This window comes from Echeneis naucrates, chromosome 1 (assembly GCF_900963305.1).
Source record: "Echeneis naucrates chromosome 1, fEcheNa1.1, whole genome shotgun sequence".
Classification (NCBI taxonomy): Eukaryota; Metazoa; Chordata; class Actinopteri; order Carangiformes; family Echeneidae; genus Echeneis; species Echeneis naucrates.
Genome location: NC_042511.1, coordinates 16,153,341 through 16,363,643, shown reverse-complemented (window position 1 = coordinate 16,363,643; position 210,303 = coordinate 16,153,341). Strand labels below are relative to the sequence as shown.

The 210,303-nt window shown below is 39.8% G+C and overlaps 9 protein-coding genes and 1 long non-coding RNA gene across 19 annotated transcripts; 6 read left to right on the top strand and 4 right to left on the bottom strand.

Moving 5' to 3' along the window:
- Positions 1-15,424: 15,424 nt before the first annotated feature.
- On the bottom strand, positions 15,425-39,807 carry rab11fip4b (RAB11 family interacting protein 4 (class II) b). Its single transcript, XM_029509189.1, has 13 exons — positions 39,380-39,807; positions 28,895-29,145; positions 28,440-28,628; positions 26,908-27,042; positions 24,178-24,213; positions 23,154-23,253; positions 22,575-22,678; positions 22,239-22,379; positions 21,827-21,908; positions 20,997-21,134; positions 20,648-20,809; positions 18,238-18,381; positions 15,425-17,772 (listed from the first exon to the last, which is right to left on the bottom strand). Exons 1-13 carry the CDS (start codon positions 39,455-39,457, stop codon positions 17,656-17,658), a joined length of 1,677 nt encoding a protein of 558 aa, XP_029365049.1. The 5' UTR covers positions 39,458-39,807; the 3' UTR covers positions 15,425-17,655.
- A 22,189-nt stretch (positions 39,808-61,996) lies between these two features.
- Positions 61,997-68,804, top strand: LOC115047913 (uncharacterized). 2 transcript variants are annotated; one of them, XM_029509137.1, is made up of 11 exons: positions 61,997-62,121; positions 63,447-63,595; positions 63,697-63,853; positions 64,455-64,841; positions 65,495-65,776; positions 65,869-65,892; positions 66,082-66,183; positions 66,302-66,332; positions 66,623-66,672; positions 66,787-66,821; positions 68,007-68,804. In XM_029509137.1, the coding sequence occupies exons 1-11, from the start codon at positions 62,022-62,024 to the stop codon at positions 68,088-68,090; spliced, it is 1,401 nt and encodes a 466-aa protein (XP_029364997.1). In that variant the 5' UTR covers positions 61,997-62,021; the 3' UTR covers positions 68,091-68,804. The 2 variants fall into 2 exon arrangements, with proteins under 2 accessions (XP_029364997.1, XP_029365005.1); XM_029509145.1 differs by having other exon boundaries at positions 62,009-62,121; positions 63,511-63,595.
- A 20,959-nt stretch (positions 68,805-89,763) lies between these two features.
- On the bottom strand, positions 89,764-93,797 carry LOC115048651 (uncharacterized). Its single transcript, XR_003841086.1, has 3 exons — positions 93,605-93,797; positions 92,954-93,017; positions 89,764-89,886 (listed from the first exon to the last, which is right to left on the bottom strand). It is a non-coding gene; the product is annotated as an uncharacterized LOC115048651 (long non-coding RNA).
- A 567-nt stretch (positions 93,798-94,364) lies between these two features.
- Positions 94,365-123,641, bottom strand: palm3 (paralemmin 3). Of its 2 annotated transcripts, XM_029501063.1 has the most exons (9): positions 123,357-123,641; positions 123,145-123,230; positions 107,313-107,365; positions 105,973-106,053; positions 100,236-100,363; positions 99,641-99,707; positions 98,399-98,429; positions 97,434-97,487; positions 94,365-96,042 (listed from the first exon to the last, which is right to left on the bottom strand). In XM_029501063.1, the coding sequence occupies exons 3-9, from the start codon at positions 107,355-107,357 to the stop codon at positions 95,042-95,044; spliced, it is 1,407 nt and encodes a 468-aa protein (XP_029356923.1). In that variant the 5' UTR covers positions 107,358-107,365; positions 123,145-123,230; positions 123,357-123,641; the 3' UTR covers positions 94,365-95,041. The 2 variants fall into 2 exon arrangements, with proteins under 2 accessions (XP_029356923.1, XP_029356915.1); XM_029501055.1 differs by lacking the exon at positions 123,357-123,641 and having other exon boundaries at positions 123,145-123,255.
- Positions 122,712-171,528, top strand: plppr2b (phospholipid phosphatase related 2b). Of its 6 annotated transcripts, XM_029501083.1 has the most exons (10): positions 123,197-123,474; positions 127,280-127,361; positions 133,661-133,771; positions 151,156-151,344; positions 167,108-167,228; positions 167,648-167,898; positions 169,230-169,406; positions 169,974-170,120; positions 170,277-170,323; positions 170,429-171,528. In XM_029501083.1, exons 2-10 carry the CDS (start codon positions 127,359-127,361, stop codon positions 170,532-170,534), a joined length of 1,152 nt encoding a protein of 383 aa, XP_029356943.1. In that variant the 5' UTR covers positions 123,197-123,474; positions 127,280-127,358; the 3' UTR covers positions 170,535-171,528. The 6 variants fall into 6 exon arrangements, with proteins under 6 accessions (XP_029356942.1, XP_029356943.1, XP_029356944.1 ...); XM_029501084.1 differs by lacking the exon at positions 170,277-170,323 and having other exon boundaries at positions 169,974-170,104; XM_029501085.1 differs by lacking the exon at positions 170,277-170,323.
- An 11,940-nt stretch (positions 171,529-183,468) lies between these two features.
- On the bottom strand, positions 183,469-186,149 carry LOC115043468 (transcription elongation factor 1 homolog). Its single transcript, XM_029501989.1, has 4 exons — positions 186,098-186,149; positions 185,647-185,786; positions 185,476-185,546; positions 183,469-184,525 (listed from the first exon to the last, which is right to left on the bottom strand). Exons 2-4 carry the CDS (start codon positions 185,760-185,762, stop codon positions 184,461-184,463), a joined length of 252 nt encoding a protein of 83 aa, XP_029357849.1. The 5' UTR covers positions 185,763-185,786; positions 186,098-186,149; the 3' UTR covers positions 183,469-184,460.
- pld6 (phospholipase D family, member 6) lies at positions 185,652-190,420 on the top strand. Of its 3 annotated transcripts, none has more exons than XM_029501968.1 (4): positions 185,652-185,906; positions 187,129-187,307; positions 187,710-187,939; positions 189,455-190,420. In XM_029501968.1, exons 2-4 carry the CDS (start codon positions 187,141-187,143, stop codon positions 189,745-189,747), a joined length of 690 nt encoding a protein of 229 aa, XP_029357828.1. In that variant the 5' UTR covers positions 185,652-185,906; positions 187,129-187,140; the 3' UTR covers positions 189,748-190,420. The 3 variants fall into 3 exon arrangements, with proteins under 3 accessions (XP_029357828.1, XP_029357838.1, XP_029357819.1); XM_029501978.1 differs by lacking the exon at positions 185,652-185,906 and adding an exon at positions 186,138-186,305; XM_029501959.1 differs by lacking the exon at positions 185,652-185,906 and adding an exon at positions 186,276-186,372.
- Positions 190,421-191,292: 872 nt separating this feature from the next.
- On the top strand, positions 191,293-198,538 carry LOC115040802 (ras-related protein Rab-3D-like). Its single transcript, XM_029497849.1, has 5 exons — positions 191,293-191,413; positions 193,837-194,070; positions 196,474-196,592; positions 197,411-197,535; positions 197,691-198,538. Exons 2-5 carry the CDS (start codon positions 193,837-193,839, stop codon positions 197,876-197,878), a joined length of 666 nt encoding a protein of 221 aa, XP_029353709.1. The 5' UTR covers positions 191,293-191,413; the 3' UTR covers positions 197,879-198,538.
- Positions 198,539-198,805: 267 nt separating this feature from the next.
- Positions 198,806-203,102, top strand: LOC115048278 (tetraspanin-1-like). Its single transcript, XM_029509614.1, has 8 exons — positions 198,806-199,087; positions 200,593-200,679; positions 201,047-201,262; positions 201,489-201,563; positions 201,675-201,782; positions 201,997-202,140; positions 202,256-202,348; positions 202,783-203,102. Exons 2-8 carry the CDS (start codon positions 200,623-200,625, stop codon positions 202,831-202,833), a joined length of 744 nt encoding a protein of 247 aa, XP_029365474.1. The 5' UTR covers positions 198,806-199,087; positions 200,593-200,622; the 3' UTR covers positions 202,834-203,102.
- A 2,865-nt stretch (positions 203,103-205,967) lies between these two features.
- Positions 205,968-207,640, top strand: dand5 (DAN domain family, member 5). The gene is made up of 2 exons (XM_029511360.1): positions 205,968-206,447; positions 207,341-207,640. Exons 1-2 carry the CDS (start codon positions 205,968-205,970, stop codon positions 207,638-207,640), a joined length of 780 nt encoding a protein of 259 aa, XP_029367220.1.
- The last annotated feature ends 2,663 nt before the right edge of the window (positions 207,641-210,303 follow it).

Sequence of the window (210,303 nt, the reverse complement as noted above, 5' to 3'; positions counted from 1 at the left end):
TTTCTCTTTTATTACTCCTATTTAGCCTGGTACATCTGAAAAATGTTTGAGGCCTTAATCCAGCCAATTGCTTATCAAGGAATCTTCTGTCAATTTCCCTCCGTTTTCATCAGTTTGGTTTGCACTTTGGCAGCAGGAGCCAAGCCAAGCACATTTCTCTGAGTCATCAGAGGGAGGGGAGCGTGAGGGAGGAGAAGGAGGAGGTGGAGAAGACAAAGAAAAAGGGGGAGGAGGAGGAGAAGGAGGAGGTGGCAAGTCTGGAGTTTCCCCCTCACTCTTGCAGGCAAAGGCCTACACTGAGCAGCAACTGCCTGAGAAAAGCGTGCTCTATTGTTTCAGGCCCACTGGCAACGTGAGCCTTCCTGAAACTCAGCAAACAACTAACACACACAAACGAGGGAGACATGCCAAAACTCCGCTCACTCAGAGACCTGCCAAAATGGCAGAAAGCAGCAGTGTGAGAAGTTTAGAAAGACTTCATAGAATCTGTTGTTTTCTTTGCCTGGCAGCCTGACATAGTAAAAATACTTGCATTGCAGTCTTCAAAAAAAAAAAAAAAAAAAAAAAACATGAGAAAGAGCTGCCTACAATGTTTGTTAATCATTTGTGACTGAAATATTAAAATAACTTACAAAAAACAATCCTTTAATAATGGCAAGTTATCATTCCGTCACCTCGGTCTCACAATGCCACCTTTTAAAAGGACTTGTTCTGTGCTCCAGCTGTGGTCACATGGGATGTGGGATAATGCGGGAAAAGGTGGGACCGTACTACTTGGATAAGGAAAAACAATGCTATTACATGATTGATGATGTTTCTTAGCTCTCCATCCAAGAATCCTCACAGTTCAATTTAGAATGGTTTTCAGGATGACAGCTTATATTGCTTATGACAGCATGTCATGAGGTGCACACCTTGAAAAACAACTTAACCATTTGACAGGATGCTCTTCATACCAGCTGTGAGCGTAAGTGGCTATTTATGAATCTCTTTAACTCCAAGCAATGAAATAAGAGGGAAGGTCTGTCACAGCGGTAGACTTAAAGCCATGTGAGTCTGCAGAAGGCAGAAAGTGGGGGAAAAAAAAAACATGGCAGGAGCGTGGGAAACAGGTGAAATGAAGCAGCATATCTTTGAGGAAGGACCCTTCATTTACGGTATGGACAAAAAGTCCACAGGTTCTCATGTCCCTCCAGACCTGTCAGGCAGTTTCACTGTTTGTTTTCCACTCCTATGTGGGGACAGATTTGGAGAAGGGTGACAGCGGAGTCTATTTTCTCCACCTGGAAGCTTGGAAAGGAGGGGAGAGAAACTCAAGACTGGTTTTACCCGCTTCCTGGAAACGGTAAAGCAAGCAGGAGGCCCCGCTGTCAGGGAAAAGGGTAGAGAGAGTCAGTGTGAGAGAGAGTGCGCACGAGGAGCGACTGAAGCCACTGGTCAACAGATAAGGAATATGTGTGAATGCATGAGATGGAGTGTTTACATGCTTGCCTGCGTGTATTTGTGTGTGTGTGTGTGTGTGAGAAAGAAAAAATTATTAAATTGTAAAGAGCACATGCTCCAGCTAGGAGGATTTGCTGATGCCCACGAAGATCTGTTTACAGTGAGTGCCTCTGATGACCCCCCAGAGGATGCAGCAGTCATTGCCAAAATGTACGCACACACACACACACACACACACACACACAAACAGTCCCAGCCACATGTCTCAGCAGACATGGATACAGAGTGTCTAAGGTCACCTGTTAGAAACATCCGGAAGGCTATATTTCAGACAAAACATGTTTCCCTATCACAGAACTAAAAACCCTGCCTGGAGGTAGGTGTTAGTTGATGTGTGATAGGGGAGAGGGAGCAAGACATCTTCCACAAATCGATGATGTAGCCCTGCACACACCGATTTGCAACTGAATTGTATTTTGAAAGTGTGTATCCAGAGATAAAAGAAGTAAAACAAACTTGCACAGCAATACAGGCCAATGCAGGGTGCTAGTGTGGGAGTTTAAAGGCTTGTTCCAAGGCCTGAAGGCAGAGATTTGAGAAAGTATAGGAAAGAGATTTGTAAGAAGGGAGTCGGACAACAGCAACAACACTAAAAGTGCTGAGGAGCAAGGATGCAGAGTGAGGAAGTTTAAGACCCAATGAGACACTGACCTAAAAAAAACTCAATGGCGAAACAAAAGCGCTCTCATCAATGACTGGAGTGTCAGTAAAAGGTCTTGGTAAATACACATTGCATAGATTCAGAAAACAACCTAAGGTCTATCACCTAAATATGATGTTCCAGTCAGCAGTTTTGCAAAGATACCAGTCCCATAAGGTTGCCAGGCAACAACCAGAAACTCCTGGAATTTAATGTGCCTTGCCAAAAAAGCTGTCCCATCTATGAGTCCCAATGAAACTACATCTTGTTTTGCACTTCTGGTTTTTGTACAGGCCAAAACAGATAAGAAAGGTGATTTAAGCATATACACCGCACATCTGACATGCTGTCATTGTTCTCCTTAACTGCTGATGGGAAAGTGAATAGATTTACCCGCCAAAATGTCACACTATTCCTTCAAATCCTCACCTTTGCTCTTTGATTTTTACAGATTTGCTCCCTCATGCTTATCACATTCGCACAAAGATTATTTTAAACCTGAATGTTACAATTCAGTGGTAGACCCTCTTGACAAATGTTGACTTGTATGGCTGCTGACTCAGCAACTTGCTCCTTTGTCACAGTGATTAAGTGTGATCAATGCTGCATAGCAACCATGGGTGTGCTAATGAACATTAAACTGAAGCTGGGTGCAATGTAGAAACTGTCTGAGACAAAGAAAAAGTCACCGATTAACTTAATTTAAGGTTTCGCATTATAGGGCGTTGCTTTGATGGTGTAAAATGTACATGGTCAAAGTCCAAGGTGTGTATGGTGTGTGTGTGTGTGTAGACACACCATAGTGCACTTATGTGCCCTGTATTTAGGAATGTAAAGAGAAAGGACCATCCCCTGAAAAGTGTTAAGTATATTGCACTGTTTAAATATGTGGGTGTATTGGAGAGAACGTGTGTGAATGTGGCCACAGGGACAGAGATGGAGAAAGAATGAGAGGGGAGAGAGAAAATGGGACAGACAGCAGTGATACAACCTCTTAGCTCCCTCCTCTCCTCACTCTACTCTCTCTTTTGCCACTGAGGGGAAGCGAAGGAGGTCACCCACACCTACAAGCACTCAATCAACCTGCCGCCAACCTTCCTCGTCCTGGATACAGCAACTGTTCCTTCTGTTTTGTCTGCCTGCGATGCTGCCATCCTGCTGCCATCTCCCCGCAACTGGTGCCAGGTTACACGGCCAGGAGCACAGAGGTGCTGCTCCACCAGATGCCCACTTTTCTGTCCGTGCTATGCAAAACTGCAAAGGCAGACTACTCCCATTTACGTCAATGGAACGTATTGAGAGAGATTGTCAGTGAGAACAACCAGAAAAAATGTCCAGGTTAACAAGGACGTTTGGGCTTGGGAGAATCACTTTCCTTTTTTTTTTCCTCTGGAGATGTGCGAATGCAAAGAAATTAATTCACTATGGAGTATTTTTTTATAAACTGGACATTGCCAAAGTGAAATACAGTGAATCAGTAAGACGGTTCTTCTGAGATGTGAATAAGTCAACATGTGTGTTAAGTGTCATCTGAGGACCACCCAGGAAATTTTTTAAATATTTTTTTAAATGGCTCATCAAGTCGCATTCAGTCAAACCAAAGCAAAACAAACTGCTGTGACCAAGTAGAGATTTACATTCCTGTGACAAACTATAAATCAAGATTAATGCTTCAAATCATAATTATAGTTAATACTGATTAGTCTGTTGATTATTCTGATTATCATCTGATTAAGCAATTATTTGTTTGGAATATGAAATAGAAGTATGGCTGTAAATAACGCTTTTTACAATTGGCTAATCTGGAAATCACTGAATTAAATTGTGGCTCATATTATGTCATAATCATTATGAAAAATGCCTGTGAGCATTGTTTTTAAGAAACACTCTGTAAAACATGTCTATCTCTACATTCTGAGGCTATCAAGTTTGTTATGGAATTAAACTGAGTGAAGTAGGAATGCCTTACGACAGCGTTTAAAATAAGAAGTGTGCAATAATACTTTTATTAGGGGGAAAAAAAGTAAAAAAAAAAAAAAAAAGGCACACACACGTTAAACAAATTGATTATCTAAAACAGCTGATGCATATTCATATTGATCAGCTTTGTTATCGCGAATGTATAAGGGCACCATCAACGTTAAGTGTTTTAGCTGTGAACAAAAATCACCACAATGAAGGAAGTGACTCTAAGAAGAGGCTCAAATTAGCATGAATGCTATGCACACAGCCAGGGAGGATTACATGACAGCTGGACCTTGGAAAGAAACTGTCACCAACAAATCCTGGCAGCATCTACACAAAGTAGACTGCCAAAATCATATTGCCTTGTAGGTTTCTGTGTGTCACTGCTGATGGTCCCGTGGTCCACTCTGAGCCAAGTATTTTTTTCATTGCAGATGAAGCCACTAGAAAACTCATTACACAAAATATTGCAATAGAAGAAATTCAGACTTGTATGACAAAGCAGTAAGTTGATACGATAATAAAAGAGGAAACAGATGGACTCCTGCACCAGCTACTGCTAGGGTGCAAATTAAGACACAAGGCTGCAGATATCCCTATCAGCTGTGACAGTCAGGTCACATTCCTTTGTTATGTGCTGTCCGATGGGCCTTTCCCTTCGGAAAGTTAGTAGCGACTGTGGATACAGCTGCAAAGATGGCTCCACTGACCACAGATACAAAAGGCATGGAAAGACAACAAATGCACTGAGGCGAGGGAGGAAGGAGGGCGGGTAAAACAAAAAGGGAGAGGAAGACAGAGACAGGAAAGTGAATGTAATTAATCTTTAAAAAGGGCAGATTCCTTGGTGATGTATAGTGTACAGGCTGTGTGTACGTGTGTGTTTGTGGACTGTAGAAGTGGGTGTAGGAGGTGTAAGTCTGATAGCTACAACTCCTCTTATCGCGCTGCAGAGCAATGTGGAGAATGAGGATACTGGGTTCTGCCCGGCTGATCAAAGATACACTGGGGGACTGATACACCCCCCACCTTTCCACACTCAACAAAAAAAACAAACAAAAAAAAAAAACAAAAAAACACACATGCACATACAATAAACATTATTGCTCAACTAACTATTTTTTGGTAGTTTTTTCCCCCCATCAAAAAAATCATGACAAAAATTTTGGCAATCAATTGAAGAAAACTGGTACTGGTAACATGGCACAATTCGTAACAACTTCATTTCATGCCACCATGAAAAAAATATTCATTTAGATTGGTGTCAGAAGAGAGGTACTCCATGCCCAGGTTGGCTGATGAAAATAATTATATATAAAGTAATGTACATATAAGTAGTGCACATGTATGTCGCACTACAGCAGCTCACACTAAACAATCTCATCTGTAATTCAGATGCAGGTCTCATCCGGCTGACTGCGTGAGAAGACCCAGGAATCTGACACTAGACGACTGCATGTGTGGATGTGCATATGCCCAAGAAGGTGTGAGTGCACGGTTCTTTTGTGCATGCTACGACCCCGCAGAGTAGCAGTTCTACTCCACAGACACACAGAGCATGTGTGTTTTAATTCAGTAAAGAAACAGCAGCAGAGCATAAGCCTCTTAAATAAGCAGTGCAGCTCATCTCGGTGTCTCCCCATCTCTTCTCACTACTCCTTTCCCTCACTCAGCTCTGCTTCTCAACCTATCCATCTTCTTTACCCTGCCTTCATTGTCTCCCTGTTTTTCTTTAACGCATGCCTTCCCTTCCTCTCCACACCCTCCCTTGCTGTGTCTGCACGTTCCCTGCTCCTTTCCATCGTCTTTTTTCTCATTTATCTCTCTTTTCATCTGTCACGGCCTCCTTCTTTCGATACGTCTCACCCCCCCTCACGTCTCTGTTCTTATATGCGAGTGGGGGATCGGTAAGGCGCTTGTTATCTTGCACCCATCCCGCCATCTCTCAGCCGAGAAGTCAGACAAGCAACTGGGTAGACAGACAGACAAACAAAAGACAGCCAGAGAGGAGAGAAGATTGACAGATGACCAGCTATTACTGCAGGACTGACAGGCAAAAGGAAGCAAGCAGAACATTTTTTTTAAATGCAACTGGACAGCAAAACGTCTTGAGATGCCACCAGGCAAGCAGTCTGACAAGAAGACAGAGAAGCTGTCATTGAGGGACAAACAAATGGGAAGGAAGACGATACAGGCAGGGCAGTAGGAGGCAGACAGGTGGGCCATCACATGCTGGTGCATAGCCAGCCAAGCTACGAGCCCAGCATCCCAACAGGCCAGAGGGTCAGTGGCTGGATGGCTGATAAACACTGCCTCTGTCTGGGCCTGGCACAGTACTGCAGGCAATACATAAAGCCTGCATGGCGACAAATAACCCTTTAATTACTGGGTGTACAGTCCAAGACTGAGAAGAAGTTTCTTCTCTTCTGTGGGGGTTAGGGTTAAAACCTGAAGTAAGGCTGCGGGTAAAGACACTGGAAAAAATTCAATAAGAGCACAGTCAACATCAAGATCAATTTGATGTCAGAAATCGAAGTAAGTAATTTCAAAAATATCAGGATATAAATATTATCTCATGAAATTTGAGAAAAATGAAAAGCCTTTGGTTTTAGACAGTAGGTTGGACAAAATAAGCATTTTAAGCATCACAACTTGACGTGTTAGATTCTAACTATCTTTTCTGGACTAACAGTGATAATATCTGTGGCAGTGATCACTGGACTAACCAGTGACCACAGTCACCGGCTAGTCCAGTGATCACAGTCACAGATACCAAAACTGAGACCTTGAAGAACTTAGGTCAATTTACATTGAAGTCATTTTCTTCTGTGTTGCATAGGAGGCCATGACAAGAGCAACAAGCAGAACAAACCTCATGTTGTACAAACCAAGTCCACTTTGTTTGTAAATGAGACACATAATTCACACAAATCCTTAAATATTATATCTGAAGCATAAAATGTTGCACAACCCTGGTAAATGACCCTGACAATGTAATTGTAAACATTCAACTACAGCACAATCTGTTATATTTCACTGCACAGTTGGGGTTACTTTCTCATTCAAGCTAAGCTGCCACAGAGCACGGCTGAAAAATGTAGCTATAATTCAAATCGGGAGGGATTTCTGTTTCTTCCAACCCACTGTACGCAAATAAAACCCATCATGTTACAACTAGAATGCGCTTGAATAGCATTGTAGTGACACATCGGAAGTAGATTATACCAAAACCAGGCTTGTAACACTGGTGCAGCGCTCCAGTTTCACCATATGGTGAAGATTTCACTTCATGCAAACGCCTCCTAATTCCAATTGCTCTGACTCAGCAAAATGTGGCCCTTCCTCTGATCAGCAGATGTGGCAAGAGTTTCTCTCTGACCAATCTTCCCAAAATTATTAATATAACAAAGAAAAAAAAAACCCCAACAGCAATCCAAGTTTTATTTAAATTATAAAATAAAAAAAAAAACCCATCTGGTTTAGTTTTAGGGTTCAATGTTTAGTATGTGACATGCTCACCGACATGGCAAGACAGTTGAAGGATTTCAGCACCTTTTTCTTTCACAACAGAGTTAAGAAACATCGTATTTGGTCATGAGGCTATTTTAACCTTTACAATTGCCAGCTGCCAGCTATTTCCAGAGGCAATGCGCATTTTTTGTTTTTTTTTTTCTCCTCCACGATGGTCTGTCACCCAGATCTCTATACTTTGGCTGTCTTCCTACTAGGTCAAGTCACAGTGACAGGAAACCATGAACTTTCTTCTCCTGGAGCGATACAATTTACTTTACAGAGCCTCAGGCAGATCAATGTGCTTACTTCCTTAGAGTTTAAAACAACCCTTTCAATACTGTTCATTGTTTCCAGAAAGTTTGAGGACCTAAAATGCCAAGGAGTCATTAAATTTAATGCTGCCAAAAGTCTGTGAAAAAAAATACAAATAAATAAATAAATAAATCATAAATTAAATAACAGTGGCATAGTCCTAACTTGAGTGAGGCAAATTTTCCAAAGGCCTTGGAGTTTCCATCTTTTCCTAATTTTCACTAGTGGACTGCAGATAATTGTTCTAATTTACCGAAATCCCTACAAAACAGCCAATTTATTTCTGTTTTTGTACCGGTTAGCGCTGGCTGAGGTTTGTGAACCACAGGCATTTTCTTTCATTGGCCAACTTGCCATTGCAAGATCAATGAAGAGCAGAAGGCACAGAAAATGACCGGACACACCGAGGAGAGAAAGAAAAGGCCATGACGGGAGGTGAGTTGCAGAGGAGGAACAGAGAGCTGTCTGCAATGGGTGTACAATTTATCACGCACTGCAGGAGGTCTTTCACAGGAGTAGGAAGTAGAACAGGATCATGTTCAAACAGCACACATTACATGCTGGTTGTGGCAGGATGTCAGAAGGAGATTTTTTCCAAAAAGATTCACACGTGATCTGTTGATGACCTAATACTGTAAAAGAAGTATTTTGTTCCATTTCGGTTCATTGTCTTTCCTTAGGCTGTACATGGGCTAGTCAGAGTTAAACTTTCGAATTCTGACAAAGATTTTTATTATGGATTTGCTAGGGTTATTATTATTATTTTAGATTTTGCGAGTTTATGCCATAGTTTATTCTATATCAAATTTCTTGTCTTAAAAATAACCACACATTTAAAGCAGGATTTGGTTTAATCTGATTTAAATAGACTATTCAATCAAACTGGAAAACAACTCAAACATCTAATGCCTTTTACTTTGGCAAAGTGTTTGCCAAGCTTACAACATGGCAACATTATAGAACTATAGAACTATAGAAACTATAGAAATATCTTAACTAAAATCAAATGCAAGTTCCATTACGGCCACAGAAAACCACATTTCATGCTAATATTGATATTCTGTATGATTATCAATAAAGTAAATGAAAAGACGATAAACAACAATGTTCAAATGTGTCACTTAATACTTTGTAACGTCCCTGTATAGTCTGCCTCACTGTTCAAGCTAACTGGTCACACTAGTTTATGTGTAATTTGGGGACTATTTTATGCAGTGGATTAATACACATTTGATTCACTAGTGGGTACTTCCAGCAGCAGGACGAGGTCTGCAAGACTGACTCAAAATAAACTACATTTCCCATGTTGCAGAATGGTAATGTAACAGTAAGTAAGTACTTGTATTTTTGGATGAAAACATTGCTGATTTTAGTCTGTCCATGGGATTTGTTTATATTAAGTAAAATATACAGGCGGATATCACAGTGACCACTTTACTAGACATTTGGATGCAGTTAACAGGAAGAAGTTTTGATATAGGATGACACGGTTAAGAGTAACGTAATTTTCATGACAAATGTCTGCCCACTACCGCAATGTTTATGCTGTGGTTAGCTGCAGGAGGTTGAGCTAACCACCATCTTCCTTCCTGCTTCCTCCTGGGTCTCTTCTTGTGCTAGTCTAACAAACCATTATGTTGCCAGATCAATAAAGACGCTGAATGCTAAATGACTGGTCACACCGGAACCAGATGAAATAGCGGGTTGTGATTCACATCTGAGACATGTTTCACTGCACGCCCGGAGCTGATTTCCTAAAGTCCTCTCAACATGAGAAACATTTTATTACAACTAAAATCTCTCTGCTAATAAATAGGATGGCGTAACATGGTTGGGTTAGTGTACTAAAATAAACATGGAAATGCCATTACAAAAACTTAAATGTGAAAGTCGTCCATAGCTGGAGTGTAGGAGGACAAGCAGGACTGCTCAGGTCAGACCTCCTGTATATCTGTCTATTTATCCAAGCACAGGATGTGGTGAAACGATCCACTGGGACGTATAGGGCCATTAATCACTCACCAAGATTACAACATGTATGAGACATGCCATTTCCTAACAATACAACTCTGATACCACCCCCACAAAATGGTAACACAAGTTTCTTATAGCTACTGCAGCATTAAGGGAAATCCCTTGAATGCTCAAGCAAATTGACTTTTTTTTTTTTTTTTTTTTTTTTATAAATGGTGCAAAATTCTGATTTAGTCAAGAGTTGTGAGTGTGAAGCAACTTCTCACAAAACTAAAAGTGAGAGTGTACCAGCAAGCGAGCTGCTCCAGTGACAATGGATAACAGATGGGCTTTGTGAATAGGCTGACGCTGATGAGGACTTTAAACATGAGGAAACAGGCACATCTTTGCAAATAATTACTTCTAAACAAATCAGGTCACATAGACTTGAAAATAGTGAGAGGAGGGCAAAGGAGCAGCTACAAGACTTAATCTCATGATGACATGACAACTTTAAGTCTGGGTTTTCTGGTTTCTGGACATGGGGGAGGGATATTCGTGCTCACAAATATTTATTAAACTGTCTAAGATCAAACAAATAACATATGGGAATGCTGCTGTGGAGAGGATTTTCATTTAAGGGCAAGTCAAGTTCAAAGAATGATCATTGGTCAAGTAAATTCACAATGACATTCAGTGCGGGTCAGCGTTTTGGAAACAGTACGGGTAAAGACAAACAAAAATTAAAAATAAAACAAACAAACAAATGAACAAACAAAAACAACCCTTCCATCAATTTCAAGTGTAGCATTCAAATTCACACAACCCAGGTTCTGCAGTTCTAATCGGTATGCCTGCTGACTGTAGGAGGGGCCCACAGGGGGCTGCTAACTTCACCTTATGCTAGCACATGAATGTGCTAAACACAGACACTGCTCCACCCTGACAGAATCATCATGATGGCATTTGAGAAAATGTCATGCCACATTTCTCCCATTTATGACACTAGAGTCTAAACTCATGTCAACACTCCAATGGGACACAATTACAAAATACTCAGTGGCCACTCAACCCCAGTGTTAAGTGTAAGCAGTCGGCAAACACCAGAAACGTACATCATCTTTCCCTTTTATCACCACTGCTCCAGTCAAACTGAACATCAACAATGAAATTCTTACAGAAGGCTGGGGATCATCAAAAGTGATTTCATCTCTTTGAATGTGATGGAACTGATGTGGCGTATTTGTGTATGAAAGAAAAATAAAAGAGCTCCACTTATCCACTACCCATCAGTCTTTATAGCTGTGGGTTTTACTAGAGATTAAGACTTCAATCTCTTATGACAGAATGTCTGTGGACATGAATGATTTAATAATTTTTAATGATAGAGATCTGCTCTCTAACAGCTGCCTCAACGCCTCCCTTTTGTTGCATTCAGAATGAGACTCCAGAGTATAAAACGAGGATCGAGCAGCATGCAAGTAAGTACTTGCGTCTCCCAAGTCCTTGGGAATGAACTCAATGAACTCCCAAAGGTGTGTAGAGCAGCTCAGAAAAAAAAAAAAAACAATTCTGAGACCATCTGACGCCATCTAGCGACCAATAACTGTCACCACTTCTTAGCTTTTCAAACAAATAACAGGAGTAAATTCACAGTTTCATGGGGTGAAATAGCGCCAAGCGCTGAAGAAAAGAAGTGGAGCTGCTCGCTGTTCCTTGATTGGAGAAGTGGCTTGTGAAGATGACAATGCCAAAGGTTTGAGCACAAGTTGGAGGAAATTTGTATTTATTGGGTTTCTGAAAGTGAAGTTCTGAACAGGCAGGCAACTGTTTGGTGTCATTACATAATCAAACAATAATTTCTTCGTACTGTCAGATGTTCCAAATTAAAATAGCTTCCTCGTGTTTGTCCTGAACCTGTGCAATTTCTAAAACAAACAATTGATCATACATTCACTCAAAAGAGCAATGTATTCTGAAAAGTGTTCCAATTTCAAGGGCTTTAAAAAAATAAAAAATAGAAACTGAAATAGCTGCAGAATCTATTGTTTTAACTCTTGAAAGGCAAAATTGAGAATGTTTATCCACCTTCTAACAAGTCACTGAATTACGTGCTAATTTCTAAGCTGTATTTAACTAAAATCACTCCTTAAGACCAAAAAACTAACTAATTAATTTCTTGCTATATAAAACATATAAAATCTGAATATAAAATATAAATAATACCAAAACTAAAAAATGTACCTTATTTCAACCTAAACTCCCCCCAGTCTTGAACCACTCCAACACTGAGTACAACAACAACAGTTCATGTGTAGAGAGAACACCAATTTAAGCCACTCTTTTAACAAAACAGCATTAAGTCTGACTCACTCGTCAGCATCTGCAAACTGGTCTGGCTCAGTAGGGGTTTTGTAGCAAGACCATCGGACAGGATGTGGGTGGTGTACAGCCGGAGTGTAATGGGCTGTGGTCAGGAGGTCAACTGCATCCCTTTGCTTAAGTGTCAAATCCCACAAAGAAAAATGGAGCAAATCATCTGGACCTGGAGGAGGCAAAAAATTCTGTAAAATATCTGTACTTGTTCTGACCCGAATACAAAAAAAATAAATAAATACATAAAAAAAAAACAAAAAAAAAAAACATTTATTTTCACAGCACAATATGCATTTGGTAACATCAGTATCAACACATAACTGTGGTGGGAGAAATTGTGTTATGGCATTTATACAACATGTTTTCTTTACCATATGGTCTTGGCCCAAAATACAGCTTTTCCCAGTCTTTGTGTATGACCTCTTGGATCTCATTCTCCCAGTTTTCTTCCTCTCGTGTTGCCATCAGTGGGATTGTAGAGTTGGCTGGCCCGACGACTGTGGTGTCTCTGTCAACGTTTACAAAGTTTACAGATAACTTGTCTTCATGCTGCTCTATTTACTCTGTTTATATTCAAAAGGCATATATGCATGTGTCACCAACCATCCCATTAGAGTAGAGTATTTCCCTAAAAGTCAAACTGCACAACTGCTGCATGCAGCAGGTCACTTGCGGGTTGGACAGTAATGAATGAGCAAACATTACGGACTGAATGATTTATTCAGAGCAGTTATAAGGCACTAGGCTCACCTCTTTTGTTTGAATTTTTTCCTCCTCCTCTGGTTCTTTGCTGCTGCTTCTGATGGGTTGGACTTGAATTTGGTTTGGCCTGAATTTCTGGGCAGTACAAGGGCGTCTGAACTGGTGGCCCCAGTGACCAAGATACCACATGAAATGTCTCTGCTGCACACCCTGCCTTCTGCTGAGGGAAAAATGGCAGCTGAAATTCTACTTCCTTCGTTCCCGAGTGTCCCCGAGGGCACTGCTTTTCCCCTCTTGCCTTTGTATCCATGGTTAATATAGCCATTAACCATGCATTGTAGTTTGGTACCATTCGGTTGGCCAGCTGGCGTTTTCTCACAGAATCTAGCTGGGCAGACATTATCTGGAGAGGCTCCATTAGCCAAACCCAATCCTGGGGCCTGACAACTGACGAGGCCGTTTGCTTTGAAGGTGCTGCAATGTGTCCCCCTTCGTTTTCCCTCCAAGCTGGTAATATTCTGAGGCATCGTGTCAGCTGTAAAGTACAGATGAAAGGTTTGATATAAATGGGCGGCAAGATACATAATTAAAAGTTCAACAAATATAACTGATGGACCTATTTTCTCTGTGGAACAATATTAATATATTATCATTAACTGTATACAGTCATGACATTGTTGAGTGTGCTGTCCTGAAATCTGATCATGGTCCCCTGAGGATAATCCCCAAAAATTTTGGAGATCATCTGGGTCGTCTAGGTTGGACATTTCAAAAAATTAAATAATAAGAACAAAACAATGAGAAATACAGTGCAACCAACTAACAACTGAAATGAAAATGTAATCCACGTAAAATCACTTTTCATGGTAAATAAGTTTACATTATTTTGCTGCTTCATCAGTTCACTAAAATGAAATCAAGTGGTTTTGATTGACAGGTCGCTTGGTGGAAAGGTTTCTACCGCTTACTGTTCGATCAAGGAATGTATATTGTGCTACTGTTTTACTTTCCAGCTGTCATAACGATGTCGAAGTTAGTTTGATTTAAAAAAAAAAAAAAAAAAAAAAAAGACACAATTTTAATAAAAGGATTAAAATTAGGTGAAAATGGCGGCCGGACTATCAGCTAACTTAGCCACATGCTAACTCTCTGAATGACAGCGGCCGATGTTTGGGCTTTAACAGTTATTGCGCTTTAAAATTGGGGACATATACAAACCAATAAGCAAAGTAAACCATCTAGCTGGAGTCATTATGATTCGCAAAGTGTCTCTGTTTGTGCCTGTCCTGCAGCCCGGACCTCACCTCCACTCCTAGCCGACCGAAACGCCGACTCCGTCTCCGCTGCAGGCCGAGCAGTCATCAACAGGGGCCGCCATAACACGACACAAATGAATGCCTGGGCTTTTATAGCTATGTTAAAAACTCATCGCCCAAAAGGATGTTTTTCTGTATATTCTGCCTGCCAAACACAACATGCAGAATCGTTTGTATATGTGTCATCTTTTTAATGCGATGGAAACCGGAAGTAACAGGTTTGTGTTGACAAAATGGCTCAGTGAGAGTGGACCAGCTGTCCCAAAGAAACCTCCCACCCCCTTTTCATTGGCCCGAGCAGATGTCTGATCTCAAATGAATCCATCACCTCTCCGCCAAATGAGACCAGATAGATCAAGTTGAAGAACCGAATCTTCTGCTATGGCAGCATTTTAGGGCCAGCAGAGTTTGTAACGAGGTGTTGATCCGTCACATACTATGAGGATGTTTTGATATAGTCAGATGAAGTTATGTCTGCCTTGGCTAACATGTTTAACTTCAGCCATGTGCAGGTCTAATCCTTCTGAGTGATTTCTACCGAGACAAGTGTCCAGTGCAACCAGCTTTCAGCCATCACCTTGTGTCCTCCAATCATAATATACAATAGCTGCTTAACATGCCACCTTGCTCTCTCTCTCTCTCTCTCTCTGGTCAATTTGTGACTGGCAAAAATCTGGTGAAAAAGTAGACTACTTTGATTCGTTGTTATATTGTAGCACTAAAACCAAATTACCATGATTAGACCTTGGTTGAGTCATAGCAGAGAGAGAAATAATGTGTCCATGTACGGCAGGGATGTTTAAACATTGGAGCACTAAAACCCCCGCTCAAAACAAATGCGCCGTCATTGATCAAAGCAAAATACACACATAATTACTGCAATTATGACATTTTCCTTTAACAATTTAACAATGTGTGCAATCAGATCAAAAAATAGAAAGCGAGTGGTTTCATACTTTAGAAATTATAGTTTATTGTATAAATGGGCATGAAGACAACAAACACACACAAAAAAAAAACTGTTAAAAATTATGAAATTTCATGAGACAGCATCAAGGCCAGTCATTTTTATTGCCATGTCCAGTGACTACAATGCATTGGATAGCCCTAATAATTAAAAATTTTAAAGCTACAAGATGGAAGCCTACTATTGATTTTTTTGGCCGATTTTTTTTATTATTTTTTTTTTATTTATCTAAGATGGCACAAGCAGCTCTAGAGTGAAACAATTTGTGAGGCAAAACAGGACACAAGTCAGCAAGTACTGTTAAATAAGTCAATATATCATAATGCTCACCATTTAGTTTACATTAGGAAGACAGTTTATAACCACATGAAAGCCAATTTAAAGCAAACCTTAAGGAAGTGAACCTTTGAACAAAATGCAGAGAAATACAACTTAACATCCCTCTCTACATTACAAAATTATTACAATGACAAAATATTGTGAAATTGCTAACCTGGCTTGCGTACCATTCAAAGCATTGTGCTACACTGCTTTCCTAATTGGGCATGTAAGCAATCACAAGTTCTTCTGTGATAAAACTGTATAAAATAGTTTTCATAGTATCAACTTGAAAAGAGTAGTGAGTGGCACATGAATACAAATTATCACTTTATAATTACAACATTTACAAGTCAAGAAAATATGTGAGACATAGACATAAAATGTACCTTCAAAAACTATGAAATTTTATAGCAACATCATCTTGAAAAATGTCTGCAAAAGGCACAGACAGAAGAAAATGTGAACCATGCAAAAAGAAAACAATCTTTTTTTGTGCAAGGAAGCAAAACTCAAGTTTAGAATAATTACATAACACAGCAGATTGTAATTGTTTATCCTCTCAAACAATGAACACCTCTTTGCAGTACAGAATACTGTACTCGTGTTACAACTTAGTCAAGTAGAGATTTGAATTCAAGCGTTTTGGGCCCTGCAGAAATTAGAATATCAAGTTGTACATTCATGATATATACAGTATTAGAATGTTTCAGAGAGCCATCAGGGGATTAGCTACAATCTGCAACCTGTAGGCTTCACTGAGATTACTAATCCAGTTTTTTGCACCTAAAAGTGATGGATGCTCACAAACAGTACCCAAACTGATTTCACTGAGCATACAGGAATTATTTAGTAAACCATGTTACAATGTCTACCAGTCACACTGAGGAAATCCTCCATACATCCCGTACATTCATATCACACATATCAATGGAGATACTTTTTCAAGATCAAGCTTTGCTGGAAACCAGCAGCCACAGACGTTACAGTTTAAAGACACTCCTTGGTTGCAGCTTCAGTGCCATAAAGCGACACTCATCTGCTACTCGCCTGAACCAATTTATGGGGCACATCTCAGTGAAATTTATTCACTACTAGACTGATTGACATTGAAAGTGCTGTTTCAACCTTCCAGGAAGACAGGTTCTCAAGAACAAACAAAAACATTAATGCTCACCTCCCATAAGCCCTCAGAGACTTCACCAAAACTCTCCTTTGCTCGCATCCATGGTTCGTCAATGGACTCAACCCCTTTTATTAGAGAGCACCCTGTTGCTTATATAATTGTTTTCAGTTTATAATCAAGGCATCCTTCTTTTCTTTCTTTCCATTAGTGTCTCTTTTCTCACCCTAATTTTAACACCTGCTTTTCCAAATAACTCTTGCATTCGGGGAATACAACAGATTGGCGGTTCACAGATTGGGCAACAGCAGACTAACCTGCCTTCATGGCTGACTCACTAAGAGTTACAGTTTGCCTGCCAAACCGTTTGTCCGTCTCAATGCATTTTCCTAAATGCATCTTCCTACGCCATCCCCAACTGGCAGCTAATATTACACCAGGATACAGTAGAATCCCCAACAGGTCTGTGACCTTGTTCCAGTCTTTCTTTCTTTTTTTTTTTGCCAAACTGCATGGCTGTGTTGAACATCAAGTGACTTTGTTGATCCTCAATGCATGTGAAATGCAGGATGATCCTGGGGGAAAAAAAAATCACCAGGTTTTCCTTGTGTGAACAAAATTGTAACAGTGACTTAAGGTCATAGGATTGACAGAACAAAAACAAGACAGGAGAGAGCTAGTTGAAGAGTGAAAGTAGCACGACCTAAAGTCAGCCAGCAGATGTTGGCTCTCGTTCTTCATACGGACACATTCAACCTTTTCTGCAAGAGAAGTTTTCTTCCTGCCACAAACAGCAGGGGGCAATGTAGATCTAGTTATAATTCCCCAGTTTGTCTAAAGACCCAGTCTGTCTCTCTCTACTTTCCTGTACAGGCTCCTGACTCAGGTTGCAGGTTCTAATCAAACAACTGGAATGGTCCTCTCTCTTCGTAGGTGACGATTGATTCTCATTCCAGTTGAGTCACTGCTAGTTTTTGATCTCTAAAATGGAGGGGTTGTGGTCTAGGATGGACAGGATGATTTTATCCATGTACTGTCGCAGGCGTAAGTTGATTTCCTCCTGTTCCTTCAGGGCTTCCATTAACTGGGAAAAAGAAGGATATCAAATGCATTGATTTTTTTTTAAACAATGCACAAAACAGTTTTAGTGATTGGATTATTATACAAGACCTCAAGTAAAACACAGTGTTAATAAATGGCAGGTTAAAACTTCTTTGTATGTTCTCTGTTCTTTGTTCTTTGTTCATCTTTGTATGATGACTGTACAGAAATGCTGTAAAGATTTTATTCTTTCCAGTAATTCCCTTTTATCCAAGAATATTTCCACTGAAGGGTCCAGCCGTTAGCTGACATGTGCGATATATCCATGGTGACCTCCATTACTAAGCATGATAGATTAAATCTACAATATTTAGAACAGTATCACGCTGTGATAAGTCCTAGAAATACAATTATGCTGCAGCTGCTACTTTCTACTACTTTCAATAAATAAATAAATAGCCTGAAGCACAGCCTTCTCAGTATGTACAGTTTACTACCCTGATTTTACCTGGTCTCTGGAGGCATTATCTATCTCTGCAGCCAAAGACTGGGCCTTGGTCTGTGTGGCAAACAGGTTCTTTGCTTCATATAGGCTGAGGCTGAGAATCTGACCGTTCAGCTCATCGTTCTGCTCCCTCAGCTTCTGGTTTTCCTAAAAATGCAGAATCAGAGTGGTAGGGAGAGGAGAGAGATAGGATGAGAATGGGATAAGTATCCGGACCGCACCGATGTTAATTTTTTTTTTTTTTTTCCTTTTCATGGCCACTACTCAAGCATTACTCAGCCCATACGCCAAAACACTGCACTTGCCTCATCCAGAAGCAAACGGACATCTATTTTGGCAACACCTACAGGACATAACATGGGTTATGTGTGTTACAGAACAAACTGCTCCCCTGCATTTTTGGGTGAGTTATGAAAGCTCCATGATTAAGTTGCCTTTGAGCAGTGAGAAGTGGTCAGTTTGCTTCCCCCTTATTTATGGTGAACCATTAGTAGCGGGATTGCAACACTGACCCCAATTCAGCTGGGGCACGGCCATAGTACTCCATAGCAATTAGTGGTTAATTGAGAGATCAAAGGTCACAGAAACAATTTTACCATCAGACTGGGGCGGAGCCAAGCCCCAGACAACACCAGGTGCTGGAATTCAGGGGGAAGAAAGTCCTGGGACAGAAATCGCTGGACACACACATAGAAACATTTACAGAGGTGCACAAGCAACCATGAGATAGTGAGTGTATCCTTTCTGCAGATGCTACAAACCACTGTCTGTACATACAGCTTTGCTTGGCTTATTTGGCCCACCACAGACAGTCACACTGAATTGTTCTACATCTTGAATAAGGTGACATTATGAAAGACATAAAAAAAAGTACCTGGAGACTAAAGCTGGCGTAAAATTATTATCATTACCTTTCTTGCTTGCCTGCACTCACTGTGAAAAGTTTGGCTCGAGGCCATAGCGAGACATGGACCTTATCATCTGAAGTCCTGATAAAATCCACACATGGGTTGAATCAGCAATTCTCAGTGACTGGCTATATATTACTGATGTTACCCGCAGGCCTGGTGGCTTTGGTAACTTTTCCCCTTTCTTTCCTTTTCTTGTGGCTCAGGAACTTTGAAGAGCACGTTCTAATTCCTTCAATCACATGTCATTAGAGTCAGACAAAGCTTCTGTACAACTTCAAAGAGCGTTAAAATCTGCTTTCACTGGTCTAATCACAGAGGACATCTGAAAAACATTAATCTACTCCCTTACCTTCCATGTTTACTTTGAACCAGGCCTTACAGTTTGCGCAAACTGGAAAGAGTACTATGACATTTAACCATTTTTCTGTTGAGTTAGACCCCTAGAGTCAAATATTATCTTATTTAAATACTGAAACTGAAGAACAGAGAAGACATACATACAGAGCAGTCTAAACTCTGTAGCTTACAGCCTCATAAAATGTGATGAAGTTAAGCTTCAGTGAGTTCACCATTACATTACTATCAGTACATCATGTCGCAGACAGTACTGCTTTTGACTGTGATCTTAACCAACCCCTAACCTCACTAGTACTTGGATCAATTTCAGCCTATATCCAACCTCCTTCAGAGCATCTATTCCAGGACCACCTCGTGTGTGCAGCCACAAATATGCCAAAAGTGGGCCTCATTTAATAAAAGTAACACTTCACTTTCCCCGGGCTATATAACCATTTTAGTGTGGTAAATGAAAACCAATGTCTGTTAGAGCAAGGGTAAGTGCACTGAGTTCTGCAGGGATAAAGATAACACAAGAATGAATCTGTGAACTGCATCATCCGAAACTATCTGAATCATTTTGTGAATTTGTGTTCACTGAAAGCTTCAGAGTTGGTTGTAACCTAGTAGTGTAAAAGTATAATGTAGTGGTTTTGTACTGCTATATTGGTTGGCCAAAAATGCGGGGTGGTACTGTAATTTGGACATTGTGTAGTAATGCAGTGGGCAGCTGAATAAGGGAGGGATTCACAGAGAGTCAGAGAGTGCACTAACTAATATTATTAAAGATAGGATTATCAGTAAAACTATCTCTTCTGTTTTTGGAACAAATTAAAACATTTGGTTACATGACATTTAAACTTGACTGAGAATTAAATTAAATATATATATTTGCTGCAAAAAAAAAAAAAAAAAAAACAGTGACAGATATTTATGTAGAACACTTTGTGACACAATCTCTCAGTGCAACCTACACTTGAATAGGAAGTATTTCTAGGACCTCAATCTTGGCTTCAGGATCCTAAATCTATGCGAAAGCCTTGTTCAAACATCTCAGTATCTAACTACACACTGAGTGTACAGTCACCCCTGAAAACCACTTGTCACAGTACTTACTGAGCTGGCCATGCACAATAAATTACTTGAAAAGAGCCTTTCATCAGTACCTGCTTGAGTCTCTTGACCTCATGCTCTAGCTCCACTTCCCTGGTCCTGCTGTTGAAATCTGCCAGGCTGGAGGAGGAGGTGCGGCTGCGGCCTCCAGGCCTTTCTGCCTCCAGTTTGAACAACTGCAAATGTTCCAGCTCTCGACGCAGGTCCTCTATCAGCTAGGCAAAAGATAAAGGATGGATGAGCAACGTTATATAATATCAGTGTAGTGCTTTGTAGGTGTATGAAGTGAATAACTGCAGGGAGACAGAAGAGAGAAAGACAGGTAATAGATCAAGAAATTGAATAAATAAACCACCCTCCTGTTTGTGAGTGTATGTGATTACATAAAACAATCCCACCCACCTCTTGCATGGCTTCCTTCTCTTTCTGAAACTGAAGTCTATTCTGTCTCAGCTTGTCCATCATTTTCCTGTAGAGGTCCATCTCATCCTTGAGGCGCAGGCTGGTGTCCTCCAACTTGTCTGTCATTCTTTGCTTCTCCTGTGGATAAGCACAGTCATTTATGGTTAGAAATCTATTTTGCCTTTCAAGTGCAGGTACTGTATTTCTGTTGCTTTGGGTGTGGAGGTGAAGCAAGCTATACACAAATCTGATCCCCAGCTCCTCGATGGATGTGCTGAAATGTCTTTGGGCAAAGTATTGAACCCCATGGTTGTTCCATTAGTGAGTTTGATCTATTCATGAGTGACTGGGTGACCATGGGAAGTTTTGAAAAATATTTTGAGTTGTTAATAAGACTAACAGTCAGTTAGACTAGAAAAGTGCTAGCTAATTCCAGTCCGTTTACTATACTATTCAACCACCCACACCGGTATTTTTGGTATCAGAGGATTTTAAAGTACATTTAATACAGAAAAATCACACATACAAGCAAGATGTCCATTTCCAGTAACATATTTAGCAGCATGTTGAATTGACAGTGATCAGGTGTGAGCCAAAATGTGGTTAAACACCCAATTGCTATTTCTAACACTGATTCGTTGAATCACACTTCCTCATAATCTGTGTCTGTGTATGAATGTGCGAATATGGATATCACTAAGACTTTGCATATTTATAAAAGAAAAAGGGAGCTAAATGAAGACGTGTTTGTGATAGAAAGAGGAAAATAAAGACAGAATAATGAGAAGATGCACTGGATGAAAAAAAAAAAAAGCAGAAATATGGCTTACCTCATCCAGTTTCTCTGTCTGTGACTTGAGCCGGCACAGGCTAAGAGTCATTTCACTATTCTCCTCCTCCAACTGCTTAACTCTGAAAACAAACAAAAAACCATCACTGTATTTTCATAAAAAATATAATGTGCACCTTAGTCAGCTAAAGGACTGCTTTTGGCAAACAACTGCCGAAGTTCTGCAGTTCCACAGGCAGCTAACAAACCCCAAGAGGGGTTTCTGAGCAGGTCTGTTAATCTTACAGTTAGAGATTTTTTTTACTTTCTCTTAACAAGCTGGCAGCTCAAACATCGTAGCCAGGGTTTCTCGGGTCTATGTATTTTATCTACTTCTCACCAATACAACCCCAGTACATCTGGACACCAACACAACATCTGCAAAACAAAGATGTATTGTCTTTGTTCCGCACCTGTTGGTCAGCAGTTCGGTCTGCGTGTTCATGTCTCTCTCCATCTTGCTGTAGGCCTCTCGATGCCTTCTTAGCCCGTCTTGCAGATTTAGTTCTGCTCGTGTTTCCTGATCTTTCAGCTGCTCCTCCAGTTCATGAACCCTGAGGTGATAAACATAAAACTCACTCACTGTCATGACTGAGTATGACTTTTTCATGCACCAATGACCCAAGGCTTGACTGTTGTTGTGTCTTATCTCCAAGATTAATCCTATGGGGGAAAAACTCTTTGCCTCATCATCATCCCTGAACAAGATATGACAGAGATAATACAGTTATTATAAAAATAATGACTACCTGTGTACTAGCTGTGTGTTCTCCTGCTTCAGCCTCGACTTGACTTCACCATTTGCCAGAATCTCGCTCTCCAGTTCTGCCACCTTCTTCTCAAGAAAACTCACCTGACAGAAACATAAAAATAATCAGCACAATTATATTCAAAAATCATATTCTGGTACGTAAAGCAACATTTACAATGAATCCTAGGTAAAACTGTGCATATCTTCCTCTCACTCTATCTTCTGTCACAGTCTGAAATGGTAAGTAAAATTCACATTTCTCTTAATTTTGCAGACATAAGAGGAGTCCTGACAGAAATCGGATAAATAATTCTCATCGCGAGCTGTGCATCCACCAGGAACATGTCTTCACTCTCAGTGCTGACAGTGTATAGCAAAAGCTGGAGGTGAGATATGTTTATTTTTTTATTAGTTTTCAGTTGTCCGACAGAAAGAGCAAGAGCAAGTACTCCCCATGGGCATCTACTTACTGCTTAAAAGATCTTTGTTAAATATTGGCACAGATCCAACGTATGCCCAAACAAATGTCTAAACGCATACACGCGCACACACACAGAGAACACAAACACGTCCATACCTTCTCATTGATGTCGATGTCACACGAGTCAATACTGTCTCGGAAAAGGTCCTCCGTGCTGCCGTTACTGCTGCTCAAGTTGCTGTTGTGGAGGAGCTGTCTGTTCAAACACACAGGGACACACAAACTAATAAGGAGGAACCAGCTGACAGTGGACCCAGGTGAGGACCAGTGTGTGTGTGTTTGTGTGTTTGTGAGCGTGAGACTGACCCCTACACTGATTCTTACACAAAAGAGAGTAGATTATTTAGGGCCGTGTCAAAAACAACAGCTTAAAAATCGAATAAAAAAAAAATTGTACAAACAGACACATAAACGCACACATTCAGAAGACATCCAGACAGGTGTGTGCATATCTGACTGTGTCAGGGGCAACATTTAAGTATATACATTTAAGAGAAAGAAGTGGAGCTAAACTGAGGAATGCAGAGAGAAAAGAACAGGGCAAGAGCCCAACCTTATATTGAAAACATAGATCAGGCCTGACAGGGCATTTTCATTCTGTCACTGTAACTCAGTTTCTGTGGGTAGGACCAAGGACAGGACCAAGGCTTAAGATACAAAACAGTTCAGCCCCTACAGACCAACAGGCCATGAGGTGGCTTTAACCCTGAAGGTGTTGTCCAGACTCTTTGCCTCACCACCGGAACAAAAACAGAAAATTTTACAGCATGTTTGGTTTCAGATCAGATTAATCTTAACGAAACATCCTGCATTTTCACTGACATGACTAGTTAGTAATTAACAGACTGTTAGAAGCAACGACTGGGCACCTCAGTGATAAGGAAGTACTAACTCTTGATCTTGTTGTATGCGTGTGTGTGTCTCTGTGTCAGCGAACAGAGCAAACACGTGCAGCACAGGCTGTATAATGCGTAAACAGGGAACAAGTAAATGACCCTCTCTTTACACAACACAAACACACACACACACACACACACACACACACACACACACACACACACACACACACACACACACACACACACACACACACACACACACAGTGTGGTAAGTGACCTACCTTCCAAAAGCATTGCTGGAGATTTTCCTGTTGGGGCTAAAAAGAAAAAAAAAAAACAAAATGAAAGACTGTCTTTTGTTGTTACTGTTGTTTTTTTTTTAATACAGGGAATTTCCATGGAAATGTCTAGGTGCACAGCTCAACAATACACACAGAATTACTGCTGAAGGCAATTAACATGTTGGCTATTAAGTGCGACACTGGAGACTGACAGAGAAAGGAAACAGTGAAGGGCAAATCAGTGTTCATACATTTTCACTCCTGCTTCTGTGAGTACGGGGTTATATTTGCTCAGATGGTCTTTGCTGATTTTCACATTGGATTAACAAAAATGAGCCAACATAGAGTTCAGTATGTCAGTTCATGTAGCCTTAAAACTAACATCACCATCAACTCTTGGCACGAAAGAGATAGCCTTGAGAACACGACAGTAAAAATGGCAAATCTGATAAAAAAAAAACAAAAACAATGATCATAATTTGTCAGCTCCAAATGGCTGTACCATTTGTATTAGATCGCATCATGTATTTTACTAATACACAGCCCCACAGTTGTATTTCACTGCAAAGCCGTCACACTGCAGGAAATATAATGACAATACATGACCTTCCTTCCTGCTCCATGTTAGTGTTAAATAACGGCCATTCTTTTTGCAGTGACATTATCATGTCACTGTGGCTTTGACCTGTTGTCAAATCAGATTATACATTTGTGTTAAACTTTGTCATTATTAGTGATTCTTGATTGATAGCAAATAAAATGTTTTGTGTGGTCAAAGCTGTTTTGACCTCTGACAGTCAAATTCTCATCAGTTCATTCTTGAGTCCAAATGAACTCACTCGTACCAAATAGAAAGAAACTCCCATAAGGCGTTACTAAGATACACATTCATTCACATTCAACTGAACTTTGCTCAATCCAACAAGCTGTGACAGCTCAGAAGAGCTGTATTCCATTCAGTGCAAACAGCTGAAGGAAAAAAAAATATGAAGAATATGAAGAGGCTTCACAAAGAAAGAAATAAAGAAATAAAGGAAAAGAATTCCACAAGCACTTAGATGAAACTAAATTTCACTTGAGCGTATAATCCCAAGTGACAAAATGATTTGAAGAGGTCTGAGAGGCCAAACTGTACAGGAGAGTTACTGCAAGTAAAAGTTTTTCTTAATTCGCTTAACTGAAAGATTTGCTGTGATCAACCCCACCCTTTTTGAGTGAAAGTGCCTTTCCACACACTGACCCACTAATCAAAATAAACTTCTATTACTATTACTAAACAAACTATTAATTTCATATACTTTGTGTTTTTACATGGAACTATGAGCATATTCAAAGGTGCGCTGGAAAACTTCAACACCTCTGGTGTCACTGAGCTGCTGCATGCACATTATAGAATGCACAGGATACTTCATGTGAGGGAATCTCATGGTCTAAAATTTTTTAATACCCCACAGCTGTTACTCATGCTTCAATGAGGGCAATTTAATTAAGCTAAATGGTATTAATAAATGTGACATGCTCAAATGACCCATTAAATACAATATGTTGCTTAGTGGCAAAAGCTTCTTTCGTCTAAATCCATTCTTGCCTGAAATTCACTCTTCTCTCTAAATCAATCTTGGGGGATGTTTTGAAGAAGTGATCAAATCTATTCAGAGGACCTGCAACACATTTCCCTAAAGTTTTTATGCCTCATAGTTACAGTCCATTGCCAGCACCGGTATCTTCACTATCTCAGTCACAAAGTAACATTTGGGAGAGATACATTTTAATTTATGTGTCTCTCACGCTAATATTCCTGCTCTTTCTCCTTATCTGTGCTTCATCATCGTAACAGAAAAGCACAAGTCCAGTTATGAGAATCATGTTGAATTATGAAACAGTTTCACTCCAGGGGGAAATCCTGCAAAGGCAACAGAGAGTAAGAAAGAGAAACCGTGAATGTCCACCGTTCAAAAATTATTTTCCTAATATGATTATGTGCCTGCATATGAACGTACTTGTGTGTGTGTGTGTGTGTGTGTGTGTGTGTGTGTGTGTGTACTTCAGTTTGTTTTAATGTTCACCTAGGATTATCTTTCTAATAATAGTTTCCCAATTACAGTGGATGTTCAGGTAGGCAAGGGCCTGTCAGTTTTATATTACAATCATTTAGTCTTTGTGTGTTTGTGTGTGTGAGTGTGTGTGTGTGACAACGTGCATTATATTGGAGGAGGAATGCTTTAAACACCTCTAACAATATGTCATCATCCTTACCTAATCATACTACATTAACAGCCCTCAAGACAGTAACCCCTAAATTTAGTGTGACCGATACACTTCAAATTCCTCCTGTGTGTATCCTGCACACACACCCATGAGGGTTGTCATCATAAATGACAATGTCCCTGTCATGTATGATTATGTCATTGTCTTCTAATGTGCCATGACTAAAATCGCCTCGCAGCATAACTTAAGGACATTTTTCAGAGAAATATGTGAAATTATCGTTGAGTTTAGTTTAAAAAAAACTGGTGGGAGGAATTGATATCATTTGACTGGCTAATGGTCAAAAGTATGGCAGTCAGCAGGGAAAAGGTTTGATGACAGGACAAGAGATAAAGATTGCATGAAATTTTCAACATGTCTTTTGAACATCTCTCTGTTCACAAAGTGACTCCTAGATGCTGCTGGGATTTGGTGGGTCGAGCTCTTGTGTGTTGTGTGTTTGTCAGTGTGTCCTGTGTGTACCTGTTAGCCTTGAGGTTTTTGAGGCGGGCCTCCAGGTCATTTAGTAGGTTGACCTTTTTGCTGCACTGAGAACAGTAGACATCCATCAGTTCACCAGTGTAATGCTGACGCACCTTACGAGGAGTCTGGCCTGCACTGTAAACACACATAGCCACACAATTTTAATGTTCTAATTTAAAAACTAAGAATAAATTATTACAAATGGAACTGGACTTGATTAAATGTGAGATCAGTGAAACACATTGTGATTGTATAAATCCATCCAGTCGGTGTCAGCTTGAAATCTGAACCAGCTTGCCACCAAAAAAACAGCAAATAAAGAGAAACTCAACATAAAAAGAGATAAAGAGATTTCGAAGATTGAAAAGTTGAACACCTTCAAAGACAGTCAAAACTGTGACCTCATTTTGAGAAGACTGAAATAAACAAAATTCATCAAACATTATCACTATGAAGGTTCTACAAGCACTTCCTGATTTTTTTTTTTTATGGATTTTGGTAACTCTCTCTCTCAAATCCATTAATTTCTGCCTAAAACCCTGTTTACTCTTAAATCAACACAGCTCAGAGATGAGTTAAAGAACATCAACTTTTAAACAGACTTGGAAGCATCTTTAACCTACTTTATACTGTGACTTTGTTTCTTTCCCATGCATAGTTGTCTAAGACTTCTTGTAGATCTGGGCTTTATTTTGCATTTAAATCTCTATGCCAACACCATTTAGGGAGTTTTGTCTGCTTGGTATGCGTGGAGGGAGCATGGAGCTGTATTGCCAGTCTATCAGCCGGGAGACTTAATCCCATTAAATACAGGCTTTTGATGAATATTAATGTAGCCTTAAGGGCAAGAACTCCATAGGTACACTTCTGCAGTCAAGACTTAAAGTCAGGTAATGATAATGCAGAGGTTCAAGCTAAATATATTTCATAGAGTTGAAGCTCCAGAAACTGGTCAGTGTTTTTATCATTACTTAACCTTTGAGAAAAAGCACAGAAAGCCTACTGCACACTCACTCACCCAAACACAAATGTATAATTATCTGCACATTATCTTTACACTGAGTGGTTACCACCGTCCAGTATAAATACTCATTGTAAGTCACCAAACATTTACTTTCAGGCAATCAGGAAATATAATTATACACATTAAAAAGGTTCATGTGGGCTATTTTATGTTGTACTTTCTGTCTGTCTATACTCAGTTTCTTCCAAGCCCAACATATTATATACCTTTGAACAAAAGCAGTCTGTGAACAAGGTTTTCCATCTGTCATTATTCACTTAGCTACTCTGTATGCCCGAGAGTCTGACAGAACCTACTACAGTGTTTCTTTTTTGGAGGCAGGAGGGAGACCTGATGGGAAGGCTTTTTATATGTAAATGGTTGGCTCTTACTGTGGTCATAACTCCAGATAAAGCAGACACAGCCACCACAATGACCAGTCCACAAGATTGTAAATATAAAACACTTTACCATGCCATGAGTATCCAGCTCAGCCTTTGATCACAAAGAGCAATGTTTTCTATCTTACCTAGAAGGTACAGATGAGCCAAGGTCAGAGTATCCGTTAGTACGAGTCTCGTCGTCTGGACAGGGGCTGCTGAGAGTGTAGTCTGGTTCGTCCCCCTCCCCGTAGTCCTCAAACTGCACTTCGTTCAGAGAGGCTGAGGAGCGTGTCGATAGGTCAGAGGTCACTGAGATGCTTGTCTGACCACACCTACTGGGAAAAAAAACTGTGAGGTAGGTGTCGCACAAACTTCGTTTTGAAGGTCAAATCAAAACAAAGGCACCACTCAGGTAATGGCAGAGGTGAAGAATCTTAGGTGAATAAAAATGGTACCCACCACCACAATCTAAATATCTCCCTTTACTTTAGAAAGTAATATTGTGTAGACTGATGCATCTGATGACACATCACAAAGAACAAAGGGCACAGCAGTAAAGGTCATCTTCTGAAACTGGGGTGAGATGTGGAGCAGTGCTTACTTCTCCCCGGGAAAAAAGAGATCTCTCAGTCCGTCTTCTTTGTCCCCTGGTCTGATCACGCCGTCAGATGTGTCTGACTCTTGGGTGCTTTCCGCAGCACTGTCTCTGTCCGATTCCCTCTCCTTGCCCTCTCCTGCCACCTCCCCCTCAGGCTCTTCCACTTCTCCTGGGAACAGCTGGCACTCAGAGATGGGGTCAGGATAGGCCCGTGTACACATGATGACCGGACAAACCCGTTCCTCCACACCACCCTGGCAAAGAAGAATGGGGTGACCGGGTTTAGGATGAGAATGTACAAAGAAATTTATCAAAACCGACCTGTAACAACAGAGACATGAAAAGTCTTGAGCATGGCTGCTGACGTGAATACCTTTTAAGCAGGAATTGACATTTTTGATTTTGTGACATTATTTCAGTTACAGTTATAGCTCAAGCTCTGATGTCCCATTTGTCATTATAAGGTGATTTCTCATTATTTAGAGTAACTAAATATTTTGGACCTCTGAGGCATTACACTTTGTGAAGCTAAAATATCCTCACCAATTCTCACTAGCTAATTATTAATCTCTGAAGCAACTTTCAACATACAGCCAAATAATTGTAATGATTTTTTTTTTTTATAATAATTGTCCCAGAACCTGTACCTAACATGAAACATGTAACATTTTGACATTAACTAACAATTGATTGAAATTGTTAGGAAATGGTGGTGTCTGTTCATAAAAAGGAAGACAACCAAGTTAAAAGGGTCAATGCATTACTTCATTTGTGCAGTTTTTTTTTATATTCTGGAAATGTATCATTTAGTTTTGAGGTTTGGGAGAGCAGTTCACAAATCAGTGGTGGTTCAGGCTATTTGAGTAACGCTTGTTGATGCTTTTTTTCAAGTGGAGTTCCCATTTAGTAAATTCCTTCACTGTGGGAATGGTCTTAGGTTCACACTGGGGGACCAGGGAGCTACAGAGGTGAAAGGGCGACTGGTCAAAGGTCACAGGTCTTGCTCAATCTAGTTTCACTCTCTCGTGACTTGACTCGAGAACAATGAAAGAGAGAGCAAGGACTTATCTCAGCATGACTGAACAAAAGGAACATAAAGGAGAATGAAGAGGGGGCAGGTGAAGCCAACATCAGAGAGGTGAGGAAGAAAATGGAGTAAATGTTTGGTAACGATGAGTAACAGAGAGGGAGAGAAGCAGGCAAGCATCAATCTGAGGATGGACTATAGGTATGAGGCATAAACAACTAACTTTGGATGTATCTAAATTCATGCTGAAAGTGATTAAAGAGCCACATTAGATTATTAGACCTTAAATTCCAGGAAAATATATTGACTGTTTTGATTGATAATGAAGCTAAATAATAAAATAATCCAGCCTGATTTTTTATTTAAGCCCTTCCTTCAAAGTAGCAATGACGACAAAAATAATTAAAATATGCAAAAATGAATACTAATTTAGGCATACAGATGGAAATAAAGCACGAGTATATATGAATCAGAATGTGCAACTCAGCAGTGCAAGGGGCCATAGGATCCCTCTTTAAGGGATTTCTATTATTAGATTATGGAGGGCGCCCCATAGGCATGTAAAGTTGGCAAAGTATCTATGTAAAAAATACATTTCGCAAAAATCCAAGAAGCTTTTTTGGCCATTGCAAGCACATATGATGTAATGAAAAGTATAGTTTTAACTTAGAAGTATTACTGTGTGAAATGCAAACATTTTTCAATTGTTTGCATTTGAATGCTATGTTTGTATTTGTTTACATGTCTTCCCATACCTGAACAACCAAGGACACACATCACAACAATACACCCACATAAACATAGAGCGTCTGAGGGGTGTGAGGCTGAGCAACAGAGGGGAAAAATTAAGGAAAAGGTCTCTTTAACATTTATTACAGCAGTCTACTTTATTACAGTGCTACTGCGCCGCTGAAAAACAGCACAGTGTGTGGCAAGGAAATAAGCAGCCCCCCCCACACCAACACAACAATTCAGAAACTGGAGCAAGCTAACACAGTGGGCGGCTTGACAACTGTTGCGCTTATTGTGCAAATGAGAAAGGAGGTTTTTCATATGTAGTACTCACTCACATTATATAAACTAACTGCTAGAACAAGTCAAAATGTGCTAAGACCCTCAGTGATGGCAGTGTCGTAATAAACTTAGAAATTAATAAACTTATCAATACAATACAATTAAGATTAAAACTCCAACTCTTGTAAAATTTTAATACCTACAATAACTATATTGCACCGGTGCATGTGATGTGTACAGTTAGATTGGAGTTTTAGTCTTTATGAATGAAGACATTGGGCCAGTCCTCATAACCTCAAAGGATTGTGTGAGAGTTATAACTATAGTCGCTTAGGGGTTCAGTTATGTTACTCAATGTCCACACAAAGACATAAGTACAAGTGTGTTTTTACAGTATACCTCTCCGGAGCCACCTTGGAGCTGCCACTGCCAAAACGTGAGCCTAAAGTGTGGTTGCAGTTGGTTGATTCCATTGAGTACAAACACAGCTAGCCTGCCAAACACAGTCCAACCTGCCGGTGGCTTTGAACCCAGCACACTAAGAGCTGCTGTGCTTTTAATAACAGTTGCTCTGCCTGAGGTTTGACATGCCTTCGTACTTAGTTCATCCAAAGGCGGATTTATGCTGTCATTAATTGTTTGTTTGGACAACTTGGTGTGTATTGTTATTTCATTTTTAGGCTCATATTTTGCCAAATCAGTGGCATTTTCGAACATATAATGATGTCAAGCGCAGTTGAGTCAAAATCCTTCTGAACTAATACCCAAGTACAGAATACGAGAAACTTTCCAACTTTTTAATGCTCATGATGCCTAATTTTTTCACACAACTGAAGGATCATCTACATATTTTTGTGCTTCCTTGCTTTGTCTTTCTCAATTTTAAATAGCATCCACCTTCATATCATTACTTTGCACAGCATTCATTTCTGAAAATATTTTTTAAAATATATTTTAAATAAAATAGCATTGAAAATATATTGAGATCTCACTGTCTGATGCTGCAGGGTGTGACCTAGTTAAAATCTTTTTCTGTTCTCCTTCCCACTCTCCGAGGTAAACCAATGTTAGAGAGGGGGAAGATGAAGAGACAAAGAAGGTAGAGAAGAAAAAAATCCGTCTTCGTTTATTAGAAGAGGAATTAAAGTTGGGTTAACAGATATCTACTGTATGTGAGCTACTGCTAGCCCTGACTGTGTGTATGTGTACGATCACTCTCTCTGTTCCAGTACTGTCCACAGTTTTAAAAGGAACTATTACATACGCGTGGTCATCACTGAATTAGCACCATGTTGCAGATTTTTTCAGATGACTTCTGCGTCTGGATAAAAACGTTTACTCTAATCACTGAAAAAGTACGGGCCAGACACCTAAAGCCAGACACAAAGCTTGTTCAGCATGAATGGTTATGTATGACACAGACTAGTATAGCTAGGCTCTCAGGCAACTATGTATTATTTAATGCTCTGTGCAGCTGCAATTGAAATGTAAGAGGTCAACAGAAACGAGATGACGATAGAGGACATCAAGAGCAGAGCACACTTCTCAGTTTTCTCTTAAATGTGAGCTAGAGACCATTACATGTCAGGTGGAAAGAGCGAGACAGATGGTAGAGCAAAGACCAGGGACAGCTGAAACTTCTGTAGGCTAGAAAAAACCCCACAACAAAACAAAACACACATTGCAGTATATATATGTGAGGGTATGTATATATAGGGTACTGAATAATTTTCCAGTAATTACATTTCAGTTGAATGATGAAAGTTGATGTAATACAATCAACAGCTTGGTGACACAAACCTGAAAACCAAACTATTGACTAATATTGACTCTCACGCAAGCTATAGTTGTTGAGCAACACTGTGGGAACTATTAGTATAAATGCAATGCAAATGACATCGCTAGACAAAATAAAATATATTGATTGAATCTTTATGAAATTTGTCTGCATGAAGACGTGTCTTTGTGGAAGAGAAACACTTGACAGTCTCAGTCACTGCATGTTAGTGAAAGAGCAGGTAAACTGACAATGGCCCCGCTTGTTCTGATTTGGCATCAAACAACACCGTAGACCTGCTTATTTGCATATATAGCAGAAGAGTGAAACCCAGTTGACGGTCTCACATGGGCATTTTGAGATACATTTTAGAATCACGTGTACCTGAAGCACTAAGAGGGGACCACTTATGATCAGATCAGTGAAGCTGCATGTGAACGTCAGGCATGAACAGGGCTAGGCATAAACTGAATTATGCATGTCTTGTCTTACATGCACTTGCCTCTACTGACATGACTTTTTGTTGACACAATAAGTCATCTGGATCAGTTATGAAAATTCCCTCAAGGAGACTGAACAGCCAAAGACACTTTGACACATCACAGCAGAAAAAGCAGAAAAAGCAAAAAGGCTATTCATGGTGGAAAGATAGCTGTTTCTTTTTTGATTGTCTTGCTGCTATTGATGTGTTGGTATATTCAAATGAAATGGAGGTATAATTAGCATTATTAGTTAGACCCATGATATAAATGCAAGACCATCCTCCCATAAAGAATGACAACATCAGTTGTTTCAGCAACAGTCCAAATATAACATGTTTTTATGCTCCAGTGATAAATCCCTTGAATAATTGCATCAAAAGCAAAGCAGGGAGTCATGTCACAACAAGTCCATCACAACTTGAGGGTGGGATCACCTCAAACTTATCTAACCAGCTCAAAAACAGACATTTGGATCTGTGCGCAGAAGGGCGAAGGAGTTCCAGTTGTTCCCTTTATATGAACAACACATCATGTCAGTTATAACTGGCAACTGTAGCAATGTTCAATACACCCACAAACGGCCGTGGCTAACCTCTTTTTCTTGTGGGCTAAGGGAGCAACAATTCATAAAGTGAGCCTTGCGCTCACAACATCAACAAGCAAACTTAAAACTTTTCAAATGATTTTCGCCCTGGAAACGAAAAGCAGTAGAAGATGGATGGACGGTTGTTTGGCCTCTAGCTTGCTGTTATTTGCAGGGTCACAGAATAAGATATTGGGAACCACAAGATTTACTTGGTATCGGTAGAGACTGTCAAGTTATTAGTATCATAATGTCCCAAAAGACAAAAGACAAAAATGGAAGCTGTCGCGGCGCCATGCAGAAATCAACTTCGGGGAATGATATAAAATATCGGTTAGTCATTCATTCACACAGCTGGGGATGCAATCCAGCAAACCACATTACAGTGGCTACATTTAAAAAGATAAGGCTCACATCCCCTCAAACCCTGTTAGTCTATGCTGAGTGCTGAGGGTCAATACCAACCGATCATTAATCTGCACCTCTGGCACAATACAGAATTGTGTGGATGACCAGGCATTTCAAGCCCTTATTGATCTAATTGTAAAAAGATAGGATGGCTTGAACTTGCCAGATCACGAGTACAGAGCATCAGAAGAATAAAATGAGCATCTTATTTTCAAACCTTGAAGCCAACTTTTACAATTCCTGAGTGGGAGTTCTACTTTCACTCTGTTTCTTTTCAGAATGCCCCATTAAAGCATCTAAATGACCAAAGAAACAGTATATTGTAAATTTGAAATAATAAAGGCTAAATGAATCTAATTAATACTGAGGCAAGCTGGCTGGCATTAGATATTCTTCAAACAAGACAAACATCCAAGTCTTTAAACAAGATCTCTTGTTAGGAGTGTCCTGTAAAAATATCTGAGCGAACATTTTTGTGGTTTGTCATTTCAACAAGGGAATTATACAGATTGGAAGGTTTTAAAAAGGTGTTGCTCTGGTTTCATGGGTTGCATAACCAGCCAGACAGTAACCATCCCGTTGCTAACAATAAAGCAAAGCAAGTGTTTTCCAAAAGACAGAGAAAAACCAAATAGAGATGGGAATTCCACACCAGTGTGGGGTAGGACCGGATGAGACATTAACTGACTGAATTGATCCACAATCATGAAGCTTTGATTTAGTGTGAGTCAGCAGTAAAGGGAATGGTGGATGCATGGAGGAGTGAAAAGCAATTGAAAAGAGGAAAGATAAAGGAAAAAAAAAAAAAAAAAGATTGAGGGATGGAAGAAGGAAAGCAAGCGAGTGAAGGGCAGCAGAAGAAAGAGCAGGCACAGACAGCACAGCAGAGTCTCTGCTTGTGTTTATCAGACTGAGCACGAATGATAAGAGGCGTTTCTCTGCAGAGGCTTTTTCTGCATCTGTCTTTGTTCACTTCATCCTCCCTTATTCTTTCTCTCTCCTCCAATCCTTCTAAATGCCAGGCTCCTCAAGTATTATCACCACCGAAAACATGGAACTATGAATTGTTTAATGTTTCTTCTTTGCTATTTACCATTCTGACAGTTAACAGCCTTAGGTCTCACCAGCAGGCAGTGAGACACATTGAGCTAGGAGGAGCTTTTCACTTAAAACTTATAAGAACCCTCAAATTCAGTAAAATTAAAACCTGAAATAATTAGTCGGTTTACTGTTGAGTACATTTTCTGAGTTATACATATTACATTTTCCAAATATACAGCATTTTCTGGTCTTCTCTAATGTTGCCTGTCTAATATAATATTCATATATTAATTATTTTTGCAGTCTAGAGTTAATGATCAGCTGACTAATTCATAAAGAAAAGATTTGTTGTTGGCAGTCGCACTGTGCACATGGTGAATTACTTTGGTTTTCAATTGAGTAATAGTAAAATGCCAATTTTGGAGAATGACACACAAATGGATGTGCATGTATCTGCATTCTATCCACCTTCTTATAGTAAGTAATACTCCAACACATGTTCACACTCACACATTACACAAAGAGAAGTTGTGACTCATATTTCATATTAAGTCACATATTAAGTCACACTGCGTTTCAGCAAATGAGACATAACACTCCTAACTCAAACAAAAACACCCGAAACTCCCTATTTCACAAACCTTTAAATATTGCCTCCTTACCTCCATACTCATTCATCTTCAAGTCAAAGCTGGTGCTTGAACAGAAATTGGTACACTCAACTCCTTGTATATAAAGAACACTACCACTCTGCCTACACAGCGTTTAATTACAAACACACATATATTTGTTTCCATCCGGGTCTCAGCCAAAACAGGTAGGTGCTTGGATTACCAGGGATCTTGCTCTGGACAAAGGACAATGCAGGGAGGGACTGGTGCAGCACCCGAGAGACTGTGAGGGGGCATTTTCAATAAAACCCAGTTTACATACACACAGGAAATCCCAAGCTGTGAAACAGTGTGCGTCTGTGTTTGCTGTACTTCTGAACCACTGAATGACATCCTCTAAAAATAAAACCTCACAAGATGAAGTAAATCCTGCAGTGTGAGGTTTCTTAAGCTGTGTTTGGAGGTGAATATTTGGTGGTTTTAGGGTGAAGATTAACATGCTGGTTACGTTTGGAGTAAAGGTTTAACACCAGGTGGTATTAGTGAGAGTTAAAGGTTAAGGCTGCGAAATGAATGACTATCAGAAATGTTTCAGCCTGTGTTACTGGGTACATGTGTGTACAAGTAGCCCTGTTAAACAAGGCGAACTAGAAATTCATCTCTTAAATTGAGTAATGCTGCAGTTTTGTTTTGTTTTTGTTTTTTTTTTTGTCTATTAACATTGGGGACTTCATAGATGAAATGCATTATTAATTTCAAAGATGGTCCCCAAGAACAGGACAGGTTAGCTCTATTAATTGTACATTACAAAGCTACATGCACAGCATTTGTTGATCCTGCTGACTGCCGCTGGTGTTACACGTGCAAGTTTATGTGCTAGTGTTCGTGATATCCGAAAAAGTCCAGTCAATGTGGCATTTCCTTATCTCTGTATATACGTGCCCAAAAGACAGCGAGAGAGAGAGAAACTTCAGCATAAAAATTAAAGCAAAATATTTAAGTGCACACGTGTCACAAAAAAAACGAAATGTAGGTCATAGAGTATGAGGTGTAATTATGAGAAACTCTTGCATGAAGCTGGGAGGTGTGCAGCCCATTTGCCCTTAAGGCATCAACGACCTGCTCTGAACTCAGACATTTTTGTCAACTGCTTAATGGCATGTTTGAATGAATAACACTTCCTTCACATCAAAACCAGGAAGGTGACATTAAATAGCAGAAGTCATACCAAAGTCACCAGTGTTTAGCAGTACTGATATCCCCCATTAGGAACAATGGCCCCTGATGACTAACCAGAAACCAAGACAACACATTTCATTTTCTAGTTTTATTACACCGCCAGTTTAAAATGCAAAGATATTTAATTTACAATAATATCAAACAGAGAATTGTGAAATATGAGAATTTCTGTTTTATGTCGGCGGTCCACTGATTCAGCGTTCAGTATGTTTCAATCACACTTCCCTTGAATCCTAGTCATCTCTATTATTGTTTGGGATTGCAAAAAGAGAAGTGTAATTAATCGGAAACAAACATTGACACCCTTTGTCTTGTTTATTATTCAAACATCTAGCAGCCTTAAGTGTTGAATGCTGGGTGTAATAGCTGTCCTTCCTGTGCCAACAAGTTCAAGTCCAGTGAAAAGAAAAGACAGAACTTCACTGTCTCTCTTTAACAAAGTGCATTGTCTTTTTCACAGTGAATGTTTGTCAGTCGTTTTACTGCTGACTATTGAATGGGGGACATTTCAGTGTGTCGTTCAGTAGCAGAAACTCAGCAGGTGGTCAAACCGTTGCCCCTTGTCAGCTGTTTGTGTCCTCCTTTTTTTTTTTTTTGCAATCTTTGCCTGCAAAAACTAATTTAAAAGATTTTCTAAAAGGAAAATGAGGGCGAAACAGGCTTCTGTGTATAAAATGTGTAAATCTGAAATACATGAAATAAATGACTCAGGGAAGTATTTGAGGTTTGAAGATTTTTTTCTCTATCTCTGCATTGACTGTTTTAACTGTTGCAGGTTATCCCTCATTCATCCAGTACAGCTAAGCACTTTATGGTAATCTAGTTATTCTAGACTCAGCGTACACACTGTGCCCTATCAGACACTGGACACGCTACTGTTGGTTGAGTGCCATTTCTTGTTTGTTTGTTTGTTTGTTTTTAACAACAAATTAGAACTAATTACAGGTTTATTCATAATGCAACTATGTGCAATGCACACTATAAAAATAGATTGCCTTGTTTCAGTATTTGTGCTCAGTAGCTCTGTAGCTCTGTAGCTCTGATGTGCAATCAAAAAAAACAACCAGTCTCTCCAATAAGTTAAGCAGAAATAATTTGAGTTGGAAATAGAAGACCTCCAGGAATGTTATAGAATCTGAACAACAAGAAGAGACTTTCATACTTGGCACGGTATGCCTAAATCTCATTATGTAATGTCCAGTCAAATACCTGGAGCGTTCAAAGTGAGTAGACTCTGACGTCACATGTTGCTATTGTGATCACCACAGCACAAATAAAACTCACCCCGCCTTTCTATTAAGGGAGTAATGCAAGAATACAGGAAGGTACAAAAAGTGCAACAAGGGTCACTTATATTATCATCATGTTAATACAGTTGAAGTGGCACAGTCAGAAGGGTCCTGCCAAAAGAACAAATATTGTCATTTCTTAAATTATCTACACACATACGTGCACACGTATATTGAGAGCACGCATTAATAAACTGTGTTTAGGAGTAACCTACATGAGTATGATTTAGAACACCACAAAATCAATTAGAATATCAACTTCATATAGTTCATTCTGTGTTCGAGTTATCTGGTAGCTTTCACATGACCCAGAATGTCCTCGTATAACATTTTGAACATTGACATATTGCCAAAATAAACAGAAATAACTTGAATTGTAATTGTGGTTACTAAAATCATTAAACTGACAGAAAACCTGTTTGATGCATCCACGCCCCTCCTCGTGTTTTCTTTTGTTTTCAATCCATCTGTACCTGCATTGTCAATCAATATTCACTGTCTTCCCTGCACACTTCTTTTGATCGCTCACTCCCTGCCCCTCTCATCCATGCTCTCTCCTTCTAGCTACCCCGGTCTCCAATTAATCCCATTACCTTCAGAGAGACGGTGAACCGCAACCGAGCAAGCAGAGCAGAGAGGGGATAGGAGAGAACGTCGCAATTGAAAGCAAGGATGAAAAGAGAGTGATCAGAGAGGCATGGAAAGCGCCTTGTGATGACAGAAACACGAACAGCTGAGCAGGACAGACAGGCAGGCTGTGTAGCAGGGTCAACTATATGCACCAACACCCACATATTCAAACACATACTGACAGACAATGGGCTGCACTGCAGCTGAAATCCCCCCTTTAACTACCCGGTCTTCCCTCTGACATAAGAACTATGTGTTTTCCCTCTTCATTCTCTGAAGCTTCATCTTTCCTGCTCTTGCCTCCCTCCTCTGTTTTGTTCTCATTCTGTCAAATGAGCTTTCATCACTCCTTAATTTCAGCAGGCTGGGAGCAGTCCGGTTGCTTACCCCGTTTACTAGTGAGGGGAGTCCATGGTCAGCAATCCCCCTCTTTCCACCAGCCAAACCCTCATCCACCGAAGTCATCCAATTGCCCTGATCACTAGGGCTAAGTCTGTTGTCTCAAAACACACAAGCACGCACACACAGACGCTGAACACACACAGGTGTTCCTCCTTCAAAGGTAAGAGGAGGAGGAGAAGTCGGGATAGTCCAAAGGGTGAGTTCCTGTCATGGTATAGTCCAAAGTGAGGCAGAAGAGAGAGCACAATGTATCGTTCACTTTAAAACACTGCACCGGCTGCCGGGCTTCTCCTGCTCCCTCTCTTTCTGTGTCACTCACACACATTCACACACACAAACACGAGCACAGACTCTGCACCTCACACCCTCACACTCACACACTGTCCCTCTCTGGCTGGCTGGTTTGCCGGCTGACTTGCATTCACACAGTGAGAGCTCAGATCAGGCAACAGTTGTTGAATTCATGGCCCCGCCTCCCCCTCGCTAACGGTTGCTTAGTAACTGGCTTCTGTGGGCGGGGCTTGACAGAGCCCTCACATTGCTGCACACTGGGCTCTGGGCTGCCACCTACTCAGCCTATATTTGCATATGAAGCCTGCCTGCCCCTGTCTGTCTCTGCTGTGTGGGCTGAGAGGAGGGGGAGGGAAGTCACTGACACTAAACTGAAACTGTTTGTCTTCAGTGATGCAGCAGATTCCACAAGGGGGGTCAAAAACGAGACATGTAGTAGTTAGTCACAATGAACCAGGAATAAACAGCACTGTCAAATCATCTTAAAGCTGTTCGTTTCTCTCAACTAACATGATCAAACCTGATCCAAACTCCAAACCTGAGACCTGAAAACTCTCTTGCGACCTTCAGGAACAACATACAATTTGAACTTTATCACACTCCATGAAGACTATTTCTATTTTACTATTTTGACATTTATGGATAATTAATTGAGAAAATAAAAATGAAACCAATATTGGTCTTAAGTTCTTTATAATCCAGGTAGTCCGAACTATTTAAACATTCAGTATATAGGTGTAGTTAATCCGTGTAGGTGGCTTAAATGTTTCTCCGGTTATCTGGAGGATTATATGGCCCAGTTGAAAAAAAATAATCTCCCATAAAAATGCCTGGGAGTCGATCTACACATAAAACTATTGATCCTGGTTCTCACCAATGTTCTTAAGCACATAATATTTTCTCAAAGAGGATTTGGAAGTAAATGAAGTGAAATATTCTCTCCGTATCTCTCTTTTTTTTTTTTTTTAACTCACTATCACAGCTCTGCCAGGCATTTCAATCACTGTTTCAGCTGCCATTCCATGTCCTACTCTTCACTTGTATGATTTAACTGCTCCTATTTGCACCAAAGAGCCAGAACTTCTTTAAAATTGAGCTCCAAGTAGCGTCTTATTTGTTATTCTTGCTTAGCAGTGTCATTCCTACAGTTTGCCATTTATATTTAAACTTATTTTAAAGACAGGGTATCTACTTAGCTTACAGTCAACCTTAGCATCAGTACCATTCCATTTTGCTCTGCCTGACACAACCAGATTTTTAACCCTCACATACTGTCTTAGTTACATTGAAGGACCTGTTCCCCATACTGCAGAAAAAAAAGGTCTCCGTGTCATATAAGACACATAGATGGATGTTAAGTTCTGTATTATTTTTTTATTGCCTTTATTTCTACACTCTGTCACTCAATGTGACAGAATGTGTGATTCACATATTTTGTCTATGTGAACAATAAATTCTCTCATATTAAGGGTATGTGTGGATCTCTGTTTCTACGTTAGATCAGATTACACAACTTTACATTGTGTCGCAGTAACTTGAGTCAGCTCTGACTGGAACTTATGGTAACTGATCCAAAACCTAACTCCACTGAAACAACAAGGATATGCCTGTGGCCTTATTACCCTCTCACCACCCAATGACAGATTTTAATGGCTCATACTGGAGTTCCAGTTATCGTTGGCAGTCGCGCTTATGCTAACGTCATAAGAACATGAGAGAGGTGGTGGGAATGACGAAGAGATGGAACCTTATTATGTGGAAAGGAATGCACACTTCCTACAACCTCCTTTCTCTCTCCCTCCCTCTTGCTTGCTCTCTCCTTCCCTTCTCAAAGACATTGGCAGTGGCTCAAGCAATAGCCTGTGGCTGTTTGTTTATTTGCAATTTGTTAGAGGATTGGCCCCTTTCCCCCTTTTCATAGAAGCCATTTGCAATTCTATTCATGTCTACCTGCCTCATTCAGATGGCAACAGATAGTTATGAACCAAAAGCCTGTGTGTTACACTACATGCTTTCACTTTTTTCCCCCAGTTATTTTAATGCTACCCAAAGAGCAAACAGCGTTATTACATTAGCTGAAGTGATGAGGGTGGGTGGCTGAGACCTGAATTTTATCTTTGCATCTGCGTCACACTCATCCAAACTACAGAGGCTAATCTGTATCAGAGATCAGATGAACCAGGTCAGTGGGGGCTCCCTATTGAACTGGCTGTCAAGGTTCGCAACAGAGACAACTGACAGAGAGAAAGAATGTGGGGGTATGGATGGATAGAGGGAGAGAGATAAACGCCCCACAGAATAAGAGAAGGAAAGGTGAAAATTAGAAGCTTGTTTTGAAGAAATACATCAGGAAGGGGTACGATTCAAAGGGCAGCAGGTTGTTCTGTTTAGGACTAGGTTATACTTTTTCCTTTTACATATACGAACCTCGACATCTGCTCTGTGTATTGGTGATGACGTTGCAGGACTTACAGGTGGCTCCCTCCATCTTTAGCATTTTGTTGATGAGCCTACTACACCTCCAGAGGGTTCAATAGTGAGGCCTGAAATCCCAGGCTCTTCCCCCCCTTGACGTTGTCCTGATGTTATTTTCAAAACCCAAGTGCTGTCTCGCCTCCTTATCCAGATCCACTGGCGTGCTCTTTCTGTGGCCTCAGATAAGGTTTTGATGGCTAGACTTTGGGCCTGGCCTCAGATTCCCAACTCCCTCAGCGGCTTGGTACAAAGTCTCTGCCCCTGAACTCCCCCAAGCGTATGATCTCCAGCCAAGTTGTCGTCTGGAGGTACAGTGAGCACACTTGGGTTGGTATTTGACATCTCTGATGGAAAGCCGAGCTTCTGCTCCAAATAAGCAAGTAGCTTCCAGTCCCTTGCTGCCCCTAGCTGCTATTATGCAGTTTTGATGCACAGCCGTTGGGTTGCCTCTTGCCATCACGAATAAACTGTCTTACAGCTGCAGGGTGGGATGTGGAGGGAGGCTGTGCATCGATGGTTGTCCATCTGCTCTTTGCTTTAGCTCCCAGACACCTCAGTACCTGGTCATGTGTATTGGCCTTGGGTGAGGCTTCTCTTGTAGCCAAACAGGATGCTGAGATGGTGTTGTTTTGTACCAAGTGCGCGTGTGTGTATACACACACTGGCATTGACAGATGTGTAATTTCTGGTATAATTCATAATTACACATAATATTACACTGACTTTACCATAACACACCCAACCCACCCTTGCAAAACCCAAGATCTGATCTTGAGTCCAGCTCTGGGAGATTGACCCAAATGACAATGCAGTGGAGGCGATGACAGAATGGAAAGCATATTGAGTGTGAACGAGCAAATCACAGGCAGATGAAAGAGGGAATTGAGTTTCAAAGGCCCCATATCAATAATAATTGAGTTGCAGTGCATGCGATTGAAATAAGTATGTATGAATTTCACATGAGAAACATCAGGCAAACATGGAAACGCAAAATAGCTAAAATGTTAGTTACTGTTCTAATGTGCACATTTATGAACATAATCTGTTATGAGGAAGAAAACAGAAGGATTGTTCACGTTTTCTCAAGGTATGCCATCTTATCTTAAGACCATCAAGGTGCACAAACACCAGTTACAACATTATAAACCATTGTGTGCAGACAGGTTAACACATACAAGAACAGTATAACGAAGGGATTTTCTCTCCACACAACTGTGCAGTATTATCCACTGTTACTTTAAATTTAGCAAGAATAACAGATGTGAATTTACAGTAACCTTGACATGGACATGTTTGATTGACTTTCAAAATTCATAGTTACACTGAAGCACAAGAAATAATATGTTTGAGGAAATACTGCAGCCCAAACATGTCCAGGATGAACCACTTCCTACTGCATGAGAAATCAATATGTTGGTGACAATGCGGCAGAAACACAAGTGGAAACAGGCCAATGGGTTAGGAGTGTCTGCAGGGAAAACTTAAACACAGTTGGATAGGTATTGATTACTGCTGACATTGGAATGTATCTGTTCATGGACCGACACCATCCACAACTGCCAGAGTTGTGGATAAAAAGAAATATCAAATATCAAGTGACAAAAGTTAAGTGTCATTCACTATGCCTGAATGAAAAATGGATGGGATATGTATGAAACTTGTGAGTACTCGTAGGGTGAAACCAGAGTGTCTCAGTGCTCACGTCCAGTGGAAGGACACATTTTTTTAAAAGTCATTCCAAGTACAAAATCCTATTTCATTAAACCTTTGCCATCCACCAAATTAAGTTCTATTGCAGTCTAAAGGGAGTTAAAATGTATAAAATATTATTCAATGCAATGCGGCAATTAACTGCTTTATGTTGTTGAAGACAGGACAACAGTTGCTCAGTACAGTAAACGTCTTTCTTTAGAAAAAAGATAACTGGTAAAAAGAGACAAACAGTTGGAATTCTCTGTTAGTATGCTGTCCATCTGACTGACACCAGATCAAAGCCCAATGATCAATACACATCAACACCACCAATCTATCAAATCACTACCAGACCACTGGGACAGCAGGTGACAGAGGAATCAATGAGGAAGCGTGGTAGTGAGGAAGACGAGTCTGACTGCAGAGAAAAGAGATAGACAGACAGTTGCAACAGAAAGGTTGAGAAAGAGCGATGTTCAATTAAACAGCAGCAATAAAAGTTTGCTACTGCACATTAACCATTATATCAAATGCTTATTGCCCATTTAGAGCTGAGGAAGAAGTACTTACAGGGCTTCAGCAGGATGTGGAGGCTCTCACTTCCTCAATTTAAAGAATACATTGTGTAGTGGGTATTAGCTGAACTGAAACAATGCAACTAGACATTCATGCTGATTAGGCAGACAGAAGAGAAAACACTAAACTGGGAAATAAGTCATCCTCTAAGGTCGTCGAATATAAATGGACTTTTCAAAGATATAAACAAACACAACAATCCCTTTTTCTATCTCTCTGAAGCACAAAAACACAAACAAACAGACACATAGGGGTGAGGTGGCCGAACTGAATAATTATGGTAAAAACACAACATTCAAATTCAAGGACAGCTTCCTACAGGGGACATGGTCTGCAAAAGCCAAAGTGAAATGATTGAGTTTGGGCTGTGACTTTATGCTTTGCATGCCCAACAATGCTGTGCTCTTCCCAGCACATCATGGAGTGTTGCCTCTAGCAACATGGAACTAAAAGTGCTACGTTTCGCTGAGCTAAAACCCAATACTTCGACTTTTTTTTTTTTCTGATAAAAAGTTAGTGTAATACTACCTTTACTTTGCTGTCAAATCAAATTCTTTAAATATATATTTATATTTTTAATGCCAAAATGTGAGTCCCTAAGCATTTTATTCAAAGGATAAGTTTGTTTCAGCCATGTCAAATCTGAAAAATATGGAATCCCTTCTTTTCTGACTGCAGAACAGATGCAATCTGGCTGTACTACTAGCAAACTAGGAGCAACGCTATGACCTTACCTTTTATGTTAACTCCTTTATGGTTGAGCAATGATGAAAAGGTTTCACACTTGCGTAGTACCATAATGTTGTGAATGTTGTGGTTTTAAGATGCCTGGGTGTTACTTCAGGAAGTAAACATTTAGCTGAAGATGATTCATTTATTCATTTACACCTCTCGTTGACATGGACAAAGGACATGAGCAAAGAATGGTTGTTGCATTTGTCTCTCAGTGTTTTGACACTGCAAGAGATCATTTTGCTGAAACAGTTTGTGCAAGCAGCAGGTTCCTCTTTTGCTGTATTGCAACTTACTCTTTGAAGCTGTGAATACGATGGTGTTGCAAACTCTGGTCGTCAAACTATGTGTTTCTCTGGAGTTGGAGTCATTGACATCAAAACTTAAACAACGTTTTGTTTTCATCATCAAAAGTAGTGAAACTAAATATTCCAAAACTATCAACACAACAGCATAAAGATATAAATGAAAAACATTGAATCACAATATCAATGTTTTTAAAATGTTGACCTTTTGATTGAGTTGAGATTTAACTAAAGCCAATACATTACATTTCTTTTTTCATTCCATACAGAAGAGTTATTGCAGAATTGGAAATTAATAATAAAAGTTTTCTAAGATGGGCTAAGTTTTTCATCTGTGTAATGTTGTTTAACAGCATGATTCTAAATATACCACAAATCTCAAAACAATGAAGTCCCCCAAAAGTTTGCATCCCTTATGATAATTTTCTATGTCAGCTTGGTGAATCAAACCCTCAGTGCAATATACCCTGAATGCTAACCCTCCCACTGTGAGTGGAAGTAAGAGTGAGTATAACTGTGTTGTTTAGAAAAGGGGGGGAGGGGGGGGGGGGGGGGTCAGGATGGAGCGACTGGAAGTGCTGAGAAAAGACAGTGAAAAATGGGGATCTAACTAACAAAAAAAGTGCAAAGGATATCAGAGAGTCTGAGGAGCTGATGGAGGAAAAAAAATCTCAATGATTAAATCAGAAAAGGCTCAAATAAAACATGAGCTTTAGAGTTTAAAGAAATAGAAAGAGGGTGGAATCAGCGGTAGTGAAGAGGGGTGCTGTGTTTTACACACTGGCCTTGGCCTTGAGTCATCAACGAGAGAAATGCTGGCTCAGATTTGGGGGCAGAGAGAGGGAAACAGGGGGAAACAGTGCTGTTGCAAGCGATTCTGTGCGCCCACTTTGAAAAAAAAAAAAAAGAAGACAGGATAGGGTTTGGACACTAATTATGGATAACAAGAGTGACAGATGGACGGCAGAGTTTTTCCCTGACCTGCAGCGCTGCTCAACGCAGATAATAGTGGAGAGAGGCAGCAAATTAAGAAAGAGAGAGTGACAGTTGGCTATTTCATTTAATATGACTCAGGGCACATAGATGGCAAAAGGGTAATGTTTTTGCCCACCTAGAAGAAGCCAATTTCCTATCTGAAAACATTTCAAGGCGCGCAACAGAGTGCTACAGCCTGGGAAAAACCCGAGGAAAATAGGTTCAAGTGAAAGAGGGGAAAAAAGACCGCAGCCTACCAAAGCCAAAGTAAATGACAGAAAATATATCCTGTTGGTCACACTGATTAAGCTATTTGACGCTTTAATGCAAGGCATCATTCAGACTCAGGCTGGCACGGTGCAGTCTAAGCACAAACTTTCACTGTAACTGCTGTGACAGTGTGAGAGGGTTATTAAGGTTAATTTCTTTATACTGGACAGGTTATTAACTTGCTTCAAGTACAATCTCTTCTTCCAGCTTGGACTGTGAGAAATATTCATATTTTTGGGGGGGTTTTACACAATGACATAGATAAGTGTGATGTAGTGTTGCGATGTTAAACGAAACACTGCGTTGGAAGAGGGACACCTAGCAGCTGTGCACATCCGCATGTTGTCTCATAGACATTTTGTTCTACGAGCACTGACAGCTGCACCCCGACAGAGAGGGAAGTCAGGGGTGTCGTCCTGACAGATGAAGACAAGCCAAGCAGATTGAGGGGGGCTGTGAAGACACTGTCCATCGTAAAGTTGGGTTACAAATGCGACATCATGGGCAAAGAGCAAAATCCATTCCACAGTGCTTTTAGTTTTATGAAACAGTTGCCAGTGTTCAAGTGTGAAAGGCTGGTGAAGTATCAATCATACTGTAACTAATTTCTATCCGCCTAGTCTCAGATTTGAATTATACAAGAAGTGAGTGGCACGGCGTGGCAAGGTCTTTCTCTCTGTACAGCTTAGTATAAATGTTTGATTAGAAATGTGTTAATTAGTCACTAGGAGCACATAATAGTCCATCTGAAGGTACAAAATACAGAGGTGAAGGTGGCCTGGGCTAGCTGACCATACTCAATGCAGCGCAGAGCCCCAGTAACAAGCCTTACTGCAGAGCTAACCATTCTGTTCTCCTGTTTTTGAGAGAAATCCATCCACACCATCTGGTAAAACATGATAGAGTGCAGAGTAAGCTGTAGAAAGCAAGAGCAAATCAAGGACAGCATGTCTGCCCAAAGACAAATTAAAGGTTAATTACGTGCCTTCTGACTGCTCGTGCCAATCATTTTAAAAATGTGTTGCGTAATTGCGTTGCAGAATGAACTAGCTTCCCAAAACCTGAGCACAGAAAAATAAAAAAGCCGTATCTGCTTATCTTCCAAGTGTATGTCTGCTTGCCTAAAAGCACATGCTTCATGCTAGCCATCCAGATGCTCATGGCGGGAGGTGACCTCTGCACACTAACAGAAGGCAACTCAGACTCACTCACTGATATGCACACACACAGATAGAAAAGAGAAACTCAAAGCTTCCTCAAAGTCGAAATAAGGTCAGGTAAACTTAGTAAATATCTAGAAAATGAGGAACTATGGTCTTCAGCATCCTCTCTGGCTCCAGCCTTGCTTGTAACATTTGTTGCAGTTCTCTTCGAAATGCTAATTCGTCTCACAGGCCGCATCAAGTAATAATGTAGGATAACGTAATATTCTCATATTAACAATTTGAATGTGGCTGTAAAAATCTCAAACAACTTTAGTGGAGTTTGTGACTTGTAAAATTTTGCAACTATGTTATACAGAACAGAAAAAAAAAAAAACAGCTCAGGGACACATAAACCTACGTTAATGTTATGGGACTGGCTGAGGCAATCAAATATCAATTGAAAGCACCATTTATCAGAAAGTTGAAACAGAATTACTTGACGTTTCAAAAACATTGTTTCAGAGTAATTGAAGGCAAAAGGGGAAAAAAGGAAAGCGAGGATGGTGAACAATCGCCATTAAAAATGCATCAGATGATTTAAAAAATATCATGGTTGGCAGCAAAGTTGGCTGGTGTGCATGCCATGTTATCAAAACATCCAGAGTCCAATTCCAGCCCAGCACCTACGGTGGAGGTCATTTCCCTCCTCCCTCTTTTCTTTCAGCCTCTCTGCCACTTAATAGCTATATTAAAAATATATATATAAAAAATTGAATTAATTGTATTGTGAATGTACAGTGTACATATTCATAAACAGTAAATAGGACGGCACAACTTAAAAGAGCAAGAGCCATTTGAGCATGTGATTTATAGCCATAGCTAGTCAGTGAGCTCATGGGAGAGAAGGCGATTGTGTATGTGCATGTGTGTACATGAGGAGAGATGGAGAGAGGAAAAAAAGGAAGGGAGAGGGAAGAGGGGGGGGTCTTGGAGTGAACAAGTGATGTTGTTGTTCATTAGCAGTCCTCTCTTATAGCTGGATGGTTACAGGATAATCGTGTCGGCTCGGTGGTAGTGTGTCCTTGCCTGTTATTGGTAGGACTCTGCTGGGCTTGTCTCGATTGGAGACTGTGTGTGCATGTGTGTGCATTTTATCTGTATGAGAGTCTTTCAAAACTTTAATTAACCAACTAAGCCACACGCATTGGTGCCAAAAACTGTGAAGCAGTAATGACTGTTCTCGTCCAAATCAACAAATCTCCTTCTTGTGCCATCAGCCAATTGTGTGAGCATCTCCAATCCCCTGAAAGTCTGATGTATGGCTGAGAAAACAGTAACAGCAGCAAAGTTCCATCCAGTATCTTCTTCATGAGTGAATTTGACCACTTTTGGTAAATGACAATGTGATGCACCAAGAAAAGAAACAACAGTCAACAGTCATAACATGTCAGATAACAACATGACAATGGTAACACCAGATTCAGTATTTGCAGCTACATGCACCTTGACCCAGATCTTCTGCTGCACGTCTTACTGCACGCTATCCACTGATCGATCTTTGCTTTCAAACATACTTAGAGTGATTTAGCGGCTCCACAATGCCGGGTTGACTGGTTGCCTCCCTCAAGGGTATTTTTTTCAAACTTGCAGCACCGTGATTGATCAAAAGATGTAGCATTTTTCCCCACACCTGCATTAGGGGTTTCCATGTGATCGTATATCTTTTCTTTTTTTTTTTTTCCTTGTCCAGATGCAAATGAACTATGTGGCTGTAGTCAACTCAGCTGGAAGAGAAACGGATATAACCTATGCCAGAAAGCTTTAAATACAAAACAGAAACCGAAAAACTGAGGTGAGACGCTCACACAGTTCAGGTCACAGGGTGGAGTTTCATAAAGCACAATTTCTAACTTCCCATTGTTTAATCTCAACTGGAGCTAACGTGGAAATGTTATGAAATCCAACCGAACACAAAAGCAACTTTAGTCAACATAGTACACGTACAGTATGATCTTGCAGTAACCTGGCACAATAATGCTAATTAAAAAAATAATAATCACATAATTATTAAAAAGAAAATTTCAACCACACAGTACATTTAATTGGCTTTTTAGTTTTCTTGTAATTATGATTGATCCGTTTTAAGACGTGCGCACATCAGGTTCATCCTGCCGAGCAAGGCAGCAACAGCACAAACCACAACTACTGGCTTCTGCAGCAGGCTGACTATATCATTTGTTTCTGTTTCCCTTTGGTCAGAAAAAGGCCAGTGACTGATTTGGAGGTGAAGCCTGATAGGCGTCACCAACACTAATGGGCCCTGTCATTCATTCAAATGGCCCACTCATGAATGAATTAGGGAAAAAAGTGCTGCTTAGTTTATCTGTGCTGTTCTGCTCTTTCACTTTGTCCACCTCTTCTCATTTTGCTGTCTTCTGTTCCTTTTCCTTTCTCTTCAAGGAGATTTATTCCATTCGCAGCCCTTTTCTCTTTCCAAACCCTCACTCCCTCACATCCATCAATTCACACTTGTGCCACTTAAACCCATTTATCTTTCCCTTTATCATTAGATTTACTTCCCCCAACTGCCTTGGCTTTTTCACTTATTCTTTCCTGTGTGCTATCCCTAGCCTTTCTGCTGTCATCACCACTGTAAGAGAGATAGACAGAGCTTCACACTCAGGCTATCAATAGGGTTACAACAAATGTAATGAGTACCAATGGATTTTTTCTTTAGGCCCTATGTATTACTGCTGGCTGATCCTGATGCAACGCTTCTGTTACAGATCACAGAAATGTTACAGTCCTATAATCATTCACTTGACTCACTTACCGACACACATTTTAGGTATCACTGGTTCATAAAAATCAGCGTAATGTATGTCTTCAAATTTTAGTCATTTCTACAAATGGCTAAAATTTTAGCTTGTTTTAGCTTGTTTGTTTTTTAATTTACTGTAATCCCTAAGACATGGACAGTGTGACACCACTTTGGCAGTTAAATCATAAATCTGACTCGTAGCTAGAGTTGTTGATGCTGTGCAAAGGACTTTTTGTTACATTATATTGTATTGTATGAAAAAAGCTATACAAAGTCTAAATAGCTGAATATAAACTAAAACATTCTGTAATTACAGGTGTTTTCTTAAATTTTATACATGCTGTGCATTTCTTGCAGTAGGAAAGGCATAGTAGTCTGTTTTGTATGACATGATGACGCATTAACCACAGCAGCTGAGAAAGCTATGGGTCATTAGCAAGCCTCACAGAAAGGTACACAGTGCCAACACTCTCCCTCTATCTCAAGAAAGAAAGAAAATCTAAAAGACGGGCTGTCATAATCTGCCATCATATCACATCATAGGGGATGTTCACAATGTGGCACATCATATCGTGGGGTTTCCATGGCTGTCAGCTGGGTGACTTTCAACGTGGCCAGCGGCTCCACCACGTTCACCATGAGCCACTTCATTAGCACACAGCTCTGAGGAAGGCTTGTTGACAGTCATCATGAGGAAGTGCTCATATTGCAGACGGTGATAGGGATGTTGCTTCGGACACATGGAGTGTGGCCTGACTAGCTGATTTTCTCCATTATGCACAAACAACTCTTTTTGTTTTGCACTGTTTTTCATCACCTTGTTTTTCTTAGCTTTGACCTTCACTGTTATTACACTGTCCTCATGCTTGCTTCAGTTGTTGCCTCTCAGCCTCACTTCTCCCCACATCTATAATCAGACCATGAAATGATGGCGGAAGCTGGCAGAGAAATCTGCCTGTCACTGCTCATCGAAAGTGCTAATGTGGAAGGAGGGTGGAGAAGAGAGGAAAAAAGGATGATGGGAGAAGGAATGATGGAAAAAAAAAAATCTAAGAAAAGGAGATAGACAAGTAAGGGGAGAGGGAATCAGATTGTATTGAGGTCTGCTTCCAAAACATTAATGGATAGATCAGTGCACTGCAGAGTCCTAGATAATATATAAGTGCATGATTCATGCTTGTACAAGAGCATGAAGATGACAACATAAAAAACACAGATGAGGGCAGAAAAATGAATTCACAGGTTTTCGTTCTTATGCCTGACCTGCAAACCTTCATTTTGTAGCTGTAGCACACACAGAAGAATCTTCTGCCTGATGATAAACCAGGAAGGACGCATATTCACTGAGGGCCAAGAGATGAAATGGAATAAGTAGAGGATAAAGAAAGCAGAGAAAGAAAGAGCAAACAAACTTCAACAGGAAACCATAGTAAAGGCTGAGAGTACAGATTATTCTACTGACTTGCTGGAAACCCCGAGGAGAGAAACTTATTATTTTTCTGCAGCAGCTAAACATATCTGGGCCACCACACGGGATCCACACTTTCGTTCAGAAATAGGTTATATGAGAATCCTTATTGGTTATAATAGCTGATTTTTGTAGGTGCAATAATATATATTTACATTCTGGCTTGCAATTAGTGACTGCTAATAATAGACCAAAAAGTGAAAACTACTGACTCTTTATTCCAGCCTCAGTTTTAACTCCACACCTTGGGATGAAACCTAGTGTCAGTCAATTGATTTCTTTAGAGACAGTTAGCAAGATAAGTGTGATTGACCTACTTGCATTCAAGAAAGGAACATTTTCATGTCAAGTCAAAATCAATTATCCACGAGTACGATCACTGGAGATCAAATCAGTAATTGCTGAAGTAACATTAAACAGGCTGGTTGCCAGAAAGCTGCATTCATCTATATTTTAAATGTAACGACTGCAGCATTTAGAGATTAATGAGATTTAAGAAAAAAATTCACCCAGGAGTTGGTGGAGAACAAAGCAGAGCTCAAAGGAGATTGACTATTGGACTCACATTCGCCAGGTAGCTAGTCATTACTGCAATTAAATACTGATATTGGTGAGTGTGTAAAAAATAGACAATGTGTGCTCCACTCCACCTACATGTACATAAGGTGTTTATGTGGCAGTTATATGTTAACAGCTCGGTGTAAGTTGTTCTCTCTCATTTGTCTGTGCACACTGCTGGGAGGAGGAATATATTCATGGATTGACTCTATAACCAAAGATACTTGACTTATTTCAGCTCAAGTATCTTCAAGTCTTTCCAGTCCACAGATATCGCTTTCCTCTTATTGACTCTGCAATTCATCTGTTTTAGTCTAGAGCTGAGCATCTAGGCCAAGCCACTCCTGTAAACCTACACACACCCAGGCCCACACGCCCACACACACACACACACACACACACACAATGCACGTATCCTCTCAGGTGCTTAGTGCACCAGTTTAATCTCCCCTGCTATGTGCCAAAAGTAATTTCAGCACCTGCCTTGGCCATGCTGCATCTTTCCTCTTCACTTGTGTAGTATTTGTGTATGTGTGGGTACATGTGTGAACCCAAACAGCAGGACAGAGCTAGCTAATAAATCCTCAACTGCAGCATCAAATTAAAATAATGAGAGACTTCTCACCTTTCACACTGCTTTGCTGCCCTGGAGACCTCTGAGATTCCCCCCTCTCTTTGCTACAGCAACACAACTTTAATTCTTTCCCACAATTGGACACTCTGGCCCTCAAATAACTGGTCTTACATGGCTCAAAAATTTGAATATGTTTTGTCAAGAAAAAAAAAAAAGAAACTTAGGAGTCTCTCATGCAAAAATGAGATAAAGTGATTTCAAAAGACCACCAGTAGACTCAAGAGGCATTAATAAAATTGTTGCTATCAGTGAGAAGGTTAAACAGCAGTTATTAGTTTCACTTTATCTGAATCCAGCACAAGAAGAAAACATCATCCTAAAGAAAAATTAGATTAGCTCTGCAAAGAGCAAGGCTAACAGAGGGAAAAGAGGAAGTACCTGCAGATTTCACTGTGTTGCAGCACGCAGCAGTAGCATCATCTGCCCACAGCGTTAAATTTGTGTAAATGCAGTAACTGCTTCCTTATGCCAGAGTTTAAAGTCTGAGAGTATATATAATTCTTTGTCCCAATATGCAGAATTTTATATTCAAGTCATTCAATAAATATTGTGATGAGGTAATTAATCAATTCTAAAAATTCTTAGGGATAAATAAGCCTGTCTCTCTTTGCCTAACGTAAAGTACGGAAACAACATGAATGCATAAATAATGACTAAATAAGTCCTCCATGTCATAAAATTGATATTAATTTGTGACACTGTATATTGCCTCTTATTACCCTGGGTTAGTTAGGTCTGTCACCTATTTGTCATTGGAGAAAATGAAAAGTCAAATAAAAGACTAGGCTTTAGTTGAAAATATTTTCAATGGGTTCCTTTGAAGTTTAATCAACAGCTGAAAACACCTGCAGCAAGAATTAACCGCATTATTCATCCTGAATCTGTCTCAACACTGCAAAGGCACAGACATGAGCATATTTCCATTGTAGAGTTTATTTCATTCCCAGTCATTGCAGAGGGATTTCCAAGATCAAATCTCAATCTATTATTATTCTAACAGAACTACTGTAAACCCTTATCTGAAGCTGCAAATGATAACTAACTTTCAGTGTGTGAACAAGACGATATGCAGTCAAAAGTAAAGATTGTATGACAGCAACCATAAAATCATTTATAGCCCTAGTTATACTCAGCAGTGAAAAAATGAAGAAGGACTTCCAGAAAAAAGAAGTGCTTCGTACTGCCCTCGAAAGACTCAGTAGGAAATAACAGTATTGCATTTCACACTGTGTGAATATTTTAAGAGCACTTCTCCACTGCTACCATGAAATGATATACTGCACCAATCACAATGAGTAAGACTCTTTAACCTCCCTAAAGCTGTGACGTCAAGAAAAAAAAAGCCAGTGTTGAGATAATAAACAGAAAATTATGCAGACAAAGTACTCTGCCAATGCAGAGTCATTTCTAAGTAATGAGGATGAGCTGCCATTTGATGCTATGTATCGTACCTATCTTGTTAACGGATAAGGGATTCAGATCCGTAAAGTATCAAATTTCCCAAGTAAAAATGATGTGTCCAGATCAGAGAGAGATCAGATATATCTTAGATATAATTACAATTTGTATAAAAATGAAACTCGAAACAATTAATAGCAGCAGTACAAGCATAATCCTGGGGACACATTGTCAGCAATCAATAAAGCTAAGAAAACACAAGTACATACAACTATTTTCTCATTTAGCCAAAGATGAAACTTAATTTTCACTTGTATTCTATCCATAACTAACACAATGACAGATTGTGTGGCTCATTTTGTTTAAAACATCTTCCATGATGAAATATTTAAGAGCAAAAACTCTTATTAGATGGAAGACCTTGGAACTAAAATCTTATCTAAAGGGCTCTCTGGTCTCATTCGTGTCAGATTTGGGGCCCCAAAGTATGAAAAACCTTCTTTAATTATTTCTGCAACCAGAGTGAACATCTACAGCTAAATAGTACCACCAAGTGGACAGAATACTGAAGTACAGGCAATATGAATTGACATTCGGCGCGCGCACACGCGTACACACACACATACACAAACTCACCTCAAAGCAACTCCTATCTGTCCAATATGGCCCTGTGATTAGCTTTGATCCATTTTTTTTATTCAGGACCTCAACACAACCTGCAAAGAGAAAAGCCTCCATGATTCTTCTTAGTCTGAGTCAGCAGTAATTCCTTATATGCAGTGCTAAACGCATAATGTTTTGCGAATACTGATGTCGTATGACAGTTTTGTCCCATGCATTGGTATTGTTAATTTGATATGCTGCTATGTAGTAACATCAGAAAGCTAAAGTACAAAATGTCCCATCCACTACATTGGGCATTGTTTGAAACATTTCTAACAGTTAAAAGTGTTTTCTCTCAAATAAAGTATACCAATTAAGCATCACAAGCTTACATGTACCACATGGAAAAATAATAATATATACTGTCAGAGACTGCTAGTAAAGTTTAATTCAAGTATATTCTACGAGCATGCAAAGTAGCATGTTAATGATATATTAAGTTGAAGCACAGACAATTGGAAATCCAATAGGTGCTGTATTTGAACTCATCCTAACCTTTCATGGTGAGCACACCGCGGCAGAAGTCTTTGAAGTTGATCCTCCCGTGAGAGTCAAGGTCCAGGCATTTGGCCAATCTCTTCACCTGTGGAAAAGTATGGAGAAAATATAGAGGCCAACAAATTACATTCAACATATTACTGCTGCTGCAAAAACATTTAGTTCCCTATGCAGATTTATCTTTTGGTATCAGTGATACCAAAGTTTCATAGCAAGTTTCACAGTGTTGTATAAAAGCATACTGATGAAAGGGAAAGTCTGGTTAGAAAAAGCTGCACAAGCAAAAGGGACAAAGCGTAGAGAAGACTGTCAAGCTGAGCTGATTTAAAAACTCAGGAGAGCTTAACAAGAATGGGAGCTGCAGTTAGTGCTTCAAGAGCCACCAGAAACAGAGTCCAACTATAGCAGTCCACCATGCCCAGGTGTTCCTAAACCAGAGATGATGGCAGAAAAAGGCATCTTACCTTGGGTTAGAGAAAAAGAACTGGACTGGTGAACAGTAGTCCAAAGTTCGGTTTTCAGAAGAAAAGACATTTTTTTTTGTGGCTCCATGGGCCAGCAGCGGAATGGTGGTGGGATGTCTGAGTGTTGTGTGGATGGAGCATTCTGCATCATGACTGTCATGACATTGTTCAATTTTTAACAGCACTAATTTTAGCAGAGGTCTGAGACTGAACTGAAAATAGCTGCTGAGTTTTCCCAGGTAAAAAAAAAACAACCAAAAATAGTGGCTCAACTCAGCTCTCACACACACATACAGAGCTCTGGTAACGACGTCACACTTATGGCAGTGCTCATTGAAGATGGTGATATATTTCATTTTAATGTGTTTTGATATCAGGGTAATGGACAATGGCGATCTATCTATTTGTGTTATTCAAGACTGTTGACGGCCTAGATAATTCCTTTTGACTTGTCCTAATTTTTTCAAGGACAGAGTGAAGGAGAAAGAAAAGGAGTCAAAGGAGAAAAGTGAAGGATAATGGGAGTGTGTGCACATTTTTTTTGTGACTGTACATTTGGGAGGAAGTCATCCAGAGTGTACATTAGTAGGTCAGGTAGACACTTAGCAGCCAGGGGGATTTACTCATACAGGGCAATGACAGAGAGGGGACACTGGTGTTAACTGAAAAATACAGAATTAACAGAACAGATGAAATCTATGCGTTTGTTTCTAAATGTTCTGTATATTTGGGTCATGGGTTCAACATAAAGTAGATCTTGAACGTGAAAATCAATATAATCAATGTAAAAAGGCTGTTTGGTGGCACGTAAAACAACCCTTTTATGCTGATTAAAAATAAATGCTGTTGGATACATTGCTTTGAAAAAGTCATTATTTATAGTTTAAGTATAAAAGTAACTGAGTTAATAATCAATTTACAGCATTATGAAAGTAAAAAGTTACCAGTAACTATCATGTTCACCATCATCATCATAAGAAAACCCTGAATGTTATATATTTTTACATTACATTTCAGAAAAAAAAAAACAAAAACAAAAAACACTATCTATACATATTGATAACTGTGTTGTACTGATGGAAACTAATTAGCTAGATTACTGAAAAAGAAACACCATTATTTCCATAACTGTAAAAAAACTGACTATACTTTGTAATGCACTGAAATATAAAGTGTAAAGAATTGTACTGCAATCTACAGGATGTATTAACATGCCTGTGTATGAGCTATAAATGACATATTCTTCCTACAACAAACTGATTTGCCAGGTTATAAAAAAGCTCTCCCAGGAGCTCATCAGTGCATCCACCATGTTCCCACTGATAAGCACAACACTGGGGATCTAATCAGGAACAACTATCCTGACATGCAGCAAGGCCCAGAGGTCCAGGCGACGTCCTGTGTACTGACAGAGAAAGAAAAACATCACCAACAACAAGCAACAAGGTTTGTGACAGTTATGATAGTTGACTTAAACAACTCATTCATTTCCAAAAGAAATGGTGGCGCAGGACCAGCACTATATGGTCTGATGGTGGGGAGATATTTGACAAATACACGTCGGTAATCCACAAAAGCTAACTTAAAATAATCAGCCCAGACTGTTTATGAATCTCTGATGTGAAGCTGCCAGTCAGCCTGGCCCGTTCACGTTTCACAGCCTCGTCTTCAATGGGATCCTGTCAATGAAATCACTTCAACAATGCAAAGTCTCCAAAATCCAAAACGTGTGTAAAATAATAAAAGGAAATCTATCAACCAGACAGAGAGACCAACGAATATAAGTGGCAACAGTGATCTAGCAAAGCAAAGTGAGGACTTCTTATTCATTCCCAGTGTTCCCATTGAGGACTAAAAGTTTCAGTCATCCTCCCCGCGTTAGAAAAACATTTCATGGCACAACAAAGTGAAAGGTGATAATTCTGTGAAGGAGCCAGTTGACTGCTGCTCGGAAATAATGAGGCGAAGTGGAGCTTTGCCCAGCTCCGTACAGCACATGCTGTATTTGCAGAAAATGATAACATGACATTTTTGTTTATTTATTAATTAATTTATTTTTTTATTACTTTTTATGAAGGTCGATGTTCTCACCTGCTGTGTTTGGCCAAACTGTGAGCCGAGCTGCAGCAAACGTCCCGGTACAATAAAACCGTCCGAGTCCTCGTCACAGATGTCAAACACTTCCTTCAGTCTCCTCACTAACGTCCGTAGATACTCCGGCTGTGAAGTCAAGTCTTCGTCCATATCTTCATTCATTTGGTTTATTTCGGGGTTGTTTTGTTTTGTTCATTTCACGCCGGGTGACGTCGCCCTGACCCAGGTGGCACTGCGGCGTCCGGAAACAGTTCCCGAGTGCGCGCGTGGATGCTGAGCTGCGCGCGAGAGGAGGAGTGATGCTGGCTGATGGAGGGCACAAAAAGGAAGCAGACGAAGCTTTTCCCTCCTCCACCTCTCCTCCACCACCTCCACCACTCCTCCGCCTCCTTTACCTCCTCCACCACTCCTCTGCCTACTTTACCTTCTTTACTTCCTCCACCTCCACCTTCACCTCCACCTCTCCCCCACCTCCATCTTCACATCCACCTCTCCTCCACCTCCTTTACCCCCTTTACTTCCTCCACCTCCACCACCTTCACTTCCCCCACCTCTTACACCTCTTTACCTCCTTCACTTCCTCCACCTCTCCCCCACCACCTTCACCTCCCCCACCTCCATCTTCACATCCACCTCCTTTACCCCCGTTACTTCCTCCACCTCCACCACTCCTCCGCCTCCTTTACCTCCTCCACCACTCCTCTGCCTACTTTACCTTCTTTACTTCCTCCACCTCCACCTTCACCTCCACCTCTCCCCCACCACCTCCACCTTCACCTCCACCAACTCCTCCACCTCTCCCCCACCACCTTCACCACCTCCGCCTCCTTTACCTCCTCCACATCTCCCCCACCACCTCCACCACTCCTCTGCCTCCTTTACCTTCTTTACTTCCTCCACCTCCACCTTCACCTCCACCTCTCCCCCACCTCCATCTTCACATCCACCTCTCCTCCACCTCCTTTACCCCCTTTACTTCCTCCACCTCCACCACCTTCACTTCCCCCACCTCTTACACCTCTTTACCTCCTTCACTTCCTCCACCTCTCCCCCACCACCTTCACCTCCCCCACCTCCATCTTCACATCCACCTCTCCTCCACCTCCTTTACCCCCGTTACTTCCTCCACCTCCACCTCCTCCACCTCCGGTTCCTCATCTATTAAATTATTTGCTTTCAGCAGGTGGACAAGCTTATATGATAGAACTCGTTGATCGCTCAGAGATGTGTAAATTGTGCTCTCTTCGTCATATCGTGTGCAGTTCTGCTCTAATTGTCATTCTTACACAGACCTCCTGGCTCATCCCTGGATGGTTTATAGAATGGGAGCTCTGCATAAAGCATGCCAAAACATCTTGTGGGACAAAGCTGGCGACACATAACTGTACCTCTGCTGTTTCTCGCCTGTTCACTGCCTGCAGTCAGGGAGATGTGTTGTTCAGATGAGCACAGCTTTGAAAGCATTAGCTGCTTTTTATTTAGTTCACCTCAGTTCAAGCCTGTGTTAGCATTTTGAATAATTATATGTTCTTTCCAACTTAAAATGTAAAGAAATTGTTCCCACTGCTTTTCCACACCAGTCTCCAGTGGATACATACAAGAGAGTGAATCCACCCGTGAATTCCTGCCTGGTGTGACGGTCAAAAGAAAAGTATGAAGTGTGACAGTGCCTCCTACATGTAGCTGATTTTATTCTCGCCATACTTATTTGGCTGATCTGGCAAAAACATTTATATCACTTTAGATATGATGGCAATCCTCAAGGTTAATACGTGAAGGTGGTAGCAATTCAATGAAGGTGGACAACAATCAAAACTGGCTTTTCTGTTCTTTCTTTAAAAGCAAACTATGTGTTACACAAAGGCTATCAAGTGTTAATGTGCAACAATCAGAACATCTCAGGCAAAATATTTGTCAAGTGCAAAGAACAAAGCAACTCAGATTGATTTTTTTCCGGCAGAGAACTGCCCGGGTTTCTGCTGCTGCTAGGCACACGTGCTTGCACCTGGACTCAGTCTTTATACAGGCCATAATGAAGCCAGCTCTCCCCCCCCTCCTGTCCTCCATCAGCTACTTATAGCTGGGATTCATGTGTAAATGTCTGTCAATCTTTCTCTGGAAACTGAAGGAGGACATGGATGCATGTCACAGAGCTAAGGATAGAGCATTCTTCCCTCCTCCCCCTCCCTCTGGTGACACATTTTTGCCATTTGTGCATACATGACAGCGTTTCTCAATCTGGACCCTTGTCACTTTAATTTTAGCATCTTATCAGAGACAGTGTTACACCCAGGATGGAAGGTGGATGTTAATTAGCTGGTGGAATAGAAACTGGCGGTTTCTGGATCAGATGAAAGCTACACGACGCAGGAAGGAGAAAAACTTGTCTCTTCATTTATTGCCATTCATGGTTAAACTTGGATTGTTAAAATGGGTATGTTTTGTCATTTAGTTACGAGTCACTCCAGACTTTTTCAATGTCATCTTGACGAGGATTTACCACTTTGAGAGTAAATGTAAATCACGTCTATAATGTTCACTTCCGTTGTTCTTTGGGCTTGAGGTCCAAGTCCCTCAGTTATGCAAAAACTAAACATCCTCTTCTTCACAGAGATTCAAGTTTTGAGTTTAGAGTTGCTGACACAGTTTATAAACATGTTTTCGATCTAACAATGACCTAATTCCTGGTAACTATTATCAGTTTTCTCTGTTTTGCTATCATGTCCAGATGTATTGAGCCCAAATTCTCCCACAGTTTTACTATTTATTTCTGCAAGATAAAAACTATGATTTTGTTTAGACATTTTTCTTTGAAATGAAAAAAAAAAAAAAAAATATATATATATATATATATCTTTTGTTGTTTTAAAAACAGTAAGTAAATAATTAAATAAGTGTTTAATTATTTCACTTTATAAAATTCCCAGAAGGAAGCAAGTTTTGCTCAACTTGTGCATTTTCTCAACAGAAGTCTTTATTCTTTATTTGGAACAACTACTGAACATTAAAATGACATAATAAGCAAAATTACGATTTTAAAAGCGTTATGCAAGAAGCAGTCTGTCAAAAGGCCTTATTGACTCAAAATCACTGGAAACAATAAATAAGACCATAAAACTTCCCCCAATTTTATTGTATCACGGGAAGTGAAAGAATGCAACAGCTTTGCAATTACATTTATAAATATGAAAGTGCTAATGCGGTGGATGACGTGCTTCTGATGTTGAATTGCAGTACACTTTTAATTTAGACATAGGAGGAGGAGAACTTAATGTTGTGGCCATGCACTACTGTATCATCGCCAACATCCTGATGCCAACAGGTGACAACCCTGGCTTCTTGACAATGGAACACTTTCATATGTGCCTTAGTGAAATGTGAGCCAACTATTTATTCTCATCGTACTGTTCATATCCGACCAACTCCTAAAAAGGAAGTGTGCTTGTAGGTTTGACTTCCCGTAGTGTTCTGTCTTTAAGAGGATGTGATACATATGAAGAAAACAGTAACAGAGACCAGAGGAGGGAGAGAGACAGAGAGAGAAGCTTCAGCAGTGAGGTGCTTTCACATGTCAGACAGTCTTATTCTTGTCTCAAAGATGCAGGTTGTTAATGGGGGACGATCATTTTGGACATTTATTATGGTATTTACCTCTCCACATCTTTGGGGTGAGTATAGCATGAGAGACATTTATTAATAAGATCTTATTATTGCTTATTTAGTTTGTGAAGAACAAAGAAGCAACAACAATCTATTTCATATATATATATTGCATAAACTGTACAATCAAAGAGCTCTGTTGATAACATGCTTTAATTGTAATTGTAATTTTATTCAGTTATCATAATACAATATGTACAAACAAGCCAGCAACATCGTAAGTTTACAAAGGATCATTTGTGTGTGTGTGTGTAATGCAGTGAATGAACAGGCTCAGGCAGGAGCAAAAAGCTTATAACTATGTCTAACCTACATTCTCATTATTATGGTATACCCTTCAAAATAAAAGAAAGCAACAAGATCACTGAAATTTGTATCCCCCAAAAATAACTTTACAGAGCAGTCTCCCGAGGACCAGCAGTGAATTACACATTTTTAGATTTGCACTTGCATCATTGGATAATTTTGCTCCAATATCCGAAAAACATCTCCTTTTAATGCTTTTTTAGCTTTTGATACTGTAAACTTAGACGGACCGCCGAGATCATTCTTAATCATATTCCACATATTAGGACGAATGTTTGTATAATGGCAGGAAGTGACACTGATTTTTATCTGAACATTATTTGATAATAAAAGAAGTCATCAAGTTTCATAACACAGGAATGTGCAAACAATGGATTTCTATGAGTATTAAATCTGATTTATTTATAATTCGTATGGCTCCTTCATGGAAGATGTATTCAGAAGATCCTTTAAATTTTTATCAGAACAAACTAAATTTGTGTCATCTGCAAAAGTGATCAAGTTTGATACATCTGAAACATGACAAATATGATTAGTATACAATATGAGCAATATTGGACCGATCACAGTGCCTTGCGGTACTCCACAGGTGATCTCCCTAAATCCTGATACCATATCTTTAATTTGTACACACTGCCATCTACTTTGTAAATAGCTTTGAAGCCAGGTGTAAACTATGGCAAGGAGTCTATATTTCTCCAGTTTCGTCAATAATTGTGTGTGATTTATAGTGTCAAAGGCCTTCTGCAGGTCAATATATATATACCAAGAGAATACTTTCTCTTATTTCAGCGAACCTTATAAATCCATTCTGCTTTTCACTTAATATTATTCTTACCATCTGAATTAAAGGTTACTTGTATTTTTTAAATATCCTCAGCAGCTCCAATCATCGGTTTGGTACAAAGTACCAGTACACTGAGTGTCACCACATGTAGAAACCACTGTTACTTAACCAACGTGAAATTTGTCAGACCTAACTGATTCCTGTTGTATTGTATGTCACACCCTTCTCTCTGTTGTCTAGAAAGACTTTATGCATCCACTTCCTCTCCCACTCTTCTGGCACCTACCTTGAACATCTACTTTAGGTCAAAGGACACAGGAATCCTGACCTGCAAGGTTCCAGAGGGCCATCGTGGGGTTCTGTTCATGTTGTACCAGTTCAGAGAGAAGGTAGCGTGCAGTTTTTTTGCGAATGTGTATGGTTTTTAGAGTGTTGGTACCACAGGGCTACTATGATTTTATTTTTCATTTACTTCTTTTCACTCGTGTAGGTGGACTCCATAGAGCTGCAGTCCGGAGCTGAGGAGGCTCAGTTCACCGTCCGGGTACAGGAAGAGAATTTAGGCCAACTCTTCTGCTGTCTGTACAAAGACCAGGAAGGCCGCTATAGCGCATTCAGTCCCTATTTGCAGTTGGAGACCCAAAAAGGTTTGTGTTTGTGTGTGCGTTTTTGTTTTTTTTTTTTTAAATCAGTATGATGATATAGATATAGATAGAAGACACATCACTATGGCTCATTAAATGGAAACTGCCTCCAGTGCAGAAGATAAAGCAGAAAGATGATGAGGTCTAGGCTGTACCTTTAACTTTAAACAAGAAACACAGGATTTATAGTTTGAGTTGATCTGTTCACTCACTGCTTGGTGGTGATTCTACATGTGGTATAGAATAATAAACACTCCCATCCGCTCCTCTCTAATCCCCAAACCAAAGTGCAGCATGCAGGTGCTCTCTGTGGTCTCTTATTGTCTGTTGCCCTGCGGGTGTGTAGTGGTAGTTACATCCTGCTCATATAGAAACCACACACACACACACACACACAAACATCAAAAACAATGTGAACTTGCTTGCAGTGCTGATGATTACAGAGGGAAGTCTTGCAACCAAAAGAGGTCAACCAAAAGAGGTCACCCAAAGGCGACAGCATTTATTTAAGGCTTTATGTGACTTCAGGGCTAAGGCTTCATCAATAAAAATAAGGGACTGCAGCAATGTAAAGATAACTGGGTCTTTTTCCTCACTTCCCCAGACGCTGCCCCAACCCGCTCCATGCCCTCTTTCCCTCCTCCAGTCTTGACTGTGAAGCCATCCACTGGTGTGGTCAAACCTGGGGACATGCTGTCTTTCAACTGCTCAGTCCCTGCTCCTCCATCACAGTCACGCTTCCAGTCTGGCCACACCAACAAACCAATGACCTTCCTGCTGTTGAAAGCTGGTGAGCAGACTGGGGAAACATCTGCTGTGCTCCAACCTCTGGCCAGTCAGGCATCGAGCCCTCAACCTCAGCCTGGACACTTCGCTTTGGGGCCAGTGACTCGAGGAGAGGCGGGAGAATATGCCTGCATCTATCAGATCGTCAAGAAAAGGCGACTGGTGAATTCAACTCTCAGCAACGTGGTTCAAGTCTCTGTCACAGGTGAGAGCAGCCCTGACACCGTTTCCATATCAGGACCCATAACATCTGAAACAAACCTGGAGTACCTTTCTTGACAAGGAATGCAAAGTGGCATCTGTGCATTAAACTTCCTGTTCGATTTTGATTTATCACTGTGAATCTAACACACATTATCCAAATGAGCGTTATTAATTTTTCAAATTACATTGCCTATTCTGTAGAAGGACAGGCCTTGGTTTGCTATTGCATTGGCTGTAAAAATATCCTGTCAACTGAATTGATTACTGCATTCATTTTTGGAAGGGGGACTCTGCAAAAGAGCTGATTATTAATTGTAAAATCAGAATATGATGGCAGTTATTAAGCTATTAAACTAAAAAAGTAATTAGACAGACAATACTGGAAAATGAATTTCATGGCGCCCAGGTTGACATATTTTGATTACTTGTTTTCTGTGATGAGCATTTTTTTTTTCCAGACTAAAAAAACCCCAGCATATTTATATTTGAAAATCTCTACCTAATGAATAGTGTTTTATTGTTTCTTTAAAAATGACCAGAATTAGCTAATCAACTGATTGATTGGGTGTTCCAGAGCTAGCTGAATGTAGGAACATGAATGTGTTTTGCTTTTTTCAGCCATTTTGTGTTTTCTTGGGTTTTGTCTGCTGCCAGATGCGCTTCCACCGGCCACTCTTGTTCTCCAGCAGCAGACAGATGCTTGGCATTTGCTCTGCACAGGGTCTCCTGCATACACTGGTGCTGTGTTCTCCCTCTACCTGGCAGATAGTGAAGTTCCCATCGCCACTCAGCGTGCCAAAATGATCCACCATCAGTCAGCTTTCCCGGTGCCTGTGCAGGAGGCTCTTATGGTTTCGTACCAATGTCAGTACAGTGTCTTACTGGGAAAGAACTGGGCCCACTCTGAGCGCAGCCGCCCTCTGACTGTAACAAGAGGTAGCAATATAAGCTTGTGCACTGTGCTCGTTGTGGTCAGAGTGCAAGTCTTTGCAAAAATGTAGATCATTGCTTCTTTTTTTATCTTTCAGGAACTTCAGCACCTTCTTCACCGGGTAGGCGTACTGCAGCACGTCACAATGTTAATCTAGGATTTCTCAGATGAGAGAAACGTATCACTAAATTTGTCATCAGATGTATCATGATGGTGCGAATGAGGCACAAAGAAAATAATTACTGGATAGCTTCTTCTTTTGTGGTGCTCCTTTTTGTGTCTTACAATAATACTTGTGTGATGTCAGCAGATTTGTCAGATGTGGACTGGCCTCTCATACTGGGCTCTTTTTCTGCTGTGGTGTTGTTGCTGTGCTCAGTGGCACTCGTGGTTGTGGTGGCACACAGGAGAGGCATGTCACACACTGATCTCTGCTTTTACACTGATGCATTTTACTCCACCATTAAATTTATCCTAAATGAACAGCATTGTTTCCCCATTAACTGCTCTTCTCACTCTCTTCCAAACAGTTAAGGCAGCAGCTGAAAAAAGGAAGAAAAGGTATCAGCTTTTTTAATATAGTCTTAACAATGGCTGAATTTAAATCATCAGATGGTCATATTTGTCTATACGGAATAGTTTTCCATCTTAAGGGAAATGAGTTTGATTTATTAGACAAAGGTTTGACATATAGGCATTCATTAATAATTGCTTAGAATTAAATATGTGATATTGTTTCAACTTGCGTAATATCTTGAAAAGAGGGTTAGTGTATTAATGAACTTGCTTTTACACATCTACAGCGTGAGTACATGAATCCCTTTAACATCTGCTTTGTTGAACTGTCTCAGACAGGACGCACAGTTCTGGACTCAAGTCCACGCTAAGGACCACATCGTTGGTGAGTTAGACTCCTCTGGATTTGCAGCTAATGCAGGTCTTTCTTCTCTTAATATTCCAACTGGAGAGCTACGCTGATGTAAGTGACCACTGCTCCTACTTTTTTTTTTGACAGATCTTACACTCAGACATTCAGGCTTCACTTCTCAGGTAAGTATTAATCAAAACACAGATCTCTAATACTAATTCACATTTTCAGATGGCATCAATCAGCTGATAATGAGCTTACATGAGCGCCCTATTACATTTATGCCTCATTAAACTTGTAGTGTTGTGTTTTGTGTCTTTAGCTTTCCAGTAGCAAACTTCTTGGGATTAATTCAGACTTCAGCTCTCAGACATCAGTCCTCCTCTTTCTTTTGGTATTTCTGGTATTTCAGCAGCCTCTATGTTTCTGCTGCAGGAAAAACAAATGTAAACTTGTCTGATCCCTTTGCTGTAAACAAACACACACACCACCAGTCACAAAAAACACACTGCTAGCTCAAACACACACATATACCCCATTTGTGCTGACGTGCGGTCTTTGGGTCCAGCTCTCATTAGTTGTAATCACTTTCATGAATTAGCCTTATAAAGAGCTCTTGTTACACTAAAGTCTCTCTTCGGGCTCTCTGTTGGTCTCTGTGCACTCTGACTGAACAGTAACTGCAGAGGACGTCATCATCAGCTGACACAAAGATTAACCAGCTCTCACCAAACAGCTGCAGCAGATAATAGCCGTTTTAGATTTGTATTGTTCTTACCAGTCAGACAGATCATCTCATTCCAAGATTGATTTAATCTAGAATAGCATCTTGTTTTTTCGGTATTACCTGGCCTCATTTTACAATTTACAAATTTTTTTGCCTGTTGAGGTTGGCAACTCAAAGGCTTTTGTGATCCAACTCAGGAGTTTATCTTTAGTGCAGGTGGATGTGAAAGTCAAATGAAATCCAAAGAATCGTTTCCATTGTAGAAAGAAATCTGATAATTGTGAAGTTAGCAATTTGACAGTATTGGAAAGCAGAAGTAGTAAGTAGTAAGTAGAAGTAAGACTGAATTACCATAGAGGGGAATCACAGAGATTTTATATAAATGTATTTCAAGAAATGTTCCAAGATTACTTTGAATAATAACTAATGGATCCTGTATTTCTTCAAATACTAAAAAACAATCATACAGAAAGAGGAATGCAGGCAATAAAGGTGGTGTCTCATTTAGGTACTATGTGACAGGAGAACATATTTAACAGTGAAAGCAGCGGTAGGCTGTAGATAATGGCACAGGAAATAACAAGCTGAGCTCTTTAATAGGTTATCTGTGTGTTTATATTTTGTTTATTTATGTGTATAGGAATGGGCCGATGGGGAGACTGAGACAGCCTCCAGATCGCAAATGTGGAACTCCCTCTCCACGTTCACAACCCCCATCCATTAGAAATAGATGTTCCTTTGATCTTTCGCTTTCTCTCTGTGTGTTTATACTTTATCACTTTATCAGAGCTTGTCAGGATAGCAGCCCATCAGCTGGCGTTACACAGCAGGACAGGAAGAGCTGTTTCCCAAGTTCCTATTTCACGTGCAGCAGTAAAACAGTGCAATTTGACAGGATGTGACGTTTGGTGTTTGATCCTAACATGTAATTGAGCAAGGTCATTTGAAGTGAGCTTGTTTTGTCACCTTTTCAGAGGTCAAGAATCATCACAACAAAATCAGTATTTAAAGTGCCTTCAGCACTTACAACTGGTACTTTCATCGCTATCTACTAAATTAGCTTTCGAATAGGAAGTTTTGTCAAATATTAACTGTTCGACCTAAGCAATGCTCTTTGTAGATATGCAGATTGTTCCAGCACATCAACATTTTGTAATGTCTATTTTTTTTACTTAATGTGCACAATTGAAAATAGTTTGTTCTTGCAGTTAATAAAATGTATTTATATATTAAGCCAGGGGGAAAAAAAGCACACGAAAAGACAAAAAATCAACAAAATGAGAGAATAGTGACTGATGAAGATGATGACACAACTTGCATATTACAGATGCATTCCATATATACAATAAATACTAACCTACATACACATATGCAAACACTTGTAAGTAACCTGTTACTTGACATGATTATTTTCAATAGTTTTGTTACCTGTTCTCTATTATCTGTGTTTACATTACTCATAATTTATATTAAATAAAGCTTTTTTAATTAACGGGTGCATGTTTAGACATTTTTCAATTTCTACTTTAATTTGTTGAATTGTCTCTTTTGTGTGGTCAGTTTACTGAATGAATGTGATTTAAAAACTTGGGTAACTTATTTGAATGTAACTGAGCAGCAGCATGGCAGAAAACTCCCCGATGGGGATACTGATGAAATACACTTGAGTCAAGGGGTCATATAACATATAACATCAAGCAAAGTTTTTATGCTCATTGTGTACCAATAAAGTTATCAAAAAATATATATATATTTTGAAAAATTAAAACCAGACAGAACTTCAAATGCTCCGATTGCAAAAATGTCCTCTTCAGTCTCATGCCTTGAGACAGGGCCGTACATTCACACATTCACACATACTGTAGCGTTAATGGAAGGGACTTACTGAAACAGCCGGCTGTAGTTTTGCTAAATGTTCTGCAGAGGGCACCATTTATGTATCAGTAAGACACCTGTCCCTTAGAGTAGCATGAGGGGTGAGCTTTACCAAGCTGGTTTCCTTTATCCTCACAAAACAGATTGCATGGTCAGTGGAATAATGTGACTCTGATGTGCAAGAAGATCTTACTGTATCCTCAGTAAAATATTACAGGGTGGAGGGAACTGCAGCTGATGAGAAATGTGACATTGGGGCAGATATGGACTCAGAGGACAATGTGTGTCTGCATTAGTTAGTTTTTTCTTTCTTTTTGAGTACATGTGCTGACACTTCAGTTCTGTCCTAAAGAAAGAAATTAAGTTAACTCACAAGGGAGATACAGCTCCCATCTGCTTTTTATGGTGGCCAATAACCCGACAGAGAAGGGTTGTCATTGTAGGCGGACTTCAGGAAGCAGCAGAAAGCCAACTCTGTATTTAGTGCAAAGCTTTATTACACTTTACTGGCCTCCAAAGCAGCAGCATAGAGCTTTGTGGCAGATAGGAAAGGAATTTATTCATATAAAAAAAGAAAAAGACAAAAGAAATGTGATGACAGACATGAATATAAGGTTGACAAATCAAGTGGACTTGGCAACCAATCCATCAAAGTACGAGTCATAGTTCACTTTCAGCGCTGCTGTGTACAAGCACGTGACTACACAGTGAAGATATTCGGCTCCAGATAACAACACTGGAGAGATCTGTTTGAATAGGAGGCAGAATAATGATAAGGGTTGGGGTTAGGGTAATTTAATCTTATGCAACATACCACAATAATTGTGAGTCACAATAAAACAAGGACATTGGATGGACAGCACCAGTCATTTCAACGGAAGGCGCCAAAGAAAAATGTTTGGTCTGTCTTAGTAATGCTCAACATATTAACAGCAATATCCGCTAAAGGTTGTGTGATAGCCAGTGGTTCAGCCCTCTGAGCCTGGCCTCGTGTGAATACTCCGTCTTCTGAAATAATTCATATTTTAATAGCAAGAGGAAGTGTGAATTATTGAGTGCAGCATTTTTCAGGCAAACACACAAAGCAGGAAAAGTGAGCAAATAATTTGAAACGGCTTTGAACCTTTTGGCTCCTTTCCCTGACTGACTGCAGAGTGTACTGTATATGGCAAAACACTGTGACAGCACTTCAAAACAAAGCCAGAATACATCACAATAAGAATAGGCAGATAAAAAGGAGGCTGGGAAATTGGTGGAAAATCACCAATGCAGAAAGAAATATTGACTTATCATTAGAGTTCTGACTGTCAGTTTAGCAGTCTGCTTAAGCAAAAAATAGCCTGTAAGCACTTCCAGCTGTAATTAGCAGGACAGTCAAGGATGTGCTGCACACATCAGACACTAACTAACCCTAACCCCCACCCCGTCTTTCTGTTGCACAGGTAAATAGTCAGTGATGGGTATTGCCAGTCCTTTTTTTAAGAAGTTGTTGTAGTTATAATTTGTATCACGGAAAGGCAGTTTTTTTAAATGCCTTTTTATCATAACTCAAAAAGATTCCGCTTTCCCCCGAGAGCAACACAAAGCAGTCTGTTAAGTTATCTGGTTTCAGTCGAAGTTACTGGCAGTAACAAAGTGATTTGAAATAGATATTCACACCTTAGTATATTTCCCATTCTTACACGTACACACACACACACGCATAAGAAAAAAGCTTCATGTTAAGAGATGGAGATGTGTGTTTGCAGCAGAGAAACATACAGGCTTTCTCCACAGCATAGAATTAAACACAGACTATATAAAATCTTATGTAATGGTTTTCTGTTAATTGTCAATGACTCAGCTTTGCCACTTTATTCCCCCCCGTCTCTCCAACATCAAAGCAGCAGTACACACCCCCACATCCGAGCATTACCATGTGCACATGGTAATGAGGAGAAACCCAAAAGGCCAATCTGGATATCTCTGTTATTTTCTGTTGACAACACACGCGTGCTGTGTGACACACACTGACAGAGACTGAAGGGGAACCGATGTGTGCAATTTCAAACACCGCCAATGGTAGCTGACTGTAGACGGATGAAAGTGGCCTGTTGGCTCATGCATACGGGGAATGTTTTCCATTCTGCAGTAATGTGGCAATATGGCCACAGCAGTGGAAGAAGGATCAGATACAGTGCTTATGTAAAAGTAGTAATATCAAAAACACAGCGCTCACTTTAGAGGCACAAACCCTGTTTTCACGTTACTTTACTGGTCTGGGGCTAATCTGAGCTACTTTCACACTCTTGGCCTCTTTAATTTTGAGCTATAAGGTGAGCTAAAAATAGCTGTCAAATAAATGTGGTGAAGCTAAAAGACTCCAAATAATCATCTCCAGTGTTTCTACAGATGTGCAACTGAAAATGCATAAGACAAAGTCGCACAGTCGTTTCAGTACAAATGGAGCTTTTCCTGCACTCTCAAGTCTACAAAGCACACAAAAGCACACATACACAGGCCCTCCACACTTCTGCTCAGACTTTTGTCCTCTTGACAAAGAGGCATCAGAGGAGCAAGAGTTCTCTAATCCCCTAAATGCTGACTGTCTCTCACAATACTGCTTTGATGATTTTGTGCCATCAGGACTTTAGAAGATAGTGATGATGAAATGTCATGGAAACGAGGATGGAGCTGCACAGGTCTGCAGGCTTATTACTCAGTCGCCATGTCTGAACAGCAGCCAGATTAGTTATCAGAGCGAGAGAGAACCCTGGTATGATTTCCATGTTTGAGCATGAAAAATTAATCTTAGATCTCTGTCCTAGGTCACTAAACAGGAAAGAGTACGTTTTACTCTCAGTGCCAAGCCTTGATCTTGTAGGGGGTTTGTACATGTCATATGTCAGTTGAATACCAAGCTGTTGTTCCAGCAAGCCTGACAAAGTAGCAGAAACGAGAGTTTCAGAGGGAGGAAAGGAAAGTTTATTAATAATTTTGAACACTAAAGTTGATGCAGCTCCACCCTAATAATGTTCTGGCAATGTCACTGGGCTGCGTCCAGTCAGAATGAGGTGATGAATTATTCACAGGAGATTGGGAGGTCGCTAAAGCGTGATCTAACCCTCACACATGCACACACAAACACATTCATCCACACACATGGCCCACTGTGGCATTTATGCAGTTTAATTCCAGCAAGCAAAGCTGTATCCATGGTGATACATTTCTCTTTGACCACTAACATTGCGAGGGACCCAGATAACCAACCCAACAGATAGCACGTAAGGAGGATAATTGGATCTGTGACATTAATGTTGTGGTGGAAACGTACATTGTGTCATCTCTATGAGGTGAGGGAGATAAATATGTGCTGTAAAACACGTGTTCTGTTGGGATCCTGGAGTCCCTGAACCTGCTTTGTCAACTTTCTCAGCTTGGTACTTCATGACCTACATTAAATGAGAATTGCTCAAGAACACAAATTGAACTGATATGTTATTCAGAAATGGCCGCATTAAATATCCTCTAACCTCTATTTGGGGTGTCAGTGGCGAAAGCTGCGAATGTGTGGCGGCTTTATAGTGAGAATAGTGTTGCAACGCCATATAAATAGACTTCTCACATGAAGACTTATTGGTAAATACTTAAATACTTCTAGAGCAGTTTGTCTGAAGAGGTTGAAAAGAGACTATACAAACATTAAGACCATTTCTATTTCTTTGTATGTGTTTGACATTCAAAAGGAGTACATTTGTTCCTTTTGTCTTTTGACTGCCAATATAAAATATATAAACCTGAGTTGGTGTAATTACAATGGTTTGTGGTAATTTTTTCACTTTCGGCAAGCGGTGTTTGAGCAGTAGCAAAGGTTACCACTTCAGTATCTTCATGAATGTTTTAGGATTAAAGAAAAAATTATTAAGAGGAAGAAAAGGTCACATTTAAAATTATTATTTCTCCCACACACACATTGGGTGTGTGTGGGAAACACTGACAAAGCAAAGATGGTGTGAAAAAACTAAACAAAACAACAACTGGTTAAGAAAAAGAGGGACCACCGTTATGCAAATCTTGACAGAGGTAATAAAACAAACAAAGGAAATGAGCTACACAAACTCCGGATTTATTGCACGGCTATTATTGATTGAATTAGTACAGGCGTAATAAAGTGGTATTGCGCTGTCAGACATCACTTAAAGCATAAAACTGGGGATGACATACTGTTTTTCATGCCTTGTTCAGTATGCCATAATGTGCTAAACTATTTTCATCAGCAAATAATAACTCATTGTAATCCGAAAAAGGTTTCAATGCCCCACTGTTACTAACTTTACACTTCTTTCTTCTCCAGAGAAGCATCATTATTTGCAATTTTATGTTCATTAGTGTCAGTGTTTCCAGCAGCAGAAGCAGGCCAAGTGCTCTTCCACTACTCTGTGGCCCGCTCCTTCTTCTCTTGTAGTCACTGAAGGACTTTTAAAGGTCTTTCAGTCCACTCCCAATCCTCCTGGCCCTCTTTCTAGCCTAAATCCCTGACCTCTTTCCCACTTTGCATTCTTTCCCATCTCTCCTCTTTTTCACTGCTCCCTCCTCATTTCCGTACCCACTTTCCGTACCTGGACTTCCAGTTTTTTCAACACTACAAGTCTCTGTTTCCTTGACTTTTCTCTGTCGGTGTCTTCTCAGTTGTTGTCCTCAATGTGTCCATTAACCAGGCCTGACTCCCAGCGCTGTACTAGAGGAGTCTTCTGCCTGGGGGTCCGTGGACTCAGGAGAACCTGATTGTAAAGGTAACAGTGGACACCAGGAGTGAATGGTGGCAGCAAGGTAAAAGTGGAGGTGTAGACAGAAAGTTGTTTGTGAATATCAGAGTCGAAAAAGAAAGAGAATTGAAGAGTAGCAACATCAGATGAGTGCGAGCAAGAGATGAGACCAGCAAACCAACAGGAAAAAGGGGGGAAAAGATAAAAAGAGAAACATGCATTTATTTCCTCTGGAGGACATCCCTTTGGCTGAGCATCATTAGCTCAGCCCGTCAAAGGGAGGTTAATGTGACTCTGATCCAAGGCCATGTTCAGTGAGAGAAGATCAACAACAGAGACCAGTTTCTCCTGCAACCTTTGTTTGTTTCTCAGCTGTAATCAGGAAGCAGGTCTGTGCTGGAAGCAGATAATAAACTCACAGAGAATAGGAGGCAGGGGGGGGAAGAAACATGTGACAGCAAGCAAAAAGGAAGCAAAATGTTGCTAATGCTAATATCCAGCTGAACCATGCCACTGAAATCTGGCACATCAAAGCCAGGCTGACTTAAACCACTAAAACCAAAGAGCAGCGCACAAGTCTAATCAGATAGCAGAGTCTCAAAGGGATGCAGGACCCACAACGCAGGTTACCACAAATCAGTGAGTTTGTCAGCTGAGTTTCCGCTTTCGCTATTGTTGACTGCTAACACACACACACACACACACTGCAGACTCTAACTTTTCCTCACTAGTCTCAGGGCTGTTTGTCGTGGTGCCTTATCTCTAAAGATAAGCTCCTTACTGTGTGTCTGCTGTTATCTGATGTTTGTGGCCCATATTTGGCGTGGAAGAGAGCTGACATCCTTCTGAGAGCCTTTTCATCATTGGTCCATTGGCTACATACAGTATACCGTGCATATCTAAAGAAGGTTCCTGAGTTTGAAACCTGATATTTTCTTCACTCAAATTTGAGGGAGACTCAGGAAAATAATTTGCTTACATTTTCGTGTCCTATTCCAGGTGTGCCAGTTTGTTAGGGATGGTGTATTAAGCTATAGAGCTTAAAGGATATCTTTGTCTTTCTACATGGTCAGATTTTCAGTCTCAAAGCAAATAGCACCATAAATGAAAGTGAAATGTCTGAACGTCATTTCAAAAGGAAGACTGATTTGATTGACTCACCTCTGTCCTCTCCTTTTCAGCCTTGGGCGGAGGCCATGTGCTCAACTTCCCAACAGACTGCTGAGCTGCAAGAGCAAGAATGAAAAGTGGATGAGGGCCAGAGGAACCAGGCAAAGGTGCTCCTTTGATTTCATTTGAGCTTTTCACTGAGAGCAATAAAGCCTCTTTGAATCAAATTATGAGTGAACTTGGCAAAGCAGCAGAGAAATGAAAGAAAGCAGATGAATGTGGAGGGAATTAAGGAAGGGAATTGTCTTATCGAACATGAACATAGTGGAATAGAAACAGAGAGTAGGATCCAGCAATAAAAGGAATATAAAAAGGGCTAAACAACTCATTGTATTGGAAACAATACACAATTGTTCATTTCCCAGAATTGAGTCATGGTCATTCAGATTGTGTAGTGGCACTCCCTGGTCATTTTGTAAAACAGTTTTTAAACTGTGTCAGCTGGTGACGGATTCATTCATACAAAAAACGTCTTGACAATCTTTAATGCCAACAAAACACACCCCAACACAAAGGACATTGCCATTAGTGATCATTATGCAAACTCTTTTGTTTGATTTGCTTTTCAGTTGGAGAAATAAACATGAATCTATTCTTCATCTGTAATTATTCACAGGTATTTTAATATTCTATCTTAATGTTTCAACAATTTACCCATTACTTTAAGCAATTACATTTGGCAATTTCAATCATTGCCCAGCTATTGTAATGCTTTAAGATGAACTTTTACACACCTTGAGTGAACATGTAGTGTCCATTTATTGAAATCGACACAATATACAGCTAGATATAATCAGAGAGGTACAACAACCCAGAGAAAGGAATCACCACATGCACACAGTGGCAACAGGGATTATTTTAGTTTAAAATATCTGTTTATCACCATGAAAACTGAATATATGTTGAAGCTAAATGCAAAAGTTAGACTTTATCCCCAAATCATACTCTTTTACTTATGACTCAGGATTTTTCCCTCACCTCAGCTGAAGTTCAGACGACAGATTAGATGTGACATTTGTTGTGAGTTTCCAGAAATTTATTTTCTTTTTTGACCACCTTATGGTTGCCAGTGTAACTAAAAGTGCTTTGGCTGTTTTACGGTTTTCCACTGACCATGAGAAAAAAAAAAAAAATGTTTTGGGGGTTTCAGTGCAAATACACAAGTATACACATATTCACAATCACAAGCTTCAACACACACACGTAATGAACCTATGTGTCTAGGCAGAGTCATTTACATCCAACTCACATGGACGTTGATCCCTAAATCAATGCTTAGTGCTTCACTGACCTGCTGAGGGTCCAATTTCCCCCTGGGTTGATGAATTAGGCAAGTCAAGAACAGGCAGCTCATTCTGTGGGTTGGAAGATGACTTTTGAATCTTTCCTTCAGTGGTGGCTGACCTCCTTCCTCCTCCATCACCTCCTCCTTTTTCTCCTCCATTTGTGCCCCCATACATAGTGATCCTCTGCCTGCGGAGCTCTTTCTCCCTTTCTCGGCCCTCCCGGATATCCTGTTCCACTTTAATTACATTTGATGAGGAGCGCAGTTTGAAAAAAGGGTTCTCCTTGGGTACTACCTCCTCCTCCTCCTCCTCCTCCTCCTCCTCTTCCTCCTTTCTGCCATTAATCTCCCTGTATCTCTCTGTCCTGGATGATGAGAGGTTCAGGCTTCCAGAGTCAACTGTGGGAACGGGCTGTGTCTCTTGTTTGACATGGTAGAGCGTCTGTGCTGGGACACTCAGGTTGTTCTCCAGGATGATGACCTGGCGTCCAGTCCCCTCAGAGAAGCCCGGTCTTTGCAGAGATGAACTTGTGGCTACACTGCGGCTCTCTGTAGGACTTAGCAGGTCTATGCTCTTTCTTCTTTCTGCATGTGAGCCTCTTGTGTGGGACTTCTGTGATGAGACTCCCTGGTTCTCCGGGACTGAAATGTCACTGGTTGAGGACCAGGATGTAGTTTTACACCTGGCCGTGACAGTCGAAAGTGAGTCACTTGGTTTCTGGAAGGCCTCAAAAAGCTGCCTTCTCTCTTTGAGCTGGCGGACTGTGCCTTTGTCATAGAAACCTGGAATTTTGCCGATCTTGACCAGATCCTGTTCCCTCTGGGCTTCCTCGTGAATCTCATGCTGCATTTTTTTGCCGGCAAACTGCCTGTCTTTGCCTTGACACCTCTCAGTGGTGACAGACTGGCAGAGAACAGTCGTTTTTAGAGGAATCTCTACGTACTCTGGGGAAGTGGGTGGATTTGGCAGCCCTCTGGACTTCCTCAAGCTCTGCTCGCGCTCTATAGCCCGTCGGATCTCCCTCTCAATGGGAGTCTCTTTGGTTGCAGTTGCTGTGGCGTCGCCCTCCAAAGTGCTGCATGGCGAGAAGTCTGTTGATACTCCACTGTCACTCTGGCTATCATCACACAAGTCACTCTCCATTTTGATGAGTTTGCTGTGTTTAAAAGACACAGCACGGCGATACTTTTTTGTCTCCAGTTCTTGAAATTGGACTGTTTTTGAACACCTTAAAATCCCTGTGCCATGTTGCTTCCCAACTGCTTTACGCTGCTCGCTTTCTTCGTCTGTCCTTTCCCACACCCTGCTCGCAGCACATCCAAAGCCTCGGGAAGCTGCCCTGCCCTGATTGGACAGCTCCATGGCAACGGTCCACAAAGGTAGTGAGACCTTGCCCTGCACCTGTTGTGCAGCTTCCTGGTTCTCTCCCATGGGGGCAAGTCCACATTGGCTTTTAGACAACAGCTCGTCCTGCTGTTTGGCTAAGGGAACTGCAGGCAGGACAGAGACTGGCCGTTGTTCAGAGTAAACGGAGGCCTCGGCAGATTGGAAAGGCTTATTTCTGATTTTAAGTGCACAGCACTGCTGCTGGCCAGATGTAAAATCCATGATTATGTCCTCCTCTTCCCCACTGTCATCAGCAAAAGGGGGGGAGCACAGAGCATAGACATTATCTGATTGATAATGGTGAGCGCCCTCACATTCACTGTTGTTGAAGCCATCTGGTAAAAAGAGCAGCTCTGTGTCTTTCTCATCTGCTGTCACATTATCTTCTCTGATCTTCTTAGATTTCGTCTCTTGATTAACTACCACAGTGAGCCTACTTGTCCTTATCCATGCATCATCAGGAGACACAAAATCTTCTGCAGCATCTAAGAAGATCTCAACATCACTGATGCATTCGGCCACTTCTCCCTCCAGACTGGAGAAAGCCTCTTTCTCTGGGCACTCTTCCGTTGATAAGGCACTGAGTGGAGATGATGGCAGAAAGGCATGATCACATTCATCAGCAGGCTTTTCTGACTGTATAGTATCTGATAGTTTTTCGGGATCTTGCTCTAATTCTGTCACGACTTCTTGTGTCTCCCTTAGGATTGGTGAACTTTGATTTTCCAGTTTGGTTGCATCAGCTATTTTGGTTCTAGAGAGGGTTTGACTCCCCTGCAGAGCTTCATCTTTAACTCTGTGACCCAGGACATCGTCCTCGTCATCGTCCTCAGGTTCTGCCCTGGGAGCCTTTTTATCGTGCATCATCGGTTTGCTGTGGTTTATAGCTGCATCCACCTCATCCTCGACTCGATTGTCTACTGAGCTGACAAGACCCTGTTCCTCCCAGGCCACAGGCTTTGTTGTCATGGTGACAAGTCTAATATAGAATTATTTGGAGCTGTCAGGATATTTGGGCTCCAGCGAGTCGGCCTGAGTGAAAACAGAGGAACACAGTGGGGAGAGGGGAACAACAAGGTGATTATCGGGGTTCAGCAGCAAACACGGCCATTCATTTTACACTGAATTATTTTTTCAGCTAAGAGAAAAGAACACACATTTTAAAAGACAAATGCTATTTGCCTCCACATGAATGAGCCTTCTTGCCAGCTTTATGAGTTTAAATGTCAACTGTTGAGCCAGCCATCAGAGGTTGTAATAGGTGCATGCTCAGATTTATGGAGGATCAGATTATATGAGTGAGTAAGTGAAAACAAATTTAAATATACAGGACACGTGAAGTCAAAACGTGGTTTGATAACTATGAATATGATTGTACTGACTTCAAAGCCATCACATTCACATCACATCATCACATTTAAGCGCATGTGTGGGAGGGATGTGCCAGCCACACCTCTCCACCACCATCACCGGAAGACCAAATGAATGAGTATGTTTCAGAAGCATGGTTAATTCTTCCAGTCGAACCTGGTGATTCTATGGAGCACTGAAACTGTTCTGGAGAATTATTTTGGCACTTTGTGTTGGTTTTTGTCACCATTTTTTTGTGCAAAGAAATCGTGTATGCTGGCTAATGCATGATTAGAAAAACAAAGATTCGTTTAGTGTGTTGTACATTTATCTTTTCAATGGAATATCGAGATCTTTAGTTCTAGTATGACGGGAAGTCTGTTTTGTATTGATGTGCTTGGCTTTGGCCGTGAGGTTGCAGCTGCTGCACTCCATTCCGCTATGTATATAAAGTTTTCTGCTGAACACACCTTCCTTTAATCAGCTTATGGGCTGGGGAATATCTCAGTAACAATAGGATTGGCTTCAGGGCTGACTGACCAAAGGGAAGTCCAACGTCCAGCTCCTCCAATATCTCTTTTTCTTGAACACTTTCCTATTTCAAACTTGCCTGTGATAAGTAATAATGCCCCTGCCTCTCTCACGCACACACACGCAAACATACACATGCAAATTCTACTTAATCCTCTGTTCAGCCTGCTTTCTTTAGTTGCTGTACTCCAACACTGTGAGTTATCATAAGGTCATCACTTGAGATGTCTAGTCTAGTGAGTTCTACTTGATTCATTGACAAATTAATTAACTAATTCATTCATTCATTCAATTATTCTTCTACCACTTATCCGTTTCCCGAAACTGGGAATACTGGGGCCAATCCCAGCTCACACTAGGCAAGGGCGGGGTCTCCCTGGATAGGTCACCAGTCTGCCACAGGGCCAACACAGAACCACTCACACTCAGACCTACGGACAATTTGGAGTCCCCAGTTAACCCAAACATGATGTCTTTGGACGGTGGGAGGAAACCTGAGTACCCGGAGGAAACCCACACAGGCACGGGGAGAACATGTAAACTCCACAAATAAAGGCCCCAGGCGGCGAATCGAACACGCAACAGCACTAATCACGATGCTGCTGTGCTGCTCTAAATATATAATAAGCACTAACAGCATGACATGATGGAACAAATAACACTGTGGAGTACTGGGGCGATAACCATGAAAGAGCACGTAGATACCACAGCAGAACAATGTGATCCAATGAGGTGAAATTAGGTGAATCATAAACAACATGACAGACACTGTTGACACAATCACCAGTGTTTGGTTTGGGGAACTGCTCATTTGCTACTTTTGTTTATGAACATGTATGAACACATTAATGCTGTATCTTGTAACAGCTGCAGAGTGGACTGTGTCAGTGACTAGTTTTATGAAATGCGCTGGCTGTTTTCTCATTGGGCATGAATTGGAAAGATGTGTGTGGGGTCTGGTTAATTTACATTCCCACAATGTTATCAGTGTGTCTGAATTAGACAAAGCCTCACCTCATTAATTGAGCTTCACAGATTCCAAACAGTGGTGAACGTTATATATACATATTCAGGAGAAAGTACCAGCTTCGCCATACAGTAGTTCCGATTTAGACTCGTTTTTTTTTTTTGTGTTTTTTTACAATTCATAAATGTTGAATATGTCACAAGCTGGCACACACGCAGATTTTAATTATAAAATAAAGAGTGAAAATGAACCGTACACAGTGTGCAACCTCACATAAACCTCTGCCTAAATAGTTTTATTCATGCACACCTGTTAATTCTGCCGAGACTCTTCCTGAAAATTGATGATTCTGAATCGCTAGAAGTCCTCATTAATATGACCTAATATGACCTCTGGTAGACCTAATCAGATATTTCCCTGATACACATTTGCCTTCACAAGCCAAAGGCAATTTATATAGCTAATATGACAATCTGTTTGCATTTACGGAGATGCACAGCAAGCTCAACCAAAGATTCTACTTAACTCTCATTTTGGTTAAGTAAGGTTGCAAGATATTGCAGATTTAAACTCCATTACATAACAGGCTTATGTTTTGCTCATTATCTACAAAGGAGATCACTTTATCAAGAGAATAGCAAAGGCATGATCATCATTAAAAATACATCAGCGGCGGGCCTTACAAATAAACAAGCCCTCCTTTTTGGGTTCAGTGGTGTCCTGAGGAAATTTAAGATCTAAGGGCTTAGGACAAAAACGCTAATGAAATAAAATAAATGCAGCTAACTTCATCTGTAATTAGAATGAGCTCTGCTTCAAGTAATGGTTTCAGACATAATTCCTCACATCTTACTGTCACTTACTCTGATGTACTGTCATCACAATGACTGTAAGTAAGGGAAGTAAAGACTGATTTCTGCAGGCTTTTACTTGTATTGTATTTATTTATCTGAAAGATTTCATGTGAAGTGTAGAAGAATTTCAAGTTCAACAAAAGTAGAGCCATATACTGTATACATATATATATATATATATATATATATATATATATATATATATACATATATACACATACATATATATATAAAGAGAGAGAGTGATGCACATACCTGTTTTAAAATTCACTCCGAATGACAGACACATTTCTGAAAATGCATACGTTTGTAGTTTCAGGCCAACATTGTTTCATAAACACAAAAGGAAGCCCTATTTCCTCAGAGCTATAGTGCCTTGCTGCGTGTACCTCCTCCCTGGTGCACAATAACACCCTCTGTGTATCATTTGCGCACGCCCACATTTGCATGCCATGCTCACAAGCAAACAATCATTGCTGCAAACACAAGACTGAGCATGTGTGCATGCACAAAGAGTGGTGCTCGCGGCTTACTCTATTGTTGCGGATTTGAAAATGTATAGTACTAATCCAATCAGCGAGCAGCACGTTAATTATTACACCGTGCAAGTGAATGAAAGAATGTGCCAGAGGGATAAGGGGATGATGTGATTATATCGCTGCACGCTTTCATTCTGTCCACTTGTATCTGAGATTAGGCTTGTATTTATTGCATGTTGGCTTTATTGAAAACATCCATGTGTTCAAAGCATGTTTTCAGTTATAATCCGTAATGTAAACTACAGTGAAGTAGAACACATTTCTACTGCTATTTTACTTTTTTTAACCAAAGTTTTATTTTATTTTTTTTTTTAATTACTGGCCAAAATAGCAAAATTAAATTGAGATTAAATAGCATTTGCTAAGCAGTGACAGCAAAAGGCAACTTTGGAATAATGTTAGTGTGAAACAGAAGCTGACACATTTTCCACAGACATGCCTCTGGTAAGTTTGCCAACACTTGCTGACATTAGCCATAAGAAGCTACAGATCGCACATTTAAACTTTATTGCTCATGATTTTTTCTTTTTCATATAATGAAGATAAACAAACTAAACTGCATTAAAACAGGGATATATCTGCTGATAACACAGTAACAGAAAAAAATAAATCCATTTATTATCCAACGTTCAGTTGGATGTATCAGATATAGCCATCCTCAACAGAACACGCAGTGACGTCTTTACTGTCATAAAAAAGTGTGAATCATGTTCATGTCTGCCAAAGTCCGTCATGCTTTTGGTTTAACTGTTATTTCCTCGGTATGAGCTGCTGCTGTTGGTTGGCTCTCAGGTTGTTCTTGACACAGCTCCTTAGTGGGATCCATCACAAAAGGTTCAGGCAGCCCACAACACTTCAGCTGAGCCATGAACTCCTCCATTTCCTTCTGCTCCACCATCCTCCTTCTGCTCAGCAGGTATAAGTCTGTAGACAGCCTTCTGCTTGACTTCACATTCCACCGCATTACCAAACAGTCTGGACAGGACGTGTTGAGGAAAGACCCCATGAGCTCAAAGCGATTCCCCCCATCAAAGGAGAAGCTGCTGTGTTGCACTGAAACGTTGTAGTGCAGGTACTGGCACTGCTCACCAAACCGGTTGACTTGAGTATAGGAAACGACTGACGTGTCGCTGGATTTGGAAAAGTACATTGTGATGCTGTCTCTTAGTCTCAGGGCCTCCATAGACGGCGGATGGTTGAGGCTGCCAGCAACTAAAGCCCATTTACCCTCAAAGTTATGAGGTTCTTGTTGATCCAAAGGCTGGACCAATTTCTCACAGAGTATTGTCGCTGAATGGCTCAGACACATCATCCATAGGATAGTGATGGCAAACAAAGCCAACATGATGCTGTATATTGAGTTCTCTGCTAATACTGAGACTGCCCTATGGTCAGTTGTGACTTCACGTCTGGTTGGTGTGCCTGTCTAGTTTTATAGGAGAAAGAACAAAACCCCGCTATTGCAACACAGTGCAGGTCCACTAACCCTTAACCCACTGTGCTCCCCATTGTTGTGCAATGAGAGAATGTTTGATTATTACCTGTGTTTAGCGTTTCGTTCCTTCATGAGCTGTTGTTGCATGTCATTTGTCCAATATTTACAACCTTGATGGGACTTATTAATTATACGTAGACAGCAACAATGGCAGGACATAATTTAGTGTATAATCAAAGACATAATCGTAACAAGTTAGAATTTACAAATTTGAAAAATCTATTTTTTTTACTTCATTCACAAAAGAGCTCACATATCCCAGAGACTGAGAGCTGTTGTTTAGGCTGAGGTGGAGTGGTCTGAGAGCTTTGTGCATGGGTGGAAAATTATTTTAACAATTAAGATAATGGGACTGTTTGTAAATGTGTACCTAAATAAAACATTACATTTGGGATTCAAAGCTGTGTTGAATAATCAAAGTAAATTCAACCTCCGTCAAAGTGGAAGGAACAGCTCATGATGCTAAGACACCACCTCATCATGGATCCATTATTGCTCGGATTCGTATGGAGCCAATAGAGTTGGCACATTAATATATATTAATAAATTCACTGCAGAGGGGGAAGCAGAATGAATTCAGAGGTATACAACACGGGAGAAATCTCGGCACAGAGATTCATTTCAATTCGCCAACTCAATAGGCAACATCTTTTGAGCAACATGACCTGGTGTCAGACTGACTGGTCCTTGTGTTCTTTGAAGAATAAAAGATTGAATGTCCAAAAAACACAGTCTAGTTTGTATTTGTTAGTCTTGGTGAAAAAATACACATGAGGGTGGACTTGTAAATATTTACTGCGAGTGAATGAGGGAGAGAAAGCTGCGTGTTTATACAACCGTACGGTTTCATTTTGTACAATTTTTTTACAATTTTTTGTACATTTTGTACAATACAATAATTGTATTGCTTTGATGACAGGTTTGAACAGTCTCTGCTCATTTTCAGCTACAGTATCTACATGGTAGTGGTCGCTTCAGTGCAATGTTGAAACTGAATGTATTTGTTCTTCTGAGATGTTGCCGTTGTAACTGTAGTTTCATGTTGTGATTATCATGGTGTGTACTACAATGTATCGCAGGGATTTAAACAGAACCAGCAAATCAGTGGCAACAAAAGACCACAAATATTTATGTAATACAATAATTTTGTGCCAGTGGTGTTTTTAAACACACACACTTTAGTGCAAAGCACTTTAATTTACACAACCTCATTTTTTTTTTTTTTTTTTTAATGTGATTCAACAGTTTTTGTGAAGATGTTTTTCACTGATGTCTGTTTTTATGAAACAATGAACTGTATGGCTGTCCAAAACAAATTTCCCCAAGGGGACAAAAAATTTTACTCTTTTCTTTTTATCAAAATATCAAATCATGTGATGTGTAGCTCAGAGGTTTTATTCACTGGAGACACAGCTGAACTGATTGACTCTCTGATTGCTTCTTTCAACAAGGAAAGTCAACAACGTTTTAATCGTTTTGGGGGCTTTTGCATAAGGAAGCCAGTGTTGTGAAAAAAGCATAAGCTGTTCTGAGAACTACAGCAGGAGTTGGCAGAGTGATGTTCAAAATGAGTGAACTTTATCGAAGCAACGGAAAAAATCGGAACAAAACAAAGTAACAGTCTTTTAAAGTAACAAAATACTTTAACAAAAACGATCCACTAAAAATGAACTGAACAATATGGCAATGTTTCTTAAAAGATGCTGACAAAACATACATCTGGGAAACAATGAAAATGTTAGAAAAGCATCTTTTACTTCTCTCCTGCATCAGGAAGCCATGGAATGTAAGTGACTAAATATATAAGCTCGAAAGAAATCCAGTTCATTTCAGAAGTGATTTAACCGAAACATACTTTAATAACATGTTATTCCTAATAATTTGTCTGTTAGCTAAAGAGCACATCTTTGCAAAAGTATTCTAAAAAACATTAAGATTTAGCACTGGAACAAAGCATCCACAGAGCGCGGCCAAGAGCTGAAGCCTACTGTTCCTCTTGTTTCTTCTCTCCTCCATGGTGATTCTCTGGACAAAACTCCTTGGTAGGATCCATTGTAACAGGTGGGAGCATGTTCAGACACTCCACCTGAGCTCTGAACTCCTCCATCTCCTTCTGCTCCAACTGCCTCCTCCTGCTGAACAGGTACAGGCACAGAGGCTTCTCTGGCACTTCGCTGAAGCGCATAACTAAACAGTCCGGACAGGATGTAAAGAGGAAGGTCATGGTGATGTTAAACTCAGCGATGCTGAAGCCACTTCCTGCCAGAGTGATGTTGGACGTTAGATAGCGGCACGTGCCATTCAAGTTGAAGTTGCGTGTGAAGGATATTGAGGCGGTTTCACTGGCACTGGCAAAGTTAATCAAGGCACTGTCTCTTGTCTTGAATCTCTCCAGGTGTGCAGCATCATTCATGCTGCCTACGACTAAAGCCCAATTTCCTGCCAGATGAATGGGGTCCAGTTGAACCAAAGGTCGGACCACATCTTTACAGGCCAAAGGGGCAGAATGGCTCAAAGACATCAAGCAAAGGAGAGTGATGGCACTCACGGCATACATCGCTGCGATATATAAAATACTATACGTTGGGTTCGTATAATCTACAAGTGATATTTATATCGACTCTGTCGCAATGCTGTCACAATGTAGAGTCTGAAAGGAGATGTGGTGTGATTTATAGTTGATTTAGGGAACTTCCAATTTCACAATAGTCCCAGAGCAAAAGAGCAGAGTCCAATGTTCCACTTTGGGATTTAGTGGTTGTGAAATACTGCCAAAGGTCCATATTTACACACTTGAAGTCTATGTTACACTTAACTGCTATCCAGATTAATATTTTGCGGTAAGGCTCAGTGTTTATTAACTACAGAGAACACATGCTATCAACTAAGTTGCACAGATTCTTTCAGATGACACATTTACTCAGGGTTGATAATCAACATCGTGAAACAAAGAGTTTGTGGGGTCTTGGAGTGGATGTTAGATTTCCTGATCTTAAGTATTTAAAACCAAATCCCATCTCCACTTAATACACTACAGATTGAATTTTCGCATAAACTTTTACAAACAACGGTGCGACAGTGGTAAAATGTAGCGCAACATCACCTTAACCGCCAGGCAAAGAATATGATAGCATTCGCGTCTCTCTTAGCTAGGCGATTAATACTGTTAAAGTGGAAGGAGCAACTTCCCCCAACCTTTAAAATGTGGACCAATCACCTTCTACACCAGAGCCTTCTACCTCCAGGACCGGATTTGGACACCTCTGTTCTGCACCATTTTATATTAGAGAAGATTTACTCCTCCACAGGAGGATGCACTCAAGAGTTTTATGCCACATGGAAACCTTTCTTAAACTACATAGAGAAATTAGATATTACTAATATTGGTGTTTTATGTGACTGATCCTGTATTGTTTTTAAATTTTAACTCATAAGAGCCGCTCTTGATTGATGATTAGTTTTCGATTTTTGTTTGCGAAAAAAAAAAAAGATACAAAATTGTTTGTACCATTCTGTTTTAAGTATTATTTTTATGTATTTTTTTATTTTAACTTTACTACTATTATGCCCATTTATGTATGTATACATATATATTTCTATATATGTAACTTTGATACACAAGTGTGAAGTGATCGCATACAAGTTCAATCATTATTAGGTAGTTTAATGCTACAGTAATATTTTTGCAGGGATGGGGCTCTGTTGGAGTGAGGGGGGGTATGATGTTTACATTTGGAATATCTCTGTTCACCTTTGCTTCTGAATGAATGTACTTTGTACACTATTTTCCTATATATAAAAATCAGTAAAAAAGACACATTGTATATAAAACATTTGGACAATCTAACTAGTTATTAAAAAGAAGCTATATTTTCTCTGCTTTGTTTTTCTGTGCTCAGCCACTCACCACACTTTACTGATATCCACACCTCATAGTATTTTTGTTTTGCTTCCTTGTGGTTGGTTGGTATTATTGAATTTAATTTAATAAAATATTTATTGTTTGCCCTCAGCCTGCGTCCTCCCTCTTTTTTGTCATGGCTACAGAGCCAGGCCTTGACACCACGTAGAAGCCTAATACTTAACATCCGTCGTCTAGAAATCCTTAAAATTTAAGAACAAATAAATATGTTTGAAAAATTGAGCCCCCAAAATCATCTAGTCATTATCGATGCATTTATTAGGATAAGGTTGGTTTTCTTTCAGTTATCATCCATGCCATGTATTGAACAAAATGTAATTTCAGAACACAATACTGGCATTGGAATGAACAAGAATGTTTTCAAAAATACCGAACCCCCCTCTTGAAGCCTTACATTGTAAAATAAACAAGTCTAATTAAGCATTGCTTAGATGGTTACAAATTTAGGTGCAATGATTTCAAATGACAGCAGCACTCGTTTTTTTATACAGGCTGGTTATCAACAGGACCACTCTGTTCTGGACAAAGCTGCTTGTGAGGATCCATCATAATGGGTGGTGGCATGTTCAGACACTCCAGCTGGGCCCTGAGCTCATCCAGCTCCTTCTGCTCCAGCTCTCTCCTCTTGCTGAACAGATAGACATAATGCCAGCTGCGGGACAGTACATCGTCGTACAACACTATGCAGTCACGGCAGGATGTGTGGATAAAGGTTGTACTGATTTAGCCATCGCTGTAGGTGAAGCTGCTGCCTTCCAGGGAGATGTTGAAAGACATATAGTTGCACCTGTTTGCTTGACTCAGGCTGCGTCTGAAGGAGGTGGTGGTTGTGTTGATGTTGCTGGAGAAGCTAATATTGGTACTTTCCCTACGTCCATGTCGCTCAGGCTTCCTCCAATTAAAGCCCAGCTGCCCTTTAAATGATTCCGATCCAGTTGAACCAAAGTCTTGAGCAAGTGTTCACAGGTCAGAGGAGCTGCGTGTGTCACAGACACCAAGCAGAGAACGGTGATGACATACATGGCGAACATGACTCTGTACAATGAAATCATAATCTTCTCTGTATAGCGTTTTCAGTTCGTTACAGGAGTAATTATAAAGAGTCTCTGAGAGTGACACTGACACATTGTGAAAAAAACAATGTGAAAAAGCTGCAGTTACGCAATCTTAAAAATACCGGTGAGTCAAATCCCCCTTTCACCTGCGGTTTTTGAGATTGTGAAAGAATGAGTGTTAGGAGAACACTTTCGATTATTTACCTAAGATCCCAAAATGAAACTGCAGTACACTGCACAGTATATTGTGCAATCAGCTTTCATTTGCTATTGGTGCTAGCTGTTGTTTCAATGACTGGATTCCTTCTTTTCTATCAAAATGTACTTGCAGGTGAGCTTAGGGTGCTGCTTTCCCATTTTCACTCTAAACACGTACAAAGCAAAAATAATATACTGATCTTGCTTAAAATATTGCAAGAGTGTTTCGTGTTTGGAGAGCATTTCATCTTCTACTTGCTTAACTGCTCACATTAACTGCAATTTTGCCCAGGGGTGCCCAAAATATTGTATGCCACTGTATCTGATATAAGAGCAGGGAAAAAATATATACTGCAGTAAGTATACAGTGACTGGGATTAAAGTAGACAAAACAAAGATACAAGATAAAGGGAGCACTTCACAAAATGTTTACTATATATTAAAGATGTGCATGTAATTTGAAATTCTGGCAACTGATAATCACAATTATGAATTTGAGCAAATAAGTAATAATGTGATCGATAAACTATAACATGACTAAAATACACTATAAAAATAACTTTTACGGTACATATATGGATGTGTGTGTTAATTTAGTGAGTTAGTGAGTTCCTGACAATAATTCATTCATATTTTTCACAAATGTTAGAAATGGAATAGTTTGGCCTTGGAATGGAAATCTATTTGTGGTTAAACTGCAACTGAACTTACTGAACTTACAACTGAAGACATTAGAAATAGAACAAGGGGCCCCAAATAGGTTTGTGCTGTATATTGAGTATTATTATTATTATTATTAGTATTATTATTACAGAAAACTAAGTTTTTTCTAATTTGTATCTGTCCATTAGAAATAATCAAAACCTTTTTATGATTCAATGTTTGGTTTTATTCAGAATTTATAAACAAAAATATTTCATGCTCCATGAAATGATTTATGCTTCTGATCAAGTCAAATGAATTAATGTTCGTTCATACAATGTTGATGTAATGTACTTAAGTCTCTTGAGCATCCACCCCCTGAGTTTCGCTGTGATCTGGACAAAGCTCCTTTGTAGGATCCATCAGTATAGGAGGAGGCATGTTCAGACACGCTACTTGAGCTCTGAAGTCATCCATCTCTTTCTGCTCCAGCTCCCTCCTCCTGCTGAACAGGTAGACATCCAGTGACTTTAAGTTTGGCGACTTTATGTCCAACTTCAAAACGGCACAGTCTGTGCAGGTTGTTTGGAGGAAGATTCCAGTAAAGTTATAAATGCCCGTCTTAAAGGTTAGGATGCCACCTTCCATTGAGATGTTGAGAGGATAATACTTGCATGTGTCACCAAGACGGGTGACCTGGGTGTATGTGAAGTTGTCGAAAACCAAAGTGATACTGTCGCTCTCTTTTAAGACAGCTGCATCAGCCGAATCATTCAGGCTACCTGCGACTAAAGCCCATCTTCCTTTCAGATGGAGAAGATCTAGTTTCTCCAAAGACTGGACCATGTTTTCACAGGCCAGAGGAGCTGAATAGCTCTGAGATACCAAGTAGAGGACAGTGATGCCAAACACGGCAGACAACATGGTTCTGTATGTCTGTTGCCTTGTTAGAATATTACATTCCAGTTGATTGGTGGTCTGTTTCATGTGAAAAGTCTGTCTGGCTTTATATAGTTGGCTTAGAAACATCAATTTCGCAATGTGTCCTCATTACCTGTGGAGTCAGCAATTTCGTAATAAAAGTAGACTTTTAAACATTAGACTGCTTGTGTACATTGGTTCGGTTAAACCTGTGATGATGACGTAGGTTCATGGTTAATCACATATTGCCACGGTCAAAACAAACCAAAACTAAATGCTGTGTGGTGTTCGTTCTTGATGTTCTGCAGAAATTCAGATTTTTATTTATTTATTTATTTATTTTTATTAGGAGTACCTCATGAGATGATAACCCGTCTGGATATGTATGTTGTATATTTTGGAATTGGCATTAAATTGTATTTTAGACAATTTACTGTTAAGGTTAAGCAACTTCATCAAGGTGTGGTATATCAATTCATTTCAAACGTATATTTGAGATAACCGTTTTGCTTTTCAGTCTCTCATTTTTTATTCAACCACACTGTCTCTGAGGAGTGGGCAGTGTTGAAAGACAGAGTTTACTTAAGAGACAACATGCTACGTTATTGCAACAAACTAATGTGAGTTGAGCTGATATTTTCTATTTTATTGGCCCAGAAGGAATTAAAATTCACTCCACCCTGCTGATTACTGATCACACAACTTAAAGCGTTAATTTATTGGATTCTCTCGATCGCCAGGAACAGCAGGAAAGACATGACTCATGTTTCTGTATGTACATAATTTTTATTCACCGTGAACGGATATCATGTGTATCATGATACACAAGTGATGGATCATCACAGTCTAATATTATGTTTTCTTCTCTCCCTGAGCTGCTGCAGCGGTTATCTCTGGACGAAGCCCTGCGGTAGGATCCATCACCTCATGTTGAGGCATGTTCAGACAGTCTGACTGAGAGATGAATTCCTCCTGTGTCTTCTGCTCCACCTCCCTTCTTTTGTGGAGAAGGCAAAACTCCTCAATCTTGTAATTTGGCGCTTCCACATTGAAACTTAGCACCACAAAGGATGTTTAGTAAAGGGCCCCACTGAAATTAGCTTCTGGTCCAACATGGCCTTCTATAATGATGTTAATTGCAGAAAAATAGTGGCAATGGCCTTCAAAAAGATTGGGTTGGGTGTATATTGAGTTGTAGAAACTGACTGCAACGCTGTCACTCAGTTCAACAGGCCTTGAAGATTTAATGACTTTTACACTGCTTGCAACTAAAGCCCATGCTCCCTCCAAATGACGAAGATCCAGATATAGTGCAAAGGCTTGAGCAAAGCCTTTTTTAGCCTTTTTCTAAATCAGAGGAGTCCATTCTCAATACTGAGTAAAGTTCTCTGTATTAATTTGATTGGAATTTCCAGTTTTTTCAGTATGCAACACTGTTTTTGTAACTTAACAGGAAAGGGCAATTTCCAGGAATGTTTTTTTCCCCAACAGTCAAAGCACCAGAATCCCTATTGCAACAGAATGCACAACCTGCTACTTCAGCGTCATTTCTTTTGATTAGACATACTTTAAAATCCAATAAATAACAAGCTAAACAGATAGTAGAGATAAGGTTAGTATTTCACTGTTCACACCGAGGGCCACCGCCAACACATTCGCACAACAGCACTTTGAATTACGGTAAGTTCGCTAATGTTTGCTCTATCGGAGAAATGCCAGCCGTTTCTGAAAGCTGAGAAGTTGCGCTTCACAGCCAATATAGGGTCATTAGGGTAATTCCACTTTCGCTGTTGCCAGAAGTCAGCTAATCCGCTCCTTCGTTGATAATCGTTCATACACTCTTTTGACATACAGTAACTGCCGGCTATTGAAGGTTGTAAGTGCTCTGGAGTAATGAAAAGCACTTACAGGATACTTTCTGCCGCTTTTATGGTTAAAATAAGCAAAAAGCCCAAGTGCACAGATGGAATCTTCGGTGTTAAAATGTTAATAAGTATAATCTTTATGATTATTACTGGCAGCTCTTCAGCTGTTACCACAAAGCAGAAATGTTGTATTCAACTAATGTGCCCATACCTGTCAGTGTACCTGTTAGTGCTAATAGAAACACTGAATAGAGATTGTTTGTAGAAATATACTGTGAAAACCCAAATCTGTATCTGGGATCTTTATAGTCTGTTAGAAATTGAAAATTGTAGAATTTCAAAGATATATTGTTGACTAACTTAAGAATGTTTACTCAAGTCACTGCTTAATGATGTTTTTGATTCACACGAGTCATTAGAACATTTTGTCAAAACAGGTATGCATTATTTGAAACTCCCATTACACTTATTGTATTTCAGTCTTTAATGAAGTTGAGGGGAACTTAGAAATGATAAGGCCAATGACCTTGACACACTAATTAGAAATACTGTGCCAGCAAGTACAAAGGACTTATAATTTAAGTTAGATGACTTAAAAATAAAGTGTCCCCAAAAACAAAATGTACCCCATTTTAATGTGTGCAGTCTTGGGCTGAGTTTATGTTGTCCATGGTTCAACAGTATCTTCTTGATGGATTCAAACGTGTTCTTCATATCCTTTGGGTAATCCATATCAAGGACATATATTAAAAGCCAACTAAACTGAGCAGCTGAGCCAAAACTCACCCTCTCCAGGATTCAGAGGTAGACATTGCAGGACATCAGTGCATGTTATGGCAATGTCTTGGCTCTGTTTATATGAATAAAGTAGAACAAGTAAACAAACACACACACAAAAAACAAAACAAGACTACAAATAACAAAATAATGTGAAACACTATATAGACTGGTGTGCTTAAATTAAGCACAAAGAATTACTGGAAGGAATAGATTAGTACTAATTTCACGAAGTAGTAGTACAAGCAAGCTAGTGATCTAATATAAAAATGGTACTGATGAAGATTCTTGAAACAACACTAACTCCTTTTTAGATTTCCTGTCAATCAGACAAACAGTGTGGTATTACAGAGCTTTGTGAAGGTCATTCCTGAGGTTCTTCCATGCAACTCAGCAAAAACTCATAGATCCATAGAAATGTTTCCTCCATCAAGATTGCCATTTAATATCAACAGTTTGATTGCGCCATGTCCCCATTTACAAACCGCCCGTGAACACCGGCCTCTGAAAGTGGCATGTCAAATTGCTGATTATATGAAACAGGAGGTCCTGCAACTTCAGCCCCGGCCAACTAACCTCATTTATAACCAGCGTTTTAGCCTCCAAGCTGCAGTTAAACCTTTCTGCCACATTTGTGATGTAACCAAAACACATACAAACCTGTTGCGTGGCCATAAGTGTGGTGAGAGTAACCGTTAGCGAGCCGACGTCGTTGAAGTCGTTTTCTTACAACCTGCGTACGATTTATGATAATTTAAGATTGCTGGGTGACTATCGTTTCAGAAACCCTGCCAGTTACCGAAATCAACGTTGAGCCATTTCATACACAGCTGACCGAGAGCTGCAGCTGCTCCGCAGGATGTTACCACTTTCAGGCCTACGATTCCCACAATCCCACGGTCCCACGATGGCGTTGTCTGGTGCGCGCCAAAGCGACACTGCGCATGCGCGTAGCACTAGTTCTAGTGCCTTCACGCAGATTCAGAAAAATCTAATGTATAAAATTAAACGGAACAAACAAGCGAACAGAAAGCATCGTAAACTCAACGTTGGCAAGTAAAGTTTAAAGGCTCGTATAAATTGAGTTAAATACACTTTTTTGTCCACTTAGCGGCAATGTTGGCAAGTGTAGATAATAATGAAAAACAGCTGGAATCTGCTCAGAACTTTTTGAATAAAGAGGACAAATAAGTGTTTAGGAGCAGATGCTTTATATTCGGTAACTAGGAACCTTTTCAGTTTACAGTTAATAAAAGTGAATTGAAATGTGAAGTTTAAAGGATTGATTTTCGTTTAGACTATTAAAATACAAAAGAAATAGCATTATGACACAAAAAGTTAAACACTATCCTGAATGTTGTGCTATAGGAGAGATCCACTGTTGAACAGAAATGCAATATCAATTTACACTGAAACAATGCATGACAAATGTAGTTTAATCACGTTTCAGACACTCAGTTTCTTAACCTTTGTTACAGTATATTCATCTATGGATAGAGCTGTGGCAGCTCTATACACCATATTCAAAAGATTTTGTGAAGAATAAAAAAAGGAAATCACACTTTTAGGTATTTTAACATTAAAAAAAATATATAACATTTTTAAACCTGACACAGGTTCATAAAATATTCAATGTTGCATATTGTTGCTTAAAAACCATTTCATACTATGAGTTTATATATTCTCAGAACCTGACCTGTATCACCAATTGAATTGTGCTAATCTAAAAATGTCACAATCAATAAATGTGATTAAAAGTCATTAAATTAAAACAATATCTTCTCTGAAGCTCCCCTGATGAACACTAGATGAATTATACATAGAGCTGAGAACAACTTAAAATAATACATTTTAAGTCTGTTTTTAACTGCATCTAAATCATGAATTTGTCTGCAAACCAAGAGGTAAAATCAAAATCAAGCATACTAATAAGAGAATTTAAAAGTGTACTATTGGTTAGCAAACTCCTCAAGGCACTTAAACACTGTTGCAAAGAGAAAAGGGAATGAGTGTGCTTTGAGCTGACCAGCAGAGAATGAGCATTGGGACACAGCCAGGCTGAAAAGTGAGAGGGGAAATGAACAACGGAGAGGCCATTTACATGACAGAGCAGCATTTGCACTTGGTTGGATCAGAGCCCCTTTCCCCGCTACCCCTGGTTGGGCTGAGTGTCTCTGTGTTGGCCTTGGTATTAGGTGCTGCTGCTGGCTCTGCTTCAGTGTTGGGGAACTTGGCCTGTGATAGAAGGGGTTCCTGCTCCCCTGGCCCTGCCTCTGTGTTCTGCTTCTCCTGGGAATCAGTCAGCGGCACTTCCTGAAACTGACTGTGCAGAATGGCAGGATCCTGGTCTTTCACTGCTAGCTCCGCTTCCTCCGGGAACTCTGGAGCCTCAGTCTCAGCCTGAAGAGTGAGGGAGGCACCATGTGCTTCACAGTAGACTGGCAAGGAGGCTACTATACTGCCCTCTAAAGGAGGGGTCAGGGACTGCAGTTGTACAGAAGTCAGATCGTTTGATTGCGTGTCCTGCCCTTCAGCTTTTATTTCACCATCTCCGTTTATGATCGTTTTGATGTCACCCTCTATGTCTCCATCTCCTGTTGCTGGTTGTGCCTCTGAAGTGGTTTCAGTCCCTCCATTCTTGTCTGTTTCTGCGCCAGGGTTTGTTTCTATCATCTCTTCCTTTGCTTCCCCTCCCTCCTTACCTGCCTCTTGATTTGGCAGAGGCAGAGGAGATTCTGTCGACTGCCTAATTTCCTGCTGATCATCCTGGGGTATAAATTCCTCAAGCGCATCATCTCCTTCATCTGTGATGATCACACATTCTGCTCTTATTACCAGACCTCCTCCTTCTTCTTCTTTCTTATTAGTGTTGACAGCTTGATCATGAACAGGCCCTTCCTCAGAAACTATGGGGTTTAACCCAGGTTCCAACTTCATGCTAACAACATCCTCAGTAGCACAGATGGAGCCGTTGGTGTCAGACTTAATATTCTGCTCTGAAGCATTGTAATTGGCGTTTAATCCTCCTCCGCCATTGATTAAGGTAACCTCAGTTTCTTCCATTTCTTTGTTTCTTGTTGCTTCATTTTCAGTTACATCTACAGAAAAAGAACCATGTATTGAACATTATTCAGTACAAGGAGAAATACCTGTGCAGTGACATTAAATACAGTAGATAAAGGTTGTGATGTATTTTGATAACATGACTGAATTTGCAATAAATTAACTACACGAATTGTGAGCATTGTGGTTGGTTTCCCTGCTTTGACCCCATTTTGGCTACGCATACATTGAATCTTAGAGACTGTGTTTACAACAAAAATAACTGTTATATCTGGTTGATCCGGAGGAACAAAGATAAATATCTACTGAGAATATTACTGGTGGCCTGTAAGAAGTCCATAACCAAGAAATGGCTGAAGAGGGAGGCACCTAGTTTAGATGAATGGATTGATATTGTGCACAGCATCTTTGTGATGGAAAGAATTACTTTTAACCTAAGAACACAAAAGGAAATATTTATTAAAAATTGGCAAAAATGGATTAAATACATCTCTACTGTCAGACTGGACTTCAGGTAATCTCTGATAGGACTATCATTAATACTTTTATTTCTTTACTCTCCTCTTTACCACCTTTTTTTTTGCTTATGTTGCTTTCTTTCTTGACTGAAGGTTTTTACCGGTGTCTCTTTGTACATTTTTACTTTCCCTGTGATATTTCAGCACTGGTCTATAGGTCTTCATGTTCATTGTTCCATTATTTGTTTGTATATAAACAAAATCAAAAATCAATAAAAAGTAAATGACAAAATAAGTAATACTCTTCTATATAAAGCAGAAATTAATAAACGATAGCACTGTTCCAGCCATGAGCCACAAACTTTGAAGTACTGATCAAAGATGTCTTATTTGTTCTGAACATTTAAATAGCTAGGACAGGAGAAAAATGTTGGTTGAAATAGTTGATTACAGATGTGGTTAGATGTCTGAAACTACTGGAACAATGCAATTACCTTAGATTCTGCAGCCAGCACAAGAAAGTTTTAAAGGATGAACTATTTCAACTCAAATGGATGAATCAGTCTATTTTTTTATACTTGCTTGGCTATTTCAACAACCTGAGCGGCATGCTCACTGACATATTTGTGTTCCTGCTGCACTTGAGTATCTATTAGCATAAATATACATATATGACATGATTAAACATGCATTAATATATTTATCACAGTACAGAGTAATACCTATACTCTGTGAAGTATAGGTATGCCCTTGCTACTACTTTCTTTATGATGCAAATTTGAAGAGCTCAGAATATAAAGTGCATGCAGATGAATAAATCTATAGGGAATTCCTTGGCTTTCAAGGGTGTGGAGTGGCATGGTTATTAAATAAGAAACAACAATATACTATAGAGGACATAAGATGTTTACCAGTTTTCATAAATGTGTGCAATGCTGTGTTTTATGACGTGATTCAACACCACCAACCTAATGCAAGTGCATGACTTTCTCCATTGTGCACAGCAGCATCCTGGACCATTTCTGAGGAAGAAACAACATTAACAGCAAATTGTGTGATTGGTTTTATAAATTTGCGAATTGCTGCAAAAGACCGCGTATCAACACACCTTTGTTTAGTTGACAAAATCCTAACTCAGAAGAGCTTTTAATCTTTATTTTCCAAATTTTCTCAAAAATCGTCAGTGCGCCTTATGTATAAATTCTTGTTTTGCTTACTGACCTCAAACCAATTTTATGTGGTACACTGCGCTCAAAAATCTGTCAAAATGTTTTAGTTCGACTTTGGTAAGTGACGAAGCCGCTCTGCTTGATGGATTGTCAGAGCATTCCCAGCTGACACAGGGATGTTGTATTAACGTTGGTCCTTTTTTATTTAGGGGTAGCAACGTCAGACAACGTTAGATAACTAATTATGTAGCGCTGGGAACCAACCACCATCCAACATTTAGTCAGTGTTACCTTACTATAATTAGACATCAAGCCAACGTTAGGTTTTTAACATAAACCCAATTTTCAAATTCATATCATATTCCAATTATAATCAAATCTTGGGATACAACGTTGTTCCAACGTCACACTAAATTCAGGTGTTTTCTATCAGTGATAACCTCTGGCACTTTTTGTAATACTGGTACGTGCTTTGCTTTGCTTTTTTACGTTTTATACAACATCATCCGGCTTATAACCCTGTGCGCCTTATGTATGAGAAAAGACCCGTTCATTGATAGTGCGCCTTATAATGCGGTGTGCCTTATGGTCCGCAAAATACGGTAACTGATATTATGTAGCAATACTTTGCTCTGCACTGGTTCCATCTTTCAAATTTACTCAAATTTAATTTGGAAAAAGCCTAATTTAGATTCCAATATTTGATACGCCCACTGCAATTTTGACAAAAACGGCTACTATAGGATTTATCTTATTCCACTTACCTACTCCATCCTCTGCTAATTTCTCGGTTTCCTGCAGGGTAAAAGAGAAGAGAGCGGAATTACTATTTGTGTGGTGTTGCCAGAATCTCTAGTACATTTTTGAGTGAATGTAAAAACAGAAGACAACAAATTGTAGAAGATCATACAAGCTTTGAGGAAGCACAGACATTATGATCATATATTACATTTCTAATGAATTTAACCTGTGGTCTAAATAAGTACCCTATCATTTTAACAGTCCAGATAAGTATAGATTATATATACTTCTATACCTGGTGCAGACCAAGGCAATTGAACTTTAGGTCTGAAAGCACCCCAAGTTGACCTCTTTTTATCACCAACACAGTTTGATGTCAAATGAACTTAACTGCATCAGGGCTACATTGATAAATGAATTGTGAAGTAGTTAAGGGTGCTTTCAGACCTATAGTTCGATTTCTTCAGGGAGGTCTTGGACCGGCTGATTTGGTGTGCACCAAAGTGTGGTGGTTGCATTCACACCGACGTACAGAGCCAAGGGACCAAACTCGTTTAGTGCACTAAATCCTGTTGGTGTGAAAGCACCCTTAGTCATTGCACAGTTATTAAAATTGAATGATGAATTTCAAGAACATCATGTCATTACACTCTTCCGTCAGAGAGCAGTAATTAAAAAAAGCAAAAGTAAATGAAAAAAATTGTATGTTTGTATTGTACTGTATTTCTCCTTACTATACTAAGGATGCCGGCTATGCTAACAGTACAGTGTTTTCAGACATAAAATAAGGGCTAACATTCAAAATCTCCTCCATCACAGCCAGCATGGCTAATCGCTTGTAACAGTTATTAAAGATCGAGACCTTTCTTGTGCTTTCAGTCGATTTTAGCTGAGCTACAAAAACCAAGGTTAAAATAAAGTTGAATTACGTTGAAAACCTTACTAAAAAGGCCCTGTAGCACACAGCTACATTAACCTATTCAGCGAACTTAGAAAAAAATTTGCGTGTGGTTACAAGTAAAACAATAATTCCACAACAGATCGAGTGCTGAATTGTTTATGTAACTGGACTGCTTACATTTTTACGCTTCCTGTTTTTGAACAAGAGATGCTACATTGAAGATACATTAAGAAGAAGCCACAGAGAGAAGTTGACGAAAATGGTCCAATGGAAAATGATGGAGCAACCATTTTTAACACATTCTTGCCCCTCTGTGTCCACAAGCTAGTGTTCATCTGTGAGTGTGTATGCAAAAGTTGCTCACCTCTTGGCCATCCTCTATCTGTTCCTTCTTTTTCTCTTCTGCCATTGGCTGACTCTCTGACTTCAACCTGTGTAATGTCAGCACACATGAAAAAACAAAAACATAAAATCTGCATTAAATATGCATTTTCAGTTCATGCTGCTTTTGAATTCAGATTTTGAAATGTGTACATTTGATGCTTAAATAACATAACCTTATGTTGATCTCAACCTATACTACACTACTGTAGTGTAGATTTCTTTAAACAGTAACAGCCCAAGTTTCTCTGAACGCCATCTACAGGAGAATGAGGCAGCATTTTGACCGATGGACCAGTAATAAAATTGGGATCTGAGAGTATAGTCTTCAGAGACAACATTTTAAGTGCAATAAAAAAAAAAAAAAATCTAACCTGTCCAGCAAGCGTGCCCTGATACATCAACAGCAACAACAAAACACACACACCCCCAAAAAAGTAAAAACCATTAAGTTTCAACTACAAAAAAAATTTACAAAAATGTGACAGCGGTGCATTGCTTTACAGTTTCAGTCACAAGCTGTGTCACAGTCTTTTAGCTTCAACTTGCACGCACACACACACACACTATGGCTGTACTTGTCATTGTGATTATCCATCTCCTGGGTTGGGGAGCCCCAAAGAAGGGAGCTATGTTTCTCGGTGTCTGGGGAGGATGGGGACAGGGGTGCTCCTTCCATTAACCACTGGTCCCTCAGTGACTTCCTCTGGAGAGAGGAAGAAAGGAAGAGGGCAAACTTTCATAAACACTGTATTTTGGTAATATGATTGTAATAACATGTAACATATAACAAATTTACAAACACACAAACTTAGATAAGCACCATGCAAACTTGAACTTGGTAATAAATTACCTACAATATACATTTATCTTAAGAGTTACAATTTCTCGTTATTCAGTGGCTGACATACTGATCAGTATCTATTTATGTAATATGAATCTGCTGTATTAGGGATCAGACTTGATTATTTTCGTAAAAAAATTTAACAATATACAATAAATAAATAAACAGACAAAAGTTTTTACAACAATAAATAACTGGTTAAAGATTTAACAATCATTTAAAAATGTCTTAAATGTACCAGATAAACAAAATAATTGACTCAAGTATGAATTCACTAGGGTAATAAAATGCAAACCGTCATCAGGAACCTAAAAGAAAATTGATAGAAACCTACAGTGCTAAATTAGCAAAGATCAGCTATCAGTTAATAAATATAGTTTGCTTGGTTAGCACTCAGCTAATCTGACAAACTCAAGTAACAACTGAAATCTCAATACCTACAGTTCCAGCTACTGTGCAACTGTTGCCAACGGCTGTTGCTACGAGCAACAGAATGTCAGCTGAAACTAACTGCTGTGTGTGTAAGCAGGAAGTATGGGGCTCTTATAGTAAAAAATTTATCACAATAAAGTTCAAGGAGCGGTACATAAATCACGAACAGCGACCACAAGTTCATACCACACACTAACTACACGCAAAAGCCTGACTTCTGATCCTTAAAGAAACAACAAATTAGCTCACTGAACCACAAATGTGAAATATAATTGGGAAGTAAACCAAAAACACAAAGCAAACTTTTCCCAGAAGTTAATGTTTGAGGTTTCCTGCAGCTGCTTCATTACTATCCAAAATAAGTTTCCAACTGTAAGCAGGCCCTCCATTTATTTTAATACAGTACTTAATAAAAAAAGTAGTACACACTTTAGATATTTAGATTGTTACGGATCAAGCAATATCATCTGTTCGATCAGTCCAAAATTCATTCACCTACATGACGACAACGATCGCAAACAAGAAGGTAGCCCCGTGGCTCAGAAACACAGATGCAGAACTAATTTGGTGGATTTTGGAAACAGCCAAATTAAAAGTTACATAGACAAAAATTAAATTTTTTTTAAATTCAGACCGGGAAAGGCAATGTGGTTATTTCAAGGAGGTGAAGGTGAGAGACAAAAACAGGCAGCATGAGTCGATGTCAGAAATTTTTATTTCAGCTGTCCAACAGAGAGAATTTATATAATGAGTGATAACATATCTTTATAAATTAATGAAATAGACATCTAATACAATAAATTATTAACAGAAAAACATTGTACACTATTTTAATTAGGGGTGGGAAAATTTTACTATCTCACGATTCGATTCAATTGAGATTTTTGAGGCTAAGATTCGATTCAAAATCTTCTTGGTGTGCAAAGAATCCTCATGATCTACTCCAGTCTGCTTTGCAAGACAGAATGACAAATGGAGACATTAAAGTGCCTTTCACATTTCAATGCTTAGATGGAATTGTTGCATAAAAGCAATAACACATATTGCTTGAGTAACAAAAAAAGGTGTCTTTTTATAAAAAAAAAAAAAAAAAATAGTGCAGTTAAACATGGGTTCCTCATTTTGCAAACCTTGCACACTGAAGCTCTTGTCAAGCTTGGTCTTTCCAGGCATTCGGTAAATAGGGCCCGAAAAAACGGAATTCATTATAAACAGAATAACAGAACTGGACAACTTTTTACATAAACATTTTTTGTTTTTTGTTTTTTTCTGGGATAAAAAGGAACACATCTGTTGGGAAAATGCTCCGAGGGGGTAACTAATAATCCATGCCCCCCTACCCATGAATGAATAAATAACTAAATAAATGTGGTGACTTGAGCTTAGTGAGCGCAGTACGATTCCCAGTGGGGGAACCTGAACATGTCTAGGTTAATTCGTGACTTGATGTAAATGTATGTGGTGACCTGAGCAGCACAATGGCGTAGTGGTTAGTGATGTTGCCCCGCAACAAGAAGGGCGCAGTTTGATTCCCGGTGGGGGGCACCTGAACATATCTAGGCTAATTGGTTAATTGGAAACGAGCGATGGACTGGGCTACAAGGATGGAATGACCAGACCCCTGCAGAGAGTAGAGACTAGACCAGAGATGGGACCCCTCCAGAGAGTAGAGACTAGAACAGTTCAGACCAGATCAGACTAGGCAGGACAGCGGACCCCCCTTCCAGAGACTAGACCGGACCAGACAGGACTTCCCCAGAGACCGCACCCTTCAAGAGAGTAGAGGCTGGACCAGAGGAGACAGTGGACCCCCTTCCAGAGACCACGCCCCCTCTTTTTTTCCTGAATAAAAAGGAACGTATCTCTCGGGAAAATTCTCTGAGGGAGTCACTAATAATTCATGCCACCCACCAGTGAAGCGGCCATCTGAGTGCTAAGTGCTAAGTCACTCACTGAGCTTGACATAAAGAGGATAACTATCATGTACTTCAATGGAGATGTCAGTAATTAGTGGAAAACCAAAGTGAATGGGGACATTAAAAGGTTTACAGTGGATTTGATATTTCCACCAAAGTTGTGGAAAGTATGTTTCATTGTTTTATTATGTTTTTTTCTTAAATGTGTGGAAGCATTAAAGTTATCAGTTATAACTGAAGAAATTGTCAATATTTCATTACTTAAAACATTGTCTCGGGATTACATTTGCATAAAATGCTAAAAACGTAATTCACAAAAATTAAAAAAGGAAAGAAAAGAAAAGAAAAGATAAAGAAAAAAAAAAACACATGAATTTGGGAAAAAAATATAAAACAGATTTTATAGGACTCCAGGTAAAAACCAAAAGAGTCCAAATCTTTGCCTTCAATGAGGATGGAGCCGGTTGAATCACTCTTTTCTCCCTGATTGTACTTTCCTTGTTTTGGTGCTTATGCGTATGTTCCAAAACTGGCTCTGTGGTGATTTAAGGATGTCGTGCATACAAAATGGAGGCCGACAGTGGATTTGTTTTATTAAATTTTTTTAATCGATTCTGAATCGTAGTAAATAAGAATCATGATTCTTCTATGAATAGATTTTTTAGCATGTCCCTAATTTTCATGTTGTTGGGGCAATGTTATTCCCATCGCTAAGCATGTTTGCTTTAATCCGACCAAAACTGGGCTATTAAAGCATACGTAAACACGTTAACTCAGCTGAAATTGAACTGAAACTTGTCGGACTAACAGACCGAGAAAATGCGATTGAAGGTCGATCTACTGCTGTATACGGACAATTGGACTGGAACCGGAGGAGGTGATCTGTGCATGTGCTTAAGTTTCGCGCCAAGCCATGACCCGAAGTCGAATGAAATTTAAAACGTAAAGCAAACATGGGAGGTCACACAAAAGCAGCTGGCTAACATGGCGAAGTTATGTACAAATTTACAAGGTGGTTGTCCATCGTTGTGCCAGTTTACCCCAAGTCGCTAACTTGCTAGCTCACCGGTCTTTGTTTCTTTCCACCTCTGTGACATCATACGTCAATCCAAAGTGACCCACAAGTCGAAAGAGTGAATATCGCCACATATCATAGCGGAGGCCACATGATTTCAACAAATAAATCGATTTCACTCCCCTGCATGTATACTGGGACAAGGACAGAACTCTGATGAGATGGCTTTATCGAGCAAGAACCACAACTCGGTTTAACTGTGCGTGTAAACACGCTTACCGTGGAAGTCAAACTCTGAGTCCAAATTCCAGCTTTGTTGTTTCCTACCTTAGATAGAATTCACACCAACCCTTATCAGGGTTTTTAACACATTTCCTCACAAAGCCTTTAAAAGCTTTGTGTGTGTGTGTGTGTGTGTGCGTGTGTGTGTTTGCATATGGGCCAATGACTTTCCTTGAGGAATGCAGACATTTCTTATTTACTTTTTAATCTAACGATTCCCGGACCACATAAGTAAACATCGTAAAGTCAATATAATGACATGCCTGCAGGACACTGTGATAAAAAGGTGGCTGTTTAACACTCCAGAGAGATAGATCTAAGTAGGAATCAGTCTAGTTCCCTCCATAAAACATTTTCAGGTAAGAATTTAATAAATGAGTTGTGTTCACCTCTATGTTAGAACTACTAAGAGTGACTATAGAATGACTTAGTTGTGTGGCAATCAGATGCCCAAATGCTTGTTACAGCAAGCATGTGTGCTGCTAAAGTGCCCTTGAGCCAGACAGTGAGACCTTGCCATCTGTAACTTCTCCTGACAAGCAGAAGTAACTTTCAGTAAGTCTATTAATGTTGCAAAATAGACAAGGTTTTATTTTTTTTGTCATAATTATATGGCAATGCAATGTCTCCATTATTTTGGATGGGGAAGGGGGTTTCAAATATACATGACATTTTTAGTGAAAATCTTTTCTCTTACTTTCCAGATGAATTAACCATCTTGATTCTTAATGATGAATGAATGATTCATCAGAATAATTGTGTCTCTTGTAAACTGAACATTTCACTTTGGTTTTGATAGTTATGTTTATTAATTGTTCAGACTTAAAGCAAAGCACTCACATCAGCACTTTTGTTTGCTGTTTAAAATCAGGTGTTGTTTTGCAAGTTTGAAAACATCTAAAAACACACTTTCCTCTCCAGCCTATGGCCCCATGTTTCCCAAATGTGGTAACTGTTAGCCAGAAGCTAACTACAGAAATATAAACGTCACAAAACCATCTCTGTGTTTTCTCATGCAGCACAGGACAAGCCCTACTCTGTTCCCCTCCCTGTGCGTTTGGCTGGCTAGACACAGCCCTCTCTAAAAGCTTTCCTGCAGGTCAGGAGCTATGTATAAGCTGCTGCTGTCTCTTATCACATCCTTACATCTGCCCAGGGGCTAGAGTCAATGTCAAAGCTAATGAATGAATTGAAAATTATGATGTTATCACCCCATATGAGAAACCAAGGGATGGGATAATTGCTTTAAATTAATCTTTGATGTCTGTTGCAACTTTAATTTTTACCTCATTGTTCCAATACACTTAAGTGCACAAACCCACATGCATACATGGCGTGAATATTCAAAACATTGTCTTGCATAGCTGCAATGTTACACACATGCATACCTGGGTGCACCTAAACACATGCTGCACAAAATTTCAGACAATTTGAGGAATGTGCCCCTTGGCAGTGTAACAGTGGAGTAGGAAGTAGATCGCCAGTATGGAAATGGTGTGGAAACAATAGAGCATAGAGAGATGTAAACAGATATAAAAACTGATTTCAATAAAGGAGGGCTTGACTCTAACCTTGTGAGAGATTAGCAGAACCAGGAAATAAGGAAGGGTGTACATTTCATGTGTGCATGCATGTGTATGGGTGTGATAGAGTGCGTCTGTGTGTCAAAAGGAAAAACATTTTGAGGCAAATGGCTTGTTAACAAGCTGAAATGAGCCTGCAGAGGATTTTGGCTGAAATTAAGGCTCGATTTATGAGCTTGCATGTGTGTGCGTGTCTGTGATTGAAAAAGACGGGTTAGATCATGTTGAATGTGTGTGTCACACCTTGAGCTGCTGTAGTCTGAGCTTCTCATCTTCCATCTCTCTCCTGGCTCTATCCTGCTCATCCTGCTGCCGGCGCTTTTCCTGCAAGAAGAGAGGTGGGAGGGAGAGAAAAATAAGCATGAGAATGAATGTCGATATCCTATGAGTAGGGCAAATAGAAATCAAGAAGAGTAAAACTTAATTCAAGTTAAGTGAACAATTACCTGAAACATCAAGCTAATGTAAATTAGTAAATGGAAACAAAGACAGGGAAGAGATGGCTGCAACAAAAACTTCACTGAGAAAGTGTAAAATGAGGACACCTGGTCAACCATCTGTCACAAGAACACTGTCACCATGGACCTCAGGTATACTCTATATCCCATAATGCTCAGAGCAGCTGTCTCCATGGGAAACTAGTGTTGGTTTCGTGAGATGACGGACACCACAGCTCACCACATTGCAAACTCAATAAATTATTCAGGATCTACAGACAGCTCAGAGAGCACAGCTTAGTCCCTTTAACCCACTCACTCTCTATAAAGACATGCCTGAGTTTGGAGACGGAAGTAGACAAGTTCCTATTACTGTGGTGGCATCTTGTTTGTAAACCTGCCTATAGATTTTCACTTTTGAAATGTCACAGAGAATCTGTGGGACTGGTATTATATTTAAAATATAGCCATGAAAGGTAATTAAATTAAGGGCTATGATGCACAAAAATGACACTTTCCAAGGCAATCTTATTCTGGACACAGTGAACTCTTCTGATGTGTACTATCAGCTGCTCATCCTGGGGAAAGGGGCATGTAAAAGCCACGAGCCGGTGCTCCATGAGATGTATTTTACCTTCATAGATCACCATGAAATCCTAATGCTGATCATTCTTTACTGAAGACTGAGAAATACTCAGTGTTCATTCTGCAAGCTTAATACTTAGTTTCCTGGATAATATCCACCTTTAACAGTGTCAGTTTAGATTTTCTTTTCAGTGGCATATTTCTTCTGTTTACAAGGACGTGTCAGGGAATTTGTTTATTTAGATCCAGAAGAAGTAAGTTACACCTTCTTTGCTCAATCCCTATTTAACATGGCACCCAATCTGACACAGATCATAATCTGTTTCATAATAAAATCTTGAACAGAAAACAACATCCCCAGTCAGACAGGCTACCGACCTCTGACAGAGTGGGTTGCTGCTGACCATGTACAACCCAAACTCTGCTTTTTTTCTGTCACTGTGATCAGTTGAACTCTGCCACTGTGGAGAGGGTGGTGGTGACTCGGAGTGCAACGCATAAATCAGTGACTGGATTTGTCTACTAACAGATAAATATATGTGTGTTTTTTTGCAGACTCACAGCAATGGCCTCTAGTCGCTGTTTGTACTTCTCAGCCTCATCCATCCTGACTCCTGTAAAACAGCAAGATGGGTTTGAAGGTTAAAGATCAGAGGTTAATTTAATGTGAGGCAGGCCGAGTGGATCTATGTTTTTCCAGAGTTAGAAGAAGAAACACAAAAAAGCATTTCTGCATTCATTTCTAAATTACTTCGGTTACACCTTACAGATAATACCACACACATCATACATATGATTACATACAGACCAACAGTGGGTGGCAACAGATCATACGCAGGGTTTAGCCATTACTTTGTGAAGCATCTACACAGCTTTGTCTGCTTCCATAATCCTTCCTACCAACCTTTGGAGTCTTGCAGAAAGTAGGCATTGGCAAGATCTGTTTCCCCCAGCAGCTGACACTAAATTGGACAATATTTTAGCTCCTCCAAACTCAGACTTACATGAGAGAGCATAGACTAGAGACATATATAGCAACCAGCCCACAGCAACTCAGTCATTATTAAGTTCCTGCGATCACAACGCCATCACACAGCTTTTGGAGGAAAACCTTCCTTACAAAAAAGAAAAAGATAAAGAAAAGAAAGAAAGAAAAATCTACTTCCCAGGCAAAAACCAACATTTATTTTTGCTGCCCATATTATTTTGCAATCGGTGTTTTTCATTAAACAAGATCTCATACAATAAAAAATATATAATTAAAAGATTGTTATTGGAAATTGGAAGTTTTTACTTTGGCTGAGCAAATTAAATGAGATATCACCCAAGATGAAAGCATAACATCTGAATTGCACAAGCTGCAGTTTTTAGATTTCAGTAAAATGTGCTAAAACAATCATTCTACATTATATAAGTAGCATTGTGTCATTACGGCTATTCCTTGCCTTACAAATTGTAATACTACAGACATTAAGGAACATGCTTCTGGTGCAGCATCCAGGAAAAACCATTAATCCAACCACTTTCAACTCAAAAATACAAAAATGACCATTACTACCAAAATTACAACTTATACTGGAATTGTTGCAAAAAAAAATAAAAAATAAAGAAATAAAAATTATTACTTTGATATATTTTTGTCTGATTCCAATATGAGCCCTAGCCCACTACAAGACAATTTCTTTCTGGAACAATAGCAATAATCTTTCAGTCACTGACAATCCTGTGTGTCATGTAAAGAGCTGTCCTACAGCCAAAATCACATTTTGCCACCACAGTCACTGAGATCGCACCGGTGTGTATCTGAGTAATGCAGCACTCTTTTTCAACAAATGCAAATCTGTCACGGCTAGCATTGCTAATCGCTATCACAGAGCTTTGAAGCTCCCAAAATATGCTTACAATGCATGCACAAGCAGACAAAACCCACAGAAACTCATTGACAACTTCATTTCTGAAACATAGTAAGACACAGTCTACCAAACTCAGACAGTGGCTCAAGGTTAAAAATCGAAAAAGATATCGTCAACCTGTGCACACTTCCAGCATGAGCCTCATATTTGAAACTTCCTTCCCCATCCAATGCTCAAAAACTCTACAAATACAGTTTCTCCTCTTTCTGCTCCTCCAATATAGTAGATCAGCTTTGGGGGGTTTTAGTTATCATAGTGAGGAACGTCTGCATACAGCACCAGAAGTATTCCTGGGACCCCCTTCAGCTCTGCGGTGGGGTCACAGGGGAAAAGGGCTCACATAAAACAGTGAATATGTGGGTGTGATGCACATGTAGCAGAAAACAGGAGAATCAAACATAAAAAGGGTATGGAGGAAATTTTTGATGGGAAAGCATCCTCTGGCATGTGGCGAGGGACAACATATGAGTATGTACATTCACAGTATATATAGACAGAGATTAAAAGACTAGTGACAATACACCCTTCAAGAGCAGCAAAGGTATTAAAAGACGAGTTCTCATTCTGTGAGTATTTTGAATGACTGGAGGTGCAGTGACAGCTTACAGTATAAGTCTCCGTAGGGAGTGAAAGCTTGTGTCTCATCAGGGCTCCAGGAGAGTGCCTAGAATAGCAGCCAGAGATAAACAAGCAAACTCAAACAGAGGCTTTGATGAGGAGGTATTGAGGAGCTCCCCATAGACACACACTGACTTCGATAATTAGATATAATACAGGAGGGGAGAGAGGGGAAGGCTTACAAAGTCAGAAAGTTAAGAGACAGATAAAGTCAAGATGGCTGAGAAGAAGAGTGGTTGAAATGGGCTGGACAAAGAAATGCAACTGCAACTGGATTAAAAAAAAAAAAAAAGAGGATGACCTCTAGCATAGATTTTTTTACTGGGATACCCCCTCCCCCCAAACAAACAAATAAAAAAGATTACCATACGCTACTGATTAAATATGCTTTATATTAAACCCCACTTGTAATTATTATTTCTTGGCTTTCAGTGTCTTTGCAAGGTGGAACTACCTCTCTGGATATTTCCAATTGAAGAAGCCTGAAAAATGTATTCTGTGAAATATTTAATATTAAATTTGTCATTCCTTAAATCATGGTTTGACCTCTCATATTTCTGTTAGGGCTTGAGAATCAAATCAATTTAAATCCTAAATTTGCCTTAAAAGGCCTTATTTGTACAGCAAGCAATATATAACTTCCCCTCCCGGGGCATACACAAAATCAGGTTGACAATAATATAGACCCTGCAAATCATGCAAGCTTTGCTACTAATGATGTCTGTTCTTTATTGGAAAGTCTCCTATTTATAAAACCAATTATGAGTGTTATCAATGTGAAATCTTTACTTCAATCATAAATCTTTACACCTTAACTGTGAATTTTCACACAACTCCCACAATCCTCTTGTGGTTTTTAGAAAGCACAGCTACCCACATGTGTAGTGGGACCAAACAAAAACTGTAGTTGTTCACTGCATTCATTCCGTTCCTTTAAATTTATACCGTTGACCTCTACACTTCACACCTTATCAGCAGTAGTAAAACGCCAACATCGTAAATGGTCATCAACACAGCTTAGCTGCCACAGTACGTAATAACAGTCTTTAGTCCACCTCTAGCACCTATTAGCTGTGAATGCATTTGACTGACACGACTGAAGCATTGGTACAGATTTTCAGAAAATGGCAGCTATTTGGTTTCCAAGGATTTTTTGCGTACTAAACAATTGAATCCTAGATGAGCAAGGTGTGGGTTGTCTGACCTCAGTGGTATGACCCACCCCCAGCCCCCACTCATGCTTTGTCACACAACTGTTACAGCTATTGTCAAAAGAATAGGAAGGCGACGGAAGAGAAAGTCCATAGTATATCAGCAATGCAATGGTAAGACATTTGACTTGTTATTGTAAGAAAATAACTAGTGGTTCTGCTAAGTTCAAGTGCTCCAGTGTCACTGTGAAGCTGCACAAGATACATCAGAACACTGAAGCAGCTTTATGGGATTCAACCATCAGCCATTATACTGACACCAGTGTTGTTTCTACTGTGATGTGACAAATGGCAATTCATTGAAATAATAAGGGGTGAATGTTGATGCTGTGTTTTACTTCTTCACTGAACACAAATAAATGTTTTAACCCCAAAATGCAGTTTGCTTGTTTGTCAGTTGTCTGGTCTGGAGTCTTTTTGTGACCCACACTTCAAAACCTAAAGATATTTAATGTGCATTAAGTCAATAAGACATCTAACAGTTTCAGCTCTAAACTGTCAAAAAAAGATGGATGAACTGAAAGCAACTTGTGCCCTATTGAACATTTTAAGAGCTTCATCATGTGTGTATAGCAAGTTCAAGAATCTTTCCAAGAAGTACAGCTGCCTCAAAGTCCTTCCCTTCAAGATGTCTGTACAGTTTCTTGGTAAACACGGGTCCTGCCCTCATACAAAACAATGTATATTTGCCTTCAGCATATGCTTGTATGTTCATATAAAGGATGAATATCTGCCTAGAGGGGTGCAATTAAGTCTATATGCTATGTGCTGGTGTAGTGACATTAGCTCTGTGGGAACAGATGGAGGAACATTAGAGTGTCTGGAATGAAAAACTTCATGTATGACAGCTACTTGTGACGTTCTTGAATACACAGTCAGCATATGAGAGTATATCAAATCATGCAGATGAATTTTAAGTATTGCCACAATTGCTACATGTATAAAAATTTAAAAACTTTTTTTTTTTACACTATTATTTGGTTTCAGCTAAATCCAGAACACACTTTTTGTAAAATGGAGTGTTTTAAAACTGAGCTGAAGCATTTAAATTCAATTTTCTGAGGGCACAAGAAGACTGACATTGTCCACAGAACAGGACTAACATGGGCTCCATGGGAGCAGGAAAACTGCAAACTTTAAGTAATGAGACTAACCTTTCAGTTTGGCTTTCTCTAGATGGGAATAAATAATTAATGGACTCTTTTCATAAAGATGAATGTTTATTAGGGATTTATGACTACAAACACAGTCAAATCTCACAATAATTACACAAACAGCATTCTGTGATAATCACTTGGTCAGGATGAATGTAAATGGATGTTGGTATTGCAAGCATTGCATCATTTACAATACAATACAATAACATTAATTTTATACTACAATGATAAGTCAGTATGTCTATTAGACAGCTAGCTATGTATTGTCTTGAAATTGGCAGGCTCGCTGAAAATAAAAAAAACAAAACAAAAACATTGTCCATCTGAAAAACCCAAATGTGTCAATTACAAAGACACAATTATAGGCAACGGTCAAGGACAGTAAAACTATTTGGCTAAAAGGCAGGTAAGATGTTCTTCATGCAAGGCTGGCATGTAGAGAGATGAAAGATCAACAGTGATTCATCTGTTTCTGTAAATACCAACCCCTGAAAACACAACACACTCTGAATTGCTAAAATTGCTTCAGGTCTGTAGGGGCAGGGGGAGTCATTATCAGGCCACCCAGTGACATTTTGTTGTTGTATGATGATGCAATTATGCTACCCTTGGACTGCTGGCCCCTCTGCTTCTCTGCACTTTGATGTTTCTGCTCTATTTCTTGGAGAGATGGGGGTTGGGGTTTGAAGAGGTTGGTGATTAGAGTAAAGACAGGGGGCAGAGAGGGAGAGAGCAGAGGTTAGGAGTAAGGTATCAGATTGTGTGCCCTCAATTGTAGATTGTAAACATATTTGAGTACTAACATGAACTGTTTTATCAATGTTATAAACAGTTTTTTAATGGCTAATGCATCTATTAGTGACTCTGGCTTTACTTTGGGTCTGCCATAGGTTCATTACAGTGCTTCGCTCATTATTCTATTCTATTCACCATTGTGCGTTAAACTGCAGCATTTAAACTCCAGCAGTGAAAAGAAGAAAACTGGACCAGGGTGGAAGCAGAAAAACAGCTATTTTAAATTTCTGATTTGAACAGCTCTATATTTTCAGTTCTGTGCAATAGAGAGCAAGTATTCCAAGGTTGCTGTAAGTTGAAAACATCCTTCCATGTATTTGGGAACAGGAAGAGCAAAAACATCCCTGTCCACCAGCAGATGAGAGATAGAATATGCAATCACAATGACCCTGATCTCTCGACTTGTGCATCCTCTAGCTGTCGTCACTGGCCATCGCTCAGGAACAAACTGACTAACAGGCGGCCAACTAACTGTAAAACAATTCCTAGACAGAACTTCAATTGGACAATGGCAATCAAAAAAGCAATCCCTCTCAAGCTTAAGGAATGGGCCAAGGGAATTGTTGTTAAGTGCTTTTTCATCAACTATTGATTTTCAGTTGTTTTACAGACTGCAGCAGAAATTACATTATCGGAGATGGATATCCTGGTTATCTAGATGGAAATAAATTTGACATACTGTGGGAGTATGTGTGTGTGTTTAATGTGTGTGAATAGGTGCTGTATATGCATGTGTGTTTGTGAGTGTGGGTGGGTGGTATGGGTGGAATTTGTGTTGCTTGGATGGGGCCGCTACAAGAGCACACAGCCAAGTTCCTCTGATTGACAGTTAAGGTTGAGTGAGTGAAAATACTGCATTCCGCTGTGTGTGTGTGTGTGTGATCGCGTGCGTGATCGCGTGCGTGCACATCAGCCATCAGCCACGGATGAAAGGTTAATGTGTATTAGGTGTGTGCGTCCATCGTCACAGAGCAAACAGTGTAGCAGACTTTGGAGCGTGTTGGGAATTATCAAAGTCAACAAAGTATATCACAGGTTTCCTCCAACTCTTTTACCACAGCTGCATTTCACAGGCATGACTGTTTTGCTGCTGCTTAACCTATCAAGTAAGATAGAGGCTCATATAACGTGTGCACTTCAAAGCATCAAAGCTCATCAACCTGCCAATCCAATTTTTTATCACTGTATTAACTTTGCAAATACATATCATAAGCTTGCACAATAATCACAGTGGAAAAGTGCGCCTGAGAGCATCAAAGGCATCACTGCAGGGGAATATCAAAAGAAATCCTCCTACAGGTCCTGCTGTTCACTAGTTGGACTAAAGTAAGTTTAATGCACTGACAATTTGACTAAAGACAGAAGACTATGATGATGAAACAATACTGCCTCAAAGGAGCAAATTCCTTTTCTCTCATTTTGTCTCAATATTATACAGCCAAAAAAAGGGATTTAGGAGATTTGAAAAGTCTGTGTAAGGCTACACTGCCATAGCTGTACAGAGCTCTCAGGTGATTTTATTATTATTATTATTAGCCTTTTTAGGCCTTTATTTTAATTAGCAAGTGGCAGAGAGGCCTGCAGGAAACAAGGAGAGAGAGAGGGGAATGACCTACAGCGAAGGTGCCGAGCTGGAATCGATGCTGTGACAACATGGCATATGCACTAATCGCTCAACCACTTGCACTACCAAGTACCCTTATTTTGACAAACCAAGAGTGTGAACATCAAGACACATGAACTTGCTAGGTGACTTTTTCCAACAGTCATCTTGCATCATCATCATCAGAGCAACATGGCTCGATGTGCAGACATGAAGATGCAATGATTGACAGCAGGTCATTCACCTGGCACCATGGACAAGGAAAGTTAATAACTATTAAATGACTATTAAACTCAAAACAACTGATCGATGAGAGGGAATCCTTCACTCATGAGTTTTATGTAGTAATGAACTAATCAAATTTAGACATCATTAACAAATTTCTTTCTTTATAGCTGCTTTTGAAAATTTCCTTATATCACATACATACTACACTGACCTGTGGTTGGCCTGCTTTGCTTTCACACCTCAAAAAGTAAAAAGAATGAATGACGTTAGGTGCTCATTCATTCATCTTCTACCATGAACCACTACATCTGTTTCTGAGTCACACAGGATGCTGGAGCCAATCCCAGCATTGGTTTCCTCCCAACGTCCAAAGACATGAATGTATAGGTTAACTGGAGACTGTAAATTGAGTGTGAATGCAAGCATAAGTGGTTGTTTGTCTCTGTTTGACCTTGTGTGTTGGCCCTGTGATGGACTGGCGACCTGTCCGGGGTGTACCCCGCCCCTCGCCCAATGTGAGCTGGGATTGGCTCCAGCAGCTCCAGCCCAAACCTTCTTATTATGGGGCAACAGCGCTGACCACTATACCGCCATGCTGCCCGACATTAGTATGAAGGAACTCAAATACGAAGGCTGATTATGATTACTTTTATCTAGTCTATCTTATTGTACCAAGTAACCGAGTGGATTTTGTCAGAACAATGTTGTGTAACCAGCCAAACAACAGATGGGTGACATAAGTTCTCTATATTACTGTATACTAGTTGGTGTTGCCCTGTGAATAGTTTCCAATATGGGTAAGTCTCTGACGAGTAGCCCTGTCAAAGTCACCATCTGGTATGCAGATTTAAAATATCATGTCTGGGAGGATTCTGGGTGAGAAATTCGACTCCACAGTAATTTCACTGAGGAGCAGATCTAAAGTGACAGCATGTTGATGCTTTTGTAAAAACCTTGTCATCCACTCATCAAATTAGCAGAGGTGCTGCAAGGATTAACACGGTCATCTGCAACATACATATGCATAGTGCAGCTGAAGAATATTGCTCTATGCAGCTCGGATGAGTCATTCTGGCTCACCCAGTATAATGAACATGCAGGATTATCTACATAATCTGACTGCAAACACATCAAAGTACATTAGTCTAACTGTACACTCTTTCAAGATTGGCTCCATTTTGAAAGTGTTGTTGGAAACCAAAAATTTATGATCAGGCTTCCTTTACACTATATGAACTGAGATAACAGCTGTGCAGCCCCTATATCACTGTGACCTGCACTAACCTAAGTAGCATATTAAAACTTTGACCCTGACTATGATTAAATTATGATCAAAAATTAAGATGATGCGGAATGCTTCATAAAACACATATACTTAATATTGTAACTTTTATAGCCCTCCACAGTCCTGAGGAGACCTCCTGAAGACTTCGAAAATGCTAGTCCAGTACCAAACATATCAATATGATGGAAATAGCAAACTGCTACTGTTTACTATTGAGATTTTAATGCATATCTATTTTAGGCAATGATGACCATGAAAACTTCGAAGCAGGAGACAGTTGGCTATCAACTGCCACCCTTGTGCTTTAAAACAGACTGACTCAGTTACTGTGGTTGCAATGTTTTAGCATTCATGACCTCATCTACCTACGGCTCTATCTGTAAAAACTAGTACAGACACTGAAACATATTAGAATTCATGGTAGGAGGGAAAACACCAGTTTTTGACCCTAGTGTAGAATGCAGAGTGTGTGTCTGGGGTAATGCTTTGCTGATAAGTGAACATAACACACAAACTAAGCAAAACAGACAGTGTACCTAATCGATTAACTTACACAACATAGCTGTAATTAATCAAGTCGCTTTAGGTTTCTATTTAGTATAGAGAGACAAGAAGATGAACATAAAATCTGTTCAAAACAGCCAAGTGCAAAAACCTTGACTAGCATAAGAGTAAGTACTTGCCTCACAGAATGACAGAATGGGAAAATATAAGAAGAGAATTAAATAATACAAAGGAGAAGAAAAAGACATACAGGCTCAGACATTATATACAGTGCAGGCCAAAAGTTTGGACACACTTTCCAATTCATTTGAATGAGAAGGTGTGTCCAAACTTTTGGCCTGTACTGTAGATGGAAAATCTTGCATGGAATCAGAGAGGTTGAAATAATGACAGAACATGAATTTGGGACTTTGAGGAAGTGACATAAGGAGAGGGACCAGTTGGAGACACCTCTTCAGACAAGACCTGACAAGACACTTGAAGAATGTGACACAATATAAACTGTGTGCGAACATCTAACAACACACAAAGTTCACAATGAATACCTTGCAACATGTGCCTGTACACAGGTTTCACGTGAATCCCAATGTGACAGTATAATTTTAACCACCATGAAGCAGCTATAGTTACAGCCTTTCCATTTTACAGCGATTTCTTTTGGAACATCTGCCGATAACTTTTATCCATCAAACAAAACCTATAATGCACTACTTAATGTCTGCACCGTTCACCCTGAGCTTTAAATAAAAAGGTACCAGCAAAATGTATAGATTTGCATGTGCTTGGTGACTAAGTATAAGAAAATCTAGCCAGAATAACTGCTTTGGGCTTCAGCATAGTGTTTAAGATTAATCCATTTTACTGAAATTTTATATGCTAAACAATTCACTTATTACTACCAACTAATGTGGATGAACTGATGTTTCAAATAATTTAGTACAAGTTTCATGGAAATAAAAGTCACCATGGAGTAGTTTGAAAGCTTTGAAGCGTTGATAAAATTTGGACAGACACAGATTTTAACTAACAATTGCTCTTCAGAGGCCTAATCCCCCAAAACCATGCAGCTGCAATAAGTTTAATGTGACTCTGTTTTTAAAAAGCCAGTTTCTGTCTCCTCCGCTCGGTGACATGCTATCAGGGTGGATCTTCATTGAAACTGCTGGCTGCAGGTTAGTTGTGCTATTTTGTGGTTTAATCACTCACCATGCTGTGTGTTAGCAAGACTTTCAGCTGCGTTAATGGAAAGCAGGTTTTGACAGGTGACATTCCCACCAGTGCAATGCATAACAAAAGGGTATGAACTGTATCAGGCTTAAAAATCAGTAGACTTAAAAAAAAAAAAAAAGCTTTGTTCAAGGATATTGTTAGTGCAACTGGACTCAGGACTTTTAATACTAGAGCAGCACTGACAGCGCTGATATTTTTCAATGATTTCTTAATAGAACCATTATATGACTACATATAGATGATATATAAGTGTTCTTTTAGCACTTTGAACAAGCATTTGTTAGACATGTATTGGCTTACTTCAGTGATTTGTTCGCGAATGTGTAAGGATTAGTGTGTGTGTATGCGCACGTGTCTCAAACAGGTTTGGAGTGGAATGCAGTACTGGTGTAATCCAGTCTCGGTTAATTTTTGCTATTGTCATGGAGTCAAAAGCCTGAAGCTCTGTGTGCCACGGGGCCTCGCAGCTCAGTCATGATGGGATTCATCATGTCACATAGCACACTGCAGTCAAATCAGCATCAGGGCAACACAGTAAACATTAACAAATTCATCTGTGGCCACCTTAAGCCATCTTTCAACACATAGGATTTAACCTTAAACTTTACAATAACTTTGAGGTATTCATTCACTACTCTTTCACTATTAGGACTGAAATTAAGCAATTTGAATTATTTCATTACAAAAAATTATCAAGGCAATTTTTCTTCAAAATTTTTGAAAGCTTTGCCCAATTAATTTAGCTTGCATTGTTACTACATGACAGCATGTCTTCAGTGATGCAGCACTTAAACAGAAGGCACACAACGTAACTCAATGTAAACATGTGATTACTAATTTGCAATGGTGAGTTAAGAACATGATGAGGAACGTGTTCTGATGTTCCTAACTTTTGCTCAAGCTTTTTTAGCTGCTGTGTCTGTATTAATACCATTTCCATTTATTTGTTTCAGAAGACAACACCATTAAAAGCAGAAAATGGGTTTAGTTTTGGTTTGAAAAAGGAATATCCTGGATTGTTTTACAGACATGTCTTTTTTGTTCTTTTTCTAATTTTTATTGTTGCTATTTGAGAAAGTAAATTTATTTGATTCCTCAATTAATCAATGAACTCATCTTGGGAATACTTGATTACAAAAACAATTGATAGCTGCAGTCCCATTTTCTACCTTCTTATAAGACATAGCTATCTTGAGTCATAGAGTTTGCGAATTCTACAAGGGTGTCGAGTCACCTTGAAAATGTCTGGTTAGGGAATATAATGTTTAACTTTCCTCCTCTTATTATCACTGTGGACAAACAAACTCAATTCCAGCCCTCAATTACAGACAATATTCTGCTTGTCCTTCATTATACAGCCTCCCGTGATTCAAGATTATAGCTGAAGAAAATGAAGGTGGAATTCATCTTAAAATGATTATATTATAAAAAAAAAAAAACCACATAACTATGCCATGATGATTAGCAGCACTGATGGAACTGAGTAAAATTGATTTATGAATTATGTTCCCAATCCCATTTATTTTACCAAAATGTTAACATATCAGACCTTATCTCACCTATGTAATATGATTTGACATTATAATTCTGTGATAAGCTCAATGTCAGGGTGGAAGGTGTATCTCTCCTTTAGGTACCAAACATGCTTTAATTATTTTGTTATCTGATCTCACAAGTGCAAGTGTGCCTGGGGCATTGAACAAGGTTAAAATGAACTAGTGGAAGCATGTAATATTCATCTGTTTGTGATTTTTAATGCATGTGTGGTTCCAAAGCTGTTTGTACCAAGGTTAAAAGTCCGGGATACAGTAGTTCTCAGGGTCCAACACTGTGGCATTTTAATAACAACCTCAGCCAGCAGTACTTCACACGACAGCTATAGCTGAAATAGGGTCAGCAGGCCAGTACGGAGGAATGCCGCCTCACCCCATGGAAACATAATGGGTCCTACCAAGGTTATAAACTAGATAGTCTGTCTTGACCTGGGCAGGCAAATAATCAATGGTCCACCACAGCACAGAGCTTCACAACTGCAAAAGGATACAGAGCATTTTTCCAAGCATTTCATCAGAGCTCACTTCAAAATAACAATGGGCATGAAGCACACAATAAATCCAAAAGCATTTGACTTACATCAACTCAAAATAGCATGCTGTTCTTAGGGCAAAACTATCTGATGAAGCCAGACTGTAATGGAAGTCTACTTTGTGTTGCCTTCAATGTGGGTCTGACAAAATGGCAGCTTGTTCTGATAGAGATGAAGTGTTAAGCAGTACAATATTAGACAGTTGGAATATTTCATTTAATATCAAATAAAAGCATGTATATAAACATCAAAACACATTGTAATGAAATTTGAAGCCACTGGTGATTTAAAAGGATGTTTATATTCTATGTGTGGTGATGCATTGCCACCTATAATACACAGGAGTGGCATTTTCTAGTCCCCCTATGTTTTGCTTGATGACTAAAAGTGGCAATGTCACTAAAAGTCATACATTTCTTCTTTGTTTCATTATCTTAAGATATACTGTGATGTAAAATGCATGTTGTTGTACAGGAACATTTTATGTTTAAACTATTGAATATGCCAATGTAGGATCACATAGGAATGCAGACCTTAGTAAATATTGGATTAGTTAAATTGTCTCCAGAAACTACTTGGTGAAAAAATGGGCTTATCACTTTTTAAGATGCTCTCACACACACAAACCAATAACTTTCTAGGTTTAATTAAACCAGACTGCAAAAAAAAAAAAAAAGAAAAAAAAAAAAAAATAAATTGACAAAAAGGTTAGTGCTGTGAGGCTAACAAGCTAAAAATATTGTTCAAAATAATATTGTCAAAGACAAATCTGTCCAGGTGTTGTCTCATCAGATAATTACCTCTACAAACATAACATGTTACTGTTTTGGTATTGTTCTTAATCTGCTCCATTAAAACATTGTTGTTGGTTTCAGAATAAACCAATGTGTGCTACTTACAACACAGAATAAACTGGAGACACTAAATGTTTTTCTGTCTTCCTCCTTCTCTAACCAACTGTCAGCCAGAATTTTTAAGGCTTTCTGTCAGCAGATCATTGCAAATAAAAGGAATACCAAACACAGATAAACAAACAGAATGATTTAAGGAGCACTGCATGAATACCGTCTTTTGTGCCTAAACAAAACACAATGCAAAGAGGACAGACAAAAGAATGAGTCTGTGCAATTTAGACTCCTGCCAACACTTAAATGTGACAGCATGGCTAACATCTCAGGTATGTTAGAGCTGACATGGGGACATAATGCAGAAACATGCTTTAGATCAGGTGAGCTCACAGTGGTGTGGTCAAGTACGTTTCAAATTCAAGATTTAACAACAGTGAAAATTTACCCATTCTATACTGTATTTATAATATATATTATATGTATATATGATGATATGCAATGTCGGCTGATTAAAGTGGTATTCCAGTTATTTTACACAAAAATATGAATACAAGATTATTCAATCCAATAACCCAGATGCCGTTATAGGACTAGGCGACAGATGACTAACTAACAAGGATGTTTACCAATCAGAAATAGAAACACATGTTGCATGATGGTAAATGTAGAATTTAGCATTTTAAAGTTTAAACTATGCAAATGACTAGGTTTTCTTAATCTTTCATTTGCTCTTCAAAGTTTATAGAAGCAAAATAATATGTATGAATTTTAAAAACCTGTAGCGTATCATACAACAACTGGGGTTTTCTCAGCAAACATACGACCCAGTTCCTTTATGTCTTTATTTGACCTTTCATTGGCATTTTATTTTCATGAGTTTTATCTAAAACTAAAGAAAAGAAAAAAACAAAAAACAAAAAAACTACTGCTGATATGTCTGGCCAGTGTCTTAGTGACCTGTTGTTTCTAGGTATATCATCTTTGTGCATACTTGACTGTCTGAATCTAATCCTCTGCTTAGCCATAATAATCATAGTCAAAAGTACGGCGCGCTTGTGTAGCATGCACACAGACAGAACAGTGGCAACATGGAATTAAAAGAGGGAATGTGAGGTTAAGCTCTGACATTGACATTCTAACGTAACTTGGAGGCCACTCAATATGCACACTCAAAACGTGTGTAAATATCTTAGTTTAAATATGGAAATGCATTGACGATTAGAAAGGATTTAGTTTCTGATGACAGTGCTTCAGTAGGTAATAGGCACAGAGACGTGCTGAGAGATATGCTGGAGGCACTGTGGCAGTGAGGAATTTCCCTCCTGTTGAAGATTCATCCATCATCGAGTTTGCCAAGCAAAGAAGTGGAAGTTTTAATCACTCTTTTGTTTCTTCCCCTTTATCTTTTGCTTTTTTAATCTTGCTTTGCCTTGTCAGAGCCTAACTCTGACTCCTAGTCTCGTAAGCACAATTAGAAAAGATAAACTCTTGCTGAGTGTTGGTGCTGACGACCAGACACTTTCTCCAGCTCTTATCTGTCTTTGACAGTTTTCATGCTCACTCTACCCCTCTTACTTCCTCTTTGTACATTGGGGTGGATGTTCACAGATTCATATCAAAATCAAACTGCTTTGCAAGTGACTTATTCATCCACCTGATCTACATGATACATTTCAAATCAAAGCTAAACTTTTCAACTGAATAGCAACAACTAGCAGATAAACCACGGGAATTGCCTTTTGCTACTCAGACTGTGGTTGTATTCCCTGTGCACTGAGCACTTTAGTTACAGATTGACATATCCTATTGGATTCTTTCACAACAGAGCTCTAACCTCAACAAATCCAAAGGTTTTGCTGCATTTTTTTAAAACAATACAAGAGGGAATACCTCACAGTTATACCAGCTAAACTAATTTCCCATTTTCCCATGACAGTGATGGTCTAAATCAAGTTTTGAATGCAATGTGCCATTTAACAACAGTGCTAATCTGTTATCAGCTGTGATCCTTCATGTGCAACTTGTCTTTGGAACCCTTAGGCATAAGCGCACTTAAAACAAACAGGACTTAGTCTTTCCAGACCAGTAAACTGAGTCACGGATATGGCCTCAAGGCTCTGGGTTTTTCAGCCCGATTTAAAAAGAGCCACGTCAGGTCTCTTGCTGGGATATATGCTTGTAAACCTTTATATTCAGCTTTACTAAGCAGCATTTTTTATTTTTATTTTTTTGGTCAGAAACAATCTAAATGAAGTAGTGGTTAAACAGTAGTGACAGAACAGCCACAAAGCAGATAAGTCATACGAGAACCAGAAAATAACAAAGAACACGACATCTTGCCTGTATAGTGTGTGTTTTGTGTGTTTCCTGTGTGTGTTTGCTGCAGGGGGTGTGTTTGTACTGAGATGCAGAGCAGTTAGAAAAGTGTCAAGACAGCCTCACTATCTTAACCATGGCATCATAAAACTGAAGTAATTGCCTTTCAGACTTGAGGCTATTGCACTTTATTACTCGCCATAAAACGCCTTCATTTAAGAGACGCAGATGCACAGGTTAGTAGCACACACATTATGATTTATCTGTTAGATAAAAGCTAACACAACCACGATAAGGTGGTCGCTCACAAATGGGCTCAGTTTTACTCTATTTAAGTGAGCTATTGATTTCTGGGGTGAATCCGTTAGCTTTTGAAAAAGCAGAGGGGGGTCAAAATGGTGACTTTTCAACAGTGTAATGAGTTTCAAGCTCTTCCAATGCTAAACTGGGCACAGACCAGTCTACAGCAGCCGGTTCTCAGCTCACTTCCACCACTTGGCTCGTTTTCAAAAGGTGTCAACCGAGACCGCGCAGAAAGCGCCTTCACTGAAGCCCATCGGGAAAAAATGGCGCTCAAAAAACGTCAAAAATAAACTTACCTGTTCAAACTCGACCTCTTCTGCGTCCAAGTCCGTCAACACCGCGAAAGAAAAACGAAACCGGTGAGAACAGCGCAAATACGCCACTGCAAACACGACAAAAAAAAAAAAAAAAAGAAAAGTTGGACCTCCTGCTTCCAGTTACAAGAGAAGTAAATGACGACAGACACACACTTCCTCCTCCTCCTCCTCCTCCTCCTGCAGCTCCACACCTGAGCAGCCTCCGCCGGAGAGCTGCAGCTCAGACACACCGAGCTCCGTCAGCTCCACTCCGGCCGACCCGCCGACGACTTTACTCAACTTTTCAAAACCTCTTTCTGGGAGGAGGGGGTGAGTGTGTGTGTGTGTGTGTGTGTGTGTGTGGTGGGGGGCTCCCCCGCCGCCTCCCTGCGTGTCCCGGCCCGTAGGAAGGAGGGAGAGAGTCGGTGTGTCCGAGGGTCCGGCCCCTCACACAGACGGCCCCGGGCGGCAGCAGCAGCCTCGGGTTTCCTGTTGGGCTCTGACTCAGCTGCAGCAACAGGTTGAGATGCTTTCAGCTTTCATTTGTCTGAAACCGGTTTCGCAGAGGAAGAGCAGAAACACAGTGCGATATTTCGTTTCGTTTCGTAAACGCCTAAGGCAGTTAAAAAGATCAAACTCAGGGTATTTCCACCTTAAATAGCCACGTAATTGGCAACAAGACTAAAGCATTAATGGTGCGATACAGTAATGATAATCAATCTGTCTTCACCATGTGGTCTGTTTCTCACAGGTGTTCAAGTCTGATATCTAAATTAGGTCTAATGAATGAGAGTATCTCACCAACCAGGTTATTGGGAAAATCTGACATCCAGTCATCATGTGAAACATTTGTTTACAAAAGTAAAAATTCTTTCACCTCCAGTAAGGCAGTGCTAACCCTTTAATTCCCTTTTAATGATGGGTGGGGAGTATTGCTGTACATTTGTTAATAACATAGATCCTTAAGGGATTCTTTTGTTTGGGTGTTACGAGAGTAACAGTAAAAACTACTAGTTCAAAATCCATTTCATTTCAAGGAAAAACAGGAGATTAAAACGCACGAAAGTTTAAAAACAAATCTGTTTTTAAATTATCTATAATAATTAGTAGACTTTATTAGTAATTTAGAAAAGCTGTTTGTGAGTTTTGCTATTGATATAGCTGATGTTGGTAACAGCTGTTTACCTACCTCACATTAATTACTTTATTAATCAAGAAGCGAGTCTTGTCTTTCAAAAACAGTGATGGTTGAAGCTTTGGATTACAAAGTAAAGAGCTGTCAGTGCTGCAACTGCAATAGAAAAATCTAACAATTTCACATACACCATCAGCACACTGTGCTGTGATTTGCTTTTATCAAGTTGTCTCACAGGCTTTGGTAATTGGTGATTTTATTTCAACTGTATGTCATATCATTCATTGCTGTGAGTAAGATATTTCTTAACATTTTCTTATGTTTATTCAGATGGGCTTCATTCGGAATATGATATCTTGCTTAGATCTGGGCCCATAATCGGCATCTGCCTTTTAGCTTATGGCCCATAATACCAATGAGACCATTCAAACACTCTATAGGTCCATGATCAAAATAGGCCAAGTTATTTTTTTATGTACATTTCATTCCACTCATGTTTAATTTATTCTACAATACACTCCTTTTCTGATTAATTGCATTTTCAGTTTGCCCAAATTTAGGGTATGAACGCCTGAAGGGCTTGTGCAACAACATCTTTAGAGATGGTCAGTCTTTTAGGCTCATAAATTACATCTTAGTTGACCTGTGCTGGATCTTTTTCATAATCCTATTTTGGTAAAAAAAAAAAAAAATCCGATTAATTCTTTAAAGCTTAAATCCCCAAGCACGGTAATTTGAAGCTAGACAGTCTTTGGCTGCGATCCACAGTGATAGTGTTGAAATGAGCACATGCACTGACTCGGCCTACTTCTTATTCCCCAAGACAAGAAAAAGTCTTCACATGAACAGCCAGGTAGTAGCAGCACACATGCTCATATTGCATGGCTTTCCCATAGCAAAATGAAAAACAGTCTGACTTCCTTTTGTTTCCTTTTGCAGGTTTTGTTGGTGTAGCAACATTTCTTTAACAATACTGAGCGCACGTGCTTTTGTGTGTTCATGTATACAAGGGCCAGCACCTGCGAACACAGCTCTTTGCTTAATTGTTTGTGTGCTTCTATGTGCTAGTGTGGGGTCCTGTAAAAAAGAGCACTTTTTGTTTCTGCACATTTGGGCTCAAACGCATTCAGCATGTAAAAAAGGGATGAGAGCAATTGATTTAGTAATATGAATATTTTGTGGTATTTTATTTAGCGATAGAGTTCATATTGTGGACATTTATGATGATGATGTTTGTCAGTGAAATAGAAATATGTTGACCATCTGAAGGACAGACTGGTGCCTTATAACCAAGTGAAAATACTGTGTCCCTGCTGCAAGACGTGAATTATTCTGCAAAACCCCAGGTTGTGATCAATGTCTTTCACTTAAAAATGCTTTTCTCTTCAGCGGGCAGAGGATGTGTTAAAATACATAGTTGAAACTACAATCACCAAAACATGGCTTAAAGTGAATAAATCTAAATCAATTTTGAGCTGCTGGCAGGGAATGACAATGGCAATGCATTGAATATGACATCATCAACAGCTAAAAAAAAGCAAGCAATCGTTACCATGATAAAAATTACAGCTTTAGGTTGACCAGGTTTTGAAAGTGCTGAAAGCATTTGAAATAATATAAGTACTCTGAAATACAAATGTATAGTGCAGGTCTAGATATTTTTAAGTTAAGGTGGAAAAGTGACCTTTTTATTTCAAAAGCCAGCATGTAATAGAAGAAAATGAAGTTTGTATATGTGTTGGCAGCTGTGTCTATGAGTATATGTATATAGTGGGGTTTCTTTCTCATCTCTTCTTACTCTGTTAAAAAGAAAATTTACCTTAATCTAAGTGTGTGTGCACAGACGTGGTTATGTTTGTGTGTGTTCCTTTGTAGGCTCCACACGCACTCCCCCATGTACCCCGTGTACCCTGGTGTGCTCGTCTGACAACGTCTGTCTCATCCCTGTGTTGCCCTTTTCATTGAATACAAGAACTATTATATCATATGCATCAACCTATAATACCAGATAAAGGTGTCCTTTGGGAGACTGTGAAAGACAGAAATGAATGCGCTTACTGAAGTGTTGTGCAGTTTTTTCCTTGTCCTTGCCACCAGGTGTACATTAAACCTTTAACCTGAAAGTCATTATCTATGGAAAATCATCTGTTGTTATGGGTTTTAAAGGGCAGCATTAAACTGTCTATACCAATGTGATATATTTGTGTACTGTAGGTTGTTCATGAACATTTTCCCAAACATTCCAAAACTCTGATATTCATTCTCTGTTTCTTTTGGTGACATCCTATCTCTCTGTGCTCATAAGTTGGTGTTGTGGCTGTCTGCCAGGAACTCAAAATAGAGTTTTATCTGGGTTTAAGCCAGTTTTTGGATCTCATCTGGATCTCAAGTGTTTGACAAAGAGCAAGTTATATATTTTAAAATTGAAGCTGCGTTATTTGCTGTAACAGCCCATTATAAATCCCTGGTCCATTTCTTATGGCGACTAGGAGACCTCTGCAAATAACTGCTGGTAAAAACCTGCTAAATTTTTGATTCATAAGTTATCAAAGAAACAGGATCATTTTCCAGCCATCTGGAGACACCATGTGTCCACCAAAGAGCGTCAGCAAATCAAATCGAGTCAAAGTCAACGTTAATCTTTAATGTACTATATAGTCTCATTAACTGTTGGAGCATTTGATCAGCATTTCATGTCATTATAGACATAAGCTTTGCTGTTTGAGCTGGCTTTTTTTTTGTTGCTTTCATTCACAATAAAAAACATTTTGTTGTGTCAGACAGCTTTGAGTCAGACTAGTACAAGAGGTGTGTTTATTTGTCCAAGCCTGTGAAAGTGGTGTCATTCAAACATGACAACTGAATGGTTTGTGAGCAAGGCCATTTTTAAAGGACCGCTTGTTTCATCAACATCGTATGTATGTGTTTTAAAAGTAAGAGTGGACCCGTATTTCTACGTATGCGCATTTCATCACTCATCTTTCTGCTCTATGATTGCAGAGAGTTACCATGGGAGCTATGACATCTGTGACACCATGTGATTTCCATCTTTCTCAGGGAGAAAAAAAGAAAACATTTTATGGTGAGCAGTTCTTAGTCCCTTTCTCTAGAGGGTTTCTTTGAGTGCAGTAAGAGGGTTTTATAATGTTGTTTTTGATACATTTATCTTAAAAGTCTGGAAATTTGTGTTGGCAAGAGTGATCCCATATCTCATGTCATCTTTACTGAGATTTTATTTTTCTTAATGGCATCTAAAAGTGAGGAAGTTATTATTGATATTCTGATGTACAATTTTAAAAGTAGTATAGTAAGAGATAATATCCTTTAATTCAGCAGAATAGTTTGGAATTTTTGACATTATCCTTATGTGTTTTCTTTTCAAAGGTTTCATGAGAACATTCATGTTTTATAAGCATAGTCAATTTTAGACTACTATATAACTATAATATGTTTAATTAATTGACACGAGTTAAAGAGAACTAAAAATTCCCACCACGAGTAAGCACTTGGGTATAGTTACAAACACAACTTCCTTTTAAGATGCAGAAAGCTGGAGTTGAACCAGATTTAGAATCTGTGGACATCTGCCTTGACTAAATAAATGTGATACGGAGGAATGAGGCTAACCATGTTATGTACAAATGTTACAAAGTCAATATCTATGCCATCTGAAAGCTCATGAATTAACATGTCATATATTATCTGTTTAATCTGTGGGCAAAAGAAAGTGTAAGCGTTACATGGAGGATTTTATGTTGGACTTGTCATCCAGCTGTTGTATGAAGTGAATGTGCCCAGCTAAGCACTAAATCATGAATTAAACAAGATGCACTTGTGGAACATGGGAATTAGTGAGCTTGAGATGTGTGGGTAGCTAGATTTTGGACAGAGCGGGGCCAGCTGTTTTCAGGTTTTGTACTAAACAAAGCCTAATATCTTTTGACTGCAGCTTCATACTCATTGACATTTAAATGGCATTGATCCTTTTATCTAACGTTTGAAAAGAGGATAAATAAGCATATTTTGAATATATGTTTAAATTTGAATAATGTTAACACACACAGTGGAAGAGCAGACACAAAGATCAATCACACCAAGTGCAGACTTGTGCAGCAATGCATTTGAGAAATTTCCCATTGGCCAGCAATCGAATAGGGCCGCTAGACCTTGTCTACCAACACGCGTAAATATATACACACGCAGAGAAACACACCCTGTCCATGCTTTAACCCCAAGGGACGCAGAGAGTTTGATTTTAAAAAATGCAGTCCCGCATACACACACTTGCGTAAGAGCCAACACTGATGGTGCACCTGAGGGCCCTTGACCCACATAGGGCCACGTGCAAGATGTGTCCCACTTTTCCACTTGATCGTTCATCGTTCACCTTACTGCCTGACGGTGTGAACCCTACTTCCCTCAGTTCACAATATTATTCAAGTTGAGTACAGAAAAACGCTTCTCATGGACAAAGACAAAACATTGACAGTATAACTTCATATTACTCTTACCTATTTTACCCTATTTTGCGTTTACGATTTTCCTATAATTAAACCACTCAAATACACACTCAGAGGCACACACAGAGCTGCACTTTACACTCACTGAGCCCATTGTGTTCGCCAGTATCATAGTGATTTTTTTAGGGGGTACTAAAGTGCACAGTGTCTACCATTTTAGCCACTGTGTTTCCTCAGCCTCTGACATACATACAGTCCCTCCTTCTCTCTCCATTTCTTACTCTCTCCACATCTCTCTCTTTTTTCTCTCATTCTCTTATTCCCTCTTCCTAATCTGTTTTTTCCTCCTTCTTTGCCTTTTCTTCCTTTTTTCTCTCTCATACAGGCATAAAAGATCTCTCTCTCTGTCGCTCTCTCACTCTCTCTCTCTTACACACACACACAGAGATATGCACGATGACACACTCCCTCCCTCCCTCTCCTCTCTTTGTATCCACCGGCAACTGTGCTGAGCAGCCTCCCTCTCTAAGCCAGTGGATCCCTTCACTTGACTAATTAGCCTTGAAGTGCTGTTGAAGATCATCATATTTAGCTTGGCGACCTAGCAGCAGAGTGTAGTGAGATATAGACTGGGCTGGCTGGAGGCTTGGTCCTTGGCATTGGGCAAGCTCTCTATCTCTTTCCATTCACACTCAGAGCTGCTGGCTTGTCAGTAGCGGAGCGGCAGAAGTGAGAGGTGGTTTTGCTTTGAAAGAGGTGATAAGGGGGAAAGAGAAAGAAGCGGAGCTAAGAGCCCACCGAAACCAGAGAATGGGAGTCTGCTGTAGGAGCAAATTCTCTTGAAGACGGGGGCTTGGAAGAAGCAGTGGTCACTGTGCAACACACAGAGAATTAAGGTAAGAGTTTCTGAAGCCAGTCACTGCCATGATTTCTCTTTTCGGAAACAGATTGTTCCTGTGTGTGTGTGTGTGTGTGTGTGTGTGTGCGCGCGTGTGAGAGAGAGAGAGAGAGAGAGAGAAAGAGAGAGACAAAGAGGGTGAGAGAGAGGGAGAGGGCTAGAGTGAAAGAGTATGATTGCATCTCTATTGTGCATCTCTATGACCCCCATTGTTGAACCTGAGGTTCACAGCAGGAATTCAGGATACCCCCCCCCCCCCCCCCCCCCCCCCCCCCCCTCCACACACACACACACACACACACACACACACACCAGCTGTATGGCACCACTTGTTGGACTGACATCCAAGTTTACATGTAATGCAATGAATACTGCAGTGATGGTCACTTGTGTGCTTGTATGGGAACGAGTTTATGCATACTGGCTTGTAAACAGCAGTATCTCCAAATGTGTGTATGCAAGCGTTTTCCAATGAGATAGTGAGGGGGTCTTTTGTTTGTGCTTCTGCCAGCGCGAGCCTGAAGAATGCATGTCATGGTGAGCAACATGGACAGCAACATAAGAGACAATCAGTCACAGCAGCCTTATGGCTGATTGCCTCTGGCTGCTTTGGAAGATGGGTGAATTAAAAAAAAAACAGATGCTTTAAATACCTGGAAATGCAGCAGACAACCTTCTGTGTGTGATGTATGTATGAAGACAATCAGATGGTCTTCTGCTGCAACTTGTAACCTAGTCTCTTTAGACTTGGTGTCCACGAATGCCCTTACACCAGTCAAAACATTTAATACTGTGGCTGAGCCTCGCCCTTAGTAGAAGCTTTTATTTATGTTGTCTTAGTAGGATGACAGTGGGTTAATGCTTCCCGTGAGGCAGATTGGTGGTAGTGGAGAAATGGTGGTGGAGACAAGTATATGAACCACAGAATGAATAATTCATGTACTTAAACACAGTGAGTGTAGTCTGTACTGCTTCGTGCTTGTACATGTCACTCATCTTAACGCTGTACATTGAATACATACACACACATGCAAATATACATGTCTAAAAGACATTCTTTTGACATTTTTGATGATTTGTAGCCATACAAATCTCTTACAGGAAGCTCTAAATAATGTGATGATAAATTTGTGACGTAGGCCAGAAACTGCCTGGAGGGACACCATAGCCAGATAATTGAAGTTCAAGTTTATTGAGACTGTGACAACACCTGGGGCGATTTTATAGAGATGATAATTTTTAATCTCCAAATCCTGGATTGAAGGGACCATTATTCTGTAGCTGTGCATATCAGACAGCTGCATTCTTTGTGTGTAGGCTGCTTTAAAAATGAACCACACATTTCAAAGGGATTTGAACAGAATTTTTTGAATGTCAATTTGTTGCTGGTTCAGAAATGGCTGGTGCGCTTCAATAACGTGTGAGCTAAAACTTCCTCTTATGCTGTTCCAGATGAGAGAAGGTCGAAGTGAATTCAAGTTTAAGGTTATTACATCTTTAATGTTTTAGTTATTAATGCATATGCTTTGGTGCTGTGTAAAACATTTTCCAATAATGTTCAATAGAAATAATTTCCTACTCCTCACATGCAAATATACACTTATTAATCACATATTAGAAGATGGTGATAATTTTATCTCTATGAAAAAGAATTAATTTCAAATACATTTTAAAATGTGTTTTGAAGGATTGGATTTACTTCATCAATTAGTGCCGTTTCATTGTTTCATATTTTATTATTTGTTTGAGGTTTTCAGGTCCACTCTGAAGGAATGGATGCATTCCAACCATGTGGCGAGGCCTCCTCCCCTTGCTCTTGTAATGATCATTGATTGAGGAATTGGCTGACAAGGCAGCAGAGATTTGCCCTCAGCCATTAAGTCAGTGAGATAATTGTTGTCGTGGAGATGAGGGAGTAAGCTTGATATCTGCAAGGAAAACCAATTGCTGTTCGAATTAATAAAATTATTTTGAAGATTGCAGAGAGCTTTTGCCGGATGATTGATAACATCGTGTTTTCAAAGTTTGAGTTTGCAGTTTGATTTAGAGGATCTGTACTACTGAAGGCCTCTGAACGGCTTCTGAAGCACCCAAAAACTTTAAAAAGGTCAGACACTGAATTAATTTACCACAAGTGCAGTTATTTGCACGTCATAAATCCCAGAGCATCTCCTAAACTGACCTTCCTGTTGTAACTTCCCTCACAATCTCTTTCCCTGCTTCCTACTGGTGTCATTTTTAGTACTGGAGCTGTTTTCCCTTCAACTTCTACCTGTTATCCCCCAGTCGCTATTATTTCTCATTGCTGAGTGTGTTGGCATGCACCCCACCCTGTTTACTTCTGAAGACTCTCCAAATGTCTGCATCATGACTTTGCCTCTCTCTTATCTCTTTCTGTCAGGCTTTTGTTTTTGATCATCACTCCTCTGTTTCCACTCTACTTCTCCTCCTTTCAGCCTTACCACCCCCCATCCTTGCAATCGTGTATGTGTATCTGCACCTGTGTGTATGTGTGTGTGTGTGTGTGCGTGCGCGCATTTGCAGATTCTGAATGCAGAATATGTCTACGTTGGCATCTCTGTACAAGGGTGAGTGACTTTGTGCTTGTGGTAAAGTGTAACTTACTGTAGATTTTTTTCTGACGTTGGATAGTGAAAGGATTCTGTCTCTGTGATCAGACATGATTAGTGACCAAATTAACAACTTAATATATCAGGGCTATCGGATGTGTTGTTGGTTTCTGGTTTATTAATGGATGGATTCCACATTATGACTCCAAGATTATAGATCTTCAGTGGTAAGATACGTTGTGTCTGTTGTTCACTTTGAAGGTTTCATCTGATATATGGTGCCACGTTGAAGAGTCTCTGAGCAACTTATACATAAGCCGATCTGTTGACAGTGACTTATCTTTGTTTTCGCTCTCAGAAAGAGACCCCAACTGAAAATGATTTGTTTGAATGTGGCTTTCACATATAAAATGCATAACATGTTAGTATTATAATTATTCATTCTTATGATATCTATTTATTGAACAAAACTACACTATGGTCAAATGTAGCTGAGGTTATGCAATGTTTTGTTTTTTATAGCTGGGTTAGGGTTAGGGTTAGGGTTAGCTGGTGACTGTTTAATGTCACACAGAAGACCAGGATCCCCGATGGGGAGCATTCTCATTGTGGTTCCATGTTGTGAAGGCTAGCACTCTGGACTCCAGCGATCCGAGTTCAAATCTCGGTGGAACTTGAGTTTATTTTGAATTTCCCCATTGTGAGATAAATAAAGGTAAATCTAATCTTGTCTAAACTATAAGGATGTATTCAACTGCTTTACACATTACTGATAAACTATCGTTAATAAATGATGATTAATTAGTTGATAATATTTTATATTGACCACATCTTTCTTTTGGTTAAAAACAACTGCAGTAGTAAATTTAAAGTAGTGTAACGTGGAAATTATAGTATCAGTCAAGTGTACCTGTGCAGCACTCAACTGTTAGTTACACGGCTGAGTATTTTATAGTTACGTAGTTTTTGGCACATACAGTCCATTCATCAACTTTGTTCATTACCTGAGAAATAAGGGTACTGTAGCATCAGTGCAAACCCCAGTTTAACTGGACCCACCAAAGCATGAGGTACGCACAGCCAAAAGCATAATTTGGGGTAAATATTCTCTCACTAATATCTACACTGAGCCAGGCACTGAATATATTCAGACCAGTGTTTACACTGTCGTATCACCTGGAATTCAGATGGCTGTTTAGTGACTGGTTACTGACTCATTACAGCGTTGAGACAAACTTAAGTGGCTAAAGGAAGGTGACATTTATGCCTATTTCTTTCAAAATAAATCCAACCAACCTTTATCTACAGGCAGGCTATTTTTTTTTTTTCTTTTTTGTAAACCTCAACATTGCCCAGACTGCTCTCACGGTATCTGCAAAGCTCACACATAACGTCAAATTTAAACTATTTGAAGTAGTAAACTGAATCTTTACAATGACCTCTGACCCCACAGATGATTGACAGTCGGCTGTCAGCTCAGAGGAGGGCGATGAAAAACCTTCCTGGAGACCAAGGCCAGCAGAAGACCAGCACCTACATCGTGCCCTGCTTCCTCTTTGTGGAGGTGAGTGTTTGGATATATATATTGTTCATTAGGGAGCAATAACCAGTATCATTTACTTGACTCATCGGAAAATTTGAGCTGACAAGAAAGTTTAAAGTATTTCACCTGAAGCCAATATTGGTTGGATTTGGCTTTGACTTTACTCTGCTCTTCAGTCTAAAAATCTCAGGCTTACCTGAAGTGATATTGTGACCAGCATGCTGCATAGTTTCATTTTTATTTCTATCACAAGTTGGTAGAAATACTGAGCCAGCCATGATCTCTGCAGGTGTCGAAAGTTTGAAAAACCTCAGGGAAGTTGGGAGTCACACTGCTGAAATGGACAGATTCAAGCACATTTCACAGTCCTGGAGCTGTGAATGTTCTCTCTCCTCTTTTTCCTCCATTTCGCCCACATCTCATTCACTTTTATCATTTCCCATGTTTCTCATCGCAGATTAGCAACAATGGGTGCCAGTTGGGAGACTACATCAATTAGCAGGCTCTATTTTCAATTCAGTGACTCTGAAAAGAAGTGAGTGATTTGATTAAATTGTCACAGTTGGGGAATTAGCCTCAGTCTATGACTCTGTGATAACATTCAGCAGGAGGGTGAAGGGAACTTTTGCTAAGGTATTCTAGTAATAAATGTTCTTTCGAATTAACTTTTTCCTCATAGCCTCCCAGATTCCTTTCCTCTTTCTTCTTCTACTTTTCCCACGACTCTTCTCTTCGTTATAATCCCTAAATGACCCTGTGGAGTGCTCGTGGCCTCAGCTGTATTTGCTAATTAATTGGCCTAATTAAGAACGGAAACCCAATTAGCCCGCGCCATCTCAAACATGCTACAGGCCTGCAGGTTATCAAAGCTATAGCAACAATAGCTGAATGAGCTGTTTTCAGTATTCAAATTGAGTCTTTCTTTTGAATTTAGAATAAAAATGAGAACATTTTAAAGTTTAAGCTTGGCAAAAATTGTTGAGTCAAATGGTGGCATAGAAAGATATAGTGAAACTTTGTTTTCCAGTGGTCCCTTTTAGCAGCTTGAAAGCATAAAATGTAAGGATTAAAATACATCTACAAGGAAAATGAGCATGCATATTTACAATAATAAAATAGGTATAAAAGATAATAATGTCATAATGTATGTTTAAAAGTAAAGTGTACAAATACGTGGTAGTAGCATCCTGTTTATGTGTTTATGTCTCCACCATTCTGGGAATTAAACTGTTCTTCCTTCGACTTGTCCCACTAGTGGATGTGGCCCTCAGACAAACAAAAGAGATGAGGATGGATTTTGATGTTTTCTGTGCCAGCTACTGATACAAACTTAGGCAAAAGCAGATCATGAAAAAGGTTGGCCTTATTTATAAATGTGTGCTAAAAAGTGTTGTTAGCAAATAATATCATTGTTTAGTATGCCTGAAATAGCACCCAGCATCTCGAACCAAATCTCTTTGAGGATTTTCTTAAACCCCACTGCTGTTCTCTCACTTCATACTCATTTACTCATTCACAACATCCTCTTGACATCATACAATAGCGTTTCATCTTTGCTTTGTGCCCCATCCGACACATGAATCCAACACCCTTTCTACATAACAGCACACCTCTATAGCTGCTGCATCTCTTTATAGCACAAATATCCCCCAATCCCTGCAGGTTTATGCACGGTCTTAAGCTTGCTTTTATTTCCTTCATTGTGCGACGGTATTGGCTCATTCTCAGCATCCTCTTGAGGACTTGTTATAATGATTTTCCAGCTTTCAATTTTTTTTTTCATAGTTGGTCTAGAATATCTCTGGGCCTATATCTGTCAGTGGTGCACCTCCCGTCTTCTGGTATTCTCTTTGACGATCTCTTGAGTACTGCCCAGTCATTCTTTTCATGAAGATCCTCCACATTACTCCTCTCTAGCGTTTATTCCCTTAAGTAATTACATCTTCTGCACTATGGATCTCTCCATTATTCCCCTTTACTTGTAACTCTTCATCTCCCCCTCCCACTCAAAGGCCAACCTGCTCTCACAAGGACCTCCATTCTCCTCATTCATCCTCCACAGATCTCCTCATTTGAATGTTTCATCATGGGTCTCATTTCTTTTTGTTGTGCTCTTTGTTCCAATTCACCTACTTGAGCCTTTCTTTCCTTGTGCAGGCAAATAGTGCTTGTCCTTAGCGTACCTTTTCCTCACGCTCAACTCATATGACAAACTGGTGGTCAGCGAGATGTCATCACGTTTTGTTTTGTCAACTTAATCAACTTAATCTCCAGCCACTGCACTTGGTTTATGGGAGGTGGGATGATTTGAATTTGGCTTGAATTTTAGTCACTTTGTGCTCACCTGAATGAGTCTGTGTGGTTTGCAGTCATTTAATAAAGCCCTTTTTTGATTCCACCCCCCTCTGCTATATTCACACAGAGGTAGCTTGTTGTAACATAGCTTTCCCAGAGGGCACTCACTCCTTTGTTGTTACATTAGCATCTCATTACCCGTTTCTTCTCGATTGAAACACAGTCTTATTCCTCTTCCTCTCTTGTGATCTTGTTTCCGCTTCACCCACTTTTTCTATTTTTCCTCACAAACCATTTCTCTATGTCTCACTATTGCTCTCTGTGCTTCCGCTTCCTTTATCTGTATGACAATGGCCTCCCTTTTTACTTCTACTGTTCACTGCAGATTTTTATGCCAAGACTTTTCTACCATCTCTAATTTTGATCACTGTATCTTCCTCGCCCTCTCTTCAGACTTTCAATGTTTCTTCCCTCTGTTTATTGCAGCATTTATTCTTTTGCCAGATTAAAATCGGATTTCATACAATTTCACTTCTAGCAATGCAAGATGAAGACAACATAGTGGAAAGTAGATCTGACTTTCTTTCTATCCTTTCTTTATCTCTACACCAACTTGTCTCTCTTGTTTTCACTGTGTGCTGCTGTCGCACTGTGAGGCCACACAAGAGACTAGTCCGGGGCCGAACAGAGGCGCTGCTTCAAAGGCCTCTCTTTTAAAAAGTCATTTTGATACAACTGATTCCTGACTCGCTTCAGACGCTGGTGGGTGGGAAGAGGGCTGTGAATTGGTGTGATCTAGGCCAGCCGGGTCTGCTGTGAAAATCTGTGCTAAAGCCAAATTACTAAATAGTCACAGCGACTACAAGTGGTGGATCTCACTGAATGTACAGCTTGCATTAACAGTAGTGTGGCTTCAGCTGTTGCAGTGGTTAGATGTAATAATAATCATTGTTATCTCTTGGTGGCTACCATAGCTACTAATTCGTGGCACCCAGCCTTTGCAGTGTACATTCAGGCTCAGCGGCTTTGCTGTTCAGCCTAGGCTGCCAGCTTAGAGCAGCATCCTCTTCTTCGCTCCTTCCTCACGCCTCATTGGCTGCATCCTGCTGTGGCACAGTGAATTCTGTAAAGTAAACAGACCGCTGAGCATCAGACCACATAATATTTCAGGTATATGGCTTGTGCTGTCTCAAGGGTTGGCTCGTGTCTGCTTGCATCTTCTCATTTCCAAGCTTCCCCATAGTTGCCCCAGTTTGTTCCTGCTAAGTAATTACTGCTTAATGAGTAATATTTCTCTCTTGACTTTTTTTGATTCAACAGAAAATATACATTTTAAATGAAGTTTTAGTCTCCCCCCGCTCTGTTTTAACCAGATACTTATGGCTGCTGTCCAATGGTCAGCGCATGCAGGAGGTCTCATAATGTTGATATAAAAATGTGTCTTCAAACACATTTGCACTAACTACAAAGTCCACTCCTGAAAAGAGCAAGACTGGAATAGGACCAGTTTTCGTCCCTTTTGTATTTCTGCAGACCAGCCTTGGACGCAAATGTCCTTCACTGATTTATTGACTAAATTACACCACCAGGTCTGCCAACTTAATGTGTGACGGATTGACAACCTCACATCACTGGCAGGTTGACTAGGTGTTGGAGTACCCCCATTGGTTGTTACTCTTTCAAAATGATTTGGCAAGATCATGCAACCTTGCCAACTCTGCGTTTTTGCTGTGAAATGTTCAGTACTTACTTTTCATAGCCCTTTAGAGACTCCTTTTTCAATAACAGGCACTGCGACAAATCGAAGAAGTTTCTGAGCAAATGGTCTGTAGAAAAGAGTCAGACACACCACTCACTAATCACACAGCAGCTGATATATCTCTCTTAATGGTCATTTTATATGTAAATATTTTAGTGATCGTTTTATAAGTGAATAAAGCCTACACCGTAGCACAGTTGTTGTGTTTAGAGAATTTGTCAGAGAATGTCACAGTCATAAAATTGGAATTAGTCTGCACAGGCTGTTCTTCAGTCTATGATCTGACAACAGAAACTGCAAATGTAAATGTGAAGAACTTATCTGAGACATCAGTTCCAAGTGTCAAAATCCAACATGTCCACCATCTGCCCTGACCTTATGATTTGTAATTGGTACAAATAGTTTTCTTTCAGAAGTACATTTCCAACATAACATGTCAAAGGAGGCACTGCTGCTATTAATCATTAGAAACCAAACTTCTGTTTTGTTCTTTTTGTTTGTTTTGTTTTGTTTTGTTTTTTTTGCTGATCATAGCTTCATAGTCCCCTGACTTGAGGAAACAATTATTTTGCTTGTTGAAATAGTATGTGTTGACATGTGTCTGGGAGGCCTGTAGCATCTTTCACCAGTTTTGGTGCGATGACAGTACAGCAGCATAAGTTGCTCCAACGAAAAACAGCATGGTAAATGCATCAGGTCCACAGTTGCCAACAACAAAACATCTTCTTCTCACCATGTGCTTACTTCATCCATATTCCCTGCTGGGTCTGACACTGAGTACATCTCTACCTCAAGGCAACACATTTCTTGAATATATCTACTGTTTTCTAAAGCTCTTTCGTACAAAACGCTTTTACTTGTGCCAAGACTAAGACCCCCCCCAACCAAACTACTCCCAATTTTTCCGCTTGTACTCTTTTTTTATATTAACTTTTCAGAGTTAAATTATTCTGTGAGTTTCAGTTGTAATGTAAAGGCAGTCCTGCAGATAGAGTAGTGCCTAAAGCTATTTCTTTCTTTTTAAACGTTATTTTTAACTTTCCTTTAACCTCTTTATGGGCCATTTATGCTCAATCATCATAACTATTAACACACAATGGAAACAGCAAAGGTATGTGGGGTTAGTTTCTCATGCTTATTTTGAAAAAAAAAAAAAAAAAAAAAAAAAACCCTAACCCTTCATACACATATACACATATATACACACACACACACACAGCCACATATACAACCATAACCATATGTTTATACATGTAAATATAGAGATTTGGAATTTAAAAAAAATGTTGCAATGCAGGCATACACACACATATATTTGTGTGTGTGACCCCGCATCTGCTATTGTTCTTTGTTTTGTAAAGATGTGGGGGCGTGTGTGCTTGAGGACTCAGGATTTTGTAGAATTATGTGGTTGTTGTTTGGTTTTAAATGTGATATTCATGAGTCTGTGGTCCACTGGCATTAAGATGCATCTCCATAAAGAGATGTGAAAGGAAGAGCAGATGAGTGAAGGGAGACAGAGAGAGAAGCTGATACTGTAGATACAGTGAGTATGAGAGAGAGCAGATATAAATACTTCTGACAGTGACGATGATTGAGAGACAGGGGAGGAAACGCAGCAAGGAAGGGGAGACACGGAGTGTGTGGGTTTGAAAATGATTGCAGAAAGATGTTTCTTGACAGGAGAAACACCAAACTGATGAATTTAACTTTAACAAGGTATGATGATAAAATGCACCCAGTAATCAGTCAAACAAAAGAGCTTGAAGATGACAGAGGGAGAAGTGAGGAGTGCTGGTGGGTGCTTAAAAGATGAATGTCTGCTTTGATCCTTTTTCTTTTCCTTGTTTCCGCTTTTGTGTTTTACGCTTCTCTCCACTTCACCCTTTTCAGTCTTTCATGGATCCTCATTTAGTCTCATTCACCTCCTTCTCTCCGATGCTGTTTTCTCCTTTCTCTTCTGCCTCTTGGTTTTATTTCCCAGCGGCACTGTTGGATTTGCGGTGCCGCATTCTGTGATATACTAAGTCTCATTAACAGTTTTTTCTGTCTGTTTATCTTCTTCCACTTTCCCTCTGCTACTTTTCCCATTCCTCTCTTTAAGACCCTGCCCCTCCAGCTTGTCCACTGTTTTCAACAAATCAGCTCATCTATTTTGCACAAATCCTGCTCAGTGTGTTGTAATTCAATCTAGTGACACCAGGCGGCAGTCAAGCCCATTAATTTTCTTGACAGCCATGTTAATTTTACATACTACAAATGGCTACAATCAGAGTAATCTTTCCCTCAAGCATTTACCTCTAATTCCTATATAAGAATGTGAGGTTTTGGGGGTGTTGTGTGTATGAGTTTGTTCCCTTATGTGCAACGATGTGTGTCAATGCGTCTGTGCGAGACTGTCAATGAGTGTCTCTGAGCTAAAATAGACTAGCATGGCTAGTGGTACATAGCAAAAAGTCATTAAGAGTGATAGTGAAGTGGAAACGATATGTGTCCTATCTAATTTAAGTATAGAAATATAAGATGGCACCTCTTTGCCCCATAGCCAGAAGGTTTGATTCATGAGCTTTCAGCCTTTGTGTGGTTAGCATGTTCTCCTTGGGTTCCATCCAGGTACTTTGGCTTCTTTCCACAGTCCAAAGTCATGCACGTTTAGGTAGGTGTGAGCATGGAAAGCTGTTTGTCCTTACCCTGACAGATAAGTGGTATAGATAATCAATGGAATCAGTCACTTCCCTGACTACCAGCTGCTGTTGTATTTGTCTATCTGAGCATGTCCTATTGACAAAGGTTAGAGTTGGACGATATCATAGTTTCAGCAAACACCCTGACTGCTCTATATCTGTTTTCCTGGAGTTTTAATGTTGTTCTGTAAACTGTGTGTATATTCAATACATAAATCAACTCACTTCACTTACATGAACTTACATGACAAAATCAAAGGTGAAATCATCATTTGGAATTAACATGTTTCTGCCTTTTACTTTCTGCATAATTCAGGAATTCTGAAAAATTTAAATCTAATCACATTAAGATTTAGATTAACATCAGATTAAGATGTAAAAGGAAGATAAAATTATTAAAAAGTTACAGGGCCAAGAAGCTGTTGTCACCAAATTCTATCTGAGCAGTTAGCACAGTTAGCATCTATTTTATTGACGCTGTTTGTTAACCTGAAACTTCTGGTTCTGGTCCCCAAAAACAGACAGGATTGGTTCCTTTGGCATATTTATCCCTGACAAATACTCGATATTCATTGGAGGGGGTCTTGATTTTCACTCAACCTGCTAACCTACAACTTTAGACAAATATTGATTTGATTGCCATCTCCTCTCTAAAATATGTCCTACTTCTACCCAATAAAGGCAAGAGCATCCCAAAGCTTGCCGGTTTCTTTACATTCTCCATCTAAAAAAATATTCCCTACACATTGGTGAGTATGACATTGTACTCTGTCTGTGAAGGGGAGGGTGCAGAGACAGGATTGGAATTGGGCAGGTGCCCGGCAAGCCATTCTTAACGCGTCTACCGTTCTGAGTTTGGTTGATATTGTGGCAAAAATTGGACATTAGGCTAGACATTAGGATAAATCAGGAAATTACACAGATTATCATCTCCCTTGCCAGATCTGCGATGAGTTTGGGAATTTGGACAGATCATTATTACAGAAGTAGATCAGTGTTTTTCAGGGGCACCTCAGTATGTAGGTTGTTTGTAGAGAGCGAAGTGAGAACAGAAGATTTAGCGATTTAGCTGTTAGCAGTGCTGCTGTGAACATACAGTGTTAACTATGTACATTTCAGGATGTTTGTACTGCAACTTCATATTAACAGCAGCGGTGTGTGCCACTGCAGTTCACATAGATAGAATATTAGACACAGTTATGTATAGAACATATTATCCTGGAGCACAACACTAACCGTCACTAATTAAGACTACTTCTTGAGATTTTGTATTATGTGTTATGGCCTGGACTTTTATTTTGTTTATACTGGCTGTTTTGGATTGTTCTCCTTTCTTTGAGTTTACCCGCAGGGCTGGAGAATGCTGGAGGCGGGGCTGACCTACTTTGTTCTGAGGTGCAGCAGGCACACTTGGTGTCAATCAACTCATCACCCTCACCTCAGAAAGCCACCTCAAACTTCACTCTAGAAGCATATAATTCTGTCTTGTTCGTTAGAGCCAGTTCACGCTCTCTCCAGAGTCTTTCTCACAACCTCTTGCCATTTTTTTTTTTCCATTTTTTTTTTTTTTTTTCCCGTGAGTGTTCTCTAACATCAATTTTTGTTTTTGGGTCTCTCAGCCTCCAGTCTCTGCCTCCTGCCACTGTCCACCTGCAGAATCAAGCTCTTCTTTGTTTGTCCTTTTTCTGGGTTTTTTGTTTTGTTTTGTTGTTGTTGTTTGTTTTGGGTTTTTTTTCCCTAGAATAAATCTTTTGTGGAACCTTCTGTTGGGATCTCCTGCTTTTTGGGTCCACTCACTCACCAGGCCACAACATTATGCACTTTAAACTGGACAGTTGTTGAGCTAGAAAATGAAAAATGAAGGTGAAGTGTTATTTTACTACATCCCAACAATACAGACAAATAGACAATGTAGACATTTCATTTTGCGTTCTCTTTTCACATGGATGAAATAGTTATATGAAAAAACAGATAGGTATTTAGCTAATATATTTGATACACAGAGGCATCAGCCATTTACTGTGAGAAAGCGAGGGGGGATAAGAAACAGGACTACAGCAAAAGCCAGTTCATGGCTTTTTTTTATATTGTAAATGACAGGAAATGATCAGGAAACATGAAAGCCTAAATTTTATATAGATGAAGTCCCAATGAGACTGTTTTCGATTACATGTTTTCAACCGCACAGCTAGTATGAAGTAACCGGGGCTTTGAACCAGAATGTCTTGCCAATTGGTTTATTCCGAACAAAAACTGTATTATAATGTTTCCGGTTTTACGTTCCACCCAAGAACTGACATTCCTGAGCCGGTTAATAACGTTCCTTGTAAATATAAATAGGTAGGTAGCTTTAGGACTTGGCAATTAAGACAATTAGTCTACATACTGTAGATATGTCCTGACCCTACAGGAAACAGTACTAGGTCTCTGCTTTATGCAAGCTGCATCACTGTAGTTAAGGCCTATGCCTGTTACTTAGAGACTACATGAAATAAGACAAGAACAATTTCTGCAATGTCATTTATTGCCAAACAGCAGATCTTCATAGTACTTCTCCCATAGCTCAATATGAGGACATAGCATAAACAGCTACAGCTACCATTGGAACACATCGCCTAACAAATGGCTAGATATATATATATATATATATATGACAAAAAAAAAAAAAACGTGTGTCATAGCACAGAAATTGGGCTATAGCTGCCATTAACAACAATAACAAATGGTACAATGTCAGTTTAAATAAAAATGTCAGACTAAAGCTGATATTATGAAAATCAAATATATTTCTTACAAAAGAAATGTCCAAAATTGTCAAGTACATTGTAATAATGAAAAATAAATGCCTGTGCAGTTGCAAAAACGGGCAATATTCACCATTTTCGTTGAAGCCTATTTAACTTAACAATATGAAAGAAGTTGAAAGTGAGCACGTTTAACAGGCTTACTGACTACACCCAAAGGCCTACTGCATTGTGCATTACAATCCAAACCGATGATTCAAACGAATGAAAAGAACATCTTCCAGGATACCGTCATTCAATGACGACCTGAGCGTAGAAAAAATACACTTCAAACATGAGAATGCGCGTTCCACGCTGACCTGGGTGACTTTGAGCGCTGGGACACTCGTTGTGAGTTTCTACAAGTCTGGATTTGTTGCAACCATGGACGCCCAGTAATGCACAACGTTCTCGCTGCGCTTTAAACGTGCTTCTTTCACAAGCATCCAACACTGAGGCCGCTTTATACGGCAGTGGTTTCTCTTTCTTTGGCCATTAGTAGCTGCTCTATTTCATCATCACCTCCAGACGAGGATGATGGCGTGCGCTCAGCTCAGTTTTCTGCGCTCACAGTTCAGTTTTGGATGGCTTCCCAAGTGCAGCACAGATGTATTTTAGCCACTTCAGCTTGGTTCTCTGTCAGAAATAGCCTATACCTCGGATCAACAAATAAAGCAGCCACGAATGCATCATTTTCGAAAGATGAATGCTGCCGCCCTTTCATGCACTGGACCAATCGTTTGGCAAAGGGGCTGTCAATTTAGTCAGTATCCAACACGCACTTCAGCCACAAGCCATAGAAGTCACCTGCAGCAAGCTGTTCTGCCTGAATGCATTTAGTGGTGATTTCTGCAGGTTTCAGAACGCTGACTATATTCGAAATGGCCAGCCACTCTGATTCATTCAAATGCAGCTCATTGACTGTTGGTGACACGTCGTCGCAAACTGTTCTTCGCTCGCAAAGTCTGTCAAGCATGCCGTGTCTGGCGTGTCATCTCTTTGGACAATCAACTATAGCCCTCTTCTGGCCCATTCTTTTGAGAACGGCCACAACATTTGGAGTGCACAACTTTTTTTGCAACGCGCCTTGCTTTAATGTTCGACACCCCCTTTGTCTTTCCATCCATCTTCCACCGCCAAGTATGTGCTGAACAGCTGACCACAGTGTCAGTTTCAACCATAGGCTCTTTTTGATTTTCATCGGAAGGGTCTGCGTCCACATTGCTCTCTCCCTCTCCATCAATGCTCTCATTTGCTTGCATGTCAGACAAAAGCCTCACTGCTTTTTGCGTGTTGGCGCAGGGTCATATAAAAAAATGCTGTCGCATAGGATTCTTGCAATGTCTTCCCATCTAAATACAATGTGAAAATGCCCAAAATTTGAATAACCAGCGTTTTAGCAAAGAAATTAAGCTCTAGTTAATACTAGCTTTTCCAACATTGTAGCAAAAGTGAACAAATTAATGAAATTAATGTCTAAATTAAACATTTTTTTTTAAGTTTGATAGACTACAATGTTAACCTCTTATTAATATAATCCAGATTGGGAGACTGCCTTTTCCTTGACTGCTGGTGATATGCCTAAACTTCTCTTCACTCTAATCATGCATTGAGGGAATGACAGGAAGTGAACCATCAGGTCAGATATTTTTTTCAAGAACGAAAAAAAAAAAAAAAAAAACTGGTATTAACCAGTTACCATTATTTTTGAATAAACAATTCTGTTCCAGAACATAAAAAAATATAAAGTTTTTGGTTTAGTTTTTTTTTTGTTCCTGGCAAATTACCAAAAGTTTCTGGTTTTTGTTTTTGTTCCATGAACCCGTTCAAAGCCCTGGAAGTAACACATTGAACTTTAAACTGAAGCTTATAACCTAAGACTACATGTTAACCAGCAGCCACTTCCATGTTTCTGCTCTGCACTGCTAGAATACTGATTTTCTAAACAGGCCTTTTAATGGCTAGTATTGGCTTTGCTGTCATTATGGCTATGAAATGAACAAATTTTTAAATGTTAAATTATCAGGCACACAGGATAGTGTGCCTGCAGTAACCAAGGTTTGTCTAAAATATCTAAAATGACTTGTTGCTTTTAAAATAAAGGGTCTTAAAAGTCAATAAATGTTGTCCCAAAGGGGAACAATGGTGTAAATTGATCAATCTGTCCCGAAGCATTTGGCCGAGCAGACATCTGGTCAGTCAGTTTGGAAGAGCTTTTTGTTACGCCATTGTTTTTTTAGGTGGTGCTGTCTTTTAATTCCAAGTGCGACGGGCCAGCAAGGACAAGGGCATAAAATGCAAGAAAGGGATTTGTGTGCCATGAATCTTTTGCTATGTGTAGTGATGTACAGGACTCACCAAAGTGTAGAAAACTTCATCCTAAAATGTGCATCTATATCTTTTCAATCCTGCTCCTTCACAGGGACTGATTCAGATCATATTTATACTCATCATACGATGGGACAGAGTGAAGTGACGTGCTATGTCTCCACCCCACCCCCCCCCCCCAGCAGGGGACTGTCATCTCAACCCAAGTCTCGATCCAGATATTCACACCCTCCGTAAACATGTTTGACTTTATCAGTTGACTTTTGTACCATCTGGCCTCTCCACACAGACCAAGGGTATGCACCACTTGTGTTGTTGCTCCCACAAGACATGCCCACATCTATTTTCAGTAGCCCTTCGTTTACCCACGGCACAATTTTATTGTCACATTTTATTTTCTTCATTTCTGGTTAAAAGACTTTCAAGGACAGGAGGTTTTCCTCTGTTCCTGTCACATCAGTGCCATATTAGTCTCTTTGATTTTCTCGCTTTTACTCTCTTTGAAGTGCAGAGGTATGAGCAATAAGCCTTAATTACATGGCATGAGAAGTCCTGTTAGTTTAACCAGAAAGAGGTCATCATCTTAAATCTGCGTTATGTTTATAAACTCGGCTTTCATCCCGTGGCTAAATTTATGCTGACAAATTTTAGCTGCTAAATCTGATGGGGATTCAGCTCTGATTTGTTATTCCTGTCCGTGAAATAGGCAATGAGTTGGTGATGCTAAATCAGCACAGCTCATGAAAAAACTGTTTACCAATGCTGGGATATTAAATTTTGTTAAGCTGTACTGGTTATTATTTTTTCTGAACGACAAGGTTAGTGAGCCCATCTTTGGTTTTTTAAGAAAAAGAAAAATGTGAGAAAACAAAATTGCTGTTGTTTTTTTCAGACTTCTGTCGAATGTTTACAGAGCTAGTTATGTGTGAGTGGGAGTTTGTAATCCATGAGTCTTTGAAACCTTTTTGTATGTGCATTTAGAGAAATCCAAGAAGCTTCTTTTTCTGCATTCTTAAAGTATTCTTCTACAGATGCAACTTGTCAAACAATTATGTGGGCAGAAGTGATTTTTTTGACATGCTGTGATATGATTTGTTAAATTCAAAAGAACATCTGATTGGCTAAAAGATGAAGTGATGGAAAGGGTTGATGTCTGATACTGAGTTCATTTTCAAACTGCCAAACAGAGATCAAACAGAGAAGGAGCTGGAGGGAAGAGTCTTGCACAATATTAAAAATGTCCTTTTCTGTAATTTCAGAAGAACTGATAAACCAGCTGTATTACTTACAGTGCTGAACTATTCCAAATGATCATGTTCACATTCAGAGACAACAACAAACCAGGTGATATTCTCACACGATAAGATAGATAGATAACTATGAACTCCTTACACATGCAGCTGCCAGGAGCCAAAATACCTCCCACTGGAGTCTCTACCTTTGCCCTGTGACACATTTTAGTATTCAGAGGCATCTTTAGTTGATGCATTATATATAATGGGCTGTCAACTTCATAAATATTCTATATTTCCCAGCAATTACTGAATCACTAGATGAAGCAGCACCCCTCTCCCCCTGCTAATGCCCAGATGTTGCACACCAGAGGGAAACATGGGACAGATGATGCAGTTTTGCAGTATTTTGATCTAGAAAATGAAAAGGGAGATGTCTGCTGGCTGTGCAAAAATAAATGCACAATTAGTCCTTCAACACATGCTACAGGTATATGGACATTCACCTGCAAGCAAAGAAACACAACGTATGCGATATTTTTTTCATGATTATATTGCACTCATCAACAATATTTTGTGATTTCATACTTTTGTTGCTTTCATGTTTTTGGTATTTGGTGACTCAAAATGTACATTTCTTGTTTGACCAATAGGGAGATTAGCCGTTACAAACATATTTCTTGTATATAAAAGCACATAAAACAGTGAAGCAATGAGGTCTTACCTCAGTCACATGGCAATCAGTTAAGTGCAGCTCGGGTTAGTGTGGGTTTGACTGCCTGGAGCAGCTGTTTATAGTTTCCTACCAAAGACGTGAGTGACAGAACATCTTATCTGTATAGACATGACTATGAAAACAACGTGCAGACAACAATCAGAAGTTGCACCCAGCCTCAGATTGGAGTGTTGATTATCAGCGGCATCAGCAGCGCCAGGAACCAATCACATTAGTCATTTGATTTCACATTTAAATCGAAAGATGAAACCTGATCGAGCTGTAACATTTAGAATACCTTTTTCAACTAGTATTTTTGGCAAATTGAAGAGTGCTAGGTGTTTTTAATGCCTCGCCCTATCAACAATTAAGGAGATTTTGTCCTCATACAGTATTTCAAGCAAATGGTTGTTTCTTTTAGAATTTAATAATCCCAAAATAAAGACTTTTTCTAAACCTAATCAAACCTTCACAATAATGTGATCAAATCAAAAAACATATTTTGTCTGATCTGTTTCTTCTGTAAGTATCCTCCAAACTAGCACCATTAATGCCTGTTTGCTGATACAGTTTAATCATTTCAAATCACCTCAGTTGTTGAGTGGGATGCAAATGGAAAAAAAAAGCGAAGAAATAGTTTCTGAAATAGGAAATAAACTTAGAAACTGTTATGTGCGAAGCTAAAAAGGTGTGCAATTTTTTTTGTGAGCTACAAACACCTTAAGGAGGCCACCACGTGAAGACCCTGAGTAAACAGCAGAGGCAACACTCCTGCACCTGTCTGGAGCCTCCATGACCTTCCTGCAGCTCATGTTTTGTCACTTGTTTCTTACCATACATGCACACACTCCTTCAGAAATAATTTTAATGCAAATTAATATTCCAAGGTGACTTGTGCAGGATGTGTCTGTGTGTTGAGTGGAAACAATCAGCTTGAAGTTACTTTGACCTTTATGAAACTGAATGTTACTGCAGAGTGCACAGGAAGTTGTTTTTTTTGTTTGTTTGTTTATTTATTTATAATTTTTTTTTTTTCGGGAGGGGTGTTCATGTGGGAGACGTGATATGAGCACAGAGCATTTTTTTTTTATTTACTTATTGAGGATTTTTGATTGTAGGCTGCATTTCCATATTTGTATTAATGAAAAGTTTGATCACTTTATTTGGTTGAAGATATTAATGCAGGTGGGGAGGATTAAGCCTTACTGCAAAAAGAAAAACATAACGGAGAGAGAGCGTTCGGCTACAGCTGCTGTCATCTCATGTATTATTTTGCAGATGTTGTTGCTGCGCTCAGATGGACAGTACAGTCAATAAGCTCAGCCAGTTTTAATTCTCATCCAGTGTAAAAGTCGATGCAGGATGACATGTGTAATCTCCCAGGGAGCTTTTTCTACACTTGTCTTCAAATGTTTTTTAAACTCTGATAGGTGATCGCAGACCTCCCTCGTTCTCTTCCTCCCACCTCTCTATGTCTCACTCCCTTGCTCCCTCCCCCAAGCCTTCTGTACTGTAGCTTAGCAAGAACAGAGGGACGGATCATGTAGTGAAATGTTCACCATGGCTTCCCTGTGTCAAAGTTCTTCCTCAGACATGAGAATGCAACTACATACCTGCAAACACATTCAAACACACTGCACGCAGAAACACACTCACTCACCCACTCACTCGCAACACACAAGGCTCATGTAGATGGAAACAACTACAGAAAAAACACAGAGGGACAAGTTGGTTCATATTTCAGGACTATATTTAAACTCCAGGCTGGAGGTGTTTGGATGAACTGCCAGCATGTGTGGTTATGTGCATGTGGTGAATGTGTATGTGTTTTGTGTCCCTAATGATTTTGCCATTCAGGGCCTCAGGCCATGTGTGTTGTCGTCCCTCTGGTATGATGCTCTCCTCACTGGGGACCCTTAGTGCAAAGCCCAAGACATATCACACAGACAGATTGAAGTAGACACGGTCTGTGCATCTGTGCCCTGGGAACAGATCATATAGGGAATCATCCACAGAAATGCAATAGCCATGAAGGAAACAGAAAAGGCCAGTTGTAGAACAGCATGTAATGTAATGAGCTTGAATTGGGTCACCCCCTCTCTCTCATTTCACCCTTGTGTGTGTGATAATGCTGAGGAGCGTTATGTGTTACACTCCTCTCTATGGTACTGAATCACATGGGTAGTCTGTCAGTAGATGTTTGGATGTTTTGAAAGGTCATCAGCCAAGTCCCCACTATGTACTGTGCTGTGTTATCGCACATGTGGGCGGTCCCAACGCATCTATAAATGTTGGGACGACATATTGGTTAACAGGAAAGACTCACAAGCCCGAACACGCACATGCACCAAATGGGTTATCTAAACAAAGACCAAAAAAACAGAGAAACTCCACCATCATACCTCTGTATCCTCAGAAATGAGTTCTTTGCTGCTATAATGGTCTGAAATCTTGTTTAAAGAACCTTTATAGCTTCATCCAACAGAGTTTGAACTGTGAGAACTGAACCTGATTGATGGTATTTTTGGCCTGATGTACACACACAGACTGGAATTGCTAATCTTTGAGAAAACTACACAATCTTGGGAAACTACTAACAAAAAGAAACAGTGAAATTAAATGAATTATTACCACCAACAACTAGATGTTTTTTGTTGTTGTTTTTTTTTTTTTGTTTTTTTTTTATGTGGAGAACTGGGCAAAGGAGTCAGTGTGCTGTTTATTGGAGTATAAATGAATAATTAGTGCTAGTGCATCTGTCTCATCTGTGCAGAATAACATGCTTTCTTTGACGTCTTCTATGTTTATCCCTCCATTTCCCTCCCCTTCTTTCTCAACATCTCACACACACAATCTGTTTTGAATTTCCAACGCATCTTTGTTATTTAATTTTTAAGCAAATATCAAGGTCATATTTAATGCTTCATGGCTCATATTTTGCACACAGCTGATAATTCAAATGGAAGAATGGCATTAACTTAAGTTATGCAGAGAGTCACATTTAATTCTCCTCCTCCTACCTTCTACCCCTCTAAGATATGTTTTCTCTGTTTTTATCTTTCTTGCCATGTCTTGTTCTATATTGCTCTGCTCTGTTTCAACCTATATGCCCCCATCCCCATCCCCACTCTCCCTCCATTCCTCCAGCTCTTCTTTTTTTCATCCACGCAGCGTTATTTTTTATTTATTTTTTGATCGCTTTGCTTCTTTACCCTCCCACTCTGCATACTGACACTGCTGAAGGGATCTTTCTCTCGCTCTGTATCTCTCTTTTTCCCCCTCTTTATCTATCTCTCTCCTTATTTGTCTCCCCCTGCCTGTATCTCTACCTCCCTCCCTCCTCCCCTGTCTCCCCCCCCCCCTCCTCCTGCCTCTCATCCTTCTCTCTCACTATCTCTCCACGCACCCTTGATTCATTTTACACATTACGGAAGCGTCCATCATTTTGCTCTGTGAAGGAAAAAAGCTTTCTCTCTCTCCTTTTCTTCATCCGTGACAACATTTTCCACTTCTTTTTTGGTTTTTTTTGCGGCTGTCTTTTCTCCTTCAACCCCTGCACACTTCTCTGGATCCAATCCTAAAGCTGGAACCAATATGTTTTATTTCCAGTTGGTCATCATGGCAGGGACTGTTCTATTGGCGTACTACTTTGAGTACACGGACACTTTCCCTGTCCACGTCCAGGGCTTCTTCTGTTTCGACAAAGCCTACTCCAAGCCGTACCCAGGACCAGAGGACAACAGCAAGGCGCCGCCCGTCCTCGTCTACTCCCTTGTCACTGCCATCCCCACTGTGACGGTGAGTCTGTGTTCAACTTATAAAAGACACACGCACACACGTAACAAAAACACACCTCCACAGGTGCTCATCATACACATACACACACCTCTAATGCCAACGCACAGGACGCACGATCAACGCAGCAGATGTGAGACACACATTGATAGTTCCTCCTCTTCTACACGTGGTGCATGTGGATTGAAAGAGAGGAGAGAGGTGTGAAGGTGTGTATCCTCGTGGTCTCATGGCTGTTTGTGTGGATGCTTTCTCTGGTTTAACCGTGGCAATGGGTACTATATTTGTCCCTCATAGAGAGTGCTACAGTGTAGAGAGAACCTGTCCTTATTTCAAGACTGCAGAGTATTAAAACATATTAAAACCTCACCTCTGAATGGTTGAAGAAGAGGCACAGTTTCATTAGTTCTACCATCAAGCTTCACCCAAGTCTTTAAAATGCACATAGCAGCTTCTTTAATAATTGAATATTTATACAGAATTATAATTTGTAGGTCATATTTTCAAGCTGAATGCACCCTGATGCAGCAAATCGACCATCACTTAACGACTTTACATTTGCCATACATTTTAGGGAACTTGTGTCTTTACATGAGCAATAAATGCGTTTTAAATTAATATTATTAGGGACAGTAATTGTAGTTATTAGTCTAGAATATACTGAGATCCACTACAGCTGCCATACTTTCTTGTCAGTACAGTGGGACATTATTAATAATGAAACATAGCTTTGCGTGCTCATCAAAGCTCTGTCTCCAGGACTATCTCACTTGTCCCTTGGGGTTTGTCTCTTTGATGTCCCATAGTTAAGTGGCGTTATGGCAGGGCTGCCTCTGAGCCACGTATTAGGGCAGTATTCGTGCTCACATTCACACTTAGATCTGTCCTACTCTACTACTATGATATTGGCATATATTAAAGATTGACCTGTCGGTGGTTGAATTTTGTTTGACTTTTGACAACAGTTTGAGCTGTAAAGATTATTATAGCAATATGATGAAACCACATTTCATAGACACTTAGATGGTTCATGTGTTCATTTGTAAAAGTATGTTTGCTTGTTTGGCGGTCACCATGCAGCAGAATAGATGGAGGCGCCGGGGTATGTCAGTTTTGCAGAGTGGGAACAGAGTGGCATGATTTTGCTTGGAGTGTGAGGCGGGTTTTTTGAAACTCAGAGCATCTGTGTTCCCTTGCGATCCAAGATACTGCTCCATCCCACGAGCCTCTGTTCAGATACAACAAAGACACACATATTCATATCTCTTCTCTCCTTCTCTCTCATATTTGCCTCACTTTTAGTCAGTAACTAAAAGGAGTCAGAAGTCAGAAATTGGATAAATTGTCTAACTGCGACCACAGACGTTTATTGTCGTTATAACAACATTGTGTTTTGTTTGGATTATGTTGCTGCATGTTTGAGAGCTCAAAGCAATTTTTAAACTCGCCAGAGGTTCAACAGGTTTCTCTTATTTTTATCCCCAGCATAGGAGTTTATGAAACCACATGCGCATTTATTGTTCATGTATTGTATATTTAGCACATTTGTTAGATCCCAAGAATACACTCAGTGTGTTTTGTGTGTTGACATTAATTATTGTGTTATATTATATACTATATAAGTTAAATGTCCTCTTTTACTGGTTCCCAAAGCTTAGTGCACAATTGATTCCCTCTACTTGGTAATGGAAAACAAACAAAAAAAAGGCGCCAGTAATTGCTAAGTGTGTGTATAATATATATATATATTATAGATATTTTATCTTTTGGCGCATTAGTCTTTCATACACTTTAGGTCGACAATTACGTTCCATTGTTGACCCACCAATTTGATCAGAAGGCTGTGTTTAAGCCGTCAATAGTGAAAAGTTGCATAGTAGCTTTTGTGTGAAATGAACAACCCATAACACAGCCGAACACAGTTCAGTGCTGATGTGGTGAGATGAGTTAGTGTACTGTGTGAGGTGTGTGTGTGTGTGTGTGAGTGAGAGAGAGAGCTTGAAGAGGAAAAGAGAGCAGAAGTGAGAGGTTGAGTGAGATAGAGGCACTTTTGTGGTGCTTGGCAAAAATGCTGTAAGTTTCAGTGCATCAGTGAAGGTAAGTGTGTAGGTGGATGGCGGCGCACATCCTTTCCTCCAGTGCAACTAAAAGAGATTCTGCGTCTGCAAGTGGGAGTTTGTGTGTGTGTGTGTGATTAGTGCTGGTATCTGAGCACTAGTCAAGGAGGCTACAGGCAATTCCTATCACTCCCTACCCCACTCACATGTTCCTTCAGCTAGCTCGGTATGATACTTGGCACTGACTGTTTGGTGCATGTATTGTACATGGTTATGACAGCTATACAGGATATGCACTGTGTGTGTGTGTGTGTGAGTGTGTTTTTAGACCGTATATGATGCATATTGCTCACCACACTGCAACCCCCCACCTCCCCAAACTGCATGTGTCACTGAGTGAGCCGTCACAGGATATGGGTCCCCATATCCTCTTTTAAATGAAATGATGAAGTTTAGATGTTTTCTCCACCTTTTTATATGGGTCAGAGGCGCAGTAGCAAATACTTTTGCCCCAGAGAGCTCTGTTCTAATGCTGCTAAATATAAGCCTCTCAAACAGTCCTGGAAGGCGAAGGGAAGGCACTCTGAGGGGAAAGACAGTGAGAGTTCAAACCACAGCAAGCACAATACAATGAGAGAAAGAGGGGAACACGAGAGACTTGGGTACCAGAGAGAAAGCAAAACAAAAAGAAAACACGGAGCAGCTGACGGATAAAGTTTGAAGAGGAGAGGAGAGGGGGAAGAACAGAGCAGGTCTAAAGCCATTTAGCTGCTGCTCTCTGCTCCAAGTTTGTTTCCTGTTGTCTGTTAAACCTTTGGAAGAGCCCTCATGCATAATGCAGCCCTGTATGACAGAAGGATGGGGACTGGGACCGACCGTGGAGACAGACCATATCATCCAGTCATGCCAGGGTTTATTAAGTGAGAGCCCTTGATGCATGATATACTACACTGTGCTGTTGTTGCTGTCATATCTCGGCCGACAGATGGTGAATGCGGTCAAAGCCACTTTGTGCTTTAACATTTTAGCAGTTCATGGGTCCAACCTCAGTGTGGAGCGATGAAGAGGGACAATGGAAGAGTTAAAGAAGATAGAGCTATGAATAAATGCAGTGATTTTTTTTTTTTCCCCCTCCAGAGGTCAAAGATCAGGATGACACACAGGCAATACACTTGGAGCCTGAATAAGGGAAAAATGTTTTTGGAGATGTTGATCTTGTTTATTCAGTGACTTTTCATCTATGACATTTACAGTCAAAGAGTTATTATACTGGAGTTTGGCTGATAGGAGTCTCAGATATAATGTTAAGTAAATGTAAACTTTTTGATGGGGCTTTTCACCAGATTTCATGCAAATAGAAGAAGCAGAAATAATTTTTGTTGCCACAAACGGTAGTAATCTAAATTGCAAGAAATATTTTTGTTGCCTGTTGTTGGAGCTTTCGATGACATATTGACTACTAAGAGATCGTGCAGGGATTATTTAGCCTGATTTATGGTAAAATTGATATGAAGAGGAAAATCATTGCTTGTGGTTCAGGAGAGCAGGATTATATGAAACGGGAGGGAAATATGTGACCAGCTCCTTCATGGATTTCAGGTCTCATTGGTCTTTAAAAGCTTATCCCTGTTGTTAGAGGTTTAACTTCTTCCCCAGACCGGTTTTGGGTTTATAAAAACACTCTGCTTTGATTAATATTTAGTTTAACATGATTATCCCGCATGAATAGGAACACGGGCGGCACAGCTGCATAGTGGTTAGCCCCACAATAAGAAGGTCGGTTTGGTTCCCAGCCTGAGTCCTTTCTGTGTGGAGGTTACATGTTCTCCCCATGCCTGTGTGGGTTTCCTCTGGGTACTCCGGTTTTCTCCCACCATCCAAAGACATCATATTTACTCTAAATTATCCGTAGCTCTGAGTGTGAGTAGTTGTTGGTCTCTGTCTCTGTACGTGTGCCCTGCGATGGACTGGTGAAAACACTGGCCAGCTATATTACATCTACACACAGTAGACAGTTGGATAAGGCATTCTGTCCCACCCAACGGTGCTGCTCAGCTTGGCTGACAGATGCAACAGCAGAGGTTTTCATTGTGGGAGGAAGGGTGAGGAAACATGTTGGAACCTTAGTCAGGCCCATACTTTTTGAGAATAAGGGAGTCAAAATCTGGGACGAGAAATTGTATCTGGCGATAGTTAGTAGTGTGGGATTGGTTGTGTTGTTTGTTATTTGTAACTGATGGTAGCTGATAAAATGTTAGCGGCTGTGCTAAAACAAACTGCCACTGTGTGTACTGATCGGTGGTGAAAGATGGCAATAATCAAAGAGACTCAGCTACATGCTGCAATGCCAGTCAGACCCAGACTATAATGGCACCCTTACACATTCTGTCAAGTCAATCATTGCAAATATAAATGCTTTGGTATTCACAAATGTATGTCTTTTGTTTGCACTGAAGTAACGCAAAAAAGATGAAAAAAGGCTGTTAGTGATCTTGCTCCAAATTTTTGGCATCCTCAATTTAATATTGGGATATAATTATTATTATTATAATTAGGATATAATTTAATATCCTTTGGATTGGGTAACTAAAATAAATTATTAGTTTCTCACACTCAAATACTCAAATTTCTGACCACTCTTTTTTGGAAACTGCTCCAGGTCTCTCAGCTTTGGAGGGTGCCTTCCTCCAGCTCCTATTTGAGATCTCTCCGCAGTTGATTCGAGTCAATGCAAGAAAAATAAATAAACGTGACTACAAAAACATCTGTGATTGCAAGGATTTTCTGCGAGAAGTGGTGCATTATCTGTCAGAAGTGAAAGGCTGCCAATATTTTTGCCTGTGACTGTGCATGCAACACACATTCACCAGTGTTGTGCTGCTTGTTAGCAGTATCAATTTATTGGCAGTATCAATTGCTGTGATCATTTACACCATACATTGAAGGCCTTTATTTTCATTGGGAACAGTCTTCGAAGGTGTGTATTAAATGTCAAACTCCCCCTCCTTCTTCCCTTCTGCTGAGCCTGCCAACTTTATTGAAATGGGTTTGTAACAAATGTGCTGCCACTTTGGATTTTGCTTCAAAGACACCTCACCTCGTTCCACTTGTTGCTATGGCAACGTGCTGCAATCTAAAAAAAATCCAATCCTCTTGATTAGGTATCAGAAATGAGATGGAATCATCAAATCTCACTGGAGTCAGCAACATACTTTTTTATCTCTGTCTGTCTTGAATAGTTGGAACTGGAAACGGGTTTTGTTTCGAGGTTTCTTGGTGATTCAAATGGCTGGAGGCTGTTGGTGAGCCCCAAGTAACACCACTCATGTGCCTTGACTGCTCCATTGTGATACAAATGTTTAGCCAATTAAGTTGTTCAGAATTTCTTAGCGTCTTCTGTGTTCTTTTTTTTCACCTTCTCCATTTGCATTGTCATCTTTAGAAAGCCTATCACAGAAACTCCCACATAGACAAAGATAAAGTAAGGCTCAAGTAAGCATTTGTAGTGAAACACAAGAACACGGGCAGTTCATTTGTGCAATTAGCCTTTTTCCTCTGACATAATGGAATTGAAGGTAATTGTCCCTGTTCATGTATTTTATAATGCATGCAGGTGTCACACACCAAGACACACACCTTGACGCACACACATCAATGCAATGCCAATATGCAAATGAGACAGAAGTTTGCATACTCTTCAAGCCTCAGGACAATCTTTCATGAATAATGGAACATATGACAGGAACCAAGGGAATGGGATTAACCGGCATGCAGAAGATCTTGGGCACCACAATGAAACTTTTAGATCATTCTGTTGTTGTCCCAAACAATGGATGGTGTGGAGATGATTTTGATGAGATGAAAAATAGAGTTTGGTGTGGATGTGAAATGAAGCTCTGTAACTTTATACACTACTATTGAGACTGCATTTTCAGCTCATTGCTTGTACTTGTGGTGGCATATAAGAGAGAGGAACTGACTGAAAGGACAGTATATTGTTTTTTAATCCCTCTGTGAATAGGAGCAGATACTATCTACCAGTATTGCCACCTACTTAATTCAATGAAATGCAGAAACCTATGTACAGACACACAGTAACAGCAGTTTCTAATGAAAACAGGGAATAGGGATCTATATTTGTTTGTAAAACTTCAGTTGAACAGACAGGCTAGCACAGTACACAGCAATGCAGGGAGCAGAGGAAAGGGGGCTGGAGTGCCATCTAGGGGAATGAGGAGCTGGTGTGAACTCTGAGCTGGTCAAAATCAGTAGGCTGGTAAATGTTTGGCAGAGCCGAGCGTAACTGCTTGGGGAGGGAATGGCGAGTGTGGAGCTGCATCAGAGGTTAATGATGAAGATTTAGCTCGGTCTTACCTCAGAGTAGGGTTAGCTTGAATTCTGAAACAAGAATTTTGAACATATGACTCGCAATTACTGAAATAAGTGTATCATTATAGAGATGCTATTACAAGAGTTTAAAATACATCCTCACAAAAATGCGATATTTTATTTTAAAATCTGTAAAGTCAATCACCATCTGTCTGTCTATGTGTTTTTTTGTGTGTCGCATGTTCAAAAGAGAGACAGAAAGTCAGAGAAAGAGCGGTGGATAGACAGATCAGTGTCTCGGCAGCCGAGCTCATGGAGCAGTGAAAAAGTGCAGGGATAATAGGGGATAATCATGGCTTTATTCTGTCACTGCCAATCACACTGGAATTGAGACAGCAGGCCACGCAGTCCCATCTCAGTACGCCTGACCAGCTCTGTGTTCCCGCTGTGATAGCCTGTATGACTGGCAATATCCCGGCAGTGAGGAGCCTAATCCAGCCGTACCCCCCCCTTCTTTATATATATATATAATAAACCACCATAAGTAGAAAAGAGGGTCATACCTCAAACATGGTTAAAACCATTATGAAAGTAAACAAGATGTGAACGCTGATGGGGGAGAAAGAAAGGACAAACAGGAGACAAGAAAGGACGATTTATATTTGTATTTCAGAAAAATTTTGAAATAAACGCAGAAAAACAGAGAGATGCTTTTGGTGGTCTCTCTCCTCCACAAAGACCTGGGAAAGCTGCCTGGCCATAAATGAAACAGAATAAAAGCAGGGAGAGACAGAGGGAAGGAGATGGATGGAGAGAGTGTGGGTGATGAAGCTGAAGCAGCTAAATTGTCATGGTTACCATTGCTGGTGTGTGAGCGGCTGTGTGTGTATTTAAAGTAGAGCACTGAGCTTGCAATGTCAACAGATGTCATGTGATATTTGCAGAAGCTTTGTGTAGAACCAATGTAATCCTTGTGAAGGTTTTTTGTGTTTCTTCTCACAATAGCCTGTGAAGAGCTGCTTTCAATTAGCATGACATCATTTTTAGAAGACGGGCAAGTGTGAAGGAAATCCGCTGAAACGCACATAATGAATACAAAAATGCATAGATTAGGCATTTAACACTGAACTAGATAGGATTCGCTATGCACTAGTTAATGGTGTAAATGTATAGCTAAATTTAGTGTGAACCTACAATATCCTCAGGGTGTTATTGATGAAGAGAAAATTGCAAACACTTCAGTAATATTACCGTAAAGTTCCACAATCCCAATTAAGCTTAAACTGCTTTTTTTATACGGTTTGATGTCAAGCAGGCATTTAATGCTGTATCACGTGTCTCTGTCCTGATTGCTGTTCTTATTACCAGTGTATACCAAAAATATATTGCGCTGTTCAAAAACAGAGTGAAATCATGGATGTCTGTTTAAATCAAATTTGTTCCTATTGTTTATATAATTTATTTCTGAGGACACAATGCATTTCTTTTCGGAGGACCCTTAAAATTGACTGCATCAGGCACCAAGGATGCACCTAAAATAAATACAAAAATAATCTGCCATACTACAGTTACTATACGTTCAGTGAGAATTTGTGATTAGAAATATGTTGACTGCTCTTTTGTCCCTCGTTTGGGTTTTCAACTCACTATTTTCCCAGAAAAATTGTCACGATCACCTACTCGCCCATTATCTTTCTTCTCATTTTTATTCCTTTTGTTTCTCAGCCTTTGCCAAATAGTTAAAATACCGCACAGTTGACTGTCACTATGTCACAGTCGGTAGACACTTGAGGAAAGCCAGTTAAGACTCCCTCAACCCCCAGATTTTCTCCCATTAGTATCCTGTTCGTGTTCTCCTCCCATTGTTGCCTGCACAGGCTTCCCTTACTTCATAAAACCACATATTTGTCAGAGTTGAGAGGTTGTACTTAAAAAATCATCTGTTCCCCATCTGATGCAAAAGTCACCAATACTTCCTCAGCACAGTCACACACCCGCTCTCTCCACAACATGACCCAAGCTCTCTGAGGCAGTCATACATTTGCATTTTTTCCCTTTGCTTTGTCATATTCATCAACATTTCCCCTGTTGTAGCTCAATCCCTGGTCACATGACTTCATTTACATGCACACGTCTGTCTGTATTTTATCATCTCCTGTGACTAGCTGGGATCTCTCTTTATCCTTCTGTATAACCTAGCATAAAAGAAAAAAAATCAAACCCTTTGGCCTTTCCTCTTCATACTATCACATTAGTATTTTCTAATCAAAAATGAAACATCTTTAAATAGGAGACATTTTTATTCTCCAAACAAAATAGCATCTTACTTTGATACATACTGAGATATTAATGTGGGACAGTGAAGTGTTTTAACCATCAGCATTGACATTTTATGCAGGTGGTTGGTGGTTGAGTGGTTAGTGTGCGTGACATGTTATCACAATGTCCTGGGTTTGGTTCCAGCCCGCGGCTTGCTGTCCGTCCTCTCCCTGCTTTGTGTCGGCGGCCCTGCCACTTACTAATGACAACCGAGACACAAAATAACACTTTTTTTTTTCTTTTTTTCTTTTTTTTTTTTTAAGTTGATGACTCATGTTTTGCATTAATTCAAACAGAACTGAGATGCTAACCCAGTTTTGAGTTCTTACCAACCCTTTAAAAAGCTTTGCTTTGGAAGGAGAGCCTAGATTCGGCTGCCTGATTCATATTTGTTTGTTTGTCAATCTTCTTGTGTTGTAAACCTGCACAATATTTCAAATCAATTAGTTCATGTGTTCCCGAGCCTTGTTTTTACCTAATTTGAAGGCATCACATAGCATTTTAATTTTCCTATTTACAAGACACTTTCCTCCAAAGCTGCTTACAAATGAGGAACATCAGTAGAGCTTCAGTGGAGTAGTGTCTTGTTGTAAATACTACAGTATTACATCTATTGATTAAGAAGATCATATAAGATATACTGTAGCAAAGTGCACAATAAGTGCTAGTTATATAAGTACATGTTTTAGGAGAGGAGGTGCTCTTGGAAAAGATCTATTCAAGAGCTTCTTGAAGATACAGAGAAGGCTTGCATAGGATTGAGGAGCTTGTTCTACCATCTGGTAACCACTGATGAGAACAGCCTGAACTCGGTTTCCAGGTTTGCCGTGATATCATTGCTTGATGAAATCATTGAAGTCATTAAGGGTAAAGATAAGAAAGGCCTCAGCTAAGAGATTTTTGAGTCAGGTGACACAGATTCACCAAGGCAAGAGAAGGATTATGGTCATCAAGCATGACATGCAGGTTTCTTGTGACCTCAGTTGGGACAGTGGAAGAACAGGCTATTTTGATTGGTTGGCCTGATTGAATGACTAATTGAATGCAGTCATAGATAGGCCTAGTTGAAATTGATATGGATATGTCAGAGAGACAGATGAAGTCCGCAAAGAGACAGAGGGGTCTTTGTTGGGGAACAGGTATAGCTTGTTCTTGTCTTGTCAGTGTAGTAGTGATACAAGAAACCCTGTGAGTGGATTATTGGACTCAAGACTGTGGTGCATATTTACAAAGAGGATGGTACCCAGAACTCATCCTTGGGGCACTATAGTGTGGAGGTGCTTCAGTCTCAGATAACATGGCCATAAATCCTGACTGATCTACATCCAGGTGAATTATCACTGATAGAATTTTGAGATCTGTGTAAAAACTATCCTTGCTGGACTGAGAGTAGTGATACAGGTAAATAGTCCACTGCCTGAGCAGGGATGGAGTTGGTAAGTTTCCCATAGCAAGTGACACATGTATGTGTGACTGCTGACACAATTTTGGAAGATATATTTTCAGGGAGGTTTGTGGGTATGGGATCTAGTGTGAATGTCATGGGACAGCTGCTGGTAGGTTTTCATGCCTTTTTTCTCAGAGAGAAGGATGAACATGATGAAAATTTTACCTTGAACCTGAGGAAACTTAACCAGAGGGCTGAGTGCGGAAGGTGGAAAATTGCTGACCAGATGAGGCAGAGGACAAGGACACAGTGTGGAGATGGTTTATGCCCATGACCAGCAGACTGGCAGTCTGACGGAGGCTGAGAGAATTGGCAACTGACGGCTACCACCACTTCAGTAAACTTAAGATTTGTGTCTGGCAGGGGTGGTGGAGGATTATGTGAGGTTTCAGAGGTTCTGCAATGTGAAGTAAACAGAGTTTTGATTAATCAGGCCAGGATCGTCAAACTCATGGAGGTAGACTTACTTTTTTTTTTGTCAAAATTAGCTATTAAGACGAGATGGGCTGACACCTCCACTTCCATCTGCCACCGACTCAACCACAGTCTGCTCTTGAAATAGCATGAGCTCAATTGACCATGTGTCAGGACTTAAACCCTCTGCGTTAGCTGCACAAAAGGACTAATTTCGGGGACATGAAAACATTCTCTGTACACCCCCCTGCTGCAAAACTATGTTGTTTAAGATCAACATGACCTGGACTTCCATCTTTGACCACCAAATCTGAGGGTCCTTGTAGACATTTATGCCAAAATTTGTTTGGGGGTGGCTTCAAGGTTTTACAGTAGCAATGCACTGACAAGGCTAAAACAGTGTTTTATAGGGTCAGTGCAAGCTTGACCTTTGACCTTGACCAACAAAATCTAAATGAGTTCATTGTAGGATCTCTATCTGTACAAACTCCATCGAGGTGATACTGAGATTGTCACATTCAGAAGTGATGAACAAACACACAACTGAAATACATAATTTCTCCAGTTGTGGCTGTCGTGGAAATAAGATTGTGACGATTGTATTTAGAGCCTCCAGCACCTTTTTCGAAAGACTGTGACATGATACCATCAAATGACATAGAGAGGGCCCTTAACCACTATGCTGCTGTGCTGCCCTGCTGCCCTGTTTGTGTATTCATTGTTGTCAAACATTGGCAAAAAGATAATGGCATTCATTGCAGCCGCATTTAGTGTGGATGCTCCTTTTCTTCTTTCATCAAGCTGTCACCGGTACAACAGTCGTTAGATAGAGCCGGTGTGTCAATGTCATTAAGTCTAAGGAAAGTCATTAAACTTGGCTCTTTATGTGTTTCCAACACATTAACTAATTTTCATTGGTATTTGCTTTCACAATATGTAATACCGCAAATTTAAGTCACTGTAACATGAACGCTTTGGCATCAATATTTACCAACCCCAGTTAAACCTGAAACTTTAAAATGTACATTATCAAAGTTTGGGGAGGGGAGTTATTGCCATTGACTGTCACAAAAGGCCACAACCAAAAAATTCTAAATTGCTTTAATGGATATTTTTGACCATTTGTGGGCAGCACAAGTCTCAAACAACTTAAGAAATGCTCACTATTGATAAAAGATGTTCTAAAAACTTATTAGGAAGTGATTTCCTATTTACACATCCAGCAGATACCAGCCTGTGACAGTGTGGTTTGGTCTGTATTCATTACAGTCTCCAGTCCAGGATATGCTTTGCTGAGTCAGGAGAACTTTCCAAGTGCACATAAATATGATTTGTTTGCATTGTTGTACTGTTGTTTAACTCTTATTTGTTTTCTTTTAAACTTTACTAAACTGGCTCAGATGACATGCACCGCCCATATGAAATGTGGGCATTATTGTGAAAGAAAACTCTTCCAGAACAGTTTTTATTCTTTATGTCATCTTTTATTTTATTGTCAAATTAACCACACAGCTGTTAAAGACCTGCAAGCTTCCAGCTAGTAAAACATTACAGAGCGTGCTCTGTATTGTTTGTGTTAATATTGATGAGTGTGCAGACACTTCTGAAATACAAACTACTAGAGAGAACAATGGTTACTTCAAAACTTTGTGCTATCAATACATTTGATGTTTTTTATTACAGACCATTTATTGTGATTAAAGTGGATGTTCAATAAAGCAGCAGGAAATAAACCTTTAGTGAGTATCAGTATTGTCAGCAGATATTTTTGTGTACATGGCTCAGGGTGAATGGAGCATATACCAGCTCAGCAGGAGCCCGTCATCATTGACTGCTGATGTAAACACATTAGCTTGGGAGCGGTTAAAAAATAGTAATTGAGCGAATGATAAAGGGGTGGACATGGCAATAGCTTCCTAATGGGCGCACAGATTTCCTTCACCATCACCATGTAGGACAGGGAGAGACAGAAAAAGAAATATTCAGTGTCATCTGTAGCTGCTGCATATATACAATTCAACACAAGCTGTGGAAATGAATAATTCATTCTTGTGTAAACCTACAAGTGCATGTTTATAAAGTTATCTTCAACACCAGACGCCTCTGTATTACTAACAAGTGTGCAGATATGCACATCAGAAACATTTCTCCGTCTCTGTTCCTACATGCCCTTCAGTCTCTCTGAACTTGATTTTTTGTGTGTGTGTTGCCTTCAAGGAATCAGCTCATTCTTAAAAAAAAAAAGCATTGAGATAGAACAATGTAAGTGAAATAGGTTTCTCACTCATACTCATATCAGTTGAGTAATATTAAATAAAGAACTAACATATTGCCACATAATTCAGAAGTTAATTGGTAAATGGTAAAAGTTTACAAAACATGTCACCATGATTTGGAGACTGTTTTCAATCACAGCTCACTTCAATGTAATTGAATGAAACCTTAGCATGTAATTTATTGTAAGAATTGAATCAAATGTATCCAGATTCCACATTTTTGTTAATATTTTGTGGAACTCCAGCTTGTTGTTTTCTAAGTTTATCTGAAATCAAAGACGGCTTCGAGTCTCACATGTCATAAATTTCACAGCTGATTTATATATTAATGCTAATTTCTCTTTCTTATTTTCAGCATCCCTACATTTATTTTTTGCCCATTGTGTATGAGTATGTGCTGCTATTAACTTCTTTTTCTACTGCAGCTGTGACAATTACAACACATTGTCCATGTCCTCCTTTTTGTGGTCATGATTTTTCCCATTTTTTAATGACCGCTTCACTTAAATTAGCAAGCTGTCTTGAGATGCTTTTATTTTATGCGTGCATCACATTGGCAGCTGCTGAAACCTTCTGCAAGTTTAGAATAATAGCTGACTAGAGTTTAGATATATTGCTGTTAACCACTTCAAGATGGTTAAATTGCCAATGTTATATCTCTCATGGCTTCTGGCCCCTGGACTTGTAGCTGACTCTGTCTAGTGGCTGCTCCTTCCCCCATTCTTCCTCACTCTGACTCTGACAATAACATGGGTAAAGTTTATTCACGTCACATTTTGCCATTAGTTTTGACTTAACCTCAGCTGAGAGTGGACATCAATTTTACGTTGCCATTTGCCTAAATTGTTCTCTTTAACATGAAACACTGCATATCTGCAAGTCTTTTCGTGGTGTTGCTTCCTTAGTATGTGTCATCTCACTGCACATGTTCCTGCCACAAGCCCACAGATTCTCTGATTCATGTTTATACCACAGTAAATGCACTTCAAAGAAATGAGGGAAAAACTGCTTTTGTTTCATGCAACCCAAATCTCTTCCAACAGTCCGTATGAAAATCAGATGGCTGTATGTCTGAAGGTAAGCTCAGAAAATGTAGCCCTTTGTGTTTCCCGTTTAATGGGTTGAACTGTGGCGCAGGCTCTGTCAGCACACACAGAGCGCAACAGGTTTCAACAGCCCATTGAAACTGACAGATACTCTTTCAGCCAGCTAGGTTCTGTTTTTTCAGCAGTGTATACAGCCATGACCTTAGTTAAAAAGAACAAACATATTCTTAACAAAACTGTTTTTTTTTGTTGTAATTAAATTTTTAATAAATAAATGAACACAAAGTAAACGAGAGCCGTGTATAAATGCTGTATGAACTGAATGGGTGCTGAAAAGAAAACTACAAACTGCTCTAAATAACGCCAGTCCTACAGAGCTGTGTGTGGTGACAGGGTCTGACTGCTTCTCTGGCTTTGTGTTCATGGCACACCAGGCCTTGTGTCCCATCCTGCTGACTGAGCTCTCAGATCCAAGCAGGCATTTAGCCGAGAGACCATCACAGCAGCCTGACAGGAAGTTTGCGCTGTGAAGTGAGTGTCACTTCACGCTCTTTAGTAGACAGTGAAGGAGGGGATGGATAAACGCTGAAGTTTCTCCAGTGGGTGACCTGATTTTAAAACAACCTAGACGTAAAAAATGAGCTACATATAATCCAGCTGTCCAATCTCTTGAACCTACGCACTTTGCCAAAGGGCCTCTAGCAAGATACCAAACCTCCACCAGCTCTTGAGCTAATGGTTTACAACTGACTCCCAACACAAATCTCCCTGCAGAAAAAAAATAAAATAGTAATATTAATCATAGTGGCTGATTAATTACAGTCTCATGTCACGTGTCACATGTTCTCTCACAGCAGCTTGTTAAGTCTACATCTGGCATGGACTTAACGTAGGCCAGCGTTACCTTTGAAATCAGTTTGGCCCAGCTCAGGAAGGACTTAAGTTTAAGTGTAAGGTTGCTGTCAATTGCTCAGCCATGCAAGTGTGCATAACAATAATGTCACGGCCTGACTGCTGAATAGCTTCACAAAATGACTGACAAAATTTATGCAGGCACACAAAGCGCACTATTTGGACTGAACCTCGAGTTGGTGGTTCAGAAAACCAATGTTAACCTCAATCTTTATCATACTGAGCGTGGTGAGCTTTGGTACATTAGCATTCCACAATCCTGACTCTGAGCCATGTATATTGTATGAGTATGAAACATACTCACACAAATATTTGTCAGCAGGTGTTCCCTGATCACAAAGATACAGTATGCAGAGGTTAACTGTGTCCAGGAAAGTTTTTTTTGTGGTGTTTAGTCAATTTACTTCCTGCTGAAAGACATCACTGTTCTGCAGATTTGAGACTAAAAAGTCTAAAGCTCCCTCCAAAATGACTGCCTTGGCTATCTGTGCTCTTCAAAGCGGTACTCAGAAATGTATTAGAGGGTAATAGTAAAGCTATGATGGCAAGCTTATGAAAATCTGAGCTGCTGGGGTAAAATGTTGAGCAATACAATTCATGGAAGATGTGTTTAATGTTATTTGGAAAGCCCAGTGGTCACTTTTGAGGTTGTTAACCTGTATAACATTAATTACATTCATGGTTTCAGTTGGACAGAACAAAAAAGAAACAGAGATATGGATGATCTATAAAGGAGGCTTGGAGCTTGGGGAACTCCCACTGCTGAGCATGAGTGGGAGGTGTTAATGTTGGGGTTTGCTAATGCAGCATAATCATCCCAATACTGAGGGAGAATTAAAGCCACGGAAAACAGTCATTGTCACAAGGCTGAGTGAGGAATTTTAAGAGTCAAAATATTCAGTGAACAGTACAGTTTTTGAATTTTATTTGAGAAAAAATACTTTCTTTCTATTTTTTTTGTTTCAGATTCTGATCGGAGAAGTGACCAGTTTCTTTGTGAAGACAGAGGGAGCTCAGGAGAAGACCATAGTGACAGCTGACTGCTGCTATTTCAACCCTCTCCTCCGTAGGATCGTACGTTTTCTGGGTCAGTCAACGTCCTAAAGATCAGAACTTCTTTAGCTTTGACTAATGGAGCCTCTTTACCACTTGTGCCAGCATTCGTCTGTCATACAGGTTGTGGACGTAGCAGAGAGAGCTCTTGTCTTTAGTTTTGGAACCACGGACTAACTCCCTTTGCCTTTCTCTATCTGTCCAGTTTACTGATGTTCTAAGATCTTATTTCATCAACTCTACAGTCTGTATTTATCCAAGTTATGAATCTCTTAAAGTGATGGACTAAAGTTAAGAAGCAAAGGCTACGGTTGTCACTCCCACACAAGCAACAGTCAGCACTCCCATTTATGATCTCAGTGCTTGTGTCTGACTCTGACTCTCATTCATTCACTTTTTTTTGTGTTTAAATATGTCCATTTCCCATTCCCTTTGTGTCTCTGTTTGTCACAGGTGTCTATTCCTTTGGCCTCTTTACTACCACCATCTTTGCCAATGCTGGTCAAGTGGTAACAGGAAACCAGACGCCTCATTTCCTGTCTGCCTGCAAGCCAAACTACACAGCTCTGGGCTGCCAGTCTCCACTGCAGTATATCACAGAGCGCCGAGCCTGCACGGGAAACCCGTATCTGGTGGCATCCGCTCGAAAATCCTTCCCCTCCAAAGATGCAGCCCTCAGCTTCTACTCAGCCATTTACACAGTGGTAAGGGCAATTGGTGCTGCTCTGTTTAGTTTATGGTGTTGGAAAGAGTCCAGATACAAAATATGCACACACATACAGAGGTGGCGTTGTGGTACAGTGGTTAGCCAGGTCACCTCACAGCAAGAAGGGTCTGGCTTTGGGCTTTCCTTTCTCATGGTCTCCCTGTGTGTGGGTGTCCGCCGGTACTCCAGCGTGCTCCCACAGTCCGAAGAAATTTGTGTTTAGGTTAATCGGTGACTGTAAAATTGAGCATTTGGATGTTTGTCTCTTTATGTTGGACTCCATCCTCCATACATTGTCAGCTGGATTTGGCTCCAGTGAGTCTGACAGATGAGTGGCATAGATAGACGGATATACCAAAGGACAATGTTCTGAATCAAAATTTCTATAAAACTTTTTATTATAAGCATTTATAATTTTATTTATACAGACATAAAATTTTGTTTGTTCCACGATATACACATAGTGATTCGGTTTACTGATTTTCTTTTTTTTTTTTTATGTGTGCGTGATTATCATCAGTCAATCTTACCACAAAGGACTTTGTGGACAAAGTCATTTTTAATTTCAACAGAGTGTAAATCGTCTTCTTCAACTATTAATCAATTATCTGGTCAAAATATTTACAGTAGTTATGCATAAAATCCAGGAATAAAAACTTTTTTTTGTGACTTTTTTTTTTTTTTTTTATTGCAGAGCCACGTTTAATTTTCTAAGAGACTGTATTTACGGCATTGAGCTGTGTTGCTGTCTTTTCCGCCTCGTCAGACTGCTCGGCTGCTCGAAATCATTGACAAGTGCGGCCTCTTGTGGCTGAATGCAAGCTGTTCAGCCTATGAAGCTTTTCAATCTTTCAAGTGTACGAATGCTGAGCTAAACTGTGAACCCTCCATTCATCCATCTTCTACCACGTTTCTTTTTCCGGGTTGCGGGGGTGCTGGAGCCAATCCCAGCCAGCGTTCGGTACACCCTGTACAGGTCGCCTGTCCATCACAGGGCCAACACACAAAGACAGAACTACTCACAATCATACAATTTAGAGTCACCAATTAACCTGAACGTGATGTGTTTGGATGGTGGGAGGAGAAATACAGAGCACCCAGAGGAAACCCACGCAAGCACAGGGAGAACATGCAAACTCCACACAGAAAGGCCGCAGGCCCAGGAACTGAACCCACAACCTTCTTGTTGTGGGGCGACAGCACTAACCACTACCCTAACTCTAACCCTGATCTGTAAACCTGTCAATTATATATATTTTTAGATCTATGGAAAATAAAGTAGTATTCTATAAAGAAATTTCTTATTTCAAGTATGTTCCTTTCTACTAGATGTATGTGACCCTGGTGTTCAGGACCAAAGGGACCCGACTGACCAAGCCCACGCTGTGCCTGGTGCTTCTGTCTCTGGCTGTGCTGGTGGGAGTAGTGAGGGTGACTGAGCACAGAAACCACTGGAATGATGTCCTGGCTGGGTTTGTCACCGGAGGGGCCATCGCTGCCTTCCTGGTGAGAAAGAGAGGAGAAAGTGAGGATAGAAAAAGAAATTTGGGGTTTAAAAAAGTATAGAGAGTATAGAAAGTAAAGAGGAGATGGGTTAGATGGGTGTAAAAGGAAAGAGGGAAACTCCAGAAAGACAAGAATTTAAAGAAAAGACTAAAATGCAAAGAGAGAACTGTTTTGGCGTAACATGAGGAGCAGGAAAAATCGTGGTAGGACGGAGTGATGGAAAAAAATGAAGTCAAGACAAAAACATTGTTGTACTTATGAATGTGGATAGATCATGCCATAATCAAATATTCCCATTTCGTTTTGAGCCTTTTGGCCTAAGTCAGTTTCCAGATCAAAATTTTGCCTGTGGTTTGTCTGGAAGACCAAAGCTTCCTCTCAACGCTTCCTCCCACAATACAGTCTTCCCTTCGCTCTCTTTTATCTCCGTCTCCCGCTCTCATACTGTAAATGACCTCTTCAGTATCTCTTTCTCTTCACACAGCACAGAATCATCCATGTCTGCAGAGCAGTGGAGCAAATATCTACCTGCCTCTCCATTTACCTCAGTTCTTTGCTCCCCAACAGGTGTCATGTGTCATCAACAATTTTCAACCAACCCAGATAGCCATGGTGATGCCTCCACCTCCACAGCGTCTAGAGCCCACCATTGGACTCCCTCTCCTCAGCCTGCCCCGTGTGGAGAGTCCACTTGAAAAGTTAAGTGGCCTTCAGGTAAGGGGTGGGGTCAAACTGACCAGTAGACTTTGTGTGCATATAGTTGTTTCAAAAAAAGGGGTTTGGCATTGGTAATAGTTTGTTGTATCTAAATGTTTCCTACCGGCCTCTTTCTGTCTGATATCTGTTCTGTGCGCCCTTTCTCTCGTCTAGACATCATCATCCTGCAGTCTTGTCTCTAACTGTTTCAATCAAGTCAAGTTGAGTCTCTATTTTTTTCAGGTTTTAACCTCCCAAATGTTTTCTACTCTTTCCTTCCCTCTGTCTGTGTTTCCTAAACATCTTCCTCCTTTTCACCCCATCAGGCTCCAGGGCTACCGTATTCTGAGATCACATGACCATCAGCCAATCCCGTCCCCCACCCCTCCCGATGTTCTCCCCTCACGGCGTTGCCTCACCAGCGCAGTCTAGACTTGCCCACAGAGTGCCCCCCGCCCTGCCCTGCCCACCCCAACGGACGACATCCTCTCCGACGAGTCAAGTCAACCCAGGTGTGAAGTCTACTTATAACAAGAAACAGGAGAGTGACACGCGCACGTGGTGAGCCTGGTGAAAACCTGCCATCTGCTCAGGACCAAGGGGAGATGGAGACCTGTCTTATTCTGCCCTTTTTGTCCTCCAAGATGGCCTCTTTTTTCTTTTGGCTGTAAAAGGGCCAATGAAAGACTTGCCAAAGCCAGAGCTGTTTAAGCAATATTGTGTCCTACTCCCTTGCCCCTTTTGCCACAACAGTAACCTTAAAGACTGTTGGCTGGTGAAGACTTGATTAAAGACTGAATCAAAACAAAAAAAAATTACTCAAGAGAACTTTGGGTTGGGGGATGGAAGGAAATCGCATCACAAGCGGAGCGTCCTCAACGTTTTTTAACACTCAGGACAAAGAAAAAAAATACAGGACTAGAATAAAAACAAGGATCCTTGTGTAATCAAAATGCAGGTACCGTTGAGTGTTATGGTACAGATATTTTTCCTGTCCTAAAAAGCAAACAAGAGACACTGATAAAGACGAAAGCACTTTTGTAAATTATAGCACAGATGAACTGATTTAGTGTTCAGGAAACTGTGTTGTAACTTAATAGTTTTGTGCGCTCTTTGGGTTAATCCACTGCTATATATTGTGTGAAATGATAGAAGTAAGATTTACACACACTACAGCTGTGCTTGTGATCCCACATTTGTTCTGGACCATTAGTTCGGTCATCTGAACTGGACTGAATTGGATTTCCACCAACCTTCATGAGACAGACATTTTTTAGCCACTTATTCTTCAGGTTTGTGTGTGAGTGAGTGAGTATGTCTGTGTGTGTGCGTTGTTGTCGTTGTTGTATGTATAGTTCTTATGTCTATGCTGTGAAATAGTTAGAAAGTTTGAATCATTTGACTTTGACTGTTTCATTACACTCTTTCCTGCATCAGCTTTTTTTTTTTTTTTTTTTTTCAAATGACCTTCATCTAAACCGGGGCAATGTGTCTTATCTCCACATCAGCAGTGTTTCCAAAATGAATGTGTTATGAGTGACAATTGCCGCAATTTGCTACTGTTTGTGCATCTGTTCTGCCCTGTTTGTCTCTGTTTTCCTTTCCTTCCCTCTTTTATTTCCTCACACTCTCTATAAGTCAAAAGTACAGACCAGTATTTAACAGAGGTACGCTCTCTGAGTATTGTATAGTTTTGTACAGTAAATAGGTTCTTTGCCAGTATATATGACATTATCCTTATGTTTAAGTTGTGTGAACAATGTGGAGCTACCTGAAGCTGTCTTTAGGGACGTGAGTAGTGATCTGATCTGAAACAGGAATGTAGTGCCGTGGAGAAGTGTTTGAAATCTTAACATCATGTAGTTGTTGGTGTTTAGGCTCACTACTCGCTTTGGTTGTACTCGGTTCACAAAGACACCACAGGCAGGTTATACCTGTAAGAAGGTCTGCGTTGGGTTATATATTAAGAAGACATTGCTATGGTTTTATTAATCGTGTGTATGTATGTGTGTGTGCGTGTGTGTGTCCTTCCTGAGATTTGAGTGTATGTTAATAATGAGCACATTGTACGGCAGCATAACTGTTAATTTGGCAACCAGTTCTCTTATGTGAAACTGTCAATAGTAGCTGCTATAATTACACACTTGTGCTTGTGTTTAACTGCAGGCCCCTGCCATGGCATCCTAATGATGCCTGTTATGAAAGTAGGTGCTCATTATAGCTTTCAGATCACCTGCGGTAAAGCTTTTCAGTCCAATTTTTTTGTAAACAACCGAACAGATAGAGAACACTATAACTGTCTAAATAATGTTATTTTCTTGTTAAAATGTCTGTTTTGTATTTCTTTACCAAAATAAATTTCAATTACCACATATTACTGTCTGAATTCCATTTTTCATTCGAGGGAAGAGATGTGGTAAGGTACGGACCTTACCATGTGTACAAAGAAGCATGGGGGATTGTTAATGTATGCAGTTTTGCCCTTGTTTAAAATACTGCCACCACCCCAAACTCCATATTTTCACTGCACCTCTGAGTGTTGCCTTTCAAATTGTTTTCCATAAAGAGACCCATCTGTGATTTACTGCGATAGCCCGAAACTCTGATAGGACTTTATAAAAATTTCATAATGCCATTTGTGATTGACTAATAGTATAAAATATATCACATACTCATTTTTCATAGCACGCTGTTTTTGCAGTTTGCAGAATTTATGAATCTTGATGTTTGGTACTCTCAGGAAATAACCGAGCTTCTTCATTGCCGATCTAGACCGAACATGGTTGTTGGTTTTTTGTGTGTTTGTTTTTTGACAGTTTAGTTTCCTTGCTGGCATTTTGAGCATTGTTAATGTCGTTGCCTTGCTAATGTAAACACATGGGAACGTACTGCCTCTTAGTGGTTAGTAGGGTAATGACAGCACTGATCTAACAGGTGAGGTTTGTGGGTAAATTGCACTGGCTCAGGCCATCATAGGGGCCATATTTACAATAATATCACCAATAGGAAGTTCGGTTTAAAAAAGGAGTGCTGCAACTTTTAAAGTGACAAAAGATTTTGGATTTTTTATTTGGAAGCCTGCAGAAATGTTTTTCTACTTCAGTTAAAAATGCTGCAGTATGCAGCAGTGATCACAGGGTGGCATTGTTTACTGTGCTTCACTGTGGATGTGACAAACCAACAGAGAAGTTTTTACAATCCACCAGGCTTAATGTTTCTGAAATCCAATGGCACATTAGGAATGTAAAAATATGCTCCCAGAAAGGAGCGCTTTAAAAGTTTTTCACTCGAGAACTCCACTGGCCCACTTTAGGCATTAGTCATCAAGTTAATAAAGGTAATATAATGGGACAATTAGTTTTAAATTTAGACACAGGCAATATTTCTTTTGCTATGGTACTCGATTGCGCCGCTGTCTCCCCACCCGTCTTTGTGTTCCTTTGAGTTGTGTTTGTCAGTCTTGTTAACGACAAGACACATAGAGAGAAAAGGAGAGAGAGAGAGAGAGCACTCTGCACTCTCTCAACAACATTATCTTTTCCGGAAATTGCTTCTCAAGCACAGCCGGAGCCCCATTAGAAAAGAAGAGCTCTACACTGTAACCTTTTTAAAAAGCCATTAGTGATGCACCTGCTTCTCTCTCTCTATCTCCCTCTCTCTCCCTATCTCTGTCTCGCTCTCTCTGCTCCTAATTTTGCGTCCTATTTGTCTCTTGTTAACACTGACACACACACACACACACACACACACACACACAGTTTCTCAATCCTGATTGCCAGCTTCCTATTTCTCAACTCTACAAGCTGACTACTGAGTGCAAAAAGCTTCCTTCCATTCCAATTAGAGTATGAATCACTGACATTTTTAAGTTCTGCCTCAGAGTGCAAAACCACTCAATTTAATAATTTATGTGTGTTATTCTAATGGCTTGTGACTGTTAAATCTGTGTTATGGACATGAGTAATTCTCTTTCAAAGTCACATGCTGAGAAAACATGATATTTTATAATATGTGATAGAGTGAGCAGGCCAAGATTATTCGATGAAAAGGCTAATGACGCACTCATTTTGATGATTCATACAGTATTTTCCTAGATTTCAGCATTCTATATAAATTATTTAATTATGGATGCTGCTCCCTCTTATAGATGCAATGTGTTTGACATAGTCATTTGATATTCATAACTGTTACATTGAGAGATAAGTGATTTGGACCTGATTTGGTCATCACCAAATTAAACATCCGTTACTTTAAAAACTGACAGAGCCAAATGAACTGAAGAGATACCGAAATACATAGAATCATATGGTACAAACTTTTCTGAGAGATATGTGAAAAACCTACTAACTAAACATATAAAAGTAAACATACTTTAAAAGACAAAAAAAAAAAAAAAAAAAAGACATCTCTGGTTCTGCTGATTTTGATGAGATTATTTACAGCATTAAATTCTCAAAGAAACCTTTGACAGCATAAATAAGTCATAGAAGTCATAAATTATTAAGAAACATTTTATTCATATATGATATATGAGCAACTGTATATGTGTGCGTGTGTGTGTGTGTGTGTGTGTGGAGAGGGGTTGGGGGACTTGTGTGCATTGACTTCCTGTGATGAGTTGAACTTTGCCCTGTGACTCATTGACTCTGTTTGGCGTAATGCTCCTAATACTAAGGTCAAACACTGTCTTGGACTAGCTGAGTGTGTGTGTGAGAGAGAGAGAGAGAGAGAGAGAGAAAAGAAAGAAAGAAAGAAAGAAATGATTAAGAGATTGACTGTAAGTGAGTAGGTCTGAAGGAGATAAAAAGTATGAGGATGAATGTAGTTTATCGGCTCTCAAAACAAACCAGTAGCCCCTGGGTAATAAAAATGCTCTGTCATAGTAAATTACAAATATTGGTCTTCGCCTTGCTGCAGTCTCCTGATTATGCTCAATGGTCTGCCTCTGACAATTATGAAGCCATTAACACTGCTTATGTGCGTGAGTGTGTTTGTGTGTATCTGTGAGAGAGAGCAGGAGCAAGAGACTCTATGGCTGCTTATTTGAGGAAATATGTTATTGTTTTTTTATGGCCTTGAAGACTCCATTGCCTTTCAGCATCAGCTGGTTGGGCTTTAAAACATCAAAATTGCACATTTGCTGTGTGTCTGCTCTTCTGTTTCCGATGTCTTGGGCCAAAATAAAGACAGCAACGAGAAAGGGAAAGGGGAATAAATTAGGGAGCGATGCAGATTAGGTGCTGTATAGTAATGTTAATAATAATAATACATTTTATTTATAAGCGCTTTTCAAGATGCTCAAGGACATTGTACCATGAATAAAGACGACAATAAAATTAACATACATAAAAGACTGTCGGCAAAAGCCATTCATTCTTGTGTGGATCATTACTGAACATCTAGCACTTACAATAGCACAAACACGCACACATGCGCACATGTTTTGAGTTTAGAGCGGCCAGCTCCTTTACAGGCCACCAGATGAGCTGAGGATTATAAAAGGCCTTACCACCAATTCCATCCAGCATGTCTGCTAAGGATGACCATCAACGGGATACAGAGTTCCCAGGAGACTGGATTATGAGTTGGAACACACACACACACGCAGATACACAGCCAACACACAGTCACCCACATGCTCACATATACACACACATACACAAACAAACCACAGGCCTTGTAGAAACCTCTTTTGAAACCCTGCAGGGAGCACCATTTAAAACACACAAACTGAGTCCCACTTCAGTATAATGATTTCAGTAGTAATGACTGACAGAGAATTGGCTTCATTTCACTTCCTCTATTTCTGTATTTGATGCATATTTGTGCTTTTGAAACAACAGACCTTATTTATTTATTTATTTATTCATTTTGGCACATGCAATACAATCTGCAAAGTCGTTCATTTCAGTCACTCTTGATTTTGTTTTCAACTCCATCATGTTACAAGTCATGCAGAAACTCTGCCATCTTCGTGTGGTGGTCAGCTCTCAGACCAAATAAAATAAATACTGCCACTGTATAGCCTGCTGCTGCATGGTTTGTCTGGGAACTGACTGCGAAATGAAAAAAATGACACTGCAAGCCTCAAAAAGGAAGCAAGCTCAGGTATTTGTTGCATGGCTGTTGCACAAGATTGCATTGTGTTTTGCAGGTCTGTCCACCTCCGTTACTACAGACCGACTGAAGCCGTCCCAAAATACTATACAAGCACAGTGTCCCAACATCTTCTATTATGATGGAACAGTGAGGGGGAAAAGGGACCACAAGCACAATAAAAACCACAAAATATCCCAAGATTCTTAAAAATACCAGATTTTGTGAAAAGCCACTATTACACATGTATTCACCAGTTTAGTCCAAAGATTTGATTTCAGTTTAACGAGGGCCTACCAGAACCTCCATCATCATCAGAACCCCCCCCCCCCCACCAATAGGGAATTTTCTACGCCGGCAAGCCTGGATGGAGGCTTGGACAAGAGAGGAAGCGAGAGGGGGAGGAGAGGAGGAGGAGGAGAGGTGAGAGGTTGCCGCTGAGTTGCATGGGATGCTGATGCTGCTGCAGCACAGGCTCCATCGCTCCATCCCTCCCTCGGAGAGAATGGGAAGAAACAAGGAGTGGTTATGTGATTCCCCACAAGCAGGAGGAGAAGCGCCCGGGAAAGAAAGGAATATCAGGAAGGGCTGTGAGGGAGGCGGAGGGTGGGGGGGCGTTTCCCTGCAACAGTATAGCCTATTCTCACACTTCAGCATGGATACAATGAGTGGCATATGGAGCGGTTTCTTCGGGGGAGCTGATGATGAAAAAAAAAAAAAAAAAAAAAAGGTGGACATGACGGTAAGTTAGATCTTTCTTTTTTTTAATCGCTGTTATTTACCATGAAAAAGAAAAAAAAAAAGAAAAAAAAAAACAAAACAAAAAAACCGATTTGGACACAGCTGACAGCGCAGCGTTGCTCCAGGTCACATCACTTTAGACTGCCCTGATATTTGTTGGCAAAGTGAGGTAAACAGCTCTCGCAGTCGGTGTGTAGCGGTGCATGACACGGGATTAACGGCCGATCAATTTCTCGTTGGCTGGCTTTAGGGGCTGATAACTAAAACAGGTTAGTCCCCCCCCCCCCCCCACCCCTCCACTCCCCATCATCACTCCCAAGTGCCCATCAAATGACTTGACGGGAGCTGCACCTGCACGCTGCTTAGTACATAACCTGCAGCATGTCAACGTGTCCTCCTTTGTATCCAGAAAAAAAAAAGACAAACATGGTTGTAATGTGATGCTTCACACTCCCTACAAAGGGTTAAGGATTCAATCCACGCTTCCCTCTCTGAACTGGGTTCTCCTTGTCAGTGGAAGCGGATGTATTTACAAACAAAGAAAGCTTAATATCCAAGCCTGTCACGTAGAGGACAGGTGCTGGCTATCTGCAATTTTACAGTGCTATGTGCTCGTCTGGATATCTGGGCTAGTAGGCCACCTGCATCTTATAGGCATTTAAAACTAGCAAGATTTAAAAACAAAACAATAATAATAAAAAAAAAAAAATCCCAAAGTGTCTCTGTTAAGTTTGCCACTAAAAGTTTGGCCAAAGGCAGAAGGTGTCTGTTTTGTTTTGTTTTGTTTTTTCTTTCTCCACTCTAGGCTGAATTTGTTGCAATAGCTGTCACTGGGTCATTTATTTTTTTTTTTTGTCTGGATAGTGACTATTAGACTCCACAGTGTAGCCAAAATGACTGGAAAGATTTGCTGTTGCAGGCATAAGCATAAACATGCTCATAACAGTGCCTTTAGTTCCAAGCAATTAAGCAGTAATGTGCAAGCAGCAGCCCAGTGTCCGCTCAGACTCTGTCTCCGTCTTAAGCCGGTCTTGTCTTTGCTTCTGGCACAGCCACCTGCAATTCTGTTCCCTATCTGACACACCAGGTACATCCAAGGATTGATAAGTTGGATGCGTCAGACATAAATATGAAACACAGACCGATTTTCTTTCATTAGGCGGTCCAGCTGGAGCCAGTTTGCTTTCAGTCAACTCAATTCAGGAGATGGATTTTCTTTGAAACGCAAGCCAGATGTCTTCTGCCTTGAACGTTCTCATCTGGTCCAAGAAGCAGTTATTGGGAATGTGCAGATGTATGTCACTTTACATGAATGAAAAAGTAAAATTGAGGTGACAACAACAAAAGGCCTGCTGCCCCATACATTCATGTCTGCAGCTGCAGGCACACCCATATGTGAGTGTCATGCTATCACAGCTTAGCTCTTACACACAAAGCTAAAATCACGCTGAAGCGTGTCTTCAAATCAGACAGAGACATTCCTGTGACATCAAGCAGACACAGACCGGTCCTGTGTAGTGAAGAGGGCAGCAGCTGGGTGTATTTTTACACCAGATTTCTGACACCTACGCACATCTCTTCACAGCTCTTGGTGAGAACAGAAGACACGTCCAGTTCAGTTGTCATCATCAGCAGTCCCACCAGACATCAGTTTTGAGGGAGAGAGAGAAAGAGATGGGGGCAGAGGGTAGTCTAAGTAACGAGGGAGCCAATTGTCACAATTTTCTAGATGTGATGGCCTCAGCTAGTTTTAGCACTTCCCTTACAATGAAGTGGAGTAACACAGATGTGAGCGCGGCGGGAGGACTGTCAGTGGCAAAAGGGAACTTTTGGGAGTGGCAGGTTTCACATGGTGGACAGCTTTGATAGGTGATATGATAAAGAAAATAACTGATGTATGGTTGTTGTTTTTTTTTTTCGTGCGTGCCTGGAGAGATAAACAATGAGCATGACTAGGGTGGAAGGAGAGGGGGAAGAGAGGCTAAACACAGGGCAAGAGAGGGGAAGACACTGAGGGGATCGCAGTGATTACAGAAGAGCGGTTATGGGTGAGAGTGAGAAAGTGAGAGACAGTCAAGTCATGTTTGTAGATTGGCCTGAGTTTACCAGGGGGAGCTGTCTGTGGTGCTGATGCAACCCACTCCCATTTTTCCCATTTTTGATTCCTTCTTCTCTCTTGTTCTCTCCTTCTCAGCTGGTGATTGACAACTACTGTGTCTCTAATTGGCAAGTGTGGATAGGGAAGAGTCAAGCTTATTGTCCATGGGACAGACCAAGGAAGAGAGAAAGAGAGAGAGAGAGTATCTGAGGGGGAAGGAGATGGAGGGGCACAACAGTGGAAGAGGAGAGGAGAGGAGGGGAGGAAGAATGTAATAGATGGGGGAAGGAGTGGGAAAGGGAAGAAGGTGGGAGGTGAGGAGGAGCTGACAGTTGAACATCTGTTTTGTAATCAGTCTCTCCCCTCAGTGCAGTTCAACATACAGTGACACCTATTTGATAATTGGTGAGCTTGCCCTCTCCCTCAGCGCTTGGCTAAAAGGTTGCTTGATACCAAGGAGAGCAGAGGGACCAGCTGTTGGCAGTGTAATCTGTTTACTTGGTGCAGCTCAGGTAAAGATGCATAGCAGGTTGCCTCTGTGTGTGTGTGTTTGTGTGTGTGGGAGGGTGCGTGGCTATTGTGTAAGGCTAACAATCAGGTTATTAGTCTTACAATGTGCTCAAGATGTGAGTTTTATACATGCATGAAATGTGTATTATAAACTCTGAGAAATGCTGCTGCATTGTTACTCATGGATAAATATCATCTCTTTTGTCGCTCTTATCGCAGGTGCTGTCCTTAAAGATATGCTCCCACACAGACCCCCCTCTTTCCATGCTGCGATCTTATTCAGAGAGCGGGAGCTGAAGGGATACACACAGAAAAAGAAGAATAATTCCAGAGCTGAGAGGCAAGAGAAGGGAATGGAGGGGAGGAGGTGGGCCTCTTTGCTCCGGTCTCGACCACGGGTATTCTTGGGTTGATAATACAGATGTGGATGTTATTGCTTGAGAATACGCGTAGTCGAGTGGAAGCTTAATCATCTACAGTGGACCAAAAGCAGAGCACTATGCAGTAGAGCACAATGGCAGACACACACTCGTGTATAACCAAAGCTGCAGCAGTGACAGAACATAGGGTGGATTTTAATTAAGCACCCAGAGGTGACGTTTTATGAGAAAGGGCTTATTTCATTCAATCAAGAGAGGGTTTTAAATAGAACACAATCTGGACTAGCCAGGTGCCCAAATCAAACCCAGCCACTGAAAAGGTTTTTATCATCATAGGTTTATCGACCACGTCACCCTTCTCCACCTGTGGGGGAAATGCGTTTATGTCACTGCTCCCTCCTGCAGAGGTGCTGCTGGAGAAGAGTAGCACCGAGGCACTAAGCTAAACCTCCAGGCATTAGTTCGGGGAGCTTAACACAAAAGTCTCCTGACTCAGGCGTTAATTCCAAGCCTTCTTGATTACGTACCCTTGTCAGTCAGTTGTGGAGGGAAGTGAGCCTTTAATCTTATCAGTTGATGAGTGTCTTTCACAGTCCTTCACACTCGGCAGCCAACATTTTTCTTACAATGAACAGAAATTTGATGTTTGCAAAATTGGTGGCAGAAATGGCTTCCTCTTGGTCCTCAGCGGTGAACACCTGCAATATCTTTGCATGGTACGCTTTAACCATGTGCAACCATTATCCCGCTGCACTCCAAACTACAATTACACTCCTATTTTTGACTCCTGCTCAAAATCTGTGAGAGTTTGATGCCTGTAGCAGCAACAGGAGACACTAACACATGAGGACATGTCAGGGCTTGTACCCGTGGCTGACATCTCAGCATGCAGCTCAGCCGAATGGTTGTCATGATGGAGAATCAGACCCTTATGCTCGCACACACACGCATGCACGCACGTACACACGCACACACGCACACACACACATACTATCTTCCATAGCCAGTAGCGAAATCGAGGCTTGATTGAATTTATGAAAACAAGGAATCCCCATATGAATGAAAGCACATGTGTTTTATCCAGGTTTACTGGGTCCGTGCGAAGTAGGGGAAATAAGAGACTGATTGATTTTATGAGCAACTATTTTTAGTCAGAATGATGGATGTTTATGTCTTTTATTGATCAAGTTGAGGTGTGGGTTTGATGAATTCTTGGGTGTCAGGGCATGCTAATTTATCAGGTAGCAAAAGTGTTAGAATAAAGAATACTGAATTACATTTTTGGTGCATTAGCATTATTACTAAGTGTTATAAATTAGGAAATATACATTTCATTGCAAATATACTGCATGAAAGAAGAAAGAAATATACTAGCATCTGAAATATACTAGCATCTGTTTGAAAATATGCCTATGATAACATACAGGGATATCATTTGTTATTTCATGATTTCTTAAAACTGTGTAAGCAAAACCCTAATTTTTCAAGTCAGTATATAATTATAATTTACATGAATTTCAGTATGACACTGTAAACTTGTTGATTGGACAAAGCAATTTCTGCGGTTTTTGTGTGTATTTGTATATGCATATGTGTGTGCTTCTAAGCAACAAAATGACTATTGTGAGCACAGCTCCAGGTGCCTAGCAACCGAATCGCTCTGTTTCCCTGGCAACAGTTGCCTTGCACTCACTGTGTGGGTGATTGGCAGCCTTGACAACGGAGACGGAGTGACACTTGACCTCGCGTGCTGAATGGGAGAGGAGAAAGAAGGAGTGAGAAATAGAAGAGAGGGGGAGGGCGTGGGATGGGACATGCAGAGACAGAGGAGAGACTAAGTGATAATCATTCTCCATTGTAATCATCCTCCAGCATGTTTCATAAAGCGTCGTCAATACCTCTCCAGCTGGGGTCCATCATCAAACACAATACACAGTGCGGCGCGCACATGCATGGACACACTCTTCCTGGGTGGAGAGCCCAGGCAGGCACTCCACATCTCATCTATTATCACTCAGCGCTGCCTGATGCACAGCCTTGCTACACTGTGTCTTCATTTGTGATCTGCTACATCCTGTGCTCTGTGGGGATGAATGGATACTGGACTCCTTAAAATGTCTAATGGTCGCAGATGCCACAGGAGAGTAGCTCATGAGCTTTGCTCAGAGATGTTTTATTTAGAAAATAAGCAGAGCCAATGTCTGACACGTTGAAATTTAAGGGCTGTAAGCATAAAAATGTATTTCGGTGATTGTCTGTAGATTCACTAGCTGGAGACGTCCCATTGTAGTAAGAATTCTCTGACATTACCTCTGTATGGTGATAAATCCAAACTGGAACAGTGGAACAATTCAAATAACAATACCTTTTATTGTTGATTTCATTAAGAAAGTCAAATAAAAGCCCTTGTTTGAAAATTGAACCTATTCTTCCCTTCACCGTTTTCTAAAAAATCCAATTAAATCCATATTACACTGGAGTTCATCATATCAAGCTGTTCCACAACTTGGGATGTATAAAAGTATCTGTGAGAATTAATGTTTTACCTTTTTCTTCATTAAATCTCCTTTGTCAGTTCACCTGAATCTCAACTGTAATCTCTTTACTCTGAGGTTGTCTCTCCAGTTCTCACTATCTACTGATACTCAGTGCTATAAGACATAATCACTACCTTTTTGGTTCACATTCACGTTCATTCCACTGACTCAAAGACAGATCACCCTAGTTTGTTGTTTTGCTCGTAATTTCATTCAAGATCCTTTACTGTATGTTATTTATTGTGGTATTTATAAGAATGAAAAGTCACATATTGAAGCAAAAAGATGTTCCTCATCAGCTTCTCATTACAAAAAAATCACAAAAAAAAGTATAAATCCTTAGACATATTAAAAGACACAGCAAAGGACAAAAATTCTTTAAAACACCTATGAGCAGCAGGATGGATTAAACATGAATGTGTGACTATGAGAGCAGTGTGTGCGGGGCAGGGGGACACCATCTATTTGGGACTCAAAACAGTGGTTAAGGAGTGTGAGTATGTGTGTGTGTGTGTGTGTGTGTGTGTGTGTGTTGGGGGGTGGCACAGACCCTTTATAAGTCTCGATACAGCAGCGTGGGTGTGTGAGCGTGCAATGGATGGGACAACTATTTTTTTTGAAGTCTTCACAATCCTGCCGAGCTGTTTTTGCTCGTGGGCCGTACAGTTGCCAAACCAGGATATGAGGCTTTGTGTCAGGATAGTTTTGTTGATGCCCCTGTACAATTTGATGAGGTGTGGGGAGTCCTGCTTTCCTGAGTTTCTGGGTGGGTGGAGGTGCTCTTCTGCCTTTTTGATGACAGATGTGGTGATGATGGAGCTTCTTATACAAGATGAAAACCAGTAGTAAGTATTAAGCCCTATTGCTCCTTTATTTCCATGAGCACACTTTTCAATTTTGTTAAATATATAAATTGTAATTTCAGTTTAATTCTTTTCAGCCATTGAATAGGAAAATAAAGGCTCAGTATCACAGCTGAAGTGCAAGATGACATTACAGCATTGTAGTCTTGTATACATGAGTTTAATATTATGATCATTTGTAATTTTTAAATCTGTTTTTATTTTTCTAAACATGTAAGCTGAAACAAAACAATCACCTGGAAAACTGAATGGAATAAGAACCACTGAAGAAAAATGTGAAATTAGCAGCAGAGCAACAATCCTACAAATAATGGTTCCCGCCCAGTGGAATGACCCAAATGCTTTGACACAATAAAGGACATGAACTGGAGGATGTCTAAGGATAGTTATGATTGTGAACATCAATACTAATTGATATACATTCTAGGTGTACATCAACAATGCTGTGTTCAGGTCAGATGCCAAGAACAAAATTAAAAACAAATTAATCAAATTAATCATATTACTGTTGAACTGAATACAAATTAAAACCATGAAGTCCCCCTTAGAGGGCTGCTAGTGGAGTCTACTTTCCTCTCTGACTGCATCATGTTGCTTTTGTCAGACACTGTACATTTGAGAGTGAGTCCATGTGAATGAAAGCTTCTGATTTTACATAAAAATGTCATTATCCCAGCAAAAAAATACTAAACCAAAATTTATAAACCAAATAAAATGCCGGACACATTATTTTGCACTCTTAAATAACTGTTAGTAATGGCTTGTCTGCATTGCATTCACAGGGTCTATAAGAATCATCCTAAATAATAGAAAACACAAAGGCCTGCTAAGTGTGCGACGATAAATCAGGATCAGGACATACTGCAATTAATAATATGAAATAAATTTTAAGAGTAAAGACTACAGTTGTGGGCTGAAACTTTACTTGCAAAAGGGAGAGAAAAACAGGGACAATTCAGTCTGTTATTGTCCACACTTCTATAAATTTTAAGTGACCATACAGAAATCTGTAAATAACAGCGTTTTGATGTCCTGACCATCTTCATCTGATTGGGCTCACACCCGGCTCACACCCAGCTGCCACACATCCTCATCCCAATCCTGTTCCTGGGAGGCATCCCACTCCGAGGGGGCTACTGATTAGCTGCTTCACATGCATCTATCCAATCACTGTATACGTCAACAGGCTCTGAAAGATCTTAGGTGCAAAATATTAAGGATTAAAACAAGATTATATTTGCTTGAGAAGATAAAGTTTAAATTAATGCAAAAAAAAAAAATCATTAGAGAAGAAGAAATTGAAAATTCACCCAGAAAGTGTGCTATTTTTTAGAACACTGAAGGTGAGCAGTACCTCCTCCTCAAGATAAGATAATGACAAGATATCAATGTCTCAGGAGTTGTTTGTGCCATGCTAAAAATAAGTGTGTAGCAAAACATTTTAACTAAAGGTCCACTTACTAAATAGTTTTTGACCCTTTCTTCAACGAAACACAGAGACTCAGTGAACCTCAGAAGGTCGTGACAAGCAGTCTTAAGAGAATAATTTACATCTGATGTCATTTCCTCAAGCCATGGTCGTGTTACAATTCTCTTTAACAAAGTTTACCAGCACTACCCTGAAAACCCTGAAAAAGAAATTGCTTTCACAATTCTAAAGCAGGTAGTCAAAACAGATTGATCAGTTTACTTGAAGATAGTCAACAGTGTTTTGGGGTGATTAGATAATAAATAGTCACACTGTGACTATATATGATGAGAAAACACAAAAGAAGAGAAAGCTAATTGTATGTATTATAATTGTATAATTGTGTAGCCACTTAGAGGACCCAGGAGAAAATATTTTTACGTGTAATTTCACCCTGACATATTTGGGCAATGTGATATTAACTGACTCACTTATGTAACAAGTAAGTCTATTCAAAGAAGAAAAGATACAAGATCCTATGGAATGCTTATGAAACTAATAATCAAATATCATCCATTGAGATAATATTTATTGCCAGAATAACTTTGTTCAAGATCTAGAATAAACTAGCCTGTCTAATAAAAGCTATATAACCACATAAGGTGTTGAATGTGTTATGTAAATGTTTCATTAATGATTTACTGGTTGAGTCTGGTTGATTCATCCATGAACAAGGATACAGGTGATGGGGGTCTGGAACTCCTCCAAGCAGACTGTACACGATATTATCCCAGTATTTCTACTTCTCTCCCTGTTAACAAAACAAAGGAAAAGATTAAAGCAATTAGCTGAAAAATCAACTTGGGAAACTTAAAAAATTGTGAGGGGATGCATATTATTCTGGTGCTTACATTTTCACATCACATGATTTCTCGTGGTTGCAGAAGGGACAAGTGAACTGACTCTCCAGATCCCCAGTCATCTTCTTCTTAGGAGGAGGCTTCCTTTTTGACTTGCGACGACCCATTTGCACACAAACTGATTCACAAGGCTGAAGCGTGAACGAGACAAACACCATTTATCAACATGGTTGTGTGTGTGGCGATATACTACTAAAGAAGAAGAAATAAGTGACCAGAAAACGACACTGCTTTGCTTCGCTTTGTTGTTGGTAAGTTAGCGTGCTAATGTTAGCACGTCTGTTGGTGAGCCCCAACACTAACAGCATCTAGCGCTTCAAATAATAAAACAAACATGAGTGAAGTGAGCTGCCATAAGGGAGCGTCTTTAAATATGCTTAAGGTAGCTGTAAACACTGAGCACAGCGTGTCTGGCGTTGACAAAAAGTTTAATTTTGTTTACCTTTGGTTGAAGAAAACACGCGTTGCATAAATGAGGAAAAGCACTCTTGAAGACCCGGCACCAGTGACTGTTCACGTTAAATGATTGGAGGAGAGAGAGCGCATGAGAGTGTCTTCCGGCCTCTTATTGGCTGTCTGACCTGTCAGTCAAGCGGATTGACAGTGACGAAACAGACCATTTCCGCGTGGTGGCGACAGAAGCTGCACAGGTGAAGGTTTGAGTCTGGAAATACAAAGTTTTGATGTTTGCATTCAACTCCAGATACAGATCCACAGGTTAGTTTGTTTTAAACCACACTTAAGTCCTAGTTTGTTTTCTGTCATCATGGCTCATATTGTCTTTTGATTTCCGAACGTCTCAGACCAAGAAAACATCAGACAATCAACATCAATTTACAGACAGAAATTTGCATGTCGCCATCTTAGATTAGCTTGTTGATAGAGAAGTCAGATATTTTGCTCATCAGGGAAGCCACTAACTTTAATACACGGAGAAAAAAAAATCTTGACGTGTCTGAAATAAAACAAACCACATATTGTTATGGTCAAATCTAAATTTCGTAATTTTGTTTACCAAAATTTTAACTAGATTGCGGTAGGGTTCATGCTTCAGGTAGATCTGTCTCAGAAGCTTATATAGTCTTATGCTGAAATTCCTCTGACTTTATGTTTTTGTTTATGATTACCTGCAAGTTTAGTGGCCACTGTACAAGGATTCATGATATTAAAGCTCAGTTATTGACTTTGTTGGTCTGTTGAGTGATCCAATGATTTTCAATTTTGTTTGTTTATTAAATCAAAAATTTGGAAAAAAAAATATACTACATCATACAAATCATCATAAAATTCAACAGTAAAAAGATAAATTCTTAAAATTGAGAACTTCAACTTCTGTCAGCACTACAGGACACACAGACAAAAGTTATCAAGTAACCATAATTTATCATGAATCTGCCCATAATCATATAAGACAAAACATTTATAAGCTATTTTAGTTGCAATGAATTCTTCTACACTCCTTTTGTTGTGTAGACGATATCAGTGATGTGGACAGTGAAGGTGGTTGGCCTGGGGCTTGTTGCCGTTTCTCTAAGTCTGGAGCTGCTTGACCGGTTTCTCCGTCGCTTAAGGTCTGGACGAACCCGGAATGAGGTCCTGTTCTTCCCTTCGGAAGTGGCCTGTGTGGAGCACCTTTTCAGTCCTTCCCATTAGTGAGTAAAACATAACCACTATATTAAGTAAAAGGAAGAAAGGGGATGGTGTTACCTCTGTATCACTACAGTTTTGTTTTCAGTTTTTTTGCTAAAACAAAAATCTAACTTCACATTGATACATTGAGTGAATTTGGTCAGAACATTAGGTCCATTCTAGTGAAGTTATTTCTGTGAAATGAAATGACACCTAAACCAGACGTTGATTAAATCATCTAGATCACTTAAGTTACAAGTATTTCCCAATAGACTTGACAACATTTTTGTTCAAACTTGAGTTGTTTCAGTGGCACAATCAATAAGTGAGAGATGCAATACGGAAAAATATGGAAACATGAAGGATATTAAGTAGAGACTATGCAGATAATGCAGTTTTGTTTCTCTTTTCCCCTGCTCCTCTAGCTCCAGTTTCTGCTCCTTCCCTCATAGTGTAGAAACTTCTTTTTCCCGTCTTCTCCGCTGCATCCTGTCTGCTACTTCCTCTCTGGATATTTGTGTTTTTGCCTTTTCAAACATGGATTTGTACAGGGCTGTACTAGCACTGCATAACAGAGGCGTAATCATCAGAGTCCTTGCTGACAAGGACTATACTGCAATACCTGGCTCCCAGATATGGTCCCTTCGCTATTCCGGTAAGAGATGTAAATCAATTTATTTTTTGAAACACTGAGGTATATATGTTCATTCACACTTGGGCACTATATATTTTATTGATTTTGAAAAGAAGTCACCAACATGTGGGATTATTATGGGCAAATATGAATTGAAATACAGCAAAGAAAACTTGGCTCCTATTCAACCAAGGGTGCCCACTCTGTGTTCTTGCACTACCAGTATGACTGTAATTAAGTATTGCAGGGTTTCTTAGTTGTTAATAGAGCGATGATGGGAACTGTCTGGGTAAATGCGTATTACCATGACACGCTCTCCTCTGAGCGATTGATTGAACCTTGAAAACTCTGAAATATTGTTTGTCACATATCTGACTCACGCTGTCTCGCTTTCTCTCTCAGCCCTCTCTGCATTTAATAAATTACTTTTAGTGTATGGTGTTCTGGAGGAATTAAATAAGTAAGAAATTGGCAACGAAACAACAAATGTCATTAGGCAAAGTGTTTCTCAAAGTGTGTGTGTGTGTGTGTATGCGCACTTATGTTGACTACTTTATCTTCCGTATTTCACAGTTGTTGCACAGAAATATTTTAGAATCAAAGTGCCTTGTGTGATCAGGCCTTCTGGACTGGTTGTGTTCAGGGATCCATGCTGGACAGACACTTTTTTATTTCCCATTGCATTTAATCCTTCCCATCTTGCTCTCTTTACTGTAGGCTGTCTAATAGTAATTTTTTACAAAGCTAAAAAGGCATTTATACAGCGTAATTAGTTCTATTTAGGGGCCTCTTTTTTTCATCTTGTTTTTGAGTATGGACTTATTCTTTCAATAGAGTACTATTATGTGTTCATTATGGGTCCAGTCAGTTGTCCACTTGGAAAATCATCATATCATGTTCTATCATACTTATTTTTTACTTAAATACTTGAGTAGAGACAACCCAACAATAGCTTTCAATATATAATAATTTCAATTATATTTAATTTATTTAACTAATTTTTACATTTAAAAATAAATGAATTAATGTTATTAATCCCCAAAAAATTAAATTAATACAACTTCTTATATATGAAGGGTTTTGTTAGGTTTAAATAGCTCTTTCCCAGTTTTTGTGTTTTCAGAGTCTTGTTAGTTTTTCCATCCAAGGGACTTTGTTATCAAGAAAACTTGATCTAATGATTTTCTTCAAAGAAAACACTTATGGGAGCAGAAATGTGAAGTATTGAGTGTTTTAAGCTTTTAATGCACTGATGCTGTAAAGATGATTAAGTGTATGTGCTCAAATGACAGACATTTAAATGCCTCTTAATTTGTTTTATATCATTTATTTTAACCAAACCTCACACCATGCATGTCAGTATTGTCATTTAGAAATTCTGTTATAAATTTAAAGTTCCCATAGCACTGAAGTGCATGAATTTTTATTCAATATCCTCAATAATAATAATTTAAGTCCACTGTATTCCTGTCTGAGGCATTGAGGAATATTTCCCTCATTCCTCACCGTTGTCCCTTTCCACACTCTGCTTCTCAGGGATCTGTGTGCGATGTGGCGTGGGCTCCGTATATATGCATCACAAGTTTGCAGTGGTGGACCATCGGCTGCTCATCACCGGCTCCCTCAACTGGACACTTACAGCAGTACAGAGCAACATGGAGAACGTCCTCATCACTGAAGAGCCAGAGTTGGTGCAACCCTTCATCAAGGAGTTTCACAGGTTGTGGGAGTGCAGTGATCCAGCTCGATTACACTGTGCAATTGACCAAAAACCTGCTGACTGTTTAGCTGTGACGGACACTGAGGTAGAGCTCATGACAGAGCTGTGAGGAAAGGAGGTGTGATTATAAATCTGTACAATTTGTTAAGTCACAAAATGCCACTAGGTTCCCTTGTTTTAACAAAGAGTCTGTGTCACTTTAAACTTTTGAAGGCCTGTTTCTGTTTAATTGAAAAAGTGGCTGTACAAAATGAGAGGAGTGTTAAGGCTTGTTTTTCCAGTATTTCAGACAGAATTGGTCTGATCTTGAAAGAGGCTAGGTTAATGTTTTCATTTTTGAATGTCTTCTATTATGTACAAAACAGTGCTGTAGTAGTCAGTGCTACTAAGATAGAGATAATATCCACAACACAGAGCTGGAGCAGTTTAAAATAGACCTTTTTTGTTAGTTGAGAAGATTTATTAGGTTTTTTAAATTTGGGTTTGTTTTTATGTACTGTTACTGTGTTTATGTACTGTTACAGGTTGATAGTTTTCCAGTTTCCACCGATGACCAAATTAATTTTGTTTCTTCATAATTGTTAGATGATGAGTAATCTATGAAAGCTTGCTTGAATAGTCAGGAGCTCGAGTTTAATGTCTTCAAACGAATCCAGGTTTCACCTAATGTGCAGTATAGTTCAAAATTTCTATTACTGTAAAAATCTATTATAATGTTTACAGTGTGCTGCTGTGGTCTCAGGACTGTGGGTTTCCAAGTAGCAATAAAAACCCGCTGCAGTTTGGGCAGGCTAGTTGCATCATTGCCCCACAGCTGTAGTTTTTTCCTGCTCTGACATGATTTACTCTTTCATATTTGCACAGAGGCCTCACAGCACAGAAGTATTCTCAGTATTTAACAATGCAATCTTTTGTGTTTTCCAAACATGACTGGAGCTGATCTGGTTGGGACATGATTAGGGCTCCCTGTTGCATGACTCTACATTGCTCACGGTCACGCAGATGCTTGTTGAGAGATCCCAAAACAAAACTAGTTTGTCTGACAGATGACTTGTAATATATCAGCAGTTTACATCTTGAAATGAAGCGTACACACATTAGACTCGAGGAATCAGCTGCTGTCTTTTATCCACGGCATAGAAATGACCAATTAACCGAGAGGTCATGAGTCTGGATGCGTAACCAGTGCGTAAAGCCTGCGCCAGTCAAAAACACAACCTCAGGGCCAGCTGAACTTTACTATTGAAACTATCAAACAGACAGAGACCGACAAGCTACTACCGGAAATTCTGTCATTTTCAAAAAAAAAAAAAAGAAAGCAGAACAATTGGTCATGCACAATGAGTCAAGGCCATGTTAATCGTTCGCTAATAATTAGGATCTTTCGACATCAATAAATCTGTCGCCTTTTCTGATTTATGTTGTTGCAACAGCTGTGGGGATTTTGATAGTTCGTCATTTAATCACTTAAGAAAGGTAACAATTTGATCGGTCATCTCAGTAAAGGTCTCTAGCCCGTGTCCTTAAAATAACTTTTATTCTAAAGTATTGGCAATTCCACAGCAACATTGTCTAATTTGTATAACCCCGGAAAAAAAATCATCGCAAAATAGGGATTTTATTTTGAAAGCCGATACCGGAAAAGGCTGAGGCACTGTGTTTGACATGACCATGTTTAAACAGCAGCAGAGGCTGGAAATCCCTGACCGGAGAGCCCGACAACAGCGCAGATTCATCGGCATCGGACAGAGGCGAGAAGAGGGACACTGTCCAAGGTGAGACACGTCCACAGCTTTCAGCGGAGACACAGTGAGATCCGGCAGGAGGGGACATGCTGTGTGGTGGGGCGGCGAGAACCAATTAGGCTTCTTAAACAGCGTCAGCACGGAGCTTTCTGTGTGAACCCTGTTTGTGCGTGTGGACTGTTTTTAATTGTGCAGTTATATGTTCATGTTGTTTTAAAAGTGTCAACAAGTGAAATGAATCCCGGGTAAATAGTAGCCTGGTCTGTGGGAGTGCGCACGCCTCTTCCAGTTAGTTTAACTTCCCATATGCTTTAAAGTTGATGTCCACACCTGCTGCTCATTCACACTTTGTCTCAGGAGGCAGTCGGATGGGAAGAAATTCTCCTTCTGCTGCTGAACTAAACGCACTCAGCGTCATGAAGCGTTCGCGTCCATTTCTTTAGGTGTTTCCGATGCTTGATGGGCATGCGCATGTGTGAAGTGGGGTGTTTTGCTGAGTGTGTACGGCGGTATGCCGGTCTGCTTTAAGGTCTTGGAAGTGGTAATGCTGAGCTGGTCTCCGAGGAGACATCAGCAATCAGGGAGGGGTGGATGTCAGCTCAGCCTCCCCGAGGTGGGGTCGCCGGCAGTGGGTGAATGGATGGCTCAGCTTCTTTATGACGCAGAGGGAGGGGGAGGAGAGAGTGTGGAATGAGTGGGAGAGGGCCAGATTTGGATGGATGACAGCAGGAGGGATGCAGAGATGGATGAATATGAGAAAGGCTAAAGGAAGATAAATGGATGTGCAGGAGCGTTTGTTTGTGTGTGCGTCTAAGTAGGACTGTCAGTGGGAGGATGAATAGTCAGACATATGATGGATTAAATGTACAGGGAGGGGTAGAGAATCTATTGCCCCTCACCCGCTGCTCAGTGTCCACTGACCCCATAAGTTTTATAACATGAGTCCATGTGACAAATGGGCAGTGGGGAGCAGAGGATGACTGATAGAGGGAGAAACAGTGGAAGGAGCATGTCCTGGCTGTGATTCATAGCTCAGAGATGAGAGCTAAGAATGATGAAGAAAGAAGACAGACCATTTTTATCATAACATTTTCATTTACAAACATCAAAATCTGCTGGGCTGTTAGTGTGGATTAATTTCAGAACCGCTGCCTGGTTACTTCAAGTAGTTGGATGATAAACTGTTATGCTGTATATGTGACTCTGGCCTTTGCAAAACAGACCACAGGTCTTACCAGCACAGCAATTGCATTTTGTGTTTCTCTTCATTTTTTTCAAACATTAATAACATACTCAGTATAACATAGCATTTTCAAAGGCACTACAAAAATGCAGGTCCACAGGATGACCGTGAAGGTGATTCAGCACCTTTCTGAGGGAATTTCAACAAAAACCGAACATTATAGCTTATTTACTATATACTCCCCCAGGAGTTTATGAGGAGCCCATCCTCACACTGGGGAGGGCCTCTCTTTGCTCCCAGAACAGCTTCAAGATTCATGAACGCATGACATGAACCCTGCAATATTTTAAAAACGTTGCTTTAAGTCTCTGCTTCATGTTGACATGACGGCATCACATAATTACTGCAGATGTATCAGATGCGCATTCAAACTGCCAGTCCCTTGTTGTTTCCCAAATCAGAAGTGTTTCACTGTTCAGATCTGCCGCTGAATGTTCATAGATTCAGCTTGAGATGACTTTTGCTTTGTGACATGCTGTGTTTGCATGCTGGAAGGAGTCATTAGAAAGTAGTAAATTGTAGTTATAAAGGGATGTATGCTGTTGTCAACCAATACTTAGAATGGCTATGACTTTAAAACCTTGGTTAACTGGTTTTAAGTGACCCACAGTGTGCCAACAAGAAAACAAACCCCCACACTGGTATCAACAGCATGAATTCATGGAGCCTGTTTGGCTTGTGGTGTAAGATTCATTGCAGCTATAGTTTTTTTTATGTGTGTTGAATGGGGTTGGTTTGCTGTTTTTGTAGAAATCATATTGTGTAAATTTTCCATTTTCAGAAACATTTCAGTCATAGTCACTGTGCTCATATTTTTTTTCATTCTGTTGCTTGATGTGAACTTTAAGTATTATATACAATATACAATATTTTGTGCTTTGAATTTATTTATTTATATATATATTTTTTTTAGCATGTTGGGTGTTAAGCAAAATGTAGCAAATAATAAAATAGAATGTCGCAGGTCATCGACGTATGTGAGCACACAGCATCTGTAACTATGCTTAAGTCATTGTGTTATTCCTGCACATGCTGTGCTGTATAGCTGTGTGACTATACCATATATCCTGTGGCTTTTCCTTATTAATGATGTTTTCATTGATTTAATTGATTTGAATCTACAACAGAAAGAACAGACATCTCTACACTCTGTTTGCTTGTACAGGAGGAATTCATTTAATTTCCTCTCCTGTTGCTCTTTGTTTGGTAGATGGCATTAGCCAGAGATCCAGGAGTAGGCACAGAGCAGAGGGATGCAGCTGACCAAAACTTTGACTACATGTTCAAATTGCTGATCATTGGTAACAGCAGTGTGGGAAAGACCTCCTTCCTCTTCCGCTACGCAGACGACTCCTTCACTTCTGCCTTTGTCAGCACAGTGGGAATTGATTTCAAAGTCAAAACCATCTACAGGAACGACAAGAGAGTCAAACTACAGATCTGGGTGAGATGAAGAATACAATGAATTAACGTTGTGGCTATGTAGAAAATTCAACACAGACAAAATATCATAACTCTAACAATAGAGAGATATCCAGGAAGACAAACAGCTTCCAGCTTTGTCATCACTATTTGGATTTTCCTCCATCTTTTTGAATTGTCACTTTTGACCACTTCACATACAACGTCTGATTTTCTCCTGTACTGTAGAAGGAAAGTGCCGCAGTCAGGCAGATAAGGACCGGAACACGCAGTCACACTCAAAGAGTCAGATAAAAATGATTGCTCATAAGTTAGGAACTAAAATCTGCCCAACAGTGTTGAAGTTTGACCCAATTTAACTCTAAGTAATCTGTCTTTTAGAAATTTCAAGCGCTGGGTGTAAAACCTAATGTCTGTAGTTTGTTCTAATCACTTTTTGATATTTCACCACCAGTGGCAGCATCTTTTGTCATTTAACTGACATCCCCAATGCAATAAACAGCCTTGGAAAATTAGAAACTTATTTGTCTCAGGGCTAGTCCTACTGCACTGCCATATATCTGCAAACAGGACTGATGTAGCTCATTGAATGAAACTACTGCACCATATTTACATTAAAGGTGTTGCTATTTGCAAAGATTTACAGTATATTTGACTATGAAATTTGAGAAGTGTTTTTTTTGCAACTACTTTCTCTCGATACTGTAACTGTTCACGGAGTTTGATCTTTCAGAGCTGAAAATGGATAAAAACTCAGTATTAACCAGATTCATGGGTTATTAGCCATTGACTCTTTGACATATTTGATATATTGGCCCCTATTTCAAGTGATTTACAGAAAACAATTCAATTACTATAAATCAATAATAATAATAATGAAGCACTGGATCCACCAATATATGTATTAAATCGTTCAATTCAACCAGGATAAAGAAACAGCTGTCCACCTCTGGACAAAAGCATGATGGTTTAACTGTCAATAACTGTAGTTTTAACTCAACTAAATAGCCTTTTTTGGTTGATCTACAACCTTCGTCTCATATTAGACAGAACTGTGACTCTCACATTACCGCGGCCTGAAATGCACCTAATAATTTCTGGTAGAGACATTTTCATTTCCAATGATGAATAAAAAATGTGTTTTCTTAATATAGTGGCGAAAGCAACATATTCAAGTATATATCAGCAACACTGAGTAGAAAAGATTTCAGTCCCTTCCCTGTCAGCGCTCTTATGTGCCCAAGGTAATTAAAGGCATTACGAGGGAGTTTAGAGGGTCTAAAATGCAGCTTCCACCAGCTTCCACCAAGGCAAATGGTGCTTTTGAAAGCGTTGTTACACAACACAGACTGTTTATCCTCACCCCATTCCCTAGATTGCCCTCATACAAGATGCTGCCTGTCATGGATGTGGCATAAACTAATTTTTCACAGTCTGGAGTTAATGACAGTTGATGTTTAACATTGTCCCCAGACAGCGAGGTTCATGAAAGATGCATGGGTTGGAGCTGCTGTGGCTGAATGTGCTTACTGCGCAGACTGACATCCAAGACAGATCTATTACTGAATGTTCGTGGAAGGCGAGGACTTACCCACAGTCCTCGTGTTAAATTAAAGTAATACATCTTTTTTTTTTTTTTTTTTTTTTTTCTTAATGAATTCAGAGAAGCACGGCTTATCTGCTCAGCTTAACAATGATACAGTTACATAATTTTGCACGATGAAGGTGCCAAGTACAAGTGAAAAGTTATTGGCTGCTGAGTAGCTTGAATGAGTTTCATGGGTGCATTAAAAAAGGCCTAACTCATTTTGTAACACTACACCAAAGTTGGCACACAAGGGTTTGACACAGTGAACATCTTATACAGTGACTCACACAGTATGGCTGCTTTGACATATGCTAAAGTTTATTGACAAGCCCTGAATCTCCCTGTTTAGAGTTCCCATATGGCATAACTTTTCACCAGTCATTAATTTTAATTTGTTGGTTTAACAGTTTCCCATAATCAAAGAAGGACATAAAGAAGGGAATTAACTTCTTCATAAATAATTTTTGTCCCTTAAGGCTTAGCCAACTGGCAGTGAGCACATCCTGGTGTATTTACAAGGTGTGGCAACACTGGCACATGACGGGAGGGACTAATTCCTGGGTTAATGTTTTATTCGTCAGGAAACTAGATTAACTTTTTGTTTACTGCTCACTAAAGTTTTTCTCTTTTCAATTTCGCAATAATTTTCTGTGCTTGTCTTTAATGTCACAGAGGAGGTTTGGGTTAAGTTGTATGTGTTGGAATTTTATGATAGTAATTTTGTTTCCTTGTCACCCAGTCACCATGTCACTGCTGAAAATACCGACTTTCCTTGAAATTGTTGTCAAAAGGTGCCAAAGAGTGTCAGATTTTCTCAGATGAATTGTGTGTTTCCAGGACACAGCAGGCCAGGAGCGCTACCGGACCATCACCACAGCATACTACCGAGGAGCCATGGGATTCCTGCTGATGTATGATATCACGAGCCAGGAGACATTCTATGCTGTTCAGGATTGGTGGGTACAACTATAGGTGTAATGTGATAATATTATTTATTACGTTTTTTATGTTTATATATATATATATATATATATATATATATATATATATATATATATATATACACACAATATACAACATTTGTTAAAAGTTTCTACTATATTTAAGTTATACTGTCAGTATGTCAAAACATCTAAACAAATCCTTGTACTCTGAGAAATCTACTGGGCAGATGGCAAACAGATGGCATTTTTATGTAACATATTAAATACACAAGATAAAACTTGGGAAGTTTGGTAACAGAATTTGGCAAAGAATAAATAGAACATATTCATAAACAGATTTCATATGAAACACACATCTGATTATTTTAGTCTAGCCATTTCACAATAATTACTTTTTGTACAAAAAGTAGAAAGTCAGAGACAAAACCACCACCTGAAAATCCAATACAATAACAGCAAACACTTTTTAAACAGGGAAAAAGCAAAAAATGACAAATACTAAGTACTTGCTGGAAAAGAATCACCCCTTTCATTGTGTTATATTATTATTATATAGAAATTAGTACGTCTGTAATGTCACTGTTCATTTCAACTTCCTCTTTCACAGTTTATAGTCTATAATACGTAAAATCTTCTAAGTTCAGCACGTTTAATGTGACAATCTGCAAAGTACAAATCTAAAGTTATGATACATGATGCCCCTTTCAGTATCACACATCCATATATACAGGAGAGATAAAAGGGCACCAGCTGTTGCTCAGTGTTGTGAAGACACAGATGGTGTACTGCAGGACAGGTGGCTGTGAAAAAGTTGTGTTGGTGTTTTCTAGGGCAACACAGATCAAGACATATTCATGGGACAATGCACAGGTAGTGCTGGTAGGCAACAAGCTGGACTTGGAGGAAGACAGACAGGTTCCCAAAGAGGAGGCCCAGAGACTAGCGACAGAACTCGGTCAGCAAACACACACCGACACACACACACACACAGGCACTTACTCACACTTACTTTTATCACATGCTTGGAAGGACACGCAATGCAAACATGACTTGCTAATCATAACTCATGTTGTTTTCCTTGTTCTGCCGTTTTGTTGACTCACGCTCAAGGCTTCCAGTTCTTCGAGGCCAGCGCCAAAGAAAACATAAACGTGAAGCAGGTGTTTGACAAACTGGTGGACGTCATCTGTGAGAAGATGAATGAGAGCGTCAACGGGGATGCCAGTCCATTAGCTGGCCACAAAGGGGATGGTTTGAAGGACACGCCCCAAGGCAGTCAGGGTGGCTGTGCGTGTTGATAGCTGATAGTGGAAACTCATTGTGTGTATTCACACACACACACACACACACACACACATACAGATACACAGATTAATTGAATTGCCAAAAAAATCTGCCATTGAGAATGTACTTCACCATATGTCACTGCAATACTATTTTGGATGCTCGGCTCCTTTGTTTTGCTTGTTATCTTCCTCATAATTTGAATGGGACTGTTACACTGAGATGCCAAAGATCTGCGTGGAGCAGCTGTGCCTTGTGCCCAATGCCTGTGCTTTATTATTTCCTTGTTTAATGGATTAACACCTGTTGTAGGTGAGGATGTGAACAAAAGACACAAACTCAAGCAGCCTGGTTTGCGGGATCACTGTGATATACTTGTGTTATGCTGCCCCCTTGTGTGTATTTCACTGCCCTAGGCTTTATACTTAGATTGCGTTAAAAAGCACCTGCCATCACAGTCCCCCGTTAAGTACAGTCAAATTAACCTGAAATGTACTCATCATTCCAGGTGTATTTGTGCATTCTAGATTTGTTATTACTGTTTTGAAGGGATATTCATATATTCTTTTAATTGATATACTGTTTTTGTTGTTGTTGTCTTTTAATGGTTAATGTGAGTCTAACATTTCATTTGCCTGTGTTCCTCTAAAAGTTGAGATTAAAAATAAGAATTAATATGATGCAACTCTTGTCAGTTGTTTTTCTATACTGGCATTTAAAAAGGAAAGTTGGATAGGTTTCCAGAGCTTTCCAGTTAGTAGGTAATCATCATAAAATGATATCAAGCAGGTCATTAATTTTATTACTAAAATGTTTCCACTTCTTGGAAAATAAAACATTACTCAGATTTTTGATTTACTTATTAAATAGTTTGATTCTTTAAATTAGTTTCCTTTTACACAGTTTCCAAAATGGTGTTGTGTAATGAGTTAATGTGAGAAATCATTGATATATAACTTTATATTATTTCACTTCAGGTTAGTCGTAAAATTCATGTGATAAAGCGTCTATTTCTGAAAGGACTTTGGACACCATGAAATGTTGTGTCAATGACGTGTGGGGTATGAACTCTTGTTTCCGTGTGTGTGTGCGTGAGAGTGAGTGTGAGGGAGAGGGATGGACAGATACCTGTGAGAAGATAAAGGGGCATGTGAAAGAGTTGTTGAGCAGACACTCCTCATTCATCAGGGCTCAACGGGCAGACGGACGTCAGTTCAGCACAGGTATGGCATTTGTAGTTTTTCACACAGTATTGAAATCTCCATTTATATTTCCAACACCTAAAACCTATTTTGTTTCTAATCTAAACAAACTTCAAGCGCCAATTTTGGCACATGAGGACAATCAAGCATCCAGGTAGTTTTTACTGAACAGATCCTGTTTAATAGTTGATTCTGAACCATCGGTAAAGTGATTTAAGCCTGTTTTGGGGTTTAAGTTATTCTCCAGCCATGATCAATTACAAAATTTCTGCATACTGCTCAAATAAAACATCTGGAATAGAGGGACTCTTTATACTTCATATTTGATATTTTTTTTCCCCCAATATTTATAAGCATGGATTTGTCTTTCAAAGTGTGGCCATTGTTTGATATTTTGTATTTTGAGTGGCTGATATGATAATATAACAGAATACCAGCAGAATAATTAATCCAAATTCACCTCCTCCACCATCCTGTTGTTTAATATATTGTATATATAACCAAAAACTAACACTACAGCAGGCACCACTGAAGTTACGTTATTTGTCCTGTTTTGCTGCCTCAAGGCTGAAATCAAACATATTCAGATCAAAAATCATCCTACTGGTGTTATTGGCAAATTTTACTGCATCCTGGAAACAATGTCACAGTTGCCAAGTAGGTTCATACTGCCTGTTATCAGAGTGGCAATAAAGACGAAAAGAGAACAACAACTATAAAGCTGATCTCATCTCAGTCAAACAGACAGCAGGAGGAAATAGCTTCAAAACATTGAGGACAATGGTTTGTTTGTGTTTTATGGTTCTTCAGAGTTGCTTGTAGTGTGTCAGCGAGTGAGCATAAGATAAGTTTATGATTAATCATGAACACATCAGAAGTGTACATGAAACCTTTTCACCTGCATTTCATCTTTAATGGCCTACTTATGGTCACAGACACTTTTATTCCCTGCTGACATCAACATGAGTTATAATTTTTAAGATAACATTGATAACGAGTAGCTAAGTGTGATAAAAGAGTTGAAACTCTTTTACCATCAAGAGAAACTAAAGTTCAGTGCTGGAGGAAGTGAATTGTTTTCCTCTGACCAGTTAGTCTCAGGATGAAGAAAAGCCAGACGAAACCAAACAAAATGGGAACATATCAATTCAAATTCAATTCAAATTGGTTCCTGCAAATGTTTTAGACAACATTTAGGTAAGTATTATTTAAATGAAGAGGTGAAAATGCAGTTTACATCTCAATTTAAGCGACGCCCTGGTTTACATCAGAATGAAAACCGACATGAGGACCTCTCCTGTTTTCCTGCCAGTTACTGTGGTTAATGTATAACTAAAGCAAAGGCCATTTGACCCATGTTGGTGATTGTGTGTGTTAGTCAGTTTCATAGCATTGATTTTCCTGAGCTGAAATGCAAAGTTGCCCACCCAATTCTCCTAACCAAAAAAAAATAAAAAATTGAATAATTGGTATGTAACTGTAAACTTTTCAGCTGAACTAAGGCACTTTTTCTTCTCTTTTTCAAGTGTGAAGAAGCCAGAAAAAAAAAAGCCAAGATGTGTTGCTCCGGCTTTCTCAAAATTATGATGTTCATCTTCAATGGCGGCATCTTTGTAAGTTAAAAATGGGAAATAAATGTGAAATGATGCAGATGTCTCTATATTCAGGATGGCTTATTATTTTAAAAAGGACACCTGGATTCTTCCCTGCCAAAAAATAAAATGATAAGAATTTGGTACCACTTTGAAATGTGTAAATCAAATGTGAAACAAGTTCTAGGAGAGTGTGATCTTAGCATAGAAACTTGAATGAGTAGGATTTTTTATTTTATTTTATTTTTTTATTATTATAATTTTTTTTTTTTTTGGTCCAGCTTTGAAGAGAATCTGCAAGAAAATAATCTCTGAAAACATGTCTGTGGTTAACTATTCACTGCAAAAAATAAAAACAACACCTCTGTCTCTCTTTCTACTCGTGCAGGTAGCAGGTGCAGCCATTCTGGGAGTCGGGATTTGGGTGAAAGTGGATGCTGGTTCTCTCTTGGATGTACTACACACCATAGACAATGCAGCGTCTGGAATATCCCAGCTAGTCAATGTCAGCTACCTGCTCATAGCACTGGGCGTTGTGCTGGTGGTGATTGGCTTCCTGGGCTGCTGCGGGGCTATCAGGGAGAGTAGGTGCATGCTACTGACGGTGAGCCATGTTGGATAAGTCAAAGCTAAAGACATTTGTCTGAGGCCTGATCAAAAGCACATACATTTAGTTCCTTTTTAAATGCAAGTGAATTTCGTTTAGCACTCAAGAGAACAGAAAACAGTTTGAGTCAAGCTAGACAGAAGATGTAAACTGTGTTGGCCAGGCTTGATTTTACAGTTGCTGCAGGTACAAGTGACTTATTTTTCATTTCCTCTACTCTCAGTTTTTCAGCATTGTGCTGATTATCTTCCTCGCTGAGGTTGCAGGAGCTGTGGTTTTACTCGTCTTCAAGGATTTGGTAAGTGATGTTAAGAAGTCTCTTGGCAGCAAATGCGTGCAGTCAGGTTCAGGAAGTGGAACCGAGAACTCAAATATGAGACTGTGTGGTTTTTCTATCTGTCCTTCTCAGGCTAAAGATCTTCTTAGTGCTCTAGAGAAGGACGTTATCAAAAGCATTCGAGAAGACTATGGAAAAGATGAAGGTGTAACCTCCCTTTGGAATGCCACCATGGAAGAGGTACTGCTCTTTTTAATGACTTATTCATCTTTACATCTACATGTCTCTTCACAGGCAATCACTTGATTAAACTTTTGAGATAAAAGTAGTCTTGATTATCTGAGTGTAACAATTTTTTTTTTAACATTTGTACTAGTGTACTACTGTTGTTCTGTCATATTTTAGCTGCCCACATCTCCCCACAGTGCAGTAACACTTTGTTGTTTCCTTCTAGTTTCATTGCTGTGGATACAAGAACTACACAGACTTCGACTTCTCCCCTTTTTACAATGAACATGGAGGGAACTTTTATCCACTCACGTGTTGCAACGCAACCATCACCAAAGCAACATGTAATACAACAACAGCAGAGAGTTCGGTATGAGACCAAATTACTTTTAGTGGAATAATCTATGTTAATGAAAAAAACAAAAAACAAACTATACAAACTAAGAAGCTATACCTCTGCTAAAAGCCTGTTGCTTCCCTTCTAGATGATTGATGGCTGCTTTGACACGCTGCTGAAGCTGATTGAGGACAATGCAGTGATTATTGCAGCTGTGGCTCTAGGAATTGCAGCTTTTGAGGTACAGAAAAATTATTTACATCAGTGCAGCACAGTTGTGTGTTTTTTGCAATTGCTATGATAAAGTGGAGTGTGAATGAAATTTCTATATTTATGTATTTTATTTATTTATTTATTTATTTATTTATTTATTTATTTATTTTTTGTGTTGCCTTCAATCTAATCAATGTCCCAATATAAATGGTCAGCGTTAGTGTAGTCATTTGGATGAATAATTGAGACCACATGGGATTTCACTGGTAAGTTTACAAACTGAACAGGACAGCCTGTCTGACTTTAGATGTACCTAATACACGAAAACAGCTCAGTGAAGACATTGTAATTCTTTTCATAAATTTTGTACATACTTCAAAATGGGCCGTGTATAAGCTGTGTCTGAGAGGCCTCAGGCTGTGTTTGGATGAAAGGGTGATGATATGTTGTCTGCTGTTACAGATTGCTGCCATGGTGGTGTCGATGGTTCTCTACAAAAACATTGGGAAGTGATGTGTCTGTTTGAAATGAGACGCCAACATTGGGATGGGTAGTTTTTTCCTTTTGACTCAAAACAGACAGACAGGTTAAAGCATGCATTGTTGTCATATAGTGCATTACAACTAAAGAAGACAAAGTAGCTGTTTAAGTTACTGTCTTCTGTTTTTCCAAACTGTGTCTGAATGGGCTGTGATTTATTTATGTTTTAAGAGAGACTGTTGTCAGCTGATATTGCATGTGCGGAAACATCCAGTAATATGTAATGATGCACGGTGCAGAGAAGGCTCATGATAAATTGTGTCAGTGATAATAATCATTTATTTTTGTATGTATGATCATAAATGAATAATAAATATAACAATCCTGATCATTTTTAACACATTTATTTGTGGTCTTCTTTTGATAACTGTAGTTCTTTGACAATTCACATAAAATTGTTTCTAGAATGAGCAAAGCAAGAAATAAATAAATGAATAAAGGGGCCAAAGACTAGAATTTAAATTTGAGGCAAGCAGGGAGAAGTGCAGCAGCATTAAAGGAACAATACATTTTATCTAAGTAAGACGCTTTCTGCATGTTCTGCTGTGTTTCTCTGATCCCACACAAGAGCAGTTATCATTATTACTGAAGATAAAAGCTCAGCACTAAAAGGTTATCTCAATACTGGAATAAAGGAAAGTCCTTGGAATTCCTATTTGATAATATTGGTTTTACATTGACTCCTACATTTTATAGTAGCTAATATTAACTGCAGAAACCACATAGCTGAAGGATTGAACAGAGAAAGTTTTGCCTTCAAGAAACGATTGCATGCCCGGAAAAAAAAAAAAAAAAACTGCTGAAGAAAAAGTCAAGATTCATATTCAGTGTATCCGCAGTCCTTGTTCCATGAAGAGGAACTAGTAAATGGGTTTATATCCATCTTTTACTTAGCCAAATAATATTAAGTACGAGTCTGGTTCAATATGTGATGTTAATTGGCAATTTTTTTTAATTTTATTTAATTTACTAGGACTAGTCAAAAGTCCAAATATTAGTTCATATAGGCTTAAAGAGGGAGAAAAAGCTCATGCCAACTGCATTAGAATTTAGATGTGAAACTCAAGAGTGAGAATTAAGAATTTTAAAACCATTAGTTTTAAAATGATTCAAATCCTCCACAAACGCACATTGTTTTGTATGCTTACTACTGTTTGGGAATGAATGCCTGTTAATTCACACAGTCTTATATTCTTACTTCTACTTACATGCACAGATGAGATTTATGCTTTATTTATGTTTCCAAATAGTATTTTTCAATTTTAGGTGACAAAACAGAAGCACCTTACTGTTTCCCTGATCTGTGTGAATTGGACTGTACTGTGCCGCTTTGGGTTGAGAAAGAAAGAGCCACCTTTATGGTTCAGTCCCTTCAGGGCCAAGAAATAAAACACAACAATAATTCCATGAGTAGCTACCTGTGTCTTTTTATTTGCCTTTATTGAACTTATTACTCATGGCTGCATCAGCAGTAGGACACAATAATCCTCAAATAAAGAAAGTTTTCTTTTACTCCAAAATACATGATTCAACCTGTCACACAAGGTTCTGCTGCCTGCAAATGCATTTTCTCATAATTTCAGTGCCTTGACAATGCCCCTTTAAACTCAATTCAATCCCTAGAGAAAACTGCAACAGTGTCAATAGTTTCACCACATCTACCACAGAGGCTTCGTCATGAATAGTTTAAAAATAAGTGAGTTGATATTTCAATAAAATGTTGTGTTAAGAGGCAGTAAACCCGTCCAGTACACAAAGTAAAGTGCATGAGAAACAATTCCACAGTCCATCGCTCACGGAAAAAAGGCCTCCCCGCAGAGAGGAGACACCAGGGCAGAGCTGGAGAGGCAATACTTTATAAACTGTGCCCTCTTGTGGAAAACATTCATCCTACAGCTGCAAAACAGCTGCAGCTCCAATATCTCCGGATACTGATACTGTGGACCTCATCGGTCAGTGTGTGAATATCCCAGGTTATTGAAGTTAGGATAAATCCTTAGGAATTATATAAATGATGAGATAAATGATGTACACAGTACATCAGTACTTGTTTTTTTTTTTTTTAACTTAGACCATGATGTAAAATGGTAGACGGGAAATGGACATGGAAAATAGACAATAGACAGGTTTAAGTGCCTCTTAATACTCATGTGTCTATGAGAAAGTCAAACAGCTCTTCTATCACAACGTTGTCAGCAGGTCAGGCCCGTGTGTGATCAGGTCACGGGTGACGGAGCACACTGAAGTCTAATGGTGGGACGTCAAGGGAGAGGCTGGGAAGCTGCTTGTGGGAATAAATGGACAGGAGACAGGCTTGTTAACACAGACAGCATAAAATCATTATTGCTTTACTGCCGAAGGTTACAGGAAGGCCTACTTAAAAAGGAGTTTATTGGTGAAAGTAACACATTTGTACTACAGCAATGTGCAGCAAGTGTTTGTTTTTGTTTTTGTTTTTGTTCTTTTCTGCTGTAACATTTTTTCCATAGAAATTACATGTATGAAATTATGATGGAAGCCATTTTAAAATAATTTGCAATTCATAATATGCAAAATGCAAAGTTGCAACATCAACAGTGAGTATTTAAAATTTGCTCATGCCATCTTTGAATCTGGCATCTTGTTAATTGAAGAAGTGGTGTTGGTTGGTTTCTCCTATATCTACTGACATTTTAAATAAAATGAAGAGTGAAAAACTCATCAGTTTTCATGGAATCACTGTTTTGAAACTCAGAAATCAGAGAACCCTTCAGCTGTTATTTTTAGGATGTTTTTAACGCTCACCTTGAAACTGAAATCCTCTCAATCTGGCAGCCATCCATCACCTGGAGTTATAAGCTTGGTGTGATGTCTGGTCTGGTGTGGGAATTGTGACGCCTTCTTTGCATTGAAAAACAGGTGAGAACTGGCAGCTACCAATATAAAAGACTCCCTCCATCACACTGACGAAGCACTGACAGCAAGGTTGCCATTTGGAACCTTGGACCACCAGACAAGGGCTGCTGTAACTTTTTTTTTTTTCTCAGTTTTTGAAGTTAATTGCATCGTTTTTATTTCTCTAAATCACCATTGCAAGGCTTTTTTTTTTTTTTATCTCATTCCAAAGCATGGCTTTCTTCATCAGCCTTATCTTTTTGTCAGGTTGGACAGCTTCAGCTTTTACAATTCCTCACAACACCTTTGTCAACACTGTGGAGGGGTCCATGGCTGAAGCTGAATCTTCTGGCAGTGGACCAGATGAACCTCTCAGAGGAACAGTTAAGGTTGTGCAGCTAAACCCTCCTGCCCTGACCCAGTCGAGTTTCTTCAGGAGGGGATTCACCCAGAGAGGAGCCCCCTCTCTACGCCCCAAATTGCCCTTTCCTGCCTTCCTGTCTCAGGGGCGTCCAGGTGTGGCCCTGGTCTCCAAGGCTCCTGTGAATCCATTGCGCCGTCTACACCCCAAAACCTCCACTGAAATCGAACTAAAAAAGAGGCAGAGCCTGCAGATGTGGCAGAGAGCTGTAGATAAAGGAACGAAAACAGTGCCCTTGCCAGTCAGCCTGAAAGACACTAAACAGACCTGCACTGCAGTACCTTTCACACAGGTAAGTGACAAATACTTTTATATAATATACTACGCTTAATATTAAATTACTTTGCTTCATTTGATTTCTGCACATATGTAAAATAATCCACAAAACGTGCATTATGATGAAGAATTCCTTCTTTAGTCTAATAAAATAATTTTGGTTTATCTGAGCTTTCAAAGGCAATTAAAGTAGTATCTGTTCATACCTGTTATAAATAATAAACATATGTAACACCTTTCCCAAAAACAAGTTTCAAAGGTGCTTCATAGCATAAAAAAACAAAGACACACAATACACATACATATCAAAGTAATTTCAATACATATTAAAAACAAGGCAGAAGACAATGATTCACAAATGTTAAAAGTGGTAAATAGAAGCATATTTCAAGAGCTCAATGATTAAAAGCCAACCTATAAAAATTAGTTTTTAAGACAGTTTAAAAGAGGATACTGAGGTCACTTGTCTTCCCAATGGAAGAGTATTCCACAGCTGAGGAGCCCGAACAGTGAATGCCCTCCTGCCGCCTGTTTCAAGCTTTATTCTGGGGACCAAAAACTGGTCAGCAGACCTGAGGATGTGAGGAAGGTTGTCAGAAATGTAGGAAGGAGGATGGCCATTCAGAGATTTAAAAACAAACAACATGGTTTTTAAATCTATCCTGAACACTGCAGGTAACCAGTACAATTAAGCCATAATAGGGGAAATATAGTCAAATTTTGGGGTTTCGGTAAGAACAGTAACTGCAGGCTTCTGTACAAGTTGGACAGTTTAGCTGATTATTGCCCTGGAGGTTGACTAGTTGTGATGGGTGGGACTTGCTTGAATTTTAGATAATAAGAGCTAAATTAACAATGACAATATTAATGCTTACCCTAATCTCATCCTTCTCTGTCATCTCCTCCCAGCGTGTGACAAAAGACGGATGCGAAACGGTGTCAGTGCACAACAAGTTGTGTTTCGGTCAGTGCAGCTCCTTGTTCGTCCCATCTGAAGGGGAGTTTGCTGGGCTGGCTCCTGGGACAGGGGCCTTTCACCACCGGGCCCCCTGCTCACGTTGTGCCCCATCCAAAGCTCACACTGTCACTGTGCACCTGCGCTGTGGAACTGAGGTTCAGGAGAGGCGAGTGATGATGGTGGAGGAGTGCAAGTGTGAGACGGGCGGTGAGGAAAGGGCTGCCGAGTCTGCAGCCTCCATTCAGCTGTAACAGCATGTCAACAATGTGTTTGTATTACTGAATGAGATTATTCAGCAAATTTTTGCTGTAAAAAATATTTTTATGTCTAATTGTTGGTGCATTTTTATTTGTGTAGAAGACAGAATGTGATAATTATTATAAAACACTGTGGTGGCTTATTCCACCAATGATTGTTGACAAAATGGCCTGTGTTCACGGTCATGCAGTTTCCTGTTCCAGCAGATAAAGCTGTCCACACTGGATTTGTGGGAATGTTTCAAACTGTGTTTAGATGAATCTAAACTGAAATATTGTGATCTGTAATATTGTCATCACAATGTCCTGTTTGTCTACGTACTTTTTCGCCTGGAATTGCTAATTACTTTTCAGCCAAGCTTGTTAGATTTACAAGTGCAATTTACTTTGCATGAAAAACCTCAAGTAAAAACAGAAAGAGCGTTTGTTGTTTTTTCCACCCACTCTCGTATTCAAATGTTCTAGAGTCAGCTCCTATATTTTATTAAAAAGCTGTGTCCCCACCGACTTTTAGCACATACCACTTACATCTGAAAGCACCAACCTAGAGAGCAAACGAGCTATTGAGCACGGGTACTTAGCAGTAAGCAAACATAATTGTTTCAGCATGGACCCCTGAATTATGTATAGGAACCACCTATTCTCATGTCCAATCTCTTTTCAGAGTAGTTGTGGGAATTTGAACGTCATTCACTACAGATGCACTTGAGCAAGTGGGCATGTGTGATTATGTGTGCATGTGCTTTTTTTCTGTTTGGGCCCATAAAACCTATTATTCATTTATACCCTGGCACCTGGGCCTGGTAAAGTGAACTCATCCCACACATCCTTACATACATTCCCAGAGGAGCATAAAGAAGGGGGCTCTTTACGTTGCCTTGGCATGCTGTCAAAATGACTGCTTAGATGGCCATTTGCATTCACGTGGGCCTTTGGAAGAAGTGAAAGCCTTCATTGCGCTATGGGGGTGCATTGAGTCTCTTGGATTCCATTAGCATGTGATTAACAACTTGGGTTGATGGCTATATTTTCCAAGATTGATGGGACAAATATTTGCCCAGGTCTTAACCATGAGAAATAACGGGTCCACTTTTAATTAGGTGCTTGTTTTTTTTTCCTTTTTTTTTTAATATGCAGACGCTGAAGAGGGTGGGGGGCCTCATACAACCAAGCTAACTGTGATCAAGCTCTGTTTGTTCAACCCTTATTTCTCATAGCAGGTTGTTTGTAAAATGCCAGAACAGGAGTAATTAATAACCAAAGCTGCACCTTCTTTAGTCATTCGTTTGACATTGGTGCGCTTGCCATCCATAATAAGCGACCAGACTGATGCATGGTGAAGATGGTGAAGAAAGGAGAGTCATGAGCTCACTATCTCATTGTCTATTCTTTCTGAACTCTGTACAACTCTTCTTCTTCCAATCCTTTGTGTTTTTTTTCTAAAAAACAAAGACAAAAAAGAAAGTGAGGGGAGTGTGGGGAATGGAAGGAGGAGGGGCCAGTTGTTGATTGAACAAACAAGGTGCACAAGAGAGTGCACCACTTAGCAAGACAGATGTCAGCCCCCTTTGCATTGTGGGATCTGCCGGAGCACTCCTGCGTCATTAAGGATGGCCTGGTTCCCATGGCGAGGGGAAAGGAAGGAGCGAAAGGAGGAGGGCCCGCTGCCAAGTTCAGTGCCTCAGGGATCAGATCAGCGTCACGGGGTGCTAAGTGGCCTAGTTAGCGCTTTACAACGCACAATGAGCTGTCTGCACTTTCTCTGTGTGTAGGCCTTTTAACTGTCAGACGTGGAAATGGGAGGTGTTGGGAGGTGTGTGTGATGGGGGGGGGCTTAAATGATGTCAGTACAATCAAGGTGTATCAAGGCGAAATTCAATTATAAATGGCGAATATGAGGCCTTTTTACTTTTGATTTAACTTTGAAAATGTTTTTCCAGTCTAATAGATACAGTTAATGAACCATGTGAGATACTTATTGTTGTTCTACTGTATGGCAATTAAGTAGAAAACTAATACTCCCCATTTTGGGCCCCTTTGATGCTTCTCTGGTATATCTCACTTGTTCTGGCAAACTGAGATACCTAACAGTGTAATGTCCTGGAAGGAGAGCACCTATAGAATTGTCTTTGGCCTGATGGAACTTAAAAGTTAAACCATTGTGGTAAATTAGACTGGACTGGACTACAGAGTGAACTCCTACATCAGGCATCATCCACTGAGAGAGAACAGGGTTCCATCAGTTACTACGTGGAAACAAATCAGGGTGCTGACAGGGTACACCATGATGACTACTCAGAAATAATGCGATGGCCTGTTAAGTCACGGGCCAGACAGAGTTTTCTCACCTAAATCTCACCAGTCCAGGTTGACCGCTGACGGTATCAGCCTGGAGATGAAGGTATCAGGCTGTAGGTGTAGTTATCAGCCTGTAGGTGTAGGTATCAGGCTGTAGGTGTAGTTATCACCCTGTAGGTGTAGGTATCAGCCTGTAGGTGAAGGTATTTGGCTGTAGGTGTAGGTATCAGGCTGTAGGTGTAGTTATCAGCCTGTAGGTGTAGGTATCAGGCTGTAGGTGTAGTTATCAGCCTGTAGGTGTAGGTATCAGGCTGTAGGTGTAGTTATCAGCCTGTAGGTGTAGGTATCAGGCTGTAGGT

Excerpts from the sequence above, each read along its gene's own strand:
- rab11fip4b (XM_029509189.1), bottom strand. The coding sequence starts at position 39,457 with ATGACTTCGGTGGATGAGGGTTTGGCTGGTGGAAAGAGGGGGATTGCT. Across the intron at positions 22,679-23,153 it reads ACATCGACATCAATGAGAAG|GTGAGTTTTCTTGAGAAGAA; the intron begins GTATGGACGTGT and ends TGTTTCTGTCAG. Across the intron at positions 21,909-22,238 it reads ACCGAACTGCTGACCAACAG|AGTTAAGCAGTTGGAGGAGG; the intron begins GTGCGGAACAAA and ends GTTTGTTTTCAG.
- LOC115047913 (XM_029509137.1), top strand. The coding sequence starts at position 62,022 with ATGTCAGACAGTCTTATTCTTGTCTCAAAGATGCAGGTTGTTAATGGG. Across the intron at positions 66,333-66,622 it reads GCTGAAAAAAGGAAGAAAAG|ACAGGACGCACAGTTCTGGA; the intron begins GTATCAGCTTTT and ends GAACTGTCTCAG. Across the intron at positions 66,673-66,786 it reads CGCTAAGGACCACATCGTTG|ATCTTACACTCAGACATTCA; the intron begins GTGAGTTAGACT and ends TTTTTTTGACAG.
- palm3 (XM_029501063.1), bottom strand. The coding sequence starts at position 107,357 with ATGGATGAGGCTGAGAAGTACAAACAGCGACTAGAGGCCATTGCT. Across the intron at positions 99,708-100,235 it reads ATGGATAATCACAATGACAA|GTTGAAGTCAGAGAGTCAGC; the intron begins GTACAGCCATAG and ends GACATTACACAG. Across the intron at positions 98,430-99,640 it reads AGATAGAGGATGGCCAAGAG|GAAACCGAGAAATTAGCAGA; the intron begins GTGAGCAACTTT and ends TTTACCCTGCAG.
- plppr2b (XM_029501077.1), top strand. Across the intron at positions 133,772-151,155 it reads CCTGCTTCCTCTTTGTGGAG|TTGGTCATCATGGCAGGGAC; the intron begins GTGAGTGTTTGG and ends TTTTATTTCCAG. Across the intron at positions 170,121-170,276 it reads AAAAGTTAAGTGGCCTTCAG|ACATCATCATCCTGCAGTCT; the intron begins GTAAGGGGTGGG and ends TCTCTCGTCTAG.
- LOC115043468 (XM_029501989.1), bottom strand. The coding sequence starts at position 185,762 with ATGGGTCGTCGCAAGTCAAAAAGGAAGCCTCCTCCTAAGAAGAAGATG. Across the intron at positions 185,547-185,646 it reads AAATCATGTGATGTGAAAAT|GGAGAGAAGTAGAAATACTG; the intron begins GTAAGCACCAGA and ends TTTTGTTAACAG. Across the intron at positions 184,526-185,475 it reads GTTCCAGACCCCCATCACCT|ATCTTTCAGAGCCTGTTGAC; the intron begins GTATCCTTGTTC and ends TTTGCACCTAAG.
- pld6 (XM_029501968.1), top strand. The coding sequence starts at position 187,141 with ATGTGGACAGTGAAGGTGGTTGGCCTGGGGCTTGTTGCCGTTTCTCTA. Across the intron at positions 187,308-187,709 it reads CTTTTCAGTCCTTCCCATTA|CTCCAGTTTCTGCTCCTTCC; the intron begins GTGAGTAAAACA and ends CTGCTCCTCTAG. Across the intron at positions 187,940-189,454 it reads ATGGTCCCTTCGCTATTCCG|GGATCTGTGTGCGATGTGGC; the intron begins GTAAGAGATGTA and ends TCTGCTTCTCAG.
- LOC115040802 (XM_029497849.1), top strand. The coding sequence starts at position 193,837 with ATGGCATTAGCCAGAGATCCAGGAGTAGGCACAGAGCAGAGGGATGCA. Across the intron at positions 194,071-196,473 it reads GAGTCAAACTACAGATCTGG|GACACAGCAGGCCAGGAGCG; the intron begins GTGAGATGAAGA and ends GTGTGTTTCCAG. Across the intron at positions 196,593-197,410 it reads TTCTATGCTGTTCAGGATTG|GGCAACACAGATCAAGACAT; the intron begins GTGGGTACAACT and ends GGTGTTTTCTAG.
- LOC115048278 (XM_029509614.1), top strand. The coding sequence starts at position 200,623 with ATGTGTTGCTCCGGCTTTCTCAAAATTATGATGTTCATCTTCAATGGC. Across the intron at positions 200,680-201,046 it reads TCTTCAATGGCGGCATCTTT|GTAGCAGGTGCAGCCATTCT; the intron begins GTAAGTTAAAAA and ends CTACTCGTGCAG. Across the intron at positions 202,349-202,782 it reads TAGGAATTGCAGCTTTTGAG|ATTGCTGCCATGGTGGTGTC; the intron begins GTACAGAAAAAT and ends CTGCTGTTACAG.
- dand5 (XM_029511360.1), top strand. The coding sequence starts at position 205,968 with ATGGCTTTCTTCATCAGCCTTATCTTTTTGTCAGGTTGGACAGCTTCA. Across the intron at positions 206,448-207,340 it reads CTGCAGTACCTTTCACACAG|CGTGTGACAAAAGACGGATG; the intron begins GTAAGTGACAAA and ends ATCTCCTCCCAG.